The 243,793-nt window shown below is 38.3% G+C and overlaps 13 protein-coding genes across 23 annotated transcripts; 5 read left to right on the top strand and 8 right to left on the bottom strand.

Annotated features, from left to right (window-relative positions):
* The first annotated feature begins 111,591 nt into the window (after positions 1-111,591).
* smtlb (somatolactin beta) lies at positions 111,592-114,414 on the top strand. Its single transcript, XM_026943933.3, has 5 exons — positions 111,592-111,607; positions 112,181-112,365; positions 113,508-113,621; positions 113,762-113,941; positions 114,057-114,414. Exons 1-5 carry the CDS (start codon positions 111,592-111,594, stop codon positions 114,252-114,254), a joined length of 693 nt encoding a protein of 230 aa, XP_026799734.1. The 3' UTR covers positions 114,255-114,414.
* Positions 114,415-114,555: 141 nt separating this feature from the next.
* On the bottom strand, positions 114,556-118,835 carry kcnj1b (potassium inwardly rectifying channel subfamily J member 1b). The gene is made up of 2 exons (XM_026943690.3): positions 116,798-118,835; positions 114,556-116,443 (listed from the first exon to the last, which is right to left on the bottom strand). The coding sequence occupies exon 2, from the start codon at positions 116,439-116,441 to the stop codon at positions 115,308-115,310; it is 1,134 nt and encodes a 377-aa protein (XP_026799491.1). The 5' UTR covers positions 116,442-116,443; positions 116,798-118,835; the 3' UTR covers positions 114,556-115,307.
* Positions 118,836-118,955: 120 nt separating this feature from the next.
* On the bottom strand, positions 118,956-122,835 carry dcps (decapping enzyme, scavenger). The gene is made up of 6 exons (XM_026943894.3): positions 122,621-122,835; positions 122,011-122,161; positions 121,653-121,798; positions 120,288-120,401; positions 119,734-119,844; positions 118,956-119,385 (listed from the first exon to the last, which is right to left on the bottom strand). Exons 1-6 carry the CDS (start codon positions 122,801-122,803, stop codon positions 119,119-119,121), a joined length of 972 nt encoding a protein of 323 aa, XP_026799695.3. The 5' UTR covers positions 122,804-122,835; the 3' UTR covers positions 118,956-119,118.
* A 946-nt stretch (positions 122,836-123,781) lies between these two features.
* Positions 123,782-132,173, bottom strand: foxred1 (FAD-dependent oxidoreductase domain containing 1). Of its 3 annotated transcripts, none has more exons than XM_034312294.2 (11): positions 131,410-132,173; positions 129,730-129,824; positions 129,497-129,607; positions 129,233-129,351; positions 127,751-127,845; positions 127,370-127,471; positions 127,124-127,200; positions 125,605-125,765; positions 125,367-125,496; positions 124,868-124,972; positions 123,782-124,467 (listed from the first exon to the last, which is right to left on the bottom strand). In XM_034312294.2, the coding sequence occupies exons 1-11, from the start codon at positions 131,534-131,536 to the stop codon at positions 124,213-124,215; spliced, it is 1,377 nt and encodes a 458-aa protein (XP_034168185.2). In that variant the 5' UTR covers positions 131,537-132,173; the 3' UTR covers positions 123,782-124,212. The 3 variants fall into 3 exon arrangements, with proteins under 3 accessions (XP_034168185.2, XP_034168186.2, XP_026799437.3); XM_034312295.2 differs by having other exon boundaries at positions 129,730-129,821; positions 131,410-132,172; XM_026943636.3 differs by having other exon boundaries at positions 129,730-129,950; positions 131,410-132,167.
* A 701-nt stretch (positions 132,174-132,874) lies between these two features.
* stt3a (STT3 oligosaccharyltransferase complex catalytic subunit A) lies at positions 132,875-144,509 on the bottom strand. 2 transcript variants are annotated; one of them, XM_026943881.3, is made up of 18 exons: positions 144,371-144,509; positions 143,493-143,604; positions 142,902-142,962; positions 142,690-142,811; positions 141,924-142,069; positions 141,732-141,822; positions 140,585-140,691; positions 140,321-140,485; positions 138,723-138,903; positions 137,488-137,643; positions 137,299-137,390; positions 136,281-136,436; positions 135,446-135,634; positions 134,669-134,785; positions 134,458-134,560; positions 133,480-133,668; positions 133,281-133,396; positions 132,875-133,198 (listed from the first exon to the last, which is right to left on the bottom strand). In XM_026943881.3, the coding sequence occupies exons 2-18, from the start codon at positions 143,578-143,580 to the stop codon at positions 133,160-133,162; spliced, it is 2,118 nt and encodes a 705-aa protein (XP_026799682.1). In that variant the 5' UTR covers positions 143,581-143,604; positions 144,371-144,509; the 3' UTR covers positions 132,875-133,159. The 2 variants fall into 2 exon arrangements, with proteins under 2 accessions (XP_026799682.1, XP_053097055.1); XM_053241080.1 differs by having other exon boundaries at positions 144,395-144,455.
* Positions 144,510-146,879: 2,370 nt separating this feature from the next.
* Positions 146,880-157,224, bottom strand: ei24 (EI24 autophagy associated transmembrane protein). Its single transcript, XM_026944029.3, has 11 exons — positions 157,070-157,224; positions 155,285-155,412; positions 153,039-153,184; positions 152,873-152,933; positions 152,003-152,069; positions 151,790-151,914; positions 151,541-151,660; positions 150,670-150,781; positions 150,469-150,580; positions 150,016-150,090; positions 146,880-148,028 (listed from the first exon to the last, which is right to left on the bottom strand). The coding sequence occupies exons 2-11, from the start codon at positions 155,324-155,326 to the stop codon at positions 147,866-147,868; spliced, it is 1,023 nt and encodes a 340-aa protein (XP_026799830.1). The 5' UTR covers positions 155,327-155,412; positions 157,070-157,224; the 3' UTR covers positions 146,880-147,865.
* A 112-nt stretch (positions 157,225-157,336) lies between these two features.
* Positions 157,337-170,484, top strand: LOC113544866 (beta-galactosidase-1-like protein 2). Of its 2 annotated transcripts, XM_026943904.3 has the most exons (19): positions 157,341-157,630; positions 158,490-158,675; positions 158,776-158,844; positions 160,546-160,641; positions 161,347-161,455; positions 161,538-161,630; positions 163,555-163,636; positions 163,736-163,800; positions 164,462-164,546; positions 164,938-165,075; positions 165,770-165,850; positions 166,478-166,584; positions 166,903-167,049; positions 167,144-167,215; positions 168,058-168,136; positions 168,280-168,367; positions 168,460-168,571; positions 168,744-168,860; positions 170,007-170,484. In XM_026943904.3, exons 1-19 carry the CDS (start codon positions 157,539-157,541, stop codon positions 170,091-170,093), a joined length of 1,905 nt encoding a protein of 634 aa, XP_026799705.3. In that variant the 5' UTR covers positions 157,341-157,538; the 3' UTR covers positions 170,094-170,484. The 2 variants fall into 2 exon arrangements, with proteins under 2 accessions (XP_026799704.3, XP_026799705.3); XM_026943903.3 differs by having other exon boundaries at positions 157,337-157,630; positions 168,744-170,284.
* A 950-nt stretch (positions 170,485-171,434) lies between these two features.
* On the bottom strand, positions 171,435-183,771 carry b3gat1b (beta-1,3-glucuronyltransferase 1 (glucuronosyltransferase P) b). 6 transcript variants are annotated; one of them, XR_004579822.2, is made up of 8 exons: positions 179,570-180,604; positions 177,585-177,785; positions 177,066-177,129; positions 175,626-175,805; positions 174,466-174,980; positions 173,235-173,531; positions 172,069-172,423; positions 171,435-171,942 (listed from the first exon to the last, which is right to left on the bottom strand). XR_004579822.2 is itself a non-coding variant. In XM_034312660.2 (8 exons), the coding sequence occupies exons 5-8, from the start codon at positions 175,735-175,737 to the stop codon at positions 172,337-172,339; spliced, it is 1,011 nt and encodes a 336-aa protein (XP_034168551.1). In that variant the 5' UTR covers positions 175,738-175,805; positions 177,066-177,129; positions 177,585-177,785; positions 179,570-179,674; positions 183,641-183,771; the 3' UTR covers positions 171,435-172,336. The 6 variants fall into 6 exon arrangements, 5 of the variants coding, with proteins under 5 accessions (XP_034168551.1, XP_034168550.1, XP_034168552.1 ...); XM_034312660.2 differs by adding an exon at positions 183,641-183,771 and having other exon boundaries at positions 171,435-172,423; positions 179,570-179,674; XM_034312659.2 differs by adding an exon at positions 183,641-183,768 and having other exon boundaries at positions 171,435-172,423; positions 179,570-179,741.
* slc37a4b (solute carrier family 37 member 4b) lies at positions 180,690-187,574 on the top strand. Of its 2 annotated transcripts, none has more exons than XM_026943763.3 (10): positions 180,690-180,826; positions 182,046-182,436; positions 182,760-182,992; positions 183,689-183,941; positions 185,092-185,247; positions 185,477-185,562; positions 185,654-185,767; positions 186,056-186,121; positions 186,559-186,697; positions 187,092-187,574. In XM_026943763.3, exons 2-10 carry the CDS (start codon positions 182,289-182,291, stop codon positions 187,256-187,258), a joined length of 1,362 nt encoding a protein of 453 aa, XP_026799564.2. In that variant the 5' UTR covers positions 180,690-180,826; positions 182,046-182,288; the 3' UTR covers positions 187,259-187,574. The 2 variants fall into 2 exon arrangements, with proteins under 2 accessions (XP_026799564.2, XP_053097056.1); XM_053241081.1 differs by lacking the exon at positions 180,690-180,826 and adding an exon at positions 181,742-181,950.
* A 509-nt stretch (positions 187,575-188,083) lies between these two features.
* On the bottom strand, positions 188,084-195,209 carry LOC113544802 (histamine N-methyltransferase). The gene is made up of 7 exons (XM_053241522.1): positions 195,093-195,209; positions 193,202-193,341; positions 191,579-191,631; positions 190,838-190,945; positions 189,755-189,885; positions 188,979-189,072; positions 188,084-188,890 (listed from the first exon to the last, which is right to left on the bottom strand). The coding sequence occupies exons 2-7, from the start codon at positions 193,324-193,326 to the stop codon at positions 188,535-188,537; spliced, it is 867 nt and encodes a 288-aa protein (XP_053097497.1). The 5' UTR covers positions 193,327-193,341; positions 195,093-195,209; the 3' UTR covers positions 188,084-188,534.
* Positions 195,210-203,593: 8,384 nt separating this feature from the next.
* rps25 (ribosomal protein S25) lies at positions 203,594-206,486 on the top strand. The gene is made up of 5 exons (XM_034312856.2): positions 203,594-203,718; positions 204,441-204,533; positions 204,904-205,087; positions 206,207-206,305; positions 206,431-206,486. The coding sequence occupies exons 1-4, from the start codon at positions 203,716-203,718 to the stop codon at positions 206,299-206,301; spliced, it is 375 nt and encodes a 124-aa protein (XP_034168747.1). The 5' UTR covers positions 203,594-203,715; the 3' UTR covers positions 206,302-206,305; positions 206,431-206,486.
* Positions 206,487-217,417: 10,931 nt separating this feature from the next.
* On the bottom strand, positions 217,418-220,503 carry si:ch73-1a9.3 (non-histone chromosomal protein HMG-like). Its single transcript, XM_026943988.3, has 6 exons — positions 220,279-220,503; positions 218,937-218,963; positions 218,795-218,824; positions 218,659-218,700; positions 218,456-218,569; positions 217,418-218,365 (listed from the first exon to the last, which is right to left on the bottom strand). The coding sequence occupies exons 1-6, from the start codon at positions 220,294-220,296 to the stop codon at positions 218,318-218,320; spliced, it is 279 nt and encodes a 92-aa protein (XP_026799789.1). The 5' UTR covers positions 220,297-220,503; the 3' UTR covers positions 217,418-218,317.
* A 7,238-nt stretch (positions 220,504-227,741) lies between these two features.
* Positions 227,742-241,371, top strand: igsf5a (immunoglobulin superfamily, member 5a). The gene is made up of 9 exons (XM_026943976.3): positions 227,742-228,249; positions 229,592-229,672; positions 233,043-233,354; positions 237,323-237,613; positions 238,383-238,514; positions 239,918-239,942; positions 240,131-240,222; positions 240,791-240,858; positions 240,961-241,371. Exons 2-9 carry the CDS (start codon positions 229,627-229,629, stop codon positions 241,063-241,065), a joined length of 1,071 nt encoding a protein of 356 aa, XP_026799777.2. The 5' UTR covers positions 227,742-228,249; positions 229,592-229,626; the 3' UTR covers positions 241,066-241,371.
* Positions 241,372-243,793: the final 2,422 nt, after the last annotated feature.

Below are 243,793 nucleotides of genomic sequence, written 5' to 3' on the forward strand. Positions count from 1 at the left end.
CTGCAAATACATCATTTTTTCAACTCCATTTGTCAGGCAACACACCGGGCACCTCAGTGGAAGTGTTGGGACTGAGAAGCTCAGAAAATGACACGAAGAGCAACAGCGATACAAGATTCATGAACCAGCTTTCATATCAGGTGACAGCAAAAAAAAAAAATGATACATATTAAGGCAAGAAAATAGCCGGCCAAAATATGAGGCTTTCTTTCTGTCAAAACAGGAGCAGAGCGCTTTGAAGCACTCTGCTAAAGGAACCCGAGGCAGTACCGTGTAATTATTTAACACTTAAGCCCACTAGACTTGAATCAACGATGTATTTTTCATGTTTTATATGACAAATTATGCCTTCGCCTAGAGAGTTTAGGCCTATAAATGCAATAATTATACCTGGTTGCTGTCTTGCACCAGAGACTGGGTCAGTGATAAATATTCACTCGTTTATGAACATATTGCTGAGCAATATTAAACATTTTCCAGCACTTTCTATTAAAGCTTACCTGCACACATGGCAAAAAAAGAACTGTTGGCAATATATGACACTGCATATTTCACACCTATTAGTCTGTTTGCCAAGTTTTTGCTAATTGGTTTGGTTTCACCCAACACAAACTGTCTGAAGGCTGAAAATGTCCTCATGAAACCCCTTTATTCAGTGTTCACGGGGCTGGCGCTAGTAGATAATTATAGACTGGATAAATAGTCTGTATTTATCTACATTTATCAGTCTGTCATTAGTGTATTTGCTAACTTTCGTCTATGTATTTAGTAAAATACTGTAAAGAAATATGCCCAGCTAACACAGACTATCCTTAAAATAATTGCAGTGTATATATTATCACGGCTCATCCTGAAGTAATGTAAATTTAAAATTTTTTCAGCTACACATTCTACTTATGCAGTTCAGGCTTGATATTTGATCAGGTTTTAATGAGAAATTCCTCTTCTGAGTGTGTCAGTGTAATGTGCCTGGTCATGTGCAGAGAGAAATCTGCTACAGTTCTGTCACGAGGGCAGCACCGTCTTGGCACAAACTCGCCGAATGTGTGTGGCTAATGACCACCCTGGTCCCCAGTAATTCAAAGATGAAGACGTCCTCTCAGGCCAAGTGTGAAAGTGGGGGCTGGAATCTTCATGGGTGGGAAGGTTAAACAAAGAGCAGTGCCACTGACAGTGCAGAGTTAATGAGTCTCCCCAAGCTCAGCGCTTTCTTTCTGCCAAGCGCATCACCAGTCAAAATGCCTGCACGCTTTCTAGAAGAAGAGCTTCAAGGATTCAGCATGGTTCCTGAAAGGTGGAGGTAATCAGCACACAAATTGCCTCAAGTGAAACGAAGGCACATTTACGGCATTTGGCAGATGCCCTTATCCAGGGCACCTTACAATTATCTCATTTATACAACTGAGCAGTTGAGGGTTAAGGGCCTTGCTCAAGGGCTCAGTAGTGGCAGCTTGGCGGTGCTGGGATTTGAACTCTCTACCTTCCAATCAAAAGTCGACCAGCTTATCAACTTAACTACCACTGCTCAGACATGGTTTGTCAAAGATGTCAAAGGAAACAAATGTCGCATCACATCGCTTCATGTTTAAATGTCTTGACAGGTCACGTGCTGCCAGGGAGTGAAGCGTTCCCTTTGCTGGTCTGGTTACTCTGGTCAGGCCCTGTTTTTTTTTCTTACTTGAAATGAATCAAACCAAAATCTCAGAAAATCTCAGAAAATGTGCATGAGACCAAAATGTAACTTTTAGGCCTTGGCATAAAACTCTACATTTGGCAAAAAAAAACAACACTGCACATCACCCTTAGAACGCCATCTGCACAGTGAAGCATGGTGGTGGTAGCACATGTTGCGCATTTCCCTTGGCCTCATGGTTGCCTCTTTTACTACTGCCCTCCTTACATAATCATTGACTTTTGATGAATGGCCTTGAGGCAGAGTCCATGTACTGAGGAATAATACAAGGATTACCTGACTGCAGAGAATAATGATTGGTGTTTGACACGTTCTTCTCTGTGGGAAACAAAATTCTACACTGGTTATTGCTTTTCTGATGGAATTTTTATGTGCAGTTCCGGTCCTGTTTATCCCTGTTTGCATGTAAACTATAATCAGAAAGGACTAAGCCTGAAAAGATTATAGCGTTCAGGGGCAACACTTATCTTACTCTTATCACACTGGTTCTTTCACTTGTACTGCTGTCATCACTTGTGGTGATGATTTGCACATAATTAGCACAGGATATGTGGTTGGTATTTACTGAAACTTTCTTGTAGTGAGGTTTGGAAGTTAAAAATCCACATACTGTGGAAATAAGTGTGTGCCAGTCTGTTGCTCCATAGCTTCTACTGAATTCAGGAAGTACTGGAGGCTACAAAATGCACTAATCTAACCACAAGAAAATTAACCAAAAAAGTTGGAATTGAGTAAATTTCTTTCAGGAGTGAGTATTTGGAGCAATTCTGAGTACATTAAGTTTAATGAGAGATACATTCATTCATCTTCATTAAGCTCTTTATCCTGGTCAGGGTGGTGGTGGAGCCAGAGACTATCCCAGGAACACTGGGCTCGAGGTGGGAATACTCCTGGATGGGACGCTATCCATCACAAGGCATCATTCGCATTCCTTATTGACACCTAGGAGCAAATTAGAGCTCCTAGGCTCCTTGCCAGTCCACCTACTTGCATGTTTTCGGGAGGTGAGAAGAAACCAGAGGAAGCCCACTTGCATATGGGGAGGGCATGTAAAACCCCACACTGACTGTAACCCAAGCTCAGGATCGAAATGTGGACCCTGGAGGTCTGAGACTACAAAAGTACATGCTCTGCTAATGTGCCATCCATGGGTGATTTGGTTTGCAAAACCAAAATTCATTTCTTTCTGCTTTTCCTGGTCAGGGGTCACAGTGGAACAAGTCTGAACAGGTCAGCTCAGCCTTGACCACCCACAGCCACAGATTCTGTCTCCTCCTGGGGGATCCTTGAAGTTCCCATGCCATCTCTCCAGCAGGTCCTGAGTCTGTCTCAGGGTCTCTGTCCAGTCGGACATGCCTGATAGAGTTCCAAACAGGCGGCATCCCTGTAAGATGGATTGTCTCCTGGATTGTCAAGCTTCTCATCCTATCATGGAGAGTAAGCCAAGCAACTCTGCAGAGGAACTTCTACATGTACTCCCACCTTATTCCTTTGGTCATTGCCTACAATTCATTACTGTAGATAAGGATAAGGATGTCGATCATAATAAATAATAAATATGAGCAGAGTTCTTGCAGGTCAGTGGTCAATGTTAGACATGGAGCCAGTTTAGTGTTTTCATGCTATGCACATATAATCACTGATGAATTGACAAGCTGCATGCTAACTAATCACAGATTGTTTCCTCATGAATGACAGTTTAATGAGAAAGATCAGAGGTGATCAGTCCCAGGTGCCTTGTTTCTTATTAACCGTGAACTTTTCTGCTAATTAGTAGATTTTTAATTAGCCTGGATATGAATATGTGAAACCAAGGTTCTGAGTAATAATCTCAGTCCAAAATGCCAAACTTGGGGTAAAGTTGTCAGCTGTTGGGTTTCACAGCTGTTTCCTGTGTAGATGATCTCTCAGGTTACAAAGCTTAGCTAAATCTTAACCATTGGTGTTAAGACAGGTTTAGCCCAATCCATAGATTCTCTGAGAACTGCTCGAATCTTTGCTTTACAGAATATATCATTCATCCAAACAAGATTCACTACACTACAAGTTCTGGCATAAGAGGTCTGCATTTGACTCATTTGGTCCTTGATAGTCTCAACCCCATTTAGATTTGGTCTCAAGTCAAGCAGTTTTGTCCAAACGGATGTGGCCAGTCTTGGATGTGTGATTTGTGGTGTGATGGATGCAGCTGATTAAATTATAAATGTGCCAGAATTACATTTGTAGCGCCACAGTTACTTGAGTATGCACTGAAAGCAAGTCCAGGGAGAAAACTATGACAGAGGGGGAAAAAAAAATTATGAATGATTTGGAGATTCGTTTTGGGATTCTGGGAAAAGAAGAACAGATGTTTTCTCGTGGATATGTGCAGTTTTCCCAAACCAAACCATAAGCAAGGCAAATGCAGTAAGAAGTACCCATGGTGAAGGTGGCTTAAATAACATGGGGTAACCAAAGTGATTACCAACTTCTAACAAGCAGATTTCTTTTACATGCCTTTTCATTGCCTTTATTTTGTATCAAATATTTGTTAGTTCATCCTTATGCATGACAATCAGTAGTTTTGTGGTATGAATCCAGAATAACAATACATGGTCATCAATATGCCTCCTGTTTTATGAACCCAGTTTTTACAGCATTTTTATAAATCAATTAATTTTTAACAACTTTGACACCAAATCAATGGCTGGTACAGCTGGGGGAAATATTAAGGCTTGTATAAGCCCATAATCCCTCACAGTAATCGTTTGTCAGTGAAATAAGTGTTCCTCTCATCCAGTGAAGGAGTTTTGGGGGAGAAAGCCTCACGAGTCCTGCTGGTTTGCTCAAATCTGACCTTTGTGAACCTCGCTGAATTGAGCAGGCATGTTGGGTCCTTCTGAGAGCAAAACTTGTGCTGCTTTCTGCAAGAACATTATTAAAGATGTCCTTTAGAGAAATGACTTTTCACAGATCTGTGCTGTAGTGATAGAGTTCAAAGCTGCATGCAGAGAACAATTATTACAATCTCCCATGGCAGTAGCTTTTGCTTTTCCATCAAAAAATGCCATCAAACTCCACTGTTTCTCAGTGTTAAAGCAGGCTACATGGGCACTGGATCATACAAACTACTGGATCAGAACACTTTTTTGGGAGGAAAGAGAGAAAACCATGCATAGAGTAGTGTCTCAGTGTCTGAATCCAGTACCAAGATGTTTAAGGTAATAAGAGATTCAGATCTTTGGATGCTATTTTGATACGACCGATTTGCATTAACGCTATAAAGTCAGCCCGGTGCTTGTACTCGGTGCTCCAGCGTCACCTTCTTCCCCTCTGAACGCCGCCGTCGCTGTACTCGGGCCTCCTGCGTCACACAATCAGTCTCTGTTCAAACGGGAGAGACACAGCCAAGTCAATCTGGCCGTAATTCCGAGCTCTGTCACACAATTCCCAGAGACACCGAAGCCCTTATCAGATCAGCAGCCAAATCCTTCACAGTGCCTCCCATCCCGCAACGCAAAATATGTCTTCCTCTCCTCATCCTGTGCAGAATTTAACAAGGCTGTCAGCATGTTTACCAGCTTATTTACTCTCTCAACCTCTGCCAGCAAAGACCATATAACAACCGTTTGCAACACTGGACAAATAGGTGGAGGCGTCTCAGTGATTCACTGTCGTAATACAGGACAGTATTCAGAGTTGAGTTAAACGTGTAGCGAGGCGTTAATACCTCAGACATAACTACAGACTAAAGTGCTATTCAGACAGTTGTAGTGGATTTGCGTGGGTGGAGCTCAAATCATTGCATTTATTAATTTTGAAATTTAAATTTGGTTTGAAAATTAAACCAGTGAGTTAAGTGTGCCGTCACAACTTTAAGACCACGATTTTGTATCTCAGAGCTACACTACATTGAGCACACAATTACCTGTCAGGGTTTTTTTTCTATTTTTAAATTGTCTCTTGCTTTTATGTTACATCATATTACTTTTGACTGTAACGAGGAAATACACTCGTGAAAAAAAATGAAATTATTGACTCTACAGAAAGGGGAAAAATGGATTGTACAGTATGATACACTTGAGCAACCTCGCAGCTTCTCCATGCTCAAAAACAGTTTACTGTCTCACTTCAAACAAAAAAAACGGTTGATCCAAAATGTGATAATTGCAGCTACAGTGCAAGACACACACACCTTAACTGCAAAAGTAAAACAACTGATGAAACCTGAAGAAAGGCTGTAGAAGAAACATTTTCCCAAACTCTCATTATTGGGTTTCACCCTCAGCTTGCAACTTAACAGTCTTTGCTATGAGTCTTTGGTTCTTGTGTTTTGTATGTCAATTTGGAGCTCATTTCTCTCTTCCAATAATCTGATTTTCAGCCTCTACATCTCCTGTTCCACCATCCTGCTCAATGTTTTATAATCACTGTGAAATTGACCAGAAGCTCCTGCATTGTTCGATAGAACAGGGGCACGATGGTCAAGTTTCTGGACTCTAGCTGTTGAATTCTGAACTAATTAGAGCTTGTTTTTACACCTGCTGAATCATCATGACACAAATGTGATACACTGGTCCAAATTTAGAGATTTAGACTTTATATTTCTTAGCTGAGCAGTACTGGAGATGGAAAACATCCTGTCCTAGACATGTCATCTACATGATCTTCAAGCGAGAAAATGAAGTCCACACTTACAGATTTTCACCAGCATAATGGTAGAAGCTAATTCCATGTTTAGAAATAATTTTATCCAGTGGCAAAAGATATAAGGCAAAGAAAAGTAGTGGCCCTAGAACAGAGCCTTGTGGCACACCAAACTGTACCTTTGTATGCAACTTGTTAACCTTTTCTAACTGATATGCATCAATCAGCTAAGTGCTAAATGGATGGGGTGAGGTTTAAAAATCTTTTAATTTGATATTGAATATCAGTATAAATGGTTAAGGTGAATACAGTCCATTAAGAAATTATATGAACTTCATTTGTTTGTTTGTTTAAATGCTAAAATGATTCAGTGATTCAATTAAATGATTCAATTATGTTAAAATGATCATAAATAGATTTCAGGATAATAATAATTAATTGAACATTCTTTACCTAGCTGATTTTAAGTGCATTAGCTATCTTCCTTGGATCGAGTAGAGCTGCAGGAGCTGTGGAGAGGAGTGGGTTTTGTAACCTGAAAGTAAAGTACATTTTTGTTTTCATTGCATCAGAATCACATGTAGTGAATGACCGCTTGTGACTCATCATCAAGAACAACATACTGGGTAAGAGCTGCTATTTTCACACATCTACCATCATCTTTAGACATTTTTTTCTCACCTAGCCAGTGTGTGCCATTAGCGATGAACTCCTTATGCTGAGGTTTATGTTGATGTTTTATCAGGTCACTTGTAGGAAAATGTTATAGGTCCTCTACAGTTTTTAGTCTGCTTTGCTTTGCATTAATAGTGAAACAAGGCCATTAGTACGGCCATAGTGTGACAATATACACTCAACTTACATTAAATAGTATCATATCCAATGTTAGTATTGGAGCATTTTTCTTTACAAAAAATCCCCTACAGAAATCCTGCAGGATTTTCATTTTTCTGCAGGATGTTTGCTGGTATCCTGCAGGACTGCTGAAATCCTGCAGCACACACTGACAAACTGTGCAGGAGATTGTCCAGCACACTTGCTGCACAAAGGGAAAAATCCTGCAGGATATTATAATACCTGCAAGTCTGCTGCACACCTCCTGCAGAAATAAAATAAAGTTCCCAAGTACTTAATCTATCCTGCAGGACAACGTCTTATTCAAATTATTTAATTTCTACAACCTCAGCCTTTTGATAACACCAGTTACACCCATGCTCTCCATTAAATTGTTTGACATTCTGTCCAGCAGATGAGCCACTGAGTCACAAATGCAACGCAAACTGTAAACACAGACCGTTGAGTCTTCTCCTTTCCAATGATATGGCAAACCCAGATTTTTAAGACTTGTCATTTCATTAATAAATGATTATAGAAATGAGTTCATTTCTGGCTTTCTAGGCCCAAACCACAATCCACCAAGAATGAGTCTCTGGAAAGTTCTCATCAGCAGTGCTTAAATCCTCACCCTCCTCATCAGCAGAATGAGGAAATGGTGCATATATTGTGCATAATATTAAAACAAGATATATAAAAACCAAAAGCACAGGAATTCACTCTCGCATATGTAGTATTGAAGTACAAACGGTATGTAAAGGGGTTTGTACCTCTCATGTAATGCATGCATACTGTGTATGTTTATATTTTCAATATGTATATACTTTTCTCTATTTAATTTTGAATATGTACTGATTGAAAAATGCACAAAGAATTGCCCCACTTATTTCTCTTTGCCCATCACAATAAAAAAGCACACTTTTAAGAAGATGAACTAGGAAGAGATCAAAACCGTGTTCTCAAGTGAGCATCAGGAGCGTTCCTATTAGCTTTATTGACATTTTCATCCTTATCATTGGAAGTGTTTCCCTATAAGACATGTATGGAGTTCTCAACATACAAGGGCATGTTAGACATAGCCTCTGGACTACAACTGACAACAAAGGTGCATTAATTTGGAACTGCAAATTTTATTAGTCCAACATTAAAAAAATTAATAACTATCTCTGGAATAAGTCAAGTCTTGCATGATCTTATCCTTTTTGCACCCGAAGTAGAAGATATAGCAGAATTCCTGCTTATTAGTTTAAATTAATATAAGTGGATATAACATTGTATAATAAGAAAAACATCATCTAAATTAGATTAAATTGCACATTATTCTGAATTCAGCAACCTGTTTTATTCTGTATCCATGGCCTTCTTGTGGCAGCTGGAACAGGTGCCTCTTCATTTAAATACACTTTGTACTCCATTTGAAACCCTTAAAAAAGAAACAAGTTATTCCCCTTATTTGTAACTATAATAAATTATATTTTATGCAATAAAAAGTAATAGGCTCTTGTGAAAATATCCAAATATTTGCTATCAGGATTTTTTAAACATCGTTACTGACAATAACTTAAACGAATCAGTGTTTTGTTTCTGAAGAGATTCTGAAGTATGCAACCAGTAAACACTTTGCAGTGGACAAAATGAATTAAAAACTGGTAGATCTGCTTCGAGTGGGAAAAACACACTGCTTAAACACTCCTTCTGAAGGCTGTTAGGAGATATGTAGGCATGCTCGTTTTAGGATAATAGGATAGGTTTAGTCGTGAATGAGTCTTTTAACGAATCGGTTGAGTAAATGATTCACTGAATCATTCACAACGCACAAAAAAGAGGCTCGCTTTTTGCACGTATTGGTATAACGATGTAATTTACAGAAATGGCCAGTAAACAAATGTTTATCGAGAAAAGATTCGATTCACTGAGATGACGTCACTCTTAGGTACCGTAGTTGCGTAGGTATTCGAATGCACAAATTCAACTGTCACTAACCACCATGTGTCTGTAGATGTGTAGTCCCACTTTTATTAAGTAATTTCTTTAATCATTGTAGTGTACTAAATTACTGTTCCGTTATGTATTTGTAACACAGCGATTAGCATAACATTAGCTCGCTTAATATCAAACGCGGCTAATTTTATTATTTACACATTATTTAGTGTTGAAATATCAAAACTGATTTTAAGAAATAACTGTATGAAAGAAGCGTTATGAATTGTTAACAAAAATGTTTTGTTTTATATTTTCACTGCTTGTAATTGATGCTAGAGTACTTTGTTCTTATCTCAGAAATCAATTCGATCCGCAGCAGACAAGACCGTAAGAGAGTCAGTGAGTTGTTGCCATTTATGGTAAAATTGTTGTCATGGATACAATCAGCTGTAGCCAACAGATGTGAGTGATGACACTACATTTTTTTCGTTTTGTGGTATGGATGAATATATTTCATTAATGTATAAATATTTACAATATTTATCTTGACATAAAATTGTATGTATCAAATATTTTTAGATATGTTTAGGTATTTGTTATTATTATTTATTTTTGTGTTAAGAAAATGGGCAAGACATGGGTTCTTGTTGAATGGAGGGAGGAGCCACCCACTCGCAACATTGTTCCTAAAAAAGGACACACTGAAAAATAATTTTGAAATTGGAGATGTAGTGGATGTGGCCTATGAGCGGGAAAGTTCACCAGCCACAATTATAGAAATACAGTCAGGTCCATAAATATTGGGACAGTGACACAGTTTTGGTAATTTTGCCTCTGTACACCACCACAGTGGATTTGAAATGAAGCAGTCAAGATGTGACTGAAGCGTAGACTTTCAGCTTTAATTCAAGGGGTTTAACAAAAATATTGCATTAACCGTTTAGGAATTACAGCCATTTTTTACAGAGTTCCTCCATTTTCACAGGCTCAAAAGTAATGGGACAATTGACTGATAAGCAGTTTCATGGCCAGCTGTGGCCTGTTTCCTCCTTATATCATGATAAATTAAGGAGATAAAAGGTCTGGAGCTGATTCCAAGTGTTGAATTTGCATTTGGTAGCTGTTCATGGGAACTCTCAATATGCCGTCCAAAGAGGTGTTGATGCAAGTGAAGGAGGCCATCATTAGGCTGAAAAACCAAAACAGACCCATCAGAGAGATAGCAGAAACTTTAGGAGGGCCAAATCAACAATTTGGTACATTCTTAAAAAGAAGGAATGCACTGGCGAGCTCAGCAACACCAAAAGGCCTGGGAGACCACAGAAAACAACTAAAGTGGACGATTGCAGAATTCTTTTCTTATTGAAGAACAACCCCTTCACAACATCTAGCCAAGTCAGGACCACTCTGGAGGAGGTAGGCCTATCATTGTCAAAGTCTACAATCAAGAGCCACCTTCATGAATGTAGATACAGACGGATTACCTCAAGATGCAAACCGCTGGTAACACTCAAGAACACAAAGGCCAGATTAGACTTTGCTAAAAAACCTCTAAAAAAAAAGCCTGACCAGTTCTGATGCAAGATTAACTTGTACCAGAATGATGGGAAGAGAAAAGTATGGAGAAGGAAAGGAAGGGCTCATGATCCAAAGCATACCACATCATCCGTCAAACATGTGGAGGCAGTGTTATGGCATGGGCATGTACGGCTGCCAATAGAACTGGGTCACTGGGGTTTATTGATGATGTGACTGCTGATAGAAGTAGCAGGATGAATTCTGAAGTGCACAGAGCTATACTTTCTGCTCAGATTCAGTCAAATGCTGCAAAACTGATAGGACAGCGCTTCACAGTACAGATGGATAACAACCCAAAACATACTGTGAAAGCAGCCCAAGAGCTTGGAAATTAAATGTTCTTAAATGGCCGAGGCAGTCACCTGACCTCAACCCAACCGAGCTGCTTTTCACTTACTGAAGACAAATCTGAAGGCAGAAAGACCCACAAACAAGCAGCAACTGAAGATGGCTGCAGTAAAGACCTGGCAAATCATCTCAAGGGAGGAAACTCAGCATTTGGTGATGTCCATGGGGTCCAGACTTCAGGTAGTCATTGACTGCAAAGGATTTACCTCCAAGTAATAAAAATAATCCTAATATTTATGATTATATTAGTTTGTCCCATTACTTTTGAGCCTGTGAAAATGGAGGAACTCTGTAAAAAATGGCTGTAATTCCTAAACGGTTAATGCAATATTTTTGTTAAACCCCTTGAATTAAAGCTGAAAGTCTACGCTTCAGTCACATCTTGACTGCTTCATTTCAAATCCACTGTGGTGGTGTACAGAGGCACAATTACCAAAACTGTGTCACTGTCCCAATATTTATGGACCTGACTGTAGATGGTGAAAATTACAAGAAGATTTATTCATGATAGTAGACATGATTCCTTCTTTGTGGATTTTTTTTTTCTCAACTAGAAAACCCTAAGGAGGAGGATGCTCAGGCTAGAGGGGGAAAAGAAAAGAGCTGAGTGTTTAGCAAATGTTCACTTCAGTCCCCATCATCAGATGCAGGGTCACCACTGAAATGTCAAGTAATACTTACATTCTTTAAACAGCTTTTCATTATGCATTTTCAAACTCGCTCGTAGTCAGTAACACATGGGTGCTAATATTGTGTGCCTGTCTTTAGGTTATTGACAGAAAGAATAATATCTTACTGCAGGAAATAAATAGCATGTGCAGTCGAGCAGAGACTCAGCTTGAGAAGGAAATTGTTCTTTTAAAGAAGGAGAATCAGGCAATAAGGGTATTGACTATATCTCTGCAACAAGTATTCTTTTTTATATCTGTTTCTCTTCTATCCATCTACATATCAGTTTGTCTGGAAACGTGGCTGTGTGCCAGGAAAGATATTGTATTTTTACTAAGAAATTCTTCCAAGGCTTGAAACGATGAACTAAGACACTCTGACAAATCCTAAAGCACAAGACAAGCCAGAATCACGCCCCTGAGAAGGAAATAAAATAAATTTATTTGTCTGTATGTGTGCATGCATATGTAGTCAATGTTACATGCTTTTAATTTTAGCGTCCTACACTTTTTTTTCTCTTAACGGAGAAAAGAAATGGGCCTAGGAATCAGTCGTACTGTCCGGGCATCTTGTGGACGGGGTGGTACATCATGTTCTGCTACGGTAAAAGACCTGGCAGTGGCAGTGTTTGGGAGGGTATTGTTGATCTTGGTGGAGTAAAATTTCCTTCTTCTTTTTCTTTTTGAACAAAATTCAGGTTGCAGTTAGAGCGCAAAATGTTAATGATTCATAATGGAATTACATTTACAGACACAGTACGGATAAAGTTCCCAGATGTTCCAAAAATGTTTAGCTGCCCTGCTTTGCACAGTGGTCAAGGATTGCAGCATAGGTACAGTTCTTACCTGATTTTTATTCTTTTTTTAGGTGTGAATTGCACTTTGGCTTGAAACTTTATAGATTGCATCAGTCATTATGCGATTCAATAAATAAAATAGTTCATTTGTGAAAATACTTTGCCCTGTATGTATCCTGCAGGCTACAACACTCGGCATGTCGTGCAGAATTTCAGATCTATCCTGCACAACAGTCCTGCAGGAAGTGTGTGTTTTTAAATAGACATGCAGGACAGAATTCCTGGAGGATATAATTCCTGCATATATTTTTTTCCTTCATAGAATTCCTGCAGCTGTTTCTACAGGATGAGCTGAAAGTCCTGAATGATATCTGCATAATATTCCTGGGGGATTCCTGTAGGTTTTTTTTAATAAGCATTCTTACCAGTAGGTGTATGAGAATTCCTAGATGAGCACCATGTTGGTTTCAGTGCATCGCAACACTAATAATATTAGTTAGTTGAAGTTGTTCTGTGCTAATAATTGGATTTCTGTTAGCTTTCCACTGTTGGGCCTTTGAGCAATGCCATTAATCCATAACTCATCAGCTAGATATACAGCATTTTTGATTTAGCCACAATTTATAGGACTCTTTGGATAAAAGAATTTGCAAAAGTCAGCGTTTGCGTTCCAAATTAAATGTCTGCAAATGTGAACATAAGTCACATTATTCTTGTACATCTACAGTGTGATTACTAGGAACTGTAAAACAAGGTTCTTCCATCTCTGTCCTGCATAAACAGAAATCTTCCACTAAACACTTAGATATCCAGGGTGAAGCACTCGTTTGGGACCCATCCCGCCTGCGCTCCCTCTCAAGATTCGATACGGGGAAATAAAACCTCTCCCGTTAGCCTGCACATATACACTCATAAAAGTTGTAATAAAAGCGCTCTCTGGAGATTTGCTGTAGAGCTCCTGTGAGGCTGTGAACGGAAGCGGCATTAAAAGCTTTATTGCACGTGTCAGATTCAAATGAGGACTTTCTACTGTGTTTCAGGCCTAATTGGGTTTGCTCAGATGTGTTTCGATCCTCCTGTAGCGGCCCGTGTAATCAGGTAAAATCGGCAAATAGGAGATAAAAGTCTTGCTGAGGGGAAATAAAGCCAGCCGTAGTTTTGAAAATAAGAGGAAAAGAAGGCAGGACATTTAGATTGTGTCTAGTAATGAACTGGCATCAGGGGAAAAGGGGTAGTCCCAAAACACATTCCCCAAACACACACACACACACACACACAAATGAACAAATAAGCGAAATAATCACATAAGAGGAAGCTGGAAATCCATCACTATTAATTATTTCATTTACAATCAAAAAGGAAAGCCATAATTATATATATACACACACATATATACACACATATAATATGTGATTGCAGCAGGAGGAATCGTGGTTTAGCAGGAATGCAGCAGCATGGTGGCACACATGACACGTATTCGTGCTAGACTGTTAATGAGCTGTGTGTGTGTGTGTGTGTGTGTGTGTGTGTGTGTGTGTGTGTGTGTCTCTCTCTCTCTCTGAGCAGTAAACCTAGTGTGTGACCTGAGAGAAGTCAAGATGGCCGAACCTGCTGAAAAGTGGCAGAACCTGTGTCGTGTTTACAAGTGGTTTTTTTGGGTTTTTTTTTTTAGCTGGAAACTAAATAAGCTCATGAGCGAGTTCAGCCTCGGTAAGTTCATTTCTTGAGTAGCCTGTCCTTGAAATTGCTACAGTGATCAGACGTGAAAAGCACGTGAAAATGCATCTCACTGTGTCATCTCCTGAATTTGCCCTTGAACTCGACAAATCTCAAACCATGTAAAAATGATTGTGGATAATAATTAAGCATGAGAGGAAATCACAGCTCAAAAAGGAACCCACATGCTCCACACATGAAAAATGAACATTTAAAAATAAACTACTCATGTAAGGAATCACGTGTGCAAATACAACCACGTGACCCACGTGTGGAAAAAATGGTTCTGTGAATATAAAAGAATCGCGTGTTAAGAATCACATGTAAGACAAAATGAATCATGTATAAAGAATCACATGGAAAATAAATGAACCGTGTACGGAATCACATGGGAAAATAAATGAACCATGGGTAAAGAATCACATGTGAAAACAAATGAATCATGTGAAAATAAATTAATTATGTGTAAAAAATCACAGGTGAAAATAAATAATGGTAAAATCACATGCAAAAATCAATGAATCATAAGTAAAGAATCACATGCAAAAATAAATGAATCATATAATCAAATGTGAAATTAAATGAATCGAGAAACGAATCAATCAATTATGGGTAAAGAATCACATGAATATAAATGAATCATGTGTATCACATGCAAAAATAATTCAATGATGAGTAAAGAGTAACGTGAAAGTAAATGAATCATATGTATCATATGCAATAATAAATCATTAATGCTTAAAGAATCACATGTGAATATACCCATTTTCCATACTGCTTATCTCACACAGGGTTGTGAAGGAGCATGAATCCTACCCCAGGGAACTCGGGACACAAAGTGGGGGACACCCTGAACAGGGTGCAATCACACACACTATGGACAATTTGGAAATGCCAATCAGCCTCCAACATATGTCTTTGGACTGGGGAGGAGACCCCCGAAGCGCAGGGAGAACATGCAAGCTCTGCACACAGACGGCAGAGGCAGGATTCGAACCCCCAACCCACGAGATGTGAGGTAAATGTGCAAACCACTAAGCCACCATATTCATGTCTGAAAACCACATGCATAAACTGTGGTGTGATTATTTTAATATGAAGTTCATGTGACTTTTCTGTAAGGTTAAACTTGATGAATATCTGAACTGAGGAAGAACTAAAACCTGAACTGGAATAGATTTGAATCTGGACCGGATGTAGATTAGACATTGTAGATCTGACAGTAATGTAAATCTGCAGTGATGGAGTGATGTAGATTTGCACGTGCCGCTGATGTTTTCAAACAAAAGAACCTCTGTGCGTTTTTTTGGCTGTGCATCTGGCAGAAATAAACACGATAACTCAAGTCACGACTCTCATTCTTTTAAATGTGTTCCTCAGTCAGTTATCCAGTCTTTGCTAACTGCCACAAAGAGCCATGAGACCACTTATCATTCATACTTCAAAGTGCTTGCGTCGCTGATGACATCAAACACGTATCCAATAACCAGATCAGTCTGATACACGCTGAAGTGCTGAGAATGAAGTGAAGACTTACCGAAAGTGGAAATGCAGAGGAGGAAGCAGTGGTGCAGGCAGCATGGGCTGGAGAAACCGATATCTCTTCTGTAGATTCTGCGTTACTGTTTTGCCGGTAGTTGTGAGTCGTAACAGCTCGTGCATCTTCTCACGCTGCCTCGTTCACAGTGTGTCACATGGCCATGATGCACCTCATGCCTCCACACACTCCCTCACTCTCTACTCAGGCATGAAAGAGAGGAGAGGAATGAAGGAGGAGGAGAGGGGAGAGGAGAAGAGGAAAAGGAAGAGGAGAAGAGGAAAGGAGAGACTGGAAGAGCATAGCAGAGGTGGAAAGAGGTTGAGGAGGAAAGGGGAGTGGAGTGAAGATGAGATTAGAGGAGAGGACAGAAGGGAAGAGGAGCGATGAGAAGAGAACATGAGGAAAGAGGAGTTGAAGAAAAGGGAGGGAAGAGGAGAATAGATTGGAGGAGGAAAGAAGAGAAGAGAATGGAAGAGGACAGGACAGCAGAGGAGGAAAGAGGAGAGGAAGAAAGGGGAGATGAGAGGAGAGGGGCAAAGATGTGATTTTGAGGAGAGGACAAAAAGAAAGAGGAAAGGGGAGGTGAGATGGGAAAATGAGGAAAGGGGAGGGAAGGGAATGGGAGAAGAGGAGGAGAAGAAGAGGAGAGAAAAAAAAAGAAAGAGGGGAGGAGGGAAGAGGAGAAAAAAGGGCACAGAAGAGGATGTAAGGGAAGAAGAGAGAAGAAGGGAAGAGGAGAAGAGAGCATAGAAGGTGAGAGGAGAAGACAAAAGGGTAGAGGAGAGAAGAGGAAAGGAAGAGAGAAGGGGAAAGTGATAAAGAGAAGATGTTCAATGAGCCTATAAAATGAAGGTACCTAATAAAGTGTCCAGTAAGTGGAGTTATTAGTAATAAAGTGGAAAGTGTGACAGCTCTGATGGATTGGCTTCTGCTTATGATTTTGTCAGCAGTTACTGTCTCGTTAATGTTGTTGTGCTGTAATGGCCAGTGCATTATGAGCTTAGATAGAGAAGGCATAAGCACTTACACCTCATTTACACTAGATTTATCGAAGGGATATTCTGAGATACTCGGAAAAGGTGTGAAGTGCTTTTATTTTTCACAATACAGCTATTACACTCATCATCCACCAGTTAGGCCCATTACAGTAGGCTGATTAGGATGCGTCTATGTTTAATGCAGGATTAGCAAAGAAAAAAAAGGCTATTAGAGATCATAACCTGACAAATCACAGGTTTATATGAATCGAATTATTATGTTATCATTTCTATAGTAACAGCTCATTGACAGGGACTTAGAGTGGACGCTGTAGGCTCAGTGCTTTGTAACAGTAGGTTTTCCACCAAGGGAAAGTCTTCACAACAGACAGCTGTGTGCTTTTCTGATTGTTTGATAACATGACAAGTTGCGTTTTTATTTATTTGGGTTTTCTTTTTTTTTTATTTGTTTATTTATTATTAACTTCAAGTGAGAAAAGGGAGAGACTGGTGAGGGAACGATTGTTTATTAGCTGCTATATCATAACTGAGAACAGGAACTAACTTGTTTTGTGGACGCTCCATAACACAGCTATAAAAGGATAAAAAAGTATGACTACTTAATTAAAAGAAATTTAATAGTAAATTGCAAATTTACTGTAGTATACAATGGCAAATTGCTGTAGTATAAGAGGAATAAAACACTTCAGCACATGCTGTGCTAGGAAAATAATTAATTTTGTGGTTGTTAAAAGTAACTCTGCCTCATTACACTACCACATTGTTGATTGTTTTCCAATAATAGCATGCTTCCTTATTTATTATTTAATGTGCATTTCTCTAAATGGCCAGAAATTTTAAATCATTATTTTAAATTAATGTTAAGCAACATGCTTATGTCTTATTGATTTTATTTTCTGTAAAAAGGAAAGTACTATTAACCTTAATGAAAAGGGATGTTTAATATTAAAGTATAGTAAAGGATGTAGCTGCTAGCAGAGCCACAAAGCACAGGACTCATGAACCTTCATGCCTATAATCACCTGACTGACTGACTGAGACGGTCCAAATGAACAGACCAGACAATAGGGCAAGATTAATATATAAGGTTTCACTATCTCTATTTGATGCCCAGAATCCTCTAACAGGAATGGCTCCTGCAATCATGTCACTGAGTCCTGATCAGGGCAAGACCATAAAGACATTTAAATATGATTAAAATAAGTTTAATAAAAGAAGGTAGGCAGTGTTTTGGCATTCTGCAGCTCTTTAAGTGAGTATGAGAACATCCCAGGCCTTAATGATATTATAATGGTGATAGTTTGCTGTTTTGCAGACTTTAATAATGTGATTTCTGAAGCTGAGGTCAGTGCAGACCTCAAAATCTTTTTCTTATTTGAACTGAAAATGTCATTTGGAAATGAATTCGGAAAATAACCTTCAGCTGGTGTAGCAAATGCTCGTTACTCATTCAAAGATTACACACAAATTAATCTTTCAATTTCCAATAACCGAGCAGCAATTTCCCTCTTTAAAATGTTTCATATTACAATACGCCGAGTTTCAATCAAAAAGGAGACTTATGTATTCATGTATTCATGTATTCATGAATATGCATTTAAACAGCCACGATGAATGAACAGAACCATATCAGTCAAACTCCCTCTAACTAAAGATCCCCGCAGTCCTCCAGAGCCAGCTTCATGTTTCTTTAAATGCTCGTATTTGATGAACAACACAGGCGAATCTTTGGAGAGTTACACACAAGGAAGCAAGAAAGAGTGGGAAAGTCAAGTTGTAAAATGCCAAAGCGTTTTCTGCATTACTCATGTTTTCAGCTCAGGTAATTTATGCAAACAGCTCATAGGCTTTCACCACTCAAAGAGAAACATTGTTTATGTGAGCTGCAATATCTCATGGCACTACCGAAAGGGTGCATGGAAAAAAAAAACAAATATCAGCTTCTCAGAGGATTATGGGTAACAATGTTTATGCTACTATGAGAATAGTTATGGGAATCGGCTATATTTTATAAGGCAGATGCTGAAGAAAACGAGAGACAATCGATGCTGACATGCTCCCAGCACCTACACTCTCAATCCTACTGGGTCATCAATATTGTAAAGAGTCTAAAACAAATACAATGCCTTTTAAAATATGTTTAATAACTCTGACTAGACGAGGCCCTTCACCAAAAGTCAGTGACTTGTTATAGGGGGCATTATTCTGAGAAGCAAACAAGAGGCCAAGGGAAATTCACAACAGGATGCTACCACCACCAAGCTTCACCGAGTACTATTGGGTTTCTGCCAAATGACGAGCTTTATGTCAATGGCAGAATGTTCAGTTTAGGTTTTATCAGATAAGTGCCCCTTTTTCCTCATGTTTGCTAACAGTTATTAATTTCAATCATTAATTTCGAGAGAGAGAGAGAGAGAGAGAGAGAGAGAGAGAGAAAGACTGGAGGGAACTGCTGTTTATAGCTGCTATAACATAAGTGAGAACAGGAACTAACTTCCACAACACGTCGTTCTTTAATAAAGAAAACATTGTAATCGTTGGTTACTTGCTATAGTATAAGAAGAATAAAACACTCAGTGACATGCTGTTATAAAAATCATCTTATAATAATAAAATAAAATAACTTCACCACCCTGTCATTGATCATTTCCCTATAACAGCACAACCCACATCCTTAAGTAATGCACTAATACTAGTTTATATATACAGTATATACACAATATCACAGTACACAATACAGTTTTCCAGCCATTATTTTTAGACATTGTTATGAAAGTGAACTTTATTTGAATTTCCTGTTCACTGAACATTAAAATTGATTGAAACTGTGTATCACTCTTAATGACTAAACACCTAATATTGATCCTCTGTGTTAAATATTATGATTCATAATGCTTTGCATCAATGAGATTAAACATGATTGACCTATTTTAGGGAATAATGACAGATTAACAGCTCATAAGTTTTGTTAGTTTTGCATTTTTCTCATGAGTTCAGTGTTCGTGACCCCCCTGCTGGCACCTTCCTCTCAAATAAACACTCCAACCCCTATAGCGCATGCTGAATGTCACATTTCACCTGGATTTCTGAGAGAAAACATGGCAAAGTTTTTTTATGAAACTTCTGATGTCATTATAGGAGAGGGGAATTTTGACATGTCGATGTGTCTCTCAGGAAAGGGCTCAATCTCTGGACAACTGGATCTTGCCTGTGTGAGAGAAATAAAATATCACTAGATGGTGAAAAGTCTTTGCTAGCTCTCCAGTAAGGTTGCAGAAGTGCTTTTGGGGTAAGACATGACTAAAAGAGCTTATAGTGAGAAAGAAAAAAAAAGGCTTTTGGACAGTCTAAAGGAAATGAAAGGGGACCGGTGAAATTTTTTGATTCGTTGTCATTCTGTCGTTCTTGCATCATGATGGTGTGTCAGGAATGAAAAACATGCTGATGTACCAAATTTCATGGCAGTAGGAATCATAAAGAATGGTGACATGATGTAGCGTGTGCAGTTACAATGGAGTTTAATAGGAGAAAGAAAATGTCAACAATCTCAATCATAAGTGAAAAGATTTTGCTGTTAGCTTCTTTTCTCACTCAACGTCACACGAATGAGAAATCTAACTTTGAAGTAGTGCTGTTAGAGCAATCGTAAGTCTGTTTGAGCAGAGTGTACAGATAAGGAGGGGAGAGAGCTGGACAGATTAAAGTGCTAAAGCACCACTGCATCATTATCTTTAGGTAGAGATTTTGGAAGCAAGGGCTAAATCCTACAGCACTATCAGCAGGGTAATGTAGGAAATTTTTAACTAAAAAAAAGAAACTGAGAAATTCATTACAAAATGAATTCATTACAAATGCCGTTGAAGATCACATGTTTATAACAAAGATCAAGATACAGAAATTCACGGTGAACTTATACATTGTGGCGATATATGCACAGTGTACCTTGACTTACTCTGACTAGACAATTGACAGTTCATTTGAAGCTATTCATTATTTTTAATTACTGAAGCACCCACATTTTCGCAGATGAATGAGAGCCCACCTGTGCACTTCATTTATTCAGATGAAAGAAAATCCTTTAAAATATCATTCCTAAGGATGGTTCAGCGCTAGGCAAGACTTCAATTAGCCGTCTATTCTTCCTCGTGCTAACAGTGCAATTGTGAGTTTTGTAAGCACAAGGCAGGTTATTAAAACATCTTTAGACCATACAGTGTTTACGCAAGGCCAGTGATTAAGAATATGTGCACTGACGGCTGACCAAGGACGTCCAGAGCTCTCTGAAGAAATAAAGCAGTCTCAGTGTAATTGCGAAAGGTCACATGATAGCATGTGGTGAACTCTCCAAACAGATCCTAAGCTTAAACTGGTATGATTCTCAATAAACTTTTCACTTATTCGCCCAAACAAAGATGGACAGCTTTCTTTTTGTATTTCTGCTTTGCTTTTTTTTCTTTTTTTTTTTGAAGCCCTTTCATGGCTCTCTAACAGACCTTCCGCTGTGTATTTGAGAAAGTTCCCCCGAGCTGGCATTATGGGCACTGCTCCCTCCTGGCACTCTGATGTCTGCTGCCTTTTCGACGCAGCAGGGATCCCGTCAGCGCCTGACAATATAGATCAAGAGCGTTTTAGTTCCCTGATGGGCAGGTGATGCGGTGTTTTGTCTTGATTCAGAGGTGAAAAATGAAACATGGCATTTCCTGAGCGACACTGAGAGACCACAGCGCTGTTGAAGTCTGGATTCTGATTGGTTGGAAGGTGTTGATTCATTTTCTTTAACAGCAGCTCTGACAGTAGTGCAGCTGCAAAGCACAGGTTTATATTTATGCACTCGTTCTAATACATTAACAATTCTATAGTAACCATTTACACAGGTACTTGTATGGCTTAACACATAAAAAGATTTAAAAGAGGACATTTTTTTTACATTTATGGAAGGAGTCTCCAGTGTCACTGTTTTGAAACAGAGTTCAATCTGACTTTATGTAAAGTTTTCAGACATCTTCAGGACAGAGGAGTTTATGGCTTCTCAGTAATAAATAATGTTGAGATGATTTTTTATTTGAACTATAGATTGAGTGGTGATTCTGAGCTGCAATGTACAATTCAGTGTTTTCTTGTTGTTGTTGTTGTTGTTTTAAATAAAGCATGCAACACATAGGTGCAAGGACGAGGTATATATTCAAAACATGTTCACAGGCTTATTCCAGTAATTGCTGTCAATACACCAGACAGAGGTCAAGTGGATAATCAATAAGCAGACAGACAGGAAGGAAGACGGATTTAAGTGAACCAGGAAAAAAAAGCACAAAACTACACCACAGCTTAGAATTGTACCACTGAAAGCAGGGAAAAAAGTAACTGGACAGGAAATCATGACCATATAAGGAAAGTGGTGGGAGAATGAGTGGACGTGACAAGGGGACAGCTTGGACATTTCAAGACCTGAGCTGAAGAGGCATGATAGGAAAGACGGCCCAAAATGGACAAAACACCTGAAAAATGATTATTATCCAATTACCCAATCCTGTTATCTCTTACTCTATAGCAGCTATAAACAGCCGTTCCCGCAGTTGTCTCTGTTTTTTTTCTCTCTAGAAGTTAATAAGACAAAATAAATGCAGCTCTCTCTGGTGTGAAATGAATTCTGTCGAATCCTGATTAACGAGCCAGTACACTACAAAGGTAAAAGAACTCTTGTTAATAAAGAGGAAAATCGTACTCCTTAGAGAAAAGAAATACACCCATTAAACCGAACCGTTGTGAATAATTTCCTGAGTGCAGATTCATGGGTGTAGAGAAGAGTTGGGAGATGGGGGGATGTATTTAAATGAACTAAGAACCAACACGTATACCATCACCATCTGAGGTGCAGATTTTTAAACACACTCACACTCAGGGCACAGATAAATTCATAACATGGCTGATGGATAATGCAGAGGAAAATTCTAGAGAGCAACAACTTGACCTTTATCACACCAAAAAATAAAAAAAAAGTAAGATGAGAGCATGCTAGAACATATACGAGGTTCTGGAAAGGAGTCCACACATTGGGAAGAAGCGTACGGACATGAGACTAATAAAGAGCCTAATCTCTTTAAGCAGTAATACTTAGAAAACCTCTCACACAGTGAAGCAATCACACTGAGGAGAACTTTCTAGAAATTGACTAGGTGGAGTGAAGCAGTCTGTGGTGCTCAAAGCCATGATGCACTTCAGCAAATCCTGTGGAATCCCAGTAAACATATATAAATTATAAACATTTCAGATCTGTGCATTTTTATATTCTCGGCTGTAGTGTATTTGTGGTATTTTGCACACATTTCTAGGAGAAGTTTTTTCTGGGTATTTTTGAATTATTTATTTTGTCAAAACAACATTATTTAATGCTATATTTTGAATAAGCATTCAAAAACTATTACACAAAATACATTATCTGTGAAATTAAGCAAAGCAGAGTATAGAGGAGTGATGTACAGTATAATGCAGTGAAGTACAGTCAGGTGAAATGTTGTGAAGTGTAGTAGAGTGTAGTGTAGTGAAGGATAGTTTAATGACATGTAGTGTAGTGTGGAGATGTGAAGTCTAGTGAAGTATAGTGTAGTAAAGTAGAGTGTAATGCAGTGAGGTACTGTATGGTGTAATGAAGTGTAATATAGTGTAATAACTTTTAGTGTAATGAAGTGAAGTATTATAGTGAAGTATAGTCTAGTCAAAAGCAGTGAAGTGTAGTATAGTGTAGTGAAGGGGTGTGTAGTTAAGTTTGTGGTGAAGTGTAATGTAGTGCAGTGTAATACAGTATAGTGTAGTGAAATGTCATTAAATACAGTATAGTGAAGTGTAGTACAGTGAAATGAATTATTGTGTAGTGAAATATAATGTTTTGATGTTTTGTTTTTTTTTTTCTTTTCTTATCCGGGGTAGACATGTCCCACGTTTAATCAACCTCCCTACCATTTTTGCTGGTCTTATAACATCTTATGGCATTATCAGTGGCATAAATTTAAACATACAAATGTATTCTAATACAATAATTATCCAACTTAAACATACACTATATGGCTGAAAGTTTGTGCACACCTGACCATCAAATGCATACATGTTTGCTGAACATCCCATTCCAGATTTATTCCCTCTTTGCTGTTATAATAAGCTCCACTCTTCTGGGAAGCTTTCCACTAGATGTTGGAGCGTGGCTGTGGGGATTTGTGTTCATTCAGCTACAAGAGCATTAGTGAGGTCAGGCGCTGATGTTGGGATGTCGAGGAGGGCTGGGGTGCAGTCGGTGTTCCAGTTCATCCCAAAGGTGTTCAGTGGGGTTGAGGTCAGGGCTCTGTGCAGGACACTCGAGTTCTTCCACTCCAACCTTCACACACCATGACTTCATGGAGCTTGCTTTGTGCACAGGGGCATTGTCATGCTGGAACAGGTTTCAACCTCTTAGTTCCAGTGAAGGGAAATTGTAAAGCTACATCACACAAAGACATTCTATACAATTGTGTGCAAATTTGTGGCAACAGGGGTGTGATGGTCAGACATGGCCACAAACCTTTGGCAATGTAGTGTTTATCCTACAAAAAAAACCCTAAATATTAAATATAAATCTACAGACTTTTCTATGATTAAATGGTTACAGCATCTATATTTTTATAATCTTGTCTATTCTTTACATTATAAATGTATTACATGTAAACAGAGCTCCCCAATTACTCTGCTATGCAAATTACTTTGAAACTCTTAAAGAATATTAACTTTCCCCCCGAGCTCACTTTGCATGAATTTGCATGAGTTAGATGTGGGTTTATCAGTTTATCTATTATTTATTAAGAATGTTTACAGTGATATGGATGTTAATAAGTCCTGCAGAGGTCAGGGATAAAAGCACTTGCATGAAGATGTTTACCATCGAGTCACAGGGATCGTAGCCTGGGAATAAAATAACACCTCACAAACCAGTGTGTGCTTCCAGGACATTCAAATTTGAACAACACACTGCTTTCTTTACATTAACCAAATACATATTTATGTCAATTAACAAACACTTAATAAAAGTAAAAAAAAATAATAAAACCTTATGAAAGATCCTATTGACCTCTCAAAAACATTGCTTAAAGGTTAGGCACTTTATTTAAATTTGATAAAATGCTAAACTCCATTTTAACAAATCCAGCTTTAGTGCACAGTTCTCTGTATTCAGAAGTGCTTCTTCGCTTAAATCTTGTTATTTGGCCCTTAGTGCTTTACAGATAGACCACTAGCACATATACGGAAATGACTAATACGTGATCAAGACCCTGCAATCACTTAGTTGACCCACAAATAAAAAAGGCTTCTCACATACTTCAGGTTAATTGGAATTCGTTTAAGCCTACGCCAGAGTGCATTTGTGCATTTACTTGCTAATTACGCTAAGTGGCCTAACCTTGAGCCGTCGTCTTTAGCGAATGATGTTGCTCTCCTAAACACCACGTGAGCCTTTGAACGGAAACACTTGAATGCATCAACTAACCTGCCTGATTTAAACCTCAAGAAGGAGTGCGATCAGTGTGCAAAGGTGTATTTTTGAATAGAATGAAACATATATATTATATACTTGAATGTTTATGGAAAAAATAAGATATACCACAGCTCTACTGAATTCCTGATTCAATTCTGATTGGTCAGGAGGAGTTTAATTTTCTAAAACAGCAGATTTCCTGTATATTAATGTGCTTGTTCTAATATGTTAGCGTTTCTGTAGTAACAACTTGCACACAGATTTGTGCGGTGGCCACGCCACATAAATAGATTTTTAAAAATGGGCGTAATAGTTGATATGGTAGAGTTTTCTGTAACTATGTTTATTTAACAGTTGTGGAAGGAGTCTCCAGTGTCAGCACTTTGTAACATTTAGAGGTAAAGCTGTAACTTGCCATGCCTTCCCTATTTTATTTATTTATTTATTTCTTCAGTGCAGTGACACCTTACATATCAACAATGTTTCTCAACATGACAGAAGAATAAATATAGATTACACACTTGGACATTTGTACTGAAGTGTATTCCACGTATTGATTCCATGGGTTTCCTGTAAGTCCATTATACAATAGCCTCAGTGTTTCTTTTCACCGCTACTGCCTAGATTTCTGCACTGAGCACCTCCTGAGAGATCCTCGAGCACGCTGCGGTCTGCGCAACCGCTTATAGATTTAATTGAATTTCATTTTAGTCAAAGTCCATTTTTTTCTGTCCCTCTCTGAATTACCGGGCTGCAAATGAAATGTATCATCTGTAACAATGCTACGTCTTCCGCAACCATATACAGTATGCAAGAGAAATGAAGTTCCTTTTATGTGAAATGAATGCAAAATGAAGTCAAGGTCATTTTCAGTAGGAGATTTCAAACATGATTAAGGAAAAGTGTTAAATGGGTGCTGGTGTTAATAAGCAAAAAGCAATGTTTCTAACTCTGTATACATCATTGCATTGTGCTCTGTGTGACTACAGGTGTGGAGATAATAAAATATTAGAGTAAAAGCCTCAAATGAGCCATGTTTCCACTTCCAGCCAGCTCCTCACAGATTCATTACTCTTGTGTCTGAAATCACTCTTTATTCACTCATTAACTATTTAATGTATTATATAGACTATTCTATATATATAGCACTATATAGGGAAGGGAAGGACTAAATAAAGGACACGCTGGTTCCAGAAACTCATCATCATGACAATGTCATGACACAAGTGACCCAGCAACCCTAAATGACAAAACTACAGCAGTATTCAAAGTGCCGCCAACTATTAGACAGAGCTGGGGCCGAGTCACTGCTTTGCAAGTCACAAGTAAATCTCAAGTCTTGGCATTCAAGTCCAAGTCAAGACTGTGAATGAGCTGCTACTATAGACAGAATAACAAATGAGAACAAGCACATTAATATAAACCTGAGATTTGTACGATATCTTCTGACCATTCAGAATTGAGCAGCGTGGTAAAAATAATATAATGTATGAGACCAACGCAGGGTGTCTGATAGATTATTTGCTGAAACAAAATATTCGTCTAGAAGGAACAAGTAACATAAAATGCAGTGACACATGATTTAATGAAACAAAGCAGCTCTAAATGCCAGCTTCGCCTCCGAACCATAGAAGCCTGATTATTGTCCTCCCACATGCTCTTGCTTGGAAGTATTCCCAATTTCTGATGACTCTTTATTTTCCGCCTGTTACAGTCTCTGCTCCGCCCCGACAGCACGATGTCGCCTCCAATTTTCTGGGCTTTTCTGCCTCTCTCAGCACATGCCTCTTTTATCAGTGACAGCTCGATCCTGCCTGAATGCCAGCTCACCACACCTCCTCTGCTCAGAAAAACAAGAACATGAAAAAAGTACAGCAAAGTTTTTTTTTTTTGGGCTTAGAATCAAGTTTCCCTAGTGAGAGAAAGAGAGAGAGAGAGAGAGAGAGAGTGAGTGAGTGGGGGGAAAAAGTTGATGTCAGAGAAAAATGACAAACTCTGGCCTTCATGATTCGTAAGTTGGATGATGTGCTTATTAACAGCTGAGGAAAAAAAAAGTAATTATATAGCAGTAATGTAATATCCAGGCCAGGTGTGTGGTGGCGTATACGAGACCACGAGCTCATCAGAATCGTGTGTAATAAAGTCCTTCAGGACATCCTCCTGGCATCTCTTTTAGTGAATCCCTCCATCACTCCTGACAGCTGCACTGTACCTCGCCGCCAACTCACCACGCTGAATATACCTGCACAAGGAAATAACCACTCCAGAGCTTTCCCTCGGTGTGTGTCTGCAGAAAGAACTCGCTTTGCTACGTTTAACAGTGAAGGTGCAAAATGCCACCATGTCAATTAATTAGTATGAGAGAAGTGTTAGATTAGATAACATTATTTATACCACAGTGCTCTTGAGTTCTCACTTCTGATTGGTCAGAATATGATTGATTTTTTTTTGTCTTATTAACTTCAAGAGAGAGAACATAAACTGAACATAAAGAGAACATTTTCTGAACATAAATGTAACTTTGAATGGATAAAAAGTATGACATGTCGTTCCTTAATAAATAAGACATTGTAATCGTTGGTAAGTTGCTGTGGTATTAAAGGAATATAACACTTTGTGCTGTTATTGGAAAATAATCAACTACAGTGCAGTAACTCCGCTTCATCACACCACTGCGTCGTGGATTATTTTCCAATAACTACATGTCCTGAAGTCTTATATTCCTTACATAATGCACAAGACCAATGCATATTTGCTGTACAGTACAGCAAAATTATGTTCTTCTTATCTAGAATCATTCACTTTGAAGGAACAGGGCACATAAAACACAGTGAAGCATGGTTTAATTAAAGAAAGCAGTTCAAAATACCAACTTCCTCTCCGAACCACAGAGGCTGCTCATTACTGTTGCAGTCCTAAAGGGCAATGCCTATAAATGAGCTGAACAAATGTAGACTTTGTTACTGTTTTTACTTTCCTGGACTTATTTCTGCAGCCTCTGCCTTATAGGAGGTTGGAAAGGTGTGCGCTTCCTCTCTTAGGCTCCATGATTACGCTGTACTTCAGTGTACTTACACTGTACTATCTAAACGATGGGGTGGTTTTGGGATTAATGGCAACCCTCAAAGTTCCAGCAGGAGATTTATTTTGTCTAAGAATCTAAAAATATCCAGATAGGTGGAATTCATTTTCTGGAAAAAATTGTAATAAATCACACATTACAGACCCAAGTAAATGCTAATGCAACATGCTAATTCAATACAACATGCTAACATTAAAACAAAATAGTAAGAGTTAAAGAGCAAAGCTACAGTGAAACATAAATATTCAAACATTCAATAGCAGTGATGGAAAGCTCAGGTTAGAACAGTGCAAGACAAGGAGGGAAGACTAAATAATGTGTCATGTTTTAGTACCCAGGGAAGACTGAGCATTAAGGGTGAGCTGCTCAAGGTGAAGAAAAAAAGTCTAAACTGGAAATCAGATTGTCCAATCCAATGTCAAGATATAAATCAGGTATCTGCTAGCTATTGGCAGCTAATGGTTCTCTCTAAATTCTTTCCATTTACCTGCCACGCAACACAAACCTCATCCAGGGCCTCAAGCAGGTCTTACACCTCACTTTATTAAAGCTCAGCGTGATGAAGATGGACACTTGGCTAAGAATTCAGCTTCTCAGCCTTCACAGAGTCATATGGACGCATTAGTGTATGACATGCATGTCTCTGCACATCAACACAACACAGCTGATGATCTGAGAGTGTGTGCGTTCTCCATGCAGCGCTTTGAAATGATGTCCGTCCTGAGCTTATTGACAGATTCCAAGGACAAACGGCGTATCTCGCCGATCAGCACGTCTACCTCTGAGTGTCAGGAAATCAAAACATTCCAGTGAAGACGGCTCTTTAACAAGATGTCTGCTAGAGAGATGTGTGATGGCAAGGAGAGCATCTGGCATTGCAGTGTGACTCACTGACATTGCTGGGAAAACTGTAGATTTATGTGTCAAGCTCCACACTTACAGAGTCAAGGGTTGATAATGACACTCCGTTCTTTTGACATGTTGTCAAAGCAGTGAACATTTAACACAGTTTGTCTTCAGGGGGTATGATTAGGTAAACACATTGGGCCTCATTTATCAAGCTGGACATGAACAGATTTACTCATAAATCATTCGTACGAGTGTTTACACCAGAAATTTGGTATTCGTGAAAATCCCGTATATTGGGAAAAAACATACGTATCCTACTCGTGCTTCTGAGTGTGTGTAAATTTACGCATAAGAAGACTAACTAATGTAAATCTCGACTTGACTGACTTCAAATCATATAATTTGCAGGCATTACTGCACTTTTATATCTGGAATATACTGTCGAGTTTAAATTGCTTATTTTTTATTATGTCTACAGCGTTTAGAAGTCCTCCATCAAAAACACATCCTCACGCATCTTAGTTCAGGGACTAAGAGTACCATCGGGAACATTTTGTAAATGTTGTTTTATATTATTGGCATTAATTAAAGAATATAAAAAAATAAAGAAAGCGAGCCGACACAAACTCATAAATTAAGACATATAAAAGTAATCATTCGATTATGACATAAGAAATGGCGTCTGTTTGTCTGCACACAGCTGAAGGAAGATGTAGTGCTCGAAGATGTAGTGCTCACTTATTGTTATTAATATTATATATTATTACTTTTTTCCAGCATACAAGTGACTCTAATAATAAGAAAGAAGTGGATAATTTCCACTTCTGTTTTGCAGGCTTTACCCTGATTGTTCATTTCGTGCTCACAGCTGTCTGTGCACTTGACCTTTTTTGGAGTTTTGTGGGGGTCGCTACATGCAAATGAGCTGTGTCTGGAACACGCTTGGTAATTTAGAGGTGATTGGCGTTCATCAACATACACACACAAGTACGAAGAAAAGCAGTGTTTTTCCAAATCTTTTGTAAATCCTTCAGTAATTTTTAGGTCGGTTTGGTTTACACAAACATTTACAACTAAAAGACTGATAAATGAGGCCCGTTATGTGCAAATGGACTTTAAGTCATCAGGCTTGTTTGAAGTATAGTGTGTTATAACGCTTGTTTTAACAAGGCTCAAGGTCACACCTCCATACAACTTGTATATACAGGGTGTACTGTAACTGAGTACAAATATGTCACTCAGACCAGACAGACAGACAGACAGACAGTCCAGTCTCGTCTTGTCAATTGTGTACCGACTCAATATACTAATCTGAATGGTTCATTAAGATATGAGGTCCTTCTATATATATATATATATATATATGCGCACATATGTGTGTAGGTGTGAGTGTGTGCACACAGTATCCCGCTAGCCCATCCCCAGACACTTCCTGCTCTGCAATTCTCTCTCTCTCTCTCTCTCTCTCAGAGAGCCCACTCAGGACCCCCTTTATGTCCTCAGGGATATTATGAACTGCTGTTTAACTAACGGTGACGAATACACATTTGTTCGTCACATCAGTAATAGATCCAAAGAGGCCGAGGACCTTTAATCCGTTTTTAACTATTGAACAATTTATATTTATTTTTTAGCAAGTCTCAAAGAGACACTGGTGGCAGATCACTTTGGGGTTTTTTTGCACCATTCTCATCCTCACATCCCTGATGATTAGCTACCTTGATCTCCTTTTGACTTGTGGAGAATGCTGTAGTTGAGTGGGTTTATGTTTCTGTCGCTCAGTGGGGTGAAGTTTTCAGTCGAGGCCTTCAGGAGGAATGTGGAGCGGTGCAGCGGTGTAGATCACAGCGGCCGACTCGCCTCTTCCTGCTGCAGGATTGTGAAGAGTGTAGGAGGAAGAAGCTCAGCTTTGTTTATCCCAGGGCAGAGAAAAGTAAAGACTGCTTGGCTTGCCTGTTCTCTGAGAATTTATTTCCTAGAAATGTGACATTTACTAGAACGTTCCTGTAAACTGTCTGTACACATCGCCATTTTTTCTACCTTTTCCCTCATTATTTTTAGCTTCCTGTTTTTATAATGCGATCCAGTTGGGAGGAAACCCCGAGGCAGGCATTTGGGCAGCAGCGTCCTCAAGATGCATGATGTCGTCTTCTCTCTAGTGGAATGAAGCTTGTCAGGAAGCATCAGTGTGACTCACCTCACACACATCAACACTGAAATCATACATCATGCATAACATGGACTACATATTGTGAGTTGTGCACCAAAAAAAGGACCTACATTGATATGTCAAATTTATGATTGTGTAAATGATATTGAATTGTGGCCTGATAGCATGCAATAAGTAAGGAATAAAATAGTTTGTGTCATGCTGTTACAGGAAAATAATCAACAACAGGGTGGGATAATGAAGCGGTGTTACCATTACTACTCCGAAGTTTATTATTTTTCGATAACAAAACATCAAGAAGTATTTTACCCCTCTTACACCTCAACAATTTGCCAACTATTACCATTTTTTAGTTTATTTATAATCACAAAGCAAATTATTTTCTGTTCAATCCAGAATTCAGAAAACAGTGCTGTGGTAATATTTACTATAACAGTATGTCCTGAAGTGTTTTATTCATCTTTTCCCACAGCCATTTGCCAATGATTATATTTTCGTAATGCTGTGCTTTTTATCTTTCCTCTCATCTTCCCTTATTTCCAAAGCCGCTATGTCAAATTAAAGGACAAATGCTCACACATTAGGAACAAAACCTCCCCACACTGCAATCAAGCTAACTGTAAGGACTCATTTTTTTGTTTTTTTCCCCCTCTTTAGTGCTGCTCAGCTGTGGTTAAGACAACACGATTTAATTAGACACAGAGGAATATGACGGAGCGCTGCTGGTTCGGTCGAGAATATGAGCGCAGCAGATGCCTCAGGGGTGATGAACCTGTTTTTGTGTGTCATTTTGGGGGAGATAAATGCCTCCTTTGTCCTCACATGGTGTCCAGGGTCCCTGATGAATGATCTCTGCTGCATCCATTCTTCATAACAGGATAGCGATGAATACAAGGACACCAGGAAAGACCAGGCTGTGCACTTTGTTCATTTTTAAACACAAAAGACACACAAAAAAACATTACGTTACTGAATGCTATTTCAGCTTTGTTTTAATTGATGTGTTAACATATATTTAACCGCACCAGCAGGCTGTAATTATACACTTAGAGGACGTGGTGCTGCGTCTCCTCATGGCATTAAATATTAAACGCAGTATTCTAAACTAGAGCTTTACTAATATGGTCTTACAACTAAGTTATAATCCAACTCATATGAAAGGTTTACACAATTTACTTGAAATCTGTATCTGGTATAAAACACTGGTATAAAATGCGCCGTTTAAATATGTTTGTCTGTAAAACCTTTAAATGAACGTCTAGCGTCTCCTGTTTCAGGGAGTCTAACTGACTGCCCAGTAGACAGGAGATGATCTCGGTGTAAGGTCTTAACCATGCCTTTCCCAGCTGCATGTTTGATGTTGTACACTGGCATATTGGGATTCTTTCTTACTACAGTGTAAGGGTCAGGACTCCACTTGCTCGAAGTCCGAAATTCAGCAAACGACACTTTATCACCCAATTCATGTGACTGAACAGAGACTCTTCGATCATAGAAATTTTTGTTTCTCCGATGCCTCTTGTACACAACTTCTGTGGCAAGCTTATAATCTTAATAATATGAAGCTTATATCTGTCAGCTTTTCTACATAGTGAGAATGGCTAACACCCTCTACACCACCAGAGGAGATCCCAAAACACAGGTCAGTTGGGATCTGTGCCTCCCTACCGAACATCAGGTAATAGGGAGAAAATCCACGGGCGTCACTCGTAGTACTGTTGTAGGCGTGTACTATGAAATCTACATGATCACTCCAGTGACATTTTTCCTCTGGGCTGAGGGTTCCAAGCATGGTCAGTAAGGCCCTATTAAACCTTTCAGACTATGGATCACATTTTCAGCTTTCAGATCCTCTTTACACTCACACAAATCCAACAGCCTGTTGTGTTTGAAACTAAAAGACCTACCTCACACGCGAACACGGCCAATGCATTTCACCGTATGCAGTGTACCTTTGATCTGAGCGACTTCAAACTCTTCCGGTACAACTACCATGAGTGCGTGAGCTTCATTTAAACCTTTCCCCCGGCACCAACCTCTGAGTTCATTTACTAGTTCTGATCTGCCTGCCATTTTGATTTTTTTTTTTCACAACAGCTTGAGACTATCTTCCAAATAAACAATCTCGATTGACTTATTCAAACAAAATTATCCGAACGGTGCATCTATTTTATTTAGCGCCCCCTATGACACTCTTGTGGGGGTAGGCTAACCTGAATTCTTGTTAACTGTATAATTACTGAAATACCCAAACGATACTTTTAAGATTATAGAGTTCATCCAAAAGTCTGAGTGTATATAAGGGCACAACTATGAGATTCTCTTTTGCAAAGGAAAACAAACACGAATACTCAATAGTCATAAAAAGTAATGAACTATTTACTTATTCACTCAAGGAAATAATAAATCATACAGGTGATATATAAAATTAAATACAGTCGTATTTCCAGCCTCAGGTCACACTCAATAAAGTAAATTCGATTAAAAGAAAACTAGCCAGCAAGTATAAGAAAACAAAAAGAGTACCACTATAAAAGTTGCATACCTGTAGCGAAGCTAGGGTTCATTGTAGCTTGAAAGAGAATGGCTGCTTCACTCCTAAGAGCAGACAAAAATAGAAAAAACTCACTCACAGTCTCTTTGGCAATGGCACGGTCCACACCATACGCATGTGATGTAAGTCCGATGTTGGCCTTGGTGATGAAAAGCTCAGTCCTGCGATGAACCCCATGGAGCCAGATGAACTGCTATCTGGATCTTTCCGTCGATGAACACTGTTGCCTCAAAATGATGAGCGACTTTTCTTAATGTTCACTTTGGCAGTGAGCTTTCACAGTCCTTCCTCCGTAAGAACACAGGCCTTAGCATCAGTCATTAGCTGCTTCAGGTGCACGTTGTCAGCTATACTAAACTCTTACTCAAAGTAATATTCAGTTTGATCCGCACAACACCCGATGTCCTTAAGGGGATGAACAACTAAAGAACTAAAGGGTTATTTCTGAAAAAGTGCCTTAGTCAGACATTTCACATATTTGTAGCCCTAAAAACATGTTGACTGTGCTAACTGTCCTCTCAATGTCTTCCACCTGTCTCTCCCTCTATCTCCTGACGTCACGCAGCCCTGGACTCCCCATTGGACATAACATCTAAGGTGAGTACACGTAACACTTCGCATAACCAATATGAAACACAATATGCGTATCAAATAAACATAATCTTTTCCATTTTTAGCTTACAGCAATGACAAGAAAATACATACAATGAACAACATAATGTCTCGGTCTGTATTATTAACAATATTTTTTTTCTTTTAACCCTGGTTACAAACGTCAAGAAAGTTTTATGATCAATTTTCCCAATGACATAACGTATAGAAAGGAATGCGTAGATCTTGAATAATTCTCAAGACAAGCCTGGTATATTCGATCTAAAATCCAGCCATATGCTCGCAGTTCTCCTGATTCTGCTATGGGTTAAACCGTTGACCGTCTCAGTCATTAACCCTTGTGTAATCATTCGATATCATGGGAGTAAGATCTATTAAACATGCGGCGGATCCAGATGGGTGTACAGATGGCGGATGGAAAGCTTGGGAGCGGTGACGCCTTTTAATACTGACATCATCATGCTTCAAATGACTCGATTTGATTACACTCGCAGTGAAGATGTTTTCGCGAAGGAGCCACAGGATTTGAGGTTTCTAAGTGCTTGGTTCCTCTATGAATTTTAAAGCCGTACTCATGGGGAGTTTATTGGAGCAGATGGACCTCTTTATGGGATGCTGAGTTGACTTGTTTGCTAAGGAGCCCTTAAACCCTACACTAGCTGTTAAATATTTCAATCTAGAGAGCAACAAATTTATAAATAATGAGCACCCAATCACGTTAAAGAGACAGCCTTGTTCAGCAGTGCAGAGAGCGAGAAATTTAAAAGTTACTCAGACACAGATCTCAAGTGAAAACCGTATGAGCAAGGTAGCAATTTACCAGCCATGATTTTGTGTCTGGGAACACCTCAGATGCCATCCTTCCCACAAACTGCTTATTACCATCTTCTTTTTTTTTATGAGCCGAAGACCATAAGGGCTTCCATTAACAGAGAAAAGAGATATTGATCAGCGCCCATTACTGTATATTGCACCATAATGCTGCACTTGAGCATTTCAAGTCCCTTAAAAAAGCTCGTCTGCTCTCTGTTTCAGGACACCGTCCATCTCAGCTCAGCTCGACGTGCAAACGCAGACAGATTAGTTCATTCCTCTCAGCCTGCTTTTCTATTACGAGCTCTCCTATATGCCTGCTGTAAGATTAGTTTCAATCTCGCTGCTCTCTCTGTTATGTGGTCAGTCTGATAGTCTAATCTCACACCTGCCTAAGTCTTCAACGTGGGCCGTATTCAGACTTAATATGGAAATTGTACGCTATTCAGATCTCAGACAGAACTACAGATTTAATCACGTATTTATAATTTAGGTGAGAGTTACGCACACAGGGTGGAGTTTGCCAAAAACAGAGGTGTCTCACTCTGACTCTGAATCTGACTCTGAATCTAAGTGTCATTTTCTCGGCTCGAGCGTTAAGTCCAGTGACACTGTCTGACCATTTGATGCAACCACAAACGTCACACTGAAATTCAGATTTTTGGACTAAAAATTCACTCACAAAATTATAAAACGCCATTTGAGGCCTATATTAAAATATATAAATATGATATCATTAATAGTATTATCCCTCTAAAGTCCATGTGCAAAGGAGACACATCTCATCAGACGTTACTCATCCTGAGGACTGTTTTTTTTTTAGGGATAAAATTATGAATTGAATTGAAGCGAGCTGTAAGTTAGTAAACACATAAATGAAGTAAATGAGGGTTCAGTCAGCTTATCCTTCAAACTGTGGGCAGTTAGATGCTATTGAAAAACCCTGTCTCTGTTGCTTCTACTCGAGAAAAAAAAAATCTGGCAATCTCGAAGGTGTAAACTACACACAGGTGATTTTAATAATCTGAATGGTGAGCCCAGAAAATCAACTTAAGGGCATGCGTAACCCAACTCTGAATACCAGGAACTTTCCCTGCAGAAATACTGACGCAACTGTTAAACGAAAGTCGCTTTGAATATTCGGCTTTGAATATGGTCCCATATCTCCAACACTCCATCCTCACCCCTACCCGATGCAGCAAACCATTATAATTTCATAACTGAAGCTGTGTTCAGCTGAACATGCCAGATTTCACAAGCTAATTTTAGAGGTGTCAGACTGGATTTAATGAAATCATCACTGACGCGTAGGCAATATAACCTTGGATGCTGGATAGAAAATATGATGTATGTTATCTTGGAAATACAGTAATGTTGAATCCATGTCTGCTAAAAGTACCTGTATCTGAACCCTTCTAACGGCAACATTCCCAGCATTCTCAGACATGTGGCTAATTAAAAGTGAAGTAACGGAGAGCCGTATTTAAAGATTGGAGGAAAAACGATGTAAAATGCATAAAGAATGTGAAAGAAAGAAAGAAACACCATGATCAACACAAATGTTTCCCAAGCATTTCATCACATAAACTGTATGTGACAGCATTTTGTGACCATATGTCTGGGAAAAAAAAAATAAAAAATCCCGGCATTTGATGAAAAGTGACAAAAACTAATATGTAGTTTTTCCATTTGATTGAAAAATGATGAAATACAGATTGAGTTTCAGTGGGGCTTGAAATGGCGCCGGTCAAGCCGTGCATACCTTATTTCAGGAACTTACAGGTACTGTGTACGGCTCAGTATTAGTATTCTCTACAGAGCGGAATCAAATTACCTGTTTGCACAAGCATACAATCGTAGACACAACAACGGCTCAGAGAACACGGCTCTAATGAAAATAAAGATTCAGTCATGAAATTCCTCTAAATGTTTCGGGGCCTGGGAAAATCCTCCACGTGGTGACATTTTTACACTGTTCATTTATTTTCATCTGCATTTGATTTCATATGTGATTGTTTAATTAAAATTCATTTATTTTCATTGTTATGTGATTTAATTTAGTTTCATATGTAATTTTTTATGCACAATTCACTAATTTTACATAATTTTTTCAGTTTATTCATTTTAACATGATTTCTTATAAACAAATCATGTATTTTTTTATGCACAGTTAATTGTTTTTTCCAAATATGATTCTTCCACATGATTCATGTATTTTCGCATGATTTTTATACATAATTTGTTTACTTTCAATTTTAAAGTAATTAATTTATTTCACATGATTTTTTTTTTTTTGCAAAATTCATTTATTTTCACATTTGATTGTTTGCATGATATGTTTATTTTCACATTTACTTGATGTTTTTTTAAAACATGATTCATTTATACTGTATCCACAAGTGATTTTTACACATGACTCTTTTAGTTTCACATGTAATTTTTTTTATGCATATTTAATTTTATTTTCATGTGATTTTTTTTATACACGATTCATTTATCTTTACATCTTCATTTTTCACATGTTGGACATGTGGTTTAATTTTATTTCATATTGTTCACATGGGCAATTCCAGGACATAACTTAATACTGTGAAAGGTTGGTGTTTTTTTCCGTAAGGGATGGATGATGAGTTTTAGCTGATGAATTAGCTTGTGAGCTGGGAGAAATTAAATTGGCAGGAGTGAAATGTGTCACAAAGCAAATTTTAGTGTGGATCCAGCTGTGAGACCCCCTGTACAGCAAACAAACTCGGACATGAAATCCTGTGTGAGGTGAAACAGTAATTTCGAGTTTTTCACTGATGTGGAACTGGTCCGAGAACCAGTATTGTCTGTCCCGTCTCTGTTGCTCAATTTAATTGGTTCTGTGCTCTCATGCTAAGGGTACCTTTTTTTTCTCCTCAGGTACTCTGGGTGAATCTTGTGCCTCAAATATTTGTGTGTGTGTGTGTGTGTGTGCCTTAGACACCCACAGTGCTGGTTTTGTCTCAATAACAAGCCCTTTTCCTATTTGAAGAGAGTTCCTGTGCGTTAGAGAGCAGACAGCGAGACAACACGCTTTGTAGCAAAATTGTCAGTGCAATGTTTCTCCGTTGTCTTGTTCTCGAACTCTTCTCATTTTTTTTTCACCGTCATTTCCATTAAACTACAAAAAAAAACCCACTCACTCTTTCTGCAAGAGGTGAAGGAAAAAAAAACGCCTCTCATCGTGATCAATACATTTCACTGACAGTCGACCCAAATTATCCAATTTTGCTGGATTTCTGTCACAAAGAGAGCGAGAATCAAAGCCCATCATCCAGGTGAATATTAGATATTTCTGCGCAAAGCTGTGTGTGTTTGCTAGATTTTTAAAAGCATATAAGGTGTGTTTTTTTGCCATCAGCTTCAATAAATATCAGGAACGAGGATAGAGTTTTATTCTTTGCACTGACGCCCCGTAGCCTTCTCCTGTCTTTAATTATTAATTTCGGAGAATGTGTTATTGTATTCATTCAGAGGACTCGGCTTTTTCCTCACCTCCGTGGAAATTGAATCCCGTCACCGTTGGCAGTGAAGCAGGCGGCTCAGCTCCTAATGGATCGAGTGCATATTGAACACTTCAGGCCCTCCTCGAGGTCGCTGCAGCTTAGCGGAGGAATTAGACGAGAGAATTGAAAGTGGAGAGGAGGAAAATATATACGTACACACTATATGGTCAAAGGTTTGTGGACACCTGACCATCACACTGATATGTTCTTTTTGAACATCCCATTCCAGATTTATTCTCCCTTTGCTGTTATAATAAGCTCCACTCTTCTGGGAAGGCTTTCCACTAGATTTTGGAGCGTGGCTGTGGGGATTTGTGTTCATTCAGCTATAAGAGCATTAGTGAGATCAGGCGCTGATGTGGGTGAGGAGGTCTGGGGTGCAGTCGGTGTTCCAGTTCATCCCAAAGGTGTTCAGTAGAGGTAGTGGTAGCTCAGTGGTTAAGATGTTGGACTTCTGCTCGGAAAGTCATAAGTTGAAGTCCCAGCACCACCAAGCTGCCACTGCTGGGCCCTTGAGTAAGGCTCTTAAACCTTCAACTGCTCGATTGTATAAATGAGATAAATGTAAGTCACTCTGGATAAGGGCGTCTATCAAATGCCATAAATGTAGAATGTAAATGGCTCTGTGCAGGACACTCGAGTTCTTCCACTCCAACCTTCACACACCATGTCTTCATGGAGCTCGCTTTGTGCACAGGGGCATTGTCATGCTGGAACAGGTTTCAGCCTCTTAGCTCCAGTGAAGGGAAATTGTAAAGCTACAGAATACGAAGACATTCTCTACAATTGTGTGCTTCAAACTTCTAACAGTTTAGGGAAGAATCAGATATGGTTGTGGTCAGGGGTACACATACTTTTGGGTATATAGTTTATCAGTTCACGCTTGATAAACATCATGGAAATGCAGAAGTTAGCATCAAAATTCACTGCAGAAAATGAGATCTTAGCAATCTTAGCAAGTGAAATATGTAAATTCATATTTCTATTTCTTGTTATGATATGATAAAGAAAAAAGAAACATTATACCACAGAGATATTGAATTCTCGATTCTGATTGGTCAGCTGTAAGGGAGAGTCTTCAAAAAAAAAAAAACTGGAATCATTGGTACATTTCTGTGGTATACTGTACATTTGGACGTGCTGTTATTGTAAAACTTTGAAGCGGTAAGAGTGCCTCCGCTCCATCACACTGCACTGTCACTCACCATTTTCCTTAAACAGCATGAGACAGACTATTTTATTCCTCATAAAAAATTCCTGAAAGAAGTGATGGAGACAGGAAGTCATCAGATTGTTTCCTATGGTGGCAGGACTCAGAGTTTGGTTGTTCTTCAGTTAGAAGAGAGAGAAAAAAATCATCTCAGTCTCAACACTGCATGTATAATAAGGAAGCTGAGAAGCTGTGAGAGGAAAAAATCAATGGCTACGGCAACGACAGCATCTCCAACCTGCTTTCCCAACACCATCATGTTTTATTCCTTACATATAAGATCGAGTCCATTTCTACACATCTTGAAACTGGCAGATAATCTAGCTTCTTTCTGGCTGCATAACTCTTTAATTACAAGAAACGTTTCCCATGTAAAAGTAGTATAGACATCACTTTTGGACTTTAGTCCTCAACTCTGAATACAACACTAAGAGCGTATGTTCTGATACTTTTCTGGCAAAGACGTTGTACATGATACAGTAAAGCCATTTATTCTCAGGAACAAGAATAAATATATTCTGAATTTGCTATCGTGCTACAATGTAGGTGTTGGAGAACATTAAGGTGAATTATGGACAAGAAATGGAGGAAGCGTGATTTGCATAAACATACTGAAAGCAAAGAGATGAGACATGTGTGAGTGTGTGAGAGTGTGTTGTGCAGCTTCAAAAACACTTTTCTTCCCAAGACCCAAGGTGTGCATGCTGAGACTACACAATGGTGCCATTTACTTTCTGCTCCTTACATGATCTAAGAGGTAAGAACACACACAGGACACGTGCATTAACTGTGTTCGGATGTAGAAAAGGCTTTTAGAAGCTCAGCCTATTAAAACCATTACACTGCCACAAAATAACAAGGATACGGGATTGTGGGATTTCTGTATGTGTGGCTATTGAAGCGAAGTTCTTTTCATTTTCACTTTTGAAAAGACCATCATAAGATAAAAAAGGAAGGAAAAGACAACTTCTGTAGTGAAGCTGAGTGTTGAAGCATTGAAATAACATTATAGGATTAAAACAATACATGTATGTTGTATTTTTTGTTTTAGGTCTTTGATCATTTCGGATTTTGATCATGTTGTTAACAAATATTTCATCTCTCGCTTTATGCACACGTTGTGTTTGGAGCCATCGTGAAAGGTTTATCTCTGCCGTAATGATGGTGGTAACTCTTCAACGTTCTCATCAAAGTGCCTAATGATGTGGAGTTGTCGCTTGCTTTTATTTCCATGCAATAACTCAAAAACACCCTATTAGCTTGATGAATTGCTGTAGTGTACATATTTTGCTTCACATGGCTTTTGAGTTAGCAGGTGGGTGAATATTAGGGGTGTAAATCTCAGGCTTCCACACAATATGACACCATTTAGATTCTTGGGGCAAGATGCGATTTTGATTCTTAAGGCAACGATTCAAAAACTGATGATACACTGAATCTGCTATGATATGATACAATACAATTTCAACTTTGATTAATATGTGACCAACTTTGGTATCACCAAATATCAAATCGTTACCTTACGAATCAAAATTGTATCGTAGCGGATTCAGTGGTATCATCAAATATTGAATCGTTGCCTTAAGAGTCAAAATCGTATCATATCGTATCATCAGTTTATGATTGCTGCCTCAATTCGTTTCAATTATTGCCTTTTAAATCGACGCATCAGTCCAAATCATCCGATCGTTACACCCCTAGTGAGTCTATCTCTTTATTTCCCAAATTCCTGATAGATGTCCTGATTGGTCAGAAAAGTAGTGCAGCTGCAAATCACAGGTTTATATAAATGCACTCGTTATAATACATTACCATTTCTACAGGACATGGACGTGTCACATAAACAATATTTATAATTGTTGATATGGTGAAGTTTTCTGTAAGGAGATGCTCATTTAGCATTTATGGAAGGAGTCTCCAGTGTCAACATTTTCTAACACGGGATAGAAGGTTTGCGTTTTGTTGTCTTATTAACTTTAAAAGAGAGAGAAAAGGGAGGATGGTGAGGGAAAAGCTGTTTATAGCAGCTATAATGTAGCAGTAACGTAATCGCTTATAGTCCAATAAGAGCACATGCCCAAGAGTTTTATTCCTTACTACTGGCCCTGGGAGCTGGCATGTGAGATCCAGACATTTTTTTCTTCTTCTTCTACTACTGGAGTCCTACTGGAAGCACTGACAGTCCAAATTACACAAACGCTTGTCAGAGTCTCATTTGGGAGTCTCCATGCCAGAGGTTAGTGCCAATACAAGGACGCCGCTGCCAAGAGCTCCATTACTGCTCCTGCCAGGAACACAATAGCTGAAAAGGTAACTTAATATCTGCTTCTACGTTCTCCTAGCCTTGTCCAGGATTTGGAACAGGTTTCATTTCCGAACACCCTGATTCAGGACAGTGTTATACAGCCATTACCACCCAGTGTGAAGTGAAAGAGCAGTGGTAACATTTCTCCAAGGAGCTAGTGGGTTGTGTTTATGAGGCTCAGTTCAAAAACAGTATCTTCAATAGAACCCTCTGAATAATATTTCTTTTTAAAGATTCAACCTGTGCTACTATTATAGCCATGAGCCGTTTGATCTGTACTCAGTGTGTGTATCTCTACCTCTTCATTAAAGATATTGCTGGAATAAAGAAAAAGCGGCCTCAATGGACACAGTGTCAAGATAGCCAATTATTTTTAGAGAGCGTTATTAGCATTTCCTTGGCATATTTTCTTTTTTATATATATATAAAAAGGCACTCACTTGATGAAAAGCTTTTGAAATGTTGCAAAACATTACCCCATCTCAAGAAAAAGAACAATCCACCGTCGTAACAGGACTCATAAATCTCATCACCTGCAGATGATTAGACGTCACTGGGGAAATTAGGCTGCCACAGAAAACAGAAGCCATTGATGGGATGCTATAAAAAAAAGCCTACAGACACTGAAACCAGCAATGTTACGAAGAACTTGTTTTCTAAACTTTCCCTTTCCATCATTGTTCCAGGAACCACCAAAGATGAGAGTATATCAACTGAGGATACGGCTGTAGGATACACACTCTCAGCCCAACATGCTCAGAACATTATTACATTATGGGTTTTTTTAATCATTTATCACTTCATGGTCACTACACTGACAGCTCTTATAACACAGATAAAGTGCAGCTGTGTTTGATTTATGCGAGAACAAACGTCACTCGAGTACATCTTAGAATTTTACTGCCACCTAGTGTGTGTGTGGCACTGGAGAGAAACCCTGAGCTCAGGACGAAAATTTTAGTTTATATTCTATTACTATGAAAATAAGGAATTGTGAGGAATTAATTAATCTGTCACCTGACGTGTCACATTTATAATAAAACCCTTCTATATTTCTGATAGAAAGAAGTGGTGGAGCATTGCTCTCTCTCAGCTCCAGGGTCCTCGGTTCAATCCTGATCACAGGTTACTGTCTTTCTGGAGTTTCTCACTTTCTCTATATTCTCTGCGTACTTAATTTACATGCTGTGAAGCGTCATTGGCATGGCAACTGCATGCCTTCTTTGCCCAAACATGCCCAAAGTCCCCATGGCTTACCAGCACTGATATGATTTTTACTGTTCCAGAGGATAAAACATAGAGCTGAAGTGTGTATTGGTTTTTATTAACACTGCGTCAGTCATCAGACAATTCAAACAATCACAGAATTTCACCGTGGGTGGAAGAAGTGTGAGGGAAGAATTAATAACAGTATAAGACAAATAATAAATGTTGAAATAATAAAATAATGAATTTGGTGCACAAAGTCTTGCAGTCCCAACACTGCTTTGCTACCCCCAAGCAATCATGTAGTAGGAAGCTCAGAGTTGAGCTGAGCTTCTCTTGCACTTCTGAAAGCTGTTGAAAGCATTGTGAATGCCTGGGATTGTGGCCAGTATGAGGAGTCAGCACCTCAGGCTCGCAAAACTATCTCGGCCATCACAGTATCTCAGTATGTGAATATGAGTATTATATAAAGGGGTACTAGAGGTAGGATTTGCCTTTAAATTCGAAATTATGGGTTACAATTTTGAGATTTTGAGAAAAAAAATCAAAATATTAATTCCAAGTTTTTATAAATTCAAATCTCAAGAATACAGATTTTCTGTAAATCAGGCCAAAGGTGAGATATTCAGCATCCCCAGAGAAAAGCAGACACTTTCAGAGTGGTCAAACTCAGTCGTCTCCCACACTCACGTTCGTGAAGTGAAGAGACATGGTGTACATATATGAGCCGTAATGAAGTAAGTGCATCTAAAGACTTTATATCGTACAGAAATAGCTAAATTCCTATCAAAAAGCTACCTTTGGATGTTAGCCACTAACGATTACCTGCAAGTTAAGCTTAGCGTAGCCTAACTAGCTAGAACGTTAGTGTCACTGAAAACCTTTGAGTAGAATATTAAAAATTTTATTTGTTTGATCAATTGGAAAGTGTCTACTGTTCAGTGAGATTGTTCACCTTTGGCCTGCATCAGTCATCTGCTAAAATCAGTCATTTTGAGATTTGAATTTTTGAGATTTGTATTTAGGGTCCTGATTTTTAACCAGAACCATAAGCTGTAATTTTGAATTATATGTTTTAAAGGCACATCTTACCCCTTTTAAAGTTTTGGCAACAACATATATGTATTAAATCCACCAGTCAAAAAGCAAAGAATTTTATTGTGACATGTAAATAATGCAGATATACCAAATGTACAAAATTCATATTCAAATACTATTGTCAGCTTCCAAGCTCCATAAAGATGCCGCCCTTCTGCAAACTAAATGAGGCCTTGACCTCAGACCCAGCAGTGGTGAACTTCCAGTGGCCATTCGTCCTGAAAAAAAGATGCATTAGCACCAATACTGGTAGGAATCTCATCACTTGGTGCAGAGATAATACACATGTGTAGCCAGGCCAGACCGAAGCCTATCCAACAGCGCTCCTCCTCAGCAAGTTAAATCCAGCATTGTTGATGAGATCAGGTTAAGCGTCAGTGATGGGAATGCTCAAAGCACACACTATGCTCTGCGTGGGTTGAACTGCAAAGGATTGTGGATGTAAATGTGCAAAACCGCTTTTACTTCACCTATACAGTGGGTTAAAAGCCTGTACTCTGTTAAAGGCCTTGAATTATGTGATGTTTGGTCTATGTTAAAAAAAATGTTCCACATCTTACAGGCTTTTCAAGTCTCCTCAAGGCATACTTAATGTGAATACATACATACTGGATATACTTTCCTTTCTTATCTCAGTCTGTTTTTTTTTTTTTTTTTTTTTTTTTTTGGTCAAGGTAAAATAGTAATACATTGAAGATCTGCTACAACTTCATTTCTAAAGGGTTTGAGAGGATCTTACTCAGAAGAATTCCTTCCATGCATCAAAGTCACAGATTTTTTTCTGTCAGTCATTACTTGTGTCAGAAAATATTTTCAGAAAAATAAGTAGTGTAAAGGTGCATTTTTGTTCGCCAGTGTACAAACAGTGGTCCTGATATATTCTTCTAACCTAAGTTAGGAAACAACACCACAGAAATGTTCCCTCCCCAGCCTCACTTTTTTCTCTCTCTTGCGTTTAACAAGTTAAAAGAAAAATTGCAGCTTGTCTGATTGTTACAAGAAGCTGACACTGGAGACTTCTTCCGAAAATGTTAAATAAACTTCTAATCGTCTAACAGAAAACTTCACCATGTCAACAATTACACATTTTTAAAAGCTATTTATGTGAAGCTTCCACCGTACAATAGAAGTCCCTGTGTAAACTATTACAACAGATATGTTAACATATTAGAACGAGTGCATTAATAAAAAACATGTGATTTGTCAGACCAATCAGATTTGAGAATTCCACTAGCATCTGTTTGAAATGCAGAAGAAGGCTGCTATAGTCACTGTTCTCGAGACGTTCCTACAAATGAACATATGCAGTAATATTTAAAAAAAATAAACATGTAATGTCTGTCTGATTAGAGTAGCATGCCATGATTGCTATCAAGTGGCCATCAAAGGCACTTACACACACGGTAGTGAATGAGTAAATGGATAGCACATGAGTGGCAGGTGCTCGAACAGACTTCTCCAATTACAGCAGCGCAACATCCGAGCCGAATCCACCTGCAGGGATTTTTTTTTGTGAGGCCCAGCTGTACAAATCAGAACCACAATTACAATCAGCATCAGAATCATCTCCGTTTGTCAGGATCAAAGCAGTCTGATAGGAAAGTTTCTTTTGGCATAAGTGGAAATAGAGTATCAACACTATCCAGTTATTGTATCTAAAATTACAATGCGAAGGAATGAACACAGGACAGGGGACAAAATAGTGTCCCAAAGTCCACTAGCAAACGTTTATCCAACACTGAAGCTAAGAAAACATGTAACCACTCAAATAAATATGGTTAATATTCTCATTTTTACAATTTATATTGCTCTTAAATAAGTAACAGGATTGAGTTGTGGTTTTTTTCAGTTATTTTCGGGATTGGGTTTCTTTTTTGACACAAAATTACCAAATGCACAACATATAATGAACTAGCATCCATGATAATGGTAAGAGGACCTTACCGACATTCTAATGATTTATGTAATTTTTTATCAATAATTTAATTTCAATTATAATTTAGGTAACGTTGGTAGCTTTCTACTTTCAAAGTGACATGAGTCAACATCACAATATCATTGACAATAAAGGGAAAAGAGTGAGAGAATTCTTTAAACGTTATCTTTTCTTCTTCCCATGATCTTCAGGAAATTTGGATGATGGAATATCCAAGAATGAAAACCAAAAAGGACAAAATGCTTGTTATTTATAGATCTATCTAACTTTAGCTAACCTGTTAATGCAAAGTTTTGTTTATCTTTTTCCGTCGCCTTATTTATGACCATTATTAATATTTTTTACAGACATTACTATTTCTGATTTTATGAGTACATTTTCAGTTCTTCATTGTTGTTGTTGTTGTTGTTGTTGTTTTGGTTCAATTCTGCACAGTGTGAAACCAAACTAACTAGAAAACCAACTAAAAGTATTGATTCTGCAGCAAACAGACTAATTGGTATGAAAGTATTCTTAAACCCTAGATATGGCATAGGTGAAGGTGGAAGAGACCCAGCATCCCAGTGTGTCCTCTTTACACTGTCTCTTTAAGAATTTATATAGGATCCCACCAATAAGCAGAAGTTCACTAAAAATGTCCTAAGAATGACTGAATTCAGGGGTCATTTAGTTTTGCCAGAAAAAGTTGAGCATTATGCTTCTGAATTTATCTCTGGATCTGGCAGAATAATATAAATAATGTCAAAACTTGTTAAACAGTGAGCTCTCATGAATTCACAAAGGAGGAGGCTATTTTTGCATAGGGACCTCTGGAGGGAACTGGGTAATGCTCTTCTGTGAGCTCGATAAATCACCTCTTGTCATTTTCCCCTCAGAGAAACAGAATCAGAGCGTCCTCAGAGATGAAGAAAGCTCAAGTCCACATTAGATGCCAGATTCACATCTGCATTTCGCCATTAATTATTCCCCAATGAAGAGTAGCATTTTAATAATCTTCTTTTATACAGTGCAATTACTCGAAGCGGACGAAAGAAGCTGGGTATCGATCGCAGCCATGACCCCTGTGATGAGGAGCCGGGACAGAGCGAATGAAACAAGTCCACCAGGGCAGAGGTCAATTTATCTGTAATGAAGGTATCAGTGCTCACACATCATGCTGCAGGGGCATTCAGTTGGCATTCAAACTCTAGAAAGTGTGTTTTCAGGAAAAAAAAAACAGAATCTAAAAGGGTTAAGAAGACTTATTTGAATGACTTTGCACACTTCAATGCTAGCAACAAGCTAAAGTCAACAACTGAAGATCAAAAGATCTGTCGGTAATTAGGAAGAGAAAATTCTCACTATTCAGATTCTTGTTGATTCTTGTCGTGGGTGCTTAAGGTTCTGGGCAGCACATTCAGATTCCTGAAATGATTTGCCTGCAGTTCATGTCTCCATAGCTGCTAGCTTCTTTTGTAGGGCTCATGAGGCAGGAGTTTTTATTAGTGTCTAGACTGACCAGTAAAAAGCATCTGATAGTAGCCTAATATAATGAGAATTCAAAGCTGTGATAATAATGTTAACTTGTCATCTTTTTAAAACAAATATCACAATTTTGCACCTTAATTGGCTGCCAGGCTAACAAATAACACTTGATAACCCAGTAGAAATCCTAATAATAATAATAATAATAATAATAATAATAATAATAATAGAGAAGCAGACCAAGCAAAGAAATTACTCAGTATTTGCACACTTGGATATGGTTTCATGTGGTCAGTTCACAGCTCCTTGCATTGTCTATGCTGTACAGGAAGCATTAAGCATTAAGGGGTGAAAAACAACATGGCTGCTTTTGGGAGTTGCAACAAAAGTGAATAACTGTATAATAACAGCTGGCAAACCCTAAGAAACCTAATACTTTAACTGTCTGTGGCTGAACCACACAGGATGCCGTTTTATTGTCCATCTTAACCCAGTCCTCACTACATATTTGGACGGAAGAGACAATTCCAAGCCAACTGGATTTCCAGATGTGTTACTCCAGGGTGGCTGAAGGTCATGAACGAATAGCACCACCTGTCAGACAGCCATGTCTCAGAGTACACAATTAATGAATAACTATGAAAAAGCATACAATGCATTATCATGCACATACGGCATCCTGAGATATTCATAGTGCTCCCAAGTGGTTCGGGTTGCAGCTTTCCATTCATCACCTTCATGCAAAAGAATTCAATTATATGTTCTGCAAAGGCCAGGTCTTGTATTCTTATAGTTATTTAATTGTTTAATGGCTTGCGCACTAGTGGTAGTGATGGTGTTCAAGCCGTGGTAATCAATACTGGTGGGCTGCTATCTTTCACCTTGTCAAAGCAGAAGCCCACAGAGGTTTGTAAAGTGGAACGCCTAATGAAGCATTGTTGGAGTGATTATTGGATATAGCCTATAGACTACTGATAGAGCATATATGTGACTACACAATGGAGCGGCACCTTCTTGTAGCTCAATAGTGCAGCTGTCTGCATAAGGTAATTAACTTAAACTAAGTTCCATAGTTTATTGGGGTGCATTTGTCCTATAATTTAAATCATGTACAAAAATGTTCAAGGTCGGAGTTGTGAATAACCGAGGCATGCCTCTGTTTCCAGCATATTCCACCCCATGCAAGCATCAGATTTGCCAAGATATTTCATGGTTGTTTAATTGCCTGTGCCTGCCTGATAATTGCTGCAATTTTACAATTACCTGCAGGGATGAATAAATATAAAACTAACATGTCAGAAGGGGAAATGGTGGCTTAGTGATTAAGGCTTTTTGGTTACTTATCAGAAGGTTGTGAGTTCAAATTCCAGCACCACCAAGCTCCAGATGCCTTCATCAGCTCAGCTGCATGCTGCCTCAGTGATAAGTCGCTTCAGATACATGCATCAGGCGAATGAGCAAATGTAAAAAGATTTAAAGAGCTTTTTAAAAAGTATGTGATATTCTTTGGCATTTGGTTATTTTTTGTTGAGATCAGCCAGAATACCAACTAATCCAGCAGCTGCCTGGCATTAATATTGATACCACGGTGGCACACAGAGTGTGTTGTGGTTTCTCTTGAGTCACCTTTCTCTGGTTGACACCTTGCCACATATCACCATAATTTATTCATCCAACACCTGCTTCTCACTTACGATGGAGCGAGATTTCTGCTAAGAATAGTCTTTCATCTCAACCCTGCATGTGCAAATGTACGCCAAGTTCGCACACGCAAATAATGGTTTGAGTTAAATATGGAAATAATTACAGCTAATTTGAATTCCACAGCCCAGCTGTTTGGTAAACTATGAAAATAGCTTCGAGTGAAACTGCTTCTGCTTCTTTGATTTCAACTGCTGGTAGAGTATACATGCAGCTACAAGGTGGAGTGGCACCTCCCTCTCTGTCACATTGATGAGGTAGAGGTATACATGTTCATTTCTTGCAAAACACCTCCTATATGCTGTTGTAACAGGCTGGGATGTGAGTTTTTTAGGGCTATAAAGATAGTTGCAAGTGTTTATACTGATCAAACTCAGTCCAGAAGAAAGATAAGAAGCGGTCATATGAAGTTTTTTCTTTAATGTTTACTTTCATCAATATCTCATGCTGATTCTTTATTGCTTTTACAAAGAAATAATTAAGGCTGTTTCCATTATGTTAGTGTTTCAGGCACTGTGATCATTGGAAACATGAAAACTTCAGGACATCGTCACACTTTTCAGGCAGTCGCACCTCGGACCGTGAACTTGACCTGGATGTACGCTTGGTGTTGTTGGCATGGTGTGTTAGGTTGTGTGGGTTGTGCTTGTCACTAATGATCATGGTGAGAAATTGGAAGAATTATTATTGACTACATTCTGCAAATGTCCTTAGGACAACAATGAAAAATGTCTCTCATTTCAGAATGGCTGACAAAGAGACAGATAAAAAAAAAAAAAGATGTGGAGGGATGTGCAGGAGGGAGAACGTAGGTCCTGAATAGCACTGATTGTGGTCCTCTCTTTAAACACCTCTGATCACCCTGGTTTCCATTCCACCTTGCTGAATTATGGATTGATCACTCAGCTCATTAAAGAGCATATTCAGGGTAAGTCTAATTCAAAGGCGACAAGCAGCTGACTGACTACTCAAGAGAGATCAAAAACATCAGAATAGGACAAAGAAAGGTGGAGAAGTTCAAAGGGAGTGCTAGGAAGGAAAAGCAGTTCCAGAGATGTTGAATTCATCATGAGGTGAACCAAATATCTCACTATTCACTTCCTTCTGATTTTTTAAATACAAAATTAAGGCTAAGGGAAGCATGGAAAAGAGTGCTATCTTCATCCACATTTAATGAAACTCAAAACATGAGAAACAACACTTCTGAGGACTTTACTCAGAGCTGACTTCACCTTGTCAAGTTTTTTAAGGCTTTGGTTTATCAGTGAAGGAAATGCAGGCGGATTTATAACCCAGAATTACCTCACTAGAACAAATCAAGCACCCCCTGCAGCTTGACAAATTGTATGGCTTTGAAAATGGGTAAGAAACTTTCAGTTCAGCCAAGTGATTGAAATGCAGAGAGCTGGGAGGTGAAGTCACAAAAATATTTTTTTTTAATCTAAACGCTTATGCATAAATGGTTGCAATTTGTTTCCAAGACAATTACACATAATAGAGTTGTATAAGATAACGCGGCATCAACTGAAAACGCAGAAATGATGGTTTGAGGTGAAAACAGTGAAACAGTGCAGCATCAGGGATTTTTTTTTAACTACCGGAATAGAATTTTGATACAATGCCATATATTTAATAGAACGTTATAAAGAAAACTAAAAACGAGTACGTTCAGATATTTTCCTTGTACCATTATTGCCAATTTTCTTCAAAATGGGAGACTTTTCTATACCATAGTAATCCAAATCATTCCCAGACCCTCCTCCTTAATGCTTGGCCATGCTTTAATTATCTCTGCAATCAGCATTATGGCCATGTTTGCAAATATGCCTCAGCGTAATGCGTCCAAATTGACGATTTAGCACAGCCAGTCGATAGATCTCTTTTAAGCGGACCAGTGCACTGAATTAATTGCCTCTGGTTTAATTGCTGGTTACATCAGCTGGAAGACTCCAACATTCCCAATAGCGTGGCATTGTCACTACGGGAAGTGGAATACACAGACGGGAGGGTGAGATCAAAAACAGCTGGCTGACAACAAATACGTTTTTTGTCTTCTAGTGTGCTTTGTGTGTTTGCTAATATGTGATCACTCTAGGACAGAAACCCGAGTACAGGAGTGAGCCGGGGACGCTGGAGCTGTAAGGCACCAATGCTACCCACTGCACTGAACGCAATCATGACTTACCTACAGATTAGTTTTGTATATTGCCTTAGATTTGCGGATTTGGACCGCGTTTGCTTGGAACTTTGGAATTTCAATTGCACTAATAAGCTCCTGCATATGGATCCTCACAATTCCGCTGAATTAGCCATCTCACAGCAGCGCTGCAGGTCAAACCACGAGGTAATAGTACCTTGGTTTTAATTAGTCTCAGGAGACCCCATGCAAGATTGTGTACCTGGCCCAGCTCATGCTTTATTCATCAATTCATCCTACTCATGGTTCAAGGTTCAAATGTTAATCACAGGGGCAGCTACACCTATTACTCTGGGGTTTGGTTTCCTAGAATAAATGCAAAATGAATGTTTACTGTCATATTAGCCCTTATTCATCAGAGTTGCATATGATCAAGTCTGGTACAAATCCCATCATTATCAGTGCCATCAATAATTATAGCAAGTCTATTAATTAGAAAATAAGTAATTACAATAAAGATAGAAAATAACATTGACAATCACCTTGTACTTAAATATAGATAATGATGTTTGAACAGCGTTAACATGTCATTTATAAATGTGAATCAAAATAAGGCATACTGCTATGTTTGTCTTTCAACTGAGCAATAAGTTTTTAAAAAATGTACGAAAGGCTCCGTGTTTTAAGGTCACATGCCTGGGTTATATAAAGATGCATGGATATCACTGTGTGTTTTGGATGTTAGTACATATTTTCACATCAGTGGTGAAGTTATAGCTAGAAAACTATCAGCCGAGTTCTCATAACTAGCTGCAGTTAGAAAACGGTTGAAATTTGTACCTGACTTTTGCCATAAATGGCTTTTGTTTGTTTGTTTGTTTGTTTGTTTGTTTGTCAGGGTGGATCCGGAGTCTATCCAGGGAACACTGGGAACAAGGTGGGAGAATTCATCCCGGATAGGACACCAGTCCATCGCAGGGTAAATGACATTACAGTTGATGTTATTTTCTTTCAAATTTCATGTGCACCTTTTATACCACTATTGAGGATACCAAAAAGTACACATCTAACTCACCTTCAGGGAAGTTTCATTATTTTTTACCTTCCCATTTACTTCTTTCCTCATGCCTTGGATGTCCATAGCTTGCTGGATACTTTCTGTTTACTGGCTTACTATTGAATCACCTGAATAAATCAGGACGTGTCTCATGCACTAGATGTAAATGAGGGTAGATTGGTGCATGCTGTACACAGAGGACAGAGAAATAAAGGACTAGTGGGCAGGAGTTTGTGTCCACACAGCTGAAGCTGAATCTGTAGTTATCCTATCATGTGACACTTTCATGAATCAAACATAGATTTGTTCATACGTCATGCCAATCATTTAAATCTGCACTCGTTTCTATGTAACAAGTTCATGAAAACACTGGTTTGGCAGAGTGTTATCAACAGTGACTATGCAGTAGCTCCAGAGTTGGCATTTGCACAAGACAAAACTGGGACTTCACCTGCAAGGATTCAATCACGGCCAACAAATGCTTGCTAAAGCAAAGACAAGTGGAAAGAAAGACAAAGAGAGCAGAGACTGTCTCGCTGTCCTCAGTAGGAATGACGTGACAGACTGCACGAGATTGTGGCATTAACTTCATTACCTCAGTGAGGACTTGGCTCTCAGCTTTGCATGCAACTTCTCAGGAGTCTGTGCGGGATTAAATGTCAGGCTAATGGCTATGCCCAGGAGGAACCTGATGATTTGTCTCTCCTGCCAACAGACTGGTGAAAAATGAATGCATAAATAAATAAATGAGTAAAGAATAAAATCTTCTATAATTAATCATTTTAATGGACCTGGAATCCCTGACATCTTCACTTCCCTCTAAGTAAGCGGCTTCATACCGCTTGGCTGGAGCTTTGGTGCTCACGAGCCAGAATAATGAACTGATACCTCTGGAATCTATCAGAGTTTTAACAAGGAGCAGAGATCAATAATGATAATTAGGTCTCATTTCACTTGCCTGGAGGTAATCTGAGATGGGAAACATATCAGAGGTCTTTTACTATAACTCGTTATCTATGATTTTGAAGTATTCCATGCTTATGCGATCGCGACGACTATTTGTAATTTGGAATGAAAGTACTCTTTTGCATTTCTCTCACTCTCAGTTGCAAGGCCAATGCTGTCGGGACTGTATTTATGCCACGTCTTACAAATGTGCTATATAAATAAACATGACTTGAACTGACTTCATATTAACACTTTTGCTACTTGTGAATAACACTGACAGTCAGTTGCTACCAAAAAATGTAAAAGCAGAGATGCCTATATGCGAGGTGACTTAGAAGAGAGGCAGAATCCATCAATTTGTACAATGTATATCTTAACTAACATGCATTTAAAGAAAAAAGGAATCTGCGGGACTATTTTACATTCATTCTCTTTAAAATCATAGATACTTCTGGCTGTACTTTATTATTATTATTATTATTATTATTTTACATTTATATATGTGAGACTATTTTATAAGAAGTTTCTTCTAGAATTTTTTTCTGATAATATATATCTGATATGTTTTTTCTTTTTACAAAAAGAAGTGAGGTAGAATCCAAACCACCCACTGAGCATTTGAGGATTTGGTTCTATACAGAATCTTTACCGCCGATTCATGAAAGGCTTTTAAGTGATTCAATGTTAGCAACAAAATACAAGATAAAAATGTCATTACATTATATGAATGATGCCAGTTGCCCAAAAAGAGGAACATGACAGCTAACTGCTGATAGCAAGAACTTATAGGTTTCTGTAAAAATATAAAAGACAATGCACGTGCTGATGGAGGAAAACGATTGGTGATAAAGGATGTGTCTCATTTGGAGAACAGGATTAGGCTGCGTAGCGGAGATAATGAACTCCGTCATGCACTGCGTCCCAAGGGATGATGGTGGCTGCGTCCCAAGGGATGATGGGAAACCGTGTGCTTTTGGCTATTACAGAAACCAATAAGAGAAAAAAAACAACAGTGGTACAATACCTGAGCCATGAATATTTATGATATTAGCCCAGGAGCTCTGTTATTTTGGATTCAACACTATCATTTACTAAAGAGCACAGAGCCAAGAGCACAGGAGCCAAGGAAATTAATCAGAATTATGAATGATAATCACTGAGGCTTACATCCTGGTTATTGTTTTATAATCTTGCTGAACCCAAATGATCCCTTGTTGGCATTTTAGAAATTATTTGATCCCAGAAGACAAACCATCTCTCTTCCTTCTTAAAATAAATAAATAAATAAATAAATAAATAAAAGCCTCAGTTAGTGATCTCCATGACCAACATGCTGGGGTAGATTTTCCTTCTCCAGGAAAAAAGGTTTGAAAGCAATAAAAACATGCAGCAGGTTGGAGATGCTGTAGTCGGAGATCATTAGTGCCTTAGCCATTGTTCTTTTCCTCTCAGAACCTTAGTCCTTATTGCTAATGCGGTGTACAGTTTTTTCCTCACTTCTAACTGAAGACTAACAAAACTCGGAGTCCTGCTGCCGCAAACATCTCAGGAACTTTACATAAAGAATAAAATACTCTGTGTAGTACTGTTTTAGGAAAATAATCAACAATGGAGTGGTGTGGTTATTAAGACATTATAGCTTTTCTGAAAATTTCATCCATAAGAAACCCAACAAATTTTGTGTGAGACTGGGCCGTTAGAAATCACAGATCTGCTTTAATTGGGGTTTTAAACAGCAAGAAGACACATTTATGCATCTTGTGTTTTCCCAAAAGGGTTTTTTTTAATTCTGCTAAAGCTATTACTCCTGTCAATTCCTGTTGTTTCACAGCTCGACTTACTTCCTCCTTCTCTAACACAATGGAATTCACTAACTGATAATGAGCTAACGGGTTTAATTAAGTGTGCCGGGGGCTTTTAGCAATCTCTTACAATCAGTTGAATGAAAATAGCAGATGGCGATTGTTTTATTCTTATTTGAGAGAGAAATTATTAATTAAATTCTACTTAAATATTTGATGATGATCTGAAAATTATGTCACATTTTAATGAGGAAAATGAGTATCATGATGAATGATTCATAACCACAGCACTTTTGAATTCTCGATCCTGATTGGTCAGAAGGTGGTAATTAATTTTCTATAACAGCGACTCTGACAGTAGTGTAGCTGCAAATCACAGGTTTATATTAATGCATTCATTCTAATACATAATCTAAGAGTAATGATAAACAGATTAAAAATGTGAAGCCTTCCTGTAAGGAGATGTTTATTTAACATTTATGGAAGGAGTCTCCAGTGTCTGTGCATTGTAACAGTCAGAGGTAAAGCTGTAAGTTTAAGTTTCCTGCCATGACACACACGATAGCAAGTGAGGGAAATGTCAGAGTCGGTGTGTGAGCTTGAATCACACATACACACACACACACAGAGTACAGGAGTACGGCATGCAGTGTCATAACCACACTAGTCAAGCTGCAGTGAACCGTGCTTGGCAGCGCCCCTGGCTTCATCCATGTAAACAATCCGCTACGACGTGGGAGGGCATGAGGAAACCGCAAACACCCACCGCTCAGACTCTACACTGAACATGTCCATCTCTGAAAATCTCACTCGCCAGTCCAACAGAGGAAGAGGAGGAAGCTGAGACAGATGGAGATAATAAAATAATGAGGCAAGATCTGAATGTGTCATGATCAACACAATGCAACTATCAGCGTGTTAAATCAAATCGATTGAGCAAACAGAGCACTGTTTGCTGTCTGCAAATAACATTAAAGTGTTAAGCAAGCTGCAGCTTTCCTGCTTTCCAGAAAAAAAAGCTGTAAAGATTCTTAATGAAACACAACATTAAAGAGAATGACTTGTGTCAACGTAAAAATTAACACAACTGGTTGAAAAAAAGGGCTCTTGGATGCTAAAGGAACATTGTACGATTTTAGCCCTAATTTCCCTGTCAGGCTCATTTTCGGAACAACCACCTTTCTTCCCAAAATAAGCCTGACGGAGCAAAGTGAGGGGGTTGTTGCAACAACCCCTTTATCTTGCTAACAAATCACTGTGTGCCCCATGTGTGCAATCGTGTAGTGTAGGAGGTTCAGCGACGTGATTTTCTTTCTGATATTTTCGAGCATGTTTGACATTCTGATCAATGAATCCTGAAGTGTGAGGACCTCTAAGAAAAAAGCAAGACCAGCAATGAACAACAACCAATAAGAGTCCAAGAGGAAGCAAGAACAACAGAACTAGGTTTCTCTGCATTATACCTCCAGTTCTCTTTGCAGAACAGACGGCCATCACTGCTTCCATCTCCCTTCCACCACAATTATCTTTTATTTACTTACTGTTGTCTTGTTTCCATACACAATAGTGCTGAAACAACCAGCACAGCCAGTTGCTCACACTTCACCTTTACACAGTCACATGATAGACAGCTTTCGTGGTTTTTTTTTTTCAATGTTCATGAGGAAACAGGACTTGGGGATCAGGAGCGCTTCTTCTGAAGCTCACACACAGTGTAGTGTGTGAGCTTCATCTGTGATCGATGACAGGTCCACAAAACAACAAATCGCAAGTGATAAGTCATGTACTGTGAGCTGTACTGCAATTCCCGAGACTTGTAGTGTCCGTAGGTCTTTAGTTAACAACAGTCGATCCCAGAGCGAGCAATGGGTTTGAAGTCAGCACCAGACGGAAATCACAGCTGAAGCTTTCATTCAGCCTCAGGCTGTGATTGCCACCAGGGCCTCTGAAATTCAGCTATTAGACACACATTTTGGTGATTAGCTGCTTGACAATCACGTCATAATGAATTCTGTCAAACTCCACAGCTTCTTCCTCTTAAAGAGATTTTACCACTCCACTGCACATCATCCAGATCATTCTGACACAGCTTTTAAATCCGGATTACATTTTCTTTTCAGACAAAATTGTAGAATTGCCTTCAATTAGAAAAACATTTCTGAATTTCATGATTCTGTCATTTTTATCTGGTCAGTTTGAGGTTTTTTTCAGTGGTCTGAAAACTATTTAGAATAATTTGTTGTAATATTTAGCTAGAGGATTGCACATCATTTATTCATTGTTTGTTTCTTTGCTTACTTACTATTTCACTTACTTACTTATTTACTTATGTATGCACTTACTCAATTGCCAGCCAGTTTTAGAGTAATAAAGCTGGAAACTTGCGGTTGTCCCAGTGGGAGGCGTTTTAGTTGACAGACACCTTCAGATAATAACACAACTATTTCTTGTCTGGAGAAGTTAAAATGATCAGAATTCGCTTTGTAAAAGCTCTGTGTTCTCTCTGCTCTGGCTTTTATTAATTCTCACATGCCAGATCTGTCTCAGTGAGGGATACGGAGGTGTGAAGAAAATTATAGTCTCGCTTTGGCTCCGCCATCGCACAGATCTGCAGCTCACTTTCTCACTGATGTAATCCAACTTCATAAACCAATAATAAGATAGTTGAGCTTGGGCAACAATAAAACTAGCACGAGGAAGATCATTTCTTTTAGAGCACAACAAATAATGATGAAAGTAATAATATATGATTGTAACCACTTTTTACTTTTTTTAATATGCATAGCCTGTATGCCACAACTCAAATCTATAAACTATGTGTGTAGTTTTGCCTAATGGTGCATTTTGTGTGAAAAAAATGATTTAAGAAGCACTGGTGATGTAAGATTTTATGTGTTGTGTCTAGATGAGGTCCAGCTTAAGTCTGTCAATCTTTCTAATTTCCTAAATGTTCTTTGACACTAAAAAAAGCCTGGTGCATGTGCAGTCAGGAAGGGTCTGGCACTATGAGCAGTATTTACATGAATCATCAGAGTAATATTATTAGATTTGCACCCAAAAATTCTCTAAATGAATTACAGTGGATATAAAATGTCTACACACCCCTGGCAAAATGGCAGGTTTTTATGATGTAAAAAAAAATGAAACCAAGATAAATCATGTCAGAATCTTTTCTACCTTTATTGGGAAATTACAACCTATAAATTAAAGTGCAAAACAATAACAATCATTTTTAGGGGAAAAAATGAAAAATAAACAAATGTACAATAGCCTGGTTGCATAAGTTTGCACACCCCTAAACTAATACTTTAGATACCTTTAGATTTCATCATGCTATTCAGTCTTTTTGGGTAGGAGTCAATCGGTTTTGCATATCTTGACTTCACAATATTTTGCCATTCTTCCTTGTAAAAGCATTCTAACTATGTCAAATTAACCTCAATCTTGTTTTGGTGAAGCCATTCCTTTGCTGCTTTGGAGGTGTGTCATTGTCATGCTGAAAAGTTCCTCTTCATCATAAGTGTTTCAACAGAAGCCTGAAGGTTTTGCACTAAAATCGACTGGTATTTGTAGCTCTTCATGATTCCCTCTGCCCTGATTAAAGCCCCAGTTCTGGCTGAAGAAAAGCAGCCCTAGAGCATGATGCTGCCACCACCATGCTTCACCATGGGTATGGTGTTCTTTTGGTGATAAGGTATGGCACCTAATAAAGTATGATACCTAACATACCTTTTGGAATTATGGAATTATTATACCTTTTGGAATTGGTGTCATCAGAACATAACACATTTTGCCACATGGTTTGGGGTGATTTAGTTGGTTGTGGATGTTTTTTTTGTGAGAAAGGGCTTCCGTCTAGCCACCCTACTCCATAGCCCAGACGTGAAGAATATGAGAGATTGTTGTCCCATGCAGAGAGTAATCAGTACTTGTCAGATATTCCCGCAGCTCCTTTAATGTTGCCGTAGGCCTCTTGGCAGCCTCCCTGGTAAGTTTTTGTCTTGTCCTTTAGTAAATTTTGGATGGACGTCCTGTTCTTGGTCACTGTGGTACTCCATTTTCTCCACTTGTTGATGATGGCCTCTACAGTGTCCCATGGTATCTAATGTTCTGGAAATTATTTTATACCCCTCTCCTGATTGATATCTTTTGACAAGTGAGATACTGTACATGCTTTATAAGCTCTTTGTGGACCATGTCTTCAGCAGTCAGATGAAACCAAGAAGATGTCAAGAAAATCCTACAGAAACAGCTGGCCTTTATTTGGGTTTAATCAGAATAATTTCATCAACAGCTATATGATAATTACTTTTGAACATGAGATTGGTTCAGAGAATGTGATTGGTTCATTCTGAACACAGCCACATCCCCAATTATAAAAGGCTGTGCACATTTATGACTTTAGAATTAAATTTATAGCTCCAGCTTCAGAAATTAACAAAAAGGTAAGAGTTAACAAGGTAAAATCGTGTAAAATCTACTGTGTTTTCTTTAAAAAAAAAAAAAAAACTCCTCCAAAGTTAGAAGTCATTTATCAGACTAGCGCTAGAGGTGACGGGTCTCTGAGATGCTAAATGACTCATATCAGTGTGCATTATGGAGAGCGCTTTAGAGGTCAAGAATGGAGATCATCTATCAGCAAAAAAATTCCATTTATAGCACAAAACAGACATGCAGCATTTGTTTCTCGTCTTGTCATGTCACATCTGAGTAAAGTGACGAATTGATTTGATTGAGATGCTGCAGAAGGGATTATTTCATTTCTGCCACAAGACAGGATGGAATGGACGTTACTGTATCTTCAGTATTCTGGTGGATTTTAATAATGGATGCTCAGGGTTAGTCTGGATCTAGTTCACAGCAGGATAACATTGATCTTTTGTCTCTTTGTTCCAATACTGAGCTACAAATTTTTTTTAATTCACTCAAAACTTCAAACCACCATCCATCCTTTAGCTTTGGTGATTTTTCAATATTAGTAAGCTTGTTACAGCGTACCATTGATCCATGGTCTCAGCTGTGTTAGGAACTTTCTTCAGATATGATTTCACTGTGCCAAATCAGTGCAGTCTAAAAACTTCTCCAACTCCTTGAAGTAGCAAAAGTTTCGATGAAGGGCGGGGTTACTGGTCACAGCTTTCTTATGACTTCTTAAACATTATAAAACGCTTCAGAGTGTGCTGTTATAGGAAAGTAATCAACGATAGGGTGGTGTGTTCAAGCGAGTTACTGTTACCACTCTGTATTCGTTTCTTTTCCTAAAACAGCACATCGTGGCATGTTCCGTTCCTCTTATATTACAGTAATTTGCCAAAGTTTACCATTTTGTATTTATTAAACAATGACACATTGTATTTTCATCCATTTATTGTTACATTTAATGTTGTGGAACGTCCATGAAACAACTTCTGACTTGCATTATAGCAGCTATAAAAGGTCGTTTCCTCATCAATATCTCTTTATTTCTCTCAAAGTTAATAAGTACATGAAAAAATGCAACTCTTCATATTAATAAGAAACACAGCATAAAGCACTCTGAGGATCATTCTGTGGCAGAAAGCCTTATGCTCTTCAGAGTGGCAGTAGAGATAGAGTTTCTCTCAGGAATGCTGGGTAGAAGATGAGACACACAGGAGCCTGAACACAGGATTGAACCTGAGACGTAGGCGCTGTAACACAACAGTGCTACCGGCTGTACCACCATGCTGATGTGATTATTATAGTTTGTATTATGTTATGGTGTTGCTTCTTAACTCCACAGCAGCTAGGAGTGTTTCTTAAGCATCAGACCTGTAAGAGCAGACCACAGAGAAGGAAGTTTGCAGCAGCACTTCTGTGTGGTTTATAGGTTACCTGTATAGTGTTCCACAGGTGAGTGTGCTTCTTATGCTGACAGTCATGGTTCAAGGCTCTACTCAGACGTTTGTTTTTCCTTATAAGCACTAAGATATTGAGTGTCGATGATGTAAATCTTCACAGAAAAAGCCAGCTGTTTGTGGGTGCTGGTGGCTCAGTGGGCAGGTAACCAGGTATCTATGTGTTATTATTAAATAACACATCCTTATTAAACACACTTCAGAGTGTATAGGTGATCTAAAGTGAAAGTCTCCTCGGCTCGGCTCGGGTATGCAGTTCCTTTATAAGCACACTTTGTTGCACGCGTGTGATGTAATCTTAAAGATAAATCTCAAAAGAAAAAAAAACAACAAAAAAAAAAACCAAACAAACACACACAACACCAAGCAGCAGCTGCTGCTGCTCATTTGAAGGCACTGGTGGCTCAGTGGGCAAGTGAACAGGCCTTTCAGTATGATGATCTGGGTTTGAGGCTTGGGTCAGGCGAGCTTTCCTTTATAAGCACACTTTGTAGTGTATATATGATATAAGCCAATAGATAACTCTCAAAACAAGCAGAAGCAGCAGCCACGCCAGGTTGTTTGAAGGCACTGGTGGCTCAGTGGGCAGGTGACCAGGTCTCTCAGCGTGATGATCAGTGTTTGAGGCTTGGCTCATGTGAGCTTTCTTTTATAAGCACACTTTGTAGTGTAGATGTGATGTAAACTAAAAGATAAATCTCACACAAAAAAGCAGGTTGCTTGAAGGTACTGGTGGCTCAGATGTCTAAGGGTGAGTCCCTCTGCGGTGTACACTGCACAGGATCGAGACCGCCTGCAGGCGAGCTGAAGGTGCTGGAACTGGGTGGGGCACTAAATCTGGCAAAGTGAGAGAAAGAGAGTGAAAGCCAGTATGTCCCACCTGGGGCTCCTGGAGAGGTGGAAGGAGGGGTTATGCTGCTCTGGGCCATTTCTTACTTAATGGTATTTATATATGTTTCATTAATTCTGTCTCTATTACTATACATATTTATTATATTTTTCATATATACAATTTTATGCCTACATTTATATAATACTAATCAACTATTTAACATTGCATATTTAAGATCTCTTTTACTAATACAGCATGTCACTTTCTTACTATATTACACTATTATTGTATAACATTCATAACAGTTATTATCAACTATCTAGATTAGCAAATTTTAATCCAGATTAGCATAAGACATGTATTTGGTCCTGCAGATACATTCTTGCCAACACCATCTGGGCCTTGAACTCTAAGCTTCAAAACCCACACACACACGCTCTCGCTCAAGCCAACTGAGCTATCAGTACTGACCAAGCAACAAGCTTTCATTCAGGTATTTATTAGCAGACCTAAAGTCTGGTATTTATATTTCCAAAAGGGAAAGAGGGCACACATTGGAGTTGAACCAGCAATCTCAGCACTGGGAGGTATGAGCTTTCCCACAAAGCTATGAAGACACACAAACCCACTGATTTTAAAGATTTTACCCTGAAGACTGGCATGTTACAACCTTGTTTTTAGGATTTGACCTTAGTTGTTACTCAGAGCAGTAGTATCCTGCTTTTTGTGGTGGCTCAGCTGGTTGGTAAGTGTGTGTCTCAGTGGGAGGATAAGAGTTCGAGGCTTGGCTCAGGTGGATAAAAAGCCATGGTTTTTCTCTATAAGCACAGTTTGTGTGTACATGAGGTAAAGTGGAGGATAAATCTGGCGGCTCAGTGGTCTTGAGGTCTAACCTACTACTGTGAAGGACATAATATTAAGCCTGCCTACACGGGAGCTTGTGGTTATGCCCTTTTTTGGACTTGTTATATCCTGATATGAAAAGGTGAAAAAAAATATGGAACATTTTATAATATTAGACCTTAATCTTCATAAAACTTAATTTTAACACAAAAATCCAAGCATATGTTGGTGGACTGGTCAATAAAACCTGCATTTTGGTTGAATTAATATGTAACTGCAATCTTCAGAAATGGAGAATTTATAAGCATGCAATTCTTACAAAATTAAAATAAATGCACATCCACATAATAACAACCAACTGTACATTACAATTGTAGTGAAAGATATTTACTATAGATCTAATATCCACCACTATAAAAAGAAAAGTTTTTGCCAAAAAAAAAAAACATATAGTCTTTACACTTTTGTTATTGACATGAAAGGAAAACAAAACAGACCAATTAACATATCTGGCCAAATCTTAACAGAAAAAATTCAAATTATAAAGTATAGCCTGCTTACTGGAAGTGTCTGCATGCTGAAATCGAAACGCACGGCGCAATCCACACTTTACTTTGTCTGTAGATACAAATGCATAAAACTTTTACAAAAACAAAAACCACATTCAACCATTTTGCATATAGTTTACCTGTTTTAATCCCGCCCACTCAGATCCAGCCAGAGACCTCCCTTCAAAGTGGAGAGTCACAGTCCATTTCAGGTATTTCTTAGAGAGTATGCAGAATGCAGCCTAAAAAATTTAAAGCTGTAATCTACAAAGCTGTAATCAAACCTGTAGCAAAACTCTTCACCTCCTCCTGCAGTGCTCACAGTTAGTGCAATAGTGTTGCTGCTGTATATCTTAAACAGTTTGCTGTTTCTATAATCTGTGTCGTCAGTTGCATTTGCGCTCAGAGGAAGGATGCATTATGTATCCATGTGTGTGCATTGATAAAAGCTTGCTGGAAATCAGCAACAGTGTGTAGTATAAATGAATCTGACTGAAGAGATTTTTCATGGCTTTAAAGACTTTACAACTTTTCAAAGTCTTTTTAAATTTCATTTGCGATAAAACTAAAGTTTGGTCGAGTCATAAGTCAGTGCCATGTGTTTAATCAAGCTTTTGGAAATGCAAGTGGATAACAGAATGCACTTTTGCGATTCCTCTCAACACATGAGTCATGTTGTGTAATGTGGAGTGTTTAATAGGAGAATGTCTGAGAAATGGGCCATGTCTTTATGCTAATGGTGCCACAGGGTAAGGGGGCAACGCTGAAAGCAATCCGAGTGCATGCAGAGAAATCAAATTTTATCAGGGTTGATGCTGCTCAAGAGTTTGAAGAACCCATCACACATGCAAATGAGTTTTATTCATGCATAAGCCTAATGTTGGCAAATAGCCATTTGTTGCATGGCATTATTCATTATTTCACATGCAAGCCAAAAGTCAAGAGTGAAACTTTTGCGGGAGAACCAAGGATAATTATTTGAGCTCTTTCCCTGTGAACAGTGGGAAATAAAAGCAATAGAATTGTATCCTGACTAACAAATTGTCCGAATTTGTCTCGCATTTATTTCATGTCATCTACAAAAAAAAACATTTGTTTGGGTTTTCGATGGCAGCAGGGAACGCAGAGAAGCCCAAACATCTCTGTCCTCAGCAATTTCCTCCAGATCCTCCCTATGTGCTCCCACACCAGCTGTGAGATATAATTACTCCAGCAAATCCTGGAGGACCCCGGAGTATACTCTCCAGCAGGAGGTACCCAGTAGGCATACATATCAGCCTAAATCTCCTCACTTGGTGCCTCTCGTCAATGGATCATCAAACTCGTAGGAAATGAGCCCAGCCACTCAAAAACAAATTCGTTTTGGCTGCTTGTAATATAGGATTTTATCCTTCTAGGTGTCAAAACCCATAGCCACAGGTGAAGGTCGGGATGCAGATCATTTGGTAAATCAAGAGCTGAGGGATCATGAGTATCCCCACACCTATCCATTGAAGAAATTTGGTTCATATTCAACACCGTGTATGAAGGTGAGCCCATTCATTCCTCTTCATTAACTGGATCGGGGTCGCAGTGAATCCAGAGTCTACCCCGGGATCTCTGGGCATGATACAGGAATACACTCTGTTGTACCTCTCAAATTCATGCACCAGTTCTTGCTCCTTTTCTTGAAGTGAAGTGAAGTGTTTTATTTATACACAGAGAAATTTTCCACTGCCAAGGTCCATGATGTCAAGGGTTATTCCATCCTCACCAAATGGACATTGCACTGCAAGGCATGTAGCTGGGATACAGTGCAATGTCCATTTGGTGAGGATGGAATAACCCTTGACATCATGGACCTTGGCAGTGGAAAATTTCTCTGTGTATAAATAAAATAAATAAAATACTTCACCTTCCTATAATATGGTAATCCCGACCTACCCTGAACTAGTCCTGGGTAGGTCAGAATTACCATATTATAGGAAGGTGAAGTAATATCTTCTTGATAGGGCTTGTTTGAGTTGCCTTTGTAAGACCTGTTGACTTCGACAAGCATATAGCACTGGAAATCATTAACTCATGCACGCTCTTCTGCTACAAGGCCTTGGATCAGGAAGGATGCATCTGTGTTTTTCCTGTTATTCTGCATTAGTATACTGATGGAATAAAAAGCAGCTCTTGGCGGTCGACATTTTAACCCAACTCTCTTCGCTTACTGAGGCCAAGCAGTTTTCTGGATTAAAGCGTTCCTGCTGCCTTGCATTAACATGTAAATGAGAAATAGACAAAATGTCAGCATTAGGTCTCTCCCCACAGGTTCAGCTATGCTGCTCTGCACTTTGCTTTGCAGCTCTGTGATTACAAACAGCGAGTCCTATTCCATTACCCATCAAGTGTTGTGCAAGGTTGCATGCCATGCTCGAACGATCTGCCATGCTCTCACCCTTTTAACTGTAATTGCCCTTTAAAGACAGAGGAAGTCTAGACTGACAAATCTAGAATGTGCGTATTGAGAATGTCTGGGCTGAAGTCCTGCAGAGGAAACTGATAAAGACAAGACAAAGTGTAGAGCTTCCAGAGCTCTTTGATTATAGAACACTGCTACACGCTTAAGCAACCCTACACCGCAACTACACCTGCAAGAAACAAAACCATTTGTGGAACTGATGCAGAAGTGAAAGAATCCTGATCTATATCAAATAGTCAAAGCATTGTATGTTTTCCCTAGTCTTCCATAGCAGAGGCAATTTTGTGAATGTTCTGTTCATTTTCAGGATAAACAAGTGGGAATCAAAATGTACGTTGAGAAAATCAGTAGCTTAACTGAAGCAAAATTATACCATCTCTCCACATAAACATATGGAAGAAAATGTATAATTTTTGAAGTTGATGCGATTAAGCTTTTTGTAAGGAGATATTTGTTTAATATTTGTGGAAGGAGTCTCCAGCGTCAGCGCAGTGTATCAGAGAGAATACTTCTCGGTAATACAAGAAGCTGGGACTGGGACTCAGATGTTCCACAACATTAAATATAACTATAAATGAATATAAAATATGATGTTATCTTTAATAAATATAAAATTGTATGACTTGGCAAATTTCAGGGTGGTAACAGTGACTCCACTTCTTCGCACCACCCCATCTTTGATTAGTTTTCTATAACAGCACGTTTTATTCCTTACATGGCAGTATTTTTGGCAGTATTTGTGCTCCGCAACCGAACATTTAGATAGAGCTCACTATACGTAATCAGTGCCAACCAATCAAATACAAACACTACAAGTGGATATCTATAGTAAGTTCTATCAATAATTTATTATTCACTCAGGCTGTTTAGGATATAAAGTGAGCATCTGAATTACTTCAGCCCTTGTATCCTATTTTCAGAAGAAGAAACCCTCAAGAACAAAAAGGAGGTCACCTTAATAGCTAAAAGGGGACTTTTAGTGGAAATGCATCCTTCAGATGCAAGCTGTGCATTTTAAACACGAAAGTTTTCAGATGTTTTTTCATCATCTGAAAGTAAGGCCTCTTGAACTGTAGCAGAACAAGAATGAAAAGATTTGTATAGAATACACACTCATACTCACAAACAGACACACACACACCAATAAATGATAACCTTCAAGCTATAGACAGCAAGTTGCAAATAGACAGTGAATGGCAAATAAGCATGTAGTCCTCCTCCACTAAGATACCGCATTAGAGGGATCCTATTCATCCTGTAGAGAGCTATCAACAGACACACACTTATCTTAAGACTATCTTCACTACAGATGAAGTATCTCATCTCTACTCACTCTCATGTGTTCCTCTCTATTAAACGTCTCACTTTTTTTTGAATGCACTTTAAAGTGTGTCCTTTCTTTAGACCTTGAATGCAGACGTGGGTCTTAAGCTACAAGTTCCACTTGTAGTTTCTGGAACGAACTCCATGTTCCATGTAATTCTCAATCAACCAAATAAGGACTAAGAAGAAAAATAAGAAAAAAAATCAGCCCTGTGTCCACCACAAAACAGTAACTAAGAGATATTTTCACACCTCTTAGTCTGTTTGCTGAGTCCGAATATTATACTTTTGATATATTTGATGTTTGGTTTGGTTTTACACTGCAAATAATTAAACGAGCTCTGTCCTGTGGCTCGGTTTAGCAGATCACATCTACAAAAATGCTGCAACCCAAAACTACTTGCAGGTGAGTCGATTCCGAGTCGAATCACTTTCAACAGATTACTGCAATAGAGTTCAAGCAGACTGAGACCACCTCTCTGTGGAGTAATCATATATGCAAATATGTGAAAGTAATATTTTATTAATGCAATGTCTATTCTGAAAGAATTATTGAGAAGAGTGCAAAGAAAAATATGAAGTGTGTGTTTCCTTTATTGCCTACTTATTTACACCATAACTGTAACAATCCCGACAACAATCGCAAGTCAGTAACTCGCACTTTAAGACCACCCCCGCTCATTCCCACCTTCCGAATCTCTCAGGATGATAACACCAGAGTGTGTCTTGTAACAGTAATGATGTCTGAACTCTGCTCTCTTCATCTTTTCTCCATCTCTCCTTTCACCTTGGATTTAAGGGCAGTGCTTTCTGACAGCTTTATCAGCGCTGTGCTCACCTGTCATGGCAGCTGAGTGTCCAGGTCTTGTTCTCTCCTTTAACACCAAGCACATTACCATCTAACACTATTGCTCCTGGCTCTGTCTCATTACCACATGCTGTGGGAAATTATGTCCTGCCTCCAAAAAGAAAGGTTATATGAGGGGGCAGCATTACAGTGTGAGTGTGTGCCGGAATTAAGACGCAGTATGCAGTTAAAGATGTTATTCTACATTATGCCACAGCGCAGTCTTGAATCTGACTGGTCTGAAGGTGCTGATTAATTTTCAATAGCAGTGGAGGTGTTATAGAGTTCACTTGAATCCTGGAACAATGAGGAATCTAATGGAAGCCAATGCTCCCTGTTCTAGGTCAGCAGTGCCATGTTAGCATGCCACAGCTGCCAACAGGTCATTATGCCTAGCACAGCATACACGCCTATTCTGGAAGGAAAAAAGACAACAGATATGTAAAAACAACATGTTTGTTACTGTTGGACATTTTGTCTGGGTGCATGTGCTTGATTAGAAAGTCGTCCCTTCCTCAGACTCAGAGTGCCAGGTAAAGTGACGGTGCATGGCAACGTGGGCGAAACGTCTCAAAGCAGCTGTTGCCATATGAGCTTGGACCCAAAGCCTTCACCTCAGAGACAGCTGAGTCCTGGCAAAAAGCAGAAAACCTAGCATTACCTCAGCAGCTGGAGCTGTGAATGGGTGCAATTATAGCCATTAGCTTGTTTAATTAACAGATTGCTGTCAGCCTGAGGAAAAGGAAGAAAAAAAACCCAATGTGCCCCTTTTTTTCCCTCCCTTCCTAGTCTGTACCCTTTCAGGAAGCTCTGCACACTCACGGCTACTCTGCTTACAGTAATGAGCTTTCAGCGACTTCACTGGGGTTCATTATACCAGCTGTAAAAGGGCAAGGCATTATTTGGAGAGAAAGCAGCAAGTGATTGACAAAGTCTTAAGTCAATAACATGTGCAGATCAAGGTCTACTCAAGTCAAAATCAGAATGACCCCCAAATCACCCCCACTTTGTTTCCCAGCACTGCCCTAATCACAACTCCACCACTAACACTAAGTATTAATTTAAGTATTATGTTTCATCAAAGGGAGAAAATGGTGGCAAAGAGCTTCTCCACAATTCATCCATCTTCAATAAGTGCTTTATCCTGCTCAGGGTCTCGGTGGATCCAAAGCCTGTCCGAGGAACCCTGAATGAGAGGCAGGAACGGGAACACAGCTTGGATGGGATGCAAGTCCATTGCAGGGCACTACACACACACACACACACACACACACACACCTTCACACCTAGGGATGATTTAGCATAGCCAGTCCACCAACTGTGAGGTTGTGAGGTGCCTACGTGATGCCACTTCTCCAAGATAGTAACATGATATATTTTTATAACAAATAGTACAGCACAGTGTTGTACATTGTGTCACCATTCAGTAAAGCTGACAAGCCAGACCACATTACACAAGGTAGAATAGTGCACCCTGAGGAAATAAAACTAAACTAGAATAAAAAAAAGAAAACCAGAAATCATAAATAGGGAAACAATGCACAGGAACATACATAAACAGTGAACAAGACTTCGCAACTATCCACATGAACATGATCTCCTATCAGAGAGCGGTGTCCCCTGTGAAGAAGATGAAACAGCCCAGCTCAAGTTATTTATCAGACAAAATGACATTTAAGTCAATATTTGTGTGCTGGCCACATGGTCTGTTAGCTCAGAGAGAGCTGGGAGATGTGGGTGGTTGTTTCTCCCAAGCACAAATGAGAGGAAGGGAAAGGTGTACCTCTGGGTCATCTCTGCTTCAGGGTGGTAACCGTGACTCCACTTCATCGCACTGCCCCATCTTTGATTAGTTTTCTATAACAGCACGACCCTCCAGTGTTTCATTCCTTACATGGCAGTATTTTTGGTAGTATTTGTGCTCCGCAACCGAACTTTTAGATAGAGCTCACTACACGTAATCAGTGCCAACCAATCAAATCAAATTTCTCTACAAACACTACAAGTGGATATCTATAGTAAGTTCTATCAATAATTTATTATTCACTCAGGCTGTTTTGTGCATTTAGACAATGCTGCACATTTAGGATGTAAAGTGAGCATTTGAATTACTTCAGCCCTTGTATCCTATTTTCAGAGGAATAAACCCAATCAAAAAAAAAAAGGAGCACTCCGAGGTCACCTTAATAGCTGGAAGGGGACTTTTAGTGGGAATGTGTCCTTCAGATGCAAGCTGTGCATTTTAAACATGAAAGCTTTCAGGTGTTTTTTCATCATCTGAAAGTAAAGCCTCTTGAACTGTAGCAGAAGAAGAATGAAAAGATTTGTACAGAATACACACTCACACACACACACACACTTCCCAATAAATGATAACGTTCGAACTATAAGTTGCAAATAGACAGTGAACAGCAAATAAGCATGTAGTCCTCCTCCACTTTAAGATACAGCACTAAATGGATGCTATTCATCCTGTAGAGAGCTACCAACAGACACACACTTATCTTAAGACTATCTTCACTACAGATGAAGTATCTCCTCTGTACTCACTCTCTTCCTCTCTATTAAACTTCTCACTTAGCAAAGAGTTCCACTTTTAGCTTAAGACCTACGCCTGCATTCAAAGTCTAAAGGAAGGACACACTTTAAAGTGCATTCAGCTAAGTGAGAAGTTTAATACAGAGGGAGATATGAAAGTGAATACACTCCCACACAATGTGTCACCATTCAGTTCAGCTGACAAGCCAGACCACATTACGCAAGGTAGAATAGTGCACCCTGAGGAAATAACACCAAACGAAGCAAGAGTCTGAAAACCTGAAATCATAAATAGGGAAACAACACACAGAAACATACATAAACAATGAGCAAGACTTCGCAACTAGCCACATGAACATGAGGGTGGATAGGAAGAGCTTCATCATTTGGCTAAAGCCCATCTCCTCATCTTTACTTCTCCAAAGATAGTCTGCATCAGAGAGCGGTGTCCCCTGTGAAGAAGATGAAACAGCCCATCTCAAGTTATTTATCAGACAAAATGACATTTAAGTCAATATTTGTGTGCTGGCCACATGGTCTGTTAGCGCAGAGAGAGCTGGGAGATGTGGGTGGTTGAGAGGAAAGGTGCACCTTTGGGTCATCTCTGCTTGAAGAGACTTTTTTTTAGACTTTTTACAAGCATTTCAAAACCCTGAGAGAGATAAACTGTAAGAGAAGGTGATCATGTTGGTTCATGACAGCTCTAACATTGGAGATCAGAGTCTTTGATTAGTTCCATCTGCTGCCTCTCCAGAGCCTGACCCTATTCAGCTGCAGGTTTAAAGCAGGCTTGGCAAGGCTCGGCCATCGGGTTGTAGCAGTGCCAGGACGTGGACACATCAACTCCGGAAACATCAGAGCTGTTTGAACTTGTTGACAGTCTCACACAGGAATATACTGGCAGGATATTATGTCACAAGAGATGCCCTTCATTTCCTGTCAAAAACTGAAGCCAAGAAAGAGGTCCTTAGTAGTACCAAGGTCCGTCACATGTCTCCTCTGTGGTTATATTATTATATGAAGAGTTTGTTTTCAAAGCACGCTAAAATCTCAAAAGTGTTTCAGTGGGTTGAGCCCGGCATTTGAAAAAAAAAATGTAGCAAACCAATCAGTGATGTTTGTCAAATCTCCAACTGTTCAGTTTTGGTGATCGTGTGCCCACTGTAGCCTCGGATTCCTGTTCTTCGCTGGCATGGAAGCCCATCCATCTCAAGGTGTGACATATTGGGTATTCTGAGATGCTTTTCTGCTCACCACGGTTGTAAAGAGTGGTTATTTGATTTATCATAGCCTTCTGTCAGATTGAATCAGTCTGGCCTTTTCTCCTCTGACCTCTCTCATCAACAAGGTGTCTCTGCCTGTAGAACTGCTGCTCATTGGATGTTTCTTGGGTTTTTTTCTGCACCATTTGGTGTAAACGCTAGAGACTGTTGTGCTTGAAAATTCCAGGAGATCAGCAGTTACTTATAGACTCAACAACAGCCATGCCACGGTCATTTTGATGTTTGACCTGTATCTGCATGATTTTGTGAATTTCGCTGCTGTCTCATGGTTACATGATTGTATGCTGATTAGTTTAGTGCATGAAGGCATACATGTGTTTATATCATCCCAAAACAATATATCCACGTGTGTTTATACATGCTTGTGCTTAAATAGATTTAAAGCATACGATCAAGCGTACATGGAAAAATCCTTCATTATTAGAATTGACAAAGCTGAAAATATTGTGTTTAGGAATGAACTAATGAACCAACAGTCTCTCCCATGGATTTAGCTTTTAATGAGGACAGAAGAGAGAAACAGAACAGCACCGTACTGCCAGTTGGGGTGGCAATGCCACGTCTGACAGGTCACCACAAGATTTCTCAATTCCAGCTTTCATTTGTGACAGGTTGTGTGTGACCGGGTCACGGGCTTCCTCTCAGTCATTAAACCTCTAACTTAACCCTCGGTTTAACCCTGTTGTTGTTTTCAGCAGTACAGATGTTCACTTTATTTTTAAAATCAATATATCTTATTTTATCTCAGGTATACACATCATAAAGAGTATAGATCAAATTTAAGCTCCAAAAGCCCTTCCAATAGAGGAAGTGTGTATTCACAGGATATAAGAGAAGGGGGGAAATGTGACAGGGAATGAAATCACCTTTTTGTCTCAGATTTACAAAAAATATTAACACTTTATTCTATCTTACGTCTCTATAATATTTTATTTATATATTTATTTTCATATTCATTATAGAAATTGATCCAAACACAAACTACTTTCCTGTTTAAAAAGTCATTTTAGTATTGTTCTTATTTTTAGTAAAAGTTTTGCAAAAAAAAAATAATAATAAATGCAAAGAGAACGTAGTTCTCCCTTCAAGAATTAGTTTCACTCTTACTAAGTTCATTTGCTAGCTGAGTCATTTTAATTCTGCCCTTAAGCTTATTTCAGCTTCGACAGGGTCATCTGCATTATTTCCACGTGGAAGCCATCTGGCTCAGGAGTTAAATTAACACAGGTGATGTTACTGCAGATGTATGTTTTCATGCACCAAAGATGTGGAATGCATTACTAATAAATATTCATCAGGCTCCACTGTCAGAACAGCTAAAAAACATATTTTTTCACATGCAAATGAATTTGACTGCAAACTCCCCAACCAGGAAGTGAGGCCATTCCTCAACAGCGCTTTTATATATTAACACCAAACTTGGCACGTATGCATAGCAACATGACCCTATGTTTAAAAACAAGCTTGGAGGGCTACTGAAAACAGGAAGTGAGGCAATATCTCAGGAACAGCTTGACGTATTGGAATCGAATGTAGTTTATCTCCTTGAAAACTAGTGCTGATGGTCCCTAAGACTTCTAGCCTTCCTCTGTTGCCTTTCGGAGTGGAGCCAGAAAGTGCTTGGCCCCTTAATCGCTGCTTGCAACTATATTTTATTATTATTATTATTATTATTATTATTATTAATGAACTTTAATTTAAGTGCCTTAATTTTCATTGATGTACATAACTCTAAAAGATCAATTCAGATAGAAGAAAATGCAACACCACCTTCACACAAGCTTCCTTCATTTCACCATACACACCTGCATGCTGCCTTTTACATGTAGATAACTTCTTAGCAATTAGCAAGGAACTGTATCTGTCCATTCTGTCTCAATTCTGTCAAGGAAAAGTATATTTAACATGCAAGCACTCTCTGAAAGTTAGTCTTTAAACTTTATGAGCGATTGAGAGAAGGTTGGAGAAGGCACACAGGGTTAGATGCCCAGTAGGGCCAACAAAAATACTCATTTCTCCCCATTTGTGTGTCTGCATTGCAATAAGAGACTCCTTTTTCTGTACACTGGATGCAAATGAGAAGAACACCCACACACACAAACACACACACACACACACACATTGGTATGGTGCCCATAGAGACGTGGATGGTGTTCTCATTCCTTTAAGCCGCTTCAGTGCGTTTTCATTAGCAGCCGGCATTTTTGCCACTGCCTCCTGCTAGTTTCTTTGTCAACAACAAGGACAAGTAGACTTTAGATATAGAGTTCAGGCCCAAAAATAACTGAGCTGAGGTTTCCCCAAAGACGAGTGCTACCACTTTCTAAATTACAAAAAAAATTGCTAGAGGGTTCAAGTAGCCAAGTAGCAGAGATCAAAAGTAAGTCTATTGCTTTGTATCTCATTATGCAGTATACACCTGTAGAAAGACTAAAGAGAAGCAGCAGGAGCATACAGCCTTCACATACTTCCACATCTTTTTTACATTTGCCTGTTAGTCCAAGTCCAGTTGGAAATCAAGGCTGGTGTAAAACTAAACCCATATGAGGTCGAAACATCTTTGCTATGGTGAATTTGCTATGGTGTATTTTGTTGAGTAGGGATTAAAAAATTGTGTTTAAAATGGAAGAAGGGAATATATGTACATTTATGGAAGGAGTCAGCAGTTTGTAACAGTCAGTGGTAAACCTGTAAGTTTATATTTTCCAAATGTAACTATAAATGGATCTAAAAAGAATCAGCCTAATTGTTTTTGTAACTGTAATACAAGAGGACTAAAATACTTCATGCTGTTGTAGAAAAATCAACTTCAGGGTGCTAACAGTAATTCCGCTTCATCACAACAACCTGTTGTTGATTATTTTCCTATGTCAGCACAACACAGAGTGTTTTATTCCTTACATGACACAACCACCATTTTGTATTAGCTTTTCATAACTAGTGAAATGAAAATAGTCCTGAACTTTGTACCATAATTTTGGGTTTACTGTTTCGGAAGTGAAATCTATCCACATAAAATCTCCAACTGAAATGATCTACAGTCAGTTTGACAGATTTCTGATGTTCAGCTGGAAATTGTTGAAGAGAGAGCTACTGGGCCAGAGGTAAGAGAAGATACTGAACCACGAGGCCAGCTTGGACCTCAGCCAAACCTCCAGAACAGAAGCTAATGAGTTGCAGAGAACGATGACTTTCCTCAGTTTCACTCGGGAGGACGAGGACATGGAGGGCAGCGGGATGAAATGTTGTCGTGAAAATTGCACCTTCCATCAAGAAAATATTATATGAGTGAAAAGAATCCCTTGATTGAGCTGCACAAATATAAAGCAACAATTTTGAGGTATTACAAGATAGAGTGCGTGGAAGAGTCATGGGAAGAAAGCGAGCATTCCAGGAAATTGTAAGTAAGTAAGTAAGTAAGTAAATAAATAAATAACTTTTCTGAAAAGTGTAGCCAGATTTGAGCCTGAGTGAATGTGTCACAAAATGAGTTGGTTTAAAATTAAAACAGTGGCTTGTAATAAGCCTTTTCATATTAAATAAATAAATAAATAAATCCAAAGCAAGAAAATCATCCAGATATTCTGCTCTTTTGATGGTGTGGAGGATAAAACCAGCCAGAGAGAACATAATTACATAAAAAAACTCACTCCTCTCATCTGACAGCTAAGCCATATAATAAATGATAAGCCAAAAAAATTGCATTTTGGCAGCTTGTACAGTTTTCTGTCAGTTGATAATCAGCAGTTAGAATGAAAAAGAAATGAAAGCATGTTTAAGATGTTTTGAGATGCTGAGCAATTTCATGTCGGCTGGAAGAGCAATTATTTTTCCTTCTGCTTTTTCCCATTTATTTCATCTATCCATTTTAGAAAAATTCTAAAACAGCGTACAAACAAGCTCATGCTGGAGGTGTTCAGAACATGAGAATCAATACTGATGATTATGATTTACGTCCTTCATCTTCTTTGCGTGATCGTGAAATCAACAAGCGGAAAAAAAACACATCGGTGTCCGAGAGTCAGTGAGCACAGAGCCGAATAATACACGCAGGCCTCGACATTATAAATATACATTAAATATTGATTGAGCAGATCTGTCTGTGTCGGAAATGACGGTTAGATATTACAGAGCTTAATTCATTCTTAATATCTCGTGTCATTTTTACTTTATGGTCGGCTTTGGATGGTTTAATTGCAGCTCTACAGAGTTCACAAAGAGTCGATCCATAAACTGTATAATTAAAGATGTGAAAAATGGTGCTGTTAATCATTTTTTAAATTTCAACACACACACACACACACACACACACACACACACAGGAACACATCCACTCCAAATGGCACTCGAGGGAATGTAGGAGAATTCCAACAGAGAAACATTGTTAAATCTCTGAACAAATGAAAGACAATTAAAACATCCAGGATTTAGGCAACTTTACCTGTTCTGAGAATATTATAATGATGAGATTATTAAAAAGCAAATCTAAGGTTATTAATTATATATATATAATTCTATATATAATATAGAATATATAGTTATATATTACACTTACATATATTATGTAAGTGATGTAATCTCTGTATTCACCAGCGGATGCGCCACGTAATCTATGTCTAATAAAAACAGATTCCAAATGTAGTGTTATTTAACAAAGAAAAATATATAATCATTGATATGAAGCTTTCTGTAAGGAGACGTTGATTTAACATTTATGGAAGGAGTCTCCAGTGTCAGCGCTTTGTAACAGTCAGTTTTCTTCAGGACGGAGGGTTTTTTTGCTTTTGACAAGCTGTGTGTGTGTGTGTTTTTGTTTGTTTGTTTGTTTGTTTGTTTGTTTGTCCTGTTAACACTAATGATAACAGGACGTCCGCAACATTAAATGTAACTAAAAATGGATAAAATGTCATTTTTTAACTAAATTAAAAATTGCAACCATTAGCAAATTGCTGTGATATAAGAGGAATAAAATATTTTGTGAGAATTTCAGGGTGAAAGCAGTAACTCTGCTTCATCACACCACCGTTGATGTTGATTATTTTACTATAACAGCGTAAGACTGGGTGTTTTTTTTTTCATATATATTGGAATATGTAAGCATTATGTTTGTATCAGCCCAGGCTCCTGCTCTTTTACATGGACATGTGGTTGTAGCTGCATGTGTGGCAAAGCTGAATTTATAAAAAACACGGTGTGAATCATGGGAAAAACCAGTGATGCAGTGAGCTGTGAGGCTCATCTATTATGTTGGGGAAAGAGCTAGAGTTAATAAATCAAACCTGACATGCACATCGAGCACAACTTTTACTCATTCCTCAATTTTTCTTTCCTCTCACTGCAAGAAATTAGATCTGAAGATATACTGAGTAAAGGAAGTTAGCTAATATTTCTCATTATAAGATTATTATATAAGAAATAAAAGACAATTAACCTTATTTCTAGACACGGTTACTCATTTCAAGCTTTAAATTGTTTTATTCTGTTGGCAGATTTTTGCTTCTTTCTAGAAAAAAAATGCTTGAAATAAGCAAACTAGTTTTTAAATGACAATTTCAAGCTTGAAATTAGTTATAATAGCTGGAAATAGTCTGAATAATCGTGTATTATGTAAATATTCATCAAATTTGCATATAGTCAAGATTGTTTTGTGTGAATTGTGGCTCTGACAGTTCCTCAACCTCAGCTACATCACTCTAGCTCATAAATGTGTTCAGTTAGAGCTGTGTGCACTCAGCAAATCATCCTTAATTCAGGAGGAAAATTTAATTCTGATTTTCCATCTTCAAAGTCTGTAACTTTCGATGCCCTGTGAAGAGCTTCGCTGTTCACTGAAATGAGTTTTCAGAAGCACATTTCCTCTACAGCAAACATTCCTTAATAAAAGAAAAGTCCTACAGGTGAGCTTTATTCACACACTCCACTTTGACTGGAGTTAATTGTCAGCCCGCTGAGACTATGCACGTAAAAATGTCAGAGTTTCTTTCAGTCACCAAACTGTCCGACTTCTGGTGTAAAGGTCGGAGTGGCACCTCATAGATCTCACACTGCGCTTCAAATGATGACTGACACACTCAGAGCTCGATGGTGTTTATGGAAAATCGAAACAGTGTCTTAAGGGTACAGCGCTGGACCGGTCTCGCCGAGCTTCCCTACAGAGTGAGATGTTCAGTCGGAGAAGAATGAGCGTCTGCGGGTCGAGTGGGAACGATGAGTGAATACAGCGACGTGCGCAATTCCACTGACGTGACGCAGTACAATGCTTCAGTTTGTTTTCACCTTTAAGGATAATTCTCTCAGAGCAAACTGCTAACCTGAAATGTAAACTCATTAGCCAGTGAAACATACACAACCAGAGTGCTCTCACGCAAAATGTGCGGCTGCAAATTGTGGCCAAAAATAACACTGTGATTACACTGCTGCTTACTGCAGAGCGAATATGACTCACAATATATTAACACAAACAAGTGGACGTGTGACGTGCCACATTCAGAGACTGCAGTACAACAATAACACTTTAAATTACGGCTCAGGAATTAACTATTTATTAACGAGTAATATGAAGCTTATTAATGAAAGATTAATGATTAATTAATGTATAATTACTGTATAAACTTTAAAATAACATAGCTATTTTAGGTATTCACTTTTATATTTTAATAATGATATTAAATTATTGTTAAATGACTTTTTGGACAAACAGACTTCTTCTTCTTTGCTTAATTAATACACTATTAACTAATGTTTGTTAATATAAAAGCAAAGATTTTACCATTATTAACCATTATTTAATAAACTACATGTTACTTTCTAATACTTTATTACCAAACCCTAATTAATAAACTAAACAGTTCTTATTTCAAAACAGTTCATTACTACACCTTCACTAATAAACAAATATTGACTATAAATAAATAGTTTGTTACGGAACTTCTTCATTAACAATCTACATACTACATGCTTATAAATACTTTAATAACAAACATTAATCAGTAAACTAACAATTATTTGCTTATAACTAGTTTATTGCCAAAGCTTATTTAATCAGCAACACATTACTTGGTTATAAATAGTTTACTAAATAAATCATAAATTATTACCAAACTTACTATCTAATACACTACATGGTACCTGCTTATAAACACTTTATTGCCAATGATTAGTTAATAAGCTATATATTACATCCTTATATAGTTTACTACCAAACCTAATTTAATAAACTACATAATACTTGCTTATAAATAGTTTATTAAATTGATAGTTTATTACCTAATATTTTAACTAACGTACTATATACACTACATTTATCAACTATACTATACTGTATACTATATACACTACATGTTTATAAATACCAACCTTTAAGTAATAAACTACATATTGCTTGCTTATAAATAGTTTATTAAGTAAATCATTTATAACCAAACCTTAACCTAATGAACTACACAGTATTACTTCCTCACACCTAGTTTATTATGGACCATTTAATTAGTCAAATATATATTTTATTATCAAGCTTTAATTTATAAACTGCATATTACTTGCTTACCAATATTTTTTCCCCAAACTTTGTTTAATAACCTACATCATATTTACTTATAAAGAGAAGGTTTTTTTTTTGCCAAAGCTTATTTAATAAATTACACATTACTTGCTTCATAGTTTAAGACCAAGCTTTAAATAAAATTGTTTATAAAATAAAATCTATTCTTACAATAGACATCTGTGATTATTCCCGCTTGGGACAAGAATATTTAATCTGTCAAATGCAAAAGCAGTGAGTCAATATAATAATTGTTAGCTATCTTCAGATTGAAATGTTACTGCTGTTAAAAGAAGGAAAGAAATAAAAAAGAGTGAGGTGAACATCGAGAATAATAAGCGCAGAGGAAAGCAGACGATGTTTCATGGATTTACAGGTTTAGGCACTAAAATCATTAGTAGATGATGAGACGTTATACAACAAAGATTAAGACGTTTAACTGAGTCATTAAGACTTTCCTCATTTCTTTATAACACCAGTCTGGGATTTGGACTTACAGCGTTCTCCTCGCCATCTCTGAACCTTCACCGCTGAGCCGTTTGCGTGGTACAGCCTCCGGCTGGCAGACGCTCAGAGAAGAACAACCTGAACGTGGTGTACATATTCTTCTATATTCCTCTCATTTCTTAACCTGCCGTAGGGCCTGACATCTTTATTACTGCAAATACATCAATTTTTCCCTCTTCCCTTTCCATTTCTGCAATTCCATTCATCAGGTAACACACTGGGACTGCGAGGCTCAGCAAAATGACACGAGGAGCAACAGGGATATTAAACGTATAAAACAGCTTTCATAAAACATGACAGGGAGAGGAATGACGCAGCAAGGCAAGAAAAATACACCGATATACTCTGATGTTTCTCTCCGTCAAAACACAAGTCGGGCATTTTAAAGCACTCTGCTCTAAAGGAAGTGGTTCGGTGTAATTATTAATATTTTAAACCCACAAGACTTGAGTCAACTATGAATTATACATGTAAATATGTCTGAGAACAGTAAGTACAGATGAGAAGAGATATACTTACTCTCTAAATGCCTGTAATTGTTTAAATTGTTGATGAATTTTTTAAGTAAAAACTGTAACCAAACATACCACTTAGATCATATCAATATATACAGGATAGTAATCATGTAATTATCATTTACGATGATTCTAACACAGAATGTTCATCAGTGAGCTAGCTAGCTAGCATACAAACATCTACGAATCCTGACAAAATAGTTTCTGAGTAAGCCATTTTTCCACTAATGACCAGTAGACTGCTTTGTTGCCAGTGAACAGTAGAATGATGTGTAAGGAATAAAACAACCTGTGTCGTGCTGTTGTAGGAAAATAACTAGCGACAGAGCGGTGTGAAGAAGCGACGTTACTGTCACCACACCAGAATGAGTTATATTCCTATAACAGCATGTCCGGAAGTGGTTTACTCTGCTTAGAGCACATATAATGGAAACTCTTGCGCATATTGCAACTTTAGAAATAACTGAATATTTGAATACTACATTGCTTTATATGTTTATTTATGCCCAAGAAATTTAAAATATGGGGTGGAAATATATTTGAATATGCATGATTATGCAAATCCAAAACATTGCCAGGGGCGCAGATGACTAGATGACCAGGGGTATGCAGATGACCACCAAGATTAACTCCAGCGAAATGAACTATATAAGTGGAAGAATTAAAGCTGATAAAATAGTTTAATACCAAAAACAAGGTGTATAGTACTTCTTCCCTACTTTTATCTTCAGCAGTTAATTCAACATTGAAGAAGACATACATAAGTGCTGCTAGCTTGATTACAAGTTTAAAATGTAAAGTTGATTTGTGGGTAATTTGTTTTAGAAAGACATTCTCTGGATTGACTTAGACTTGTCTTGGACTTATCAACCTACTCACTAACGCAGTGCACAAATGAACTGTCCCAAAAGTTACTGCCTGGCCTTGAAAAGGATTTGACGTTTATGGTCTCATAACACTTGGACTCTTGATTCTGTCTCACTTTAATTTAGACTCGATTGTGACTTGCCCTCAACTCCTTAAGACTTGGTCTAGACTCGATCTTAGCTAGACGTGGTCTTGGCCTTGACAGTGCTGCTTTTGACTACAGTAAACCCTAGTTACTTATGGCTGTGTGTTGAATGAATCAGTGGAAATTTCTGTGTGTGTGTGTGTGTGTGTGTGTGTGTGTGTGTGTGTATTCAGGGTTATATCTTTTTAGTCACTCAAAAATCTATGCTTTCTTCTGGGACTGATTTGGAGCTGAAGCTGATTATGAGCTTAACCTGATCACCATCAGGACCTGACAATGTTTATAAACCTGACCTGCATCTGAATTATTCTTTCCTCCGGAAGAATCCTTGTGCTATTTGAGCAGTGCAGCATGTACATATCTCATGCCATGACTTGAATTCTGATGAATCCCTCAGATGATTAGTGTGTGCTTACGAACTGAGGCCAAAGGGATCATTTCTACTTCAAAGTATGTTCCTCTGAGATTAAACTGATGGGTGAAAGCACTCACGGTGCTAATAACATCAAACATGACCCATCCAAAGCCAAATCAGTCTGATACGTGGTGAAGGACTATAAGTTAAGTCACTGTTTATTTACAGAAATGTGAGAGGCGGGACTGAAGTAGCGACCCCAGCAGCGTTAATGAAGACCAACACCTCATCAGTAGAGTTTTGCTTGTATTTCCTCATTTGTAAGTCGCTTTTGATAAAAAGCATCGGCTAAATGAATAAATGTAAATGTAAAATGTGAGAAGCCACAGACTCAGGAGTTTGTAATTAGGTTCCCATCATGGGCCTCGATATGATTTATGATGTCTTATTCTGGCTTCTTTTCTTCCTAACACTAAATCTGGCATGCAGTAGAGAAAGCTCAGGAGTTCAGGAACAATAACTGTTGAAGGTCGCCCTGACAATCCTGTCATAGTATCTCACACTCAGTGCTGTGTCAGAGGTGCTGGGATGGAATTGGTGGGACATATCCATTGTATGGATATATCATACGTCAGCTCAGATACTGCAAACATCATCATTTCCCAGTTTCAGGTACAAAAGAAGTCAGAGGACACAGTGACTGGCAGAAGCCAGCAGCCAATCAGAAGAGAGAGAGAGTCCTATAATAAACTATAAACTATAATAAAACAAATCAATTTACAACACCTTTCACTTACACAGTATAAACTTTTCTAATGTCTACATGGTTACATGTAAAACAGACCAATGGCAGCTTAGTTAGCAAGAAAGAAAGAAAGAAAGAAAAATTTTTACCACTGGTTTTACCACTAGCCACAGTCTAGTGTCTGAATCTATTTTGGCGTCTGCAGACTGTTCAGGAGTAGAGTAATCTGCTGCCATGTGCAGGACAGCCATTATCAAGCTTTTGATGTTGCAGACTAATAAGCCTATGTGAGCACTATGCCAAGCTGACACTGTTGAAATGAACAATTTACTCTCACACTGGGGCAATAGACTCAAGTCAGTAGCCTCAGGGCTCATCATGCGAAGTCAAATAATAACAAAAGGACAGAGAGCGGCCGGGTCATTAGCGTTACGGAATTACCGAGCCACATAGGGAGGACATCGTCTCTCTTATGCCAGCTCAATATGTGCAGCTTGAAAGAGGAAAAACCTATTAAGCACTCACAAGCAAAACATAGTGCTAATCATTATTTAGCAATTAACATTATAAGCAGCCTGTAAGGTAAGTCAGTGCCAGACCAATTAGTGGAGGAGTGTCAAAATCTTTTCTCATTTTTCTGAGGTTCTTAACTGAGGCTATTATGTGTTTAACATATTTATCTCTAATCTCATTATGGTCTTGAGTCAGTTTAGCATCTACAATACACAGTAATTATATTTCGTAAAGACAAAAATTTGTATTCGTAATGTGCATGACAGCAACGAACTATGATAATCAATGGCCCAAAGCAGGCAAAGGTCAAAACCAGGAAGCACAAAGAAAACAGGACTCAGGCTTAATGCTAGAAAATGCAGGATACTATGACACAACAGGGTATAAATAGGCAAACCAAACAAGGGCTAAACACAGAACAGGTGAACACAATAGGGCAACAAAACAATGGCAGGGCAGGGACAGAGGCACGCTGTAAACAGATACCAAAAAACATGAGCACATTTCATGAAATTTATCATATTAAATATTATATTATATTAAATTTTGTATAGCAGTGCAGAAGAAATAATATAGCCTTACATGTTCTCAGTCTCCCAATGGTTTAGTCTCCGCTCTCCATCAACAGGTTTTCTAGATTGCGACACCAGTTGATGCATTTCAGCATTTGGAGTCAGTCATTATATCTACGGTCAGTTAACACTGGACACATTTCTGAGACATTTTTAGATGTGCAGCAGATACGCATCATAAAGCACTCTGTCTCTTATTAAGTCTAATTATACACTTTATTTTTAATTACTGGATATAACACCTTTTTCCTTGAACAGGATGCTCATTTTGCATAAGTTTGTTCAACTAAAGGAATCATTTTATTAATGTAAATATAGTATCCAAAACAATGAACAACTCTGTTCTATAATTTATAATAACTAAGTAAAATAGGTGATGTACTGTATTAATGGTAAGAGCTCTACTCTAATGTATTAATATAAGCCTCTTATTTGCAGCTGCGCCATCGTGAGAGAAAAATAGTCAACAGCTTTTGGCCAATCAGATTCAAGAATTCAAAAGCACTGTGGTATAAAAAATAAACTAAACTTTTGGAAGTACTGTCACAGAGCACGCTGTATAAATGCACCTGTGTCCTGTTTGAAGCTGCCTCAGTGTTGATGCAATGCATTCTCCGTGTAAGTTTTAAAATGCTGCATTTGATGTCACTAGTGTTTTGTTTCTTGTTTCCCTTGAGAAGCGATAAGAGCCACAAGTCGTTATTTACCCCGATTTGCAAATTTTCTCTGAAAGGTGGAAAATGACGAATGCTACACAGAAATCTCTCTCCTTCACTCTGTTTTCACAGTCAATGACATTTCTTGTCAGTGCCGAGTGCCAGATTAGACGCTAGCAACTTTTCAGCTCATGAGATGTGGCGAGCGAGCCTTTATCTCCCACAAACAGACACATCCGATTGCATCCTAAAGGCTTTTATGGATTGCTCTGTGTGGATGTGTTTGTGGAGGGGATTTTAGTTGGAAGGTTTTGTTCACAAATGACTCGAATGCCTTTTTCCAAGAAGGCACAAGCTTTATTACTTCCTCTGACTGAATCGCTTTATTACACCAAGCATATTTATTTGTCCTGCTTGATTACATATCTGTTTCAGCCAAATATCTCCTATTAGCCTGAGATTCTGATCCTGTGCTTGCTGCGGGTGGTGTGTCTCCTTTCACATTTACAACCACGAGACTCGGGGAACGCAGGCGGAAATTAACAAAGACTTTCACACCAGTGTGTGTGGTTTAGATGTGAACAACAGAATAATATCAACCAAACAGATCATATTTGGGAGATTGTATCAATTTGCATGATGGAGTGTGTTCAACACCATTGAATTCTCAATTCTGATTGGTCAGACAGCAGCACTGACAGGAATGCAGGTACAAGAATCACATGGTTATATTAATGTGCTTATTCTAATACATTTTAGTCTATAATTCTGGGTAAGAGAATACTTTCAAAATTATATCATCAATGAATATTACAATATCATTGAAAATCAAATAACGAGAATGAGAGAACTTAACTTCCTTCTTCTCGTGACCTTCAGGAAATTTGGATGATGTAACTTCCTGTTGAACATGTGACTTGGGGAAGTTTCCAATTATTTCACAGGGGTGAACAAGTTCAGGTCACAGGGTTGACTGAATTCTGAAATAAAATATATTGTTCGTCACCTATAATGAATGACTTGTGGAAAAGGATGTTTCAAGAACAAGGTGTTAAACGGATTCACGCATTAATACAAAAATAATATGATTTTTGAAAATTGTAATGATTATTACCTTGAATATTTTAAGGAAATGTGTGTTGGGACAAATAGTGAAATATTGCTTTATTACTTATTTAGCTGAAGCATGCATAGGTTGTTGTGACTTTACATTTAAAATGTCTTCTATGTCATGCAGCACATTTTAATAGTATACCTAAAAAAATGGGGGATTTGGCAATTATTCATAATTTTAAAAGACCAAGATCTTATTATTTCTGAGGTTTGGAGATACTTGGATTTTCTTTGCCATGGATACCAACCATGGGCACTTAACACCCTAAAGCATTCACCCACTAGCTTTTGATATCTAGTGATTCTTTGGGCTTGCTCCATTTTCCTCTTGAAAGGGAAAATAAAGCACACACAAACAAACATGCCTTTTAAAAGATAATTATCAGGGAGGAGGCGTATGGCCCTGTCCAGCTTTGTTATGGTTCAGCGTGACTGAGCCACATGTTCAGGCGGTGATGAATCTAGGTTATCATTAGCGGCCACAGGCGGCTTTTAGAGAGTCACGGGGCTCATTAGCATGTGCCAGAGAAGCACTGGCATTAGCGCCTTTCTCTGTGCATCACCATGACTGGAGAGATGATTTGAAGGAGTCGAGTGCACATCCTGCATGAGACTCTTTCAGCCATTCCGAGCTAATTGAAAGTGCAAACAGGACATCCAGGCGTTTAACGATCAGTGTAGCTACCCACCACGGCTCTGACAGGCATCGGGAAAATCAAAACGTTTTGATGTGAGCAACATTTTAACTAGAAGTCTATCAGAGAGATGTGTGATGTCTTCTGTTGAATTTTTCAATATCTCGTGGCATAGTATTGAGCTCCGAAAGTCCTGTAATTATTGTCCTGCTTTCTGTGCTGAGACATGGAGAACCCACGCCTAGCCCCCTGTTTTATCCTTTGGGATAGTGTGAACTGCTAATTAACCAATGACCTCAAATCCAGTTTAGCTTTCCAAGCGCTTCCAACACGTGGCTGAGGGAGGTGAAGATCTACAGGGCACATTTTAGACACCTGATTAAGGCAGTCTCCAGCAGGCAGTCAGGACTATCGCCATGACCTTTAAGTGCTAATTGAGGTGATGTGATGCACTTGGGAACTATAAAGCCCAATTAGTGGTTAACTGACAGCACAACAGAACAAAACATGCACATTGTTTTAGTCGCCTGTGGTGTGCGTGTAGTGATAGTAACAGAGCTGTCTACAATGAAGTCCACACTTAAATGCCACATCAGGCTCTAGCTTGGCCACAACAAGAACCGACTTTTAGCAAATCAAAGTGGGATGTTTTTTATTTACCGCTTAGTCCCAGTGTTGCCAACTTAGTGACTTTATCGCTAAGGCATCTTTTAGACCCCTTTCGCAACTTTCATTTAAAATAAAAACAGCTACCATTTTTTGAGCAGATGTTGGCAACTGTCCTGTAAACACTTAGTAAGCACATAAATGTGGTTTGTATGCACATAAATAAATGACCAATTACTCATCACCATCATTTCCAACAACCAATCACTGATCACTATTGTTCTCAACAACCAATCACGTATCACCATCGATCCCGAAAACCAATCACCGAACACCATCATTCTGAACAACCAATCACTGATCACCATTGTTCTCAACAACCAATCAGTCATCACCATCGATCCCAAAAACCAATCACTGATCACCATTGTTCCCAACAACCAATCACGCCTCACCATCGATCCAAAAAACCAATCACTGATCACCATCTTTCCCCACAACAAATCACTGATCAACCAATCCATCATTGATGACCCTTGTTCCCAATATTTGATCATGGATGACCCTTGTTCCCAACAACCAATCACTGATCACCACTGTCCCAATGACTCAATGACCTTTCCCACTGATCACCACTGTTTGTCTATCCACACACTTCTTTGTTCTTCATTTCAAACTCTCTTTTTGGTGATACTTACAGTAATAAAGTAATAAAAGTCAGTCATTCCAGCCACAGACTCCTTCATGTCTAATTCCCAACGCTTCACTGCGACTGCTTCATGTAGTCTGCGTTCTTGAAAGAAAAATTTTGTAAATATATAAAAAGCTAGTTTGTTATCTCATGACTAAAGGCTACTTCTTCCTATAGAATAGGGTTAGCTACTTTTCCCTGAAAGCGTTAGTTTAGTGCTGTGATCAGGCCTCATGTCTGATGTCCCTGTCTCAGGCTGCACTTCAGTTCCCATGTACTCAAAATACGCACAGCCGTTTATATCATGCATGATGCTGAGCGTCTATTAGAAGTAAAGTAGCATACTGTCTCAGGCACTCATCGCTCATCTGGTCCTCATTGTGATATGGGAAATAAACCCGGGCTTGGTTTGCATTCCCATTACACGCTGTGATAAGACAATCCTTTGATTACTGCTTGATGTTCCTTTTAATCACAACGACAAAATGTGGCACCCAATGTGCCGTATTATATCGATGAATATAGTGGAGCAGAGATCATTTTAATTTCAGCATGTCCTCAGAAGGTCGAGAAGGAGAGAGGAGAGAAGTAACAAAGTACAATGACGTTGTTACTTTACTCATGCTTGTATTTTTACTTCATTTTCTACTCATGGCATTTTCAAATATCACTCCATTCCTCCATAATCATATATTTGTGAAGTCATAACCCATCACATGACTTCAAATAGTCAATGTAAATTCTTAACAAATCAATATTTTTACAGATGTGATAGTGAGATTGAGACTCTAATCTATCTGCTGCTATATACAGCATGTATTTATCAATCGTGGCAGCTAGCTATTAGCATTCAGCTAGTTTGTATGGTCAGAGTTATTATCATGCTAGCTAACATTTGTGAGATTGGAAATAAAGCTGTTGTTATTTAGCCTTAGCTAGTATTCACACATTTCTTAGGTCTTTGGAGAAATAGGCATTAATTTACCATAGGGAAGTAAAATCAGTGCCTGAAATTGAGGTGCCTGAAATAAATCCGATGATTTATTTAGATGAACTGTACTTTTTACCACCTCTGTTCTAAACCTGAAGAGTTTGTGAAAGATAGAGACTGGGTTTACGCTACCTTATGCTGGCAAGCTCCACTGGTATAAATGTCAACAAGATTGTTTTTAAATCATTGAACTTACAAAGGTCTTGGAAATATTAACACTGCTAGCTGGAGTGTTAGCACATTGGAAATCTTTCAGCATCAGGTATTACTGCCAAGGTGCCTCAGCTAAGATCTTAGCGAGTGTCAAAGACACACTGCTGGCAGTGGATCACTCTGTTTTTGCACTAGAAGAGCCAGAGACATCTTAAATTCACCTCAGCCTCTTTGCTCATTCTCTCACATCCTCTATAATTAGCTTCCCTGATCCTTGCTTGATTTGCGTAGAGTTTGCAGATTTTGTTAAGTCTGATGCTGTGCTTCAATGGGTTTATGTTTCTCTAGCTCTCTGTGGTGAATTTTTTAGTCAAGGCCTTCAGGAGGAATGTGGAGCGGTGCAGTGGTGTAGATCACAGCGCTTGACTTGTCTCTTCCTGCTGCAGGATTTTGAAGAGTGTAGGAGGAAGCAGCTCAGTCTTGTTCATCCCAGAGGAATGCTTGGCCTTTGCCTTCCTCTCAAAACGAGCAAGTATAAGGGCTTCAACAAAACACCAAAAAAACATCAGTTTTTCCATGTAAATCTGCCGTGGGAATTTGCTTTCTAACCTACAACATCAGACTGATCATAGTAATGAACTAATTATGTAAGGAATAAAACACTTTATTCCTTACTTATTGGTGTGACGATTTTAGTGTTTTATTCCTCTTATAGCACAACAATTTGGCAATCATTAAATTTTTTTATTAATTAAATAATAACACATTGTACATATTTATCTGTTAATAGTTATATTTAATGTTATGGAATGTCCACAAAACAAGTTAGTTCCCATTTCCACGTACATTATAGCAGCTATAAACAGTCATTCCTTCACTTTTTTCTCTCGAAGTTAATAAGACAAAAAAATGCAGGTTGTCATGTTACAGAGAAACCACAAAGCGTAAACTCGTCTGTCTTTAAGAAAACCTCAAGTCTGACTGTTACAAAGTTCTGACACTGGAGACTCCTTCCATTAATCTCCTTACAAAAGACTTATCAGTGATTACAAGAAAACCATATCAATATTAAGACACCTTTTTTTAATGCGGTCGTGTGGAACATGTGCTGTACAAGTCCCCTGTGAACAAGGGACTACTGTCAGAGCTGCTGTTATAGCAAATTAATCAACACCTCCTGACCAATCAGATTAGAGCAATTCGACAGTGACGTGCTATAAAAGAAAATTAGCCAAATAGATAGGCTGCTTCTGAGCAGGCTAGTATTGAGGGGGACGAGACTGATGCTTCATGGACACAGATCTTGAACAATAGTCAGTGTCAAAGACTTTACAATGCACTCCAGGTAGAGATCTTTAATCCTTGAGCCAAGCAGCAGGCATATAATTTACAGCTATTGTACACACCAGGAAAAGGAGCACTTGTACAGTGTGAAGGTTAAAGTGTTGCTGGAAAACATTTTTTCCCTGCGATCTCAGGTGTTCATGTTGAGACTACACAAAGCTGTCATTCACTTTCTGCTCCTTAGCTGATCTAAGAAGTGAAAAAACAGACAGGACTGGTGCATTAACCGTGTCTAACATCATTTTCGCTGCAACACAGAAAACGATTTCAGCAGCTCAACTTGTTAAAACTACTAAACAGGCTGCAAACTAAAAAAAAAAAAAAAAAAGCAAGGTTTGTGCTTTTTTTTTGCGTTTCTTGGATTTCCGTCTCACATCCAAAAAACATCACAAAACCCTTACATCAGTTGTACAACACGTTGTACGATGATACATCCTTTGTCGGTGTTCATGTTCTGTTGCCTGATCATTTCAAACCCATATCTCACCTTATACAGACACCGTGAAAGGTTTGTATGTGCCGTAATGATGGTTGCGTCAACATTCTCATTGTGTGGGCGAATATTAAAGTGCCTAATGATGTGGAGCCGTTACTCGCTGTCATTTCCATGCAGTTACACAAACACAGCCTATTAACTTGATGAATAGTCCGAAAGAACGGATATTACACTGCATCAGGTGTGTGGTGGATGTGTTTCTCAAAATTCCTCGGTATTAGCTCCTTCATGGATCTCGATTAGCTTCAAAAATTAATTTCAATCCATTAGACAAGGTGTAACACAGGTATTAGCATAGAACACACACGTAGCACTATTTGTCTTTGCTCTTCTACACCTGTATGCCGAAATCATTTATAATCCCACTAAGAGGACGGATTCCCTTTTGTGTCTCATTTCTTCTCAAGAGGGATTCGATGATTGTGGTGCCATTTGTCCCTTCTGATGTAACTTGCTCAAGAAAATACAAATAACAATGAACAGATTTGTTACAAATATACATATAAATCAATAATGGGTAATACCAACAGAAATATTCCTTATGACTGTATGTGTGCAAAAACAAACTGGAGTGACTGGCCGCTTTATGTCTCAGAGCACCTCACAGATTCATGTCTGTGTTACCTTCTGGCTCTCCCTTTTAGTAATGCTGTCATAGCTAGGCTTGCCAGAGTCCCTGCTTGCACTTGCACACAGTGTACATTGTCCTAAACCATTATGTGACAATTACCATAGCAAATCATTTCTGTTTCTCTCTCTCTCCCTTTCTCTCTCTGTCTCTCTCTCTCTCTCTCTATCTCTCTACTCCTGAGATACCAGTGATCCTTTTCTGCTCTCGGACCTGCCTGGTCCAGCCTGATGCTCTACTTCTGGTTGGAGTTCTCATCACTTCATAACTTCAACAAAAATAGACTTCACGTGAAAACTGTAATGAATTTCCTCTTTACACAATTGCACTTTTTGACCATGTAGCACACACTTATAGAAGGGAATGATTTATAATCGCACTATCCGTTATCACCCAGATGAGGATGGGTTCCCTTTTGAGTCTGGTTCCTCTCATGGTTTCTTCCTCATGATGTCTCAGAGAGTTTTTCCTTGCAACTGTCACCTCTGGCTTGCTCATTATAGATACATTTTTTTAATTTTAAATTTATATCCTGAATTTATATATTTCTGTAAAAGAACTATACAAATAAAATTGATTTGAAAAGCTACTCAAGAATTAGCAAGCACACCAAATGTGGTTAACTAGCATCCATGCCAATGACATGATGACCTTAAAGACATTGTAAGAATTTCATATTTACTTAAAATTCTTTCTTTATTTAATTAATAATTTACTTTATTTCAGTCTATAATTTGGTTTAACAAAAGTGACCTTGTCACTCAATATCACCATATCATTACAAACAGTTGGAGAACTTGGAGAACTTACCATTCTTCTTCTCATGATCTTCAGGAAATACAGATGATGCAACTTCCTGTTGAACATTTGACTTGTGGGATGTATGTCATAGGGGTGAATCTGTGAAACTTTTGATCACCTGTAATAGACGACGAGTGGAAAAGAGTGTTTCAAGTATAAGATTCACATATTAAACAAGAGTTTAAATGATTTTATCCGTGTTAAAAATGTGTTTTATGTTTACCTTACATACATATTTGTAAATGTAATATCACTGGGACACAAACAGCACCCCATTTGAATAATAATGAGAACTATTATGGCCATGAGACATTTCACTGGTAAAGTGGATCTGTTTTTAGGGTTCGACCTCTTTATTAAAGCGCCCTTGAAGGATCTGGTGTCACGGCAGCCAATTATTTTCAGAGAGTCTTGTTAGTGTTTCTTTGGGCCAATTTTAAAGAGGCACTTGCTTTGAGAAAAGCTCTTAATTTGGACAGGAGACAACAACCTGCCGTCGCTTTTTGAACCCATAAGACATCGCTAGGGAAATCAGCTTGCGTTAGAAAGCAGGAATAGAATATAAAGCAACTGATATAAAGCTGTGTATGAGAGATGTCTCTGTCTTTATTATCGACTTCTATTTTGTTCCAGTCTGACAGAAATCACATACACACACTGCTTATTTAAGTGTACAAAATGCACAAGACTCCTACAGCAAGAAAAAAAACTCTCTTTTTCTTTTCTTTTTTTTTTTGGAGTGCTTTGAAAAGTAAATAAAGACACATAACAATATTCCGACGACCTGGGCATGAGTAAGTGTTGTTGATTTCTTTGGCTTTTTTTCCCTTCCTATGTCTCAAAATTACACAAGTATATCACTTTAGAGTCTACACTGACCCATGTTTGATTTATACCCAAAGACACGTCGAGACGCACATGAAGAAAGTGTGTATCAGACTTTTACTGCCACCTACTGGAGTGTGTGTGACACTGAAGAGGAAGTGTGTAAAGAAGAAATAACTACTTAGAAGAGAAGAGAGCTTAGAAAGAGTGAGAGAGTGCAATGTTTTAAATGTTTTCTAGTCTCTCTTAAAAGAAAAATGATTTATAAGAACAAAAGTAAATTGATTAAGTGTACATGAAAATCTTTTTTGTAATTTTGGACAGAGTTATAAACTCCATGAATTTGGCAATAATAAAACAGGAATTAAAAAAACAGGTTGTAATTATAATGGCTCTTCATTGAATTTTAACTATATTTTGAAGGAACTTGTTTCATGGACATTCCACAACATTAAATGTAACTCTAAATGGATAAAATGTACAATGTTTCATTCTTTAATAACTAAAAAATTGCTCTGGTATTAGAAGAAGAAAACTCTTCAGGACATGCTGTTAGAGGAAAATAATCCATTTTTTGGTAGTAACTTCACTGCATTGCACTGCTCCGCTGCTGACTAGTTTCCTAGAGCAGCACATCATGGAGTGCTTTATTCCTTACACAGAGCATATTTCCACAAACCTCGATTTTAAACTCATTCACAAAAGTCGGACAAATCCATACACTCTTTAGTGACCGAAACTCTAAATTTCACACCTTGAGAAAATCAATTAAACCTCTGGAGAGGTTTTTGATCTGGAGGAATTATCACAGCGGTGTGAGGAAAGACGGCCATCTTCCGCTGAGTTTACTGACTTTTAACATGTTTCAATAAATAAATAAATAAATAAATAAACATGCACAGGACAGGTAAATTGTAATTGGATAGACACTAGCACTCAAAGTATGTTCACTGATAGAGAAAAAATAAATAAATAAATAAATCTAATGGCTAATAATCAGAGATTTAGAGCTTTTCTACACACTGTGTGTCTGTTTAACATCATGTTGGAGACATGGACCTGACATGCTAATGTGTCAGCTGTGAGGCTAAATAATTAGAAGGTTAAGTCTGCAAAGTTAAAAAAAACTCTTCTCTTCTCTGATTTCACTGCTCAAGGCCTATCTGTGAAAATATTTCACTGGGTTGATTGTATAAATACCCCGAGGCGCTGTGGCTTATGGCACTGATTGTGTTGTTCCATCGGATTAAAGATATCAGCTTGAGCATGATTACAGATTTATAGCCACACTGTTTTTATTACATCTGTGTCCATCATCGGATAACTCCTATCAGTTTCCTACTGAGGCGAAGGCATCAGATCTGAGGTTTTAGCAACAGTTTTGTCACTGGTGAGTGTTTTGCTGCCTTGGATTTTAAAAAACAACAACTTGCCTACTTTAATGTGGCCAAGTTAATTATTAAGAAGTAAAAAAAAAATACTGGTGAGTTTATCAGTAGCAAGCAAATGAGCAGACCATGAAAGACTTCATTATTTAGATCGGATGACTGAACAGCGCTTTTAGTTAAATAGTCTATTCAGGACACTCCACAACATTAGACATTCCACAACATTAAATGGATAAAAAAAAAAAACATGATGTGTCATTCAATAGCAAATTTATTCACCTTGAGTAGCTGATTAAGGTCACATTGGATCCGGAGCCCATCACATGAACACGAGTGTGACATCGCAGGGAGCTACACACACACACACACACACACACACACACATTCACACACTTATTAACACATAGGGGCACTTTAGAGTCACCGATCCACCTACCAGCATGTTTTTGGGGGATGGGAGGAAACTGGAGAACCCATAAGGAAAGCCACATACAGTACACACAGGGAGAACTTGAAAAGTTCCACACACACATTAACCCAGCTGGGCACCTTGGAGCTGTGAGGGAGCAAGCTGAGCCATCGCACTACCTTTGTTATTAAATTAAAAAGGAATAAAACACTTCAGATTGATGAGAGAGGTCAGAGGAGAAAGGCCAGACTGGTTTTAGCTTACATGTAGACTACAGTAACTCAAATAACCACTCTTTACAACCGTGGTGAGCAGAAAAGCATCTCATCTTCATCTCATCTACACAACAGCAGCAGATGACTATGTCAGGTTCCACTCCTGTCAGCCAAGACCAGCAATCTGAGGCTACAGCTGAAGAAAAGCCTGTGCTCAGGGTTTTAAAATAAGTTGTGTATTTCTCGTCTTCAGGCACTGACCTGTGTCAAACAGAGAAATTCTACAACAACAGAGAGGGAAGTGAAGCGCTCTAAATGTCAGTCTGCCTCCTCGCGGCTTCACATCGACACCACAGAGAGGATGATGCATGACAATATTCCTCGTAAATATTTTCCACATGCACTTGGTATTCCTGGTGTGAAGCGTCTATACACACTCTATTATGCAAAAGGGGCAAAAGACTTGGCACTTTCCTCAGCGATAATCAGCATGTGTCAAGTGTCCCTGCTGCTTTAAAATGTAGCTGCTGGTAAAAAAAAGGGCAGCAAAGAGACAGTTATGAATCACGCAGTATGCTGCATGCAAATGGATTAACTGCCTGTTTCACTCCGTGCAGGCGAAATAAAACCCGCTGCATACAAACCCAGTTAAAAGAGGTATGATGGGGAAGATTCAGAACCAAAGCGGATTGGCTTGAAAGCTTTTATGCAAGATCATGATTTGTCTGCTTGTATGCAAACCCTGATTCCAGTGTTCATATTCCAGACTAATGAATGGTTATGAAGCTTTATGTACTCCTACTGCAGTTTTCTCAAAGTGTCATAAGTGTTCTTGTTTTAAAAAAATAAACTGTAATGGTTTTGTAATGAATTGTGGCCTTTTTTCCCCTCTTCTATCTTTAATGAGTTATGTAAAGAAATAAAACCCTCTGTGTCATGCTGTTATAGGAAAATAATCAATGACGAAGTGGTGTGATGAAGAGGACACACTGTTACCACCCTAAAGTTGATTATTTTCCTATAACAGAGCGGCGACAACTTTTCCGCTTTCAAGTCAAATATTCATGTAAATAAAAAGTGGGAATATAATAGTAGTAAACAAATTCCTGCTGTTCGCTTTTGTATTTTTATTTCCTGCTGTTGAAAGTGACCCGAGGCATTTTGGTCCTGCCGTCATGAATAAATTATTTCTCATTGTCATGAGGGAGTTATTAGCATTGGAGTTACTCCGGCATCCAAACCATCGTCCACGGTTGCTTCTAAACGGATCCGTGCATCACATGACACATCAATTCATTCTTCAGAAATGTTTTTTATTTAATTATGATTGTTGTAATGTAATTATTTATCAGTTTCTTTTATCTGAAGTGTTTACAACAGAATCCAATCCAACAAGCCTCAGGCTAAGCAGTTCAGAGTTAAGAGTTTTGCTCAAGGGCTCAACACTGATTCTGAGACAGTCCTGGGATTTAAACACAACCTTCCAGAACAATAAAATATAGATGACGTTTAATAGGACTTGTCAGAGAAGTGATACTTCATGATGGTTTCAGGTAATATTGAGTTCCTAACACAGGTACAACCTATAAACCGGGTATGGTTATGGAGGAAAATGAAGATTGCGAGTTGGTATCGTGATTACTGGGTTCTCTCTTCCTCAACCAACTTCCACAGCCAAGCTGAGAGGACGTGATATGTATCTCAGGCTTGTTACATGTCTCTGGGAGGTGTTGGGGCTCCAAGCGAGTTTATCATGCATAATAAATTTGATGCGTACATCTGGCAGGCTCTCATTTCATTATTTATGCAACTGACATAGCTAATAAAATACTGTACAGTCCTTAGCATGAGTTTGGTTCCCTCTAGTGGCTGTTCAGTGAAATACGATTACGCCGTGTGTGTTTACCGGTGATTTGAAAATGTCCGCCAGCATGTGTTATGCTGCGTTCGACTTTACTCGGATTTGGGAAGTCAGAGCTCAGAATGATGTCATTTTCAACCTCCTTTTGTTCAAGACACAAAGTAAGAAAAAGCTTGGACGCTTCTATGTTTGTCTTTTGTTATCAACAAGCTAGCCAGCTAACTGTGATGAGTGATGTGTATTTACTTCCTCAATACAGCAAACTGTTTAGTAAGTGTTATAGATTTAACAGGCTATTATGTTGAATGATCTAATACAAACAATTGTATATACATCATATACATTATTATTAACAAATTTTTAAAAAGACGTACTTCTGTTTAGTGCTGATGTTGTTAGGAGCCATGTTGATTTGACGTCACTTGGACATGGTTTCAGAATTCCGAGCTGAGAGGGATAGTTTTGGAATTCCAGGCTGAGAGGGATAGTTTTGGAATTCCAGGCTGAGAGGCATAGTTTCGGAATTCCAGGCTGAGAGGGATAGTTTCAGAATTCCGAGCTGAGAGGGATAGTTTCGGAATTCCGGGCTGAGAGGGATAGTTTCGGAATTCCAGGCTGAGAGGGATAGTTTCAGAATTCCGAGCTGAGAGGGATAGTTTCGGAATTCCGGGCTGAGAGGGATAGTTTCGGAATTCCGGGCTGAGAGGGATAGTTTCAGAATTCCGAGCTGAGAGGGCGTTTTCTTTGTTTTTTACAGAGGTCGGAGGAATTCTGAGTTACACGCGTAAATTTTCCAGGGAAACATTGCTCAATTTGAGAAATTAAAATCCACGACAGGATTAAAATAAGTGTTTTTAGCGTTTTTGTAAATGAACGCTTACTTAATAAGGCTAGCTGAATCTCTTGATTCAAATTGTAGAATAATGTTACTGAAATAATGTTTATCAAATTTGATGCTGCATGTTTTAATAATAAATCGATTATTTGTACCATCACAAAATGTAGTATTTGTACGAATGATGAAAACTGGCATGATAACAGGCCAGTCTGCAATCACAAAGCACTCAGTGCGGACAACTCTTTGCCAGAATAAGTGGGACAGTTGAGAAAAAAACCACCACTTTGTTCCAAACTTTATGATGATTTATGGAAATGAAAATCTAATGACGCATTTAAAATGATACAGCACCTGAAGCAACATAGCCTACATTTGCATAAAAAATTGCTTTTCTGGAGGCTTTTTAGAAACACACAGAAATAAAAGGTTGTGCTTTTGAGGCTTCGCTCTGGTTCTTGACACTCGTATGTGGAGCGAGTTTTCCAAAAATGTGCCGCTCTTAAACGACAGTGACTTTTGAAGGTGACTTGCATGCAGGCTTTAATAGGATCTAATTGGATATCCTCTTATGATAATATACAAGTGTTTTCGCATGCTATTTTCAGGAACCAAGTCTGCTTAATTCTTCTCATTTACGCTGAGGTTCAAGGCTCAAACGTCAGTCAAGAGGAGCAGGTACTTCATGTCTCTACAGGTTTGGCTGGCAGAGTTGCCGTGTGTTACCTACATGAAATGCGAAAGAGGTGGATTCACTCCAGTCCTGGAAGGCATCAATGCTTCACACTTCATCCCACCTGATTCAATTCATCAGCTAATTAGCAAGATCTTAATGAGCCAAATGAGGGAAAGTATGAGACTCTGAGGTAGTTCCAGGAGTGGGGTTTGCACAATGGATGTGATTATGTGCAAAGATTTTCACCAGTGCGCATGAATTTATTCTGATTGCGGATTCAAAATGAATTGTTTGTATAGATTTTTTATTATTGACATATCATCAGTCTGCATTTAATGCAACATAGCTAAGGAGTGACAGAGACAATTTCAGAAAAATTCATCTGCAAGTGTCCGATCAGGAACGTAAATGAATGCTGATCCTCGCTTGACAGGAGAAGAAGGAAAGACAAAGTGGGCCTGGATAATTAATCATTTTAATGGACCTGCATTCGCCAACGTCTTCACTTCCCTTTAATTAAGCGGCTTGGCTGGAGCGCTGAAGAATGAACTGATACCTCGGAAATCAATCAAAAAGGGGAAGGAATATCAATAATGATAATAAGCTCTGGTTTTGCTGGCCTTGAGATACATTTGCATTAGAATCTCAGTGGGATCATGTCTGACACTTTAACCTTCATCCTGTATTCACCTCATAGCAAAGCGTGTCCTGTTGACTCAGACTGTCTCTTACGATTTTATAGCAATACACATCAAATTTACAAGTTATATTACCTTCGTCTTGGTTATTATTTATGGAAATAGAATACTAAAAGCTTCTGCACTTGAGCTGTTGTGTGTGTACAAAAAAATGGGTAAATGAATAGTAATAAATGTAATGATTTAGAATATTGTTTTGCAGAACTTACAAAAGAAGTAACAAAAAAATGGATAAAATGTATTTAATCAATAAAAAAAGAACTCATTGGCAAATGACTGTGGTATAAGAGGAATAAAACACTTTCCATGTGATGTGCTATTACAGGAAACTAATCAGTAACTCTGTTTCATCACACCACCCCGTCGTTGATTATTTCCCAATAACAGCGTGTTTTATTGCTTAGCTTTGAAATGGGAAATGGCAGCTCAGTAGTTAAAATCTTGTACTATCATCAGTATTGGAACATCTAGAATAAGTGCTTTTTATTATTTGCTTCTCTCAAAGGTTCTCAAGAAACCTGTGATGAATAATTTTTCAAATAGTTTTTTTAATGGCTGTCGATTGTAACACAAAGGATGAGATTGAGTTTTAGAGTTGACATGTAGCACGTGTTAACTGAAATAAAAAGGCTTGTTATATAGTTATAGTTCTATGGCTCTGGTAATTTAGATGCAAATTACTTCTTTCTGCCAAAGCAGAGAATGGCAACTGTTACGTATGTCCACGACAAGTGATAATTACAGCTATGTCTGTAATAAAAAGGCTGAACAACAACAAGCAGCACCAATCTCATTAACACTGGTGTGCAGGCATCAGGCCCACACAGTCAGCGCACAACACACTCCAGAACGGCTAATTAGAAAAGGGATCTGGGAGCACGCGCTGCGGCGCAGGAACCCGATTCTTCCCCACGCTCTTTACAGTTCGGCATGAACTCATAACAAAGTGCAACATCATTTACACCAAGTGTTTCTCACAGCGACCGGGTGATTGAATTGATTTATTTCACATCAACGTGGTCTTACTTTGCCTGAAAGTTTCAGTTTAGATTAGACACACACAAAGAGCTGGTAAAAAATGAAGACCTTCTACTAGCAGACATGTCCAAACTTTTGACTGGTATAAATTCTATACACCACATGCAGAGAAGGTGTAGCTTGGCAGCCTGTTCGCTAATTAGCTTTAATGTTAATCTGCTGCTGAAGCCGCAATTAAATCTGGTGTAGATGTAGCAGAGTTATTACTTGTGAAGCCAAAAATGATCAAATTAAAATGTCAATCAAAAGCTAGGCATAGTGTACAAATTTGGCTAGCTAGCTCCCTTATGGAAAAATTGCAACAAAAACAAGTTAATCATGTGTTTAAAAAAACATATATAAAAAATAAATATTGTGTAAAAAAAAGTGCATGAAAATGAATGAATTATATTTTTAAAAAATCATGTTATAATACTTGAAACAAGTGTAAATATCATGTGAAAATCAATGAATCATGTGTAAAAAAATACATATAAAAATTATTCATGTAAAAAACAAGTGTGAATTATCTGGAAAACATGTACGAACTGTCAGCCCCGGAGGTGCGAGGTAAACATGCTAACCACTAAGCCACCGTGCCTTAATAATAGAAAGCCTGTAAAAATAAATGCATCATTTGAAATAGATTACAAGTGAACATAATTGGGATGTTAAAAAAACTCATCTGTGAAAATAAATAACTCTATAAATAAATGTGTGAAAAATTAAAACAGTGGCAAAGTCTCTTCCATTAAAGTAGGCTGGTGTATGGAGAAGCTAAAAGCTAAAAGGTTTTTTCTGACTCTGAAATGAAAACAGCGAAAAGGAAATTTCACTCATGAAAGAAGAGAGACGAAAGAGAGTCAAAAAATCTTCAGTAACATATACAGCAGTATTGCATGAACGCCTCTTGATAAATTTCTCCTCTCACAAATGCATTAATGGGAAATTACAGAGAAGGAGCTGGTTTCAGTGTGTGTGTGTGTGTGTGTGTATGTGTGTGTGTGTCATGGCGTGATGGATGAGTTTGGACAGACGAGTACGAGCGCTGACATACGGCATTAGGATCAGAGCAGCAGCACACCAGAGACATAACTATAATACTCTCTCTCTCTCTCTCTCCCTCTCTCTCTCTCCCTCTCTCTCTCTCTCTCTCTCTCCCTCCCTCTCTCTCCCTCTCTCTCTTTCCGTCAGTACTGTGTGAGGTCAGAGAGAAAATCCATCAGGATAGCGTCAAGCTGAATGATCATATGAAACAAACCTCGAGGACGCTGTAAGGACAATACACAACCCACTGAAGACGGCATTACCTGCGTCACAGCAATTAACACAGGGATTTTGGAGTGTACACGTGTTACCGTTATCTATCAACGTAATGATTTAAAAAATGAAGAGCTCAGTTTTAGGAATAAACCACAACTAGATGTGCTGCTGTCATTAGACATTTTATTATAAAAGCACATTGTAATCCATTTATAGTTCAATTTAATGTCCACGAAACAAGTAAGTTCCTGTTTTCACTTACATTATAGCAGCTGTAAACAGTCATTCCCTCACTAGCCTCGCTTTTTTTCTCTTGAAGGAAAAAAATACACTGCTTTTCTTATTATTGAGAATCCTTAAAGCGTGAACTTCTCTGTCCAGAAGATGTCCGAATACTTAAAGTTACAGCTTTACACTGACACTGGAGACTCCTTCCATAAGTTAAATAAACGCCTCCTTACAGAACAGTTTACCATGTCAAAGATTACACACCTTATTAATCCGTTAATGTGGCCGTACAAGTACAAGCCTGTTGCTACAGAGCTGTTACTATAGAAATGAGAACGTATTAGAACGAGCGTATTGATTGTGATTTGCAGCTGCACTACTGTCAGAGCTGCTGTTATAGAAAAGTCATCAACATCTTCTAACCAGTCAAGAATTTCACAGCACTATGGTTTGATATCTGTATCCCATAAGAGAGAAAACCAATCGAGAAAACAGCGCTTAAAGCTTCCAAGTATTTTCAAAATTCTCCTCCAAACTCCAGAACAGCTTGTCCTGCTTAACCAGAGTCAAAAACCTCCTGATCTTCAGGAACATCAAACAAACAAAGCATTCATTAGCGCTACACCCAAGCGCAGCCGCTTCCAAATTTACCCAAAGTGTCTCGTGGGAAAAGTGTTTTGGCAGAAAACGCGTATCTCGTTTGTCAGGATCAGCGGCGGGAAATTAAAACAAACACTTAATCAGGGAAAATGCAATGCAAATAAAGTCTAATTGAAACCGCCTCGATAACTTTTCATTTCCATAAACACCTCAGCTGCAGATATAATGTACCGTCTCCGAGGACACGGCAAAAAGCTTTGCTCAAAAATCACTCATGCAAAATTTATCACCGCGTGAACTAAAACCTATAACAAGGTCTGAACTGAACATGTTCCATCGTTCTTCCCTGCTTCTTCTCGTGGTTTCTAACACGGTCAGGCCATCTGATAGCTTCATCTGCACCACACTCACCTAAAGCTCTCTCCCTTAACACAGAGCTCATTACAATCCAACACAATCCACTCTGGATCCTGTCTCATTACCACACAACCTGGGAAATTACTGACCAGTTCCAAAGTGAACATTATACAAGCAGCACAGTGATAAAGCCTCGCTATGGGCAGTATTCAGAGTTGAGCTGTGAGAGCATAGTGAGGATTTAAGCCGCAAATTCGAATCCCGATGATGCCACAGCCATCCGTGGCCGGGAGTCAAGGAAGCAAAATTGCTTTCTGGGTGGGAGGGATGTCATAACTCTCCCCCCATCAATCAGAACAACACTAGCCAATCATGAGTGTCTGCAAGCTCATGTATGAGGAAGCGGACGGATAGCGCTCTCCTTCAACTTAGGTAGGCAAGTTAGTTATGCTGTATTTTAGAGGAGATTTTCGAGGAAGTATATGTTAGCCACTTCTCTCCCTGGTGATAGAGGAGAGCTGGCTGGTGGGTGGGAATTGGCAGGTGATTAAATTGGGGAGAAAAATGGGGGAAATAAAGGTCCAATACCAACATCCAAAACCAGGTGATGTAAGCCTAATGTACGCTGTTATGACAGCAAACAGATGACACAATATAACAGTCACGACCTGTATGTATTTCACGATTACTGGCAATCAAAGCAAAGTGTTTCCATTCCCCTGGAATGGGCTCCGGACCGACTGCAACCCTGACCAGGATAAAGCACTTACTGAATATGAATGAATGAATGAGTGAATGAATGAATAATACTTTAGTTACTAATTTAGTTACTAGTTCACCACCACATCTGAGCTTGCGTTCTTCCCCTATTTTTGTCCAACGCTGCCCTCATCACAGCTCCACTACTTCATTAGATCACCATCAATGCACTTCTAATGCAAACTAATGAGCTTTTAATTACTGATCATACCTAAGGGGAGACAACAGTGATGGAGAACTGCTGCAGGAGACCGGCATTTCCTGGAGAGGACTCTTTGTGTTATTCTTAGTGAAATAAGTAGAAAATAGCAGTTACGTTATTCTCTTCTTTACATGCTTGATTGACCAATGGAGATGACTACTGGCTAATCTAGTAACAAGCATGCTCCACGCTTATTCTTACTACACCATGAAAAAGAGGAGGCACCAGCTATTTCTCATTGTAAGCCACTTTACAATCACTCACACCACTGGTCGGTGCCATTTGCCGTGAGAGTTCGTTACGATGGGTGGAGTGTAAAAGCTGCTTTCTGTCCCGAGAGTGGTCCAGAGAACTGAGCTCTGGTCTACACGAAAACAGTGATTTTGGGACTCGCTTCAGCCAAACCGTATCTGAGGATCATGGTGAGAAGATCATGGAGAAAAAATAAAGCAAAGAAGAACCAGCTTTTCAGATGGATGCCATCTCCATGTGGGGCAAATTCTTCAAACCGTGATATTGTGTGATGATACGCACTGCATACAGAAAAAACCTGTGAGCTATGAGTCTCATCCATTTTGTCAGGACTGACGAGTTAGCAGCAGTTGGGGAAGGAGCTACACTTAATAAATCAAACCTGACAAGTTCTCCTGCACACATTTTTACTCACTTTGCACTTTTTCTCTCCTCTCTGATGGGAATTAAGCACCTGGCTGATCCACAAAATTCCTGGGATCACTGCAGCAAGAAATGGACGGATTGAGGACGCAGAATTCCTACTTTAACAATGTGTATGGACAGGTAATCTGCTTGTCCTGGGCACCTCGGCTACTGATTTGTCCACTACAGTACTCTTCAGTAAATCTTCAGTGATCTATTTGCATTTAAAACTATTATAAAGCGCTTATTTACGAAGCTAAAATATGAACCTATTGAATGATTGTCATGCCTTCAGACTAAACCAGGAATCAAATTTGCATTTATAACACTGTTATAACACACTTTTCTCCAAGCGTCATAAACATGCTAGACAAGATAAGAAACTATTACAATAAAAATCACTCAAATCGCAATGTAAATTCAGCTTCTTCCCTCTGTCATGAAAGGCCGAAGTCAAATAACAGCTCTAAAGTCACTTCACAAGTTTTGACATAAGCCTTCACTTCTTCAGCATCACTCTAAAAAAATTTCTGCAATGTTTATGATTGTTATAATGGAATTTCAAATGAAATGTTACTCGACAGACTAATTAAGAACTTTCTGCTTTGTTATTGTCAGAAGCAGAACATTTCATTTCACTGCACGTGGGGGTTGATTAAATCCAAATAAACACGTACATAAATAAGGCATGAAGTCGTCAGCGCAGATCGGTTTGAGGGAGTTTATTTCTTTGTTTGAGCTGTTTGAGAAACATAATTGCATTTAAATTGGAGAGAAAGAATCATTTTACGCATCCTTCTGAAAACTTCTTAAAGCAGAATATAAACAGCTGAGTGTTTAATATTCGGAGACATGTCCTTATTTATACACCGACGACCAATTAAACGTGCTGGCAGTAATCATAACATACAGATTGCCTACAAGACAAAGACAATGTGAGAGAGATAATGATGTTACTCTGCTTGTCACAGCAAATGGGTTTATTATTATTATTATTATTATTATTATCATTATTATTATTATTATTATTATTATTATGCTTCTACATAATTTCCACAGTCTCCTACAGAAAATATTGCTTATTAAAGATTTTTCATGTCCTACAGGTGAGCTTTATTCACACACTCCGCTTTGCCTGGAGTTCATTGACAGCCCACTGAGACTAAGTACCTAAAAAGGTCAGAGTTTCTTTCAGTGACTAATTTGTCCAGTCTCTGGTGTAAAGGTCGGAGTGGCACCTCATAGATCTCACACAGCGCTTCAAAGGATGTACACACTCAGAGCTCGATGGTGTTTCATTTCTGGAAAATCAAAGGATACAGTGCTGGACCAAGAAGAAGAATGACAAGAATGAGTTAAAGGTACAAGAGATAAACAAGTCACAACAGCTGAACATCCCTGCAGCAACTCCACTTAAAAGTAAAATGCAATAGTCAAATTTATTCAAAAAAAATCTCACAAATCCATGTGCACTTTAGTGACTGAAACTCTCAAAAGACTGAAATTGCACACCTTGAGAAAATCAATTGAACCCCTGGCGCTGTTTCTGATCTGGAGAAATTATCACAGCGGTGTGAAGAGAGATGGTTCGCCATTTTCTCCTGAGTGGACAGGTTTTTAACATGACGGCTTTCTTTAAAAAAAAAAAAAGCAAGCACAGGACAGGTAAATTATAAATGGACAGAAACTCAATCACGCTCTACATCACCTGTTCATAATAAGGAAGATCATAAAGAAGGCCTGCAGAATGGGAGTAATTTCCCGGGGCAACCGCTAACCGTTTCATCCAGCGTGAAATATGAATCAGCTCATAAAACGAACGAATCATTTGGCTTCGGTGAAATGATGCACTGAAAAGATCTAAGAGATCGCTGAGCAATCAGAAATATGACCTTCAAAGTCCTGCTGTTCGAAATCATCTTTGGCTTAAGCAAGCTCTTTTTCACTTAGTTTGAAAGGAATAAAACTCATCAGGATGTGCTTTTATGGGAAAATAATGAACGACGAGGTGGTGTGATGAAGCGGAGTTACTGTTACCATGCCGAAGTTGATTAATTTCCTATAACAGCACACCCTGAAGCAGTTTATTCCATTTATACCACAGCAGATTGTCAACAATTACATTGTTTTAGTAATGTTTTATCCATTTATAGTTACATTTAATGTTGTGGAACATTCGTGAAACATGTTAGTCTCTGTTCTCACTTGTAAACAGTCATTCCTTCACCAGCCCTTTTTTTCTCAGCTTTTTTTTTTTACAGCTTCTCATGTTGCCGTGAAACCACGAAGTGTAAATGCTTCCTAATGTCGGGAAAGTTACATTTTTTACATCTGACTGTTACAAAGCGTTGACACTGGAGACTCCTTCCATAAATAAAGTTAATTAAACATCTCCTTTCAGAAAACTTCATATCAACAATGAAATCTTTCTTTAATCCGGGTCTGTGTAAGTACTACAGAAACAATAAATATATTATTTTATATGAGCAATATTATTACAATAATAAAAATGCAACTTGTTAATAAATACTTTATTACCAAACCTTAATGTATTAATTAATATAACTTCTTAAGGCTTTCAGAAGCTCAGCTTATTAGAACCATTACACCGCTACAGAATAACGAGGATGCGAGATTAGGGGATTTCTGTACATCTGTCTATTCAAGCACAGTTCTTTTCATTTACACTTTCAAAAACAGCGTCAGAAGATGTCTCCTAAAGAAAAAAGAAAAAAGCCTTCTTCATTAAAGCGTGTTGAAGCATTGTTGGCTAAAAGAAGACATCAGACTGGATCTTGAGCAGCGCTCATGACATGGTGTAGATTTTTGATGAGCTTATTAACAGAAGTGACATGATGACAAAGCCGTGTCTCAGCTTACGCTCAGGATGTGTGCGGAGCTGTCATGATGATGCTCGTAACTCTTTGACGTTGTCTTTATGTTTGTAAATATGAAAGTGTGTAACAATGTGGAGTTGTTATTCGCGTTTATTTCCACGCAACCTGTTAACTTCATGATGTGCTGTGATGAATAGATGTTGCTTCACCTCACAGCTTTTGCGCTGCTACTCTACTTGAACTTTGCTTTTTTTTAAAAAAAAAAAAAGAATATTTACAGCCTCTTGGAGTTGTTTTGCCGTGAATTATTTATGTCTCACATTCAAATGGACAAAGTCACTGCACTGGATCAGCTAATATTTAAATGCCAGGATGCTGAAATGTGACATGGGACTTCTGAATGTGATTTTTTTTGTCGTTGTTGTTTTTGTTTTTTCTAAGACCACACTCACACGCTAGTTAGTATTCTTAGATGGTAAATTTCTGTCTACAACCCAATAACCAAATCATATGATCATATTACAGATTACATGTTCTACCTCTTCATTACAGATCTTGCTTATGTAAAGCATTATACATTATCTTTTAGAAAATCTTGTTAATGTTTGTTTTTTTTTTTTGGCCCACTTTTATATTGGCACCATCTTGATAAAGATTACTAAATTATAAAATATAGCAGCGCTACTACCAGAGTCATAAATCTAATCTAAAGGGAGGCTTTGTGTGAATATGAGACATCACTGGGGAAATTATCCTGCACAGAAAGCAGGAGTGAAACTGAGCCTTTAATGCAAAGCCATAAAAAATACTCTACAGGACATGATGTAAATCTGGAACTCTTAACTTGTACGACTCTGATTTACACACACTGAAGGCAGCTCAGGGGAAAATGATTGACACGTCACACATCTATGTTTATTTTATGACTGTATGACGACTTTGGTTCCTATTTGACAAGAAAAAAAGTTTGTTCTCACACACTGTACATTTAGCTCAATTGTCTCTGAATTACGATGAAATAAAAATGACTTTATTTAATAAAGAACTCATTGCAGGAGGTTTGAAAAGCGAGGAAAGGCAGATGAGAGCATCAGCTGATGCCAGCCATCAAAATAAAGTGTCACTGATATAAATTATATAATAAAATAAACACGCTGGACTTTTACTGCCACCTAGTGTGTGTGTGACACTGAGGAGAAAATGCTGAATGAGAGTGAGGGTTTTGCAGTATTGAGCAGACTCAACTCTAAAATTATTGGCTCCCTGTATAACAAAAAATATATATATATTTAAAATACATAACAATGGTGCATGTTTTGGGTTTAAGCACAAAGGGACTTACTTTTGGAAACAATCTTTTCTTTCATAGTGCATTTTATCCTGTAAAACTATGTTTTTTGTTTCATTTATTTATTTGTAGAGGACCTCAGACCCTCTGCCAACATTTTAAGCTCCTTTATACTGTTATGTTCTGAAATCTGCAGACTAAATAAATCCTACAGTCTGGCCACTCCAAGAATTAAATATACCGTGTATTTCTGAAACTGAGCTTTTTTATTTCTTCCATGAATCTTTCTATCAATTTTTTCAGACTTTTAAAGTGTAATTATTGTCTTAATTGTGTGTGATGGTGTTTGTAGCACTTTATGTATTTCTTTATATTCATTTGCTGATATTTCTAAACTTATTTTATATACTATAAATCTCCATTGGCATGGTAACTGCATGCTTCAGTTGCCCAAAAATACCCAGACCGCCCATGACTTACCAACAGTGATATGATTTTGTTGGTCTAGTGGATTAAGCGAAGCGGCCGGAGCTTGTACATCACAGAATCACTTTTTTTTTCAGTTGTCAGCTGAGTGGGAAGCTGTGAAGAGAGTTACAAACGGGGACAATTATTTAAAAAGCAACTTCACCACCTCACTTTCATCATATCTTAACAGGCATCATGTAAATGAACTTTTGTACCACAGCACGGTTGAATTCGCACAGCTGATTGGTCAGAAGGAGTGCATTATTTACTGCATTATTAATACTTCCAGCTGTAACATAAACAATAGGTTTATATTAATGCACTTGTTCTAATGTGTTGTTGTTTCTATAGTAACAGCTCTTTCACAAGGATGCTCTACATAATCTAAGACTAATAATAAACAGATTTGAAAAAAAAACATGTTGTTCAACAAAGAAAACTGTATAATTGTTGATGCGGTGTTTTTGTGTTGTTGTTAGGAGAGATTTATTTAACATTTCTGGAAGGAGTCTCTAGTGTCAGCGCTTTGTAACCGTCACGGTGCTTCGTAAAGTTTCCCACAGGAAAGTCTTCCGGACAGAGGAGCTTACACTTTCTGTTTTTTCAGTAAAATGACAAGTTGTGTTTGTTGAGAGAGAGAGAGAGAGAGAGAGAGAGAGATGCTCATATTATAGCTATAATGTAAGTGATAACGGGAAAGAACTTGTCTCGCAGACATTCCACAACATCAAATGTACCTATAAACCATTAAAAAAGTGTGATGTGTCTAAAAACGTAATCATAAATAAAGGACTATATATAATACATAGCATCTTCTCTGGGAAACGTTCGTATTTTTCTAATGTATTAAATCAAAATTAAATGTATTAAAAATCATTCTATGCGAGGATGAGTCACATGTCATGTGACTTGTGGATTTGCTGAGTTGATTATTTCAGTGTAAATCCTTACTTACGTCAGAAGACAAACTTAACCCAAAGGTCAGACTAACAGTGAAACCTAATCTCTTAAGTCACCTACACGCACCTCTCTTCATCTGTCCAGTGGAAAGCCACCTGTAACGACACATCGTGAATAGGAAACAAAGAACTGATGTCATCACAAGATCACATTCATCCACACTGATATACCACGGCTTGGAATTTATATTGAGTGAAAAGTGTCAAAAAGTATAATTTATCGCCATCACCCATAGAGAGGGTTGTTTTATATGAAGGGAATAGAGAAGTTACTGGCTGTTTGAGCCACAAGAACAGATCTGAAGTTTTCTCTATTTTCTCTACGGAAGGTTTAATGGGTTGCAGTGGTAGCACTGAAATTAATTAGTACTATACAGGATGATTAAAATAACGTTAACACTTACACGACACCACAACACTGTAACACTGAAAGACCTCCATCTGTGCCGCAAGGTTTGGAAAACTATAGAATAATATTTGCTATAAGAAATAAGAAATTTCTTATAGTAAAGAATATACTATAAGAAATATTTGCCCAGTAAGTTTTAACGTTCTTTGAGTTACCCAGGATTGTGTGTCACACATGGAGAAATAGCATTACAGTTAACTGTGTTTATTTCTGTGGATCTTTTTATGATATGATAGAGGAATATATAATTATAAGCGTAATATAAGCTGAAGCTTTTCCATGATCACAAGAGGAGCTGGGGAGATTTGTCTGCAAATGTCAGCAGATCCACTAAATCAGGTGCTGGTGAAAAAAAAGGCCAAGAAAAAAGACTGAAATGTCAAGGTTAAGCAGCTGAGGTTTAAAAGTGGTGCACCAGGATTTAGACTCACAACTTTAATGCTCAAAAAACCTTAACAGTTAAACTATCAGTGTCAGGTTCGAATCAGATTTTACAAAATACAAAGAATCGCTTTGTAATTCTGGTGACAGCTAAATTACAACAGATTAAAACCTGGGGTTCAGGTGCTCAGGTCCAGGAATAATAAGAGCAGAAATATGAAAAGGGAACAGAAATTACTTGGTTATCGTCAGCCGGGGTGGACAAATCAGTAGCCCAGGCACCCGGGACAAGAAGAAGAAGAAGAAGAAATTGTTTTTTTAGAGCACTTGTCACATGTGTGGTAGTTCAAAGTGCTGTATAATCAACTAATAATAAAATTAAATGTTAAAAAGTAACAAGGAACAAATGCACTAACAATGTAACAATTTTTAAAGGAATTTTAAAATAATTAAATTTAAAAAAGATAAATAACAAAACAGAGGAAATGCTTTTAATTAATTACCAAATTAAAAAGAATTTTTCTGCTTGGGCTATTATTTTTCTTTTATTTGAATTTTTTTATATACTATTGCCCTGTGGAAAAACAGGTTCAACAACCAAGAAAAGAAATGACCTTTCTGGGTTTCTTCTGGACCAAAACATAGGACCAGGCAGCACATTAGAGCTTTCACTTGCCCAGTGGACTAACTAATGAATTTATTATTAATGTACTGCATCAGTATAATTTCTTTTACAATAAAGGAGTTTTCAAAGTTATAATCAATAATACAAGTGTGAGCAGGAAACCTCACCATTCTTATTATTTAAGACAATTTTCCATGACACTCTTGCTTGCCAATGTAATCAGCCAGTATTTATACCCTGATTTAATTTTTAACCTTTGTTTAACTGTGCTAAATCCCTTAATTTTATATTTTTTGAGAAATAGCAGCTGGCATAATGTTCCAGGCTTCATGTCCCTCTGTCAAAGATGCTGCATAAAATCATTGAGCCAAACGATCCGTGACCCAAACTATCACCTTACCACTTGCGTTAGAATTTAAAAACTTCTGGATTTATTCATCGAGCAGACGGTGTATAAAAGGTGTTGGTGAACCACGGCAACACAGGTACGGTGGCAAATTTAGACAAAACTCTTCTTACATTCTACAATCATGAACAAGACCAAAGGTACTGTATCTACTCTACTCTAACTTCATTCCCTAATACTGAAATATTGAATGAAATCTAGGTATGTATATACGGCTTTATTTATAAATTGCTTGATGAAATTGGGCTTATACCACAGTGAGGTTGAATTCTCGAATCTGATTGGTCAAAAGGTGTTGATTAATTTTCGAGAACAGCACTGAACACTGCAAAATCTTCAGCACAGAGGAGTTTTCCAGATTCCCACTCTTTTTAAATGCAGAAGAAAGAGACCCTGGTGACAATTCTTCATAGCTTCTATAACGTAAATGATAACAGGAATTACTTTCTTTTGTGGTCATTCCACAACATTAAATGTAACTATAAACAAATAAAATTAATTAAAAAAAAAAAAAAAGTGTAATCCTCGGCAAATTGCTGTTGTATAAGCGGAATAACACACTTCAGGACGTGCTGTTATAGGAAAAAATCAACTCCATCCCAGTATTGATTATTTTCCTATAACAGCACATCACTGTGTTTATACGGTGTAACACTGCAGATCTACACCTGTAACAAACTTCTCTAAATCGTAGTTTTGGCTTTGTGCTGCAGTTCTTCAGGTGTGGATGGGGATCTTGTTATGTTCTGTAAACGGATTACTGGGTTTGGCTCTGGACTGCTCCGATCGCGATCCTACAGGAGCACGATGCTCAATTTCTGTAGAGAAACTTCTTGATCGAGCCATCCAGCATGCTGAGCTCATCTACCGCATCTCAGATGAGGCCAGGACGTTGTTTGTGAGTAAACACACCCAAGGTTAAATTGATATTTAGGATGATATTTTCATCATGATTACTACTATCATTATGTCCTGATATGAATGAAAATTTTTTTTAATCAAATTTCTATGAAAGGTTCTTCAATACTGAATCTCTCAAAACTCTTAATGTTTCTTGTGAAGAACTTTATAACAGAGTGTTTCCTTTTCAAAGTTCCAGGTAGAACCATTTTAGAAAGCTAAACTTTAACCCTAAACTATTCAAAGAACCCTGTGATGAACCCTTGCTAAGAGTGTAATACCAGAGTTCAGCTCTGCATGCTGTTCACATAAACCAAAGATGGGCCTCCAATTTATCTCCTGATTAAAACAGGACCTGCAACAAGCTTAGTTTTAGAGGTGTGCCTTGAGAATGGGACCTTGTAGGACCCTCAGAACCCAACAAAAAGTTGCAGAAGTTTTTTACTAGACAAAGAAAGGCCACGTAGATTAACATGGGTGTATACTGGGTCCTTGCATTGTGCCATGTATATACCATATTCATTTAGAATATTCCTCAGTAAATGATTTATCCCGGTCAGGGGTATGGTAGTGCAAAATACTACTTTTTTTTATATTTTGAGAAATAGAACTAACTTAGTTTGTTGGAAAATATGCAATCAAAAATAATAACTGTGGGAGCGGGTGGCTGTTGGACTGGTCAACATTGCAGGACTGGGAGTGCGATTCAAAAAACTGTCCCACTCCCACCTGTAGTTAGCACATTTATATTAGTAAATGTATTAGATTTTTTTTTTTTTTAATCACAAATACTTCTCATGTCAGAAAACAGGTTATGCGCAATGGTAGCTCAGTGATTACACTGAAAACAGAAGAAGACCTATTGCAGAACCTTGAGGAACCTCATATTTGCCCATTGTATGTTCAGAAGAATCATTACTTATACTGAAAAACTGGTGACGATTGGTCAACTAGAACCTAAACTAAGCTAGAGACTGTGTTAGTGACCAGACTCCAAGGGTTCTGATTTCAAATCCCAGGACTGCCATAAGCCAGGCTCTTATGCAAGGCCCTTAACTCTGACCTGCTCAGATCTATGCTCAGATTGCATTCTGCCTTTGCTAAATGTGTATCAAGTATCAACAGCTTATTGATTTGCAGGAAGAGATGTTCATCCCTTTCTCAATATCCACTCATCAAGGCCACGGAGGCAACTCTTGCACATCCAATCTTGTGCATGTCCCTACATCCACAATCGAAATTCAACAAATTTCGGTAGGGTCCACTATTTTAAAAATAGTTCTGCATTGTTTTTTAAGTAACTCGTCTATGAGAGATGTTTGAGTTAGCCCAACAGCAATAAAGATGTTTTAATAGACTTGCTGAGAAACTCTGTGGGTTCTTCATTGTTGCAGGACAAATGGCTCCTCCACTCGATCTTGATTCTGGTTCAGTTCTGGATCAATCCCCTGGCTGACCTGCAGGATTCTCTCGACATGTACGACAACGCCCCCAGCTCCCTCCTCAGCAAGACCAGGTGGATGTCAACCAAGCTGATGAACCTTAAACAGGGAGTGCTTGTCCTTATGACTAAGGTACATTCAAGGATCCTGGAGATGTTTTCCCTGATGTCCCAAAGCACCCTTTGACCAAATGTAACCAAAGCAGCTGAAATTCTACATTCTTTAACTGTTTCACTTGTGTGCACAGATGCTGGATGAAGGAAGTCTGGAGCTGGAAAATAATGAGAGTGTGACACGCCACATTGTTGCTCCTGCTAAGGCGGAGCACATGCTGAGGGACTACATGGTGTTGTCCTGCTTTAAAAAGGATGCTCATAAGATGGAGACATTTCTAAAACTGCTTAGATGCCGCCAAACAGATAAGCTGAGCTGCTCCCTTTTCTAGCCATGTGAAAAGATCTATGGTGGGCTTTCCAGGAAATGGAATTTCACATACCTAGATAAATATTTTAAATTCTGGAAAAATCCTATACATGCACAATAAAGACAATACATCTTTTTTGCAAATTTATTTTAGAATGAATGCCTGTCTATTTGTATTTTTTGCTGTGCTATTCCTGCACGAAGCTAAAATGACTAAAAATCTCAGAAAAATGCACAACCACCTCAACAAAAAGAATGTTGACCTCATGTTTCTATATCAAGTGCATTTATTATCAAATAAAAAAATAGAATGGTTTCAACTTCAACACTTGTATTGATAGGCAATTTTGCAATTAGTAATGATCAGGAAGGAGAAAACTTTCAGTGAACTGGCATTCATGTTGATTTGCAGCTAATCAAGTCAAAATGAGCCACAGTTACTTGCAAAAAAAATAGTAAAGTAAAACACTAATAATATATCCAATTCAAGGAAGTAACTTTTTTAAGTAAAGACAACTGAAACATTTAATTAGGAAAATACACAACCTTCAAAAAGTGGGATTTGGGCTCCTGTCAGTCTTTAATGATATTAATTATTTAATTAATTACTAATTAAGAAAATTATTTGAAATCCAAACTTTTAAACAGTATGTTACAATGGAAAGTCAGTTGATTAGTTATATATATGTTTATGTGTGAAGATTAGCTAACTACACTGCAGTTATCTCCCAAAGATAACATGCATATTAAAAACAGGAGAGGCACTAGTGCAGAGCCCTGAGGAACACCATATTTGTCCTTTGTATATTCAGAACAAACATATACTGACAAACTGGTAATGATTGGTCAGCTTGATCCTAAACAGTGATGCCTATTCAATCTTCAGTCACGTTCTATTGTTTCAAAGCAGCACTTTGCTCTAGGCCACAGGTTCCCAACCCTGGTTCTAGAGAAGCCCCTCTCCAGAACATTTTAGCATTTTTCCTGCTCTAACTCACCCAATTCAACTCATCAGCTAATTAACAGCCCTTCCTGAGATGGACAGGGGGTTCTCCAGGTACTCCAGCCATCTACGTCACATTTGCACATTGTCCACCAAATCTTCAGTACTAACTACCTCAAAACCAGGATTGTTGATGCCTTGTTGTCCATGCTGGTGAAGTACAAGATCTTTGTTTGGTTCATTTAGATAGCAGCTGGGGCAGTGAGGTGTGGCTACTGGAATGGTTTTGGAGAAATTAGAGAAATCGACACGGTATTTGCCCCCTTTAGTTCGGGAGATTATGGGCAGGAAGCAGTAACCCCACTGGATCTCACATGGGATGTAGGACGTGCGAACCTGGCACGAGGAACTTGTGGATTCAGCCATGCCCTCCAAGAAGACCACCAGTTCAATGTCCTGCTGCTGAAGTGTATCTGCAGTCATCTCTGAAAAAGGACTAGAACTGTCAATAACATGGTACAGTGTCAGCGGACAAACGAAGAAGAGGTTGTCCTTGCCAGCATCCACCAGGAAGTCAACATTGACCTGGTCCAGGATGATGGGCTCCCCATCAGGAGTGACACTGGTTTTCAAGAGCTTGCCGTAAATATGGCTGCCAATCAGCAGTGTCTTCCGAAGGTTGGCGACTCTGATCTGCAAGCACAGGCTTTCGTTTTTCAAACAGATCACAGCCGTGTCACTAAAGGTAACAGTCTTGGCTCGATTTTTCGGAAGGGAGATTTTGGCCAGAATCAGGCCGCACATGAAGCAGTTTATAATGGCACCCATTAGAGACTGGATGACGAGAAGGGCTACTGTCTCAGCACAGTGACCTGTCAAAGCTCGTCCACCGTATCCAATGGTCGTCTGTGTCTCTAAGGAATAAAGAAAGGCACTTGTGAGACTGTTTACGTTTTCGATACACTTTAAATGGGTATCAGGAACATTCTCTCCCTCCAGGTCCCCGTTGCTTTTTGCAATGAAGTACCACAGCAAGCCAAAGACAAACCAGCTCCCTGTGAAAGCAGCGACAAAAGAAAGAATAACAAAACGCCACCGGATCTCAACAAAGGTGGTCCAAAAGTCCATCAGGTAAGCAAAATGGCTATGATACGCTACATTGCCAAATTCAATGTTACAGTGGCCGTCCTTGGTCACGAGCCGTGTCCGTCGAATCCTGTGTTCCGCTACATGATCATGAACCTCCTTACGGATGAACTGCAACATTCCTTCAATGGAAAAAGAAGCAAAACTTTCAGCATAATAATAAGAGGTAAGATATTCATCTACATTCTGCCATGATTTGATAGTCCTGTATTTACTCTATTTGGTAGTAGATTTTATGTAATAAATTAATAAAAAAACAAGTGTGTGGTTCTAAACTACTCTTCACAAGTTAAAGTAAGATTACTAAGATTCGGATGGCACATACTAAACGTCAATTTTTCAAGAGCCTGAATGCAACAGAAGTCTCATTTCAATCATATCCATTGCCGAGATCCTACTAGTTACTTAACATCAGCAACCAGCTTGATTAGTGAGATACAATGGAAAAATTTACCAAAAATAACAAAGTAACTTACCTTCACTCACACAGAGGTTAGCAGCCGGTCTACCAAAGCACTATTAATGAACTACTTCAACTTTTAAAAGCTTAAAAACAAAATGCAAGAGGCAAGATGAAACTCCTTCTTCTTCTCCGTCTAGCAAAACACCATCGGGGAGCCTCGAAAAAGTAATCCGCACTGAAATGCCCTAATCCCAGGCACATGCCACAGTTGACAAAGAGGAAAAGTGGTTCAAAACATTTTACACATGGACATTATCTTACAAATCAGCAGAAAACACAATTACGACTATTATGATACCTTGATATAACTGAAAATTAAACTGTCCTGTTTAAGGGTGTACGTGGTTTCTTGGACTCGTTTTGTTGACCAGAAGGAACCCCATCTGATGAAAAAAATAACAAAAACCCTCCAAAGAGCTTCCCCACTGCTTGGATTTTACCCGTGAGGGGCCTAAAACTTCACAAAGCAATCCTTCAATCACACTTGCCTTTATTCTCTGAACTCCATACAGCCCTCGCTCCTGTCTACGCTCTCAGTGTGTTAGCATATTACTGTTCTAGTTCTGGTGCAACCAGTTGCCATCAGAAGTCATGTAATTAGCTGAACGGAGTCGACCTGTGTGCAATTAAAGTGTCACCTTACGCAAGGCACTGTAAATAAAGTATTTCATTATTATATAAATACAGTATACACTCATTCTAACATAAAATAGAATACAGTAGTAAGGCAGATGTAGCTGCAAAAATCCCCTTCCTATAAATTATAAAATATGCAATAGTTAGATTCATGAGCTGGCAGCTACACGAACCTGGACACAATCCAGACCTCATTCTGCAGTAAATAATTATGCTAAAAGAGGTTACTGAACTATAAAATGACATACAAGTGACAAATTAAAGGAAAAAACAGCAGTTTGGTTGCACTGTACGGGGCATTTATTTACTCTTGATCTTATGGTTTTGCTCCACTTAAAGGGAAACATCATTGCAAATCAATCCTGATCACCATTAACTCACGAGGAAACGTTTCTATATTGATGGGCGTGGTCTCTTCCAGGATGACTCCACCCCATTCACAGCACAAAAGGGCTCACTGAATGTATTGATGAGGATGAAAATGATTAAATCATATGCTATGAGTTGCCCTTAACATTCACCAGATCTCAACTCAACTGAACGGATTTTAAATTCCAGACCAAGCGCTCTCCATCATTAAAAAAAAACACAGGAAGAGGGAATATCTTTTGGAAGAACGGTGCTCATCGCTCCAGTACCATTCCAGATTTGCGATGAATCAATGCCAAGGATCACTCAAGCTGCTCTGGTGGCTTGGGGAGGCTGAACACCTTACCAGCATTTCAGTAATGTTGGTTTTTCCTTTAATTTGTCATCTGGATGTACAAGGAATAAAGTAAGGTAATAAAGAGGTTTAGAAAGTTAGTTTTGACAGGTCCACGTGTTGCAGGAAACACTAATCCCTGATAAATGATATCCATTGCTGTTCACAATTATAAGATCCAAAGAAACACTCGCACTTGAAGCCAGAAGACAGGCAGTAATGAGCAAACACACTGCTGGTGCAGGAAAAAGAAATAAAAGACCATTTGACTTAATCTGACCAGAGCTGTTATCATACTACAAGACCGAGCCTTTTGAATTAACTGACCAGAAAAACAAGGGCAAGATATTTATAATAATTTTACATGCACTCTCAAACACAAAGATACAACTAAAACCCACGCACAATAACCAGATTATAGAAATCAGATCCATAACTGCTTTTCTTCCTTTTACGAGGCTGTAAAGAGTTTTTGAGAGAGGGTCTGTAACAAGTTTTAACTTAATCTTCTCAAATGAGGCCGCAACTTTTACAAAGAGGCCCCTCGGCTTTGCAACTAAATGAATTTTCACAGCGTGCTACCAGGGACCCTGTGCTAAAAGAATGATACAACTACCAGCAACACTACAAAGCTTTTTTCTTTTTCGCTAGGGATCCAGCTGAAGCCGGCTGGGAGATGTATGTAGGACAAAATACAGAGAAGAGCAAAAAGTCACACAGAAAAAATAAAATCGTAAAAATCTATATTTAAAAAGCAGTGTTCATCCACCAGTGTGATTGTGTTTGAAGTCTCAGAGCACAGCAGTGTTAATGAATCAATATTTTATTTAAAAAAAAAAAAACACACATATCAAAGTTTACATTACATACATGTGGAAAAATACACAACTGAGACAAATCGGAGAAGACTTTGTCAGGATTACAGTAAGACACAAATGCCCTTCACACACACACACACACACACACAGTTGACCATGTTTTAAAAAAGGAATAATCTAGACTCTCCCTGCTTCTTTGAACTTGGTCAGCAGTGCGTCGTCCGCCCGTATCGGGAAGGTCAGTGTGTGTTTGCGGTAGTACTCAGGGTCGTCCTGCAGGTTCTGGATGACGTCGATGAGCAGGTGCGCTCTCTCCACGCTGCACCCCGGAGCTTCGTAATCCAGCGAAATGAAGTGCACGTGGAGGTGGTAGTAGGACGGCTGGTAGTGCAGCATCACTCGCAGTTTAGACGCCGGGACGCTGAAGCGCTTCATGATGGCCTCCTGTTAGGAGTCAGGGTGCATTTCAAACATTTTCTACCACGAGCAAGAGCTGTATTCCGTAATATGAAGAGTAAATTCATAACCCAAAAAAAAAAAAAAAGAGCGAGAGAGTGCGAGAGAGAGAGAGAGAGAGAGAGAGAGAGAGAAAGAGAGAGAGAGGTCTCGTCCTGTCTTCCAGAGATTTGTGACATAAACATACTCTGAAGACCAAAATAAGCCACACTCAAAAAAGTACTTGTTTAATATTTAACAGAAAGAAATTACAATTCATTACCATCACGATCTTTTAAAGCCATTTTAAAAACGTTCGGACAACTCCGTTATCTTTGTTAGCTCTTTCGCACTTACCAGTCCTTTCTCACGGATGTTTCTCAGTAAAGGAAGATGATCAGGCGTGAGATCTCTCAAACTCTTTACGTCCCTTCGATGTACGATTGCAATCAGATACAAGTCATCGAGCTGAAATGGGGCAAACAAAGCTTCACAACTGAGTCCTGATATTAAATTTCTTCTGTTTCACCAAACAAACTTCTTTATCATTAATCAAGCATTCAGCTACACCGTACATTGACTCAGTAGAGCGATAATGCTCGCCTTTACCCCAAGATATGTTTAGTGTCTAAAGTTTTGCAGTGAAGCTCTGACACTAATATAGCCAGATTGTTCATGATTCACAGCTTATGTCTGAATAATCACACGTTATTTGGCTCACTAACACAATTTGTACAAAGTCCGCTCAAAAAGTATTGTTAAAAAAAAAAAAAAAAAAAGTAATTCTGTGTTCAGACTTTAGGGCACACCTCCATTTAAAATGATAAAGTACAATAAAACTATTTTGTCGTGATATAATCGTGGTGTCGATATTTAGCGAAATCATCATTTACATTGAGATGTTCACAAACCTGCTTTTGGTCCCATTTGAAATCTGGCAGCAGGACGAAACCAACTTGCGGGTCTGGATCTTCAAAAACAATCCGATCAGCCTCCGCTTTCTTTTCCAAGATGTTGTAGACCCACTGCAGGAGAAAAGCAACCATGTCTTTATTGCCTTCAACATTATAAAGCACACTCCTCACACTAAATAAAGCGTCTCCATGATGTAACTCTTCCTGTGAAAGCAGGAGGAGTTTCTCTGGAGGTTAGCAGCTGAATGGTGGGCCATGCTCCCAAACACAGCCAAGTGTGCCAATATTTTATTAGGACACAAAACAAAAACACACAAAAGGCAGATGTGCATTTTCAAGTGCTGAATGTGTTCAGCTCCATTATGTTATTATATCATTTATAAAGCACAAGCAGAGTGAATCAGAAGTCATTTGCAATTTGGCCAAACCAGAAGATGGCAGATTTTACTTGAATCACAGGAACAAAATGTTTAGTACTGTGCAAAAGTCTGAGGCACATGCAAAGAAATGCTGTAGAGCAAAGATGCCTTCAAAAATAATGAAACTAAATGTTTCTACATTAAAAAATACTATAAAGAGCAGTAAACAGTAATGAATGAAACAAAGTCAATATTTGGTGTGACGATCCTTCACTTTTTTTAAAAAACAGTATTCTCAGGTGCAGTGTGTCCAGTTTTATAAGGAAATGAGCTGGAAGTGTTACTGAGCATCTTGCAGAAGCAGCCATAGTTCTTCTGGAGACTTTGACTGTCGACTCGCTTCTTATTTCTGCAGCGAAACCCAGCAGCCTTCATTATGTTTTTATCTGAAAAGTGTCTCTTATGGAATCTGCTGCTTTCTTTACTGACATACAAACATTTTTCTGTAACATTTCATTTTGTGCTGGAAAACTAATGTTTGGAATCTAAAATGTTTTTGTACTGAATCAATAATGTAGAAGTCAGAAAATAAACTTCTATAACAAAGTTTGTACAGTACTGTGTGCTTAGGCTACATAGTGACAAAGAAAATGTTACTGTGTGAAAATAAATAAAAACTGCTTAAATGCTCTTGAATCCACCTGGACTTTTAAAGAGAGGGAAACTTTGGACTGCTACCGAAAATTTTGTTCCTCTGAAAAAGAAATTCCTGCCAGACATATTAATCGGAATGTATTTTTGATCAAACGATGATCTGTACTATTTTCCATTTCCCCCGTATATCCTGGTTCGGCTTGAAGAAGGGTAACCAAATTCAGAGCAGGTGTTTAACTCTGGATCTGCTCATTTGGCAGTGGAAATGGTGACAACATGGAGCATTATGGGTAATGTGCCAAGTCGAGCTACACCTCATAAGCAGAAGTGGTACGTGGACAAGACCTACCTGCACGCTGAAGCTCTGGCTGTTTATGTAGGGAAGCGTGATGGACTGATAGTCATCCTCAGTCTCCTCAATGAGGAACGTCTCCTGACGCAGATACTTCTTCACGTGTTTCTCCGTTGCCGGGCAGATCACAGTGGTCTTAATTCCTGCAGGTGAGACAGAATTAATTAAAAACCATCTGCTATTTTGTCTTAAGCTGCGTGCAAGATCTACGTCATGTCAGTCACACACAGCCGTCACACACATTTACAGCAGAAAATACATCGTACGTACCTCAAATTCAGATCCAATACCGAGCCAGAGGATACGCCGTATCAGATGGGTTCATGTCTGTCTACCAGACGTCTAGGTTTCTTACCGTTGAGACGCGGTGGCGGTTGGAGCTGGTAGGTGCTGTAGATGTCGTTCCTCATCTCCAGCATCTGTGTGCTGTTCTTCAACATCTCTGGAAGGACATCCTGTGTGATCGGTGTTTTCTCCAGAATGATAATAGCCTCCTGGTCATCAATCTAAAGACAAAAAGACACAGAAGAAAGTGAAAAAAAGGAATGGAGAATAAAAGAATGAATGTTAACTTGTATAGGAAGCCAATACAGAGTTGGAGAAATGATGTGAAAGACTGTTTTCCATTAAAAACAATATTCCTTACAGTTTATGATTCATTATTTTTTAAAAAAAATATTATATTATATTAATTATTTAATTATCTAATTATTTTTTTTAAAAATCCTAAAGTAAAAAAGTAAATAATACAATTTTGGATCATTAGCCCTCTGCAACTTCATTGTAAAGTCGGCTGTATCCTAAACGGCTCCTTATCAGACGTCCAGCGCACTATGAAGGGCGTAGAAGCCATTATTTCACACACTAAGTAGTGCACTAATGAAGGCTGCGAACAGCCGTTTGAGATGCAACCCAAGAGGAACGTTATCTACCAGGCTAACATCCCGCGACTTTTCCCTTTGTACCTTTCCGTGTACGAAAATGTTTTTCTCCCTAGCAGAGTCGCGGAGGATCCGTCCCACTTCAAAGCCCGAAATGGACATCTCTGCTGTGGGCTCGCCTTCATTTCCAGCATCATTTTCATCCGTTTTCAGCCGCTTTGCTTCTTTCTGCGGGTCGGAGTCTCCGCCATTTTGGGGCGCCGCCATTTTGCTCACGTGACCGAAAGGACCAATGGCGTTATGCTATGTACAGTACGTACACAAAAATATTTAAAAGGAAAAAATATATATAATAATTTTTTTATTTTTTTATTTGAGGAGTACAAAAAGTACAAATATTTTAAAAAGTAGATTAATTAGACAGATATAATAAGTATAACAATAAGACCATACTTCCCATGTTTGTTTCCCTGGTAAAGTTTTGAATGCTGTTGTCAAAAAATATATATTATATAATATTAGAACACATCTGATTCTGATTTGTACAAAATAAAAATTGTTTCCAGTTTTACAATTAATATCTGCAGTTTTCATCTATTATTTAAAAAACAGCCTGTGGTTCCTACAAATGTCAAGATCACTTTGTTACTTTGTCGCCACCTTGTGGTAAAAACTGGTATAGCATGATAGTCTTTACCCAGTGTAGTAGTAATAATAATAATAATAATAATAATAATAATAATAATTTATTTTCATCTACTTTTGTCTTTTATCTCTAAATTTCCTCACACACATCTGTGACACTGTTGGAATAAATGTCTTAATCTTGCACATTTATGGGTGTGCAAACTTTTGCACTCCACTCAGAAAAGAGCCACAAACTTTATACAGGTTTTTTTTTTTTATTACGATGCTAAAACACATCCACGATTGATTCTCCAGCACACAAACTGGAAATTAAATCACTTTCAAATTAAATCTATTTCAGAATTATTAGCACCCTTCTAAAGAACAGACAAATTACATGTATAAAACAAACAGTACACACAATGATTGCAAATTTCCTCTCAGACTGGAGTTCAGTTTTCCCTTTAAATTGCAATCACAGTATTGTATAAAATGCTGCATAATTACGTATGCTTTGTCAGTAAAATGCATTGTAAGAAAAAAAAAATCAGAGTGACTGCTCTGTCTGCATTTTTAGTCTAATTGTCATGGAACTTATTCCCACAAAAGTTGTTTTAAAAAAAAAAAAGAAAGAAAGAAAGAATAAGAATAGAAAAATAAAGATGAATAGAAAAATAAAACTGGTTAAAAGTGCCGAGGTCATGCAACAACAGCAGGGTTGCTGACGCACAGGATTATGGGAAATGCAGGACCGTGAAGCCTACATGGGTATCCTGCTTTAAAGAAAAAGAAAAAGAAAAAAAAAAAAGCTGGGTTTGATTTTTTTTTTGCCCTGTACATGATCTCTGAGGATTTCTGTGTTTAACGCAGGCTGCAGCTTTGGTACACAATACCCTGATTATTTATCGATCTCATTACAGCACTCATTTCAAAGTTCCTGGTTATTAATTTGATTTCTTTTCCACATGGTGTCGATGTGAGCAGCTGTCAGGTCAGATTCCCGTCACGGGTATTAACATATTAAAGATTCTGATTCTCCTTCTCCGTGCTCACACGATGTTCCTCTCCAGCATGGGCTCCTGGCAGAGGATGCGCTTGACGTCGAAGGCGCTCAGGTCGATGGTCTTAAACCCTCCGTCCAGGATGAGCTCGGCCACGGCGCGGCCCACGGCGGGAGACTGCTGCAGCCCGTGTCCGCTGAAACCCGTTGCGAAGTACATGTTGTTGACCAGCGGGTGCAGACCCACGATGCCGTTCTGGTCGAACGTGTTGTAGTCGTAAAACCCCGCCCATGCTCCTGTCACCTGATTTAAAAAAATTATTACGACTTTTATTTGATCAGTTATCAGTAATCATAGGATACTTTTCAGGCTGACAAATTCTATTCCCTGGATGTATTACCCATAATGCACCCAGTGTACAACTGACTAGAAATCTAAAAACGCATGGTTAATGACTATTGAGGCCAACTGGTACTTGGTCGTGGTGTATTTAATGCAGAAATGTGCTTTACTTTTGTCATGTAATATCAGAAAGACGTTATGTGATGTGCTGTCAGTCCCCTGTCTGCTTTATTTACTCCTGCCCCCTGTATAGTGCTCCACAGAGAACAATTTATATAATAAATAGTGAACAAGTGAGTGAAGGAGTGATAGACACAGAAAGGAAAAATAACACAAACAGCAAAATGTTCATAATGCTCACCTTCAGACTCTCAAAAGCAGGAACTCGATGTGCCAGAAGTGGCCAGACTTTCTCCTGAAAAAACTCATGGTCCACATCCAGGTTACTGCAGTCCGGTTCCTCGCTCTGCAGCAGGTAAACAAACAAGAACGCACAGGAACCATCAGGCAAAAATGCTCAAAGAATTCAATTCAATAATCTCCACCAAAAAAAAAAATTTCAAAATCCCCCTTCCTTTATGTCATGTTTGGTGTTTGATATTTGCGCCTTTAGTTTTGGGGCCATAAAATGGAAAATCACCCAAAATCTTGGTAAATCCATTCTCAAATCTTTATACACTCGCTTTACGTGACATCATCAAACTGTGTAAAGTCAGGTTTAAATAAACAGCAGCGATGTATGCAGTGCTGTGCACATTTCCCCACACGCTATGTTTCTAACATTTTTCTTAAAATGGCTGACACATTAGTATTAACCCTTTCAGGACAGCTTTAAGCAGAGCCACAGAGTTGATCCACACCTCCTCCGGCGACTTCCCCGTGATGTAATTTCCTCCCAGGCCTTCTCGCCGCAGATAAACTCCCGAGTAGTCGATCAGAAACGGACACTCCAGGCCCGGACCATCAGGACAATGCACCACATAAATATACCTGCAAATAAATACGGAATACACCACCACCCAAAGTCATGCTGTTACAGAAAATTCATCAACACCTTCTGATCAGTGAGAACGAATACTGATCTAATATTATCGCCACCTCTTTCTGGGTTCCACAGGAAATGGGATGGCTGCCATGCTGGTTTCTGGGCCGTGTCCGATGCCAACCATGTCGGCGATTTTCCCCGAACTGGCACCGGCCGCGTTCACTACGACAGCACACTCCACAGGCTGGTACTCCAAACTGTTAGGCATCTTCACCTGTAACAGGACGAGCTCACGCTTCAGCTCCCACACAATAATCTTTCTTTTCTTCTGTATTACTGTAACAACATGCAATTATTTACTACGTCATTTATATCATGGGATGAACTGGATACTGTAGCTGGCGTCGGATAATTATGTCACAACATGATATTGATAACGTGAGTTAATTACATTGTGATACACTCTTCTAAGGATCAGCGTTATTGTAAGGTGTCACTGTAAGGTTATATTTCACTCTCACACACTGACTGGACTAGTTTTGTACCATCTGTTTCATTTATACAGCAGTTAGTTCTGATCCACTCATTTAATTGGTCGAGTGGCATTCCAAGAGTGCCTATAGTTCCTATAACCACACCGTGTTGACCACGAAAAATTCCACTTCCTAGATCGAAACCATCACTACAGTAGAGTTAGCGGACATGGCAAATGATTAAAATATGAAAGCTCATCAGATAAAGACGAAAAGGAAGAAGGGATTTCACTGCAGCACCATTAATGAGAATGTACGAATCAATGTGAGCTAGCTAGTCAGCTAGACAACGTGCTGTAAAGCGAGCGTGGCTTCTTCGGGATCTATTTCCCCTAGCAAAAATTAACAGAAGATATTAGCCATATTGTGTCCAAAATGAAAACAATATCACACTCGCAATCGTGCGGTTTTACTGAATATCAGCACAGCTGTGATTAGCTATGGTACTCAGCCTGCGGGAGAATCACAGCCGTGTCGATATTCAGTATAACCACAAGCTTGAGAGTGTGAGTGATGGACAAACTCTCTAAAAACAGTGTCCATGATCGGGGCTTTGTTCGCAAAACTGCAGCAAAATGATTTATTTAAGAAACAGAACACGAGAGCGAGTGTGTTATTGCCTTGTGTATCCACGACCAAATCCCAGCCGTGACGTTATCCGTAATAACACACGTCCTCGAGTGTTGTAGTGCTCTAGCAACTTTATACAATATAATGCAGCTAACAAATGAAAGAAAAGAAATAAAGCAAACAAATTAGGAATATTTGTGTTAAATATCTATACATCTACATATTCTTCCGCCACCAGAAAAGTAGTTCCTCCACAAACGTCTCCACAAATGTTGGGGTAAAATTATTAATAATAATGAATGTATGTCATAAGTTATCTTTAGAACACATACATTTTTTATTTGTTAAATTTTCACCATTTTCAGTGATTCAGAGCAGCTCATTCAGACATTTCTGTTACATATTTGGTGAAAAAAGTGCCGTTTAACCAATCAGATTCTGTGGGCGGGACTAACTGTTGTGTAATGCGGGAAGATATGATATTTTTGCCATATTTCCTATATCAACAGAGCTGAAGAATGAAACTCACATTAACGTATTTGATCCTTTTTATGTTCAGAAGGTCTCCATCCATGGTTTCTGCATTTTGTGTCCAGCATCTAAATCCTGAAGAAAAAAAAAAAAAGAGAAAACTAACTGCTATAGCCATCACACAAGCACCAAGATCACGGTTATGATTAACAGACGTCTACAAACAGGTACAAAAGTCTGAGACCAGACTAATGTCACGCTGCTTTTGATATGTTATAAAAAAAAAAGCGTTAAAAAAGTTAACCTGTGACTTCTCCGAAGCACTGATACACTCCCATAGACATGGCTTTGCGTCTGAACGCGTTCAGGAGGGTCCAAGGGTCGAACCAGCCTTCGTTCTCGAGTCCTGGTGAAAAGTCAGTACATTCTAAGATTCACTACATGAGCAATTTATAACACTGACAAAGAGATCATGGGATCTAGAGTAACCACAACAGACTGTGGAAATAAAATGCTGCTTAACATGTTAAAATTATTATTAAAATGTGTAAAATATTGTTTACGGTTTGAGTTTTTTTCTGTAACTTAAAAATCATTGGCTATAGCAATAGTGAACATTTTCACCCGGACCCAAACATAGTGATATAATATACTAGCCAAAAAAAAATAAAATAAAAAGACTAACCAAGAGAGGCCAGCGCGACGCCGTCTGTGTTCAGACAGGGAAATCTCTCCTTCAGCTGTGTAGGTGACAGCAGGGTGACTTCAGCCCCGAGTTCTCTAATAAGTAAAAATAAATAAATAAATAAATAGGAAACGCACACAAACAGGTTAGAGAGTCGTATTGTGCATGGTATCCGAACATTCAGCTTTACTGGACTGGCCAACTTAATCTGACCAGAATTATTACTCTATTGTTATGTTTAGTTATTTTAATATATAGTTGCACGTCATGTTATCTTAATCACACACGTTTCTGTCATGGTGCATCAAGCAGGATCATAGGTTGGCTAGTAGATTTTTTTAAAACATTAAACACTTGAAAGTTGTTAGACTCAAACAAACTGTATATAGAATGTCAGATAAAGTTTAAAATCCCTAACATAAGTCATCATTTGAGAGCTACAACAACAATAAGCTATTTATATTTGTAGACGAAGTTGGCTGAGAGTTTGTCCACCATTTTTTTCGAGCTGAGAGGCTTCAGAAAATATGACGTCATTTCCATAGTGAGCATCGATGCTCCCTGATTTTTTTTGCGGTGCATTTTGGAATTTTTTAGGGAGTGAACACTCCAGTGCACTGGAAGGATTTTGCGACTGAGTCAGCCCTTAAAATGGCCGACTCCCTGATCAGTGTCCTGACTACAAGAGACTGATTGAACTAGGGGGCTGACTGAGATGCACCCTAGAGTTATTTTGCTGGTGTTACATTTTAAAATAGTAATAAATTTGCTGAGAAAGCATTTTGACTTGCTTACGACTCCATAGATGGGAGTGGACTCAACTCATGGGACATGATTTATCTCGGTGTAGAACTTGATTCGACTCGCTGAACTTGTTGGGACTCGATTGGACAGGACTTGACTCATTCGAACTTGATTCAGTGTAGCGACTCAACTCACCGATACTCACTGAGACTCAACGGGACTTACGTTGTTGGGAATGGGTCTACTTAAGTAGTTAGGAACTGACTCAATTAGCTGGGAATTGCCTCAATGAGACTCGATTCAGAGTCATAGGGAATCAACTCAACTCAGGTCTCTGCCCCATTGTTTGGGATTTGGCTCGACTCATTAGGACTCGACTCATTGAGACCCGCTTAGTTGGGATTCAACTGTCAAGACTCCAAAGACGGCCTATCATTATAAAGCTAGCTGCCTTATTTAATAGTAAACTAATGCTACTTTTTAATTATTAAAAATATTTTCAATTTATTGGAACATATGTAAGATTGTGCATGTGTGTGTGACACGATGTGACCTTTATGTAAGCAACATTGTTAACCACGTGTGTGAGTGACAGTCACAGTCAGCACACCTGAGCTTATGCAGGAAACACTGAGTGTAAAAGAGAAGTACACACACTTACACAGTGCAGTAAACCATTGCAGACCATCATCAATCAGATCTACAGGGACTGGTCTTTAATTTGTAAAGGATGCTCACTTTTGAATGGCGTAGTTCTCCTCCATAATGTGCGCCGATGCTTCACTGGCCAGGAAAAGATAACCTGAGTGATTAAACTGCAGGTCGATGGGATCCTCATTCAGCACGCCGAGATGTTCCTGCACAGAGGAAAACTCAAATCCTAAACCACTTTCACACACATCACTCGTATGACTAAAGCCATCATTACTGTGGTCTGGTTAGTGTCAGCATTACATCTCGTATATTCCTAATGAACTCATAAGTATAGCAGTGGAGGGTTACATTAATGTTCTTCATGAAGTTAGCGGAGGCCATAGAGAGCTGGATGTTCTCCTTCAGCGAGAACTGCTGCCGAATGCCTCCTGCTGAGAGAACCGTGGAGGCCTGGCTGTACTGAGAACACAAAAAAAATAATAAAAAAGAGACAGAACAGAAATAATTAGAAAACGCTGAACACTGAACACTGCACGGCCACAAGAGACAAACTACATGCGGCTTGGGTGAGTGGGACTCACAGTAGGATCCTTCTCCACCACCACCACCCTCAGCGCGTCCCGAGACATCAGTCTCCTCTTCAGCCAGTAAGCGATGGACCAGCCAATCACTCCTCCTCCGACGATCACGATGTCGGCGCGCTCAGGAGGAAGGCCGCGGGTCAGCTCGATCGGGCTCCAGTCACTGCCGGGCATCGCCGCCGTCACTTTATCACGAAACGCTTTAAACTGGTTCTCCAGATCTGCATTTAACAAGACGAGGGGAAAAATAAACACTTCACTCTTTCTTTCCAGACTTTCCAGATATCAAACCAATTCTCTCCTCACTTTTTAATCAGCCGATTAATAAATCAATGGCATTCAGGTTGATAGACAAATTTTTAAATTTTATATGCACGTGATGTTCAAAAGAGGCTTTTACGTATTACAAAAACCTCTCGTACTTCTCCTTTGCTTGTTTACCATCAACAAATAAATGACCCAGATGTGGATCGATTTCTGGGGAGATTAAATTCCCTGATGTAAGGCTGATACGGATCACGACGGTAAAGAGTAAAGAAGTACAACATGACAGCTGAACAAAAATCAGCAGGACTTTCCTGGTGCTGCAATATAACAAGATTTTAATCATCCAAAATGTATCAAATTTATTTCTGCATACATCAATCCCACTTTTATCATCTTCACTTCTTTCATGGAAACAGATTCTGGGTGTACTATGACAATCTGTTCATGCAGTAATGTACTGCTGAGCTGTTTCTTTTTTTTGTTTTTTTTTCATATCTGGATTCATGAGTATTTTATTTCGAGTAACAATTAAAAACAAGACAATATTTAATTAAATAAATAATTAAAAAAGATTTTTAAAATGAATACATTTCCTATTTTAAAGTGTCACAAAACCAAAAATAAAATAAAAACTGCTTTCTTGTTTTCCAATTTTCATTTCAAAACGACTAACAAGTGAATGCAGTGTACACGGACACGCGTGGCATCAGACTGATTTAAAGTGTTTAAAGGGTTAAATGTTTTTATGTCATTCGGATGACATGTTGTCCTGTGACTCCTGTGACAAAGGGATCCTTAACCCATTTCATCCCATATTCTTCTCTCCTACATGCATGAGCGCCTGAATTTTACCACTTGGGCAACAGTGGCACAAACTGTAAGCTGCTTTTTTTTAATTTATCTTTGAAAATATTTTTTTGGCCAAAATTCTTGATCACAACAAAGGTCTGAAGTTTGGAAGGAAGGAAATTCAGATGGAAGGAAAGAAGAAAGGACGTTCAAAATGAAGGAAGTTCAGCAGGAAGGAAAGAAATTCAAAATAAGGTTCAGAAAGAAGGAAAGGAAAGGAAGGAAGGAAGGAAGTTTGGCAGGAAGGAAGGAAGTTTGGAAGGAAGGAAGTTTGGCAGGAAGGAAGGAAGTTTGGCAGGAAGGAAGGAAGTTTGGCAGGAAGGAAGGAAGGACAAGGATTAACATCCACTCAGTGTACACCACGCACAATCATTAGTTCAGTATATTTAAGCAGAAATAAAGAGATGTGGGATTCAGACAGAAGCCATGTATAAGAAATGAGTTCTGTATGATACTTAGAATAAAATCTCTCAGGTTAATAAAGGAGACAGAAAGGCAGGAGGCTTTACTCTTCCTCTGACAGATAAAACGGTGCTGTAGAGCAGCTTCACAGCTCTGACTCACCCTGGATGATGTCTTTCTGCACGGCTCTGCCTGTGCTCAGGCTCCGACTGCTGCAGCGGTTACTGGTTAATAAAGCGAGCGCTCGGTACCTGCGGCCATGGAGCAGGAGTTTATAGCAGCTGGACATCTCTGAGCCGAGCTGATCTCCGCCTGCGACGATCTTCAACTGACTCTCTGCACGCTGACGGGCTGCAGACGACGTGCTGACGTGCTGACGTGACTCCGCCCCTGAACGCGTACGTCACGACGCACCACGCCACGCTGCTCCCGGAAGTGAATTTCACAACTGATTTGATTTCAGCTAAAAACTTAGCTTTTAGTAGTAGACTCTTGAATTGCACATGGAAACCATTACCTGCAACTGACAGCGTTTGTAACGGCATTTTATGCTGTATTAGTTTCATTTCGCTGTCTCTTGCTCATCACTAAAAACTACATATCCCATGAGCACCCGCTCTCAGACCAGCCAGCGTAGCGTGTAGCAAATCAGTACGACATGGTGACCCTAAAAAAATTGTTTTACCCCCCAAAAAATGATTAAACCCGAAAGCTTTTTGATTATATAACAAGTCGTCGTCCATTTTCATTAGCTAGCTATAGTTTGTACAGCTAAAGTGCCCGGATGAGATGGCGAGCTCTGATTGGTCCAGACGCCCCTCCTTCAGCTGTTTGCCAAAATGGACTCCAGGCCAATGCTGAGGAGGATTTAATTATATTTATTTGCAAATTCTAATCACGGAGATTAAATTTTTATAATGCAATTTTTTATAATGCATTTACTGCAGATTTGTTTAACACATGGTTATTAATAAAATGTAATAAATCAACTGATGTACTCTAATCAGTGTAATATCAGTCATGTAAGAATCTCCCTTTCTTGTATCAATGCTGTTTTGCTTTTTATATACTTGCATATAAGTCATAAATTAAAAAATATGTATTAATATCAAGCCATTTCCAGGCCATGGATAGACAGCTAAATTACAGAAAGTGTGTCTCAAACACCACTTCATCTCATCACACCACACCAGGTTGATTATTTTCCTGGAACACCACGACATGCAGTGTTTTATTCTTTACATAACATGCACTGCTATAGAAGATTAGCGTATACGCCAAAAATGGATTGTACATGAGAAAATTCTCCTTGTCTGTACTGAACATTTGCTTTGGGCTCCTGATGGAAAGATGGTTGTGAGATCATATTCTAGCACCACAAAGCTGAAACCTCTAATCCTCAGCTATTATTTTTAAAAGCATCAATGAAATGAATAAATGTTTGCGAAGTGCATTCAGTGAAAACCGATGTTAGCTAGCTATCTTGAGCAATACTTTATTTCATAACATATAGCTCATTAGTAGCCCTTCATGACTGAACAGGTTGGTCTTTTTAAAAGTTTTAAAAATTCAAAAATTTTAATTGTTCATTTACCTTTGACCATAATAATAAAAAAAAAGACATGTATCCCATTCACTCCATTTATTACCCCATTTTTAGACAAATCATTTGGTTGGTCACTGATTGCAGAAATACATACTGACGGTTTTCTGGACATTTTGAAGTCTCACTTCATTCCAAAGAAAAAAAAACTAACACCACGTTATAAATCATAAAAAAGACAATAGAATCTTTTCCTGCAATCACAACAGAAGTATAAAAAACATCCACACTGCTCTTCAGATCACAGGGGAAGGTGTTCAGTGCTGTGTGTTTGTGTCGTTGTGTGTGTGAATTGTGAGTGTCTGGGCTTTACGTTCGCGAGAGGCCTCGGTTGTCCAGGTCTTTAACCTGTTAGACAGAAGGACAGGCTCATCAGCAGATCTTCATCTGACTTTACAGAGATGCGCTGAAGTGATGTTTAGAGGTTTACCTTGTATATCCTGACCAGCCAGTGCTCTGTGGTGTACGCCTCCTCGAGCACGTCCAGCTCGAAGTCCTTGTTGCCAATCTCAGCGTTACGGACGCGGTCGTAACCGGGAGGACGTTCTGCAAAGAGCATGTGTTAGTTAGTGTTAGTGCTCTGAATTTAAAACCAGAATCAGTGGAGCAGCCTGGACAGAGACACTCACTGGCCTCGGTGTAGACCTGGCCGAAGCGGTAGTAGCACATCTTGTACATTAGGCAGTTGAGCAGAACCGGAGAACCTTCCCTGTCCACGCGGAACTCGCCGGTGGGAGTGTAGTAGTCGTGCTCCCGAATGTGCCGCCCCGTGTCTGTGCTGCCTCCGATACGCACCATCCACAAGAACTTATTTATGTCTGCAAGACGAGAAATGTAACATTAAAAAAATTAAAGTGAAAATCAATTTCATGAAAAGATAAAATGGATTCCATAGGTAAATAATATAAAATACCAATATTTAATAGCAATATTTAAGAAATAAAAGTAACCTCATAAAAGGCAACTAAAAGACAACTAATCTAGAAATAAATATCAATACAACAATATTTCAGAAAATAAAAGTGAAATCTAACTTCATGAAAAGTTACTAAAAGTACACTGAACTCTATAAGAAAATAATCTAAAAAAAAGTAAAACCTAAATACATGAAATATATTTAAAAAATAATAAAGTGGCAACAGTTTAAATTAACTTTTAAAGTAACTTCATGACAAGATAGTAAAAGTAGACCAAATTCCATAACTAAATGAAATAAAATAACGTTAAATACAAAAATCTATAGACAAAAAGAGAGAAAATGGGAAAAAATTAATAAGATAAAATAAAACTTTTTTTTTTAATGTGAAAAGTAACTTCATGAAAACTTCCTCAAAGTAGACCAAGATCCATTAGAAAATAATTTAAAAAATAAATAAATACAGAAATAAAAAAAGCTGAATTTAAGAAGTGAAAGAAGTGAGTTGAATTTAATTTCTTTTTTAATTAATTAATAAAATCAAGTCAATAACCGTTTACTTGGACATTTCAGACTATAATCTCTAATTATTAGGATATGTATATTTGCTCTTGTATTTAATTAAAAATAGATAAATAAAAATAAAGTTTCATTTTTATTGGTTTATTGATTTATCCTCAGGAGAACGTACCATCTGATGAATATCCGGTCAGTCCTCCGAAGATCACCAACACGTAGCTGACGTCCAGCTCTCGCATGATCTCATAGGCCTTCTCCTCTGAGGAGGCCATCGCCTACACACACACACACAAAATATAAAACACACACTATTATATACACTAGTTCCAGCTTAAAACCTGATTATAAATAATGAAATCCAGTGTAAAGGAGGCTGCACTCACCTGGCCGACTCGAGAGATGTGCGTGTTGTTCCAGGTGTTATTGTCGACCAGAATCGTCCGATTTGCCATGGCGGTTATCTGATAGCCGTAATCCCACCAGGACATGACCTTAGCATCCTGAAGGAGAAAAAGCATGTGTAGAAACAGGAAGTGATGGTGAATGAGCGAATGAAGCTCACACGAGGAGGAAAAAAAAAAAAAGCTTTAACATTAGGACCAGTTGCTTTGACTCACTATTACTAACCATTGCACAATAATAAAACTAATTTAAAAATAAGTGAAAAACGTGAAAAGTGAGCTGTCACTGCAAAAAATTTAACCTAATGTCTACAGCATCTACTCCATCATTAACATGTGTGTAATTACTAGAGAATGAATTTGGACATTCTCCATTACTGAGCAGGAAATCTGTTTATTCCGAACTTAATGGAAGTCTAATGGCAGCTGTTGAGTTTTGTCAATAAACATTTAGACATATTTTTGTAGCATTTTCATGAATTTTCAAATTTAAATGTTTGCAAAAGCTGAATTAAAACTCTGTAAAGACAGACTGATGATGTCCGTCTCATATCCGTCTGCACTTCCTGTGTAATGGCTGTTACACTTTAAATGTCTCCACTTAGACTTTTATTACAAGTGAGTTTGGAGTAAAGAGATTTCTTCCTCCGCACAGAGAAATGTGTTGAAGTTACTGTCAGTGGTGATCACACCTACACTACAGGTGAAAGGAGTATGGAGGATGTGTTTAAAGGAAGTGAATAACCGTGCACGGCTGACCTCGGGAGTGTTGTGTCTGAGCCAGTAATAAGCCTCTCTGAAATCGTCGAAGATGATGCGGCTGCCGTCTCCTCCGCGAGCCGAGAGCACGATGGAGGGAGAGGAATAGGCCTCGCTCGTCACCCACGTCGAGTGGAAGGTGTACGTGATCAGGAAGAAAGCCATGACCAGGATCATTCCGCTGGCAACCTGCAAAAAATACACAATCAGACAATCAGCGAGGTTTGTTTGAGCAGGAATAAAAGTAATGCAGGCTTTTGTTTACTGTTTGCTGTGGAACACGTAACTCCCGATTAACACTGAGGTCACACGTCGGCCATTTTGAAGACAAATCGCAAAAGAGATTTAAACGACGTTAAAAGGGACAATATTAGTCAGTTCCCTCCATCTATCTGTTCTTTTTGCAAGGAAATTCCAACTCTCTTAAATTTCTTACTCACTAGGGGGTGAAAAATGAAAAATATATTATCACAATCTTTTCTATAAAACATGATAAAAACTCAAAACAGATTTGATTTGCTGTCATTTAATATTTTTAGTTAAAAAATTTTTGTTAAAATTATTTAGTACTGAAAATGAAGAAAAATTAAAAACTCTGGTAAAGAATCCAATATTTTCTCCAATCAGAGTTTGCAATTGTAATTATAACATTTTATAATATTAAAATTGTTATCACGAGACCTGTGAAGTGTATACTGTATAATTCATGACAATGTCAATATTACTTCGCCTAGCAATTACTCGGTTTTCTCAGTTTCAATTAAATCGCAGGTGATCAAAAGGTCCAAAGACACCACCACCAGTTTGAAAAAGACAAGCGCTTTTAAGTTTTCACCTCATTCTTGATGGGATAGGTAGAGTCCTGCTGCTTCTTGGACTTCTTGTCTGGTCGGCTGACGTCCAGGTTCTTCATGTACGTGGTGAGAACCTGAGAAACGCCGATTCCTGACAGGATGCACATGACCGGAGCCAAAACCAGCATCAGACGCACCTACAGCGGGGAAAAATGGATCACAGCCCCAAATTACACAATGTACAAGCACTGCCTAATTTTAAAAATAAATCTGTGCTGAGTTTTATTTCTTTTGGGGTATTGCAACCATTACTGCGTTAACATGCACTGTTCATGACTCTAAGTTTTGATTTGTTGCATCATAACTAATTTGCATATTTTATTTTCAGTGAGATTCACGGCTTAAATGTCTTTAAAGAACCTAAAGCATTTAGATTTTACTTATTAAAATACGTAATATTCAAATGCAATTCAATTTAGATACTAATGTGTCTATAATATTATACTGCATGAGTCAACACCCTGCGTCCGTACTGCATTAATCACAGAAGCTCAAACTTCTTAATTAAAGGAAATCACAATGAGATGTAAAGTCATCACTAATATTTCAGATTATGTTTGATTTTTTTGCCCACAGTAATGTTTTTAGTTGTTGAACAAATCTGTGTAAGGACTAATTTATTCCATGCAAAAATAATTTATTAAGTTAAATCACAAATGGCTTCATATTCACTACATACGCTCACTACAGAGGGTATAACATAATGCCTATGCCATAAAGCCTACGTAGTGCACTGTATGGCAAATAGGGCAGTGTTTGAAATACAGCCACATAAAAAGACAGGAATTGCTTAAAAAAAAGATCAAAAAAAATTTTGAAACCATTTTCAATACTATGTTAGATAAATAAAAGTAGAATGCAGGATTTTAAAAGCTTCAGATGTGAGAATCTGTAAATTAGAAAAACAAATTTCAACAGTTACACCAAACTGCTTAAACGTATAGATTCTGACAGTATTTTTTTTTTTTCTTTTTAAAGGTACATATACATGCCGCTTACCATCACAGCTGAGAAGTACATGCTGGTCACGCCGTACATGATGATGAAAATTCTGGCGTCTGACAGGTTGTTGAAGCAGTAATACAGACCCACTGGAGAAAATAAAAATAAATAAAACATGTAGGATTTATGTTTCTGAGTTTCAAAGAAAAAAAAACAAAATAGAATTGAAAAAGTAGGTTACTTTACCCGGGAACATGAAGACCAGCAACTGCAGGTCAAAATAATACGAGGACCAGGTGGTGGGCTGGTGCTCGGACACGGAGGCGATGATGGGGATGTTGTTCTTGGCGTAGGACGGGTCCAGGAGAGAGTAGAAACGGCCGGTCCATGGGGAAATCTTCCCTGATCACAACAGAGAGTCACATGATCATCATAGGGTGACCAGAGTGCTATTTTTTTTATGGCTCGAACCTCAAAGTGACAACTTGATTTACAAAAGAGGTTGTTGTTAATTTACATTTCAAATTAATATTACAAAATACTGACATGCTGCGGAAAAAATGGACAAATTTCTCCATCCATCTAACTGTAGTTCCTCAACAGCATCAAGTGACTCAAAATTCAAGAAAATGAATGTGAAAATACGCAGAAACGTTCGCTGAACACGGATGTACAAGCTGAGAAGAAACCAAAATGCCAAGGCTCAGGAACAGAAAATATATAACGTCCATTTAGGATTGTCTGTCTGAAATGTTTGGGAACCCCTGACGAGAACTCTGTAGACCTTCAGACGTAACTGTGATGTGCGGTAGGAATGCTAATGTACAGAGTAGTGTGTAGAATAAAGGTCTAGAAAAGAGCGAGAAACTTGTTTAATGTCAGCTGATGTGGTGATAATCATTCACAAATGAAACAGAGCCTTGACAAGCTTTACTGTCGTGTGTCTATGTTTCTCTGACTACATTAAAGTTATTACCGTAATGGCAGTGAAATGTGGAAAAGGTCACAAACCCAAGCAAAATAAAGATGCGGTCCGAGGAATTCAAGTTTTCACTAGATAAGTAGCTTGCTGTACTTTGGGGTGAAATTATGTTAACTAAAGCATGAGAGTGAGCAGCACAGTGGAGGTTACAGTACAGAAAATACAGCGCTGTCAATCATCTCTTACATCCTAACCTTGTTTTCCAACCCCATAACCACGGTGTCTCCAGGTTATTAAAAAGTGCTTTAATAATAAAACTACATCTATCTTTATTGTTATCCAAGAAGCTGTTACAGCAACCGAGTAATAAACCAAATTAAATGAAAACTTGACTGACACACTTAACATTTACTTCCTGCCTGTCATCAACCTGTGCTACAATCTTAAACAAACACTTTTTTCATTAAGATAAGAGCTCTCAGACTGAGCTGGTGTGTGGGTGTGTGTGTGTGTGTGTGTGTGTGTGTGAGTGAGCACAGGGTGTGTCGTGTCAGCATACCGGTCAGCATGAGCACGGCTCCGACGGAGAGAAGCACGAAGCCGACCAGGGAAATGACGCTCTTGAAGAGGATCTCGAACTGCTGGGCGTTGAGTTTGCTGCGCAGGTAATCCACGAAGGCGTGAATCTGACACAGGCCGAACACGCCGAAGGCAGCCATGTGCTCGGAGGATTGCACGGGCTTTAAAAAAACAAGCGTGACTGCATTAAAATACTGTTTAGAGCAGTTAAATATCTCCAAAGAGCTTAACCCTAGGTTCACACTACGTGATTTCAGTGACAGCCTGACAAACGGCATTAGGTGTGACGTAGATACAAGTAACATAACAAATCCAAACTATTGACTCGAACGATTCCTCGAACCAATCCTGTGGCAAGTGTGGTCCGACTTTTCTTCAGTTTCCTGCTCACTACCTGCAATTAGTCCCATTTACAGTGTGAGGCACAAAAAAAAGATGAAAAACCTATAAACTTATTTTCATCTTGTCATATACGACCTCTCGTTAACTGCATATGAAGAAAAATAAAGCTGGAAGGAAGTAGCAGAGATTGTTGGTGCCTCTGATGAGCATATGTAGCCAAAAACATTTAGACAACGAAGCTAGCACACAACAAATCAATCAAACGAGATTTTCACACTCATTAGTGCGTTAGGTAATTAGTGTTTAACTGCTTAGCTGCGTATACATTTTGGCTATGATGGAACAAAGAGGTGCTGGACAGGCCACGCAAACAAACGACAGTATTCGCACTCGCTACATGCTACAAACAAGCAACTTGTTGCTAGCTAGTGTGACGTGACAACTGTGCAGTCTGTCATTTTTAAAAACTGTATATTCCATATTCATATCCCCTTTTCTTTTTTTTTTTTAATTAGCTCCGCCCACTGCAGGAAAACAAAGCTTGTTGGTGAGCTTGTCACTGACCGTATGAGGCTGTAAACATTAATTATTTAAAAACATATCCAGATTCTATAGACAGATTTTTTTTAATTATTACTTAAAAATGTCTTGTAATATAACTTTGGACTTTTTTTTTAAATATCCATTATTTTGAAAAGTAAATGAACTGCCCATGTGTATGAATACTGTGCAAAGATTAGTTTATATAAAAAAATAAATATCAATAAAAAAAAAAGTGAGAGGGATCATTAGATCATCATATCAAAAGAGAGAGAGAGATCATAATATGGGGCAGAGAAAAAAAATATATTTGTTTACAAAATCTATGATGTTTAAAACTCTCGCATTGCAAATGCAGCTGATTTGGGAGGAATAATTAACTATCTATACTGGAAAACTATTTTTTTTAGAAGCGTTTTAGAGTCTATCTGGATATAAGGATAATGATTTATGTTTTATTAATGTGATCTGGAGGTGTTTTACATCTTATATTTTCCTAAAAACAGTGTAAACACTTTGCATGAAAGAGTTCATTATGAACCAATCAAGAATTGTTAATCTGTTTTTTCCCTCGCCCACATATTCACCCATGAACAGAGGTGGAGATTAGTGGTGGAGCTCAGCTCTAAGTAATGCGACGTAAGAACCATCCGGACAGCGCAGAACCGTAACACGACATGTGCGTGATTTGTCTACCTGGAATCCCACGAAGGAGATCTGCATGGACAGGATGGTGCCCAGGCAGTACACGGTGCAGTAAGCCACGTAGATGCGGTGAGAGAATCGTCCGGTGAGCATCAGCACCAGTACGTGCAGAGGGATCAGGTTGATGAGGAACACGTAGCCTCCCCACGAGGACACCTGCAGACGTTGATATTAAGAAAAAAAGCATCTCAGGCTTTAAAAATCTGAACGCTCATGCGTAAAGATAACAACACTACCACTTAGGAGGACGCTCACCATGTAGAAGTACGCCAGGGCGCAGATGGACGACCAGTAAATCGAACCCGTCTTCACCGCCTTGATCCACATGTAGTACGTCAGCAACATGCAGAAAATAGCAATTCCTTTCCACGGGAAGAAAAAGAGGCGATGCGTGTCGAATTACAATCAGAAACAATTCCCTACTGTGTAAATCCATATGTTAATATAGACCTAGATACTCTCGTTGTCATGGATACGTGTCAAAATTGTAATAGGAGCATATTTGCATCACTGTGGTAGAAATAAGTAAGGGATAAAACACTCTGTGTCGAGCAGTGAAGGAAATATAATAAATGTCATGGTGCGCTTCATGAAGTGTTTTATTCCTCTTACACCACAGCAATTTGTTAAATATTACAATTTTCTCTTTATTAAAGAACGACATGTCATACATCCATATCATTTACGTTACAGACGTTCCCTTGCCAGTCTTTCTTTTTTTCTCTCTCTCTCTCTCTTGAAGTTAATAAAAAATAAAAAAAAAAGTTAATAAAAAATCCACAAAGCATAAACTCCTCTGTCCTGACGATGTCGGAAAACCTAAAGTTATAGCTTTACGCCTGAAACTGGAGACTCCTTCCATAAACGTCACCGTATCAACACTTACACGCTTTTCGTTGTTAAACAACTACACAGCTTTTAAATCTGCCTGGAGATTTGCGGCTGCACTACTGTCAGAGCTGCTGTTATGGAAAATTAATGATCAACTTCTGACCAATCAGAATCGAGAACTCAACAATCATATAATCATATAATTTAGCGTAGTGTTTATAAGTGAAAGACGAAAAGGGTCTGTATGGTAATACAGTATAAAAACGATATGTAATATTAAACTATATATAAGAATAAGGATGAAACCTGAGAAAAGGAACATAAACTTGAAAAGTACTTTAAATAAAATTCACAGGATTATAATAACTTACAGATAAACAGCAGCTGAAAGATAAACTGTCGATATATTTAGCTAAACTTTAACTTTGCCTTACATGATTTCTTTTCAAAGGGACGAACTCTCTTAATCGCACTCGAGATATTATATTTTGATATTATTCGTGCATAAATAACATAACAATCCAATTCCTAAAGCAAAGCCGTTACTTTAAGAAATAAAGGTTTTTGAAACCTTCGTTATCGTAGGAGCCTGCAACCGATCGGGAAATGTATCCTGGTACAACAGCGATCATGGCAGCGGCGAGAAGTCCAGCACCAGCGTCCTGTCACGAGAAAGAAAAAAGAAATTCATCCATCGTTTCCTTGATATCCGAGTGCGAGAGCGCGAACCTGAAGCAGGTCAGCGAGGACAGAGAGAACAAACCTTGAGCTCCTTGGTGAAGTGGTAGGTGACGATAGCGGTGAAGGAGGAGAAGAGCGGTGCGAGGAACACACACACATTTCGGATGTCGATGGTGATGTGGAAGAAGTGCAGCATGTGGTAAAGGGCCGCCGAGGTCACCATCAAACCTGCACAGTAAAAATGTTTTCATTCTTAAAGTCTCCCTGAACACAAAAGTCTGATTCGTTAACTCCTCTTGGATTGTGAAATACTATTAAAGCAATTGTTGGTTTTGCTTTTTGTTAACTTTAAAATTTGCTCAGTGGAAAACTGATAGTTGTTCAATCTGTGATGTCACTAAATAAGAGCCATAGTTTGAACCAATCACAGGCTGACATGCAAATTACACTGAAATCTTTAAACCATAAAGCCTACAAGCGGACATAGAGAAGAAATAGTGGTTGTTATGGTAACAGTATGTGTGAAAAGGTTCGAAAGTGATACTGAAAACCTGCGATTTGCTCATTTGCATATTCATGCAGGAATGGACAAATCATAAATTCATTTGCGAGCAAACTTCCAGCTCGCACCTCAGCTGGAGTGTGTCAGTTACATCACCGAGGTGCGTCACAGCACCGTGAAGCGTGTTACAGTTTCACATCGCTACATACCAAATGAAAGATTTATTTTCACAAACGTTAGTAAGGGGTAGAGTTTGTTTCTCTCTGGTGGTTGAAATCTGCCTGTCTAGCGATTTGTCCACTCCAGCATCCTATACGAGTACTGTGTTGACTTTCACTCGGCGTACCGGGATAGATGGTGCCTCCGATGATTCTGCCGAGCGGATACCACGCACGGTCATCGAACCAGTTGTGAAACTTGTAAAAGCCCTCCTCCGCCAGGAAACGAGTGGTGCGGTAATTGAAATACCTGAGTTCAGGAGAAGACAGAGACACAATCATGCAGGGTAAACATCTCCATCTTACCTTACGGGCTCCATCTGTGTGTGTGGATACTTACGGATCGAACTCGTGGATGACACTCTCGAACCTCAGCACAGAGAAAAGGCGAGTGGAAAACGCTGCAAAAAGATGGAGAGAGACAGAAAGAGAGAGACAGAGATAGACAAACATCTAATTAATGTCTGTTCATGTTTAGTGTTTATTTTATTCATTATAGGTTTTCTATTCCTTTGTTTGTTGTTACTGTCTCTGTAACTTTTATATTAATTTGCTTGGGCAACAGAGAGAGAGACAGAGAGAGAGACAGAGAGACGCATACAAAGAGACACACAAAGAGACACACAGAGAGAGAGAGAGAGAGAGAGAGAGAGAGAGAGAGACAGAGAGGCACACAAAGAAACACAGAGAGAGAAACACAGAGAGAGAGACACACACAGAGAGAGACAGAGAGAGAGAGACAGAGACAGAGAGACACAGAGAGAGAGAGAGAGAGAGAGAGAGAGAGAGAGTGAAAGACACAGAGAGAGAGACACACAAAGAGACACAGAGACACAGTGAGAGAGAAAGAGAGAGAGAGAGAGAGAGAGAAGTATGAGGTGTTAAGACATGGCCTGGCTGTAGAATAAATAAAGAAAAGAAAAGCACTCACACAGCACGGCCGCCATGGACAGGATGAGGAGCTTGAGCAGCGTGTCCTGTTTCTCATAGGACAGCCGCAGGAAGCCCATCTTGGTCATCTTTACTCTGCTAACACTCGATATCTGGAACGCAGAAGGACAGTTAGCTGTTTACTGACATCTGTAACATTCACTGCTTGAATGTGTGACATCCTGGTTCCAAGCAGCCAGTCTGACAAGTGTACAGAGGTGCAGCTAATCCAGTCAGGTAGGGTTTCTTTTCATTAGTCTACCTGTATACACGCAAATCCCGCCTCCCTGCACTACGATTGGCTTAGAGTATCAATCTCCTGAGCGCTGATTGGCTGATTTCACTGTTCACGCAAAAGATTTCTAGTTGTGAACCAATCCTTGCTCAAGAGGCGGGTTTTCTGGAATACGGGTAGGGAAACAAATCAAGGTTGTTTTTTTTTCCTTTTTTGCAAAGAAAATGATTTAATGTGCATTATGGTTAGCATGAACTAAAATAGTAACCAAAATAAGTGAATGAACCAGTCAATGGAGTCAGTTACTTAAAATATGTTAAATTAAATAGCATGAGCTAGCTAGCTGCTCGTGAAACTGGACAAAAATGCAAAAAATTGATAGTTTTATACTTCATGCATAATAATATTGCAATTCTTATGACCTCTACATAACGTTAACATAATTTTAAACAAAATAAGCAATAAAAAGATTAAAAATCATTAAAAACGGTTCATTTCCTATTGCTAACCTGAACTAGCTTGCTAACTAGCAAGCTAACAACACAGCCTGCTACAACATTCTACTAATTCAACTAATTATCTCCGTATACACTGCAGAGTATCTATATTCATCTCAAAGTTATTCAGCAAATTAATAAAATTACCAATTTCTTTCATCGGTAGCTCACTTCCACTCCGCTCCTGTTACACACTTCACTTTTCCCCCCACACACACACTACTCTGTGAGCGACCAGAGCCCCGCCCAGCCACGTAAAACCTGCGCTTATTGGCTGACCACCCAGCAGGGCTCCATTCCCTCGATTCTGATTGGTTGCACAGCTGTCATTCAAACCATGACAAATCCACACTTTCTTTATGGCGATTCAGAACTGACGTGTCCTTACAGATGTGCCTCTTTATCTCTTTACTTTTATGTATGTATATATGTATATATATACAGAAAAGTACAGGAAGAAAAGTAATTGCAAAATATTGACTTTTTTAAACATTGTTTTTGCACCAGATGATAAACAGGAACGAATTAACTGGCAACAGAAGAGTTTAATGGAGTGTGTAGGACAGTGACTCAATCCCTGATCCTTCTATCAGACCAGTTATTATATTATTATATTATACTAATATACTGTTTGGCCAAAAGTATGTGGACGCCTGGCCATCACAGCTATATAATCTTGTTAACCATCCCATTCCAACCCATAGGCGGATATAACGGCGTCTAGCTCTTCTCAGAAGGCTTTTGGAGTGTGTCTGTGGGAATTTCTGCTCATTCAGTCAGAAGAGCAGTAGTGAGGTCAGGCACTGGTGTCGGGCGAGAAGGACTGGCTCGCAAACGACGTTCCAAATCATCCCAAAGGTGTTCACTGCAGCTGAGGTCATGGCTCTGTGAAGACCACTGGAGTTCTCTGAACACCAAACTCATCAAACTGTGTCTTCAGTCTTCACAGACAACATGCAAAGAGTTTAAACGACACCTGCAAGATCCAACCAGTCCACTGCATGAATTTCTGACTGTCACTCAGTCTGAGTACGGACTCTGTGACAAAAAGAGGCATTAGCACTGCTACTAGCAGGACAATTAGTCATCAGAGGTCATACAGACTGTATATTACTTAAAATGACATTCTATATTGCATTGTACCTTGTACTGTATTCTATATTGTATTTATTGCTGTATACTGTAATTATTGATGTTGCTACATGTTGTACAAAGGAATAAGGTGTCATTGTCCCAGGAATAAATTGTAATGCAGCATGTATTTTATGTGTGCCTTGCAGTGTATGCACAGGCATGTATACAAATTGCTTTGTAGTAATAATAAACTTTACCTGACATCACTTTTTGCAGTCATTGAAGCATACAACTGTCTAAAATATCTTTGTATGCTGTAACATTAACATTACCCTTCATTTGAACTAATGCTCGGAAACTCTGAAAAAAACAGCTCCAGACTGTTATCTGTCCTCCACCACACTTCACTCTTGGTACTGTGTGTTCCAGTAGGTAGCGTTCTCCTGTCATCCGCCAAACCCAGACTCGTCCATCAGACTGCCAGATAGCAAAGAGTGATTCATCACTCCAGAGAATACAGGAGTTTCCACTGCTCCAGAGTCCAGTGCCAGCACTTGTGTGCAGCTGCTCAGCCATGAAACCCGTTTAATGAAGCTTGTGACACAGACTTCTCGTGCTGATGTTGCTTCTAGAGGCAGTTTGGGGCTCTGCAGTGAGTGACGCAACACGACAGGCGATTTTTATTTGCTATGTGCTTCGGCCCTGCTTTGTGAGACTGCGTGGTCTACTGCTTTGTAGCCGAGCTCTTGTTGCTCCTATTTCTTCACAATAATAACACTTACAGATGACCAGGGCAGATCAACAGCGTGGATTTCACTTTTCACATTTCACTTGCTGTGACAGTGCCAGGTTTAAAGTCACTGAGCTCTTCAGTACGAGCCATTCTACTGCCCATGTTTGTGCTTGACTTTACGCACCTGTTAGCAATGGGTGTGGCTCAAACACCTGATCTCAGTCGTTACAATGAGTGTCCACATACTTTTGGCAAAATAGTGTATTTCATCATCATATTTTATTATTACACAATTTCATATTCCTCATATTTGATATCATATTCCTCATATTTGATACCATCCCAAATGCTGTTCATCATTCGAGTAAAAAAAAGTAGATCTCTACCTGTTAGTTTATCTACAAAACAGAAATCCTGTGTTAAATTAATGTAAATGTAATAAATTTATTCTGTATTAGCAAGCTCAAAAAGAATGCATCCCCGCAGATATGCTTCATTAATATCTTAACATACGCTCTGCCCTTCTGTTGTTACTTGTTGAACTCACTTTAAACATTGTTTAAGTTTACAAGTAAGAGTGTGCAAACTTTTGCACTCAAAGCTGGTACAGTACTTATTTAGTTATCAGCTTAAATAATTGTTCGCTTGACTGAAATACAAACAGCTCTACTGAGAACATTGAATACATACATTCATAACCAACACCTGTGCTCTGATCAGCTCTGTTTCAGGGTCCCTGGTTGCAAAACAAGTTTGTGCACCCCTGCTATAGTTAGTATTTGTATCACCGATTACAGGGGGGAAAAAATGAAACACTATTACCAAAGGAAAAAAAAAGACTATAAAACCTTTAAATTTGTATATACAGACCAAATTTATTGAAATTAGGTTTAATACTTTTTACAAAAAAAAGGTCACTCACAAATATCAACCTGGATTTGTAACACTACTCACTTCTTACGTTAATGACATACCGCTTCAAAAAAACCAGCAAGAACAATAAAACTAAAAGAAGTACACCACACATCTCTCTCCCCGAGTGGATTCGCTGACAGTGAGACGGGGCCTCGGTATGTGCTTCAGTAAAACATTAGTAACCTGTTGAGATTCCTATGCGATATCTATATGAATATCGATGTCTATATGAATATCACAAGAGGGGCGGCGACTGTAGTGAAGGATAGATTTGGACATGGCATTATTGAGCTTAACGTCAGTTCCAGATGTGAGAACAGCAGCAGCATAAAGCCTCGTTTTCATATTGATCACCGACAGATTTGATTGGAGTTCCGCATCCAGCTTTTTTAAATTTATATTAAACAGGACCGATCATATAGAAAAGAGCAGCTTGTTTAGTCTATCACAATAATAAGCTGATCTCAATCAAGTGTTGTTATTAAAAGATGAATGACAGGTTGGGAGAACACAATAAAACAAGAATGCAAGCATGAAGGTAACACGATTTTGTGGATTAAAGGGACTTTTCATTTGTTCCATCGCTCTATCATTAATGACACAAACACGACTCAGATGCATTCATTAGCTGTGGTATTAAATGAAATCACAAGGCCAGGTAAAAAGAGGACAGTGACCGGGGCGACGTGGTTAAATTAAAATGTTTTTGTGCTGTAGTTTCTATAAAATCACCTAAATGGCACTCAATTGGTACAAAAATCAGTCCAACAGAACGCCACTGTCGAGACACAGCTCTGTCCGATCCCACATGCTTGTCATTCACAGTTAAAATGAAGCCTGGTCAATCCTCTGCAAAAACATTCAAATGCATTTAAACACAAAGAACGCAAATCAAACTCCTGTCTGCAGAGCGCCTGAGGTCACTGAGAGGGCGGAGCTTTGTGGCGGATCGGGGATGCGTGAGGAGACACGAGTTTCTCCGTGGAGCTCGAGGAGTTCAGAGATGTCTGCAGATGAACCGTCTTGTGGAAGAGCTTGTTGCTGATCAGGACCACCAGGGAGAAGAGACGCAGCTGGAAATAGCTGCAGATGAAGGAAACGGGTTATCTCTGTACAGTGCTAATTAAAGACCCGTGCCTGTCACTAACAGTAAAGGAGGCGTGGCCTACGTGCATGTCGGAGTGAAAGAGGCGTGGCCTGCATGTCGCGTGAAAGAGGCGTGGCCTATGTGCATGTCAGCGTGAAAGAGCCGTGGCCTATGTGCATGTCAGAGTGATAGAGGCGTGGCCTATGTGCATGTCAGAATGAAAGAGGCGTGGCCTGCATGTCGGCGTGAAAGAGGCGTGGCCTATGTGCATGTCGGAGTGAAAGAGGCGTGGCCTATGTGCATGTCAGAATGAAAGAGACGTGGCCTATGTGCATGTCGGCGTGAAAGAGGCGTGGCCTATGTGCATGTCGGCGTGAAAGAGGCGTGGCTTATGTGCATGTCAGAATGAAAGTGGTGTGGCCTATGTGCATGTCGGCGTGATAGAGGTGTGGCCTATGTGCATATCAAAGTGATAGAGGCGTGGCCTATGTGCATGTCGGAGTGAAAGAGGCGTGGCCTATGTGCATATCAGAGTGATAGAGGCGTGGCCTATGTGCATATCAAAGTGATAGAGGCGTGGCCTATGTGCATATCACAGTGATAGAGGCGTGGCCTATGTGCATGTCGGAGTGAAAGAGGCGTGGCCTCATGTGCATGTCAGAATGATAGAGGCGTGGCCTATGTGCATGTCAGAATGATAGAGGCGTGGCCTATGTGCATGTCACAGTGAAAGAGGTGTGGCCTGTGTGCATGACGGAGTGAAAGAGCCGTGGCCTATGTGCATGTCGGGGTGAAAGAGGTGTGGCCTGTGTGCATGTCGGAGTGAAAGAGGCGTGGCCTATGTGCATGTCACAGTGAAAGAGGCGTGGCCTATGTGCATGTCGGCGTGAAAGAGCCGTGGCCTATGTGCATGTCACAGTGAAAGAGGCGTGGCCTATGTGCATGTCGGGGTGAAAGAGGTGTGGCCTGTGTGCATGTCGGGGTGATAGAGGCGTGGCCTATGTGCATGTCAGAATGAAAGAGGCGTGGCCTATGTGCATGTCAGAATGAAAGAGGCGTGGCCTATGTGCATGACGGAGTGAAAGAGGTGTGGCCTATGTGCATGTCGGCGTGAAAGAGGCGTGGCCTATGTACATGTCGGTGTGAAAGAGGCGTGGCCTATGTGCATGTCAGAATGAAAGAGGCGTGGCCTATGTGCATGTCGGCGTGAAAGAGGCGTGGCCTATGTGCATGTCAGAATGAAAGAGGCGTGGCCTATGTGCATGTCGGCATGAAAGAGGCGTGGCCTATGAGCATGTCGGCATGAAAGAGGCGTGGCCTATGAGCATGTCGGCGTGAAAGAGGCGTGGCCTATGTGCATGTCGCCGTGAAAGAGGCGTGGCCTATGTGCATGACGGAGTGAAAGAGGTGTGGCCTATGTACATGTCGGCGTGAAAGAGGTGTGGCCTATGTACATGTCAGTGTGAAAGAGGCGTGGCCTATGTGCATGTCAGTGTGAAAGAGGCGTGGCCTATGTGCATGTCAGCGTGAAAGAGGTGTGGCCTATGTGCATGTCAGTGTGAAAGAGGCGTGGCCTATGTGCATGTCTGCGTGAAAGAGCCGTGGCCTATGTGTATGTCGGGGTGAAAGAGGCGTGGCCTATGTGCATGTCAGAATGAAAGAGGCGTGGCCTATGTGCATGTCAGCGTGAAAGAGGCGTGGCCTGTGTGCATGACAGAGTGATAGAGGTGTGGCCTCTATCTCCTCATATATAACACAACCATCTCAAATTGCCTTGTACTGAATCAGAGGCTGCTTTTCAGCATGAATTAATTAATTGATTGTGCAGTGAGAAGTGCATTAGTTAATTAATTGATTGTGCAGTGAGAAGTGCATCAGATCATGTCATTAAAAAAAGGAGACACATCATTTCACAGAAACACGTTTGTTTTAAAAGTCATAGCCTAATTATGCATGTAAGCGTCATGTGTTAGAAAGACTCACTATGGCTTCACAGGGGTCTTGGCCTCGTTGGCGCTGATGATGAAGAGCGGGAACAGGATGGAGAAGAGACAGCCACTGAAAGAAATAAAGCAGACACTGAATAAGTGCAAAAGAATTACACATTAAATAGTAATTCTGTAAATCTGTTTAAGGGAAAAGAAGCAATGTAACTCCATTTGACACAAAACACTGATTAGTATTAAACCTTAAAGGGCATTATAGATATACAGATCTTGAGAAAAAAAAAACCAGATGTTTAAATGTGTGGTATTACAACAGTTGAACTTTTACTAACAGATCATGAGTTGTGACTCAGTGTTCTTTCTCCAAATGGCACAACTCATGCAAGTTCAGTTAGCGGTCGAAGCTTTATGACGTTGGGTTTCTGAATGGATTAATGGATTAAGCTAGCCAGAAAAACACTATAGTTTGCAGCTTGACCAAATAATCTACCTGATGATATATGAAGATGGCAGTGCAGTCAGCAGAGCCATGGGCAGACCGAAGCCAAAGTAATACGGCCAGTTCCTCTCGATGTTCGACAGCCTCTGGTGCATCTCGATCCCTTCGAACCAGAAAGCAGACACGTCACTAACAGCGCTCACACACACACTCGGATCGTTACAGACTGACGAGAGCTGAGGAGGAGCTCACCGTGGTTGAACCAGCGATATTCAAAGCAGTAGAGCGAGTAGAGCAGAGACATGTGCAGGAGGCTGACCATCTGACCGATCGCATCGATGGGGAACAGACTCACAATCATTCCCTAGAGAGCAGGAGCAAAAACACACAGAAAATAGCAAAACAGAGAAAATTAGCAGCTTCTCTCTACACATAATGTTCACATTTTTATTGTTTTTAAAAAATGCCTACCTTTTTACTGAAATATTATTTTTGAGAAATTTACAATCATATCATTAAAGACATTTAACTATTTAAATATTGGAGTCTCCTAAAAGTTATTTTAAAAATACAAATAATAAAAAATACTAAAAAAAGAACATAAAAATTAAAAAATTCCTAAAATAAGAAAATGGTTTAGAATTTTGCTAAAATTTTATTTCTGTTCATACTGTTTTTTCCATTTATATATTTACTAGCATTTTCCTTCCATGTTTTTTTTACTAGATATATATACAAAAATAATCAAAATATAAATACATATAAAATAAAAAATATATTATATATTGATTCATATTGATATATATTGATTCAGAATTTTGCTATTTTTTAATTTCTGTTTTTCATTGTTTATATTTTACTAGCACTTTTTTTGATGATTATTTTTCCACTTCATTTTGATATTTTTTTAACTGCACTTCCATTTTTTATTAAACCACCATTTTCTGACAATTTCCCTGTAAAGCACTGAGATATATTTTACATATTTGAAAGATTTAGAATCCACTCTTCAGCCACAAATTTGCATATCGTTTGCATCCCCAGTGCACCAGTCTTGATGTTACAATCACGTGCAGTTTGCATTTTAATGCTGCGAGAGGAGCGAATAAAGCACTTCCTGTACCTGAATGAGGAAGAGGGCCTGGAGAAGGAGGTTGAAGAGCATGTCTGCTATAATCTTGCTCACACTTGGGAAAGGCTGAGGCTTGCGTCCGGATACTTCAAAAGCCAGATCGGCAATGTCCTATACGGAGGAATTAACACACTGTTACGTCTCCCATCTTCCTCAACGCTCTACATCTGTGTTACTGTTTGAAGCTCTTATAGCAATAACTATAAAAGTAAAAGCAACCGGCTATTTCAACAGCCTGACCTGGAACCAGATGGCATTGACGATCTTGCTGAGCACAAACAGAGGGAGAACCCAGAGCGCACTGAACACTGACGTCAGGATGAACTCCAACCAGGACCACACATTTCCATGCAGCGACGGATCACCTAAACATTAACGCACAAGATAAATCCTTTTGTTTGCTAGCTAATGGATTCTGAAGTTAAACACAATGACAATGAGAGATGGACATACCAATAATTTTAGCTGTGACAGTCTGGAGCAGTGGTATAAACACTCGGTAGAAAAGAAACAGACTTAGCTGTTGGGGTGAAAAAAGAAGAGTCAAGTTAGAAAGTTAAACACACCGTATGTTTATGACAGTTTATTTCATTTAGCCTTCGCCAGTTATTAGGACTAGACATAAGGGAATTTCATAACCTCAACAGAAACCATCACCAGTTTTAAACTTCTGTGGCTGGTCTGCATTAGCATTATTAACTAGCAATCATTAGTACTGCTAGCTAGAATTCTGCCAATAAATAAATAAATAAGTAAGTAAGTAAAAAATACTGGATACTGTTCCAGTTTATTTCCATTGGGTTAGATGTCCTCATTCTGTTTACATTTCATCTGGATGCTTTCAAAAAGCAGCAATTTACCAATTTATTTATGATGTTTCTCCTATTCAATGGGCTTCGTTCATCAACCTTTGAGTAAACTTGTGTAAAAAGTCGCAATAGTATTATAACTTTTTTCTCTATATATTGCCATTATTTTCTCACAATGTTGCAACTTTATTCTTCAAATCTTACAACTTTTTTCTTGTAATTACAAGATTTAAAGATTACAATTACAATTTATTCTTGAATTAATGCAACTTCTTTTCTCATAATATTATGACTTTTTTTCCTCAAATTTTTCTTCACTTGTCGCTTAAGCACCATAAACAAAAAACAGACAAAAAAAAAAGGTTAACGCACACTAAAAAAAAAAAAAAAAATGAAATTACATTATCATTATCATTCTGATAATATCACAATAATGAATAACTAAGGATATATTTTTCAGCCCTAAATACAAACTGTAAACTACTACGCGTTCACTGAGCGAGAGAATACGCACCCAAAACACGCCTCCGTTCCAGGCACAACACTGAAAAATCCTACTTGCTAATTTGGGCTCGCTGAAAAAGAAAAAAAACAACAACAAGGAAAACATTAAGCATGATTGAAAACAGTATAAATGTGAAAGATTGTATGTGGTGCATGCTGACGCACATTACACCTACTTCTCATGTTTACGGTCCTGACTCTGCGCCCGTCTCAGTGCCAGTGGGCCGCTCGCTCGGCGCCTCCGCTGCTCTTCCCTTTTCTGCTGGATTCGAGCGTCGAGCTTCGTGATCGTCGCGATCCCCAGAATAGAATCTTTCATCCCCTAAATGTAAAACAAGATGGTGGAATAAATTAAACAATATTACCTCAGTGGTGCTGAATTTATGCTGAATTATCATTTCTATAGTAACAGCTCAAAATCTAAGTCGAACAATAATCGCTAATTCCGTATGGAGATGTTTATTTAACATTGATGGAAGGAGTCTCCAGTATCAGTGTCTTCAGGACATTGCAGTTTTACACTTTGTGGTTTCTTGGTAACATGACCATCTGAATACTTTTGTCTTATTATCTTCAATAAAGCAAAAAGAAAGAGAGGCTGGTGAGGGAACGACACAGCAGGCACAGAGTGTTCTGTTAAGAGATGGCACTGATCCGATAACAAGGTCAAGACCAGCCAAAAATAAATAAATAAACAAATAAATAAATAAATAAATAAGGTGGATTAGGTATCAGAAGGAAAAAAGAATAAATTTTATCCAATCTTGTAAGAAATGGAAAAGTTTGGAATTTTTTTTTTAACTGTTAATGTTTACACATAAAGAGATTTGACTGTATTTTTCGTTAGGACTGATTTTTATTATAATTATACTTTACACTTTATTCTATTTGTAATGTAATTGATTTTTGTGTGAAAAAAAAACCTTCAGTTTTGTGTTTTAGCAATGTATTTTTAAAAATTTTAAATTAGCAGTTTTTAAAGAAAAATATATCGGAGGGTTATCGATACTCAAGGTTTCAGTATCAGTATTGTACCATCTCTAGTTTTATTCCTTACTTCCAGATTTTCCCATTTATCTCCGATATTATTAAATTTAAGCTCTAAGCAGAACTATGTGATCATCCACAACACCTGTAGACTCCATTTTGGGAGAGAATGGAAAATCGTCTAAATTCGAAATATTAATTTTTCACAGCACCCTTCCTGTAAAAGGCAAATGGACATCAATCGACCCCGAGCTTTCACCACCCTACAGTTTTTTTTATTCCTGTTTCAAGCTCTGCATCGCTTAAAACTTTCCGCCATCGTCATGACTGTTGTCATGATTCATGTCTCATTCCATTCAAAGGTACTTACTAATCTAAAAAATCCAGAAAGCTGGTATCCAAAACAGAACTTTCTGTAGTTTTGAAGGTGACATGAAAGGTTTTTAAAACTTAAACACTAACTGTAATAGGAAAACCGGTTAGTGTTAGGGTTAGGGTTAGTACTCAAAGATGGTATAGATATCAGAATCAAAGAAGTACGAGATTTGGGACACAACACTAGTTTGTTTAGTGGAGGCTGATGGATGGGGAAATTTGTCTGTTTTTATGGCTGAATTACACGAACGCAGTGTCTCAGAATAGTGAAAAAGACTAAAATAACACATACACTATTCATTTAAACATGGATTGTCTAAATGTGACTCCCAGCACCATTTCAAAAAATCAGCACACAAAGTCTGTCATCAATATTCCTAATATTAATTTGTAAAATAACTGAATGAAACAAAACCGGAGACTGTGACCCCTAATCCGGGATCCTGTGATCTAGGTGCAACTGACACTGAAGTAAATACGTAACACATCACACCAATTCTTCAATCATTACACTGGCTTCCCATTTCAAAGTCTCCCTCCTCACACATCAGTGTATTCACGGCAACGCCCCCACTCACCTTAAAGAACTCCTCACCCCACAGATTTCAGCACGTTCCCTCCGCTCCACAAACACTCATCGTCTCCTCCCCCCTAGGACTAAGACCCGCACCACTGCGGATCGAGCCTTTCGCGCCGCGGCTCCTCGCCTGTGGAACGCCCTCCCTGAACATCTGAGGGCTCCACAAACGACTGATGGTTTTAAAAGGGGTCTAAAAGCGTAACTTTTTAAAAACTGTTTTAATGTTTAGAGTTTAAATTTCTGTGTTAATCTTAAGTTGGCAGCTGGTTTTAATTGCTTTAGACTATTATGTCTCTTTTCTGTAGCACTTTGAGATTTTCTTTAAAATGTAAAGTGCTTTATAAATAAAATGTATTATTATTATTATTATTATTATTAAGTGAGCGTCATGTTTTAAATGTAAAGGTATGTTCTGTTTTGTTTTTGTGTGTGTGTGTGTGTGTGTGTGTGTGTGTGTGTGTGCTGGAGAGAGGTGCTGACCGTCGCAACATTGCGGAGGAAGGCCCTGACGCTGTCCGTCATCTCCAAACCAGCTGGAGAATCATCAACTGCAGAAGGAGGGGGAGCCAGGAAATAAACTCATGATAGGAGCAGGAAATCCCGGTAAACTGTAAAGACAAAGACGTTTTCTTTACAAAGATGACTTTTCCCCAAATCTACTCACTGTTATTTGTATTATCTTGAGCAGAAATATTTCCTTCAGGATCAATAAAGTGTTATCTCATCTCACGTGTCCATCTCAAAGTCGGATCCGTTCTGAACAGAAAGGTGGTCTAAGACTTTATTTTTTTATTTATGCATCACATAAAATTATGTTTCATTTATGAATAATAACTTAAAACAAGCTACCCTTTTTTTTCAGTTTAATATAAATAAATAAAATATCCATCATATAGAATATGATGCCGAAAATTTACCCAATGCTTAATATTTCATAAATTTTATTATGTAATTATAAGTATCTATGTGATTTCTATTGTTAGAAATTATATGGATATACATACATACACACACACACACACACACACACACACACACACACACGAATTTCTGAAAAATTATGCCACAATATGTTTTTTTTTAATATCATGGATGTTTAGAAATTTAATACAAGCTTAGGATTTTTTATACTCAAATTTTGTACTTAATCTTAAAAAGACTTTTTTGTGGGTTTTTATTTCTCTTTTTTTGGGTTAATTTTTTTGTAAATAAAACTGATATTAAATATATTTAAATTTAAAAAATAAGAGATTTATTTTTTAGACATTTATGTAAATCACCAAATAGTGTTTTTTGTCTTTAAAAAAAAGTGCAACACTACTGTATTGCGAAGAAACCCATATATCATGATAAATATTGTGTATCACAGAAATGCCTTTGAGAATCGTGATATTTTGATATATGATATAGATATATGATATTTTTGTCATATCGCTCAGCCTTAACTACAATAAGAGTTGAGAGAGATACTACATTTAGTATGTACAAACAATACCAGCGACAAGGAACGATACAGATTAGTACCTTTTTTCCCCTCAGTGAGTCTAGTTGTGTGCAAAAGTTTGTACACCCTTCAGACAAAATCAAGACTAGAGAAATGTATGTCTTTCAGACTTTCTCGAGATTTAGATTATATTTTGCCTTGGATCGGATGAAATTGTCTTTTTGCTTGAATGTTATTATAATATTGTTATTTGTAGATGAAAAAAAAAGAGGAACATTTTTCCTTTCTTCCATCTGAAAGCTATAGGGGGGTGCAAACTTTTGCACTGGACATGATCAAAACATGATCAAGGCTCAGGAGCAGAAAAACAGCTCATCAAATCATCTTAAAAACACCAGGTGTAAAAGGAATTACTTTTAATTACATCAAGTAGCATGTTGAAGTGGTTTACACTACACAGACATAAAACACTAATGCTTTCTGTTTGTTTGTTTGTTTGTAAACAGCCAGCTGTTGTGAACCATTAGCTGGTTGTTGTTGTTGTTGTTTCATTATCATTATTATCATTATTTATTATGATGTTATATTAATTTCTACGCACACTATTCACGATTACAGCCTCACGTTTAAACTCTCAGTTTGAAAAGAATTACTTTGAGGGTTATATTATGTCGCACAAACCAACAAAACACTAACACCAACAGCGCTGTGTGATTTAAAGGGAGCTAAGCTAAGCTAAGCTACATCAGCTGTAAACACCTTCACACAAACACATTTAGCACGCTACAGCTACAAACATCAAAAACAAAAAAACTTCATACCTCATATACACGATAGTCCTAAATCTTCTGTATGCTTAAGTCTTATTTCAAAAACCCACACTCATACTCACACTCACACACACACACACATAGAGAGAGAGAGAGAGCTAGCTAGGGTTGTATTATCAGGCTATTGAACTAGCCAGTGCGTGCGTGCGCGTGCGTGCGCGTGCCCGTGCGCCGTGCGCGCGCTACAGATGCGACTGGCGAGCACGGCGGAACTGGAGGTTCACGTTCACGCGCACAAGTCACGGTTCACGCGCCTACCTGGGCGGCGCAAAAAAACAAACAAAAAAAAAACAAAAACGCGTTTCTAAGACACAAGCGCAACATAATGTCTGGGTTTTTTTTTGCATACCGTGCCGTGGATGAAGGAGATGATATTTCTCGCGAACACTTCGCTCCAAAATAAAGCAATAAAAAAAATAAAGTATTTGTAAAGAGAATTGCTCATCAGCTCATCAGCCTGATGGTGGTTGTAAGCATCAGGAGCGCGCACAAGCGGCGGTTTGTGCTGCTGTTCCTGAGTATCACCGGGATCATCATTTACCGGCACTTCAGGTGAGAAGAAGGAAAAAAAAACTTTAAACGACGGGGAAAAAAATCTGTTTTTACTGATGAAGCTGAATGGAGTTGTTTATGTGCATGGGTTCAATCATGGACCTGCCAACAATGTTGAAGTCTTGGTTAATTTATGTGTTATTACATGTTAATATCACAGAAATGTGACCACAAGTTGTTATAAATGCTCCATATCTTTCTATACTAGGGGCTTTATTATTATTATTATTATTATTATTATTACACTATAAAAAATTGGCTGCAAATTTTAAAGTAATTTACTGGTTATTTTAAAATTTACAGTAAACAACTATAAAACATATTTACAGTAAAGTCTAGTAACTGTAATATCATACATAGTATTAAATAACACAATCAAAATGCAAAAAAAAGGGGCTTGCTTAAGGATCCCATCATGGTGGTTTGGCTGGGATTTGAACACACAACCTTCTGAACTGTAACTCAAAGCCTTAACAACTGAGCCACTACAACTCCACACCTCCACCTCTGAATCAATGCAAGTTAGTTGCTCTAGTTGTGTTGACTCAGTCGTGGGGAGAAAACGTGATCTCTGTGACTTTGACAGTGGCATGGTTGTTGGTGCCAGATGAGATGGTTTGAGTATTTCAGAAACTGTTGATCTCCTGAGATTTTCATGATCTAGAATTTTTCTCAGAGTGGTGCGTAAAACTAAAAACATGCAGTGAGCAGTGGCTCTGTGAATGAAAACGCCTTGTGAATGAAAACACAAACCCGTTAAATAAATGGTTCCTCAACACGTCCCTAGATAGATTAGATAGAGTCAGACCACGTTGGATTAACTCTCGTATTAACTCTGATCATATCATTCTTGCTTTAGTGGACAACCAGAGAAGGTGCGGATCAGCAGGAAACAGGGATTAACGGTGAACTCTTCCCAGTTCACGCTGGGAGGCGAGCCGTTCCGCGTCCTCGGGGGTTCGCTTCACTACTTCCGCGTCCCTCGGGCCTACTGGAAGGATCGCATGATGAAGATGAAGGCTTGTGGCCTCAACACTCTAACCACGTAGGTGTGAAACACATCACCACCCACGACAGCGTTTAAAACCCTCATGCATGAGGACGGTGTCAGGAATCTTCTTGACTGATTCATGACTGTGTTTCAGATACGTGCCGTGGAACCTGCACGAGTCTGAACGAGGGAACTTCCAGTTCAACGCAGGTCTGGATTTGGAGTAAGAACATTTCCATCCTCATCTGTTTGTCTTTAAACAACATCTGCATGTAGGAAAATGTCCTGCAGCGACAGGTGTGAAGTTACACCAGTGAAGACAGTGATGACAGTTTTATTGTCAACATTATAATATATATATATATATATATATATATATATATATATATATATACACACAGATACAGATGATGACATCACACAGGTGTGGCTCATCATATCTGCTGTATTATATTTAAAATATGAAGTTTAACACAAAATACAGTTTTACACAACAAACATACCAGTTGGATAAAGCACTACTCATACACTGATTTGATAACCAGATAACATACCAACACATAAATCACAGACACACACACACACACACACACACAGAGATATAGATGTAGACATATATTTGAGTGCAAAAATTTGCACCCCTGTGGTTTTGGAAAGGGAGAAATAGAAAATGCAACTCAATTTTACTCTATATATTTAATAAAGAAAAACAAAGACGTTTCCTTTGAGGAGATGTTTACTTAACATGTATGGCAGGAGTCTCCAGTATCAGTGCTTAAAGCTGTAACTTTAAGTTTTCCGCATCTCCAAGACAGAGGAGTTTACGCTTTGTGGTTTCACTGTAACATGACAAGCTGCATTTTTTGGCTTATTAACTCTAAGAAAGAGAGAGAAAAAAGAGAGGCTGGTGAGGGAAGGACTGTTTATAGCTCCTAGGCATTTTGCAGACATTTTTACAACATTAAGTAGATTAAAAGTACATGTTGTGCTTAAATAAATGAAAAAATGCAATCGTTGGCAAATTGCCGTGGTGCTAGAGGAATAAAACATTTCGAGGCATGCTGTTATAGTAAAATAATCAATTTTATGGTGGTGACAGTAACTCAGCTTCATCACATTACACCTTTGTTGATTATTTTACTATAATGGCAGGACATAGTGTGTTTTAATACTTACATATATCCCAGTCTGGAAGGGCGATACATACAGTACTTATAATGATGAATGAATGATATAATGTTGTTTTTTCCACCATTAATATCTTGGAACATTTCAGTTGAGTGTGATACTGAAACATGTGCAAAACATAACACACCCATTTTATCCTAAAGGGATGCAAACTTTTGCACTCAACTGAAACATAATATGAGGCTGCCTGATTACCATACCGTGAATTTTTCATACTGTACACACCCGAGCAGGTAATCAACCTGCTGTCTCAGGAGAAGTGTGTGTAGTGCTAGGAAACCTCACCGATTCAAAAACCCGCTAATGTTTATTAAGAGTGAGCTTAACACAAATATGTGCTTTATGTATTCTACTCCTGAATGGACTTGAACCAATCAAGGATTATAATACTTAACGATGCGCTAATCTCTTAACACACACATTACATGAGGGCGATTTGTGTGGCCGTTCCCCTGACAGCTTCAGTCAGGTGAGAGATTAACCCGCTGGTTTAGGAGTCATTAACTCTACAGCGATTACATCAGCATACTCTAATTAAACCACTGCAGCTTCACCATAACAACAGGCAGAGTGTTCGAGCCTAAATAAACGTAACACCTGTTGACACTGATGTTATCTCTGAATGCCTTCTAAGGATTTCCTGAACATACTGTATTCACGTATAGTACATTTATCTATCCACCATTAACACTAATGAATAGTATTTCACACTGTAAGCTCTCCCATGATTCCTCAGGACGTTTCTCCTCCAGGCGGCTGATGTGGGTCTCTGGGTTATCCTTCATCCGGGTCCCTACGTCTCCTCAGAGCTGGACCTTGGAGGATTGCCGAGGTGAGGCTCATCCATCTCAGCATGAGTGCTGCAGCCAGAAATAATACTGAGCCTCACCATTATTGCAAACACAATGTATGACGTTTTTAATTCTTTAGTTTTGCAAGTCTAAGGATGCTTTCACAGCTGACATTTTGTCCTCAGTCCTCTATGAGCTTTTCTTAAAAGCGCCACATGATGCCACATCAAGTGCTTTTTTATCTCCTGACCAATCAGATCGCAAGTTGGGAGGCAAGCGAGAAAAACAAACATGCTAAAATACAGTATATATATATATATATATATATATATATATACATATATATATATATATATATATATATATATATATATATATATATATATGATACAGCTCTTATAGTGCTCCTTTTTTCAAATATTGAGATGTAAAAGCGACAGTATGATTTACATTTTCATACAAAAAAAAGTCACTTTAGTCATACTAGCAATGCAGCGCATAAATACATGCTAAATAAATGCTAAATTAATTGCAATGTATAGCCTAGCTCTAATATCTCAATGCATGAACTCATAGTATCAAATATTGTTCTGTTAGGATAAAGGTCAAATTGTTATGAATCAATATCCTAAAATTACAGAATTGTTAGATAAGACTTGCAAGGATTTAGATTATCGTCTTCAAACCTAGTGTTTGAGGACATTTTGGTTGATCTGGTGCTACACGTAGCTTCTCTCCACTCACAGCTGGCTGTTAAGAGACAGGAAAATGAAGCTGAGGACGACGTACGCTGGCTTCACGCAGGCCGTCGAGGCTTTTTTGGACAAGCTCATTCCCAAAATGGTGCCCTTACAGGTTTGTTGGCTTCATATTACTCGTACTATTTAAAAATGTTTCATGAAGAAAGCATTAAAACCTGTCCTGATTTGTCTTGCAGTTCAGGAAAGGTGGCCCTATCATTGCCGTGCAAGTGGAGCATGAATATGGGTCGTATGCAGTGGACAGGAAATATATGGCGTTTCTGAAAGAGGTATGGGAAAGCACAGCAAGTAGTCGTTCAGTGCTGAAAAAAGGTTGTGGGGTCAAATCTCAGCACCGGAAATACACAGTTTGGGCCTTTTAAGGAAAAATCCACACTGAACTACTTGCATGTTAATCTGTATAATTAACATCTGACCTTTAATGCCATTCAAGATTTGTTTGTAATGAAATTCTAAGATTTTTTTAAAGGTAAAGTTTTTTAATCGTTCTACCTGATTTATCCCTCACTTCATTTCTACCTAAAGAGAGCGATGCAGCGGCGCTTTAGTCATTTAGTCTGGCCAGCTCCCTCACCTCTTCATCTGTATACTGCTTCAGCTTCTAAAGCTTCGACTTTCATGTTAAAACCGCCATCAAAGCTCTTGTCATCTCATAGATCACTAACTCGCCGAGCTGAATCTCTGCTGTAACCTAGCGCCATATATCCGCATTGCATTCTGGGACTTTGACTCTTGCATTTCCTCCAACACTTCTGCAATCCTATGTTGGATTTCTCATTATTATGCTGAAAAATGCTGAGAAAAGGAGCTGTTGCTCTTTTGTTGCGCTGACAGTTAGCACCTATATTTCTGATGAAATTTTTGATATTTTTCTCCTGTTACATCATTTAACGTGCTTCAGGATGGAACTGGATTCTGTCCAGTCGTATTGGATAAAAAAATTCTTTTTCCTTCTATTTTCTCACCTGCTATATTTCAATCTGCAAAAATTAGCAAAATTACATACAGACAAATGTTAATGTTAACAAATATAATGTTATTATAATACAAGAAGGTTAGTCTACAAGCTGTATAAGTGCTGCAGGTAAATAGCCTACCCCGAAAGACTCGACCTCTCTGCAGCTGAAGGTGTTTTTACTAACAAATTAGCCACTGAACTGTTTTAAATAGGTCTCCGTCATCACCATTTTTTCATCATACTGTCAAGTCAGAAGCCACAACCAAGATAAAATTGATCTTTTATAATTCAAGAATGCATTATTGTAAAATTGGGACATCAGGACATTGATTGGTTTCTGAGGTTTGGAGACAGCACGTCTGAATCCATGGTCCAAGTGAGCATCGTTGTGACGTTACACAAGCTGTCATGTGATGGCGAGATTTGTCTAGAAGGTGGAAATTTGATATGAGGAAAAGGACAATCTACGTTGCTTCCTGCTGACCTTGCACTTAATTTTTTTTCAATATGTCTACACTAAGATGGGTCCTGAGTGGTGGAAGTAGAAACTCAGTTACTGGTTCAAAGTTGGTTTCGACTGTCCACATCGGTGCAGGCAAACTGAAGGTAGCAAGTGAGCACAAACAGGAAAATTAGGACTTTGTGTGGTGTGTTTTATTGGGCCAAATCCAGAAATCAGTCTATGACATGGGCCAAAACACAGGCGGGAAACATCATAGATAGGAAATTATTATTCAAAATGATATCAGGCTTGAGTTTGAAAAGACAGTAAATAATGTTAAAAAATACATTATACGGTTGCCAAGACTTCACAAAGAGAAATGGAAACAACAGGGCATAAATAACCGAATTAATTAAGGGCTGAAAATGGAACAAGTGCAGACAATAGAGGAACAAAACAGTGCCATGACGGGGCAGAGACGGGGCCAAAGGCAACACAAACACACAAGGTGAAACAAACAAAAGCACATGGAAAACACAGAACAAAAGCAAGCAGTGCTCACTGTGCTGTGAAACCTTGATGTGAGCTGAGAGAGGAAACTTGTGACATGCACAAACAAACTGGAATACTGTGATGTTAATTAGCAAAGTACGCTTGCATGTCCACAAAAATAAGATCCTATAAGTGCACACTTTTATCGATGTCTTTATTGAGAAATCAAATGTTTGATTATTAGTTAAATAAAAAAAAATACACTTGCTGGCAGTGGATTTATTTTCGGTTTTCTCTTTAGGCCCTTGAGTCGAGGGGCATCAGTGAGCTTCTCCTCACATCAGACAGCCATGAGGGCTTAAAGAGTGGAGGAGTGAGCGGAGGTAAAGCACTGATAAGACACTGGAAATAATCTCATATCCCAGAATCAATATTTTCTACAGTGTATGAGTTAAGAGTAATAGATTTTGCCTTTGTCTCAGTTCTCAGGACTCTGAATCTGCGGAAACTAAATTACGAAGACATCAAGTATCTGGATTCTGTGCAGGTAATCTGACTCTTTAAGCACATTGCCTGATTGTTCTGATATTGAATGTTCATCTTTAATTGCCCTTTCAGCATAGTTTATTATATTTTCTTTAATAGTACATGCATGAAATTATTAGACTGCCTTCCACAAAAAACGTCCATGATATTTTGCCTTTAAATTTGTCCAAATTTGTAGCCATTGTCCTAAAAGAAACACAAAACCAATATTGTGATTTGCACCACAGCACTGTTGAATTCTCAATTCTGATTGGTCAGAAGCTGTTAATTAAATGTATATAACAGCTCTAATAATAAAAAACAGATTTAAAAGGTGTTGTTATTTAATTCACTTAAAGTACATTTATTAATACATGTCTGTTTGTAGCTGCTGTAACGTAAGTGAGAACAGTAACTAACTTGTCTCATGACATTCCATGACATTAAATGTAACTACAAATGGATAAAAATTATGATTAATAATTAATTAATTAACAAATAAAAAATTAAACAGTACCAAACTGCTGTGGTGTAAGAGGAGTTATTTCAGGACGTGCTGTGATACTAAAATTAATTATTTTTAGGAACTCTGCTTCATCACACCACCCTGTCATTGATGAGTTTCCTCTAACAGCATGACCCCAAGGGTTTTAATCTTTACATATTGTATAACTGATTAACAGCCAAACAGCCCTGTTTTAATTACGGAGTACTTGACCGGACGCTTCGATGGCTGGGGAGATCTGCATCACATCTTTCCTGTAGAAGGTAAAAATTCTTTACGATTTTTAGGATTTTTAAATATTTAGAATTGCATTATCAATGATACAATCAAATAATTATATTATATGAATTAATTATAGGTTTTTTGGTTATATCCATCTATAAGAGTGGTCACCAACCCTCTTCCTTGAGATCCACCTTCCTAAAGGTTTCATCTCCAGACAAAATCTAACACACCTCTTTTAGCTGATCAAGAACTTCTTAAGGCAGTTATTAGATGGTCAGGTGGGCATGGTTACAGTTGGAGCTAAAGTCTTCAGGAAGGTCGATCTCCAGGAACAGGGTCGGTGACCACTGATCTATAATATACTGTATATAATATATATATAACGACTTATGAGTAAGGCTGAGTTTGAGTGTGTCTCTTCCCTGTTAGACATGGTCGCAGTGGTTAGAGAGGTTTTGCGGCGTGGCATGTCCATCAACCTGCACATGTTCCATGGAGGAACAAACTTCGGCTTCATGACCGGCGCTGTGGCAAAGCCCTCTTACAAGGCTCTAATCACGAGCTATGGTCTGTCATCTTTTTATATTGCACTGTCAGAAAAAGGTACATTTTTTGTGTCCAAGGATACAAACAATGTGCAAGCAAAGGTACTGCAGAGAGTGATGTACATTAGATAAGTTTGAAAGGTTCACTCCATAGATCAGGGGGTTCCAGACTAGGGGTCATGACCCCACATGGGGTACCTCACATCCTATTTTAGTCTTGTTCGCTATCCTGACGTGCTTAATCACAGCTAACGCATGTAAGCAATAAAAATGGACAAATTTCTCTGTCCAGCTACCTCCACTAGTTCTTCGACAATGTAGAGTGACTCTGACATAAAAATATGCCAAAACATTTATTGAATATGAATGTACAATTTATGGTGGTCAAGGTTTGGGGTCGCAGAAAATTCATAATTTGGGGTCATTTGCTCAAAAAAGTTTGGGAACCCCTGACAAGATTAAACAGAGAGTGTGTTTCTTACCGAATTGGTATTAATTGAAGGAAGATGTCAGTTAAATTGTCTCTCATAGTAAGAATTCTGTACAGACACTATTCATGATCACCACCAGGGAGCAGTATTGGGCCATTAAATGGACGGCATAAATGTATTTTATCTTCAGTTTAGCTGAGTGTTGAGAAATTGCCCTGTGAACTGTCTTATCACGTATATAGAGATCTATATCTTTTTTTTAATCATGCTATATTTTTCTTTTAGATTATGACGCGCCTTTGTCCGAGGCCGGTGAATATACACCGAAGTACCATCTGCTGAGAGAACTCCTCAGTCGATACAGTAGTGTGTGAAACAACCTTTTTTACCTTTTAAAGCAACAATCTGGCCAAAAATAAAATGTCCACAGTATTCCTCTTACACCACATCAGACTAACAGACTAGCCAAAACATCTCTGGTGTCTGACGTTCGCCTCTTCAGTTTTGCTCTGCAGGCTAACAAGTAATGAAAGCTAATAACCTCCAGGTCGGCATTATAGAAAGTGAATAATGTAAAGTCAGTAAAACATAACAGAATATTTGAATGATATTACAATCCGAATCACTTCATACTTCAGGCCACACCTCCTGCCTTAGTCTGAAAAAAGTGATTCATTTTCAAGGTGCAAATGATTTTTAGCTCTGTGACTTTTTTTTTTTTTTGTCCATTTTGTCCATAAGAGTGTGTCATAGACTGCCAGAAACCGCAATACTAAACTGGAAGCTATAGGTTTAGGTAGCTAGCTACGTTAGCTTCATAGCTCCAGTACAGAACTAAAGATGCAAACTTGCCTTGGCTAATCGACTGCATTTGAGCTTGGAGGATATTATATGCATCTAAATTTTGGCCAAACTATTCCATTTAATCTACTTTACTTCAGTGTTTGTTGTGTGTGTTTCAGTGAGAACTGATTTTAGTGAGTTGTGTTTCAGACGATCCTCTGCCGGAGATGCCGGCTCTGCGCTGGAAGGAAAGCTACGAGCCAGCCATCATGTACCGACACCTCTCTTTATGGGATGCTCTGCCTTTCACACAGGAGGTGTGAAGTTTATTGCTCCATTTTGCTCAAACAGGATTCCATCAGCCTTTACTAACATAAGTTAAAACTAAATGACAACAACACATACCACAAGTTCTTGGTTGGTCAATTATTAATAACTAATAAGCCACAGTCACTTATAACTAATAAACAATAAAGTTATTTATTAATAACTAATAATAAACCATAAAGGCAATGTCTTGTTGCTCTCAAGTAAAGAACAATTAACACTGAGCATACAGTCAAGTTAAAACGTTTGCATCCGCCAATGTGTTTGAGTGACTAAAAAGTCAATTATTTATTTATTTTTTTCTGAAGCCTTTTAAATCCAGGAATCCTGTTAATATGGAGAATCTCCCCGTAAACAACAGGAACGGACAAGCATACGGATACACACTGTATGAGACCACCATCACCACCGGAGGCTTCTTAAAATCTGGAAACAACATCCGAGACAGAGCACTGGTAAAAACCGAGCAGATTCTGTAAGAATAAAATAATAATCTGTGTTATCATCTGATACTAATATTCCATTATTGGTGATTGTATGATGTTTCAGGTGTTTGTGAACAGAGGCTTCATCGGCACTTTCGACTACAAGAATACAGAGTTAGCAGTTTCTGATGGGAAGGTATTGACGATTTCTTTATTTACTAATGTAAGAGTGTTTTCATGAACTGAACGCAGTAAAGATGTTGACACGCTACATATAGAAGAGTGTAGTAAGCCTTATTGACCAAGAGCAAGCGTTAGAACCCAAACTTTGCACTGTTATTAAAATGGCTGCAGCAACCAGTGAGGTCAAACCATTGCACTGGGTGCTGTGGAAAATTGTCTGTTTAATAGGTTTGCATTTTTATCATTTTTATCCAAAAGATAAAGGCTCATAGCCTTTGCAATTGAATTTATTTGCACCTGAATTCACTTGTGACATGAGGACAACATGCCACACTGAAAAGCACTGCTCTTACCTTGCTCCATCTATTCAGTGTAAAACACTTAACAGGGTATTTTTGCTTTTTTAAAGAGTTAATCACTAAGTTTGCATCAGAAATGAATGGAATTCCTTGTTGCATTGTGTTATACTGAAATGCAATCACTGTCTAATCAAAGCCGTACTGTGATTGGAGATTCCAGGAGGCGTTGATGTCAGTATAAATGAATGCCATTCATAGTCTCAGTGTTTCTTCATTCCTACTGCACTAAACTCTTAATAATCAAGATTTTTCAGAATTATTATTAAACACGATAAAAGTGTTAATATGACACAGTGTCATATAAAGTGTTAAGTGTCAATTAAAAGACTCATAGCGGGACCTAGGAGTTATGTTATCAAGTTTCTATTTTAATTTGTGCTACAGCACAGGCCACTTTGCTAACATGAATGCTAGTGCTGACTACAATAGACTTTAGTGAAAAAATTGGCAACCATTTTATCATTTTATTGCGATTTTATTGTGTGAATGTTTGTAGGAGGCTCGAATATTGAGTTTGCTGGTAGAGAACTGCGGAAGAGTGCACTTTGGGCAGACCATGGACAATCAGCGCAAAGGTACTGGACCAAATAAAGTACCTGGATAGTTTTTCTGCATGACACTTGTTCCAAAAAGTGTAACTATCTAACCCAATAACATGGCTTCCACTGTTATTATTATGCTATATAACACCATTAGAAGGGTCATTTTTTTGTTCCAGGGATCGTTGGAGACATTTTACTGAACAATGTGCCTCTTAGAGACTTCACAATTTACAGCCTGGATATGACACGCAGCTTTATTGACAGGTTCATGAGATATTATTCTGAATATGAGCCAGCGCATATTAAATGAGATTGTGCAAGTGGTTTGTCTAAGCATTGCAAACTGCTGTGTTTAGTTTATACAGAGCTCCGTGGAAGTCTCTCCCTCAGAAGCCAAGCTTTCCGTCATTTCTTCAGGGAAGAATTTTCGTGGATGGATATCCGAGTGACACGTTCGTTAAGCTGCCTGTGAGTGACACGTGCTGATGTGTCTTAAGTTCAAATACAAATAAAGTTTACACTCAACTTTATACTATTGATCAAGTTTAATAAATACTTTCCGTCACTACCATACTCATCTGCTTTATAGCTGATTGTTTTCATTCTGTAAATAAGGCAGAAATCGTTTTTGCGATTACAGAGCTGGAGCAAAGGCGTGATCTTCATCAACAGCCAGAACGTCGGACGTTATTGGCACGTCGGCCCCCAGCAGGCGCTCTACATCCCAGGCCCTTTCCTCAACAGTGGAATCAACCTAGTCAGTTATCACAATTTGTATGGTGACAAGAGCAGTGTGTTTTTGGTTATGTTTTACCATGTGCCTTTGTTTTGGTTTTGGTCCTGTCTCCCCCCCTGTCATGTAATTGGTCTGTTACTTATTGTGTTCACCTGTTGTGTGTTTAGTCCATGATTACTTTTTGTACTTATACCTTGGTGTGTTATGTGTGTTATGCCATTGTGAAGTCTTGTCGATTGCATTTCTGTGCTTTCTGATTTTGACCCCTACCCGCTTTATTAGTTTAGGATCACAGATTATCCTTGTTTAATGCTGTTTGCCTGTGTTTTTTTCCCCCCACTTCTGTCTCAAATTTGGTCACCTACCAATTCCCATCCAACAGCCAGCTCTCCCCATCATACGACAGGGAGGGTGAAGGCTAATATGTGCTGTCTTTGAGACATGTGAAGCCAGCCAGCTGCATACTATCGAACTGTTGCTCGTGATGCATCACAAACAGTGTAATACACACAGAGGACAGTGCTATCTGCCCTCTTCTGCATACGTGAGCTCACAAATGCTCACGATTGGTTAGTGTCCCTGTAATATATGATCCCTCCCACCCAGAGAGCATGACCAATTTTGTTCCTTTGTTCCCTTGTTGCCTTGGGAACCTCAGTGTGAAGGCAGAATGAGGACATTTTACTGAAACATGTACCTGTTTTCTCTTTAAGTAAGCACGTATACGTTTTAAATTTGTGTGACTCTGTGTTGTGCTATGGTGCCTTTGGGTTTTTTTGTCTGTTATTCAAGTGTTGTAATTTTTTCCCCTTTCCCTACCACTTCCTCTGTGTTTGCTGCTTCGGTGCTTGCTAGACCACCACTGTAAATTTGTTCCTAATGACTTGCCTCATCAAATTAAAAGTTAAATATGTATTAAAAAAAAAAAGAATTTGATTCCCAAAAGTCCCTCTTCAGATAACAGGTGGGTGTGGAAATAAATCAACATCAGCTTTTTGTTACAGATTTACAAACCAAACTGTTATTTCACCTAGTTAACCTGAATATACTCTCTGGAACGTAAAAACGATGTTCTTTAGGGCAAGTACATTAGTAAAAAAACAGTCATTTTGAGCTGAATTGGAAATACGTCATGTTTGTCTTACAGATTTCTCTGGTTTATTTCAGGTCACTGTATTTGAGGAAGTGGAATCTGATTTTAAACTCCAGTTTGAAACCACTCCTGATCTGGGAATGACCGTCGACATTCAGTGATCGCACGACGGCTTATACAGGTCACCCCAAAGGGTACGGTGAAAAATTAAATGCATTCAATGTTCCCGTGCTTAATTTATTTCACTGAAGCTACGTGATTATTGTTGCTAACAATTATAAAGGTCTGTCTCACCCAAAGAATATCTGCTCAAAGCAGAGCTGTATTATCATCATCCCTGTAACATCCAGCATCAACCTGAGGATGTGGAAACACACCAAACCGCGCTAAGAAAAAAAAAAGAGCTTAGCTACATTAATCAGAGCATAAATTTAATGCAAAACTAAAGAAGCACACATTGCAAGAACATTAAAATATTCTGACTGATCAACTACATTTAGCACATTTGCAGATTTTTTTTTTTTTTGCAATATTGCCATATGAAAGTGTAATTTGCTTTTATTTATTCAATTTCTATATATATATATATATATATATTTATAAACTGTTTATTAACCTTTTGATATTTGTGATTTGATAATAAAGTTCTGACAACTCGTCCGGTGTGGTAGCGTTGATTTTTATTGCCTGGATTCTCTTATCTGTCTTATCTAAAATGAACTAAGCCAATATATAGAAACATTTCCAAAATAAAGACACTAAAACATCAGAAAAAGCAGCAAGGCATGAGGAATCGAAATCGCAGAATTAAGACATGGCTTTTAAACAAGCAGTGATGGAGGAAGTTGTCACACAGTTATTGTTATTACAGTGTGCCGTTAGGGTCAAGGCGCATATCAGTCCTTTATTCATGCCATCAAGAAATGAAATAATGAAACGCCGCCATGTCAAAAAGTTAGGGGACTCCTGCAAACCTGTAGCTTTTCAAAATGTCTTCCGTAAAATCTTCTGTAAAAAAAAATTCAGATGTTACACATGAAAACCTTTGCGACAAAAACGAATACACAGGAAAATACAGCTTTCGTCATTCATCAAAAAGACTTTGTTAGCGTGAGAATAAAAAGAATAAGGGGAGATTTAAATGTCACATGTCTCCATCCAACTATATTTTAATGTTGTTGCTGGTTTTTTTTTTTTAAATCCAGGCATATACTATATTGCCATATGGCAACAATGAAGAGTAGAGGGTTGCGCTTTTTAAAAAGTACAAAAAAGTTATTTTTTTCTTTTTAAATAATAATAATTTGAGAAAATGTCAAATCTGAGATCTAATTTTTTTCCCTCAATTCCACAAAAAGGAAAAAAAAAAGTTTAATTTGCTTATCCTTTGATATTACACTATTTGTAATAATATAAATTAATTGTTAACAAATAGAAAACCCTTCGGTTAACAAATTGACATTGTGTAATAATTGTCATTTTTAGACAAGAATTTACATCAGTCATTATTACATTATTTATTTCATTTTAAAAACATTTAATAAATTCAATTTGTTAAAAATAAAATGTGGACTGAATCTGCAAGAACACAACGCACATACAAAGCATAAATCATACGACAAAATCAACATATAAATATTTCTGAAGGTTTCGCCATGACGCTCTCTGTCCCTAGGTCTGCACTAAATCTATATCTTACTGTACAATTTTCATTACGTGTGATAATGAAGTAATACTGATGAAACTAAACAAAGTAAATGTCTTCTTGTTCAAAAATGGTTCATTTTGTCCTAGGGGTGTGCAAACTTTTGCATTCAGGTGTAAGTGGTAATACATGCAGTGTGTGTAACCTGTGTGAAGGATTCTGTGTGTGCACAGGCTTTTTAAGTCACCTGTAAGTGACTCCAAACATTTTTTTTTACACTGACTTTTTATCCATGGGCTTCTGTTCTGTGTCGAGATTTTATCCCAAGATCGAAATAGCTCAGTCGACATTGCTCAGTGGACATTCTGAAAAAAAAAAAAACACCAAACAAAAGTATTTGTCATTTAGACCTGAATGGCGCAGTGTGTCTCGGATAAAGATGACGTTCACAATCGCTGTGATAATGAAACTATTGCTCAGAGCTGACTCACACCGAACAACGGCCTTTTTCTTCTGCCGCTGATCCTCAGTACGAGAAAACAGAGATCCGTCCAGATACCAAACAGCGGCTGGAAAATGCTTGTAAAGCTTAGTGGAAGTTCAGTAGTGCTTGTGAGCTGTTTATTCCGTGGCTTTGTACGATGTCCAGTCAGTGCAGTGCAACTTTTATCTTAAAACATTATTGCAACGTCCCACATTATGTGCTGTGATGCTTTGAGGATACAGGTAAGGGATCAATATTTAAATACCTCATATTATTCATATCTCCACGTTGAAATCAGTGAAGCCCTTTTTCCCCTCGTTCACTAGCACAGGTCTTTCAGTCCGAGTGTGCCACACCAGCACCTGCAAAATCACATTAAAACATTTTTACGTAAGCAGTTGGGTCTAACTTGCTTTCGAAAAGTGTGTGAAAAACTGAACGCACTGAAAGCAGGTTTTCACATCTCACAGACAAGATAACACTGACGCAGTAACACTCGAGGGCCAGCTGTATTAGAAGACATCTTTCTATTCAGGTATTTACATGAAAGACATTTTGGGGGGTCATCAGAGGGCAGAGGTAGATAGTGTCACCAACTTGACCCCCTAATAATAGGTTTCTGTATTATTATTATTATTATTATTATTATTATTATTATTAGCAGTAGTACTAATAATAGTACTTATAGAAGCAGTAGTAGTAGTAGTGTATATATATATATATATATATATATATATATATATATATATATATATATATGTATATATATATGTACATATATGTCCTTGTCGTCACTAAACCTTTTTTTCTTGCAGAAAAGCCAGAATTAAAAATACCAGCAGCAAATATTCACTGTTTAATAATTAAAAAAAAAGTCCATCTAACTTTTTGGCTATTGCAGAATGCTGATATTATTTATTCTAACATATGCAAAATCTCCAACCTTCAAACCACAGACAAAATAATTCAACTTGAAAAAGTTCAAAGTATTCAAATCATGCAGAAAAACCACATGCCTAACAACCAGTGACACTTTTTACAACTTTCATTTTGCAAAAATTACAGTACGTGTTTGTGGTGTAGTAGGAGTAGCGGAAGTAGTAACTATCATCTCAGAATTATAGAAGCATTTCACATAATCAATAAAAACATTAATGATGCTAATGAGTTCACCTTTGTACAGTTATCAGCCTTGGGCTCCAGCTCGCTGAGAGTGACCAGCTCCCCCAGCAAACTGCTCTCCTGGTATCCTCCTTTAACTCCGTTCAGCTTAAAATAGGCCTGAGGTTTACTGAGGATGAGCTGGAGGTTGACGGCGAACCCTGCCATGTCGATCGCAAACGGCCGACGGGGGTCGAACACGGTGCTCCAGCCGTACACTTTCCCCAGGGTGTTAATTTTAGGCGACTCGTAACGTAGGCCGCCTACGAAGGCGACGGGCCAGACGGAGACCTTCTGGGTCGAACGCATCTAAAGTATGGTGAAGAAAAAAGACACAGATAATCAGGGGGCTACATGCTAATTTATTTTCCACTGAATAGTAATTAGCAGGATCGCTGATGCAGCTCTAAGGGTGTTTTCACATGTAGTACAATTTAAATGATCCAAACTTAGTTCAGTTAAAGTGAATCAGAAAGGGAACCAGCTGCAAGTGATCTCAGTGCTTTTAGTGTTCACAGTGTAAGTGGACTTAAAAGGGGTAAGGTTCTTTTTTGCTGCTCTTTAGTACTGATGTGGCCCGAGACCCCTTGTTGTTCACAGCACAACCTTCCAGAATTATTGGCACTCTTCATATAAAATTATGTTTTAGATAAAATAAGCAATATAATCAGGAAAAAAATTTACCTTAGTTATTACTCTCTAATCTCATAAGTTATTTTTTAAATCCCAAAAACATGTGCCAAATTTACTGACACCCCTAAAGATTTTAAACAAATTGTCATCCTTAAAAAAAATTTGCTCTCACCCCTGGGGTGTAAATATGAGTTTGCACACCTGTAAAATGGCTTTGTCATTCATTATCATGGGAAAGGCCAAAGCACTTAGGTATAAATGGTTGCCAATAATAGGTTAAAAAAAAAAGGTAATGGATATAAAATAAATCAACAAACAGCGAATACAACATTTAACATCTGGAATGAATGGAAATTTGCAGGAAATTAGGCCTTATGTCTCCACAGTGCTGAGGGTCAGGTGGTTCATTTTTTACTCATTTTCATGAAGGGTGCCAATAATTCTAGAGGTTTTTTTTTACTAGCTACATATATTGCTGATGCCTCCGTCCCATTGTTTGATTTCAATTTAAATTTTAGATATCTGTGTTTCAGCAACTCTGAAAAATAAAGGATATTCATCGTGCTATCTCTTCAAGCTTAGGACGAGAACAAATCTCTGTTCTTCTCACCTCCTCAAACAGCTCCAGGCTGTACGTGTTGTCATCGTCAGCAAAATACACAACCCCCTGATGCCGGGCTCGATTGCCAAGATTTTCTCGGAGCCAGCGCAGCCCGAGGTTCCTCTGCACTGTTCCACGTGGTACACGGCTGCCCCTCGCCTCCCTGCGCATCCGGTGAGTGCGCGGCGTCTCCACATTCAGGTGCGTGTGATTGAGGCTGGAGCTCCTCAGCAGTCTGGAGACGAGTGGCGTCCTGCGTGGAGAATCTTCCACCACGATCCAGTGCAGGTTAGGGACGTGCAGGAGTGTGTTGGTGAGGCGCGTGAGCTCGGCTTTCTGCACGGCTCGGGTGTAGGTGGGTGTGATGACGTGGATAGTGGGCAGCAGGTCGGACCACGGTGGAGGACGCCCATACACACGTTCACGGAGGACGCTGGTGTCTGTGACACATTTTTCTTTGAGGTGATTTCTTCGTACATTGATGACCTCATTCCTACCATCTATGAGAGGAGTAATAATTAAAGCTACCAAAGTGAGAAAAAAGTAGAAAATCAGCCATCATGGGTGTGCTGATTATTAGTTACATGATATACCAGGATATTTAACAAGTAAGTAATAAAACACTAGAGGGTGTGCTGTTACTGGAAAATAATCAACAATGGGTTAATGTTAATGTTACTACTGTTATATTCCAATAACAGCACATCCCAGAATGTTTTATTTCTCTTATACCACAGCTATTTGCCACTGATTACAACGTTTAACTTATTAATCAATGGTGCAGTAGTTTTTATCCATTTATTGTTGTGAAACATTACATTATAGCAGCTATAAACAGTCATTCCCTCACCAGCATGTTGTTTTTTTCCCTTTCTCTTGAAGCTCATACAGCTTGTCATGTTAACAAAAAACCAGAAAAGCGTGAAATGGAGATGAATGTTCAGAGGAATATTCAGAAAAAGAGAAATATCGGAATAAACTAGTGTGTCTCTGATGCTTACTCAGCATACTGTGGTCAAGCAAAAACTCAGGTTTTAATAATATCATGAACTATCGTACAAGATTTGGCAATTACAGATAGTATATTAAAATCATGGTACGGAAGGTCACTGAAGGCAAAAGTAAAATATCAAAGCAATCTGGAGAGAAATGTTTAAGTCTCTATTTACTCTTGTGTGTGACGGGCTGCGGCGTGACAGGACCCTGATGCCACATGCTGATGAGTAAAGTCCATGGCAGCACAATCAGCACTAGCGCAAGGACGTCTCGTCTCCTCGGCATGTCCAAGTCCTGCTCTATGTCATGCCATCAGCTAATGATGAGGGACATACGGTCATCATATGGTCATTCTAGGTGGACAGAGAGAGGGAGAGACAAAACCTTTAGTAATTTCAGTGTGTACTGCATGCAATAATACGTTATAAATACAGTATAACTGCAAGACGCAATCTGTGGGGTCCAAGGAGCCTTTGAGGTCCGCCCAGCGGCCAGTTCTTGTTAGTGCTACATAAGAAATTAACATACTGATTCTGGTTTTATAACAGTAGCTCAGTGGTGACCATGTTTTTAAGTAGCTCAGTCATCATCAAAAATCCACTCACAGACTAACACAATGACGTAGTACACCAAGTTTCAGCTCGATCAGACTTATGGTTCCTGAGAAACACTTCTTTGAAATTAACTTCACTCCCAGTGGATGTCAACACCCCAAGTTTTGCAGACATCCTCAGAATCATGACCAAGTTTCATAAGAATCTATTCAAGCAATCATAAGTTACAGCTGTTTAAGTAAATTAAGCTCCGCCTGTGGCAACCATTTCGTTTAAAAATCTCAACATTTTGGTAATTAATGAGGCATTGACTCTGCTGAGTACCTGGACACCAGTTTTGTAAAGACAGGCCAAAAATCCAAGGACTAGTTTACAAAATTAAGTTTCACATATTAGCATGAAAATTAGCTTTGTTGAAGTTGAAGTGCGGTGCGGTTTGATGAGCGGTGCCACATGGTGCAAAATGGTGCAAATAGCAAATTTTCTCTGCTAAAATGGAATAGCTAGAGATTAAAAAAATCATTTTTTTCCTCTAGTTCCTTTGCTGAGTGAGAATAAATTTGTTCTCAGTAAGCAAAGTAGTCAAAATAAAAATGAATTTTATCTCTAGGACCAACTGTTCATGTGCAACATAGGTTAGAGTATTATTAAAGGGCCAAACACTTATTTTTGTCAACTACAATGGAATAATTGGCAATTTGGACCATTTAGCTCAAAATTGAAGTGGGCAGAGCTAAATAGTCAAAATTGTAATTTAAAAAAATAGTCCAATTTGCTCTCACTAAGCCAAGGAATCAGCAGAAAAAATCATTTTGTCTTTAGGACCAATGGTTCTCGAGCTATTCCATTTTAGTGGAAAAATTTATGTGCTTGGCCCCCTGTTAAATATTCTACTCTATTCTGTACATAACCCATCTGTCAAAGGAATTATTGAAAGAGAAAACAGACTTGAGACACATTTAAAGTGTTATTCAAGTTCAAGACTGAATTTACAGAGCAGTCCAGTGTCCATTTAAGTGAGACCTACTGAATGATAAAACGACAAAAGGAACAACTCACATGTGTTCAGGAGGACATGCTGAACATGCTGTAAGCAGTTGAGCATTTCCATTGTGTCAAGGATCTGTAACACACAACACAAAGGAGTAACAGGGCAGTATAACAGTATAGGAAGTAGCATTGCCAACTCACAGCTCCGGGGTCAATCCTGAGCTCACACTCCAGTCTGTACAAAGTTTTTCATGTTCTCACCATGCCTATTTGGGGTTCCTCTGGGTTTTCCAGTTTCCTCCTACTTCCCAAAAAACATCCCAGTGGGTGGAATTGCGACTCTTAATTGCCCCAGGTATGAATGTGTGTGTGTGTGTGTGTGTGTGTGTGTGCGTGTGTGGTACCCTGTGATGGACAGGCATTGCACCCAGTGTCTGTTCCTGCCTAAGATAGGCTCCAGATCCACTGCAACCCTGACCATTTACTTAAGATGAACACATGAATGAATGAAAATCATTTCTGATAATGACTTCTGTACCTGTATCTATCTAAATAATGTCTAAATTTAAAAAAATCAGTCATACTCACAGACCATGCGCACGTCCTGTCTCTTTCCAGTGCTTGTATGCGTCTGTCAGCTTGAGAGGGACTCCAGCCTGGCACTGAGGCCGGTGCGGGGGCAGACATGTGCAGTGCCAGGGCCTGCGGAGACGAGAAAAATCATCCCTCTGGAAGAATGTCCCCTCTCATCCAAGCAACAAAGGCACCAATTGTGGACGCTGATGGAGACTGGCAAAGTGGAACAAAGAGAAGAAAATACAGCCTAACAGGCTTGAAATCTCCACAGTCAAGTGTTTGAAAATATGAGAGTGCGTTTTTGTCTTTCGCATCACGTGATGGGGAGAGAGCGGGGGCTTCTGGATAAGCGCTGTAACATGAATATTCATGAAGGCTTCAGTGGAGAAGATGTGAAGGACTACATCAGTATACAAACTGCACTTGGGAGCTTTCTCTTTTCATTTTAGCAATGAAGATGTAGGAGGTCCCAAACACACACACACACACACACACACACACACACAGTTACACACAGAGTGCTCACTGTAAATGAAGGTCATATACAAAGTGTCCCAGTAACAACATCTACACCACTTCCAAAACAAAAAGACTACTCTGAAATAAGCTAATTTCAACACAAATGAACATGTACTGTAATCCCAGCTATTTTAGATATAGAATATTTATATATTATTTATTAACACAGAGCAGAGAGGTGCTTGCCTTGTAAAACACTTTTTAATTAATGGACCTTTTAATCAAATAAATAATATTAAGTCAGAGTGGTCTTGTACGACTGCTACTAAGTCCAAATACCATCTCCTGTGCGTGTACACATACTCAGCGACCTTTCAACCAAGTCACAATGTAAGGTTCGATCTGTAATATATAATGAATATATAACTTCAAGACAGAAGAGAAGCACACAGCAAACTTTATACAGAGAATTTCAAACCAGAAGCGTTAGTATCTCTACTACAGGCCTATGTGTTTGGGTTTAAAGAGCAAGATGTTTCTGAGAAAGGAGCCATGTGCTATGAAGACCTGGAATTAATCTCCATCCTTCTCATCTGGCAAGCATTGCAGCACAGCAACAAAGATAAGCTTCAAATGAGCTCAAAGCTAGAAAATTAGTTTCTACAGGATTAAAGGTTTTTCACAAGCTAACCCCAAATCCAGATCCCTCAAATCAGTACCGCCATCTTTGCACCGAATCTTCTTGCCGAGTTCATCTCAACGTCCTGCTCCTCTTTACTTAACTTTGCGTACTACACTAAACTTTTATTACATCTTCTTTCATGAGCGAGCTGAGAGGAAGTAAAACCTTTGTAGGAAAAAGGGGGATTTAATCCTATTCTAAAAACAGCTCAAACTCGAACTATGTTTTCGGAATAAAATGATGACTAATGGCTGTTGCTATGGCAACTGAGGGACCAAATGTGGAAGCAGACAGCTAGGTGACAGACAACTCTCTCTCTCTCTCTCTCTCTCTCTCTTTCTCTCTCCATCTGTCTCCTTCTCTTTCTCGCTCTCTCTCTCTCCCCCTGTCTCTTCTCTCTCTCTCTCTCTCCCTCTCTCCGTCTGTCTCCTTCTCTCTCACTCTCTCTCTACCTCTGTCTCTGTCACTGCTCCTCTCTCTCTCTCTGTCTCTCTCTCTCTCTCTCTGTCTCTCTGCTTATGTAACCGTGACTGATGTGAGAGCTCAGTGGTGGGCTGATATAAAGATTTCTGGCATGTTTACACCCACGTGGTCGTGTCCCAATTCAGCTCAAAGATCCTCAGGCACTAATTGACCATCCAAATCCATTTTCTAAGTCCACAAATCGATTTGCATGTTCATATTTATGAATGAAGCTTACTCTAAATTGTACTGTTTTCCCAAAATGCATTTAATGTTTACAAAAATAAAATATTTAACCAGCTAGGAAATGTGCATGCAGAGAGTCAGATTAGTCAGAGTGCATGTTTAAAAGCCATCACAGCAATAAGACTGTATTGAAAATAGCATTATTTACCTGTGAGGCTCCTCTGAGGTGATTTAGCCCAGTTCTGACTTTCTGCTCGTCCCCATTCGGCTGCTTTAAGATGCAAAACCAGGCCAGTTGACTGCGTCCTTTAAACTGAAGGCACACTGATTAACGTTCCACCCTCAGACACATGGAACAGAGTGCAGGCCTGCAGAACACACTGACACACAGCCATCTTGTAAATCTGCTTTACAATCAGCACACACACTCAGTGAGCATACACACTGCCTCTCTCTCTCTCTCTCTCTCTCTCTCTCTCTCTCGCTCTCTCTCACCTAAAAGCACATCACATTGCCTTTCTCTCATACAGACTCCCACCTACAAGCAAACACACACTCAATCAGTATACACACACTTTCCCATAGACTTGTGCCTCAGCTGCACTGATGCACCATGCCATGGTGAGTGTGTCACAAGAAAAAAGGGGATAACATTAGAAATGCCGAAGTCTGTGTATGTGTGTGACATGGATGCAGACTTGAGACCTATGGAGGTGTGTATCATCCCTGTCCACATATACACTGATCTAATGATTATTTTTCACTTTGTAGACAAATAGAAAAACTATTTTGCGGTCTGATTGCGGTGTACAAAATGATTCTTTTTTTAATGATAATTTTATAAAATTCAAGTGACTCAATCACAATCGCAATCACAAGTGTGTTATTATTTGTGTTATTAGGTGTGTTATTATGTTTAAATGGCTGGTCCTGCAGTCCCATTCACAGGCAGGATGGTGTGTGTAATCTGTAGAGTAGTTATGATCTGTAATGATTTATTCTGTCTTCACCTTTCCCTCACTACAACCTTTCTGCATGACGGAATTCTGCAATCTGAGCCTTGGCTCCAAGGCACTGTTGCCTTGGACTTCCCCTTTAATGCCAAGTTCCCTGTAGAGAAGTGGAACAGGTCTAAAATAAACCCAGCCAACTGGAAATGCATGCAGAGCTCTATTTTAAGTTTAACCCTGCAGTACCATGAATATTTACATGTGTGTGATGTGCAATTGGAATGCAATCACAGTTCAATCTTCCCAAGCTGCTTCACAGCACAATAATCACTCTCACTTTCGTCGTTTTTGCCTTCGTGAAGAAAACAATAGCATGCTGCATGCGCGCGTGATGCACCTTGCCGCAGAGCGATGATTGACAGCTCGGCAGCCAATCAGAGTCCAGCTCAGGGATTTAGGGCGGGAGTTCCTCCGAGAGCAAGCGGTTTTGAGCCGTCAATCCCGAGCAGATGGAGGTACATTTTATTTCACCTTTTTTTTTTTTTTAAGGAAATTAGAACTTAATTTAAACAGGGTTTAAAACATAAACCCTGTTTATGAAACATAAACCTGTGTGTATGAAAATGGTGTGTGTGTACATCCGTTGCGGTTTGCATGTCCTCTAATGATTCACTGAATCAATTCCGATTCTTATGTATAAATATAAAACTCTAATATTTAACCTGCAGTTTTCTGTGGTGTTATCATTGATTTTGCTCGTACATAATTCCGAGAATGAGAATGAAGTCGTCCCTGATAACATGAAGAATAACGTTAATGCCGCTGACTGCCTGACCGATAAATGAATCGACTCTTTTGAACGACTCATTTGCGCGAACCGATTGGGGATTCGATTCGCAATCTCAACTTTGGCAATTATGCTACTTTTTGTTTTTTCATTTTATATATATATATATATATATATATATATATATATATATATATATATATATATATATATATATATACATTTTAACTTTTTTAATTATTATTAATTATTTGAATAATTTAATAGACATTTCCCATTTTCTTCTCATTCACTGGATTCTCAGAGCAGTTTAAACATGTTAGCTTTTAATTATATTCATTATCATATTTTAAATGTTTTTGCCTTAGGCTTGCTTTCTCATTGGCAAGAAATATAACTGCCAATAAGAGAGTTGTATAAACAAACTGACAGTCATGGTGTTATTCTGATTTATTTTAACTTAATGACCTTAAAAATAGTTGATTAAATTAATTTAACTTTTGGACACAATATGTATCATGTATTTATCTGTGGTCTCTTATTTTAAATTGATTGAACACTTTAGGGCAGAGTTTTGTATAACTAATTTGTCATTTTGAACATATTTCTTGAGGCCTGCTTTGAGAGGTGATTCAAATGAATCAAGAAGCAGAGTTTGATTCACTTCAAGAGTTGAAAAGCGAGCTCGAACTCGAACCGTTGACGAGAGTTATGCATGTGCAGATGGTGCCATGTCTGAGAACCAGGAGTATCTACCTCGTTTTTTCTGTGGCTGCAAGGACAGTTTGAAATAATATGATTATCGTTTAACTCAGGACAGCTCAACCAAGACCTCGCATGACTGAGATTTAGGTGTGTTTTTCAACATCTGCAAAGAATGATGCAGAACTGGTTTACTTGATGCTTTGATAACTTTTATTTCTTTGTGGACATCCTGCTTCTTCCAGGTGCTTTGGAGAGAGATGAGCCATCTGTGAAGACCACAAGAAGCTGAAGGAAACTCTGATTCTTCTCCAAACTCCAGGTCTACCTCAGCATTTGGATAGAATCTGTCCCACTTCTCTGTGTGGAGCTGAGATGACTCTTGGCAGACGTACTCACTGAAAGCACTTCTTCTCTTCTTAACGTCTCTGAAGGTTCTGCAGCATTTTTTTTCTCTCAAAACATTCCTCATCTCAGTGGTCGGAATCATGGGGGCTACCGATTACGGCTATTACCGCGCAGTCATTTTCGTATCAATGTTTTTGGGGTACTTGCTGTACTACTTCAACCGGAAGACGTTCTCCTTTTTGATGCCGTCGGTTATGGAGGAGATCGAGCTAGATAAGGAGGAACTTGGTGAGTCTTGATTGCTGTAGTTTATAGCTGTAGAATCCTCCCAAAGTTTGTAAACTGATTTGTCGTAAGATGTGCGGATGATCATTTAGTTCCTCTGTGAATTGAATTTTGTAAATACGTACTGATATCACTGCTTTTTGACAGCACATTTGTTTACTTAAAGATGGCATGAAGTTTACTGAAGAGTAGACACTCGTCTACTCTTTATCTCACTGCATGTTTATAAGATATAGAGTTTTGCAGAAAGTGTGCTTTTGACTGGTTGTTGTTGTTGTTCGTGTGATCTTCAATCCTTATTGAATCATCCCATTCCTCTTTCTCAGGTCTGATCACGAGCAGTCAGACTCTGGCATATGCCATCAGTAAGTTCATCAGCGGAGTGCTGTCGGATCAGATCAGTGCCCGCTGGCTCTTCTCCTCCGGCCTCCTCATCGTCGGGGCCATCAACGTGCTCTTCTCTCAGTCCTCCACCCTCACGGCATTCACCTTGCTCTGGTTTTTGAATGGCCTTGGCCAGGGATTTGGCTGGCCACCATGCGGCAAAGTGCTGCGCAAGGTGAGGGGCTTACTAAGTGCACGTGCTGAACTGCCAGACCTTGGCCAAGGTGTTATATCACAGCTCATGTTTCGAGACATTTAACCATAATTAGACCTTATCCTTGGACATTTGCCATTACAGTAGGTCAGCGTGCACCTGTTATTCAGAGTCCACAGCACTACAGCTTTAGTTGTAGTTTAGAACATGTGCAGATCAGGTGTCACATATGTATGCAGTCAGAACTTTTACATTTTTTTTAATTGTAAAGAATTTTGCATATAGATTATATAGATCCCCCCTTCAGTATTATGGGCTATTTTGTGTAGATTCATGATATATATATATGTATAAGTTCAAGGGGACAAATACTTATGCAAAGGGCATGTGTATATATGGGTATAGGTAAAGGGAATGTGTCTTATGTATGCAAGGGTTGAGTATAAATAGGCTTTCAGAATGTCTTATGTTACAAAGAATGGTATTCACACACACACACACACACACACACACACACACACACACACATACATACATACACACAGAAATGTGGGCACCCATATCAAGATCTCCACAGAGGTTTTGGTTTCTTAGTGCTTTAGTAGTAACCTTGTCTGGATTTCACTACAGCAAGAAATAAATGTACATAAAAATGTTCAAAATACTTACACCAGTATTAATGGTGACTGTAAAATTCTCCCCCGTACCCCCCCGCAGTGGTTCGAGCCGTCTCAGTTTGGCACGTGGTGGGCCGTTCTGTGCTGCAGCATGAACCTGGCTGGGAGTTTGGGTCCCATCATCACCACGCTGCTGGCTCTGTTCTACAGCTGGAGGAGCATCATCTGCATCTCCGGTGTGATCTGCATGGCCTTCGCTTTCATCTGCCTGCTGCTGGTGAAGAACGAGCCCAAAGACGTCGGCTTGGCCAGCATCCAGCCTGGCACCAAGAAGGGCAAAGGCAAAAAAGGAAGTAAGGGCTTGATAGTAATGTTCTCCTCTACAGCCAACATTCTCACACATTACCTTTCCTTTTCCCAACCTCCTGCATGATGCCATCCAGCTATTTATAAATAATCATTTCATTCTGTGAGCAAGACTACTTTACTATACAACTATATCCATGTAATAAATTAATTATTTTTTTATTAAGTCACTTTTTTATTTTATTATTTTTATTATTTTTAAAAACTCACTGAACTGCAGTTCAGAACAGAGTTTTTATTTTTAAAATAATAATTTTTATTATTATTTTATTATTTTATATTATTTTAGTAAGTTGTGTTTACGTATTTATTTTTTTATTACTTAAAAAATGTTTTATTATATAAAAAAAGCCATCGAAATGAAGTCTAAAATTTCTCTTTTTTCAAGGTTGGCAAGTATATAGTATAATAATATGATAATTTAAGTAACCAGAATTATTTGAAAAAATCAAAAATAAACCTTTTAGTAGTACATACCTTACTTTCTGAAACAGGTTGCAGTGCTTGAAGCATTTGCGTAGCAGAACAGATGCTTTTTATTCATTTATCAGATGGCAAAGAAAATGCATATTTGCTGTTCTGTCCATCATTCAGAAAAAAATTTAAAATCCTTGAAAAAAAATGGAAAAAAGTCCTTGAAAAATGGCAGATAAAAATGACTTTTCGACTGTTTTAATCCTAGAAAGTTATAGCCATAGTGGCAGTGTTCTGATACTCTGATTTATCTGAAATATAGACTCATTGATTCATAATACTTCCTGTACTGCAACCTTTTCAACTTTGCCACAACACAACATAAACGCAATAAACAATAGACTAAAATGTATTGCTTTCAAAAATCCTCGTTACCGTACAGTGTTACCGTGAAGTGAGAAACGCTCACAAAGGGGTAAAATTCTTTATTAGTTCAATCTAATTCACTCGAAAAAGCAAGCATTAAGTAAATAGTATAGATCTTAATTGCAGTTCTTGCAGTTCTGAAATAAACATTCATAGCCTTTATAAAAATCATTGGCCTAAGACTGTTGAGCCTGTACTGCATGTACGTATGTTTTCAATGATTGTAGCATCTGTATAAAACAGCATAAACGTTTGCTTCTTGTCTTAACCCTCTCTCGGTCTTTCCTCTCTCTGAAGCCCCGAATGATGAGAGCACTTTGAAAGAGTTCCTGTTCTCTCCATACCTGTGGGTTTTGTCCTTCGGTTACCTGGTGGTGTTCGGGGTGAAGATCGCATGCACCGACTGGGGGCAGCTGTTTCTCATGCAGGAGAAAGGCCAGTCGGTCATGATGGGTATGACTGCAGCACCTTAGACCAAACTTTTAGCCCTGAAAAAGAAATTTCTACAGTCAGCTTTAAATTATTTTACAGACATAATCCAACATAATTGGATAATATTGTACAATTTAACTTCAATCATAAGTTAACTTTTAATTTTCATTATAAACAGATGGACCTTAAACTGTGGAAATTGATTAGCTATAATCAGATATATAGTCATGCCATTGCTTCTATTTCATAGGCAGTTCCTACATGAGTGCCCTGGAGGTTGGCGGTTTCGCTGGCAGCATCGCAGCAGGGTTCATCTCTGACAGAGCCGTTGCCCGGGTGTGTGTGTAAATTTTCTTTGTACTGGAGGCCTATCGGTAATGGCTTAACAGCACAAATTAATCAAAACCTGTCGTTGTGGTTTAAACAGCAAGGACTGGGTACACATGGCAACCCTCGGCATACACTCCTCTTAACCATGATGGCGGGCATGGCCGTGTCCATGTATCTCTTCCGAGTCACCATCAGTCCAGATGTGTCTGAAGTATGCAGTCTGTATTGCATGTTATTTCATTTTGTATTGAATACCTTTCAGAACATTTAAAGTGACTTGAAAAGCTTCTTGTTTCTCATTTGCATATGTCATTACTAGTATGAATGAAGCATTCTCTTAATCTCTGTCTGTGACCTTGAACTGTACTTTTCTTCCAAAAACAAATGGTAATAAATATTCAACTAGTATAGATGTAGCACTTGTGTATGTTTATGACTTATGTGTATCTCTGTGTGATGTTTGTTAATTAATCACATATTTCCTGATCGGTTACTTTAGGAAGCTCCACTCTGGGTTATTATTCTCCATCCAGTCTCAGTCCTCACCGGGTTGTCTGAGAAGGAGGTACAGATGCCTTAATCATATTTAATCATATTTATTTAGCCTATATGTCTTTCATATTCTTCACTAGGACTGACACGGAAACCACGCCTCCTTCACTGGGACTGACACACAGAAACCACGCCTCCTCGACTGGGACTGACACACGGAAACCACGCCTCCTTCACTGGGACTGACACACGGAAACCACGCCTCCTTCACTGGGACTGACACACGGAAACCACGCTTCCTTCATCGGGACTGACATGCAGAAACCACGCCTCCTTCACTGGGACTGACACACAGAGGCCACGCCTCCTTCACTGGGACTGACACACAGAAACCACGCCTCCTTCATATGGACTGACACACAGGAGAACTGACAGCCATAGAAGCCACACCTCTTTTTAAAGAGCTGTTATTTTAAATAAGAGTAAATTCCTGTCTTTCCTTCCACCTAGCTCTGGATATTAACTCTCGGTGCTGCTTTTGGATTCTCGTCATACGGCCCGATCGCACTGTTTGGGGTGATCGCTAGTGAGAGCGCTCCCTCAAACTTCTGCGGGACATCACATGCCATCGTAGCGCTTATGGCAAACGGTACGTCTTATGCCCAAATGACCTACTTCTTTAGATATTTTAGAAATATAGTCTTAAGATTTACATTTAAAATACTCATTACAGCAACATGACATCAGATCAGTTAATAGCAAAATAAACAGTATGGATGTCAGGTGTGTGTGCAGGTAGGAGTGGAGGTAAGACTACCACTAACATGACCATTTAGTGTCAAATTTACAAACAGTGGCCAATTTTATCACTTTTTATTTCATCTTACAAATCTGCATGAAAAACATCACGTCTACATCAAAAATGACCTGAATGTCATCTTTGTAATTTGAATATCTCTTTAGTTTTGTCTGACTAGTATACTTGCTCTGAAGTGTTCCATAAATGCTTTTGCTGTTTGTGTGTGTGTGTGTGTGTGTATCAGTCGGTGCATTTCTTGCCGGCCTGCCATTCAGCACTATTGCCAAGCGCTACAGCTGGGACACAGCCTTCTGGGTAGCGGAGGTGACCTGCGCCCTCACCACCGTTTGGTTCTTCATGCTGCGCAACATGCGCACGAAAATGGGACGAGTGGACGAAAAGAAAGACTGACCAACACACACCGAACACAGCGCACTACTCAAACCCTGCCAGTGTGAAATTACTGAGCTATATCAGCATCAGAGTGTCATCTCTGCTCAGAAAAACACTCTTCATTTAATATAGGTGTAGTGTTAGTTATAAGTGCACCTGAGTGAGGTAGTTCTACACTAGCAACTGGAACGTTCTGGGTTCACGGCCACAGAGACACATTTGAAATGCATAATCCTGAGTGGCTCAGCTTTGTACTCTGTGGATTGGATTTTGCTTCACTTTGGATAAGAGGTTGTGCTGAATAAATAACCATACACTGAATTACATGACTTTACTACACTGTGTACTGAGTGTGTGTGTGTACGCGTGTGTGTGAAAGACAGTGAGCATGTCCAAAACCACGAGCGAGCTAAAAAACTCTTTTCGCCATTAATCGACGAGATAAAAATAAAAGCTCACGTGCATTTTGCCCCATGTTCCCTGAGCAGGTCTCACTGAATCTCTCCTGCTTTATAGGTGTTAAGAGTTTCTTCCATTAGGAGTCTTACTATAAATCGGGAAAGCATGCAAATGACTGACCTTACATGGTTGATATTATCTATCCATCTATCCATCTATCTATCTATCTCTCTCTCTCTCTCTCTCTCTCTCTATATATATATATATATATATAGAGAGAGAGAGAGAGAGAGAGAGAGATAGATAGATAGATATGTATGTATATGTATATATATATATATATATATATGTATATATATATATATATATATATATATATATATATATATATATATATATATATATAATAAGGTAGAAGTTGATTGAAGAAGTTGATACCAGACATATTTTTACACACTTTATTTCTAACAGAAACAGCACAAATATGTCGCTTGCAATGTTGTACTTCATTTGAAGTTATAATATAATTGGAGTTTATTAAAGTTTATTTAGACCAAATCATGTGACACTTTTTGATTATTAATGCTTGGTATCATCAGCAAGGAGTACAGGGGAAAAATACATCCAGGTAAGGGCATTAATGAGGATTAACGGTACAGGGTTTGAACACTGAGGTATGCTGCAGTGACTTGTGAGAAAAATCAGAAGTGTATCTATTCATTCATTCATTCATTCATTCATTCCAACTCCTCCAAGTGAATATGAAGATAAAGGTGGTTAGACAGTCTGACATATAAATGATTAACTACAACTATTAATCAATTTCTTATTCCTGATCATTTTACCGGATGTTTGACAAGTGCTTCTCTGTTCGGTGTATCTGAAAGTTCTGGATCTACGCGTCGATCAGCAAGGCCTCTGTGCTACAATCGAACAGGATCCTGCCGTCCACTTCTTTGCTGTTGTCTGGATGTTTAAGAAACTCCAGCACTCCATTCTTCAGCTCTGGAGGAGCGGTCTTACTGAAGTCGATGACCTCGGTCAGGAGGTCCAGTAGCTTGTCTCCTTTTTTATCTCCAGGTATGAAACACTCGGTGATGTCCAATAGGGATTGGAACTTGTAGTTTTGGTAGGAGATTTTTTTGGACTCTAGAAACTGCTTGACTTCTTTGGTCGAAATGTTCTGGTTAATTCCGTCCTTGCACAGCTGATGTCCGTAGACTTTCAATAGCTTGGCCCATGCACTTTCCCCTGCAGGTGACGACGTGCGTTAGCAAAGATCTCCCTCAGTAATTCCCCACTCTGTGCCTCGGATTAAAGTAAATCAGTGTATGCTTACCTGCGACCAGAATGACGAGGACTTTGCCGTCTTTGTGCAGTAAACTCCGGTAGAAGCAAACTGTGGCCTCCGGATCCTCCACATAGTACAGCATCTGTGAAAACAGTAAATTAAGTTAATCTTGATGTTCTTCTGTTCACGGCTTAACAGTTGACATATTGTTAACTACTGTAATCCTCAGTCTATCATTTATATCTTTTATCTCCGTATTTAAAAATTACTGATGAGCCCAAAAAGTTATTTTTTGCCAGAGAGTTGGTCAAGACCATAACAAACGCATCGTCTAGGACAAGTGAAGCCAGCGGCGTCTTTTCAAACTGCTGCTCATGCTGTGGTAGGAGGTGTATAGTAACTGCTCTGTTCCATGCATGTGAGCTAACAATCATGATCAGCTAGCGCCATTCTGATCGACACAGAAGAAAGAAAAGACATCCTTTCCCCTCCACTGAGACGGACACTTGTGCCCTCTTGGAGCACCAGCCCCAAAAAGCTGTGATATCATGTGGAAAACTTGTACGCTACCAATTACAGGGTTGAAACTTTACACAGGAAACTGTAAAAATGGACCTGAACAGAAATCTAATCATACTCTCATGTGGCTAATATTACACACAATATTAAATATTATACCCATGTGATTGGCTAGCATGTTTCTAGTTGACACAGAAGAAGAGAAAGACATCCTTCTCTTGAACCAGACTCCTAATATAACATAAAATTGATAAGGAACTAAAAGAAAAGGACACTAAGGAATACTCAGACATGCATGTACGAACCTGAATAAGGTTAATGAAGTGCATCTTCTTCTCAGAGGTTCTCTTTTTCCATTCGTTTTCGAACTCCGTTGCAGTCATTTTGTTCCAACTGAAGGTGGCGTAATCAAGGCCTGGCGTCTTCGATATTAAAGCTAGAAGAAATTGTTCCTACATCAGTACATTCTGACACACTAAAACAGTTTAAGGCTTGGGGGCTAAAGTCATTTTAATACATTTTACTAAATTATTGCAATATCCTTTAATATCACCCCAACCCAAGTCTACTGTATACCTTACACTCAAAACTAACTTTTAATCCAAACCGTACACCCTAACACACTACACTCAACACTCTAAACCTAACACAAACATTAAACCTATCATATGCTTTAAACCCTATACCCTAAACACTATAGCTAGGCTCCTGGCTGGACCTTGAGAAAACATTGTGCTAATGCAGTTTCATACTTTGAATGAAGCAAAGCACTAGGGGACGGTTCCAGTAGTGATCATCCTAGTTAGAACGTTTCAATCCTACTATTACCCTGTAAAAATGACATCTTAGCAAGTGGAAATACTTTGAATATAGACGAATTTAGCTAGGATTTCCCATTATAAGATTACAATGAGCTAAATATAAGATTATAAGGCCAATTTTTCCCCATTTCTACTCATTTTATGCTTGAAATAGTTTTGTTGGTGGGTTGGCAGATCATTTTGCTCATTTTTATTCAACATTTATTTCTAGAATGAAGCAAAATGATCTGCCAATAGAACAAGAAAATTTAAAGCTTGAAATTAGTGCAAATGTTTAGAAATAGGTTTAATAATCTTATGTTTGTTTATAACAAATACAAACTAACTTTGACTATATTGAATATATTTTCACTTGCTAAGATGGCTTTTTTTTTTGCAGTGTACCCTACAAAATGCAGACTACCTAACCTTTCTCTTTTAAAATCTCTTTTAAAATAAATTAGGTCTGTGAAATGAATCAGATTTGACCATGAATTTGTTAGGGCCCTACCTACAGCTGACACACTATTTGGCACAAAAATCTTGAAGGTAAAGCACAATAAAGAACAAATTTGTGTCCATTCTTACTCTTATATTTGTTAAGCATGTCGTTGCTGGGTTCCACCACCTCATTCTCCACTTTGGCACCTGGATGCTTTTCATGCAGCACTTTGAGAATTTCTAGATCGATCTCACCTGGAGAAAGATGTCAGCTTTTAATACGGATAATATAGATACGCGTATAGAATTACAAGATAAGATATACTGTATTGTGCCCTCAGGGAAATTTTTCTTGGACTCAATGCATTCAGCAGCAACATACATAATTATACACACTGCATATTCAATCATACGTTCACATACATACATCACTGTTAAACCAACGGTGGTTCACAGCCTACCCAGCTTACTAAGCCACCCTATAGCTTAGCTCAGGGGTGATTACACGGCCCTGTTATTGTTACACAACTCCACAATTATTGCACAACACCATTATTGTTACATAATCCCGCAATTAATGCACGACCCCATCATTATTGCAGTCCCGCAATTATTGCACAGTCCCGTAATTGTTAGACAGTCCCGCATCTCAGTATAATTACACAGTCTAAAAGAATTGCACAGTTCCCTAGACCTTGCTATTTAAGATCCTATTGAAGCAGGCACAAGCAAATTTTTAAAATGATTTACTTTGCACCTTGGCACTCTCTATCTTCTGCCAGAGGGTAGCAGCTGGTACTCAGACTGAAGGACGTGGGGTGGGTCCGCCACTATTTTCTGTTTATAATTTTTTTTTTTATAACAACACAGACTGATAAATAGTTATACCTGATCCGCTTCCCACTCCCATCACGTTCAGAGTGGGTTCTCCTTTTCCGATGCTGCAAAAGGCAGAAAGGGAGAAAGTGAAGAGTGTGTTATTTTGCATTATAACACAAATGCGTAATAATCACACTGCTCATAATCACACATAATAAAGTATTAATGCAACAGTGAATATTATTCTTTAGTAGAGCATTTTATTGAGTTCTTTTAGTGTTCATAACAGTATGTGTCACAGAGAGTTAAAATGTGTAATAAAAATTCATATACAGTGTATTAAGGATAGTAAAAGTGTGTGAAATCACATGCATAATTTAGCTTAATGTAGTAATGTGCTTTGTAGAATGCATTAATAGTGTATTATAATGTATAATATTATGTATTAGTGTATTATAGTGTATAATATTGTGCTTTGTAGAATGTATTAACAGTGTATTATAGTACATACTGTATAAGTGTATAAATATAGTGTATTAGTGTTCATAATTGGATGTGTTATAGAGCCCATTAGTGTGCATAATAGAGCTTTATAGAGCTTTTCATTAGTGCATGTATTAATGTTCAAAATAGTGCTATAGAGTGCATTAGCATACATAAGAGAGCTTTATAGCATGCATTAGTTTGCACAGTAGCATATTGTATAGTGTATTCGTGTTCATAATAGTGTTATAGTGTGCATTACTGTTTGTAATAACGCATTATAAAGTGTATTCATTATAGAGCACATTAGTGTGCATAATAACTTTATATAAAACATTTTATAATGCATTACTGTATGTGATAGAATGCTTCATAGACTGCATTAGTGTGCATGACAGCATGTTATATAGTGTATTAGTGTTCATAAAAGCGTGATAGAGCACTTTCATGTACATTATAACATGTCATATAGTGTATTAGTGTTCATAATACAGGGTGTCCCAAAAATCTCCATAAATAGGGGTAATTAACACCTTTTAGTCAAATGTAAATTTATTGACAAAATATCTTCTACACGATTACCATTTCTTTGTAGACACACACAGAGTTGTCTTTCTTGCTACTGCTGAATTTGTGTTAACATGTCTGGTGTTGTGCATGTAACTGCATGTCCATCGCAACCCTGCAACAGCGTCCTGATCCAGCCATGAGAATGATTTCAATTATGTTCTTCTTTTGTCAAAGGCATTCTTAAAGACTATCTGAAAACTTTTTTAATATACTCTATGTACAAAAAATTTTGGAAGTCGTTCTGCTAAAAAGTGTTAATTTCCCCCTATGTATGGAGACTTTTGGGACACTGTAGTGTTATAGATCGCTTTAGTGTGCATAATATAATGTTATCGAGTGCGCTTGTGTGCACAATAGCATGTTATATAGTGTACTATTATAAGCAATAGAGTGTTATAGAGTACATTATAGTGCATTATAGCATGTTATAAGGTGTATTAATTTCCTAAAATGGAGTGTTATAGAGCACAGTAGTCTAGATAATAGAGTTTTGTACTAGTTTGCATAATAGCATGGTATATAATGTATTGGTGTGCATAATGGAGTGTGTTACAGTGTGTATTTGGAGATGTAGAGATGATTGTGTGTGTGTGTGTGTGTGTGTGTGTGTGGGTGTGTACAATTGCAGTGAGTGTATACCTGGCCAGGATGCCGGAGAGCTTTGTATGGATGAAATCTGTCATGCACTGGTGTTCAGCAGAATTCTCCAACAGCAGCTCAAAGGTCTGCAGGTATTTGGGATAATCAAACACCAGACTCTCCATTTTGATTTTTTTTTTCTGAAACACAGGAACATTGCAACTGTCGCCTTGGATTGCACAGTATTGTGGCATTGGTGAGAAAGAAGGTCAACCAGGAAGCATTGTGGAAACAGTACATGTGCTGTTTTATTGGCAACACAGGCTTGGTTGGTTAAAATGGAGAAAATTAAGATTACGAGCATACTAACTGTGAATATAGCAGTTCAAATGTGAGAAGGAACAGATTGTCCTAAGAAAATGGGGAAATGAAATTTGTGAACTTATGGAGTTGTCCATTTTTTGGGAGAAAAAAGGACCCGCTGTTCAGACCGTACTTCTCTGTCTGGAGAATTGGCCCAGACAGGCGATATATATATATATATATATATATATATATATATATATATATATATATATATATATATATATACACAAACATACATGGACCTGACTACATATATATACTGTATATATAGTCAGGTCCATAATTGTTTGGACAGGGACACAATTTTTGATTTGATTGAAGTGTATATTTAATTCAAGGGGTTTAACAAAGAATATTGCATTGCATTAACTGTATAGGAATTACAGCATTTTTTGCACAGTCCCTCCATTTTCACAGGCTCAAAAGTAATTGAACAAACTAACAATCATAAATATGAGGAAGATTTCTAATACTTGGATGCAAATGATTTGCAGTCAGTGGCTGCCTGAAATCTGGAACCCATGGACATCATCAAATACTAAGTTTCCTCCCTTGAGATGCTTTGCCAGGCCTTTCCTGCAGCTGCCTTCAGTTGCTGCTTGTTTGTGGGTTTTTCTGCTGTCAGTTTTGTCTTCAGTAAGTGAAAAGCATGCTCTATTAGTTTGAGGTCATTGGATATTTAAGAACATTTAATTGCTTTGCCTTAAGAAGCTCTTGGGTTGCTTTGACAGTATGATTTGGGTCATTATCCGTCTGTAATCTGAAGCACTATTCTATCAGTTTTGCAGCATTTGACTGAATCTGAGTAGAAAGTATAGCTCTATACACTTCAGAATTCATCCTGCTACTTCTATCAACAGTCACATCATCAATAAACACCAGTGACCCATACATGCCCATGCCATAACACTGCCTCCATGTTTGACAGATGATGTGGTATGCTTCGGATCATGAGCCTTTCCTTTCCTTCTCCATAGTCTTCGCTTCCCATCATTCTGCTACAAGGTAATCTTGCATCAGAACTGGTCAGGCTTTTTTTAAGAGTTTTTTTTAATTATTATTTTTTAGCAAAATCTAATCTGGCCTTTCTGTTCTTGAATGTTACCAGTGGTTTGCACATTGAGGTAAACTGTCTGTATTTACATTCATGAAGGTGTCTCTTGATTGTAGACCTTCTAGACCTTCACAAAGGTGAAGGGATTTTTTTCTTCACCAAGGAAAGAATTCTGCATTCATCCTCTTTTGTTTTTTTCCTTCGTCTTCCAGGCCTTTTGATGTTGCTGAGCTCGCCAGTGCATTCCTTCTTTTTAAGAATGTACCAAACTGTTGATTTGGCCACTCCTAAAGTTTCTGCTATCGCTCTGATAGGTCAGTTTTGTTTTTTCAGCCTAATGAGGGCCTCCTTCACTTGCATCAACACCTCTTGAGACTGCATATTGAGAGTTCCCATGAACAACCACCAAATGCAAATTCAACACTTGGAATCAACACCAGACCTTTTATCTCCTTAATCTGTCATGAAATACCACACAGATATTTACAGTCTGAAATAATGCACAACGTTAAGTAAAGACAAAGCACTTACTTCTTGTTTTCTGCCTGTTCTTCTGTGGACACACAACCTACTGCTGGGGTTTGTTCATTGCAGATCATCGCTATCCTTTTAAAGCTGCAGCTCCACCCATTTTCATTCTTTAGCAACTTTTATTTACAGAACTGGTTTTTTGACAAGACATTCCACATATCATTAACGCCCACCTTTGGCTCATCATAAAATCTGTCTACGGTCTCTGTGTTTGAGAAAGACAGCAGGATGATTGTTTATTACCACAATGCCCTTTCAAAGCTGCAGCCTTGATGCCCGACCCTTGGCTCTGTTTCACTACAAGCTGCAGCTGACTTTCATGCCATTTCAGGAGAATGCCCTCTGACAGTAATCTTGCACTGTATGAATGTTAACTATCAGATCAGCATCGAGTATCAGCAGATACCCAGAGCTCAGATATTGGATTTCAGATATGAAAAATATGAGGATTGGAACATCCCCATTATATTTTCTCCATCTATAACTGATATACAGAAGCTGAGTTGAAGCCTCAGTATGTTCAACGTTCCATTTTGTTAAAAATGGAAAAAAAAATAGTTCTCATTCAGAGTTCTGTGTATTAGTTAGTGCATTTACGTCATACAGGAAAACCATAACTATTCCCATCACACAGTCACCTCGACCCCTAAACTTGATTTTGAGGGAAATTTGGGTGAAATAAGGTCTTAAAATAGCAATTTTAGTTTGGCAATTCCCATAATAATGGTTGACAACTGTCAAAATGACCACATGCATCAGGAAAATTAAGAAGGGATATGATGTTTTAACATGAACCCAGCTTCATGTATGTTAAGTAAGAAATAAGTAAGTGTAAATCGCTTTGGGTGACTGTGTCATCCAAATAAACACATGTAAATATGAATGCAAAACACTTGGGGTCGAGTATGAGTATAGTATTTCTCATTCGTTCCTGCTTGGTCCCTGCATAGTGAGAACAGTATTGTAAAATTTTAGCTCTGTTTGTTCAAAAGGCATAAATACGGCAAAAAATTCTATACAATACATATGGACTAAACAGTACCTGCACCACAGTTTTGTACATATGAATGCACGAGGAGTGTTTACAAAGGATGAAACAGAAGTACAGTAGACATGAAAGCATGTCAGCTGGAATGTGATCCACACTCATTAGTCAGTTAATAGATTGGATATGCACTCTCTAGTACTACTATTCGAAATATACACTCTTGCCAGCAATGCAGTGCAATACATAAATGATATGGCAATGTTAAAGAAGCTGCCGGAATATCTGGCAAGTACTGGTCACTGCCTGCACATGACAACGATCTCTCGTATTCTTCACATGTCCGAGCTCTGGGGTAGGGTGGAGAGAAGGAACCCCTTTCTCATGAAGAAGAAAAAAAAAACATCCAAGCCCGCATCAATTATGCCAAAATGTGTTATAGTCTGACCATATTACATATTATATATTTCTGACCATAATTCTAAAATATAATGTTTGATGCAAAAACAAAGTAGCTTATCGCCCAAAGAAGCATGGTGGTGGCAGCATATGGGAACAAAAAGATTGAGTGCTGTATTACATGCTTTTTTTTTTTTACATCATCACAAAAACCTGCAATTTTAACAGGGGTGTGTTGAAATATAAGTTCCCATCATCACCAGAAACATGTTTGTGTAATTTTTGACTTTGGAGCGACGGTAGATATCATGCTGTTTTCTGCTGATGGTTCTGACAGCTGATCCTCCAGCAACACTGTCCAAACCAGTCAAGCAAAGCCAGTAGGAGAAAGGTTTTTCTGCTGTCATTCATCTAATCGTAAAAATGTTCCGATCATTCAATGCTTCAATGCTCTGGTTAATGCAAAAAGTTATTTCTCATTCTTAATGAAATAAATTCTCAAACTGTTGTCTTTCAGTGAAGCTTAGACTCCGTATTTGTTGGGTTGTTAGTTACTATTATTGATGTATTATTTTTCTTAAAGAATTAAACATTTAAAACTAGATTTACATTTGATAATGATAAGGCATTTTTAGTTGATAATTCATTAAGTACCATTAATTTAAATACAAACAAATTCTGTGTTGGATCTATTCCAAGGAAAGAACAAACTGTACACTTTGCCAATGTCTAACAAGTACATGCCAATTTAAAAAAAAATTCTATGCTTAATCCTTCTGGTGCTTTATTTAACCACAAGGAGATAATTCTTTGGACTTAATAGTACTCTTGTCACTACCCTGACATATTTGTTCTAGCAGGTTGATTTTTTAAAATGGAGATTATAAACGAAAGCTTTTCTGTACTTGGCTCTAGATAAGTATGTCTGCAAACCTGCAAAAGGTAAAAAAAACAAACAAACAAGCAAAAAAAAAAAACAGGCTATTCTCTTTAGGAAGAATAGCCTGCTCTGATCTTTCCTGTACAGCTTGTCTGTCCAGGCCACTGTGTCAAATGCCACCACCTCTACATCCTCCACCTGCTATAGTGGGTTAACAAGCCTTCTAACATGCCTGAATCAATCCACCAGACTTTCTGTGGCTCCAGGAGGCAAGCTGTTTGTCCTGTCCTTTGTACTGCGACTATGCTGGCAGTATCCCTGAGGCATTTTGTGCAGTCTAAGAAAGAATGAAAGAGAGAGAGGGACAGAGAAAACACAGGTTTTGTATCACCACATAGAATGGCTTAATTCAATTCAATTGAATCAACTGTTACAATGCAGCTTTACAGGAATACGGACATAAAATTTGAATTTATCCCTAATGAGCAAGCCAGAGGTGATGGTGGCAATGAAAAACTCCCTGAGACAACATGAACCATATCCAAAAGGGTGTGTGACACCAGAGAGTGCAATTATAAATCATTTCTCTTCTATAACTGTATACTATAGAGTCAAGTAGTGCTAAGTTTGTTAAAAAGACTTGAACATGAGCATCATTAGAGTTTTTACTTTAAGTCTGTTTTATCAAACTGAAGTTATCCACTGTTCAATGATTGAGACTTGAGTGTAAACTGTTCTTTAGCACCCTGAGGCGCATACCACCAGGCTATTCAGCCTCGCAGAGAGTCAAACAATCAACCAGCAGTTCAGAGGTAAATTCCATACATGGTCTAGTGACTGATACAGAAAAAGAGGCACAGAAACACGGAGACAGCCTCCGTGCCAGATTGCATTACACAATCACCAGCTTCCATGCAAATCAAAACCTTTACCTGTTAACCCGGTTACACCAGGTAATTAAACCTATGCATGTGTCTGTGTTTCTCAGTGGGTGTGGGTGTGTGTGTGTGTGTGTGTGTGTGTGTGGTTACAGCCATCTGTGTTGTTTTTATAAAAAAAAAAAAAAAAATTAAAAAGCATTTTTTGTATAAACTTAAATTTGTACAGACATTTTGTAACATTGAAATATATTTTAAATGTAATTTTAAAAGGTATGCTAAATGAATTCTCATTTCTTTCTTCTGTGAGTTCACTGAAACTGATTCATGTCTTAACATGATTTATTGATTTTCAAATAATTTTGCCCAAGTCAAATTATAAAATTTCAAATGTGGCTCCTTATGGACAGAGCAGTTTAACGCATCTCTGTTTCTCTGCAACATGACAAGCTGCATGCATTTTTTTTTTCTTATTAACTTCAAAAAGAGAGGGAGTGACTATTTATAGCTGCTCGTTTCACTGTGTTGTGTAACAACAAGTGGATAAAAAAAGTATGGAAGTGTCATTCATTAATAAATGAAAAAAACAATCAATGCTGTAGTATAAAATGAATAGATCATGGGCTGTGATGTTATAGGAAAATAATCAACTTCAAGGTGGGAACAGTAACCACGCTTCATGTCAAGCCCGTCGTTGATTATTTTCCTATAACAGCACACCCTCAAGTGTTTTATTCCTCATTAATTTAACTGCAATGTAAAATCTGTAAAATATTTTGGACCTACTGCACACTTTTTCATGTGCACTGTGTAGGCAACTTCTGTTCATACAAATATAAGCTTCATTCTTTACCTGTTAATCCAGTTTTTACTTTCCTGAAGGCGCTTACGTTTGGAAGTTTTATAACATCAGCCTGTGCTAATATGATATCCTTATTTGACTGTGAGACACATGAAACTAAGTGTGCCGTTGGAAGGACTGAAACTTGAAAAACAGCTTATTTAAACATATCGCTCTCATTCAGACATTTATTTCATTTTCTGCATTTTGTCAATGTACATTTCATATATGTATTTGTATATCCTAATTTCTTTATTTGCTCCACATTTTAATCTGAATATATAATTAGTTTTTGCTGCATAGCCCTTTTTTGCATAAATGAAATGTACAGAAGCGTAATGCTGCCATGCAAGAAAAAAAATCCCCATCTCGTTATTACAAGAAAAAAAAAAAAAGCAGCGTCACATTATTATGAGAAATGACAAATGGTGCAGCTGCACTGTGATTACTAGGGTGGTCAAGAGGGTGTGGTCAAGCACCGGCTGTGAATGGGAGGAGGTCTAGAAGTTTTTTATATATGAACCCTGCCACCCTTGACAATAATAGCCATCTTATAATTTTTTATCAGATTTACTTTAGGTTGTTTTTTGGGTTTGTTATATTCTAGAAAGATTAGAAATTTCGCATGCTATCAGAATCTACTACAAAATACAGTGCTGCTGCGAGTCAAAATGGGGTCCTTTAAACAACCTTTCATTATAATGCACGTGATTTTGATTTTTCCCGGATGATTTCTTTTAATAACGATGGGGCCCTTTTAAAAATAAATAAATAAATAAATAAATAAATAAATGGAAAATGTGTGCAATGAATGTAAAATTACTTAGACAAAAATAAATACATTATTAAAATAAATAATAAAATACAACGAAAAGTGCACCTCCTATTTGTATCATTTTAACAAACATTGTCTTTTTTCTCACAAACTTCCTACTTGCGTCCTTTAAGCTCACACGAGTATGAAGTATGAAAGTATGAACGTAAAAAACCCCTGCAGCTCATGGGATCCTGGTGCATACTTTTCATCTTAACATAATACCATGTGAATGTTTCTGTCAAGTTTTTTTTATTTTTTTTTAATCTGAATAGTGCCCCTCCTATTTCTATTTGTATTTGTACTGAACAACACATTACTAGTTTCATCGCCTACACAGTGCTCGTTATGCAAGCTGAAGCCTTCGGAAAGGGTGGAGGTGAATAGACACAAACAGATGAAACTTACCTAGAGCCCAAAGCGTAATACGCCTTCCCTGAACAGTAAAATTACTCATGCACCGTTGATAATTAGATTAACAACTGCAATTGATTGTGAAATAAGCTCCACAAGACAAAGGTTTCATCAGTTAGATCTAAACACAATCCCTGACCATTTGCTTTTATAACACTCTCTATTTAAAGAATGCAATTATTTGCTTTGCCTTTAAAGCACTCTAAATTTGAAGAGATAATATGGATATTCCCTTTAGGAAGGTGATTATGGAATCATGTGAACATCACTATAGGCTTCAAAACACAACTTGTCAATGGTGTTTGATTCAATTTCTCTTTGCAAACTAGCAGGAAATGGTTGGTGAAGCAGTTTAGTGGAAAGAGGAGCACTGACGTATTTAACTTTTCAAAAATATTGTTGCATATTTTTTCGTTATAACTTCAGGAAGAGAGAATCTTATAAGGACACAAAGTTCAGGAGATAAAAATGGGAAGAACTGAAGAAGATAATGATCCAGAATGCATCAATGCATTTTTCAGGTCATTACATGAATAATCCATTGTTTGGTTGTTAAGATGTGAACTCGGCTCAACTCAGCCAGCATACCTGTCAAGTCCAACAGTTTGTTTTGTTGTTGCATTTTTACAACTGGGAATGCAAGTCTTACTTCTTCTACCCCCCACCTCCCCACTTAACGTATACCAACAGAAAAGTTTTTTTTTTTTTTTTTTTAATGAAATACTAGCATGGGTGTCACCACAGCACCACCTTTCTCAGTAACCTGTTTAGTTCCACCCATTTCTGCCTGTTGAGTCGCGCTGCATTCAACTGATGCTTTAATCTATTGTTGATTTCCCCAGATTCTGATCTAAACTCATTTCAGTGCTTTGGCTTAGAAAAACATGGATGCCCAGAGCAAGGTCAGATCTATCTAGCTAGTCTCTGAATTTGATAAACATACAGTATAAAGAAAATTAGGGAAACAATGTATAAGATAAGCTAACTGCCTTGTTCATCTTTGCTCATAATAATCATCACAATGGTCTTATCGTATTAGTAAAATTGGGCAGAAATCAATGGAATTATGTCACAAATCTAAAGCTGTTAAAACACTTTTCATAACACAAAAGCTACATATCATGGAAAATCAAGTTTTATCCAGTAGAAAATGATGCAGAGGGAAATTTGTTGACTGTGTGCCACCATATTGTTGTGACATGAAAACTTGGTTAAGGTGGATGTTCCCCGAGTTCCCGACTTGGAATTCCGAGTTGGATGACTGTTCTGTCGGAATTTCTGACCTCTGATGAGGAAAACTTAAGAAAACGCCCCCTCAACTTGGAATTTCCTACGCGGAAACTCAGGATGGCCTCCTCAGCCCTGAGTTCAGCACATGACACAAGAAATCAAAATGGCTGCTTACTGCATCAACAGTACACCAAGCAGCACTTTTTAAATGAGTTATACTGTGAATACTAGTGTTTGCCTTCAATCAATCAACATACAGACATGTTCGCTTGTTAAATCTATAACACTGAGGAGCTAAATATACATCACTCATCACAGTTTGCTGGTTAGATTGTTGCTAACAAAAGATGACCATGGAGGCGTCCATGTTCTTTCTCACTTTGTAGCTCAATGAGCAACCAGCGGCTAAAGCAAGCCCAGATACATGACAACATTTCCTGCTGAATGGATGCTCAGATTCCATGCACTGAGACGTCGAAACTAGGGGAGCACTGTGCATTTTTTAAAGTGTGTATGCGTGATGTAAAGATAGAGGACTCATCTCCTTATTTCCTTTACAGTTAGTGCAGGTATGTTGCTGGATGTGTACTGAATTTTTTTTTTTTTCTTAAAATTTAAACCAGTTAAGAGGAAGTTGAGGGGGAAATATTCACCCCGCAAATTTCCTCCCATAACTGTAGTTTTATGAGCATGTCCAAAATGAAGGAAAGTGGAGAAGACGGACAGCCACACCAAGTGTTCAAATAAGGAACTGCGTTAAATTTTTTTCTTTTCTTTTCTTTTTTTTTTTTAATGGCTGATGTGTATTACTTAAGGCAAGACACTACACTCAGAAAAAACAATTATGATCAATGTTTTTTTTCTTCAGATTTTTAAATAAAGTGACATGAATATTAAAACAGAGAAATGTTTATTTCACTGGTTTTGTCCAATCACAACCCAAACTGGAAAGTTGAAGATTTGAAAAAGACCAGGTGATGTTTCTCCAATCTTCAGCTGTCCAGTTTCGGTGAGTTTGTGCCACTGGACACAAACTGGACAGGAGTGGAACCTGATGTCATCTTGTAACCTCAAGGTTTGACATGTTGTGTGTTCTGAGATGCTTTTCTGCTCACCACTGTTGTTAAGAGTGATTATTTGCGTTACTGTAGCCTTCCCGTCACCTCCAGCCAGCCTGGCCTTTCTCCTCTGAGCTTTCTCATCAACAAGGCGTTTCAGCCTGCAGAACGGCAGAGTATACGACAATTTATATGTCATTATGATATACATGTCAATTTCCTTTATAAATCTTATAATCCACACTACAGTGGAAACTCAAACTTATACCACATTGTATTTTCCTTAAAATAAGAAAAAAGATTTTTTTCTATATTCAGAATAATAAATCTCAGTTTCTGTTCAATCCTGCCCATGAGTAGAAGGATAATACAGAAGAATTTCCCAAAATGTTGAATTTTATTGAATTTACATTCGATTTTTATGTTTTATGGTATCCCAATTTCTGCCAGGTGTACAAGTGGGGGAAAAAAAACTGTAAAATACTGTATTTTTTACTGTCACTTTTTTTTAGGAGCAGCAGGGTGTTGAAATTCTGACTTATTATCTCAGGATTCTGACTTATTACCTAAAAACCTGAAACTGAAAAATGGCATAAAGTAATTATTTATAACCGTATAATAAACGTTTCTGTAATAGTCTTTCTCTTGGGAGTGTCATTACAGTGAAATAAATATTTTAATTCTAACATCATTAAAAGAATAGGGTGTTTTTGTTTGTTTGTTTGTTTTGTTAAGCATGCAAATGTATGCGATTTTAATTAAACAGTGCCTTATTTGCATAAATTATGTATTTTTTAAATAAAAGTTTCAATACTTGTAGGAATATGAGCAATCAACTATTGACTGTGAAAACAACAATATTGACTGTGAAATCTGGATTTTTTTAAAATAAAAAAGTTTCAATACTTGTAAGAATATTTGATTGTGAAATCTGGATTTTTTTTTTTTTTAATGATCCTTTTCACCTGTAGTTGTCTTGCTTTAATGAATCCAGCAGGTGGCGATAATGAGCTCAAACGCCGTGACGCCTAACTGTCACCGGAAGCCGAAGAAGCGCGTGGACAAAGCGGACGTGGCTGTGTTACAGCTTCCTTTCTCTCGCGCAGCTCGCCGAAAGCTTCATCATGGTGTGTACCTGAGCCGAAAAGACACAGAAATAATGTATTTAAGTACCAAATTAAAACATGTAGCTAATGATGAGTGATCATTGAGGACGCAAATAGTCGGGAGGAACAATAAAAAACCGGCACACGTCCAAATTTTAACGTTTTAATCGAATATTTCGTGCGCGCGCGTGCGTGTGTGATGCTGTTAGCATGTTAGCTAGCGAGTTGAGCGGATCGTGCACGCGGCCTGACTGAGAGCTAGTGGAAATCATATTTAATAACTGATATTTACTTCATAATGTGTGTGTATGTTTCGTTTTAAGGTTGTGTTGCATAATCCTGGCCCTTTAGTGTCTTTACAGTGTACACATGATGGAGTTTTGCGCTTGAACACACCCGTTTAAATGCGTAATCCAGTGTATGAGGGAAACACAATTAGCAACTTTTCTAGCTTTATTGCTATTTATTTTAGACAATAATTCACTAATTGACATTTCTTTCCTCTGTACTTAACCTTCACTAAAGATACCAAGCAGAATATATCTGGAAAACCCAAGCTGCTTAATGATGCGTTTGTTTTTAGCACCATATTTTACATTTTAGATTTTTTAGACAGAGTTGACTTCAGGTGTATTTGCTTTAAGGAAAGCTCAATTAGAAAAACCTGAACCTTTTATTTAGACTGTTAGTCTGTTGTTTAGACAAATAATGCCTTAAATGACATTTCTGTCATCTGTATCCAGCCACCCAAGGACAGCAAGCAGAAGAAGGATACGTCCAAAGCCAAAAAGGACAAGGATCCCGTCAATAAATCTGGAGGCAAAGCAAAAAAGAAGGTAATTTTCTCTCTCTTAGTGTTTCTATCTTTGTCGTTGCTCTTAATGCGTTGCTGAAGTTTAATTTCACGCCTCAAGTCTCATTCGTCCTTCTGTAGACGCTGTAGATTTGTATTTAAGAGGCGCTGCTGCTGTAATCGTAAAGACTGTCCTGTTGCTCCAAGTAGGACTCGTATTGACAATCTGCTCACAATGAACATCTTTCCAGTTCTCTTAAAGGTTCTTTCGTCATGTCTTGTCTTGCGTTTTTCCTCTCCTCTGTCACCTCTGGCTTGTTCATTAGGGATTTAAAGCTACATCTGTATTTCTGTAACACTGCTGTGTGTCTGTGTCTGACTCTCTCTCTCTCTCTCTTCTTTGTCTGGAGTAGAAGTGGTCCAAAGGGAAGGTGAGGGACAAGCTCAACAACCTGGTCCTCTTCGACAAGGCGACTTACGACAAGCTGTACAAAGAAGTCCCTAACTACAAGCTCATCACGCCCGCTGTGGTGTCCGAGAGGCTGAAGATCAGAGGCTCCCTGGCCAGGGCGGCCCTCCTCGAACTGCTCAGCAAAGGTAGCAGGGGACGCCGGAGATCGTGTCGAATCTTTTGTTCATGCAGGACAGTGCTGCAGGAGGAGGCTTAAAACGAGAATCGCAAATTTAGGAACAAAATAAAGCACAGTTTCGTCTTAAACGACCAGAAACAAGGCAACATTCATCCATGTGTACAGATGTGTCTCTTTCTGAGATTAAGTCGTTACTTAAACACATTAATGCTGAACAGATGTTTAGATGCAGCTTCAGTGAAGCAAATTTATTTATTATCCGATTGGATTCACGCCACATCATGTACATGCTTGAAGGAGCATGAAGGATTACGCGCATGTGTCCTGATGTGTTTTTTTATTATTATTATTATTAACTTTTATTTTCTTCACTTTTTCCATCTTCAGGTACGCTCAGAATCATAACTGGACAATCGCCTTTTATGCGAAAGAATCCTAACAACCCTTTGTAGCTATACAACTAGTTACCTTCTCCTGCAGTGCGTACTGTTGCTATAACGACCCAAAGCGCGATCAGCGAGCTCGTTTTAGCACTAATGTCGAATGTGAACCGGTAACGCAGTCGATTATGTCTAAACAAGAACGCCAAAATTTGGTTACAATATGATCGTTTTGCGCTAATGCTGAATAATTCCTAGAAGCCAAATTTAGTTACTGTTTACCTACTTTTATGACTTTTTTTTTTTTTAAACTATTTATTTTGGAAATTAACACATTCAACCTATAGGTTTAGAGTTTAGGGTGACAGAAACCAGAGCAGGGTGTTTTTTTTTTTTTTTTTGGGTGCCTAAATGTTCCTGATTTTAATCCAGAAGTTAGCGATAAGGTGTAGAAGGCAAGTCATGTGACTGATAGCCTTCTGATATAAAGGGATTGTTTGTTTGTTTGTCAATTTCCAAAAGTTCACTATGTAAGTGTTTCAAACTTGCAGTCTGGATTTTGTCCCTAGAAATTTTTCTTGATCAGCTTTATATAATATCGTTTTGATTTCTTGAAATTTCTTAAATGCGACTTGTTGATTTTTGGTGGCAGTATAACTCACCAGTGCGATGGTCAGTTTGAAGTTTTGGTCAATTTGAAAATGATTTCCATCTCTCTCTCTCTCTCTTTCTTTCTTTCTTTCTAGGTATGATCAAGCTTGTGTCAAAGCACAGGGCTCAGGTGATCTACACACGCAACACCAAGGGCACTGATGAGGGAGCACCGGAGAAGGATGCGTAAAGAGGTGATCATTTTAAATATTCTTCTTATTTTTTTTTTTTTAAATTACATTAATAATAAATTTCTGCATTACAATGTGCAACTTATCCAGTTATACTAATCCAGTTTTTTTTTTCCTTTCCTTTGCAGGTTCCTCTCTGGCTCCTCAATGTGTTTTGTATAGTTAAATAAACAACAAAAACAGATTTCTGGTCTTGTTTGAGTTTGTCAAGTGTTTGTGTTGTAAAATTTTGGCATGACCTTTGCCTTCATGTGAATGCAAGGGAATCAAACTGGTCACTTTTAATCCTGTTTAAGGTTTAATTGTGTTTTGGTCATAAAGAAAAAACTCACTGCAGGTTTGTTGGTCAGTCTGATCACAGGGTGCAGTTTTATACTGTTGGTTCGGGGTTTTTTTCCCTTCACTGCACATAATTAAAATGAACCAAAAGGCAAAACAAAGATTGAGGTGCATGTAGGACTGAAAACACATTCAAAGTTTCTGACCAATAAATAAATAAATACGGCATCGGGAAAGTTAAACCTTTGCCTTAAAAAAAAACAAAAAAAAAACACCTGAGTACAGAGAGTACAGAGCCAGCGCTAAATAAATTGCTGAATAAACCGAAGTAGTGTAAACATCAAATCATTACACCCCAATAAAAAAATTAGTTTTAAAACATTTTATGCAACTCAAACATTTTCCTCTTTTCTTCATCTGTCTACAGCTACACCTCTGTCCTTTGGCTTAGTTTAGCAGCTCACATTTACAATAAACTCAAAACGCACGGTGTATTTGCTAAATTACTTTCTCTCTCAAATCAAAATTTAGAGTTTGATGGAAAGCGTTCACGTCTCTCTCACAGACCTGCTTAAAGAGCCGCACCGAGAGGAAACACACCAGGTTTCTATTCAAACTATTCAAACAATTAAACACTGCATACGTGAACGCACGCTTGGAGAGATTTCGGACATTCAAATGTGCAAGAAAAAGTTTGTGAACCCTGTGGAATTACTTGGGTTTTTGCATTGATTAATCATAAAACATGGTCTGATGTTCATCCATGGCACAAATACAGACACAATTTGAGTAAACTAATCACACGCGCACACTGTAGTAGTTTTCAGGTCTTTCTTGAGCATATTGTATAATCATTCACACACAAAGTAAGTGATCCTCTGTGCTAACACCTTCTCCAAGAGCTAATTGGATCCAGAGTTTGGAAGTGTGATTCTCCCTTTAAATAAAGACACAATCTGGTTACAAATCTGTTCTTCTCAAGAACAAGTGATGAGTGTGAACCATGCCTCCATCCCAGTAACTTTCACAGGATCTCAGGAGATGCTTTACAGAGATACACAAAGCATTTCTAAAGACCCAGGTGTTCATCAATCCATGATCAGACAGATTATCTACACATGGAGGAGATTCAGGACTGCTGCTACTCTCTGGAGGACTGAGTGTCCTTCAGGGTTCACGTACTTTCTCCAGCCTGCATTGTGAATAATTACTCAACATACTCAGACTTGGGAAGTCCTACTGTTGCTTGTGTGTTATTAGTGTTGTGATACAGACCTCTGCACTTACTAATAAAAGGAATTGAGTACTGAGTGCTGTAATATTTAACCAGTTAAAGATTCTGGTTTGTTATTAAACTGTAAAATACACAGATGAACCTTTTTTCAGCCTGAAACTAGTAATACAACCCCTGGAAAAAATGATGGAATCACCACACTTAGAGGATGTTCACCCAGCTTTTTTACTTTATAGCAAACAAACAAATCACAGATATGACACAAAAAGGTTTTGTTCAATAGCTTAACATTCTGGTTTGTGAAATATACATAAAAAAAATTCAAGGACATTTTTTTTTATTAATGGCATGTCTTTTTCCAAATCAAGTAGAGGAAAAAATTATGGAATCACTCAATGTTGAGGAAAAAATTATGAAATCATCAACAAAAAAAAAACACAATTAATACTTCGTTGCTCCTCCTCTGGCTTTTATTCTTTGAGGCATAGACCTCACTAATGAAAAACAATATTCCCCATCAATCTGGTTCCAACTTTCTCGAATTGCAGTTAACAGATCAGCTTTGCAGGGTGGAGACTTAACATGGACCAGTTTTTTTACTTTCCACCATAAATTTTCAATCGGATTGAGATCCGGACTGTTTGCTGGCCATGTCATTGAGTTGATATGCCTTTCCTGAAAAAAAGCTTTAAAACTGTTTGCTCTGTGGCAAGATGCATTGTCATCCTGAAAAATTATTTCATCATCACCAAACCTATTTTCTATGGATGGAATGAGAAAATGTCCAAAATTTCACTGTACAACTGTGCATTGACTGCTGAGGTAATGACTGCCATCTCCCCTGGTCCTTTACCTGACATGCAACATAAATATCAGAAATGAGTTGGGAAATTTGATTGGTTCAGGCAGTCATCTTTATATGTTTCGTTAGAACGGCACCAGACAAAAGTTCCAGCATCATCTCCTTGGCCAATGCAGATTCATGATTCATCACTGAATTTCACTTTCATCCAATCATCCACACTCCATGATTGCTTCTCCTTAGCCCACTGTAACTTTGTTTTCTTCTGTTTTGGTGTTAGTGCTGGTTTGCTTTTGGCTTTTCTATATATAAATCTCATTTCATTCAGCCGGTTTCTTACAGTTCTGTCACAAACATTGACTCCTGTTTCCACCCATTTGTTTTTCATTTGTTTTGTTGTGCATTTTCTATTTTCAAGGCATAGTGCTTTGAGTTTTCTATCCTGATGCTTTGACATCTTCCTTAGTCTGCCTGTATATCTACCTTTCATAACCTTCCCATTAAGTTTATACTTGCAACAAATTTTAGACACAGCTGACGGGGAGCAACCAACTTCTTTGGCCACACTCCATGTTGAAATTCCTTGTTGAAGGAGTTTTATAATCCTTTCCATTGTTTCAACTGACAACTCTCTCATTGGAGCCATGTTTCCTTTCAATTAGCCAAGTCCAACAGCCCATTAAAGTGTGTAAGCACTCCCTTTTAACTGCTGACGTATTAGCATTTTTAGACTTGTCCCAGTATTTGTTTTAGAAATGGAAATTAAAAATTGATTCCATAATTTTTTCAACATTGAGTGATTCCATAATTTTTTCCTCTACTTGATTTGGAAAAAGACATGCCATTAATAAAAAAAAAATGTCCTTGAATTTTTTTATGTATATTTCACAAACCAGAATGTTAAGCTATTGAACAAAACCTTTTTGTGTCATATCTGTGATTTGTTTGTTTGCTATAAAGTAAAAAAGCTGGGTGAACATCCTCTAAGTGTGGTGATTCCATCATTTTTGCCAGGGGTTGTAGTGCAAACGTTTGGACAGCCAGGAATGTGTTGCTCTGATTATGTTGGGTTGATGGATGGTACTTTACCCCACAGCTGTGTCCTTTTCAATACAGACTCCATTTCCCAGAGTGCTTTGCTCTGCAAAATCCGGAAGCGACCAGGAGTTTTTTTTTTGTGTGTGTGTTTGTTTGTTTTGTTTTTTTTTTAAAGTCCTGCAACAGCTCCTGCAGATAATTCACAAAGTAATTCGTCTCAGTATTTAGTAGTAAAAAAAATAAATAGTCAGTTCAGTTCTGAAAGACGAAAGAAAACAGTTAACGCGTTATTTTTTCTGCAAATGGCCGTTTCTTCGGCGCATGCGCACTGAACGCTGGCCACAAAAACAGTGACATTCTACTTTTGTTCCTCCTGGATCTTTAAATAACTTCATAAAACATCTTTTTTTAATTATGGTTTCTAAAATCGATCTAGATAGCATTAATGTTGTAAAATGTTATGAAAATGTTAAGCAGTCCAAGTCATTAGGCATGCTAACGCTAGATGCCGAAGTCGCTTCCGTTAAATAAAGAAAAATGATTTTTAAAAAAACTAGATAATGAGAATGCAGCACCTTGGAAAATATAAAAGGGTTTATAAAATATACAGTTTACGATTTGTTTTTCTTTTCAAGCAAGATCGATTTTTTTGTGTGTTTAAAGTAAGCACCTAGCACTTCCTGGCTCCAAGTAAAACAATCGTAGGTTTCATTACAGCACTTTCTTTTAAAGGAAAGCGGGAGGGCGAGCTGTACGCCAGAACGTGGCCAAATTAAAATGTTATTGATTTATTTTAACTATTGTATAATTCTCATTTACATTTTATTATGATTCGAGAAAACAGGGGAAACATCTCTGACGAAAACATGGCTGACGAAAGTTGTGTTTGTTCTGTGTAACAGGACGTAATGGAGTTTTTCAAGCCAATAAATTGGGGTTACCTCCCTTGTGGTTTCTTATAACATGTATGAAATATGAAATATAATCATTAAAATGCTTCAAGAATCCTATAATTTTATGCATTAATGTGTGAATCCATTTAACATCTCATTCATGAAACATCCTTTTTTAATGAATCATCCATTAAAGGTTAAAAAATGTCCATTTTAGTGTCAAACACATTCCCTCAACCCTGTTAAATATTTATAATATTCAGCAATTTCGTTGTTCAAAAGCATGTTTTTTAACTTTTTGATTCTGAGAAGAAGAAAAGTACATTCTCACACTCTTTTCTCCTTATTTTCAATGTTAGAGGTCATTAGAGGTTGCCTGAAGAGGTCACTTCGTACAACTCTGTTACCCAAAGTAAATTATTCCTTTAAAAAATTAAATTATTATAGAGTATTTAATATCCTCATCTCATTAGCATGGATAATAGTTGACTGTTTTGTGCATTTGCAAATTCTACACTTAAAAAATGCTGTTACATAAGTGCAAAATGCAGCGCTCAGCAAAAAAAAAAAAAAAAAAAAACATGCAAAAATGAGATGCGTTAGCACTTTTTTTTTTTACTGTTAGTTTAATTGTTAAGAGTTAAGGCATAAATGGCACTGTAATCGTGGAATCACCCAATTATTTAAATCAAGATGAGCTAAATCTAATTTAGTGTGCATAAATCTCCTTATCTAATAATCTAAACTCTCAGAGATATAATTTGATTTGGATTTTAGAAAAGTCTTCTGTGCAGGAAGTTGTAGATCTTTATGGTTCATGTTTACATGGGTGTGTTTGTGTCATTACTAGGCCTTTCACTAAGCCTGGGACAGTTCTGGGGGGAGAAAAAGGTAAATATGCCTATAGGGTGTTAAAACTCGGTGAACCAGTTATTATTTTCAGTCCTGATGTAAGGAAAGTAAAGAAGAAGAAAAAAAAAAAACAGTTCACCAGTATATATATCATGGGATTACACTGTCCTCATTCAAGCCTTGAGGATGTTTTCAAGGTTTGGGGGTTTAACTTTCTAAGGAGCAGTTTTCTATTAACTTCGGTTATCCACAAGAGATTTACAGGTGAAGCAGGAGCTAATCCAAGCACTGAGCCGGGCTCTGATCCGGCACTGATGTTGGGTGAGGAGGTCTGGGGTGCAGTCGGTGTTCCAGTTCATCCCAAAGGTGTTCAGTGGGGTTGAGGTCAGGGCTCTGTGCAGGACACTCGAGTTCTTCCACTCCAACCTTCACACACCATGTCTTCATGGAGCTCGCTTTGTGCACAGGGGCATTGTCGTGCAGGAACAGGTTTGGGCCTCTTAGTTCCAGTGAAGGGAAATTGTAAATCTACAGAATACAAAGACATTCTATACAATCGTGTGCTTCCAACTTTGTGGCAACAGTTTGGGGAAGGATCAAATATTGGTGTGACGGTCAGGGGTGCACATACTTTTGCCCATGGAGTGTAACTGATTTCTCAGATTTCTCTAGAGATAATTTGACTACAGACGCAGCAATTTTTTTTTTGTGCACACCTTGATTATTTCCTTATATTAGTTTGTCAAATCTGTTGAACAACATATAAAGAAAGTTACGAAGGTTTAAGATAAATTTTAAAAATTCAAATCGACATCACTGTAACATAGTTTTTTGTAACTATGTTTAAAAATCTAAACATAGATTTTTAAACAGGGAAAATTTTATGAAATTCTGAAGTGGAGTATTGGAGTGGAGTATTTCTAAACAGCCTTCTTCTAGTGCTTGTTGAATTTGTATAAAAAAAGTAAAAGAAAAAAAAGTAGGTTGACTAAGGCTGTGACAAGAGATGATTGTGCCAAAGCAGTAAGGAGAAGTGTTTTCGGTCAATCTGCATTTTCTTTTCATGCTGCTTCCTATTGATTTAAATGATGTGAAAACCATGGGTTTATTTTTTAAAAATTGAAATATGTATGCTGGAATATCATCACATGATTAAAGTGCTCACATACAGTAAATTAGTGTTGTGTCATTGATTGTGTCAAGTGTTTTTTAGTGTTCTTTGTGTTATGTGTTTGTTTATTTGTTATATAGCAATGTTTTTTTATTGCTGATTTGTGGATTTATTTTGTGGATTTATGTTCTTTTTTTTTCTTTTTTTTTTTTAAATCATCAACCTGAAAAACCTGAAAGAAATCTTTATTTCTATTTGTTCTCACAACCATTTGACTTTCCTTTTTAGTTCTACTACAACCCTAAAATAAAGCAACTTGAAAGACCAGAACTGTGAAACTTGTAATTGTTGTGTAGCAACACAAGACAAAGGATTTACACACCCGAGTCGTACATACTTCCAAGGTCAGGGTAAGCATCTGTTTTGGTAGCAGCACTCAAGATGAGGGTGAGACCTGGGGGCAGCATCTGGGCTAGATTAAGACGACCGTCATGGGAAGTTGTAGCGAAGAGAAGGTTCGGAAATAGTCTGTGCTAATGATCGAAGGGGTGTGAGTGCCATAGGTGAAACCTCATTCGTGTCCAATGTCTGTTGTTTTTTTTTTACCTGGGGCTTCAAGGCTAATCTAACTAACAAGTAACGGTAAACTATGTGAGCCAGAATCTCGCCTATAAATGCATACCTGCACATTGTAAATATCCACCTCAAACCACATCCACTTCTTCAGTGATGTCACAAAAACTTCTCTAGGTAAATGATCACTCCCAGGATCACCTTTTATCTCTGGGCAGTTTGGTATGACTCCACCCCCTTTAGGCCCCGCCTCAAAAAGTTTGATGGTGGATCTGTAGTGGAAATCTGCAATCTCTGCAGAAAATATAATTCAATATATACATTATCTGGCCAAACGTATGTGGACACCTGACCGTAACACCCATATGTGGTCCTTCCCCAAACTGTTGCCACAAAGTTGGTAATATGCAATTGTATAGAATGTCTTTGTATGCTGTTGCATTAAGATTTCTTTTCACTGGAACTAAGAGGTCCAGACCTGTTCCAGCATGACAATGCCCCTGTGCACAAAGCGAGCTCCATGAAGACATGGTGTGTGAAGGTTGGAGTGGAAGAACTCGAGTGTCCTGCACAGAGCCCTGACCTCAACCCCACTGAACACCTTTGGGATGAACTGGAACACCGACTGCACCCCAGACATCCTCACCCACATCAGCGCCTGATCTCACTAATGCTCTTGTAGCTGAATGAACACAAATCCCCACAGCCACGCTCCAACATCTAGTGGAAAGCTTCCCAGAAGAAGTAGAGGTTATTATAACAGCAAAGGGAGGACCAGCTCAGTATTAATACCCATGGTTTTTGATTGGGATGTTCAAAACGCAAGTGTCCACATACTTTTGGCCATATAGTGAATATATAAAATGGTGAAATCTTTCTGATTACACAATGAAATGAAATGAAATATATTTAAATACCAAACAAGGTATTTAAGAAGAATATTTTGGGTGAGATAAACATCATCATTACTTGTTAGCTATATTAGCCTTAACTTAAGAAACGAACTTCAGACAGTTAACAATGTCTTGGCTGATTTGCATCACAGAACAAAGATAAATGCTAAATGAATTAAATTCTCTTTCTCTCAGTTAAGATAATTGTAACTTGACAATACTTTTAGGAAACTGGGTCAACGTAAGTTCAAAGTTTCACCAGTATGTGATCGTACTGAACTGTTCTAAGTCACATCCTGCTCAAATCAGCCTGCATGAGCTGAGATACTGTGCTTAAAGAATGAATGGCTTATCACACATTGATTTTTCTGCTGTCGACTATGGGCGAAGTTCAAAGAGACATCTGTTCACATCCACTTCTCGCCACAGTCTCGCAAAAGCTCTTAATCACATATACTAACCCGATTCTTATAATCCTACTTACTAACCACACGCCACAACTTATTCCACAGTAATAACACAGTGAGTGCAAGCTATAATCACATGCCATATAAACACACTCTTTTATTACAAATCGGCATTCACAAAATTCCCATCATCTATTTATTTAGGAAAAAATATGCAGTGATACTAAAAAAGTCTTATAATCATGTAAAGAAAATCTGTGACACAAAGATGATTTTAAAATAATTAAATGAACATTTTCCTAAATATCAAATGAGCAGGGAATAAAACATCACAAGGTGAAATTTTTTTTATAGAAAAATAATCTACTGGATAGTGTGAGGAGTTACTGTTACCAACCCAAGGTTGACTATTTTCCTATAACAGCACACACCAAAGTGTTTTATTCCTCTTATACTTCAGCAGTTTTCCTATTTTTACAATTCTTATTTTATTTGTTAAAGAACGACACATCATGAATTCTTTTATCCATTTATAGCTACATTTAATGTTGTGGAAAGTCCAACGAAACAAGTTAGTTCCTGGTCTTACTTACGTTATCACAGCTATAAACAGTCATTCCCTCATCAACCTCTATTTTTCTCTCTCGTGAAGTTACTTAGACCAAAAAAAAACTCCAAAACAAACAAACAAAAAAAAAACAGTTTATCTTGTTACCGAGAAACCATAAAGAGTAATCCTGAAGACTTTCCCATGTTGGAAAACTTAAAGTTACAGTTTTACCTCTGACCGTTACAAAGCACTGATACTGGAGACTCCTTCCACAAATGTCCTCTTACAGAAAACTGAAACATATCAATGATTATACCTTTTTCTTTGTTAAATAACAAGTTTATTGCTAGACTCGGATTATATAGCTCATTTGCCATACAAGTCCCTATAAATGAGCCATTACTATAGAAATGATAATAATATATTACAAGTGCATTAATATAAACCTGTGATTTTCAGCTGTATTACAGTCAGAGCTGCTGTTATAGAAAATAAATCAAGGCTTTTTGACCAATCAGATTTGACAATTCAACAGCGCTGTGGTATAAATTACTATAAATAGCAGTAAACAGTACAAAACTAAATCAAATACTTGGTGTATCGGTTCTCTCAGGTAAAATGTCATGCGTTTTTATAATGGAAGCAGACATCTTGGAGAACCTGCCACAGTTCTTCTGGAAGATTTGCCTCATGGACTTGTGTTTCTGCAGGTAAAACCAGACAGCCTCAATGTTTTTTTGTTTTTTTTTATCTGTAAAGTGTTCTATTATTAAATATCCGCATTTCTTTAAAGGGATACAAAATATTTCTCTGTAATCCTAACTTTTTCCCGAAAATAATTTTTGGACAGAAGACAAACGCTTATATATGAGACAGAATTTATTTTGAAGAATTTGCACTCTACTTTAGCTATTATATACAGCGATTTTAGTATTAAATCACAGCACTAACTGAAAAAAATAAAAAAAGTCTAGGAAAACAGATGAGAGTAAAGCAGTGGCTCTGTGTCTGTCCTGGGATTTGAACTTTAAAGCTGAAGCTGTTATTGTGTAAAAGTCATAGTGCAGTGAACCAGCATGAGGTTACAGACTAGTTATGACCATGTAACTATAATACTAACTTACACTATATTATCAAAAGTATTCGGTCACCCATCCAAATGATCAGAATCAGGTGTCCTAATCACTTGGCCTGGCCACAGGTGTATAAAATCAAGCACTTAGGCATGCAGGCAAACATTTGTGAAAGAATGGGCCGCTCTCAGGAGCTCAGTGAATTCCAGCGTGGAACTGTCATAGGATGCCACCTGTGCAACAAATCCAGTCGTGAAATTTCCTCGCTCCTAAATATTCCACAGTCAACTGTCAGCTTTATCATAACAAAATGGAAGAGTTTGGGAACAACAGCAACTCAGCCACGAAGTGGTAGGCCACGTAAACTGACGGAGAGGGGTCAGCGGATGCTGAAGCGCATAGTGCAAAGAGGTCGTCGACTTTCTTCACAGTCAATTGCTACAGAGCTCCAAACTTCATGTGACCTTCAGATTAGCCCAAGTACAGTACGCAGAGAGCTTCATGGAATGGGTTTCCATGGCTGAGCAGCTGCATCCAAGCCACATATCACCAAGTACAATGCAAAGCGTCGGATGCAGTGGTGTTAAGCTGGACTCTAGAGCAGTGGAGACGCGTTCTCTGGAGTGATGAATCACGCTTTTCCATTTGGCAATCTGATGGACGAGTCTGGGTTTGGAGGTTGCCAGGAGAACGGTACATTTCGGACTGCATTGTGCCGAGTGTGAAATTTGGTGGAGGAGGAATTATGGTGTGGGGTTGTTTTTCAGGAGTTGGGCTTGGCCCCTTAGTTCCAGTGAAAGGAACTTTGAATGCTTCAGGATACCAAAACATTTTGGACAATTCCATGCTCCCAACCTTGTGGGAACAGTTTGGAGCGGGCCCCTTCCTCTTCCAACATGACTGTGCACCAGAGCACAAAGCAAGGTCCATAAAGACATGGATGACAGAGTTTGATGTGGATGAACTTGACTGGCCTGCACAGAGTCCTGACCTGAACCCGATAGAACACCTTTGGGATGAATTAGAGCGGAGACTGAGAGCGAGGCCTTCTCGACCAACATCAGTGTGTGACCTCACCAATGCGCTTTTGGAAGAATGGTCAAAAATTCCTATAAACACAACAGCCTTCCCAGAAGAGTTGAAGCTGTAATAGCTGCAAAAGGTGGACCGACATCATATTGAACCCTATGGGTTAGGAATGGGATGGCACTTAAGTTCATATGTGAGTCAAGGCAGGTGACCAAATACTTTTGGTAATATAGTGTATTACAATGTTTTAAGTTACACATAGATGCATTATAAGTGTGTATTATATAATACTAGTGAGACAGCTCTGTATTAAAGAATTATATACAGAATGATGTAGCTGTGAACCCAATGTGTGGAACATAAAAGCGGGAGAAACAGGTGTCACAAACAATTTTTTATTGGCTCGCTTTAATCAAACAATACACAGAGATACATCTATAAACAATGATCTGAAAGAAACTGTACATTTGTAGTTGCACGTGTATATTGCTACTGCTGGTACGAGTGCTGTACAGTTTGCCAGATCTTACACTCGATCATCGGACCGGCCTGAAAAGGTGGCCAAGCTTTAGCATGTCCATGCATTTTAGCTTTGCCAAGGATTCAATCTTGACCACATCCGGACAAGGTACCATTACACGCTGCATATAAAGTCAAAGATCGTTTCACAGCTGCTATATAGATCTATTGTGGCGCTATCACAGGAAAGACAACAAATCAAAACACGTGATGATGCACAGGCCTGACATGGAGAGCTCCAGTACTACAAAGTAGGTTTATTAAGCATAATTGGTACAAGAATTAACATACAGAACACAGCTTACAAACGTCCTAAGTAATCTGCCTCATTATAAACAAGAAAACGATGAGTGATTCGCACCCCTCCCCGCTGCGCACACATACATAACAGGTTACACACATTCAAACAAACAAAAAAAAAAATCCCTCATTGAGCCAATGGAATGTTAGTCATTTGGGCAAGTTGTCCATCTGTCTTTGTAAACGCCATGCGCAATGTGTGTGTGTATGTGTGTGTGTGTATGTGCCCATGGCGTAACTCCTTCCCACTGTGAAAAGAGGAACTGACAGACAATAACTGTTCTGGATGTACAAATGTGGCATGGGATGAAATCCCCCTCAAAATGCATTGTAGCTTTCATAAAAAATGTGTCTCTACAATCAAACTACTAAAAAAACTGCCTTTAGAAAATAGTAGATAAAAATATTCCCCTGAATTGTACAAGAAGAGAGGTACAGGGAGCACTGGTTCGAGACAAGATGTTATTCTGCTGCGTCGTCCTTCTTCTCCGTCTCTTCTGTTGCTGGTGCCTGAAAGAACAAAATACGCAAGTATTACACCTGATTCTTTCTTTTTTTTTTTTTAAAGCAAAGTATTCTCATCAAATATTACAGGCTTACCTCATCATCGGCCTTTGCCTCGCCATTCTCGGCAGGGACTTCCTCTTTCTTCTCCTCGTCCTTGGGCTTGTCCTCCTTGGGCTCCTTGGTCTTTTTGGGTTTGGCAGGTGCCTTCTGCAAAGAGCATGTCATTACTGATTAATAAACCATCAGTCTAGGTACCTTAACAAGGACATAAAACAAACAGACAAGCTTGTTTTTACCTTTGCCTTTGGCTTCGGCTCTGCCTTAGGAGGTGCCGGTTTCTGCAAATCAAACACAAACATGAGTTTTGTGTAAAAACTTTTTTTTATGACAAATCAGCTTAGGTGTGTCATCGCTCATCAGGCGAGTACTTACGTTTACCAATCTCGCCGATCTCCTTTTGGGCTGAAAAATAACAACAGAACATGTGAACTTGTGTCGTCACAATTTTGAGTAGTTAAAATAACGTTCGCCTTATGTTAAAAAAACAAAAACAAAAAACATCAACGCAACTTACCTCACTGGCTTCGGTGTCATTGTTCGCCTGAAACACAAAGAACTCTGAATCAGTTTAGAAGAAAAACATAAAGACGCTTTTGTTCATGAAAATGCCAAACCCAAGAACTGAACACTGTAACAATGTAAATAGTTATTTTAATAAGTATAAATGCCAAAAACAAGAACTTAATGGCGAATGTGTTGGCCAGTCAGCAAACGCCGCCCCACCCCCTTCTTTATAAAAAAAAAAAAAAACTAATGTTGATCTCAAAAGCCCGCCATTTTCTTGACGCTGTGCGCTGATTGGCTGTCTGTGTGCGCACGAGGGAGAAGGAGGGAACTATGAGCCCCGCCCCCCTTCCACACTGATCTATTCAGCAACGTTGACGATTTAATTAAAGATATACGTTTAAAATGGCGTTTGGAAACCAATTCTGATTTTTTTTTCGAGCTTTTTTTCTTACTGATAAGACATATTGGAAGAGTTTAGGGTCGTTATAAAGAGAAAGGAAACGCTAGAAAACAACGGAGTCGCTGCGGTGTGAGAGATTCGCCATTTTTACAGCCACAGATTTGCACGAATCCACAGCTATGGCGACGAAGTGCACCGACTCCAAGCACACCACTACATCTACACAAGCACGAGTGACTCCCAGAGAACCTCAATACACACCTCTGTTGTACATTTCATGTGTTTTTCGGGTAAAGAAACGGTCGTGGAGATCATGCCACTAACCTCTGAGCTTTTCTTGGAGGAACATTTACAAGAAGACCTTTTTCCAAAACAGAAGGATCGAGTTTTTTTTTTCCTCTTTAAAACCCAAAACACATCCAAACAAAGATTCTGGATACGTTAGAAAAACAAAACGACTTACAAATGCATGCATTTTTTTTAAAAACGTGCATTTAGCCTGTGCTTATGGAGAGAAAACTGAAAAGTAGAGATCGCCTCAGTTACACCCCTTTGTCTAGATCCATGTATCCAGGGCTACTTCGTCCATTTGTAAACAGTGAGCATGAAAATAATCTGCTTGAGGAAAAAAAAAATGAAAAAATCACCCTCGTTTACTAATGTTTTGCTAAACCAGGAATGCATGCACTCGTGTAACGGATTAAGAAGGAAAATCTCAGTCTGTGCACACTGAAAGGAAGCGCATCACAAATCAAAACATTAAAAAATGTGCAACAAAATGAATGCACAGTGGAACCTCAGTTCCCACACTGCAAAAACACAGCATTAGCACTCCAGTGCATGCTTTTAAATACCATGCACTGATGCACATTTTGCATATTTACACATTAAAACACAGATCAAAGAGAATTCCAACTCACACACACACACACTCACACACACTACTTACTTTGCTCCTTTTGGGCATGGCTGGTTTTGAGGTGTTATTTAAACACAAAAAAGATAGGAATAGGCTGCAAGGAGGGGAAAAAAAGTATGCAAGCCAAAGAGACTAAAAATAGCTAACAACAGTGCTTAGTTAGCTCGATAAAAAAGACACACAGGTTTCAGCGCAGGAAGACGTTAACGTCCCATCGAAACACAAACTAGCTCAAACCGGATTGGATTCTCCCCCCTTCTTTCCCCCCTATTCACTTCATCATCACAGCACCGAGCTAATGACCACGCCTCCTATCCGCCTCGCGCACTCATCTGATTGGTGTTCGTAGTCGATCGCGACGCCTCTCTCTGCCTCGCGCGGGAGCTGATTGGCTCCCCAGGGCGACAATACGATTTCAAATCATAGCAACGTACCTGTGTGGGTGCTCGTGTGTGCCAATCAATGGAGTGGTATTTGGTTCAGCAGTGACTCGTGTGTTTAAAAAAAATACAAATCCGGTTATGTCGAATTGATATGTTTTTTTCCTGTGTAAATCTAAACATTGTTCTAAAATGTAGTGTAATTATATGTTAGGTGTCTAACGGATATGAAGTCGGGGTTAAAAATAAGCAGAAAGGTGACAGGAGTGCAGGCGAGTTGTGTTGAGCTGCTGGGACCAAAATGGCGACTGTTTTGTGTGAAACAATTTACAGTGTCTTTTTTTTTTAAACCTCGTGTTATGTAATTTCTCATGTTACATATGAGGAAATGGCTCTCAATGCCTTTGACGTTGCTCTCTCTGCTCATTTTTTATTTTTTTTTGAAATAGATGAAGTATGCTGGTTTCAGAAGACTTATTTACTTCTGAATAGAGAGGGAATTGCTGTACAAGATCCAAAATGGAGTCCCAATTAGTCCAAAAAAAATCACCTCAGGCTCTAATATGGAAAATATTTCACTGAATAATCTAGACTGTCATGGGTTGAAATCAGCCTAGTGATAAAATAAAAGTGTGTTTCACAGTTTGTGGTGGATAAAATTGAATAAAATGTTTGAGGTCAGTGTGAAGTGGTGAAAGGGAACGAACGAACAAACGCGTGTTTGCCTGTTTTTCAGAAGTGAGAGCTGATATTTGTGAGCAGAATTGTATAATTTCTGCTAGGTGTTGGTGAAATTAAAAAAAAAAAAAAAACACTTCATAAAAACGCTTGTAATTAATCAGTTACCACACATTAACTGCATAATATATTTATAATGACCATTTATTACAGTGCACAATCTTATGTAAATATAGCAACTCATTAGTATTGAACACATGATTTATTTTATTTATTTTTTTTATGTTAATCCAGGTTTACACTAAGATTTTTGGCCAGATTTTGCTGTCACAGACAAAAATCACACATCGTAAAAGAGTAAAAGAGCTGCCTTGGAACACGTAATGTGATGCTCACTGGTGGCTGATTTAGTGCTACTGCTACCAAAGACAGCTGACAACAAAGTTCTGACAGTTTCAGGTTTTAGGCTGACACAAAAGTCACGGGACAGCTACAAATATGGTCATGATGTCAAAACGTAAACTCTGAACTAATTAATATAAAACATTCACATTAATTGATACACCGTTACCAGCTTATATGTCTGGCCCGTCGTACAGCGAGTTGCAATGCTACCATGCATGCTAATCGACAGAAAAATATCTTTATTACTTCCTTTACACAGCCACAAACAGCTCCAAACTCCTCTTTTCACCTTTTAAATCATGTTTTCTCTAAGCATATCACAAATACTGTTATACCAGGGACTTGTTTCTGTTTGTCCAAGCCCATTTTCTGCACAAACCTGAACGGAGAACGCATGTTGTCGCATCGCATATCGTGTTATAGAATTCGGGTAAGTTTTTATCGGGATCATCTCATACAGTGAGACAAGTAATCATCTTAAAAGACTATTGTAATTGCACAGTTGCACTAAAAGTAGGAGGTCTTACATGCCAGTAGCTACACATAACATAAAAGCCCCTCAAGACACATTCTTTAACCATAGGCTTAAATCTGTAAATTTTCATGAATCTTTGCTTTGGGTAAGCCTTCATGAAGTCATGCATGCTGATGAGTCCATAAACGCAATCCAAACTTGTAGAAGGGAATTTTAGGAACAGTTTGTCCACTGGGACATTGTGCTTTTCCCCTCCCCCACGGCCCTCATATGGCTTTCTTTAGGCCCAACTTTCAGGCGGGAAAACATTGGCTCCTGTTGCTGTTTCCTTCAGCGGTGTGTATGCACACACACACACAGGATTGTGGATTGGGGGGCTGTGGGAGTGGCAGTTGGGTTTCAGATAACACAGTGAGCTCAGGGGCCCCTCTGGCACAACAGCTGCCCATTGCCGTCCCCTCCATCTCCACACCACAGAGGAAACAACGAGGCTCAATTACAAACTGCAACACTCGCAGACATGTGAGGCTTGAGTGCATGCACACTGCAACATTCATGTGCCATCCACAGGAAAGAAAGTGTGCACAAAAATGCTGTACTTTTAGCTATACTGTGTTGTATTCCATGTTTCTTCCGTTGTCTGACAAGCTGAATACATACGTAGCCATCTAAAAAAAAATGGGCTTTTTAGGGAAAAGTGAATTTTAATATATTTGTGTATATATTTTTATATTTAATATATAACATTATTTATTATTTTTCATTAGCTACTTAAATTTTGTATAATTTAAATACTTTTAACAATAAAAGTATTGTGGTTTACTTCCAACTTTAAATGATCATTTATTTTATTATTATCACAAGAATTTGTCGGCAATTTTGTATTATTTAAAATATTTATTATTTTGTTATGTATATTAAAATCCTGTATATTTTTCCTTTTTATAGGACATATTTTTTTCAATTATTTTTCATTAGTTGTTTAATTCTATCTTGTTATATTTGATTTTTTGTTTTAATTATTTCTAAAATGTAAAATTATTGAAATGAAAAATTAAGTCGTTACACAACCAAAGATCACAAGTAAGCAACAACCAAAAATGAATAACTAAACAGAAGACAAGTTCTGGGAGTTCCTGCTTCCCAATTCTGAGTTAAGTTATGACTTCCTGTAGTATTCCTGATGAACCCTGATTAGATCAGCCTCTTGCTGAAGGTATTCATTTTAACAAGTACGCCATAGAGGGGGTGGACTTCCATTTGGACATCATTCTCCTGCCACCACCATTTGTAGATCTCACCTCTTCTGTATGTTTATTCAGCCTGTTAGTGTTCTGTTTTATTGCACCCCAGCACACTACAGTGTAGTAAATAACACTTGTTACAACAGAACATATGGGACGACTTCCCACATGAAGGACCTGAGCCTCCTCAGAAAAGTATTGTTCTCTAGGTCATGGATTTTCACCTTTTTGCATCCGGAGACCCCTTTCACTGTAAAGCATTTGGTGCAGGCCTCTTTATGTTCACATCTGAAATGTATTTTTTATCAACATAATTCAAGTGAAAAAATTTAAAATAGGTACATTAGACAAATATGTACTGTAATTTGGACTTTTTTCCTCAAAAAAAATAGCGTTTTTTCTGTAGCATGCGTTTTTCGTAAAGAAGGGAAAAAGACAGAGGCACCGGACAGAAAGACTGTTTAAGGCTGCTGTAATGTAAGTGATAACAGGAACTAACTTGTTTCGTGGAAGTTCCACAACATTAACTGTAACTAAACTGATAAAAAAATAAAAAGCTCACGTCATTCTTTAATTCATTAAAAAATAATCATGGGAAAAATTGCCATGGTAAAAGAGGAATAAAACACTTTGGGATGCTCTGTACAGGAAAATAATCAGCTTTGGGGTGCCTCATCATCTTTTATTCCTTACGTGAACTATAGTTCCTATAAGAACTATGACAGTAGTTTACAGTGAGTTTAACCTCCATTATACATCATGTATAATAAAGTATAGACTACACTATATATAATGTGTATTCAGTCAGCCTAATGTAGCCTATGTAAATCTTTTTTTCCCACGAGTCGTTGAATTAATGATTGATCAGATGTGTGACATTTTTTTTTGTATGTGATCACAATGAGGTTCATTCTTTACTTTAGACTTGCCATACATCTGCCCCGGTGACAGATTAGATCAAAGAAGAGGTTTGTCGGGGTAGGGGGTGGGATTTGAGGGACTCGTAAAATAATTAATTGTAATTGTATTGTAAAATTTCAATGGAAATTGTGGGTTCATATGAGAATCCAAGGTTATTCCAGCAATTTATCTACAGTAATACTACAATAATACTGTGCAGAAGTCTTAGGCACATGTAAAGAAATTCCGTAAGCAAAGATGCCTTGATGAATGAAATTAAATGTTTTATACATAAAAAAAAAACTACTATAAAGAGCAGAAACTATACCAAGTCAGTCTTTGGCATGACAACCCTTTGCTTTAAAAATAAAAAAAAAGCGTCTCAGATACACTACATACAGTTTTACGAGAACTTTGGTAAGTTTTTCTAAGCATCATGGAGAACCTGCCACCGTTCTTCTGGAGTCTTTGCCACACTTGCTTCTTTTTTTGCAGCCTGCATTACATTTTTTTTGTCTGAAATGTGGTCTGGTATATTATATGTTACTTTCTTTACTGACGTACAGGTTTTCCTGTAAAATCGTAATTTTTTATAGACAAAATAAAGCTTGTATATCTAAAATGTGATTTTTTTTCACCAAACAAACATCTAATATAAAATTTTAATAAAAAAAATATTAGGGTGCTTAAGACATGAGCACAGTACCGTACATTTAGAGAAACCATTTATAAGGTTCTTAAGTCTATTTCTAGAAATTCGTACTAATTTCAAGCTTGAAATTATTCTCTTGGCATACAGTTTTACTTAGTATTTCAAGCATTTCAGTACTATCTTTGTATCTTTGCATTTCAATACTAAGTTTGAAATGAGTAAATTTGCCTGTATTCAAGATATTTTACTTGCTAATTTTTTTTTTTTGCCATTGATGAATACACTTGAAGAATGTTCAGCTGTGATGGAATGCTTCAGTGCGTTTACAACATGATGACTGATTTAACGGCTTACTAACAAGTCACTAGAACCTGAAGGCCTGATTAAACATGATCTATGGATAATTAGTCGACGGTTGACTGACTTTTGTAGTCAAGTGTATTGTTTCGGTACACATTTCCTACACACACAATAGGTGTGATTAAGCCTAACAATTTAGCCCTAATAAATACAACAATAGAATTATAAACACAAAATAATTCTAATGAGTCTTTGGGAGAGAACTGGTTTAATGGAGTAAATGAAAGTGTGTAGTGTAAAGGCCAGATGTAAGCGTGTCATTAGGGAGATTCCCTTCTGCAACAATACAGTTGTCTATATGGTTTTTCTGTAGGACTTCCTAGGCAACACAATGCTGCTGTTGTGTTTGAGACAGCCATTTTAGCTCTGTCCACTCCCACTCCCTCAGGTCAAAGGTCACAGCAGTCATCTATTAGGAGGCCATTTGAATATGGTGCGGTGACGTAGATTTTATGGTTTATCTATACAGAACAAAGGCAGTGCAATAAAGTAATGGGATATTTTACTGCTTTCTTATACAGGGTTAATGATATATGCTAGGCATTTTTCAATAGTAGCTTGAAGAAAACAAGAAAATAAAGCCGATAGATCAGAACTTGACCCATAGAGAGACCTTGTGTGTGCATGTGTGGCTATTAAAACCACTAGAGGGCAACAAATGCTAAGCCTTATTAGTATAAAAGTCCCACATGTCATTTCTTTGGGCCTCATGCATAATATAAATGTTCAGCCTCTTACATAACTACTGCAAAGTCATAAAGGAACAGTTCGGCCAAAAATCCAATGTATAAAATGTTCCCCTTTATTCAGCCAAGACATGCTTGGCATCTGAATTTAGCCAGTTTAGTTTTGCGTAGGAGCAGGTATAATGTATCTTAAATCTTTAAATAAATATCTGCCTCAAACCACATCCAGTTCTTCCCTGATGGCACACATTTAATCTATAAATAAGAAGAAAACTAAATGGAACGGCCATCTTGGACAGTGTCTTTAGTTCAGTTTGTCTTCAGCCTGGCCTGGTATCACTCCGCCCCCATTACCCCTGCGCCAGACCCCGCCCCCCAAAGTTTGAAAGTGAAAAATTGTAGCGAAAAGCAATGCAAATAATAATAATAATAATAATAATAATAATAATAATAATAATGTAGTTCTACTTTAAACTTTAAATGTGTAAATAATGGACTATTATTTTAACAATTTGCTTTAGACTGCAGAGCTTTATGTTTTTTTGGGTGACATAGACTTCCATTATTGGTTAGCTACATTAGCCTTGGAGCTCTAATGCACAACTAATGAAGCAAATGTCATTACCAAACATGTCTTAATTGTGTGGATACACTGGTGTGGTAAAATGTGTGTAAATTTGATTTTTGAGAATTTAGACTGTACAGTTTTGCTGTCACAGATAAAAATCGCACATTGTAAAAGAATTCTTTCATCGTGACTTGAATAATGTGATGATTTAGTATCATTGCTCAAAGACAGCTTATCTAAAAGCAGTAGGAAGACACGAACCTCACAGGACAGCTACAGATACTTTAGTGGGGATGGCGAAATGTAAATGAACTATGCCAATGGACAGAAACTATCCTTATAATCTCAAGCTCACTTTGAATAGTTTATTTGAGGCCGTCTGTCAATGATTGATGACATAAGCAGAACGTAATAATTTTCTTTAATCACAGGTCTATCATTAGAGGATTTTTCGTTATGGAATTCAAACAGGATTTTATTGGTGTGACAAGTAATAATCTTAAAAGGCACAAAAATATCACACAGTGTCTGTAATTCTGTATTTCATATAGAAAAAGTAACATGGATAGATTTCTGATATGAAAACTGAAGCAGGTCCTCATGTATGACGTGCTCCAGAGTTGTGTTTCGACCTTGCATTTCCGTCCACTGCTGACTCTAATCAAAGGTGTGAGCCGTCGTCTCACGGCTGTTCACCGTGGGGAGGAGTTCACACTTTATCTTCCTCGCGTCCTCCCACCTGCTCTCTTCCTGTAGATGGAGCCCAAACCACTATAGTAACACATATAATCCACACTATCACCTTTTGATCTGCATCCAAACACTGCACAGCACGACATCTCCTGTTGTCGAGAAGCTGAGAAGACTGAAAGTGTGATACACACCCCAGCTGCCCTAAATGCTGAGTTTGTGTTTCACTGCAATGTAGCTTCTTCATTCTTCAGGTTCCTCTGCATTATCTCTGTCTGACTGGCTTGAAAATATGCAGACTTGCACAGAGCTTTGGTTTGTTCCTTAAATCACTACATATATTGGACTTTACATGACATGCAAATGATTGTGTGGTTCTCTGCATTGTGCGCGAGAGGGTAGTGCGTGAGGAATTACGGCATTTAATGCATTCATCTAGCACACAATAGCATTATGTTGACTCATACCAAAGGGATATTGTCTCCAGTACACACCTGCTGAAGATCCTTTCTGTGCATGTGACTGTGATATATAAGCTTGGGTTTAACTACCAGGGAGACGAGTGTTTACTGTCTTTAAATGCCAAAGAAGGGCGTATTATACAAACCTTATAGCAAACACACTACTTCATGAGTTCAAAGTCATCTTTCTGCTTGACAAGCTACTCGGGCACTTTGGCATTTCAGTGATCATCGTATCTCACGTTCCTCCCTCGAGTTTTGGTATGATCTGGCCTGCATGCAAAGCAGAGAGGTTAAACAGGTACCACTCCTGTCTCCTCTCTCCTTTCGCATATGTGTGTGTGTTAAGAAGAATGCTGGACTTTGGCCTTCCTACGGCCCAGCGAGATGAGATAAGTGGTGAACATTTGTTTCACGCCTGCTCGGATATGAATCAGAAGGAGAAACCTGGCTCTTCATGAATCTCCGTTGTTCCTAAATAATCCCCGGACTGATTTTTTGGGTAAGTGTATTCTGTTTAAAGAGATTTTAAGGCCCAAGTAGGATATTAGCTGAAATGGGGAAAATAATAAAAAAAAATTGAACCTATTTTGGAATCAAATCTTAATGAAGCTTAAGTTTAATTAAAGGCTTACATTATGACGTTATCCAATTCCAAGTATTACATATTAAGAGACAATGGTGCGTTTCAACAAAACACCTCATCGACTAACCAACTTACACACTTCTGATTATATTAACCTCTTAGTCTCCCGACTTATTTATTATTATTTAGTAACTAATATAAATAATCCATTGATTAACATTAAAATAATAAGAAATGTATGCATCCTATAAGAGCAAAGAATGTAAATCTGGACCCACTAGGATTTAAGAGGTTAATTTTGAAGTAATTTCAAAAGCGGACGTTGTTATAAATCTCAATATTTAAATATTGAAAGTAGAGCTACTGTGTCAAAATCGTACTCAGTCAAAAGCAGAAGTATCCAGTCAACATGTACTCAAGGAAAAGGAAAAAGTTAATGTTTGTAACTGATGAAATTAAGTCAATGTCATGTGAAAAGTAACCTTTATTGTTTACCTAAAACTGCGATAAGTGACTATGCCATTTTGTCTGAAAACATCATACAATCTCTGTAACGCTGATGCTGTAAGTATGAATAATGTTACACAGTTTGCTAGTGAATTAATCAGAAGTAAAACATGCTGTGAAAAATTAACTAATATTTACCATTAGCTAGGATATGACTTGCTGCCTAACCAGTTATGTTAGCTACTGGAGTCAATGTTGCATTAGCCAATATATATATATATACCTAGTTAATGTTAGTAAATTAGTGAAACTTACCTCAAAAGCAAGCTCACAAAGCAAGCTTTTTTCAACTAGATGGAATTCATGCCTTCTAGGGAGGTAAAGCAGACGCTTCTATGAGTCTATGTATTTTATACAAGTCTTTGCTTACTTCAGTATGCTGACATATTTTACTGAGGTAGAGCCAGGGCGCTGATCCTCAAGTTCCACACAGCAGTCTGGTGGCTAAGCCAGCACTAACTACAATGTTCAGGTCATGGCAGATGACTGATGACCTTGATTAGACGTTAAACTGAAATGTAAATGAAATGTACTGGTGCTTGATCTATTGACATACAGCATACAGTACAGTGATTGGCTGGATGAGAGACTAACAGACCTTCAAGAAATGAAATTATGTAAGAGTACAAGTACTCAATTTCTCTAACACCTAAGCGAAGTATAAATATTCCAGGAAAATACCTAGATATGGTAATGAAGTACAATTATTCAAGTATTTTTCAGCCTTGATTTTGTTTCTCTAAACTCTCAGGATTTGAAGATTGGCATGAGCGCTTCTGAAGAAGCATGGACACATTCACCCTTGCAGCTGTCTTGCTTTTCATCACAGGGGGTGAGTATTCATAACTGAATTTTTGTTTTCTTCTTTTACTTCTTCATGGATCCTTCATTATTAATGAGAGATGGATGTGTAACCTGTGCGTGTACATTCCATAGCCCACAGGAACACTTCTCAAAAACAAAAAAGAAAAATTTCAAAATGACATCTTAGAGGGTATTCTGAGAAAGCTCTTTTACTGCACTACCAGCTAAGGAGCGATGGTCTGTAAAATTACTCTTACCTTTTCCACAGACCTGTATGAAGGGGCAGCAGGGTGCCAGTAAGAATTTTGGATCCCTTGACCGGTTAAAAGAAAATATTTCACGTTTCTTTCTTTTACGTAGTTATCATGCAGGCATGTCCAGGATGGAGTGTATCACGAATTATTAATACACTCCTGAAATTTTGTCGACTCTAAAAATCTTTTTGATTTCTTTCTAGCCTAAGACTGTAGATTCCCGCAGAAAAGTAGAAGTATGAGCCAAAAATGTACTTGAGTGAAAGATATCTACTGTACATTTAAACATACTCAATTATAACAACATTTGCTGGTAAACAGCAAATTTACCAACCTTAATGCTAACTTTCCGCAACATACTTCTTAAAATTTGATGGCAAATTCGTTCAAAGACAAATTATCACAGTTGTGCACAGTTTTATTTGACATTGATGTGAATTTAATTAAAAAAAAAATCTCATGGCATTTGTTGAGTGCTTGGAAGGTCAAATTGAATAAAACAGTTGAGTAAAACACTTTACTTGAGTAGAGTGCCAGAGTACAAGTATTCAACTTTAATAACATTTGAGTATAGTACAAATCTGACAAAATATACTTAAATACAACAACAAAGTACAATTACTCAGGTATTTTGAATGAGGTGGATTATTTACCACAGTGCCTTTGGAGGAGAAACTCAAAGTAGATAGACTAAACACACATTGTCCAATGAAAGTACAAATGACAAAGTACAAAAGGCCCGACGACACACCCGGAAATTTAGTTTTTTTTTTTTCTGTTTGAGTGAAAGTGCTGAACTTTTGTGTTTATCATATTTGGTATTCAGAGGAAACATAGCATGAACCCAGTCGAGTATTACAGACTTGCCTTTAAAACCCTTAAAAAGTAAGAAATCAGGAATGCAGATGGTGTGTGGGTGTGTGTGTGGGTGTGTGGGTGTGTGTGTGTTTTCCCCACATCATTCCTATTATGCCAGTGATGAGACCTTGTGATATAATACATCGCTCAGCACTACTGATTATTAAACTTTCCAGAAGCATGTTCAGGGTGAGGAGTGTGCTGAGCTGTGCTCAGACCTCTAAAGGTCTCACCTGGTTGAAAATTCCTGACATTTCTGATTTGCACTGTTAACACGGATCACCCGCCTGATCACTGTGTGACGACGTTGCTGATGCAGAGAGACGTTAAAATTCTGTGCTGTTGAGCAGAAGATTCAGATCTTGAACTTTGGATCAAATCTGCTTTGTGGTTTTGGATAAAAGTGTCCACTAAATGAATGAATACACTTATTCACAAAGCAAAATTGGTCATGGTTCACAAAAATGGTGTTGTTTGGATGTGATTAAACCTCTCAGCATGTAGTAAGATATCATCCTGTTCCTAATACAGCAGGGTTTCCCAAACAATATCCTCTTCTCTTTTATTCATCAATTTTTTACAATATTACTAATATTACTAATATCGCTGCAAATATTTTGAAATGTTCCTGGAAGTCACATTCAAACAAGCCACGTTTAAATGAAGAGTTTACGTGCTATTTTAGTCTTTTTCACTATCCTGACACACTGAACTAGCGTAGAAGTTCAGCAGTAAAAACTGACAAATTTCTCTGTCCATCTACCTCCGCTAGTTCAACAACATCGAGTCAACAACTCTGCCTCACTGGAATAGCAGAAGTCAAGAATCCATTGAATATGGATTTACAAGCATGAGAGTAAATAATGAAGAGAAACCAAGATTCCAAGGCTTGGCATCTCCGAAAATTCATACTTCTGGGAACTCCTGTCATATAGTACATTTCCCATGAAACACATCTCTAGAAAATAACAGAAGCAAAATATGAATGCCATTCTTTAAAACTTCTTTAAATATTAATATGCTCATATGTATAGGTATCACTCTAGCCATTAATGCTCGATACTCAGAGTGCATACCAAGCATGCCTGTGTTTTTTTGTTTTTTGTTTTTATCAAAAGATCTGCCGAAACAGAGACCGGGTACACCCAGTTTGTCTCTTTGTTTATCTCAACTACAAGTGCGTACTTGCACGTCACTGAACACAAATAGCATGCAGTTAAATGGTGAGGTTTATGACTCGGGTTATTACTCTGTACCAAAGGTCAGCCTCATTAGCGCTGCTTTACTGTAACAGACACCATTACATCAACTCTAAAGCTCAAGTCTGAACACTCATTCCAAGTCATTCCAAATGTCTACATTCTACTTATATTTTGTCTCACCTTGTTACACCTTGTTTTGTCTTGACCTGGGATGCTCCACCCACAGAGTACCCGAGACTCGGACTAAACAAAAATGCCTACATTCTACTCATATTTTGTCTCACCTTGTTACACCTTGTTTTGTCTTGTCCTCCACCCACAGAGTACCCGAGACTCAGACTAAACAAAATGTAACAAGATGAGACAAAACATTTAGTAGATCTCTTTTTCTGGACACACAGTAGCTGGGACCAGCTTCAGAAAATGGAAAGTTGCAATCTGATTGGCTAATCGCAGTTCTGCGTCCTCTAGGGATCTGGAATGTATAGATAAATACGAACGCAGAAACGATCTGGAATGTGTTTCAAACAAATAGGAATGCAGATACAAAAAGGAGGTGTGCTATTCAATTTTTTATATTCATACTCGTGAATATATATATATATATATATATATATATATATATATATATATATATATATATATATAAGGTTCCAGGGATAGACTCCGGATCAGCCATAACCATGACCAAGATAAAGCACTTACTGAAAAGAATGAAGGTGTCCCTGGTAGTGGACTTTACAGCCAATGAACTATTCACATATTTAGTGAACTGAGTTACATTTGAATTGTAATTGCACTTTTTTTTGCTTATCTTGTTGTATACTATTGTATACTGTTGTATTATTTGTATACAATGTATTGCCATTGACTAACAAGGTAATAAACAAGAATTAATTATTGTATCTCAGTTTAATCACCAACAACTATTTGATGGTGTTATAGTTTTTTTTTTTTTTAAAAATGGCATTAAATTTGGTAATGAATGACTTTGGTTCTTAAGTGTAAAGATCTGAGACTTGTGGCTTGTTACATAAAAATGACGACCTCTGATATTTACGTATCCTTGTTTTTTCTTTTTCAGGCGTGAGCGCTCAAGTGCTGCAACCTATTAATGAGACGGTGCTCCAAAACTCTGAAGCCAGGTTCAACTGCAGCATTAATACGGCTGGCTGGACTGTCATGACCTGGACAGTGAATGAACGCTTAGCTCTCAGTATTTCAGAGAGCTCAGGCCCGATTGGTAGTCATATCCGGTACTTTGCCACAAACTACTCCACAGCAGGACAATATAAATGGGAGTTTCTGATCAAGGGCGTCACAACAGCCGACGCTGGAAGAGTGGGGTGTCAGGTGCAGGGCAGTCTGCCCGTATCTGCTACACTGACTGTCCAGCGTGAGTACAATTTATATTAAAATAATATACAACAAAACCACAAGACTACAATTACAAACTTTATCATGTGACCTCACCACCAGATTTTCTTATCCCTTCACTAGTTAGCATAAAGTACCTGTATTACACATTATAATAATTTAACAACATTACCCAACCTAGCCAGCTGCATAAACACCGCATTGTTGAGAAAACAAGCAATAGTAGCAATCTTACATTAAAAATAGCTAAGCTAGCTAAGCTTGCTAGCAAGATAGCTAACATGTTTATCATGGCTAACTAGTTTATTGTGTAATTAAAACCAGTACTGAGATCACTAGCTAGATAACAAGCTAGCAGGGAAGCCATTTTGTTGTGTTGTTAAAATTTAGCTAAACCTACCGGCAAACTAGCTAACCTAGCATTAGGCTAAGTGCGTGCTAGTGTGAACACAGATTTATAGACAGAAACATCTATATGGTGTGCATGGGTCCACATTCAGTGTGTGTGTGTGTGTGTGTGTGAGAGAGAGAGAGAACTTCTACTGAAATGACAAAGCTCACACAGACACTAGACACTTAAACACTTTACTGCGTCTGAGGCTTTATTACTGCATGTAGCCTACAAGAAAATAAAAAAGTACTGATCTTCAGCGAACTGCTTCTTAATTTAGCTGCCAGTGAAGTCTATTTTCCAACTCATTACTTCTTCTCAGAGGTGCAGCGAGGAGTCGATTTCATTTAGCAGGTCATAGTTAAATAAGGACAGATCTGATCTTTTCAGTGGAAAAGGATCCACGGCCAAATTAAATACTGATTTCATTCGTCCGTGTGTACGCTAGTGTTCCATGGAAGTGTAATTCCATGGAAGTTTTCTTAAAGTTTGTGATCCTGAGTATCTATAATCTGAGTATCTCAGTACTCGGCTAACAACAAGCCAACAAAAAGCTAACTATTAACAAGCCAAAACTGAGCTAATAATGAAATATGTTAACAATAGTTACATTTCATAACAATTATATTTTATTGACGGTTATAAAAATGTTTGCATTTTGGCAGTTAAACAACCTAAAAAGTGAACATTTAACAAGCTAATTAATAAATGTATCATATTTTATAGACAGTTCAGCAAAGACAAAGATAGCTTTTGCACATTTCCCTAATGTTTCAAATTAGCATTTCTGTAGTGACAATTCCTGTGGCTTTTTTTTTTTGTTTGTTTGTTTGTTTTTTACATAAAATACAAAAAAAGTTTGAGGCACTCCTGGAAAATTTCAGAGCTGGAGCTGGATGGAAAATATAAGTACAAATAAATAACTAAATTAAATGTTTTAGTTACAGTACAAGCTATTTATTACTGATCTAACAACAAGCTAATTTTGAACAAGCTAATAACAGGCTAGCAATTAACAAGCTAAGCGCAAGCTACAATTACCAAGCTAAAAACAAGCTAAAATTAACAAGCTAACAATTAACATGCTAATAAGTAAGGAACTCAGAGCTACTGATAATTATTTTAAAAAAAAAACAGAATAATCAGATTTCTCAGTATTAATAATCAATTTCAGCATTATGGTCATTTTTAAATGTTTAATTTTTTGCATAGTTAAACTTTTAGGTCTCTAGTTTATATTAATGTATAATGATGGATTCTTCTCTGAAATATAATTTGAGAAAACTGTACTTTTGATGACTGATGAAATAATTCTTCACAGTGGACCTACTGTATTTATTCATGCTTATGGATCTTTCACCTCTAATCAAATCCTCAGTGCAGCATGCTACATTAACTGTGTGTGGTGTGTGTAGCTTCAGCTCGGCTCAGTCGTGTGTGTAGCTGAACTGAACAATCTGTGAGCACCAATGTAGCTCTTGAGCAATGCTGTACACGTATTGGAATGCTTTGATTGGATATTGATGTATAGTGTGGTATTTTTTTCCATTTCGCTCTTTCACTGTGCTGAAGTCATTCTCATTAAAAACGTGTTACTCTGGTGCTCCTAAATGACTCAGCGCTTTCCGGCATCTCGGGGGAAATCACAGTTACTCTGGGAAAATAGCTGTTTGTGGTCACACGTTATAGTCCTTGGTACGCTGTTCATGGTCAGCTTAACAGTATTGTGATGTATCTCAGACATATCAATACTGATAATGGTACTGGGTGACAGACCGATACTGTGCTCATTTACTCATACTTGTTCTGATACCAGCATCTGATAACACGTTATACTATATGAGCCGTATCAGTGGGTGTGCTTATTAAATATGAGCGCAAGATGCCGTGAATTGTGTACACAAGAGCAGGAAAGAAACTGTTGAATGTGAGAACACTTCATTTCTGCGAGCACTGAGCACTGAGATGCAAGTTCACCAGGGTCATTGTTTATAAGTCAAGTCAACATAGACAAAGCAGAAAAAAATGTTCCGTGACATTCCTGATTGCTTAATAATGAGTAGGTTACTTGTTTCAGAATCAGTATCGGTATTGATGAGTACCCAGAGTGTAGTGTTTGTCCATGTGTAGATCATATGAACGCCTGAAGACTTCTCAGAAAGGATTTGAACAAGAATGCAGAAGCACTGTCTCTATCTGCTCACGTTTGAGATGATTGATGACCCATGTGAGTAAGTAAGTAAAATTTATTGATAGAGCACATTTAAAAACAACTTCCGTTGACCAAGGTGCTGTACAACAAATGAAAAATACCAGCAAAGTAAATAAAATTCAATCAACTACAGATAGATACTAAGTACATAGATAGATGATATATAAAATAACACTTAGGACACAAATAGAAACAATGTACAAGACACAAAATCGTGAAATGTAAACAGATATTGTCAGATAGTGTGCTATTGTGTAGCACTATTATTATTGTAAGACAGTATTGTGAGACAGTACACTGCCAGTCAAAGGGTTTTATTATAGTTTATACCACAGTGCTGTTTCTCGATTCTGATTGGCCGAAAGGTGTTGATTAATATTTTAATACAGCAGCTCTGACAGTAGTGCTGGCTCTAAGGCAAATCACAGGTTTATGTTAATGCTTATTGTATTATGTTATCATTTCTATAACAGCTCATTTACAGGGACTTGCATGGCGGACACGCCACCTAATCCAAATATAATAATTATTGGAAAAGACAGGCGCTTCAAGAGAGAGAAATAAGACAGGCAATAACAGGACCTAGCTTGACTTGTGCTTCATTCCATGGATATTCCATAACATTAAATGTAACTATAAACAGACAAAAAAGCATGAAGTGTTGCTTTTTAATAAACTTCACAAATTGCTGTGGTATAAAAGGAAAAAAAAAACACTTTGGGACATTCAGTTATAGGAAAATAATCATCTTTGGGTGTCACAAATTCCCTTTCTCAGCGTGTTTGCGTTTAGTGTTTTTTTTTTTTTGGGTTCACATCATGTGTGTTTGTTTACAATTTCACATGCCATTGTTTCTGTTCCAGTTCTGTCTTCACCCCTGTTATGGCATTGGTTTGTTACCCAGTTGTGTTCACCTGTTTTGTGCTAGCTCATTTATTAGTTTGTGTATGTATACCCTGCTGTGCTCCAAGAAATACTTAAATCTTGCAGTGTGTTCCATTCGAAAGCGATTAAGCCTACACAGAGGAACACATGCCATAGCAATTTGTAGGCTGTTTTAGACTGAAATAAAAATTAAAGCACCCTTCAAAAATCAAAGAACCCTTTTAAATGGTCATTATTGACCAACTGCCACCAAGGACACTTTGCTACTGTGATTATTTGCAGTTATTACTCTGAACATATAAATATGTGTAAGGTGATTTACTAACAGATTTACTTCAGAGGATTGTGTTTTTCAAATGAGAAAATTAGTTTGGCTTCTTTATCAGCTTTGTGCTTGGATTAATTTCTGCCACATCTGGATCTCCAATCCTGCAAATGACTAATGGTAAATGAAGAACAAATCCACTATAATGCTTAATTAATGTGTGTCTGTCCCCAGAAAATGGCACAGTGGCAATTATGGGGTCAAACCGCACAGCTACAGAAGGAGATCAGGTCACGTTCCAGTGCCTCGCAGTAGGCTGGTTACCTGCAGCGCAGCTTTCCTGGGCTGTGAACGGCATACCGGTGGATAAAGGGGTCAATAACACAAGCCCAGTGGCAGACGGGATTCTCATGAACTCCAACAGCACTCTCAAAATCACCGCCACCAGCAATGCTTCTGTGGACTGTCTGGCATCCATTTCTAGTCTCCCATCACCTGAAATCAGCACTGTCTTCCTGACAGTCCGTAAGAGCCATTACAATGTACAGGCTTATTCAATTGTAAAATAAGAACACACAAAGGAATAGTGTTTTTATATTGAAATATTCTAACTTGCAGTAATAATATTAAAAACACAATGGGCCTCATTTATCAATCTTTAACTAGACTAGAGTTACTAAAGTGTAAGTCTTTTCATAAGCAAAGCCAAACTAAAAATTCACACCACATTGACATATATTTCAGTAACGCTGATTTTTTCGTAGTAATGTGTGTATGTTGATAAATGCCAATCAGCTGTAAACTACCAAATGTGTTAATGGCACAGCTGATTTACAATTAACCATGCCCACAAATCTCCATAAAAAGCAAAGAGAGCTGAAAACAAACAAACAAGCAAATGTAATGTAATCCGTATATAAAATCACAGCAACTCATCACCAGTTAAAGGATTTGGAGCCGGTCAGCTGAGATTTAGATTACACTCCTTATATGTTACAAATTCACAAACTCCAGAGCTCTTGTAGGATACAAATGTTTTTCCAAACAAAGTGGATTGTCATGAACATGATATTTCTTGCGTAAATGTTCTTGCGAAGAATTTTCGAATAAATTCCTTCGTATTCAGTTTGATAAATGAAGCCCAATCATGACAATAATGCATGTGACAACAAGGATGATGTTCCGTCATGCATCTCAAAAGGCAATTATTGGGAATTTAAATTAATACATAGCATAACTAATTATCTAAATTGCTTGTATTTAAAAGTGTGAATATTTCTATTTCGTGTTGCAGAGAAGGCCGTGCCACCGCCGCGCAGAGACCAGACAGTGTTAATAGCAATCACTGTGGCCTTCAGCTTGGCCGCACTTTTAGTCCTCCTCATCATCGGCATCATCTTCTGCTGTAAGAGGCAGAGGAGAAAGAGTGAGTGTGCTGCCTGTCATTCATAATGTACAATGGATAATAAAAGTTTAATGAAGCCATTGCTTAGGCCTTCAGTATAAGAGGGCTATAGTTAGATTAGCACTCTATATCTGTCTTTTTTCAGCCTTTCCGAGATATAAGGACATCAATATCATTTAATATTTGGCATCTACATCAAATTACTTGCTGTTAACAAATGTCTTGGATTTCTGTGGAACTGAGTGCAACACCATCACCAATAGTCGTAAGAAAAATACACAGAATGGTATGAAGAAGCGAGAAGCGAGGCTGGGGCTGATTTCTTTCTAGCCCAGGCTGTAGATTCAAGCAGCCTATCAGTGACAGTCGCGTCAGCTGATTACACAGAGTGACACACCCAATGCATGATTTTTTTTACCCCGTTCAGGATACGTCTTTACTCAACCCTAATAGTTTTGTTCTTGAAACAGTGATAGATATTAAATGTTAGCCCTCCCAACTAATATTGTCAGTGATAGCAGTTGGGGAATATGATGCTAATATTTATCATTTATCATTTATTGTGATAAATGATGTCACAATACAGTTGTTATTGTGGCTGTCATTACCCCTTTTGATACCTTTTCTGTGTTGTTTTAAAATAGCTAAAACAAGATTTCTACTATTTTGAAATGTTTAAAATTGTAAAATGTTAAATTTTTTCCCGCCTTCTTTTCAGTGTTAATCTATTTTTGTAAATAAAAGTATCATCAAACTCATTTTTAAAGGTCTATTTTTAAATGCAACACTACTTTTTAGCTGGCAGTTTGGTACCAAACATAAATCGTGTATTGTAGAAATGTCTTCAAGTAGCATATGATATGATATTTTGGTCTTATCGCCGATCCCTAATGACTGTAGAACCCAATAACACAATTATTTGGGTTAGGAAATTTTTGTTTACCCCTTGTTATTGCAACACTTCAGTGAAAAATGCGATGTACACAATTTCCATTTTTCACTCGAATGTAGCTTCAGTCAGCCAAGACATTTGGTGTTTTGAGTCTGTGTATGCATTCTATGTAGCAGAATGCTGGAATGTTATCAGGGCGGCCATCTTGGACAAGCAGAATCATTTTTGGTACTGTAGCTTGGTATCTCTGTAGCTCTGTCCTCTAGGCTCCGCCTCCTGAAGTCTGAAAGCAGAAGCATTTGCACCAAATAAATTTGCTTTGTGGATGATAACACTTAATGAAGATTAAACTTAAATATTTAATTCAGATGTTCCTTGCTATTTTACAAAATGGTTTATTGAAGAAAAGAAACCTTAGAGCTTAATGATATAATTTGAAGCAAACATATGATGATTTGTGTGTTACAGTAATCCTACAGGCCACTAGATAGAAAAGATACAAAAAGCTAACACTTACATTCCTGCTTTTCAGGATCAAGCTATCAGGACCAAATGAGGTATGTACACTGAATGCACACTAATTATCTGAAGAGCGCAAAGCACAAAAAAAAAGAATGAAAGTTTGGGTATCAATCTGTAGAGAGTTATTTTATACATTGTCATGTCTTGACTTGGTGCTTGGTTGTGTGTTTTTTTCTCACTTGTGTGTCAGTGACCTGCTAAAAGCTTTTGATTTTCCCTGTAGAGCACACACTCTATCTCATAGACAGCAAGCCGCATACCCTGAGAGAGGACAGGTATGGCATAACATTGGATTCACTGAAGAAAGGCCGAGAGGTGAGACACGTACACGCGCACACACACACACACACACACACACACACACACACACACACACAGACACACACTGCAATGCACAGGAGCCACAGGGAGATGGACATGTCTCTCATTACTGGTCATACAGCAGAGATTTATATCACTAGCATTAAAACCTGTTTTATAGAATTAGTTAGCAAGTATGGTATTGTAATTTGGTAAAAATGGTGAAAAGCAGGTTTACACATTCAAAACTTGATAACAAATCTAATGTTTGACAAATTTAAAATGTTTAACCAGAGCACCATTTTAAGGATTTTAAGGAATATCCCAAGAGCTAAAACGCTAAAATCAGGTTCACCAAGACAAAAAAAAAATTAAGTCAAATGATTCCCATAATCCTCGGCACTTAGATTTATAGGTCAAATGTCCGTCGTTGCACGCTCTGTCAGGCTGAGTGTACTCGTTTATCAGTTTTACATCTAACAGTTCTGTAACCTATATAAATAGGTGTAATACGGTATATGGTATATGTATTTTGTGTTCACTGCAGATATTTAGAAATGACTCGTTCTGAATATTTTTACAGCAGACAACAATGACGGGGTGTACACCATCAGCGGCTTCCAGCAAAGCAATTATATCAACAATATTCAGGTAACAGTGCAAAATAATGTAAATTTGCACAATTGATATCACGTCTCTTAAGTGAATGCATCAAAATCAGTCCTGTGCTAACGTGAAGTCCTTACTTTCTAGCTTCCTGAAGTGAATCCCAACCAATACGTCGACAGTTCCACTTACGACGGTTACTCCCTCGATGATCCTGGGCTCAAAAAACACAGACATTTGACTATCGTGTAAATAGACAAAGCGCTTTATTTTTCTAAATAACGCATAGAAGTCTTAACTTATTGCGAAAGATATAATATATGTTCATTGGTGCACTGATTGCAGTGCAAGCCTATGGTATAACTGTATTTTAAACTTCTATGTAAAGTATATATTTAATTTTTATTTAATGTCAGAAAATGTTTTATAACTGCACTGTATATAAAAGAGCTATATGAGACGTATACGAGACTTAACGACCTGTTTACATGTACAGATCTCGTACACTGCCTTGATTTACCATTCAAAGGAAGTTTTCTAATAAAAGTTTCCTAATAATGCGTGTTTTCTTGAATGTAAACACAGAACAGTGGTAAGTTTGCATGTCAGAAGCTAAAATTGTGGTCAGTGTTCTTATCAGGCGTTGGAAGAAACATTTGAAACTCTAATGAGACATTGAAAGTCATTATTGTTTTGGAGAATGGATACAGTGTCACAGAAAAGAAGCAGTGAGTTGGTTTACAAATGAACATTTACATGATTGGGTAATGATATAAAGCATTAAGTGGGGCATATTCAGGTTCGCTGGAGTTAATAATAACATTGAAAAATGAGCTCATATGTCTGAAACTCTCATTCGCTATCCTGATCTCCAGTGTACGTGTAGTTTTCTTGCTTGAAGTCCGCTCTTGCTCCTATGTATCCTGAACTGAGTATGTCGAATGGGGATGTCTGAAACAAATAACGTGACGCACGTGTGTGTGTGTGTGTGTGTGTGGGGTGCACTATGTAATAACTGTGTATTGTTTTTAGTCATACTAACAGTTTCATCATGTTTTAGTATTAATTCTTAAAATCCTGGAAAATGAAGCTCCAATTGCTACATAGACGACAGTGATTGCATTTCAGTGCAACACTGACTTCTGACTCATTTAATTCTTAAAAAGCAATCCTCTAATGATTGTTTTTAATTTAAGAGCTCATGCGAGGCAACATGAATAAAATGAAGGTTTTGCTTTTCTGCATGTGACTAATGAGAAGCAGTACAGATTGTGCATTTTATTTCACTTTTTTTTCACTGGTGTGATTGCGTTTCTCCCTGGCATGGAATCTTCTACATGGTCTAGGTGGATATGGTTTTAATCCATTCCCTTTACTGTATAACAAATCACTGACTCTGAATACAGCCCGGTGTCTTTGTTATACAATAAAGGGGATGAATCATATCCTAGTTCCTTCTCTCAGCCTTTTATTTGAGTATGTTTATTCATACCACATGCTAGGTGCTAATTACCTGAATAAGCTACAAAAGTGATATTTCTGTGATGCAAAAAATTTTTTTTTAAACATTCTCTCAACACCTGCTACTATTTAGAACTAAACTTTTTGGCAAACACAAGTGTTTGAGATATATCCAAATATTATGGTGGAAACTCATCATGTATTTCTTTCACTATAAAATAAATGGCTTTTTGAAGGGTTTTTTTTTTTAAAGCTATTTCCCTGAATTTCTGTGTATATTTTTTTCTACATCCAATAAAATGAATCACTCGACACTGTGCTGTTGTATTTATCTTCCTTTGATGACACAATCATTGGCAGTCGCGGCTTATGAAACTTTCAGCTTAATTCCTGGTGCGAATTAGTCAACAGAGTAATTTTACTGATGACCATTTGATGTGGCGTATTAAGCTTCATGAGGCATACTCAATTAATCGAACTCAGTGTTTTTATTCCCTGTGGGCCAAACACATTATTTAAAGGCAATGATGCCCATCTATGATATGACTCTTTAAGTAAAAATGATAAATGAAGCTGGAATTCAGTGTGGCCAAGAAACTTCCAGCTCATTAACTAAGCGTCATCATACAGTATATATATATATATATATATATATATATATATATATATATATGTATATGTATATGTATATATATATATATAGGACACACACACACACACACACACACATACATACATACATACACCATAAGCTGCCAGAACACCTACAAAACATCTTGGCATCAATTCTACTTGCCCCTAGAACTGGACTGGAGTGACGAAAACTGTTTTGATGATGGTGATGGCAAAACCACTCCAAAATCTGACATAAGTGTTCGATTGGTTGAGCTGTGGTGAGTATGAAGGCCACGGCATATGATTTCCATCCTTTCATCCTCATCAAACTATTCAGTGAGCCCTTATGTTAATTGAGTAATTCCAAAAATGTATCACAGACATTGGGTTGATTTCAAACAGAGTGACTGCTGTGGTGTCTGGCACTGAGTGATGCACTGTTATGTATAAAAAAATAGACGAAGCATGTCACAGAGCTAAAAACAGTCACAGCTCCATATAGAAGCCGAATTTCTTCCTCAGCACACAGTCTGATGTCACTCCATACCATGTTAGAAGTGATTCAGATGATAAAATAGTTCCATTTTTACTTATTTTTTATTTCTGCACTAATTTAAATGGTTAGCTTGTGGCTATATGCTTGCCAGACACATTAGCCTCAGTGCTCCAGTGCACCAAAACTCATCTTTGATAATCTACCATTGTAAGAGGATAATAACTGAATTTCATTTTTATTCCATTAAAATTTGCACATCTCACCTAGCATTTGGATTTATATAGAGAGTAAATACATAAGTGTGAGACGGTTTTGTACTTACACCAAAATGATTGATCAGTTCATCAATGACATTGATCAACTGTACTTTGTGTAAAACACAAATCTGTGGACACACGAGTTAAAGCT

This window comes from Pangasianodon hypophthalmus, chromosome 17, assembly GCF_027358585.1.
Source record: "Pangasianodon hypophthalmus isolate fPanHyp1 chromosome 17, fPanHyp1.pri, whole genome shotgun sequence".
NCBI lineage: Eukaryota > Metazoa > Chordata > Actinopteri > Siluriformes > Pangasiidae > Pangasianodon > Pangasianodon hypophthalmus.

What these genes read in the sequence shown, in the direction of transcription:
- smtlb (XM_026943933.3), top strand. An exon ending in TCGAAATTCAACAAATTTCG is followed by an intron (nt 113,622 to 113,761) that starts GTAGGGTCCACT and finishes TCATTGTTGCAG; the next exon opens with GACAAATGGCTCCTCCACTC. An exon ending in TGCTTGTCCTTATGACTAAG is followed by an intron (nt 113,942 to 114,056) that starts GTACATTCAAGG and finishes TTGTGTGCACAG; the next exon opens with ATGCTGGATGAAGGAAGTCT.
- kcnj1b (XM_026943690.3), bottom strand. Translation starts at nt 116,441, where the DNA reads ATGTTGCAGTTCATCCGTAAGGAGGTTCATGATCATGTAGCGGAACAC.
- dcps (XM_026943894.3), bottom strand. Translation starts at nt 122,803, where the DNA reads ATGGCGGCGCCCCAAAATGGCGGAGACTCCGACCCGCAGAAAGAAGCA. An exon ending in GCCAGAGCTTCAGCGTGCAG is followed by an intron (nt 120,402 to 121,652) that starts GTAGGTCTTGTC and finishes TTTCTCCTGCAG; the next exon opens with TGGGTCTACAACATCTTGGA. An exon ending in TCAAATGGGACCAAAAGCAG is followed by an intron (nt 119,845 to 120,287) that starts GTTTGTGAACAT and finishes GCCCCATTTCAG; the next exon opens with CTCGATGACTTGTATCTGAT.
- foxred1 (XM_026943636.3), bottom strand. Translation starts at nt 131,536, where the DNA reads ATGTCCAGCTGCTATAAACTCCTGCTCCATGGCCGCAGGTACCGAGCG. An exon ending in GTGCTTCGGAGAAGTCACAG is followed by an intron (nt 127,201 to 127,369) that starts GTTAACTTTTTT and finishes TTTTTTCTTCAG; the next exon opens with GATTTAGATGCTGGACACAA. An exon ending in CGGGGAAGTCGCCGGAGGAG is followed by an intron (nt 124,973 to 125,366) that starts GTGTGGATCAAC and finishes TACCTGCTGCAG; the next exon opens with AGCGAGGAACCGGACTGCAG.
- stt3a (XM_026943881.3), bottom strand. Translation starts at nt 143,580, where the DNA reads ATGACCAAGATGGGCTTCCTGCGGCTGTCCTATGAGAAACAGGACACG. An exon ending in GTCATCCACGAGTTCGATCC is followed by an intron (nt 142,812 to 142,901) that starts GTAAGTATCCAC and finishes TCCTGAACTCAG; the next exon opens with GTATTTCAATTACCGCACCA. An exon ending in TCAGACACAACACTCCCGAG is followed by an intron (nt 134,786 to 135,445) that starts GTCAGCCGTGCA and finishes TTTCTCCTTCAG; the next exon opens with GATGCTAAGGTCATGTCCTG.
- ei24 (XM_026944029.3), bottom strand. Translation starts at nt 155,326, where the DNA reads ATGACGGACAGCGTCAGGGCCTTCCTCCGCAATGTTGCGACG. An exon ending in CCATCTTCATATATCATCAG is followed by an intron (nt 150,091 to 150,468) that starts GTAGATTATTTG and finishes TATTTCTTTCAG; the next exon opens with TGGCTGTCTCTTCTCCATCC. An exon ending in AAGACCCCTGTGAAGCCATA is followed by an intron (nt 148,029 to 150,015) that starts GTGAGTCTTTCT and finishes CTTCATCTGCAG; the next exon opens with CTATTTCCAGCTGCGTCTCT.
- LOC113544866 (XM_026943903.3), top strand. Translation starts at nt 157,539, where the DNA reads ATGGTGGTTGTAAGCATCAGGAGCGCGCACAAGCGGCGGTTTGTGCTG. An exon ending in ATCATTTACCGGCACTTCAG is followed by an intron (nt 157,631 to 158,489) that starts GTGAGAAGAAGG and finishes TTCTTGCTTTAG; the next exon opens with TGGACAACCAGAGAAGGTGC. An exon ending in GGCCTCAACACTCTAACCAC is followed by an intron (nt 158,676 to 158,775) that starts GTAGGTGTGAAA and finishes ACTGTGTTTCAG; the next exon opens with ATACGTGCCGTGGAACCTGC.
- b3gat1b (XM_034312660.2), bottom strand. Translation starts at nt 175,737, where the DNA reads ATGCCGAGGAGACGAGACGTCCTTGCGCTAGTGCTGATTGTGCTGCCA. An exon ending in GCAGCCCGTCACACACAAGA is followed by an intron (nt 174,981 to 175,625) that starts GTAAATAGAGAC and finishes TCACTTTGGTAG; the next exon opens with CTTTAATTATTACTCCTCTC. An exon ending in GCCTGGAGCTGTTTGAGGAG is followed by an intron (nt 173,532 to 174,465) that starts GTGAGAAGAACA and finishes ACCATACTTTAG; the next exon opens with ATGCGTTCGACCCAGAAGGT.
- slc37a4b (XM_026943763.3), top strand. Translation starts at nt 182,289, where the DNA reads ATGGGGGCTACCGATTACGGCTATTACCGCGCAGTCATTTTCGTATCA. An exon ending in TCAGTCCAGATGTGTCTGAA is followed by an intron (nt 185,768 to 186,055) that starts GTATGCAGTCTG and finishes CGGTTACTTTAG; the next exon opens with GAAGCTCCACTCTGGGTTAT. An exon ending in CCGGGTTGTCTGAGAAGGAG is followed by an intron (nt 186,122 to 186,558) that starts GTACAGATGCCT and finishes CCTTCCACCTAG; the next exon opens with CTCTGGATATTAACTCTCGG.
- LOC113544802 (XM_053241522.1), bottom strand. Translation starts at nt 193,326, where the DNA reads ATGGAGAGTCTGGTGTTTGATTATCCCAAATACCTGCAGACCTTTGAG. An exon ending in CTCTCCGGCATCCTGGCCAG is followed by an intron (nt 191,632 to 193,201) that starts GTATACACTCAC and finishes TGCCTTTTGCAG; the next exon opens with CATCGGAAAAGGAGAACCCA. An exon ending in CATGCTTAACAAATATAAGA is followed by an intron (nt 189,886 to 190,837) that starts GTAAGAATGGAC and finishes AATTTCTTCTAG; the next exon opens with CTTTAATATCGAAGACGCCA.
- rps25 (XM_034312856.2), top strand. An exon ending in GAGGCAAAGCAAAAAAGAAG is followed by an intron (nt 204,534 to 204,903) that starts GTAATTTTCTCT and finishes TGTCTGGAGTAG; the next exon opens with AAGTGGTCCAAAGGGAAGGT. An exon ending in CCTCGAACTGCTCAGCAAAG is followed by an intron (nt 205,088 to 206,206) that starts GTAGCAGGGGAC and finishes CTTTCTTTCTAG; the next exon opens with GTATGATCAAGCTTGTGTCA.
- si:ch73-1a9.3 (XM_026943988.3), bottom strand. An exon ending in ATGACACCGAAGCCAGTGAG is followed by an intron (nt 218,825 to 218,936) that starts GTAAGTTGCGTT and finishes GTTATTTTTCAG; the next exon opens with CCCAAAAGGAGATCGGCGAG. An exon ending in AGGCAAAGGCCGATGATGAG is followed by an intron (nt 218,366 to 218,455) that starts GTAAGCCTGTAA and finishes TTGTTCTTTCAG; the next exon opens with GCACCAGCAACAGAAGAGAC.
- igsf5a (XM_026943976.3), top strand. Translation starts at nt 229,627, where the DNA reads ATGGACACATTCACCCTTGCAGCTGTCTTGCTTTTCATCACAGGGG. An exon ending in AGCTATCAGGACCAAATGAG is followed by an intron (nt 239,943 to 240,130) that starts GTATGTACACTG and finishes TTTTCCCTGTAG; the next exon opens with AGCACACACTCTATCTCATA. An exon ending in ATTATATCAACAATATTCAG is followed by an intron (nt 240,859 to 240,960) that starts GTAACAGTGCAA and finishes CTTACTTTCTAG; the next exon opens with CTTCCTGAAGTGAATCCCAA.